Genomic DNA, 288358 nt, shown 5'->3' on the forward strand with positions numbered 1-288358 from the left:
TGCGTTTAACTTTCCAGCCAGGGCTCTGATGGTAGGTTGGGGACTGGTTTCTTTGCTACTGAGATGATTTGCACTTTGGGACGCAGGTTTGGTTCTGGCACAGGTTACTGTCGGTCCCTTAACAGCAACCTTCTCCCGTTTAACTGATTTTGTTTGGCTGCTCTGCATTGTCTCGCCCTATGTCCAGCTCGACCACAGTTAAAGCAATGGTCACATGCAGTTCTCTGATCAGTCTTTTCACAAGATTGACAAGTCCCTGTCCTTCGTCCAACAGTTGTTCTAGGTCCTCCAAAGCCATGCTCTTGTCGAGTTCTCGAATCTTGGAGAAGTGTTTTCATATCGAATATTTCTTGTTGCAACTGTATTACTATCTTTTCAAGGTCAGAGTTACTCTTTGAAGGCTGTTGGATTGCCAGACTACTTGTTTGTGATGGAAGCAAAGGGAGGGCGCCTGGTACCTGAGAACAATGGAGGATGTTGGCCTGGCACTCTCTTCCCTTCGTCAGGTTACTGTGCTCAGATTTCTTTTGTTTCTGCTCCCTTTCCATCTCCATGTTTGTAGCCTCATTCATCTTCTCTATGAGCAACTCATCTGAGACTGTAGGATCGTCCAAGTGTTGTTTTAGTTGAAACTTGATATGGTCACTTCTCAGTCCAGTGCCCACTAACCTTAAGAATTTCTTTTGTATAAATTCAGTGCCAAAGTGTTCATCTGAACCTTCCCCTTGTGAAACGAACAGCAAACGGTCCTTCAATGCAATGGCCCTAAATAGGAAGTTCTGGGGAGTCTCTTTACTATTCTGTGATATATTGATCAATTGTTGGTATAGTTCGGAAGCATTTTCCTCTTTATAATGGCTTTTTAGGATTCTCTTGAGTGGCACTAGGGTCAGTCCATTCTTCAGCTCTAGCATGCCTCTGAGACTTGACCCAGGACTAATGGCTTTCACTACAGCTTCCACAAGCTCCGACTCGGGATATCCCTTTTGCAGTCCCATGTCAATCTGGTGCATGAGGTTAGTATAGGACAGCTTATCTTTCTGTTCCTTTTCACCTATCTGACCAGCAATTTTAAAGTCCTTTTTGATTGTAACTTCTGGCAAGTTAGTATGGGAAAGTCTCTGAGCAACTAGATTTGGGTCTTGATTTGCAAGACTTCCTTTTGAGTCTTTGTCTTTAGTGCTAAGTTCTTTCATCTGTCCCTCTATCATCTTGACCGTTTCTTGCAGTTTTTCCTGCATACTGTAGTATTGCTGTTTTAAATCCTTTAACTGTTGTTCTGCTTGAGGGTCTTTGCCACTATCGCTTGGTGCTTCCATGTTATCTCTCTTCTCTAACTCACCAATGAATTTCTTAGTTGCCTGCAGAAATTGTGTCACCACTTCTTCACTTTCAGTCTCTACCAGTTCATCTAACACCTCATTCACTATCCGCATGTAATGGCGCCGGGTTTTTCCATTTGCCATACTTGCTTCGGAGGCCTTTATAAACTGGCAAGTCTCCATGAGATCATCGACTGTCATGTGAATCAGATGTTCACTGATTTCGTCTTGCAACTTTTCGATATCCATACGCCTAATGTTTTTCTTTAACTTCACCACGGACAGTGTAGTCACTACTTTTCACTTCCGGACCTTTTGGCGTTTCTTTCACCCGGCCCCACGTTGGGCGCCAATTTTGTTGCACATACGGTAAATAATTCAACTGTGCGAAGGATGGGTCGGGTGAAACCAGAAGTGTTTTATTAGGAATGGCTGTAATAAACACAGAAAACCCTTAATTACATGTGACTGGATATGTTCACTGTAATCACTGTCCTCTATACATTACTAAATATTTCCATATACATTAATAAGTATTTTCCTATAGATTAATAAACATCTTTAATCACAATACTGAATATCTAGACCTCTGCAGATATACTAGTGACCTATTCTGCATAACAATAGCGTATTACAATAGAGAAATCACATTCCCTGTATCTTAGCGCCAAATCACATAGCTGCAATATATATTCACATTTATGCTACAAGTAATCTGATTGCATAATAGTAACAGCGGCATTTACTGATCACCTGGGCATGTTAAGTCATTTTGTCCTATTTATCATGTTAAACATCCTCCTGCTTACCTGTAACAAACACAGAAAACCCTTAATTACATGTGACTGGATATGTTCACTGTAATCACAGTCCTGTAGGAAACAAAGTGTTAGACTTTTTGTTCCTACTTCTGTGTCTTCCTATTATCACAGGAAGTAGTTCTGCCCTCTTGTGATGGTACAATAAAAATGCAATCACTAGTATCTTCTATTGACAAAGATAGATTATTGTTATATTAGGTATTAGGCTTTAGATTTAAATTCTATGGGGTTGCCAATTTTCTACACCTCTTACATGAGCACACATGTGTATGACTGTAGCATACACTGTCCATACTTATCTGTATAAACCAAAGCTACACTATATTGCCAAAAGTATTGGGCCAGCCCTCCAAATCATTGAATTCAGATGTTCAAATCACTTCCATGGCCACAGGTGTATAAAATCATCACCTAGGCATGCAGACTGCTTCTACAAACATTTGTGAAATGGGTCACTCTCAGGAGCTCAGTGAATTCAAGTGTGGTATCGTGATAGGTTGCCTCCTGTGTAATAAGTCCATCCGTGACATTTCCTGGCTACTAAATATTCCACACTCAACTGTTAATGGGATTATAACAAAGTAGAATCAACTGGGAACAACAGCAGCTCGACCACAAAGTAGTTGGTCACATTACATGATAGAGCAGGTTAAGCACATATTGAAGTGCACAGTGTACAAAAGTTACCAACTGTCTGCAATAGCTAAAGACCTCCAAACTTCATGTGGCCTTCAGATTAGCACAACTACAGTGCTTGGAGAGCTTCATAGAATGAGTTTCCATGGCCAAGCAGCTGCATCCAAGCCTTACATCACTAAGTGCAATGCAAAGCGTCGGATGCAGTGGTGTTAAGCACGCCACCACTGCACTCTAGAGCTGTGGAGATGTGTTCTCCGAAGTGATGAATCACGCTCTGTCTGGCAATCTGATGGACGTGTCTGGGTTTGGCAGTTGCCAGGAGAACAGTCCTTGCCTGATTTCATTGTGCCAAGTGTAAAGGTTGGTGGAGGGGGGATTATAGTTCGGGGTTGCTTTTCAGGGGTGGGCTTGGCAGTGAAGAAGACTCTTAAGGCGTCAGCATACCAAGACATTTTGGACAATGTTATGCTCCCAAGTTTGTGGGAACAGTTTGGGGATGGTCCCTTCCTGTTCCAACATGACTGCGCACCAGTGCACAAAGCAAGGTCCATAAAGACATGGATGAAACATTAAGAGACCCAACCTCAACCAGATAGCACACCATTGGGATGAATTAGAGCGGAGACTACAAGCCAGGCCTTCTCATCCGACATCAGTGCCTGACTTCACAAATGAGCTTCTGGAAGAATGGTCAAATGGTCCCATAGACACTCCTAAACCTTGTGGACAGCCTTCCATAAGAGTTGAAGCTGTTATAGCTGCAAAGGGTGGGCCAACTCAATATTGAACCCTACGGGCTAAGACTGGGATGCCATTAAAGTTCATGTGTGTGTAAAGGCAGGCGTCCCAATACTTTTAGCAAAAGAATGTATATAACCAGCGCTGTCATGTTTTCCCTTGAATTTATTTACTGCAGGTACTTCTATAGCGTCATCAATTTCTGCATCGCTTTACATATATATTGTACATTCACATCGGTCCCTAACCTTCAAGAGGCATACAATCTAAGGTCCCTAATTTACATTCATACACATACTAGGGCCAATTTTATACAGGATCCAGTTAACCTACCAGCATGTCTTTGGAGTGTAGGAGGAAACTGGAGTACCCAGAGGAAACCCGCACAGGGAGAACATTCAAACTCAAGGCAGGTGGTGCTGTGGTTGGGATTCAAACCAACAACCCTAGTACTGCCAGGCAGAAATACTAACCATTTAGCCACTGTGCTGCTCTTGAATATATCCTTTTATTTCATATGATCACATGCTTTGAGAAAGGTTTACATTCCTACTGTTCCTTTATTTGTATGCATTGCAGATGTTATTTTTACAGACTCTTTGGGCTTTGTACAGTACGATGGAAGATTTTTGTACCGTATAAATAAATAATAGCAATACTAATACTGACAACAAAAAAATAAATAAAATAGATGATAAAAACACAACCCGTGCTTTTCTTTTTTTTCCAGGCTCCGTAGATCTGTCTTCTATGTAAACTGTGTGCTCTTAAGCCAGGCTGCAGCCCCGACGGATTAGCAGGCAAAGCCATGTAAGGGCCACGTTCGTGAATATCTTTGCTAAGTGCATATCCTCATGTATTATTTACCATCACATGACAACTCGGTCTCATTCTTCATACTCCCAGCCTGTGAAAAGGACCAGTAATCCCATCATCATGTTATCACAACACACTGCTTTGCAGGCAGCACATTTAAAGGCAGTGTGCGCAAGAAGCCTAAAAAATGTTTTTCTGAAGGGTTTATATAGTGACCCTAGGTTTGTGACTCTTTCCATGTGTTTCCATAGCTGTTCACACCTTTCAAACCCTATATGTAAACCCTAACAAAGAACTTCTCTTAATTGTTCCATTTTCTCTGTTAAATATCAAATTTAAAGATTTTTTTTTAATATATCTGCTCAGTAAGTAAAAAAAAACCAAACAAACCTGTTGATCCAGCTAGAAACCCAGAAAGCTCATGACTTCCTCCACTCCACCTCTGCTGCACTGAAATCCCAAGTGCTGCACTATCTATGTCCCTCACAATTGCAGGCCAGTACAGGTTTGAATTCATTTTCAGCACACAAGCCCTGATAAAGGGGGCGATGTGAGCCCTGAAACATGTTGGCTTTCTGTTTTTACATCATGCTTAAAGTGGATCTAAAGTAAAAAATGTTTTTTTTCACCTTAATGCATTTTCTGCATTAGGGTTGAAAATTTCCCACTACCTATCCTACCCACCCCCATCCCTAAACACTTGTCTGAATCATCTCACTGCTTCAGTGCTGTCCTGGCTGCAACAGCACTTCTTTTACCTCCTGGTCTCACAGGACACACCTAAGGCCATGGGAGTCATTGGCTACTGCTGCTATCAGTCAAACTCCTGTGTGGAGGGAGATGGGGCTGTGGCTTACAGAAACTGTGTGGCTATGGATGCACACAGCCCGGCTCAGGAGCACGCTCGCAAGGATGCCACCTTAGCATCTGGTTTGCTGAGGAGGCACCCGGAGGGGGGAGGAGTAGACAATGCCAACGAGGGTCTCCAGAAAAGGAGGTAAGAGACTGCTCTGTGTAATATCATTGCAGCATGAGGAGTCGGTACGGGGGCCCATGGCAGATTACGGGCCTGGCAGCAGCAATGGGAGGCCCGTAATCTGCCAGCACCCTATGACAAAATGGAACCCACCAGCAGTGTGAGGAGACCTGAAAGTGGCACATGGCAGAGTGTGGCGATGGAGACAGCAGCAATGGGAGGCCGTACAGGGACCCATGACACACTCTGGACCTGGCAGCAGCATGAGGAGGCGGTACAGGGGCCCATGACAGATTACGGGCCTGGCAGCAGCATGAGGAGTCGGTACGGGGGCCCATGGCAGATTACGGGCCTGGCAGCAGCAATGGGAGGCCATACAGCACCCTATGACAAAATGGAACCCACCAGCAGTGTGAGGAGACCTGAAAGTTGCACATGGCAGAGTGTGGCGATGGAGACAGCAGCAATGGGAGGCCGTACAGGGACCCATGACACACTCTGGACCTGGCAGCAGCAAGAGGAGGCGGTACAGGGGCCCATGGCAGAGTGGCGAAGCGTAAGCAGCTTAAATTGAAGGCCATACAGAGGCCTATGTTAAAAATAATAACATGTTTGGGGCATGATTCATGGCGGATTTAGTCAGTTGTGTCAGGAACTGGTGGTTTGAAATCCAGACTAATCCACGCCTGATTCATTTTCACAAACGTGAGTCTCTCCACACTTTGGGTGGACAGTCGTGTCCTCCGCGGAGTTACAATACCTCCTGCCGCACTAAACACGCGCTCCGATGCCACGCTACTGGCCGGGCATGACAGCCTTTCAAGGGCAAATTCAGCTAGTTGGGGCCAAAGGTCAAGTTTCGTTGCCCAGTAGTCAAGGGGATTGTCTACCTCGGTTGGCAGGGTGCTGTCCAAGTAGGCCCAAGCCTGTTGTTTGAGCTCCTGCTCCAGGTCCACCTGATGCTGCTGCTGCTGCGGCTGGTTAGTAGTTTCCTCACTGCGCTGGTGAAGAAAGCTACTCATCATCGACTGCAGACTGAGGCAGCTGCTGCTGGTGGAGCTGCCACTGCTCCTACCACCCCACCCCTCCCCTGCTGCCATGGCAGCGGAACGCGAGCGCACAGGGCCCACAGTGTCTGAGGATGGACGTTGGCGCAGAAAGGCAGAGACCAACTGACTACATAGGTGGTTTTTATAGTACGTTATTTTGGCCTCCCTCTCAGCAGGTGTGAAAAAGGCCACCATTTTTGAACGGTAGCGAGGGTCCAACAAGGTGGACAGCCAAACGTCATCCCTCTGTCTGATGGTTATTATTCGGCTGTCGCTACGCAAGCAACCGAGCATGCTATGGGCCATTTGTGCCAAGGAATGCGAGGGACTCCCTGCCTCCATCTCCACAGCATACTGCCACGGTGCGTCTGGGTCCTCTGTCTCCTCCTCCTCCTCTACCAGATGCTCCTGCTCCTCCACTCCTGTCCGCTGAGTGGAAAAACCACCCATTTCACTCAATAATTCCTGAGCACCAATGTCCTCCTCTACCTCCTCCTCTTCTTCCTGTCCTGCCCCCACAGGGGTCATGTGGCGTTGAGATCTGTGCGCCACGTCTACCGCACCCTGACCAGCCATTGTTAACAGCATTTGTTCCAGGACGTGCAACAGAGGAATGACGTCGTTCATCCCATAGTCCTGCCGACTCACGAATAGCGTGGCCTCCTCAAAGGGCCTGAGCAAGCGGCAGGTGTCACGCATGAGCTGCCAATGGCTGACATCTAAGTTACACAGGGGAGTACCTTTATCCGCTTGTAACATCAGGAAATCGGTGATGGCCTTTCGCTGTTCGTAAAGGCGGTCTAACATATGTAGGGTTGAATTCCACCTTGTTGCAACGTCACAGCATGAGGAGTCGGTACGGGGGCCCATGGCAGATTACGGGCCTGGCAGCAGCAATGGGAGGCCCGTAATCTGCCAGCACCCTATGACAAAATGGAACCCACCAGCAGTGTGAGGAGACCTGAAAGTGGCACATGGCAGAGTGTGGCGATGGAGACAGCAGCAATGGGAGGCCGTACAGGGACCCATGACACACTCTGGACCTGGCAGCAGCATGAGGAGGCGGTACAGGGGCCCATGACAGATTACGGGCCTGGCAGCAGCATGAGGAGTTGGTACGGGGGCCCATGGCAGATTACGGGCCTGGCAGCAGCAATGGGAGGCCATACAGCAACCTATGACAAAATGGAACCCACCAGCAGTGTGAGGAGACCTGAAAGTGGCACATGGCAGAGTGTGGCGATGGAGACAGCAGCAATGGGAGGCCGCACAGGGACCCATGACACACTCTGGACCTGGCAGCAGCATGAGGAGGCGGTACAGGGGCCCATGACAGATTACGGGCCTGGCAGCAGCATGAGGAGTCGGTACGGGGGCCCATGGCAGATTACGGGCCTGGCAGCAGCAATGGGAGGCCATACAGGGACCCATGAGAGACTCTGGACCTGGCAGCAGCATGAGGAGGCGGTACAGCGGCCCATGACAGATTACGGGCCTGGCAGCAGCATGAGGAGTCGGTACGGGGGCCCATGGCAGATTACGGGCCTGGCAGCAGCAATGAGAGGCCGTACAGGGACCCATGACACACTCTGGACCTGGCAGCAGCATGAGGAGGCGGTACAGGGGCCCATGACAGATTACGGGCCTGGCAGCAGCATGAGGAGTCGGTACGGGGGCCCATGGCAGATTACGGGCCTGGCAGCAGCAATGGGAGGCCCGTAATCTGCCAGCACCCTATGACAAAATGGAACCCACCAGCAGTGTGAGGAGACCTGAAAGTGGCACATGGCAGAGTGTGGCGATGGAGACAGCAGCAATGGGAGGCCGTACAGGGACCCATGACACACTCTGGACCTGGCAGCAGCATGAGGAGGCGGTACAGGGGCCCATGACAGATTACGGGCCTGGCAGCAGCATGAGGAGTCGGTACGGGGGCCCATGGCAGATTACGGGCCTGGCAGATGACGACGAGGCTGCCAAGTGCGATCAGCCTCATCATCATCAATTAGGGTCTCCGCCTCACTACTAGCCCCCTCGGCTGCGTGTGGGTCAGGAGACAGACCTGTCTCTAGACCGGCTACCGAGCCACTCTCCTCGCCAGTACTTCTTCGCCTGGCTGCTGAAGAGGCGGATGTCTCCCCCCGTTCCTGACCGCCCTCTGTTAGCTCTTCCTCACTGTACAGTGGGGCTGAGCCCACAGCATGCGATACTTCGCTTGGTGAGGGAACACCAAAGGACAGGGGCAGGTAGAGGACACGTGATTTCAGTGGGCTTGCTCCCGGGCCATGCCAACTAACGGTTGTGTCTGACGTACCCACCGACCGTTGGCTGTAGGTGTCAGAGGTGACCTGGGAAGAGGAAGACGACCGAGCCAACCAATCGATGACGGCAGGGTTGTCGGTGGAGACACGACCGCTGGATGACACCGGGAGCACTGGCCTCTGGCTGCGACTAGTGCTGCCTCGACCCCTTCCTCTGCTGCCACGTCTGCTCGCTCCTGAAACATTGCCTCCTCTGCCACTCCTCTGCGTGTTGTCTGACATACTCTTTAATTCAATGATTCTGTGTCCCTGAGTAACGATTCTGTGTCCCTGAGTAACAATTCTGTGTCCCTGAGTAATAATTCTGTGTCCCTGAGTAACGATTCTGTGTCCCTGAGTAACGATTCTGTGTTCCTGAGTACCGATTCTGTGTCCCTCAGTAACGATTCTGTGTCCCTCAGTAACGATTCTGTGTCCCTGAGTAACGATTCTGTGTCCCTCAGTAACAATTCTGTGTCCCTCAGTAACAATTCTGTGTCCCTGAGTAACAATTCTGTGTCCCTGAGTAACGATTCTGTGTCCCTGAGTAACAATTCTGTGTCCCTGAGTAACAATTCTGTGTCTGTCCCTGAGTAACAATTCTGTGTCCCTGAGTAACAATTCTGTGTCCCTGAGTAACGATTCTGTGTCCCTCAGTAACGATTCTGTGTCCCTGAGTAACGATTCTGTGTCCCTGAGTAACAATTCTGTGTCCCTCAGTAACGATTCTGTGTCCCTGAGTAACGATTCTGTGTCCCTGAGTAACGATTCTGTGTCCCTGAGTAACGATTCTGCGTCCCTGAGTAACGATTCTGTGTCCCTCAGTAACGATTCTGTGTCCCTGAGTAACAATTCTGTTTCCCTGAGTAACAATTCTGTGTCCCTGAGTAACGATTCTGTGTCCCTGAGTAACAATTCTGTGTCCCTGAGTAACAATTCTGTGTCTGTCCCTGAGTAACAATTCTGTGTCCCTGAGTAACAATTCTGTGTCCCTCATTAACAATTCTGTGTCCCTCAGTAACGATTCTGTGTCCCTTAGTAACAATTCTGTGTCCCTGAGTAACAATTCTGTGTCCCTGAGTAACAATTCTGTGTCCCTCAGTAACGATTCTGTGTCCCTCAGTAACGTTTCTGTGTCCCTGAGTAACAATTCTGTGTCCCTGAGTAACAATTCTGTGTCCCTGAGTAACGATTCTGTGTCCCTGAGTAACGATTCTGTGTCCCTCAGTAACGATTCTGTGTCCCTGAGTAACAATTCTGTGTCCCTGAGTAACAATTCTGTGTCCCTGAGTAACGATTCTGTGTCCCTCCGTAACAATTCTGTGTCCCCGAGTAACAATTCTGTGTCCCTGAGTAAAAATTCTGAGTCCCTGAGTAACAATTATGTGTCCCTGAGTAACAATTCTGTGTCCCTCAGTAACGATTCTGTGTCCCTCAGTAACAATTCTGTGTCCATGAGTAACAATTCTGTGTCTGTCCCTGAGTAACAATTCTGTGTCTGTCCCTGAGTAACAATTCTGTGTCCCTGAGTAACAATTCTGTGTCCCTGAGTAACAATTCTGTGTCCCTCAGTAACGATTCTGTGTCCCTCAGTAACGATTCTGTGTCCCTGAGTAACAATTCTGTGTCCCTGAGTAACGATTCTGTGTCCCTGAGTAACGATTCTGTGTCCCTCAGTAACGATTCTGTGTCCCTGAGTAACAATTCTGTGTCCCTGAGTAACGATTCTGTGTCCCTGAGTAACGATTCTGTGTCCCTCAGTAACAATTCTGTGTCCCTGAGTAACAATTCTGTGTCCCTGAGTAACGATTCTGTGTCCCTGAGTAACGATTCTGTGTCCCTCAGTAACGATTCTGTGTCCCTGAGTAACAATTCTGTGTCCCTGAGTAACAATTCTGTGTCCCTGAGTAACGATTATGTGTCCCTCAGTAACAATTCTGTGTCCCTGAGTAACAATTCTGTGTCCCTGAGTAACAATTCTGTGTCTGTCCCTGAGTAACAATTCTGTGTCCCTGAGTAACAATTCTGTGTCCCTGAGTAACGATTCTGTGTCCCTGAGTAACAATTCTGTGTCCCTGAGTAACGATTCTGTGTCCCTCAGTAACAATTCTGTGTCTATGAGTAACAATTCTGTGTCTGTCCCTGAGTAACGAATCTGTGTCCCTGAGTAACAATTCTGTGTCCCTGAGTAACAATTCTGTGTCCCTGAGTAACGATTCTGTGTCCCTAAGTAACGATTCTGTGTCCCTAAGTAACTATTCTGTGGCCCTAAAGTCTCTCTGGCCCTAACTCTGTCCCTAATACAGACAGGTCTGTCTCTCTTGAATGACCGGAGGCTAATGAAGAATTGTAAGATGGCTGCAATTTATAGCTCCACCATTACACAGTGCTGGCTGGCTGGCTGCTGATTGGCTAATGCGATCACATGTCATGAATGAATGCATTATGGGTCAGCGCGCCTTGTCTGCGCGCCTTCCCAGAGATCCCCGCTCCGTCGCCACACATGTCGCCGCCATTTTTGGGAAAATTCGATTCGTGCATCCGAAGTTTGCTAATTTTCGGATTCTGCGCGAATCAAATTTTTCCTGATCTTCGAAACGAATTCCACTTCGCCATGTTCATGTCCATGCTCATCTCTACTTATGATCATCATCAATCATATGTAAGCAATCATTTTACATACTATCACTAGAGCAAGTGCAATGTCATTATGTACAATGGCTGCTCTGATATGACTGTATGTCAGTGCCACCGGTCTTTGTCTCTGATCACCGCCACAGCAGTACAATGTCAGTAGACCAGTGCAGACTAGTTCCTAATCACCACCGCACCAGTCAGAGAGTCCTTGATTACAGCCACACCCGTTACAGTGTCCCTGATCGCCACCACCCCAGTCCCAGTGTCACTTTTCACTGCCACTCCAGTCCTAGTGTACCTGATCATCACCACAGCAGTCATAATGTCACCATGAAGACTTGTTCACATGTGTGATGCTTTCTGAAGAGCATTTTGAGCAATCACTCTTCAGAAAGCATTTGACAGGCAGTGAGGAGGCATTGTATCGCCTCACCATCGCCTGCTTTAACCACTTGGACCCCACACAGGCACCTCCATTCACTTGATAGGATCATGATCAGAAGGCGAACAGGGGGTATACTTCCTGCCACAGCTGCAAAGTAAAGCATTGCACCTGTAGCATGTGTACAGCTCAGGCTTTTGCAGCTAACAGGGGTAGAGGTTGAAGGGTGGTAAAACAATGTCTCAACCACAACATTTAACTGCCCCCGCACATCTGTTTGAATGAGCCCTAATATTGCAGCCAGTCACAGTTCTTTGATCGCCATCACAGCGGCCACAGTGGCGCCAGACAGATGTAGCTGATTGTCAAAAAACGAGACCATTGCAGCAATCAACAGTTTTCTTTACCACCGCCACACCCGTCCCAGTGTCACCAGACCAGTGTATTCCAGAAACAGTGTTCCTTATCACTGCTACACCAGTCTCAGTGTCACCGCACCAGTGTAAACCAGCAAAGGTTTGCCTGATTGTAATCACACTGGTCCCAGTGTCACCAGACCAGTGTAAGTCAGCAAAAGTGTTCTTGATTGCTGCTACACTGTCACCAGTGTTGTCCCACTGTCACCAGACCAGTGCAGCCAGAAACACCATTCCTGATTAATGCCACACCAGTGTAGTGTTTCTTTTGCTTTAACTAACCAATATTGGCCAAATTTCTGTCTGCTGACTGGACCGATCCTTTGCCTGTTGGTGACCATATGTCTGACTGCCACCTGAACTGACCCATCAGCACGTCCAAATATGTTCCTGCGAGACACCAGTTCCAGCCATTCAATGCAGACAACTGCACTCCTGAAACCACAGGAGAACACAAGGTGCACAGAGGACTTGACTGTAGTAAGGTGGGGGTAAGGGAAGGTGACACATTTTGCCTTTAGAGAAGGTCAAAAAGTATAATTCTAGGACTGAGTGGTTGACACTGTTCTGAACCTTCAGTCCAGGTAGGTTTCAAATGCACATTAAAGAAAAATGAAAATAAGTATACAACTGTATAGTGTTGTATAATAATGAATCCATTTATTATGTGTAGAAAATAATAAATCACAATCTGACAAATGAGTGCCCAGACAAGTCCTACACACATGAAGTAAACAGCTTTCTCATTAAGAAGTCCGCTCCATGAATCACATGTCCGCCGAGAATGGTGTTTGATATAGGGGTTTTCTTGACCCGAAATGGACTTTTGCATCCCACAAATAATTGATTCCTTGAAGTATAAGGGCTGACATAAGACTTAAATGTAATGGTTGGCTACTAATCCAGATATATGTGGATTGAGTTGAAAGTGGTAGCAGACTCTTCCTGAATAATTTTATAATAAAGCTTACCTGTAGGTAAAATCAATATCTCCTAAATGTGAACCATTTAGGAGATATTAGCCTTTTCTGATAGCCGGTGCATGAGCCCTGCGCCATTCCTTCAGAGCACTGCGCGGGAGTGACGTCATTGCAGCTCGGCCAGTCAATCAGCCAGAGCTCACGAACCCGGAAGGAAGACCGGGGGAAGATGGAAGCCTCGGGGAGCTGTGACAGTGCTCAGCTGGAGGGCTTTGTTTCAAGGTAAGTACTTCATAATGTGCTAGTATGCTTTTACCTTGCATTGGGTGGTTTTTTCTTTTCTTTTTCTTTTTTTTTTTTATGTGTTTTACGACTGCTTTAAAGCAGCCTCAATGGACGTTAACTTCTGTATGAGATTCGAGAACTAGATGTATTTATGATGTTAGATACACATCTGTGTGTTTGCACTAGAATCTGTACTAATTTGGTGGATAGAAAGTAGTGCCTAGCTGGTCACCTAGCTGGCATTATGTAGAGATGGACCCTTGCTCCCTGTGTGGAAGCAGTGGTCTTTCTGCAGAGACCCAACATGCCTCCTGCTAAGGCAAAGAGAATCAGACTAGAGCTCTCAAATCATCAGGGAGCGTGAGCATTGCTGACTAAAATGCTCTAGGTCTAGGGGGTGATTTTGACCTCTGCAAAGATACCAGTGCTGCCACATAGAGAGTAAGGGTCCTTCTCTACAGCATATTGGCTGGTGGCAGGCGTTTATACTCACGCTGTGGGTGGTGTTGTAAAGAAACTAACTTTAAGACTTTGCCCACTTTTTTTGATTGACCAGGGATGTAGTTATTTGATTTACACCGATAGTTAGACTTTTAGTATGTAGCACTACCCCCATAGGGATTGCAGTCGAATTTGGGTCCCCCTATAGTCCTGCACAGCCATTCAGTTAACATTTTCCACACAGCTTTCATCGACAGACAGAAATCAGGCCCTGAGGGTTAGTTTTGTTATTTTATTGAGGGGATTAAACTTGGATAGGTTATAGGAATGTATAGGATGCCCAAGGGAACTGAATTCTGAGGACAACTTCCTGAACTATTCATAGCTTCTCTGACACAGTCTCGGTTGGAGTGCTAGCCAGCAGCTCCAGTTGTACCACCCCAAACTCTAGATGAACTCCTCTTCACCCAGTAATCTGGAGACTTTCTTCCTGGGCAGGGGATCTGGCTCCTGTTCCCTTAAATAAGGTGTACAGTCACTAGCAAAGGGCTAATCTGGTTTCCCACCAGAGTGCTCCTTCCCCTATCTGCCCAAGGGATGCAGGCTAGAGTAAGTGTGTTTGGGAAAATCCTTCCTGCATTGCTAAGTCAGCCATAAGGGTTCCCATATCTCCAACTTAGCAAAAAAAAGAGAATTTGGGGAACTACAGCTATGCCTGGATGAAAAATGCAATTTTGAGCAGATAGGAAGTGTTTTGATTATATATATATATATATATTTATTAAGGTTTTCATTACCATTTTGAATTATTATTATTATTAATATTATATTGAATGGAGGAAAGCATAATTTATTCAAGTGTGTCAACAGAATAATACACAGAGGACATGTAGCAAGTCTCAGTAGAATGTTTTGCCAGGATGACTATGATGATGTTGTATGTTGGTGCCAGTTTATATGGCCCGTGGTATGGAACATATTATCTCAATCTCCAAAACATCCAGTACATGCCAACATGCTGATACCATCGATCTATAAAAAGCTGGATTGCATCACAGATAGGCTGGCCTCAGTTCTGCATAATTTGCAGGTTTTTAAGCTTTCATATATATCATTTGGTATAGTCATTGGACATCATGTCATGCTTGTTGCATTGTGTCACATGATAAATGAGCTTGAGATAGATGGCATGTCATGAAAAATACCATTTTATACTTGGAATGCTGCAAAGATACGGTGCAATAACAAATGCCAACCAGATTTCTGTTTAATGAAAATATATGTTAACCCAAAAATTAAATCTCATATAAGCTTTAAAGCAGTATTAGACCCAAAAGCAAACATTATATTGCAGCTTACCAATTCTTAGATATGATAAGTGTAAATCTGGCGATTTTTCCAAAGAGCAAGCTCTCCTGCAGGTGTGTCACTTACAGGGATGAGATAAACCATTCAGCACTGACAGGGGTGCTTATAATGAAGAGTCTTATTCATGGTATTGCATAGAGGGGGCCTGAACCTCCTCTTCTGGGCACCACCGGCGCTCTTGACTCCTCTTCCCTATACACTACCAGGGGCGGACTGACCATTCGAGCACTCGTGCACTGCCCGAGGGCCCGGGTCAGTAGGGGGCCCCATGAAATGCTCCTGGTACCTTTTTTATAGGCTTTTTTGAGTGTGGGCAAGGACACAGGGGCCCCATGATCCCCTATTGCCCGGGGGCCTCATGAGTTGTCAGTCCGCCCCTGTACACTACCATAGGAAGAAGTGTAGTCTCACGTCTTCAAAGGCACACACAGCCCCACTCTGTGCTCACTGGATTTGATTGAAAGCAGCAGCAGCCAATGGCTCCCACTGCTGCCTCTCTGTCTGAATGCAGGGAGATAGGAGAGAGCCGTAACAGACAGGCACAATGCTGGATCGAGCGAGGACTCAGGTAAGTATTTTAGAGGGGGGACTAAAAAAACTTCAAAATTGTTTACCTTATGCAGGGAATGCATTAAGGTAAGAATGTCATGCCTTTACAATTAATCTAATACTTATCTTCTCTATCGAAAGCAAAAAAACCCAAAAAAATTTACTTTGAGGAAGAGTTCAGGCACATCAAAGGGTATGGAGAAATAAATTCAGTCTTAGAAAATCGAGTCTCACTCTTCTCAAAAAAACATTTGTCAGCATAAAAACTATTGTAGAGGTAGGCAGTACATCAATGTAAAAAAAAAAAAATATATATATCAAAGAGTGAAATGACACTAAGCCATTGGGTACAATACATCATTTTCTTTTATTAAGAACAAATTTATCGTACATACTAGGTCTATAGAAATGAAACTCAGGACGTACAATATGTGTTTCTCAGACTGACGCTTTATATAAAATTTAGGAAAATCTGTAACGGTACATTATATCTTCTTTCATATGTCGTATGAGGATGAAACATGCATCACTTACAACACAGTAGAATCTGGACAAGCTTTCCATATTGTGTGAGATTACTGACAGTGTTCTTTCTTGGGTGTTATTTACCAACCTAGGGGCAAGCTTGCACAATGCAGAAACCAGAGCAACCAATTAGATACTTACTTAAAATGTATTTTCCTGGATTAAAATATCAATTCTAAGCGGTTATTTGCAGTTTTGATAAAAAAATATCTATTTGCCAATAGAATCATTGTAGAATTAAAAAGAATATTGTAAGAATCCTAGATCAATTAATGCATTTTTTCACAAAAGATTTACACAACTTTCACCCAGAATTCACACATTTTTTCCTATTGAATACAATAAGAAAAATGTGTGAATCTTAGGAGAAAGTTATGTGAAAACATATATACAGAGAATCCAAAATGATGATGCTGAGTGATAGTTGGCTCATTTACAAGATGAAAATAAGTTAAACAAATTCCTTAAAGCTGAAATTTAGTTAAAATACAAAAAAAGAGCAAAAAAAAAAGTTTTTTTGTTAAAAAAGGTGATCTATGATCGGAGGACTGGCAGATGAATTAAAGGCCTGCCTCCTCTATTCATAGAACACTTTTCATTGGGTAAAGTTGGTACTTGATGAGTGCCTGTCACATCCGCAGCTGATGATATTAACCCCCACAGCACCAGAAGATCACCACTGTGGGGTTAACAGGGGGAAAAGGACTTCAAATTGTGAGCAAATGAACACAACAACCACCAGCATACACCTTCATTCATTCATGATAAATTAAAAAAAAATCACTAAAGTCTAGCTTTAAAGCCTAAGCATAACCAAAGCCTTTGTTTTTTAGTCTTTTCTTCCTATTCTGTCTGCCATCATCTATAGAACAGGAAGTCAAGGGAAATCCCCCACGTGGGGACACAACCAGTAAAATAATATAGGGAGATGTTCTAAACCTTTCTCACCTTATCGCTAAGTTTTCATTAGAGAAATTTTCCTATATTTCCTATTTGTCTGTCAGCTATAAAATTGGCAGAAATGGGGGAAGAAATTTTCACACTTCCTGTTCCGATCATATAGACAGGAATTGTGCAGAAATCATATCATATAAGAACATAGATAGGACAAGTAGCTAAATAAACAGATGGACACTGTTTTGTAAAGGACTTGTGTTTCTGTTCATCCAGTTTTGAGATTTCCACAGCTCCTCACACAGCAGAACAAAGTGGATGACAGCACTTACAGTTAGGCCCCATTCAGACCTCAATTTTTAAAGCATGATTTACACGCGGAAATGCTTGTTGAGCATAGGGCAGCCCATTCATTTCAAAGGGCTGCCCTAGAAGCATTTGTTGCACTAAAGAAGCTATTACTCTTTCTTGGGTGACAAGCTTAGTGTGATTTTTAAGCATATGTTTTGCCGCAACTGCTGCGTGATTCTGTTGCATGACAATCATGGCAGAATCGCAGTGTGCTCTGCTGTGATTTTGAATTTCAAATTGGTCTTCTCTAAGCAAAGAGGGATGTCAGTCACTGCTCTCTGGTCTACCCTTTACCACTCAGTGGAGCGATAGGCACCAGAGGGGGTGGAAACACCTGGCTACAGCTCTCACCCATGCACTAAGAGGATGAGCCAGCAGCGGGTCAAGCATCTGGCTGGATCCCCACATTATTGTGGGGATCCTTTCAGAATCTTGTCTGGCTCTGTGCTGTGCACAAAAAGTGCACTCCTGTGACCCAAAAGAGAAGTATGACAAAAAAGCTTTGGCCATACTTCACTTTTAAAGGTGATTGATGACCTTGTGCAATAGTATTGTTCACTTCCTTTACCCGCTTCTTTTCCTTGCTGCGTCACAAACAATAAGCCAACTCCAGAAAGACTACACGATCTATGGAACCATAAACTGTCAATGCGTATGAAAAACAATACAAGAATAGTACAAAGGCTTACTGTAGTTATTGTGCCTTGCAGCACTGGGGTCTCTGGATTGAATATTGGCCAGGACACTGTCTGCGTGGAGTTTCCATGTTCTTCCTTTGTTTGCTGGGTTTCCAAAGATGTGTTGGAAGGTTCATAGGCTCTAATATGCATGTAAAAACTGGCTTTGCACATGTGTTATCACATTATGCATGCCGAAACTATTGGGGAAGGTTGAGGAAAGTTCTTTTGACACACCTCATAAAAAACTGCCAAGAAATTCCTGTGGAAAAGGCAGATATGGTGCCCAGAGAACTTGTCCATAGGATCGCAGAAAGTCCAATACAGCAATATGCATACATACAAACCCTAGCCACAAACTTTTTTTTGCTTCTTTCAGCCTATTAAATATACCATTCTATTATATCTGTTTGAATGGTGTAAACAATTTTTAAATATGTCTCTTGTACTCTTCCTGTGTTATGTTAAAGAGTTTATTTAGCCCTTCTAGCTTTTGGACTACAGAATAACTAGCCATTATATTGTGGAGATTAGAGACTGGTAGTGGTTGAGCAGTTTCACAAAAGACAATGGGGAGGGCTGACTCCTCTCATTCTACAAAAATGCTGTGTATTGTCAAACCACAACAGGGTTTAAGATCTGAATGCACTTTTGGGAGATCAACAGGTATTATTCTTTGAAAGGAAAAAACAGGTAGAAATATGCATGTAATCTGTAAGTGTTTCTTTTAATTTGCTTTGTCTCTACTTTACTTGGTTTTAGATAGGATAGATTGACCTAAATGCTTTGAGATTCGTCATTATAACTAAAATGTTTACGTACTTGCCCACAGCTGGTAATAAAACTCGTACATTTACTATTCTCTAGACCAGCGGGAGGCAAACTTTGGGCCTCCAGCTGTTTTGGCACCTACAACTCTCATGAGGCATTGTAGGGCGCTGACAGCCATAAGCGTTACTCCCAAAGGCAGAGGTGTAGCGAACTTGTGATTCCACAACAGGTGGAGGGCCCACATTTGCCTGCCCCTGCGGTCTAGACCATTGAACCAGCCCTGGCTGACCAACCACAGCTCAATGATGATGCTGACAGGCTATCTGCACTGTGCAAGTTCACCTCTACTGGCATTGCAAGCAGTCAAGGGGATGTAGAACCATAAATGACATCAGGAGGACTTAATATCAAACAGAACAGAACATATGGAAAGAAGAAAGTGAAGAAGGCAAGGTAATCATTAATGGAGCATGAACCAATATTAGACCAAACCAACACAGCCCATACAGAATGATGTGATCAGGGAATATATGTAGATCTAAGCGGCATGCCATTAAAAAACATTCCAAAACTAGTGATGTCATCATGAGCCAAAAAAGGAAAAACTGTGAATTGAAACAAAGTAACAAATAACATGTCTTGGGATGTTAACGGGACAGTCCACCAAAAATAATAAGGACATTATGGGTGGATAGTGGTGGGCTGAATATCCCACTTGCTTTTTGTATCTCATGGAGACTCCAGCTTCAAGATCTTCTTCCAGCTTCACCCTCAATGTATTCTCTCTGTTGTGAAAAATTCTACAGACATGATGAGACACCTCATACTGGCCAAAGCCAGTGGACGGAGTCAAGACCCAGGTTTGTACATTTTGTTGCCAGAGTTTCAGAGAGATATTAAAAGTTGGAAGGTCGAGCAACCTGCCAGTATTTATCCACAATTGAATTTTCAGTTTGGAATGGACAGACCTCATAATGAAAACCAGTGCACAGGCAGGAAATCTGTAAGATTCAATAACCCTTTTGGAATGTATTTTTTAACACAGCTAGAAAAATTACATGTGATTGACTGTTATGGGTTACACCCTTGATTTCCTGTGCAATGACTTTCATGAACAATCCCAAGTTATATCTTGTAGCATCCGGGCGACTCTTCCTCTCTGGAGTGACAAAAACGCAAACAGCTTGAAAAGCCAGCGCTCACGCATTGCTCCATCTGGAAGCTTCTATCTCAAACTGTGCCTTCTGATGGCATCTTTCATGGAGATGGTGGACCCTTCAGTGAATTGCAAGACCCATTGCCGGTTGCTGCATTTTGAGCAGACCACTGAGGAAAGAATAAGAAAGAACAGGGAGGGAAGCAGAGACAGAGGGGAAAAAAGCATAGCGGGAAAGGAAGAAGGGAATGAGGCATAAAAAAACAGAAGGGAGAGAATGAGGAAAAGCAGGAAGGAAGAAAAAAAGAAGGGAGGGTAAGTTAGAAAGGAAGGTAGGAAGGTGGAAATAAAAAAGTGATGGTAGGTTGGAAAAAAAAAGAAAACAGGAAAGGAAGTTAGGAAGGAAGACAAAAAGAAGGAAGGGAAAGTTGGAAAGGCAGGTAGAAAGCAGTAAAAAAAGAACAGAGGAAAGGAAGTTAGGAAGGAAGACAAAATAAGGAAGGGAAAGTTAGAAGGGAAGATAGGAAGGAAGAAAAAAGAAGGGAGGGTAAGTTGGAAAGGAAGGTAGAAAGGAGTAAAAAAAAGAATGGAGAAAAGGAAGGTAGGAAGGAAGTAAAAAAGAACAGAGGGTACATTGGAAAGGAAGGTAGGAAAAAAGAAAAAAAGAAGGGAGGGTAAGTATGTAAGGAAGGTAGGCAGGAAGGAAGAAAGAAAAAAAGAAGGGAGCATGAGTTGGAAAGGAGGGTAGCAAGGAAGAAAAAAAGAATGGAGGGTAGGTTGGAAAGGAAGGTAAGAAGGAGGAAAAAAAGGGAGGGTAACATGGGAAGGAGAAAGAAAGGGAGGAAAGAAGAATGGAGGGAAAGGAGAGCATAAGAAAAGAAGGAAACAGAGAGAAAAAATATAATGAGAGAGAAGGTCAAATGGGTGGCAGGAAGGAAGGAACCATGAAAGGAGAGGTGGGATGGAGGAAGGAAAGAAACATGGAGGGAAATAAAAGGAAGGGAAGGGAAGGAAAAGTAAGGAAGTATGGGGGGGCGGGGTGGGGAGCAGTAGGAGAAGGAATAAAGGAGGGAGGAACGAGAGAATAAAAAGGAATGGAGGCATGGAGGGAAATAAAGGAAGAAGAAAAAAAGGAAAGGAAGGATGGAAAAATAGAGGGAAAGGAATTGGAGAAGAAATTAAGAAGGGAAGAAGGCATGGAAGGAAAGAAGAGAAAGGGAAATGAGAGGGTAATAGTGAGGAAGGTAAGAGGCAAGAAAGTATGGACAAAAAGAGAGGAAAAAATTGGTGGAAGGGAGGGGAAGAAGGAAGGTAAGATCAGGCCAGAGGACAAGGAAAAGGGAAAAAAATTAAAAGACATATTAGTAAATTTGCAAGAAGTACCAATTTCCTAAAGAAAATACATCTGCGTGCCTGCAAATTTTGAACTATTCCAAGTAAAAGTACAATTCTAAGCAACAAAGAAACTGAATCAGTGAACTGCTGATGTCATCCAGGAAACACTACATCTATGCTAAAGTATGAACATGCAGCCAGTTCACTAAATCTAAAGTGTATTCAGTTTGTACATTGCCAGATAGAAACAACCTTTGAGAAAATCTGTGCGCAAACCATTTGCCATTTTTTGGTGATATGCTACCTCCGTCACATCTACATTTCCTACAGGCAATGCTTCTGCATGGGGATAGAGGAATAATTTCCCTTTTACCTGATCATGAAGCAATGCTTTAAAAAGGTGTCTGCTGTCTGCCAGTCCATTCAGTAAAGGCCACCTCTACAACTGTGACATTAAATATCTGTCAATAAGATTAATCATCTGCCAATTCATCTTCCATAATCGCTCCAATGGTAATACGCAGTGCTTGCTATTTACTTTGGTATGCTTACACCTCCTGAGGACATCTGCTTTATTTATTGTTCCAACGTTCTATCTATAATCTGAAGAAGTGAGGAATAGATAGCTAAGACAGCAGACATGTCCTTCATAAAGAGAATGTATAGTCATCTAATGTTTTTTTTTAGATAAATCTGCAAAAAGATTCATATGATGTAAATATTCTTATTAATATGTTGTAATAATTGTGTGTTTTTTATGTAGATTTTGATTCAATATACTATATATATATATAGTACTTATCAGAAGCCATATTTTCTTGATACATGGGCATGGTTGTGCTTTATTACTCTTTCTTACAATGCACATCTATGAGTCGACTGACTTGTAAAAACAATGTGTGTTCACTTGTTGTTAAAGCATATTTAATCACAAACAAACAAAATTGTAATATATTACAGATTACCAGTCCCTAGATGTGATAAAATAACACACTTCCTGGTCTAGGATGACAACACTCACTCCTCAACTGTATTAATGGAGACAGCCATGGTTGTCGCCTTGGCTGGACTTTAAACATTTGAAGGAAAAAAATAACAGTTAATCAATGAACCTCAAAACAATGTGGAAATATGCAGAGTAAGCCATAAAACAACCACATTGCTCTTGCAATATGACCTTATTAAAATCTTGAGGTTCATTAGTTTAGTGTTGGTCTTTTTCTTGAAATGGTGATTGATGGTGTCACTGTTAGCTGTGCACTCCCATCTAAGAAAACAAAAAGAGTCTGGTGCTGAATTGGATGGAAGGAATTGGGTGGATGAATTTGTGATCTGAACTTTAAACATGCCTGTCTTTGTCCATCTCCATTACATCAAGATTATTTTGTTTTCTGTTTAGTCTGGTTTACATCTGTGCAGTACATTGCGCTTTAAGCATGTTTTACATGCGGTTTAGGAGTGTTATCATTAAACTCTAAAGAATGTAGCATGGTGGACTCTTTTCATACGTTCACCTAAAACACACATACACTGCACAGGTGTGAACAGTGCCTTAAGTTCATCGGAAGTGATAAGGGCACTGCATTTCTGGCAAGATCTGTACTTGCTGAAAATGTGCTCCCTTTACCTGTTGGCAGCTGCTTCTGCAAAAAATCTTTCCTGCTGTGCCTTCTTCATAGCTGCTATATACTGCCCTGAAGGGCTGTTTTTTGGCACTGTGAAGGTTAACAACAACCACTGTAACTGAGAAAAGTTGTGATACCACCTGTCCCCTTATGTCTTCTCTACCATACACAAAACACATTATGTCATTGCATTGCATTCTGTGAATGAAGGAGGCGTCATTGAATGACAGAAGCTCTCCTGCCCATTCACAGATTGCAATGAATTGTTGGTCAATAATTCTGGGAATTCTGTGAGGGAAGAATGAGTCCGGTTGAGCGGTGCAACTTTTTTCAGTTGTTCATCCTTGGGGAAAAAATAATAAATGGCATTTTTTTTTCAGAAAATATAAGTGCAGTTATTTTTTCCCCTGCTTGCAAAGCATTACACCCATGATCAGTGGATAGTGAGTGCAATGTTAGGCTCCTGCAGACCTGTAGAGTCCTACAGCTTTAGGCTGGTACCTCCATATGGGCTGTCAGTGTTAAAGCTGCAGGGCTTGTGAATGAACTAAGAATGTGCTCATCAGCTCCCTCACAGTTCATTGAGAACTACAAGCAGTTTGCGGCAGTGGTAGAGGAGACTTGTAGTTTTCTAATTCACAGATTGCTATGAATAATTACGTGGCTGTGTGGGCGAAGCTGCCCAGTGTCACAGGAAAGGGGGCGCTCAGGGGTGAGGGGGGCTTGGAGCATGTTATATTTTACACCTTAAATATAGGTATAACATGCTCCAAAGGTGAAAATATAAGCGGGTTAGAATTAACTAGATAGGTACTGCTCTGGCCAGGAGGGAAGGGGTTAACTTCTTTCCTGCTTTTTCTTTGAGCTCTGCCTCTCTCTCCCTATGCTAGTATAAAAGAGGGAGGGCTTTGCTCAGACTGGTTCAGTCTGCATGGGAGAGAGCACACACAGACATCCAACAAGATGTATCCTCTATCCAGCTGCTAAAGCATGGGCGGCTGGTGGCCTGTCTCCTTGGCCGTGGCCAAGAGTCTGTAGGACCCACTGTAAAAGAAAGCCAGTTTACTTTCCTGGCCTTAGCCATCTCCCCAGAACCCAAAGACATTGACACCTAGGAAAGGTGTAGGGATGGCAAAACTATCTTCAACACCTTAACAAGACTTGGGGTTTGCCCTGCAGAGACCAACTTCTGGAACTTGCCTCTGCTGGATGTTGCAACTACATGGACTCACCTCTGCAGGTATGCTGGGACAGCACATAGTCTGGTTAGGATTAGGGACTAAGGACTTAGGAAAAATGGACTGTCCTCTTGAAGTTCTTTTGGATTTTGTACTGTTCCAGTTTAACCAGTAAAGTGTTTACACTTTGCCTTTTCCCTGCTCTGAAGTTAATCAAAGGGGTTCACACTTGTCTACAGCTTGGGTCATTAACACATGGGGTATGAAGAGTTAACATAGTAAATAGTCACATTAATGCAAGTTAGACATATGGATGCCACGAACCTTGAAAGTACAGTCAGCAAACAGCCTGTCTGTAGATTGTACCTGTTATAGGCGAACTAGAATTTAGTCGTCAGGGAGGTGTTGTTGGCACTCCCTACTCTGAATTCTGTCTCCCTAAGCAACCAGAATGAAACTGCACAGCAGAATTCAACATTCCCATATAGAGGTACGGAAACTCAGGAGTTGAAGTCAGGTGCACGTTTGCAGCCCACACTATGTGCACGGCAGGGTTTCATGCTTCTATCGGGACTGAAAGTGGGAATGCTCGACAGATGGCTGTGGTCAGTGTTTTGCATGGCCCACCTAATTGCAAGCTACAGTGAGAAGATGTCCCAGGGACCCGAGAGTTACCATACATACCATTAGATATAACTAATGTATTTGATTTTGTACCCCAAAATCTATAAAATACTAAATTTCTAGTAGTTAGGCAAAGTCATTTTTGCAACCAGTCTAACTCTAAAGGCTAATCGATGCAGCTCTACATTTGAAACCCAACTCCAGTTTGGACTGGAAATACAGTAATGTATTCTCCAGCCTAAAAAGCAACTCCAACTGCAATACTCACATTGTTTCCAATGATGTTTTTATTACAAGAAAAGTATTTGCTAAAAGATAGATGCCCCCCAGCCCTCCAACAGTGAGAGAATGTATAAATGACATCAAATTAACTTTGTCATATATAAAGATCACAAAAAAATAATAATAATGTACAAAAAATATGTCTATTCCAAATTCATTAGCCTTTGGCCATGTAGGGCTGAAGTGCCTATACATTTATATATTTGAATATAAATTGAACTTATCAAATGGACATGAGCCAAGTCCATTAAGCATGGGATAAGTCTTAATCAGGTTGAGTTTTTAGCTATTGTGAGAGGGATGTGCTATGCCTTGGTGAAATAGGATTTGATGGCACCCAGGGTTTCCACCTATGCAGGTTGAGGAGCTCTGGAGTATATGCCTCATTAGATGAAAACGGGCCTTCCACTGTTCTCCATAATTAGTAAATCCTGGCATGGGTCCTGGAGTCTGGAGGCTTTGTAGAGTATTTGGTGGGATGAAGCCTTCAAACCTGGCTCCACACTGATTGTGCAGGTAGGCACACATGTGGTATTGGAACTGAGCAAAGTTCAGGGCTCCATCTTCCTGGCAGACCATTGTAGTGCCAGGAAGTAGCAGGTGCATGGACAGACTAGGGGTGTGTGTCCATCTATGCTAGTCAGGATGACACTGGAGATTCAATTGCTACAAGAACAGCAAGTGAACTGCATGGTGTACTGGACTGAGCGACTGTGTTCTATTAAGCTGAAAGCTGGTGTAGCATGAGTTAAGCTGCTTTTATAGCTAAGAGGCTGTATTTTGTGTTAAACACCCTGTGATGCAGAAACCCCTGATCGGGAAATCCGAGTGTAAAGAACTTTACTTTTAAATAAAGGTGGACAAAGAAAGTTGTTAAATGACTATTGGTGAGTGGACTGCATCCCTAAAACCTGTACCCTTGATGCTAATCTTCACACTATGCTTAACTAAATGCCCACATTTAGGGATGGCCAGTTTCTGGGCTTGTTCTTGTCTATCTGCTCTGTTTTTCAGCACATTTAAAAAAAATCTAATTTACAGAAACACAACAATTAGAATTTACGATGCATGATGCTCTCATGGTCTGGGGTCAGGCTCGGAGACCAGTAGCTATAGGCTCCCAATAACCAGCTGGATAAGTGCCTGGTGAATGACACAGGTTAATATCGAGGTGCAGAGTCTAAGCACTAACCCGTGGGCATCAGAGCTCCTGAGGTTTTTCTGTTAGTACCAGGTCAAGGTCCTCAGGATCGCCCCACCAGAGGTGAGCAATCTGGTGTCTAGTAGCAGATAAAGCAGGTAGGGATCAAGTAGATGCGTTGTCAGTAAGCAAGCCAAAGGTAGGTAACAATTAGTCACAGGTTGGGATCAAGTAGAAGTGTAGTCGAGGAATAAGCCAAAGGTCAGTAAAACGTGGTAGCAGAGATACAGGTGGCAGTAGGAGTGAAAAGACTGAGATATTGGCTGGAGACAGCACAAAAATCTGGTAAACAGGAAGTGCAAAGGCATGTCTAAAAAGGAAGGAAGTTCATGGGAGGAACAAGGGTTCAAGGTTCAATAGAAACAAAGTTCAAGGCAAGATAGTTCAAGGAATTGTCTAGAGCAGGGGTGTCAAACTGGCAGCCCTCCAGCTGTTGTAAAACTACAAGACCCATCATGCCTCTGCCTTTGGAAGTCATGCTTGTAACTGTCAATCTTGCAATGCCTCATTAGAATTGTAGTTTGGCAACAGCTGGAGGGCCGCCAGTTTGACATCCGTGGTCTAGGGCACTGTGGTCTAGGGCACCCAGGTGGCTAAGCAAGAAGAGACATTGCCAGATACAGCAGAGGTTGCAGGTTCACACCGGGTCCTGACAGATGCATTTCTTGGGCTAATGGTACTTCATTTTACACCATTTTATTGAATATGTTCACATTCTTTATAAACATGTTATGAAGAGTTTGACATGATTAGATTGCATGCAACTGACACATTTTGACATCCTCTCCCATTTAGGGCATTTCAGCATACGCAGTAAACATTGTTTATAATAGGTGGTTAAAAATAATTTTCAGTTAATACCTGCCATTTTTCTGATATTGACTTTCACAGAAAATACAGGAAAATGGTGAGTTCTCTCACAATCTTCAGAAATTGAAAGAAATGAAAATATGTGGTATGAAATATTGACCTGATCGTCAACACTGGCTCTAACAGGCACCTGCAGCTGAATGATAAATACATGTATATTTGTATGAGTTACAAGTTAAATCTTTAGAGGAATAGTGAAGTCGGTGTGACTGGCAAGCTGTGAGTTTAGATATTTAACATACAGTGACAGTTGGCAGTCATCCTCTACTTGTTCTCAATGCTAGAATACCTCTAAGATCCCTCGAGACCTGGGACAGGCTTTTATTTATATCTCCACTTCAAGACCTTTTCATTCAATAGCTCCAGCAAGTGCCGGAATCCGGGATGCGAGGAGCTACGTTATTGTACTTTTCTTTATAAGACTGTAGTCTTGGGGTTAACACACTGTATAGTTTAAAAAAACATGTTCAATCATAGGGGCTGTCCATGTGGAAGTAAAGGAAATATATAGACACCAGTGGCAAACAGAAAAAACAGCTGTCTAGCTAAAAATAACTGTAAAAAGGGCTTTACCAAAATTTAAGCAAAAGTGGGTATAACTTTTTTACTACTTACATAGACCATTAATATTTCACATGTTGGCAGAGTAAACCTTCCTCTATAGTATCTCCTCTTCTTCTTTTTTAGTGCAGGTAAATAATGGATTCCAAGCAGAAACAATACCCATCATCAAGTTCCTGAGGAAGCAGCAGTGCAGGGTCCAACAGCCACAAAAAGGCTACAAAATGTGTAAGGAGATTACACAATTGACATTGTCAATGGTGTCATCTCTGTGAACATTATGTAGCCTTCTGTGGATGTCAAACAACCTGCACCCCTCCTTTGATAAGAATTCAATGACGACATTTTGCTTCTGTTTGGAATCCATTATTTATCTGCAATGGAAAAAGAAAAAGACTGTAGAGTAAGTGTTACTCTACCAACATGTGATATTTGAACAACGTATGTAAGTTAATAAAAAAGTTGTGCCCACTTTTGTAGTTTTTTCGGTACAGCTCTCATAGACTGTTTTCGATGTTACATTTGTAGACTGTGCATTATGAATACAGTAGAAAAAAATACCATCTGTAAATAATATCCCATTTTCAAATTAGTATACTTGTACTTGCATACTATTATTGATGTTGCTACTGTCTGGTCCACATGTTCCTTAAATTTTCTGTGTAGGAGCCAGGGGCGGACTGATCATTTGGAAACTCGGAACTGCCCGAAACTCGAAACTGCCCGAGGGACCGGGGTCAGTAGGGGGCCCCATGAGATGCCCCTGGTACATTTTTTATAGGCTTTTTTGAGTTTGAGCAAGGGCACAGGGGCCCCATGATCCCCTATTGCCCGGGGGCCCCATGAGTTGTCAGTCCGCCCCTGGTAGGAGCATATACTGGACAGTGGCAGACATACTGTAGTCAGCAAAGGGCCACAGTGTGAAAACTGTTTTTGGGCCCATCATTCTAAGAATGCCCAAGTATAAACACCTAGTAGCTTTTTGTGAGGTCTGGAACTCTCTCATAGTCCGTAATATGAAACTGGGGTTAGGCAGTAAATATTCCCTTCATTTTCTGTCCACAATAGCAAGATGAAGAATGGAAGAAATATATTGCTTGTCTTAGTACTGATCAAGCAGAAAGTGAAGAAGGTGCTTGAAGCATGACACCAGTTGAATAATACTATTCAGGACATACGATATGAGCCCCATGAAGAACGGCTCTTGCTATTTCCCTGCCCTAGAGGTGAGTAGGGCTAAGGTCTTTGTAATAGTAGGAGGGTGTCTTAAGTTGACATTAACCTCTGGTTCAAAAAAAATCTATTCAAGTAAGTATTAACTTCAAAAGCATCATTCTCAGTCTCCTTCAGATGTCTTTGTTTTTGCTGCTCTTATCCAGCTTTCTGTTAGAGAATGGCTACATTCGTTCTCCATGGTCTCACTGTACGAAGGAACATAGCCACCCTCTCTTGCCTGTTTCTGAGATGGACTATTGACTATGGGATTTGTAGTGCGCATAGAGCAGTGCACATGACCACAACTAACGTGCACCACTCATCCCAAACAACTGGAAGTGAGAGGGGAAGAGCAGAGGTTCAGGAACTCACTGAGGATATTTCAAGGAGGCAAAAACACAGTAAGAAATTATTTCATTAAAAATAGATTACAGGGATATAACGTAGTAGATGTGTAAGGATTCTTTTTGGAAAATATATGTATCACTTTTATTGTCACTTTAAGCGCTTTCCCTACCCACACCCCATCTCAAAAGACCCTTAAATTCCATAGGTCACTTGTGATGTTACTCAGTCTGTAATATGTGTCCACCCTTGATTCCGAAGTTGACGTATTTAAAGACCTCCCTTTACAAATGGGAGACAGATTCTTGGTAAAGATAAACAAATAAGTACAATTTTTCAGTTTCTAATTTACTAAATTAATCTATTTGAATTAGCTGACTGCACAGGATATAGTTTGCAGTAGCCTCTGTAGTGTACAGTTAGTTATCAAGTTGCTAACCATTGCCACAGTATGATACATTCATTCTTTACATTTCCTGTGTGGTAGTGCATTCTGAAGCTACCATATTTCGACAAATGCCCACTGGATAATTCCTGATATAATTTTGCAACTGGATTAGTTCAAAATGCAGGAAAATATTTGCAGTGACCTCTTTACCATGCACATCACCAGAAAGTTACTAACTGCTGTAGCAATTGTGCATACAGAGATGGACGTGATCATCCATCTTGTTAAAAATCTTCCATTTTGTATCATTTCTACTCCCAAATCAGCTTTCCTCATCCCCTCTCCCTCTCTGTTGAGTGACATGTGGTGTATTTGATGCAGATCACAGGCAGCAAACTCATTGGGAGAGCATCATGGTTATAAATCCCACAACTAGCTGGTGCACCTCTGTCTGCGAGACTCTTGCTGGAGAAGGGATCGTAAAGCAATAAACCGAGCCCTCACTGAGCTTCAAAAGACATTCCAGGGAGTCATAAAACAGACTTACATTTTAAAAGCCAATTTTCCATATAATTTTATATCTCCAAATAGGAAATAATTACACAAACATGGAGCACATATTTGGATGGCTCACTCTAATACAAATCGCCTGATACATTACACCTCCTATCTGACATATACAGGAAAGCAGAAAATTATATCTCCTTAACCATTCAAGCAGGCATGTTATATTTCATATCTAACCGTTCAGCAGATGTTTCTGGGTATTAATCTACTCGTTGGATAGAATTTTATAAATACCTAGGAAAATTTATTGGCCATAGTAGAATTTGTGAAGGCTTTGGTCCTCCCTCCCCAAATGAGGCGATTGGTTCTCTGCTTCAGGGAGACACCCTGTGAAGTTCCTAGAAAAAGCTAAGTTAAGCTGAGTTGAAGTTGAAGAATCTCCCTTTGAACTAACTTTGGGAGATAAGACCCTTTTGGCTCTTAAAACCTGATCTGCTTAACCCATGGCTCCCTACCCTGTGCCCTAAAACTTTTGACTTTTTTTTACAGGTTTCCACTCCCACTTCCGTGCATGGCAACAGTGATATGCACTTAGGCAGGCCTCCTACCCACGCAACCTCCCCATCCCTTCCCCGATTTTCAGCCTCCTGGGACATGTCAGACATCCCAGGAGATTGCAGGAGCAGTCCCACAGCGCCAAATGATCTCTCACTTCTGAAGTACGGAGTCGGCTGTGATTCCTCAAGAAGACACAGTTAGCTTGTCTCCCATATCTAAAATAGCAGAGCCATGGACCTGAAATGGTTTGAACCTGCTGAAGGAAATCAGCACAGGACTCTCAGGCACTGGTAAGTACCTTTTTTTTTAAAGTCAGAAGCTACAATATTTGTAGCTGCTGACTTTTAATTTAAACAAAAAAGACTGAAGTTCCTCCATAAGGTTGTGTTGGACTTGCAAGTCTCACTCAAGATGGTAATGTACGGGCTTATTGGGTTTATGGACAAGGGACTGGCTGGCTGGCAGCTCAATCAATGAGAAGTCAGAATTTCCTTCAATAAAGACCATAGAGAAAAAATGCAAAGACCACAGGTGTATGGGATGCAGTTGTTTAGGTGCAAGTTTAAGTCCACTCCAATGCTGAAATTAAATGGAGCATGAATGAAGCCAATGTATTTCTGGGTTAAATAACTCCTTTCTTCAGGATTGGTGAAACAAATCAAAGAGGCTGGATCAACATATAATTTAGGTAAATAGACCAGGAACTGTCTGATGTCACTGGTCAGCTTGTTGCTATGCCAAACAGAGGACTACCTTACAAAGGCATTCAGTTCCACTGGAACTGTAGCATCAATGCTGACAGGTGCTATAGCCTATTTATAAGTCAATGGCATGCACAGAGTAGTGAAGAAAACTCCTCACTCAATTCTTGTGTGTACTGACCAAAGTGGCTTAAAGTAAAACTCTTCCCCCCCATGTAAAAATATGTGCTGTAACATTTGATCAATTAACGTGCATCTGCACTTACAGCTTCCTCTCAGCCCCCTGCAAAGTCCCACAAATACCTGTTGATCCTCCAGTTAACTCCAACTAATTACATTTCCTGAGATGGTGTGGCAACAATGCTGCACTGCTTCTGACTTCAGAGCAGAGTTGACACTCTTGTGTAGGCTGTGCCTGCTTGCAATACAATGGGATAAGATATTACCGGGTGGCTATTAGTCTTGTCATGGCTGACCCACAAGTCTGTAGTTTGTCAATTAGCTCCTGCCCACTGCTTTCTGTATTGATGGAACTGCCTCTATTGATGAAATTATCACTTTGAGCTGCAGTGCCTGCATGCCTGCATGTGAGACACACATGAAGAAGAATTTGGCTCAGTTAGGGATGGTAAAGGGACTTTTTCTTTGATTTATGGGGTTTGTACATCACAACTGGATTTGGGACTTCTTTAGACTGTCATACAAGAACCTTCAGTTGTATTAGTGCACATTTTCTATCTAAAACTGTTAGGAACCAGAGCCAAGAGCATCCTGATAGTACCCACATGTATGGAGCTTTAATTGACTCAGATCTTCTTAGCTTCAGTACTTGGTGAATAAATACTGAGAAAGAAAATATGGCCATAGTAATTACTTTAAAATGTGTACCTGTATCCCTTTTGTTTCTTACAAAGAATGATAAATCTTTAAAAACCCACTAATATTTTAAGTGACAACTAGAATGGATTTATTAAAAACACATGAAATCTTTCTTTTTTACAGATAAATAATTTAGGCTGCAGATGAGTCATATCTGGACTTTGCTAAAACGTTTGACACAGTTCCTCACAAAATCTGCAAATTAGATGAATTAATTCTTACCTGTCACCCCTGTTTGTTCTTAAGCTTTGAGCTGAGTTCAAGAGTTATGGTTTCCAGAAAAATCCTCACATTTGACAATTCCAGGTGTGGGGGATGCCAGTTTCCTCTACTGTGCACTGTGGTTTCATCTGCCAGCCCTTTCACGGGGGTGGGAGATGGAACCACAGAATGCAGCAAGGGACCAAGCATCTGACACAACTGGGATAATGTTTTTGTGAAAATTCTAATGGGGCCATAGTTTTGTAATTGAGTGATGGCCTGAGGGACAGGTAGCAGGTCAGATGAGTATTAATGTTATTCTTTTGCAGATTTTAATATTTAAAACAGTAACATGGTCTCTTTTTGAAAGACACAGAAGAATAGGAGCTGTGCACCAAAGATCTCTTCCTTCTAAGAGTTCTTTATCGAACCATCCATAATACTGTATAGATGCTTCCATGATGTTCCTGTCCAAGGCTTACAATAACATGTCTTACTGATATAGCTTGATCACAAGGAAACATGTTAAGGCAAGGTGATCCTTGGGCAGGGACATTACAGTAGCAGCTATATTATGGATGGCTCAATATAAAAACACTTAGAAGGAAGAGATCTTTGGAATCTGGCTTCCAGGCTTTTTGAGCCAGCACCCAAGGCGCCCATGGAGATTGCATGAGGCGCAGGTCTAGAATGGTGCTATATGTGTGGAGGTCTGAACAGGGTCACTTTAACATGTTCATAGAGCTGCAATTAACAATTTGTACCCTGAATAGTCAAAGGCCTACCGGCTCTGTGTGAGCAGCCCTCTGTTTCCTGGACTGGGTCCACCGCCTGTTTAGCTCTTGTGGATACTTTGCAGAGCAGTAGTGGGGCACATGTGCTGGAACACTGTCAGCACTAAAAGAAAGCCTATACTGTCCGGCGGATTGATCTTCACCAAGTACTACAAGTATAGTTCCAACAGAACGGGGAGAGAAAGAAAGAGCCGAATGGGAGCATGTGATCAGGAAAGTACCAACTGACCACCAGTGTAGGGGGTTACATTTTACAGCCACTGACCACCAATGAGGGGGGAGGGTTACACAGAACTGAAATTAACCACCAATGGGGGAACTGGCAGCACAGTGGCTAAATGGTTAGCACTTTTGCCTGGTAGTCATTGGTTCAAATCCCACCCACTGCACCACCTGCCTGGAGTTTGCATGTTCTCCCTGTGCCTACGCAGGTTTCCTCTGGGTACTACAGTTTCCTCCCACACTCCAAAGACATGCTGGTAGGTTAATTGGATCCTGTCTAAATTGGCCCTAGTGTGTGTATGCATGAATGTGAGTTAGGGACTGATGACGCTTAGGGACTGATGTGAATGTACAATATATATATCTAAAGCGCTGTGTAAAATTGATGGCACTATATAAGTACCTGTAATAAATAAATCAAATTAAATAATACTGCCACTGACCACCATTGTAAGGGGTTTAAATAGCACTGTCACTGACCACTAGTGCAGATGGAGGGTTAGGAGCACTGCCACTGATCACCTATGTTGGGGAACTAGTAGTACTGCCACTAACACTGATGCTGGGGGTTATGATTATAGTCACTGACATCCATGCTGGGGGTTATTAGTGCCACCACTGACACCAATTCTGGTTGTTATTATTGTAGCCACTGGCACCAATGCTGGGGGTTATTATTGTGGCCACTGACAACAATGATAGTATTTATTACCACCACTGACACCAGTACTTGACCTCACACTTGAGGCCAGGAGCGGACTGACCATTTGGAAACTCGGGCACTGCCCGAGAGCCCGGGGTCAGTAGGGGGCCCCATGAGATGCCCCTGGTACCTTTTTCATAGGCTTTTTTGAGTTTGGGCAAGGACACAGGGGACCCATGATCCTCTATTGCCTGGGTCTAATCCGTTTACAAAGCAACATGTCAATGTTTGGGATGACACAAAACCACGTAATACAATTCCTAGAAGATGTCTCCAGTTTACATGCACACCTAGACACTTAAGGATTGGTCAACTACACTGTTAAATAGGTTTAATGCAGCTAAATGTAGTTATGCTTTGGAGTTAATAATACCCAAGCCACATGCAGTCAAGGGAGGATATGATGTACATCATAGACCTAACACCAGTATACAATGCCAAACTTCTAAGAAGAAACCCACTTGTATTAAAAGACACATAGACATAATTGAGAGTGAGCATTTTCTCCTTGTAAAAAGTATTAGCATGACATGTTGAATAAGGTGTTCTATTTCAGAGAAGGGAAGCTAAATTAATTAGATATAAGGAAGGGCCAACTGAACTTAATGTGTTGAACATTGAGATGAAGTAGCCAAAAGAGGTTATGATATATTTTATACAAATATACTGTATATATATATATCAATGAAACATATAATATATTTAGCTGTAAATTATTAAATGTAAAGTCTCCATTAAAAACATGAGGTCACCCCTTAAGACTGAAAGAAGAAAAGGTTTCATCACCATTGAACAAAATATAAAGGGTTACTTACATTTCTAAAAATACATAGCAGAATGTTGATCCATGAATTAATCCGATTGCCATTAGCGATCAGGAAGGAATTTTTTCCCTGTTGAAGCAAATTGGACCATACTTTATAAATTTTTTTTGCCTTTTCCTGGACAAATTAGGGCTTCTGATATTTTTAGATTTTATTTTTATTTGGGGGTTGAACATAATAGACACATGTCTTTCTGTAAATCCTAATTATGTAGCAAAATTCATTTGAAACAAAAAAAAAATTCTGCTGCTCATAAATACAAAATCCAATCTTGTTTTTGAAGTGCCTAAGAGCTGAAAATAGACATTTGATTGGTTGCTATGAACAGCATCACTATTTTATCCTAGCAATTGAAAATAAGCAAATTAAGAACAAAAAAATGTTGCTAATAAAATTGTACTTTTTTTGTGTACATATATATACATAAGACCTAAAAGATGGACAACTATGGATTAAATAAAGAAGGATCTGGGTAAAAAAAGAACTCTCTCTAAAAGGGGAGCTGGGAGATATGCATATGCCATAGGTGTCAAAGTGGGAAACTTTTGGGTTCTCTGGGGTGACCCACCTATGACACCAAAGACAATGTACTGTTTCATGAAATCTTGTGAGATCTTGCAGATCTCTGACTACTTCAAGGCACTGATGACTTGGGAAAGGTGGAAGTAAAAAATTAAAAAGTCTGAAGAAAATGATGGCATTTTTCAATATGTAATCTGTTTCCTGCTGAGCATGTAGAGCTGCATGCAAATGTGTTTAAAATCTTTGGAAGAGAAAGGTAGGTCTACTGTAAGGAGTTTGGAAAAAGACAACTGGGAGGGCTGACACCACCAGTCAACAGAACTTGGGAATTGAATACATTTCTGGCAGGTCGACAGGTACCTTCTGTACTTGCGGGATTTTTAAAAGGATGAAACAGAGGCAAATGTGCATGCTTTGTGGACATTTACTGCATTTTTAAAAAATATTTTCCCCCTGCATGCTTTAAAGTCCCCTACCTCAGCATATACTTACTTTTCTTTGCCACTCTGTTTAGCGATGGGAGTCCAGGGAAAAATGTGGCACTTATGGGTATGGAGGAGCATGTGACTCGCTCCATGTAAAAAAATCACTGGGCCAATCAATTAGTAATTCATAGTCCCACAAAAGCTACAACGCCAGCAAATTGTAGCCTACTCAGAAAATGTTCTTCATTCACAAAAGCTGAATGAAGAGGTATGGAAGAGCTAAACCAAAATGAACCTGTTGCAATGTCCTGTGTTGGCAAAGCACACAGTTACTTTGAATCCACCGTATTAGATTGTAAGTTCTTATCAGCTAGTACCTCTTATCCCTCCTGCATTGTATTGTTACTGTACTTTCTCCCTTTATATTGCAAAATGCTGTGCAAACTGTTAGCTCTATATAAATCCTATATAATAATAATGAATTGATGGGGAAATTGCATATTATATATTTCCTTATTAATGTTGGCCTCACATACAGTGGTGCAAAAAAGTAATTAGTCAGCCACCAATTGTGCAAGTTCTCCCACTTAAAAAGATGAGAGAGGCCTGTAATTGGCATCATAGGTAGACCTCAACTATGAGAGACAAAATGAGAAAAAAAATCCAAACAATCACATTAAGCCACTAAGGAGTGGCTTCATAAGAAGCATTTCAAGGTCCTGGAGTGGCCTAGCCAGTCTCCAGATCTCAACTCCATAGAAAACCTTTGGAGGGAGTTGAAAGTCCGTGTTGTCCAGCGACAGCCCCAAAACATCACTGCTCTAGAGGAGATCTGCATGGAGGAATGGGCCAACATACCAGCAACAGTGTGTGCCAACCTTGTGAAGACTTACAGGAAATGTTTGACCTCTGTCATTGCCAACAAAGGATATATAACAAAGTATTGAGATGAACTTTTGATATTGACCAAATACTTATTTTCCACCATAATTTGCAAATAAATGCTTTCCAAATCAGCCAATGTGATTGTCTGGATTTTTTTTCTCATTTTGTCTCTCATAGTTGAGGTCTACCTATGATGCCAATTACAGGCCTCTCTCATCTTTTTAATTGGGAGAACTTGCACAATTGGTGGCTGACTAAATACTTTTTTGCCCCACTGTATATCTAATAAAGCCTCTAATATTCTGATTAGTCTGGTTACCTTAGCTGACACATACCAAAGGAAGGCTATTGTAAACTGACTATATGGACAAGGCAGCCCACTGATCTGTTTTCAGGAATGTGCCATTTTCCTTAGAAGGTAAGGTCATACTGCTCCAAGGAGAATGAATTGGCGATTTCCTTACATTCAAGTCCTCTATATAACACACACAGCTTATAATGACTGTCTCTACCAGAGCTTGATATCATGCATGCATCTGTGATTACCTGCGCCGCGCTGTGCAAGCAGGTGGGACCCGGGGCGGAAACAGCATCTTTATTTAAGTATTCTTGTTATATTTTCTAATATTTGTTATCTGTATATGTCATTACTTCAATAAATGTTATACTTATAAGTATTTGTGTGCTCTTTGCCGATATTGAATACAATCCTAAAAACGTAAACTACTGTGACAAAACATAAAGTAACACGGCATAAATGACGCTGTAGAACAAAACTTTCTTTTCTAACTTTTCAAAAAATGTAATTTGATAGAATATCAACTAATTTTCTAAAAACACATGTCCAAAAATAACTAGGAAATGAATGTAATATTGCTTGGAGACAAGGATTGTCTTCACTTCTCCAAACTAAAACTAACTTCTAATTAGGAGACTGCGAAAATGATTCACGATTAAACACCTTGGGTTTTGCTTTCAGCAATACAAACCTAAAATGTGTGGGGCATAGTGTAACTAGCGCCAACATATAATTACATTTCAGTGCATTTACACTTTCTTTTGTAGCTTTTTCTCCTACTTAAATCTGCTCTGTGTAGAATGCATGACAGATAAACTCCATCTCCACCCTAATTCATTTGCACATTTTAGGTGAAGTGAGATTGGGTTCCATTGCATGCCAGTTCTACATTCCTAAGAAGGAATGTGTGCTCAACTTTTTAAAGGGACAAAGCCCAAAGCCTAGAGGAATTAATAGATTGGAAGAAGAATCAATCTCTTTAGATGTATAGGTTATTGAAGATCTAGTTAAACACCAAACATTTTGTGGATCTGAGTCACCTTCTTCAGGGCTGAGGTGGGTGTAAACCAACCTTTCCTGACCTTTTTTTCTTGGAGGAACCCTTAAATTAACTTTCAGATCTTCATGAACCAACTCACTGGGGAGAATACCCCTTACTTTGGTGGCTAGATGGAAGAATGCCCCCTTATGATTGTGGTCAGGCTGCCAATCTTAAGGAAAGCTAAAAAGATGATTGGTGTAATATCACTGGTTATGCCAAGTGGTGTTAGCCCTGGAACCATACAAGAACCATCTGGTGAGAGGTCAATCAACCACAGCTGAAGGAGCCCCTAACAACTTCTGGAGGATCCCTAGGGTTTCACAGAATCCTGGTCAAGAATGGCTGGTGTAAACAGAGAACAAGAGAAGATGACACTTGCAACACAATTTGGCAGAGGTCCAACAGTGACCAATGACCAATTAGTTTTTGTGAAGTGGCCACTCTTCTCAGGAACATATTAATTGTGAGTGCTTGGTAAAAGGTCTGTGAGTTCTCTGTGATCACCTCGGATGGACTTTCCACAGCAATGTTTTGAAAACAGGCTGTATTTAGAATAAACCTGTGGCTCCCCTGAAAGAAAAACAAGCTCGACTGTTTACATCTATGCCAAGGAGGGCTCAAAGTGAGGACCATGGTGGTTGTAAGGAAAGAGACCATGATGGTGGTAAAGAAAGGGAGTGTCCCTGCAGCAGTCAGGGGCGTATTTACCGCGAGGCAAACAAGGCGTTTGCCTAGGGCGGCACTTTTCAGGGGGGCGGCGCGGCCCCCCTTCTCTCGGCAGAAGTGACACAGGACACAGAGTGATCTGAGTGCTGGGACTGGGAGCAGCCGGGGCTCAGCTGTGCTCATTTTGTGTGCAATGGGGAGGCGGATCGACGCAGGGTCCATCGGCAGGGGCACCGGAGCTGACACAGCACCAGTTACACTGATCCACAGCTCTGTCCTCGGCTGGCTCCCAGCAGAGCACACCGAAGCCACCTCCCTCTCCTCCACTGTCTATATGTACATGGGAGGAGGAGGGGGGAGGAGGAGAGACACCGCTGTGCATGTCTGCTGAGCTGAGGTCTGTACCGATTTTCTTTTATTGTTCCTGGGCAGAGGAGGGGGACAGAGTGACCGGGAAGGGGGGCAAGTTAAAAAAAAATTAGAGATGGGGGGTTATGTGCTGGGGGGGCGGGCACTTTGGGATGGGAGAGGATCTATACTAGAAGTTGGTTTTGGAATTGAAATCTGACCCCACATGAGAACATGCCTTCTCCCCTTCCAAAGCGCCCCCCCAGCACATATCCGACCCCCCCCCGCACCTCCCTACTAGCACAAGTGGAGGGGGGTCTGTACTGAGAGAGGGGGGTCTACAATGATGGAGAAGGGCCTGTTCTTAGTGGAAGGGGGGTCTATACTGAGGGGGGGGGATCTATACTTAGAGGGGAATGAGGTCTGTACTCAGAGAGGGGGGTCTGTACTGAGTGGGGACTATACCTGGTGGGGAGGGGGGTCTATACTTGGTGGAGAGGGGTCTGTACTGAGGCGAGGGGGGATCTATACTTGGTGGAGAGGGGGTCTGTACTGAGGTGAGGGGGGGGATCTATACTTGGTGGAGAGGGGGCCTGTACTGAGGTGAGGGGGGGGATCTATACTTGGTGGAGAGGGGGTCTGTACTGAGGTGAGGGGGGGGATCTATACTTGGTGGAGAGGGGGTCTGTACTGAGGTGAGGGGGGATCTATACTTGGTGGAGAGGGGGTCTGTACTGAGGCGAGGGGGGATCTATACTTGGTGGAGAGCAGGAGCGTATTTACCGCAAGGCAGCATTTTTGAGGGGGGGGGGGCGGTAGTACTGCGGCAGGGAAGTGGGGGGGTGGGGTGACGGCAGCAGCCAATTTTTGTGTTGCCTAGGGCAGCACAAAACGTAAATACACCACTGGCCGCAGTCCCAAAGCACGAAAAAAAAAAATGGTATGTGACACCTTTCAACAAACTCTCTGGTGCAAAAGCAGTTCCATGTTTTGTACAAAAACGTTTAGCTGTCTCACTTAGCCCATGCACTGATAACATTTTATAGATAATTTCCAATTATAAGGATATATTTTTTTCTTCTTTCACTTCCGTAAACCTAATAGACCTACTAGTGGCTTACACACAGCAATGGAAAGAATAACAGAAAAATATGTAAAAGGGAGAAGAAAGCTGCTTTACTCTATTCAGAATATACTGTATTTAATAACACACAGCGGATAATGTATAGTAATAGTGTATAGAGTTGCCATCACATTTGGGCTCTATGATGTCCTCACATCCCCACTGACACATGTATCCTCTGCAGTAATGTTCTAGTGCACATACCAAGCAAATGCTTATATTTTTCAGTTACCTGTTATACACGCTCCTAGATTGTAAGCTCGAAAGAGCAGGGCCCTCGAACCCCTCGTGTATTGTATTGTTTCTGTCTTGTCTCATGTTCTGTCCCCCACTATATTGTACAGCGCTGAGCAAACCCTTTGGCGCTATATAAATACTGTATAATAATACACTTCAGAGACAGATGTCATCTCCTGATAATTACCCAAGACATTGTCACAAGGTTAAACTAATTTTTTTGAAAAAAGTGCAGTCAGATGTCCAAAATCCCAAAGCCCCATACTGACAAATGGTGCCAATCTTACCTCTACAAGTGGGTGCCAGTGGGCGATGGGTTTCCTGGGATACGACAGCATTTCGCTCCAGTGTTCCCGGCCTAGGCTCTCTGCATCGTTGCCAACTTGACATACCCCGATGACCTCATTGTGACCTACACTGTGAAAATGTTACATAATGTTTTTTCTGTATGCAGTACATTGAAACAATGAAAACAAGTTATGGCATTGGCCAGTGCCACAATATATTAAAATAAGGATTCTCATTTAAAAATTTCATTGCTAGTCATGCGTGTGCAAATACTGGCTCATTTATAGCTTATTTAAAGTTGAACTCCAGGCAGGTACAAAAAAAAACACAAAGTAATTCATCTCTGTATTTATTAATACATGAGCAGAGAAACTGAGAGAAGGAAGGCAGCAGAAGGAGCTATTCAGTTATAATGCTGTATTAATGTGCTAACAAGTGAAGTGCTGATTGGAGGAAAGAGCAGAGTGACAGAGAAATTAGCTGATTAGTTTGTAGTTTCACCCTTCATTCTCCAGTCATAGGCTGGTGTAGGAACAAGACCTATAAATATTACTTTAAGTGGAACTTCACTCTAAAGGTGAGATCTGCTTTATGTCTTCCTCCCCCACTCCTCCAACACTTTTGGGCATTTTGGGGGGGGGGGGGGGTGGGTATCTAGTTTTTGTAGGAACCAGCTCCCATTTCCAGTTGGATAGCTTAGGTGATTCCCCTGGACGTTTGCCCCCTCCACACACAAACTCTTGGAACACATCACAAATCCGGCTCACGCATACACAGTTGGAAGCTGGCTGTGAAGCCACAAGGAGTCACTTCCCACATTAAACAAGCCAGTGCTGTGGACCCAAAGACCAACCAAGAATCGGTGAGGACAATGCTGAATCCTTGGACAGGAAGGTGTCCTTTTATTAACAGTCAGCAGCTACAGTATTTGCAAACAGGCAGAAACTCCTGTTTAATTGCAGCAGATACAAATCAGGTGCCCTGCCTTGGGATGCAGGACTGTGCTGCATGTGTAAGTCTCAGAGCTGGATAGACAGAAATATAAACTCTTTAACAGATAAAACTGCCCCCATACCAGGGGCGGACTGACCATTCAGTCATGCGGGCACTGCCCGAGGGCCCCGGGTCAGTAGGGGGCCCCATAAAATGCCCCTGGTACCTTTTTCTATAGGCTTTTTTGAGTGTGGGCAAGGACACAGGGGCCCCATGATCCCCTATTGCCCGGGGGCCCCATGAGTTGTCAGTCCGCCCCTGCCCCATACACATATTTATGCTGAATTTAGCTATTTTCCTACAGTTCGGCTTTAAAGAATGACCATAAACAGGAACGTCTCAATATAATTGGAAGACCTATTTGTCCTTTGCTTGAATAACAGGACCATGGGAAGCTTTGTGGTCTTCAGCCTAACATGTTTTACATGGGGCTATGGCATAGCGAAAGAATCCTTCCACTTTATTACTATATAAAAGAACGACTACAGCCCAGTAATAAATAACTATTTCCAGCTTGTTGGAAAATTGGAAACTCTAAATTGTATATGCATTGCAAACACTGCTTGTGTATTGGATATGCCACTTGCATTATTAGGTTTTTTGCTGCTACCCTAACATTATCCTTGGTCCCGCGTAATAAATAATAAGAAGCAAACAATTAACATGAAGACTATACATAAAACACAGCTTTCAAACCCTTGACTCCCATTGAATACAATCAGGTAATTGCACTGAATTCATTGTAATATCTCACCGGTCATAATCCATCACTGCTATTAATAAACTGATCTGATCAATATTCTCTGGCGGCACGTCAAACACGATGGCTTCATTATACACTGGGTTTAATGTGTTCCTCTTTGTTGATGTTTTCCTTTTCTTCAGTCTCCTCCCTTCACACATTATTGACACCTTCACATAAGGATCTATAAGGGAAAGGCATACAAATTGTAAATTGTAAAATACTATAATCTGCTATGAAAGGCTACAAAGGGGTTGTAAAGGTTGTTTGGAGACACCCAAGATGAAGGCCATTGCATATTTCAAGATTGCATAACTTGCATCTGTCCCTTAAAATGGTAAACTGAAGGATCTCATCATATAAAGCAATTAATATCATGTACATTTAGGGTTTAGTTGTTGGCAAGTGGAGACTTATGAACACGTACAGTCATTAATTAATATCATGTACATTTAGGGTTTGGGTTTAGTTGTTGGCAAGTGGAGACTTATGAACACGTACAGTCATTAATTAATATCATGTACATTTAGGGTTTGGGTTTAGTTGTTAGCAAGTGGAGACTTATGAACACGTACAGTCATTCATGTGTACATAGGGAACTATGACTGCTAAAAAGGGAACCATGATTGCAAGAGTAAGTTTATCACAAATGTCAAAAAGTGGGTAACCACTATAGTGGAACAACCAAGGATACAACCCTTCCCAGACCTGTCAGCAGAGCAATAGTAATTATGCTGCTATAATCTCAAATGACTAATGTCCTGTTCCACAGACTCCACTTTTTTGTATTGCCAACAATGTGATATTATTCGCAAAAATTGAAAACAGAATGAGCCATTGGTTGGAGGGTGACATTTATTTTATACACAGAAGCTGTTATTAGACTGCAAACTTAAATTGCAAAGGTTCTTTTTTTTGTCCCCTCATACCATAAGCAAAGACTGACAAGTAATTTAGGATAAATACAGTGCTGCCAATGTAGTAGGATGTAGACCAGGCTAATGGACCATTGCTATACCAGCGGTCACAGAACAGGAGCTACCACACCCTTTATTCTGTACTTGGGAAGACCACCTATGACTGTCCATCACAGCACGCCATATCGAAAATGTGTAGAGGCTATTAGTATCACAGGCCCAATGTGGTGTAATTACTTTGCCACTTATTAGATTATGTTGTCATTGTTCCTTGGCCTAGAAATAACTTTACACCCATGTGTAAATATTTATGGAATCTAGCTAGAAAGATAGCCACATACAGATGCCTTTGAGATACCCTGAACTATCAGGGCCCATATTGTGCAAAAAGTGATCAGACAGTGAACACTCCCTTCACTGATAGACCAAATGGTGAAAAGAAGAAACGGAAGACGCATTCTGCATGTCTCTTTGCCATCAGAAAGCAAAATAGCCTATTACTGCCCAATACCTCTTGGATGATATAAACCAGTTACGGCATCATGATGAATGCCACCTGCTTCTCACCTGCCCTGCATAAACCATAAATAACTACACAAGTACTGCAGAAGTAACAACTGCCAATAAAAGCAGTGATGACCAAGTACTCTCAGGCAGGAAGGGCAGGGAACACGTCTGATGGCCGCAATCTTTCCAAGGTCAGTGCATGTAGTCCTGTGTGTACACTAAATAGACTCACAGGCCTACCCCCTCATGCCACAGCCCCAAACAGGCCATAATTCATTTTAAAAGTCCTTAATACACATAATCATGCATCCCTTTAAAATACTTCCAGCATTCAAAGCATCCTTTCAGTGGGGCTCCAGGGGCTGTCATATCTAATTTTTTTTTGTAATATACATACTGAAGACTTACTGTGGCAGGTGTGACAGATAAATAAAAATAATTTGTTGCTGGTACAGCAGGATTTAACCCAAGCTGCTTCACTACCTGCCACCGTGGAACTAAATCTTAGAGAGGCCTCCAAATCAGCGAAAGCTTTTCTATGTTCTGAATCAAATGAGTGTAGTTTTCTAATAATTGTATGAGGTGCTCAGATATGGCTACAATTTGTGAAGTGGGGCTTCCATGCTCCAGATATATTGTACATATCTCCAAACTTTCTCAACTCCCAACACCTTTTAGCACCAATTGTGTAGACAAAAGGCACACCCCCGAGGGATTACTATAATAGGAGGGACAACTGAGGAGGAATGGGGACAGAAGGATTTGGTTTTGAAAGAGGGACAGTCCTTCCAAATGAGGGACACTTGCTAACTATGCAGATATGCAATAATCCATTATTATTGTTTTTTTCCACTGGTTTTATAGACCTCAACTGACTCAATGTCATTGAATGATATTATGTGCAATAAAAGTAAGTGTTCCTCTAAGCTTCCTTTGGTTATTTTAAAGCCAAACCAATGTTCTTGCTCAAATGGCAGTAAAAACCCTTTTAGTATTTTGAAAAAAATCCTGTTTTACCTTTAGAAGTTGAACTCAGGCAGCCAAAAACGTAAATGGCAGTTCTTGTTCATAAATTACTGGTTGTTTCTATTTTGGGTAAGAAAAGATCAAATACTGGCATTTCACCAAATTTAATGAAAGTGCAAGCTCACCCTTACAGTATTTTCTGTGTGTAACACATTTCCTGCCTGGTCTTCATTTACTTGGCAATACTAAATAACTATTTTCCATTCCTTGATCATGATTCTTGACTTCAGATTTTTGTTGACTTGGAGCTCCGTAGCCACAGGACACAATGGGCACAGAAATTAAGATGCATGTAATCCTTAAAGAGGTACTAAAGGAAGACAGCTGCACTCCAAGATTCATAGACACTGCGGGGACTGAGAACGTTGATGTGTTTTATGCTAAAGCAACGCTTAACTGGCATGATTAAATGCTGCTATAGCATGAAACGCGTCAACGTTCTCAGTCCCCATAGTGTCTGTGTTGCTGTAAGAAGTTGCTTTTATATTTCACAAAAGATGGAGAATCTTGGAGTGGAGCTGTCTGGATTGTCTAGTACTCAGTGGTACGAGCTGAGCTTGCACCTAAGTGAGAGGGGTGTGGAGGAGTGAAATGGCAGGGAGACCTGGAGTGGTTTTACTTTGTTGGATGTTACCAATAAAAGCAGTTTTACCTAACTTACCCCTTGCTCCCCCTGGCGAATGGCACTCTCTTCTTCCCTACAACGCTCCAGTTTGTGGATGGGACCAAGCAACCGCACTTACAATGCAGGACTACTAGTTCTGTATTGTACATAATGCTGCCAGAATGCAATCAATGTATGGAGCACCAGAGAGAAGAGGCTTTGGGGGACCAGTTGCATGGACAGGAGGAAGCTTGCAAAAGCAAGGTAAGAAAAATTCAAAGGTTCCCTAGCAAAAATGAGCATTTAGCCACCATTGCAATGAAGGAATAGCCCCATTGCAAGGGTAGTTTTTAAATTTTTGCAAAGTTTAGATTTACTGTATGTGTAGTGTCTCCGATAACTCACGGGTGTTATGACCCTTATGAACAGGCCACTGTGATTACTCACCAGATGCCCCTGTGATATCCATGGCCTTGAGGTTTCTTGCCTTTATGATGGTGATGGTAAGTCTTCCCGCAGTAGGGAGGTAGCACAGCGAGAACATTAAATCGCCAAGGTCAACATTGTCCTACCAAACAAAAAATATTTGACAATATTATACAACAAAAAGCACTAAAGGAGTGAAATGAATTATTTTATTATGTACACACAGAAATTACTGCCTTAGAATTGAGACACAATGAAAAACAATAACACATTCCTATCAAAAGAGGTACCAAAACAAAGAACTCCACCACTCATTTCTGAAGATCATCCTTCATTCCTGTGCTGAGAGGTTTAATCATCTGTCGCCTGTGAGTCAGACTTTACATTAAAAGTGACTGCTCAGAATCACAAATGACAATTCACTGTATTATTTTATATCATTTATATTACTTTTATATCATATAAACAGACAGGTGGATAGATCATTTGAATGTATTCATTTGAATTATTTGTGATATTTATTTAGTAGTGGAACACGTCTACTATGATCAAAAATAGTGTCATTCTTTTCCCTAAATCGCTTAAAGTGATTGTAAACCAATTTTTTTTTTTATATAAAAAAACATGTCATGCTTACATGCTCTGTGCAATAGTTTTGCACAAAGCAGCCCTGATCCTCCTTTTCTTGGGTTCCCTGCTGGCGCTCCTGGTCCCTTCCCCCCGCTGAGTGCCCTGATAGCAAGCGGCTTGCTATGGGGGCACATGTGCAAGCTCGCTCCTGAGCTGCGCTCTGTGTGTCCATTGACACACAGAGTGTGGCCTGGCCCCGCCCCCTCCACTGCTTCCTCTCTCTCTCCAATGGCTCTCACTGCCATCTCTAAGCCTATGAGGAGGAAGAGAGACGCTGTGTTCGTGCACAGTGCTGTACCAAGATCACACTCAGGCAATTACAGGGGGGATGAGGGGAACTGCACTCAGAAGGTGTTTTACCTTAATGCAGAGAACACATTAATTTAAAAAAAATTCAGCCTCTAGAACCACTTTAAAGCGGTAGTAAAAAAAATGGGGCACTGCAGGTACCGTATATGCCATAATGTATCACCCACCTACTGAACGACATATCAGAGTGGATGTCGCTTCATTTCCTCAAATTGAACCTTTCCAAAACCGAGCTCCTGATTTTCCCCCCAGCCCGTGCCCCCCCCACCCTCTCCATCACGTCCAACAACGCCACCATCAGTCCCACCCCACAAGCCAAAGTCCTAGGTGTCACTCTAGACTCTAACCTGTCCTTCCAACCCCATGTCCAATCGTTGGCAAACTCATGCAGACTCCACCTCCGCAACGCAAAATACGTTCGTTCCTAACCCCAGACACTACTAAACTACTCGTTCACTCCCTTATTATCTCACGTCTGGACTACTGCAACTCCTTTCTCACCGGCCTACCTCATCGCAGACTATCCCCTCTTCAGTCTATCCTAAAGTCAGCAGCCAGACTCATCCACGTCACCAACCGCTCCACCTCTGCCACCCCCCTCTGTCATTCCCTCCACTGGCTCCCGATTGCCGAACGCATTAAATTCAAACTACTAACACAGACATACAAAGCCATTCATAACGCTGCCCCAAACTACCTCACCGACCTGATACCCAAATACCACCCTACCCGTAATCTTCACTCCTCACAAGACTTCCTACTTTCTAGCTCCCTGGTCTCCACCTCCCACGCCCGACTGCAGGACTTCTCCAGGATTTCCCCCATCCTCTGGAACTCACTACCCCAGTCCATCAGACTGTCACCTCCCCTCCTCACCTTTAGGCGCACCCTGAAAACCCATCTCTTCAGGGAAGCCTACCCCGCCCTCACCTAACAGCCGATCTCCTCCACTCCTCTTACTACTCCATCCCCCACAGCCACTTCCTCCTGTACCACTATCCCCTCCCTCCTAGATTGTAAGCTCGAAAGAGCAGGGCCCTTGAACCCCTCGTGTTTTGTCACTGTATTGTCTCATGTACTGTCCCCCAGTATAATGTACAGCGCTGAGCAAACCTTTTAGCACTATATAAATACTGCATAATAATAATAATAATAATAATGTGCTAGTATGCACTGCATATTATTGCAGATTTACCTGTCAGTCCTCAGCACTGCACTGTCACAGCTCCAGCAGGCCCTGGCGGCCTCCATATTCCCCGGTCTTTCTTCTGGGTTCGCACTGTACGGCCGCTTGAATGGCCAAGCTGTGATGGCATCCCATACGCACAGGAGACACATCATCATAGCTTGGTCATTCAAGAAGCACACTGCGGCACACAGAGCCATAAATGTGGTCAGACTACATTACCTTTGACAGGCTGGAAGAGGCATTCATAGCAGAAGTGACAGCAATACCTACCTGTCAGCAGGTTTTTTCAAATGGGAAGGTACTACCACTTTAAAGTTGAATTCCAGGCCAATGTCAAATGACTACTGATGAAATAAATAGAAGGGGACTCTTTTACCTTCCAAAGGATTTGTGTTTTGTCATCCAGTTCTGAGATTCACACAGCTATGCTGCACAGCACAGCCTTAACTGGGAAGGCAGGAGACCTGATTTTACTCCATTACTGTTAAAGAGGAATTTCACGCTGGCCCCCAGAAGTCCAGCTGTGTATTCCCCGCAGCTGATTCTTCTTAGGGATGCAGGTCCCCGGAGTTGTCATCTTGGATTTGGGAGCTGGCTGAGACCTTTTTATGATTCACAGTCGGCTCCTCACTGCACATATGCAAAATTGCGTGGTGCAGAAAGACTAGTCCTGCAGCCTCATGGGATATGCCAAGTTATCCCTGGAGGCTGCTGGTGGGGGGAGGGATTAAATCCAAGTTGAGGTCATCCCCACGCATCTCAACCACAAATGGGCTTTTTAAAGGAATTGAGTAGTCCAGCGGTGTATTCCCAGCAGCTGATTATTCTTAGGGATGCAGGTCCCCAGTGTTGCCATCTTGGATTTTGGAGCTGGCTGAGACCTTATGCTTCACAGTCGGCTCCCCACTGCACATATGCAAAATTGCATGGTGCAGAAAGACTAGTCCTGCAGCCTCCTGAGATATCCCACATTATCACTGAAGGCTGCGGGTGGGAGAGGGATGCGCTCCAAGGTGATGTTATCCCCACGCATCCCAACCACAAGTGGACTCTCTAAAGGAAATGATAAGCTTTTTTGCACAGAAACTCTTCTCCAACAGAGTATGCAGCAATTGTTTTGAAGCTCCCCATGGGCCATAGAGTGTCATCTTCCCCTGTTCCCCACTCCAGAGTGCCTGCTCTGTATTTTCATTACAGATTAGAAGTCTGGAAGGCTGCTATGTCACTGCTGGGAGGGGAAGCGGGGAGAGCTGAGCTGCAAAGAAAACACTAACAACTTCAGCGCTTCTGCTGTCAACATTGAGGATGAATTGCTCCACAGTGCCTACAGATACAAAGACTAGTGAGGACAGCTATATCTTTAACACAATTGGCCCTCAAATAATTCCCCCAGCTTGGAGTTCAGCCCACTTGTTTAAAGACCTTCAGCTTCACCTGTGCTGCTCTGATGCATGCTGCACAGCCTTTCCAGTGAAAAAGTTCCCACCAAGTCTTCCTCTAAGTGCACATGCATGTCATGACCCCAATAATTCCTATGAGTAAGTCGTACTCATGGTGGTCTCCAGGGGTCTAGTAGAGTACAGCTTACCCATAGAACACATGAGGTGTGATGTGCATATACACTAAGAATAGGACATTTGCAGTGGAAAGGCCTTATGGCACTGGGCAGGGCTGCACAGGGAAGAACTCTGGATTGAGAGGGAAGGTAAATATTTGAGCTGGTGAGCCGCACTTTGGGGATTGATTAAACTATTAAAATGTCCATAGCCATGCCACAAGTTCACTTTAAAAAGTGGAGTATGGCTTACCCATAGAATAAGTGGATGTGCGGTACACATGAACATGTAGCAGGTGCCTTGCTGGCTGTGTATCCCCCACTCTTTCACCCTCCCCTCTCCTGCTGCTGGTATCTGTGTAAACAGTAGACTGTATGTACAGCAGCCGCCTCAAACTCTGAGCTTCCTTGCAGTTCTGTGTGTGACCCCCACTCACTCCCCTTCCTTCCAGCAAGCAGCAGAGGGACCAATCAGGAAAGACTGGAGGAGAATCATGGGACATGTAGTCCCCCTGGGAGCACTGCCCAGTGAAAATAATGGGACCTGAACTACAGCCCTCACCAGACCCTGCAGAAGATGCTGTATTTTCCAGGCTGTAGAGGACACAACTTCCTCTTGCCATGAGGGAGCCTGGAGAGTGTACATTACTGTCCATTGTGCACCACCATGGCTGCACAACAGCGGCTTAACCAGGATCCAGAGTGCTGACTCCACGTGTGCTGACAGCCAGACTCACCTTTGTGCAAAGCAGGGACAGAGAACTAATCGCTGTGTGTGACTGGATGGTGTGACAGCAGGTGTGACCGGGGCTGTACTCATGTGCACCAGCGGTACAACTGGGCCCCAAAGCTAGCCAGCTCCTTTACAGCTGCTACATAGTGACCTTTACCTATTGGTTATGCTAAGAGGTACTTCTCATGGAACATTGCACTATATCCTAGCCATTCTCCTAGTGTGCACTCTAATAACTCTATTAGTTATAGTACTAATATTTACATTGCAGTTTACATTTATATGAACTGTTTATTGCTGACATTTCTGATTCCTGAGTGAAAGTATAACTAAAGGCAAAACTTTTTTTTTTAGGTTTGGATACAGTTTTATTATTAGAACCCCTCTCAATTGATGTCTGTGTCCCTGTTAGGAAGATTCCCCCTCTCCATTTGTCCTGTTTACTGTTATCATTGAAAGTGAAAGTAAAAGAAAATCTCAAATTTTGGGTTGTCCCCAGAAAAGTAATAGAGGGAAAATCTTCCTATGGGGACTCTAGTTCTGGTGACCTGGGGTTCCCCAAGAAATTACCTTAATTTGCAGGAGTTATAACCCTCCAAAATGAAAAAAAAAAAAGTCTTGCCTATAGTTCTAGTCTATTCTAGTGGCAGAGATGCTAAGTTATCTTGGCATAGTGATTATATTGTCCAGTGGACTGTGTCTGAACCTATTTTCTGTGTGCTCATGTATGCTCAAACCTCCAATTATTCTAACCCGTACCATTTTTCTGAGTTAATTTACCACTAAATGGTCTTGTGTCTATTTCCTGGAACTAATTCATAACCAAGTTAAAGGTATCTATTTAGCATTTTACCAGGTGTGTCAGAGTGGCTGAGGTTGTTCGAGGCGCAAAAAAGAGAGCCCAAATTACCAAGTGGCTACTTTGGGGGTAGCACTACAAACACTAAGGAGTTGATTTACTAAAGGCAAATAGACTGTGCACTTTGCAAAGTGCAGTTGAACTCTGGAAGTGCAGTTACTCTAGCAAATGAGGTAAAGCTTCCCTTTGCGAAGAATACCCAGTCGCATGCAAGGAAAAAAAAAACGCATTTTTGTTTGCACATGATTGGATGATGGAAGTCAGCAGAGTTTCTGCTCATTTACTAAGCTCTGAAGCAACTGCACTTGCAAAGTGCACAGTCTAATTGCCTTTAGTAAATCAACCCCTAAGAAGAGGGTGTTTTCACTGGAAAGACCATGCAGTATTGGGTGGGACCACACAGCAAAGATCACTAAAATTCAAGAAGGTGAGTATTTGAGCTGGTGGGTTGCTGTTTTTTGGGTAGAGAAATTAGTTAAGCTCTTCACGCAAATGTGCGGCCTCTCTGTGCCTAGACGCTGAGTGGCTGCACATTTGCGTTCTATTAAAAAAGGACATATGTGCCGAGAGGGCATGCCCTGCGCGCTCCCAGCACACATGTCCGGTACTCACGGAAAGGTCCCGATCTCCTCTTTTCCCGATCATGTGACTGCCGTGACAGTGCATCACGGCAGTCACATGACCCTAAACCCCGCCCTGCCTCCCGTCTTCTGGAACAAAGGGGTTAAAGAACAAACTGTTTACAGCCTGGCTGCAAGCTCATTTAAAAAAGTAGAGGATGGCTTACCCATAGACTGAATGGGGCTGTGGCATGCATGTACACTTGCAGAAACTGCTTTTCCTAGAAAGGCCATGCATTGTTGTGCAGGGCCGAATAGCATAGATCACTGGAGCAAGAAAGAAGACAAGTGTTTGAGCTGGTGGGTTGGTGGTTGGTAATGGGTAAAGGAAAAAACGTCTACAGCCAGATGACAAGTCCACTTTAAAAAATAGATCTGCTTCAAAATGCACTCACGTGCACTAATATGAACTGATGTGAAGGAAATTTAAGAGGAGCTATTACAGAGTGTGATTACCCTAAATCCTTTACCTATGGCACAGCTGTTCATATGGCTGTTATGCCACTGTCAAACATACTCTATTTTCATCCATCATGTAGCTCTTAAATAATTTCTCCCCATAAACTGATATTGTTAATAATGCCTGTGTTTCCACATCTCATAAGTCTTTTATAGAGATGCATGAGGTTCCATAGACAGAGCGCACGCTGTCTGTTAACAGGATATTTCTAGAAAGCCCCGCACATACTGCGCTTTGAAGTTAATGCCTGTGTGATTTTGTGTAAATATTAAAATATGACCTAACAGAGCAGAATGCATTATTTCTGTTTATGCAATGTGGAAATTACATGAACGATGCCAATCCTGCAGGCTTGTCTTGGAGCCTCTGGGAGGTCCAGCCTAATATGCAGAGCACTGCTGTGACAAGCCACACAGAATTCATGAAGGATTCAAAATTTCCTTTCAGTTGTAAATCAGGTACCTTCACAACCATCTGCCCTGTATTCATCCATTTACAGGTACATGTAAATCCCACCATCTTCGAGAGTTGGTCCACCCAAAAATGATCAGGGCTGGTTAAAGACATAAGTGGGCCCAAGTCAAAGATAATTCTAGCAGGTCTTTACATCAGCATCCCCTAAACTATGGCCTGTGGGCCAAATTGTCCCTCTACAAAATTGTTTCTGGCCCATAGCTGTGTTTAGATTCTATCTGTGGGCTTTCTCCAAGACAACTGGTTACTAAGGCCACTGGAGTCTTAGCAACTGATGATATGCCTGCCCAAGCAGGACCTTGGAACTTCCTCCATCCATACTCGTTCTGCCTCTGCCTCCCACCTCTTGTAGTAGAATACGGTGAAATACTTACCTTATTCTTTGCTCCTGCAGGCTTCCTCCTCTTCAAGCGACCATTTCCCCAAATCCTCTTTCCTTCACTACTTGACCGGTTGCAGTTCTCTGACATCATCCTGTACAATGCAAAACCAGCAGTTCTGCATTGTATGGGAGAATGCAATGGGCCTGCCCACAAGCCAGAAGTGCCAGACAGCAGAGCTCCAGCTGCTGGAGGTGTGGGGGAAAATGTATTTATATCACCTGATTTATTATCCCCCAGGAAAATGAGCAGGTACCCCTGCAGTAGTGAGGGGCAACCATTGCAAGGGTAAATGTTTTTTCCCCTAATATTTTATATTGAAGGACTACCTAAATACTTGCTTTCATTCCTACTTCTGAGTCCATTGGAATATTTAAAAGTACCGCACAGCCTTTGCAAAAAAAAAGCCCCAGCTGTGTGCAGCTCCTTCTGCACATGTGCACCACTTGGCCCATTCATTCCTATGGCTGTTCACTCACTGCTGACCTGCTGCAAAGGGACATATGGACTCTTCAGTCGCCTGTCTGGTGTGCTGATGATTTTAATACATTTCTTTGAGAGAAGGGACAGATGAAATGACGCACAACATTATTGACTCACATAATCATCGTCTAAATGCACCACTTCTAACCCTCCTTGTGTCATACGGAATTCATTTCATGTTAAATAGTCTAAATAGGAAGCTGGCGGTGAGCCAGTGTAATAAACTAAAATGTTTATCTGGTGGAATAGCCTGCAAGTTCCACTTTAGTGCAATGGGCTTCACTTTGCTGCATCCTGTGTGCCGCCACAGCGCTCTTAGTCTGTATGGTATCAAACCTTTTTTTAGTTAGAAAGGGTGACAGTTAGTTAAATGAGACACTTTAGCAACTTGACTATGAACTAATTCCGGACCTGTCACAAAATACAGGAACAATATGTGTCTTTAAATAAGGTTCTACCTTTTATTATTAAAAGCAGTCCTTGAGCACAGATCGATGGAATTTGCCTAGTCAGTGAACAGTCTGCTGCAGGCAGTAGAAAGCATTTCTTTAGTCACTTCTCAAGTGATCTCCCAGAATTTGCGGGAGATTTACTAAAACTGGTGCACACAATAACTGATGGAGCTGTGCATGATAGTCAATCAGCTTCTAACTTCAGCTTGCTCAATTAAGCTTTGACAATGAAACTTAGAAGCTGATTGGTTACTATTCACAGCTGTACCCAGGGGTGGACTGACCATTTGGGCACTTGGGCAGTGCCTGAGGGCCCAGGATCAGTAGGGGGCCCTATGAGATGCCCCTGGTATCTTTCATAGGCTTTTTTGTGATTTGAGTGTGGGCAAGGACACAGGGGCCCCATGATCCCCTATTACCCGGGGGCCCAATGAGTTGTCAGTCTGCCCTTGGCTGCAGCAGATTTTGTGTGTGCACTAGTTTTAGTAAATCTCCCCTTTTATGTTTGTAGCACTACCCCCGTAGGAGTTGCTGAAGTTTTGAGTCCCCCTATAGTACTGTACAGCCAGGCAACATGCATTTTCTACAGACTTGCATTCCGAGTCAGTAAGCAGTTCTTGAGCATGGTTTTATGTTTTATTAGGGGTGTTGAACTTGAATTGGGTAAGGGGTATATGGGATGTCCTTTGGAACTGCAAACCGAGGACTAACTCCTTAGCAACTATGTACAAGTCTTTATACAACACAAACTCTTCTTGGAGAGCTCTCCAGCCTCTCTTGGTGTAGCACCCCAGATAATCCTTTTTTATCTAGCTGAAGGAATCCCTGGGTAAAGAAATCCAGTGCCTGCCACTTTAAATGAAACAGTTCTGGGTAAGGAGCTAATCAGGTTTCCCACCAGAGTGCTCAGTCTCAGTACTGTGAGCAGATTTAGGTAGGTGGCTACCTTCAGGCCTTCCGCTAAGCTGGCTCCTTTCCTAGGTCTACAGGTGGTCCTCCCTCTGGGGGCCAGTGAGGCTGAGTGATCCTCCTTTCCAGCTTCCTTCCTGTAGTTACGCCCATTCCCTACTAGAGCCCCCCCCCCCCAGGCTCCTGCATCTCAGCTTCATCACATCTTCCACCCCAACTCTGCTGGGCAGGGTCAGCCATACTTAAGGGCTGTTCTAGTCCCATGCAAAGCCTACTGCTCAGAGTCCCCTCAGTATGTAGACCAGCTTCTCCTCACCCCTGCCCACTGAGTTCTTGAGACTTCTCCAAGTCTCCAGATCTGGAGGTGGTTTAACGAGCTGATCTGCAGAGCCTCTCAGTCCTGACCCAAATTTGACCCTCTAACTATTGCACAGGCTGCTATTTAACCTCTAAGTAAAAAAAATAATTATCTAGCTCCCCCTAGCTAACTAGGAGAGTGACACATGTTGTAACATTGTAGCAAGTTACAAGTTTAGAGACAGCAGTAGGGGCTAATCTGTGTCAATGAAACTACACAGCCAGGTTTTACATGACTGTGTCATCTCTGAGTCAACATCTCAGTCTCGGAAGTAAATTCAGAACCTAGATGATGCCTGTGCAAGTATGACTGTCTTTCTGATTAAAAAAGCAGATAAAGGTACTGTCAGAGAGAATACTATGAGCTACGAGAAAAGTAATATACCTGCAGATATCTGCCTGAGTATGAAAAAATATTTGTGATGATAGATCCACTTTAAACAGTTTGCAACAGGCTTCTCTGTGTTTATGTTGACAAAGAACAGGCCCTGAATAAAACTGCATACATAAACTCTAAATTGGCCTGGTAAGTGAATTATTGGTACCTTTGTCATGAACCCTTTGTGTCATGAAGACCACTTGACGTTGTTACAGAAGAATGTGTGAATGCTTGATGAACATGACCATCTGGTAGCGAATGTCAAAGGTACCAGGCTTGTTGTTTAAGTATGATGTGACATTCCATCTTTGGCAATCTGTTTAGCTTTCCAATGCCTGTAAATAAAGTTGGCCAACAATGTCTTTTCTACACTATATAAATACCCGTATTACAAAACAAGTAGTCAACACTCTCCTATTAGAAGACAGTGTCCAACGCATATGTCAATAAACATCCTTGATATTCCACCATAAGAAAAGTGGTCTTGACTGATTTCAACACCAGTGTTGTAATCCATCTTGAAACACAAATGTAAACTGAAGGTCCAGATGTGACTTTCAAAAGAGTGTCCATCGCATTTCGGGCTCCAAAAAAAAACTCTTTCATTTATCCCCCTGACTTTTATTGGTATAATGTCATATCTGGACCTTTTAGCAGGGGCGTGGCATTTTAATTTACTATAATACACCATAAAAAAAGGAGACCATGGAGGTCTTAAGGGTGTAGAAGCTCCCTGCCTACACCTACATTAACATCAATACCTTAAGATAAGATAACAATACCAATATGTAGGCAGGTGCAATCTAAATTCTCCACTACAAGTGATGCTGGAGCAGAATGACAATGTATTTGTGGGAGGAAGCCAAGAAAATTGGATTTCTATATGATATCCTTGGTCCCCTGGAGCAGCGATCTGATTGGCTACACTAGATCCAGGTGACCCTGGCAGCCACCTTGGGTCATGCAGAGTCTTTTTAAGTCCCTGCCCCTGACATTTTGATGTGCATTTTGAGAGTGGATAGTGCAGGGAAAGGATACCCATCTGTCAAGGACAGCACTATCCTTAGGGAGAGGTTCTGGAGGAGTAGAGAAAGTGTAGGTCATATGTCTGTAACTTCAAAAGGCTCCTCTTTGGGTTGAACTGGCCATTCCATTCTCCTTGACAGGGATGTGGGTGGATGCAGCATAGTGCGGCGGCAGTAAGGACACCAAATTTGGTTGCAGTTAACAAAACTTGTATTGAAGAATTAACTCAAAGACACAAACAGCCCAGTTTGAAGGCACTCATCTGGGAACACTCAAAGTCTTTTCTATGCAAAGATGTAGAGTGAAGCAGCTTCTGATAAACAGACAGCATCTGTCTCTGAGGACAGAATGCAGCCTGGCCAGTCTGAGCCTAATAGGGATGATTCCTAGGAGGGATACCATGCTCCTGTCCCTACCCTTTTGGAATCTTTCACTACCGCTATACACTTTCCCTGACAGATGGGTGACCTGTCCTTAGGCTATCCACTCGCAAAATGCACAGGAAGCCCGGGAGCCAAGGTCTTAAATAAACTCTGCCTGATCCAAGATGGCCACCAGAATCACATTGGGCAATGACATCCAACTGGATTGCTTCCCATTGACCCGGGAAACCATATAGGAACAAATTCCTTCTGATTTCCTCTCCCTCTGCAATGCTGTTGTGGTTTGAGCACCACCTGCAGTGGAGAAAAAAGAGGCTGCACCTACATACATGCGCTGTCTTCTGCTTGGGCCTTCACACTGCTGACTCTCCTCTCCAACTGTTGTAAGTGCCCTGTTCAGGTGAGCTTCCCCACTAGGTCTGTTGTACTGTTTACAAGTTCTGCAATGCATTGATTAACGCAATTCAGGACTGTTTTCTGTAACCGCACCATACTGTACCTACCCAACAAATACGATAACCTTAGATGTCTGGGGCTAACTCCTCCTCTTACGCCTGACACCTGGATAAGAAGTGAGAAAAATTCCCCTGAAAATCCCTTAAAATGTCATGCAGACCTGCTACTTGAATAGAATCCCAGACATACAGGTTTCATTACAGTATGTTCGATATGCCAGTACAGAAACCACATTCACAGTTAGAATTTCATTTGCTCAAGAAAAAATGTTCTCCTTAGAATTTTCTCATTACTACAGTAGAAAACGAATGTTGATTTGATACAAATAATATCTGAACATTCCAAAAATTAAACTTTTCTAACAAAATTCTACTAGTGTAGAGCAAGCTTTAGATCTAGAATCCAGGCTTAGTCATAGAGTCCATGAAGCCTACAGTAGGCATGTCTGGAGTCTTTCAAATATCTCCTACATTATAAAAAGATTATAATAAAGGATTCTCAAATCACAGACAAAAGGGGACTGTTCCACGGTAGCTATGAAGGAACTGGGGCTACCAGTATGATTTCAAACATTTTAGTTTTCATTTTTAACCAATGTATATCTTTATGAATCAGGTGCCTGTGAATCTTTTTTTAGAAATTCTGAGTTAAACTACTAATTGTTGCATTAATTTAATTATTGATTTGCTTGGGGTTTAATATATGGTAGAGTGTTACAAGTGTAACCAGAGATCTGTATCTTTGTTTCCACACCATAGGCAGCCATCAAGTAGATCTGTCAGTCAAATACTGAGAGGAGCAGAGAAGCACGTTCTCATCGTTAGGAACATAGGCTGCAAAGGTTATATATAATGATGCAGAGTGCTTGATAGAGGGATGGAACTGGTTATTTTAAATTACAGTTAGAGACTTTTCCCCACTCCAGCTAGTGTATGTGCACTTTCTCTTTGATATCTACTTCATAAGGGCTGGTGTAGTTGAGACTTTTATGAGCTTCTCAGCTAGCTATGTTTTAATCAAACAATAAACTTCAGTCAAAGTTCCTAAGCCACAACTTTATTTTTCATTTTGGATAGATTATGGAATGGTTAAAATACCTGCCATTCTTTTCATCTGTGTCCCACTGGGGAGGTTACCCTTCCCTTTTCCTGTAGGCAAGGAAGGGAAAAGAAATCTCTTCAAAGTTATATTTGCTCTCTAGGTCAGTTGTCACTGGAAGAAGGGTCCCCTTTATTCCATAAGGGGAAGATGTCCCCTCTATTTCAGTTCAACTCAAATTTTAGGACAGTGGCTATCAAGCAAAATACAGAGAATAAATCTCCATAACGAGGGCACAGACAGTAATAGAAACATTACAGTGGTTCTAAGACTTTGCAATTGTCCACACTAGTCTAGGGGAAGGTAAAATCAGGAGGATAATTCGCAGGTTTACTGCCCTGGACTACCTATCTATAGAACGGCGTGCAACCTTTCAGGGCTGTACACATGCCGTGGCAAAATGAAACACCACGTGGAATTCATCAGGTTGCACCAGCTGCCAAATGTGGCTCATTTAAGTATAAGGTTCCATGCACACTGGGTGTTTTAATAACGCTGGTAGCATTAGCTGTGTAAAGTCACGTTAAAAATATTGAGTTTTTCAGCATTTTTTTTAGAGTTTTTGCATTAGTATTTAGCTGCATTTTTCCAAGTTTGCGTTTTTTGCATTTTTTATAAAAAAAAAACATACCTTTTTTTGCTAAAAAAAAGTCCAAAAATGCTGGTTTGCCGTGTTTTGCCACATTTTTCTGCATTTACAGCTAAAAAACTCCTCTAGAAAACAACTATTTCTGGGTTTTTTTCCAGCCAAAAAACACCCCTGCCAAAAAACGCTGATTACAGCCCATGGACACATAGGATAACATGCTGGGGAGTTTACTGTCTCAGATACAAATATCCCCTGGATCTACACAAAGCCTCACCTTGTATCTCCAATCTTATTCTACAGAAGTGGGCAAATTATCAAATGCAGTTGTGATCGCTGTAAAAAAAGTTAAAGCCAGTAAATTTGGCTTTCTACTGGTGGTCATTGTCTAAAATCAATGATAAACTGATAAATTGGTGATTAGTAAACACTGCGCTGTTATGAAAATCTGCCATTCTGTCTCATTCCTGCAAAAAATCAAGGACAGATATGTCATTGCACTCAACATTAGAGTCATAATTTCCCATATTCCATGGTATACAGATACTATAAAATGAACCTGTAACTCATCTACCTTTGTCACTGTATTTTTTTTCTTTTCTCCAAAAGTAATCAGATTATCCCTTCATATCAACTACCCTCTTAAACACATGGAAAGCTTAAATCTAATACCCTAACATAAGCAGATCAATAGGCCCCTATAAGGTGCCTGGACAAACAGGAACTTGAACTGTAGTCCTTAGGCACACAACCTTCAACTCCCAAAGCAGCACCCCTCTGCTAGGATCACGTCTTTTACAGAGAGTAAAAAGAGGTTTAAAATAAAATCTATTCACGTATGTATCCTTAACTCTACAGCTTCTATTGCTCTCAGCCACCTCCAATTCTCCAAATTCCTTTTTTTGCTGTTATAATCTGACTTCTGGTTAGAGGGGGCTACTTACGTTCCCCTTATCCTACTGCATATAGGAACATAGCCACCCTGTGGTGCTCACTCCCAAGATGGACTACGGACTGAGATTTTTAGCCTGCACATGACCACTATTAACGTTCCAAATAAATGGAAGAGATTGGGAAAAGGAAAGGTTCAGCAGATCACGGAGGACATTACAAGAAAGTAGAAAAACACAGTAAGAAACAGTATATGGAGGTATAAAGTAAGTATAGTGTATGGAAGATTTCTTGAGAAAAGGGATATTGTTTAGTGTCACTTTAAGTTGGCCAATAAAGGATATCACCTGAACTCCACATTTTCTGGAATTTTCTGCAATGTAATAAATCAAGAAAACAGTTTTCCAGAGTTTGGTTGTATGTCAAATCTTTCATATTCTTCTTACCTACATGCTGGCAGGACAAACCAGACCAACTCCCTTGCCAGAGTGGGTCCAATAGTAGACAGGTCTATACAAACCTTTTCACATGTTTTGTCTTTTTGTTATCTTTAAACTAAACTTGTAATGACTTCTGAGAAAGTAAAATGTATGTAGAAGCTGTACAGAAGACACCCTAAGGTGCCAAGTTCTACCCTCAAAGCACTGTTAACCTCCTTGGTGCACCACTGGGGGAACCTAAAGATCCTCCACTAAGCATGCCTCCCCCATATAACAGAGACGTGGTGATAGACCATTCAAACGCTGACCACTGCATTGAAGAAACCAAGTGGTGAGAAGGACGTGTGTTGCCCCATACACAGTCTGGGTCTTTCAGAGGATTCCAGCAGTGCACCGAAGAGGTGGATGGTGCTGTGATGGTAAGATGCCACACCACATGCTGTTTAGATTCATTGTTTAGCAGAAGTCAGTACATATTTAATTTCATCACAAGATAAAGACCACTGATTGAAAACAATTTTGGTCTTTGCTCAGCTTTCAGCATGCTCAATCCTCCCCCCGTATGCGGCACGCAGAGAGTATAATTATGATGAAAACGTCTCTTGATTTCCAAGCAAACCAAAACATGCAAATGTTTTCCATAAACATGAAAACAATTGATGAAGGTGATGCCACTCAAGGTTGTTTTTTTTTTCTTTTTAAAATCTGAAATTAAACCTTTAATCTTCAAACATACCACTGAGATATCACCTGGCAAGTTAGTATGCATAAAAGAGTGTATTTTGGTGGTCAGGGGCTTGGTTACTTGTGTCAGTAGTAGGAAAATATTACCTGGCAAGGTATGGTGGCCAAGTATACAGCTAGGCAAAAAATTTCTAATGGTGAAGTATTGGTGTCAAGGAAGATCAAGGACTGAGCCAAGCACACCTGGTTGTGGTATGTGCTGGGAGACTACCACACATTGCAATAGATGGGAATGACATCTAGTATCACTCAGGATTCTGTAAATGGACAGGGAGGTTGATTTACTAAAGGCAAATGTACTGTCCACTTTAACAGGAAAGCTTCACTTTGCATGCAAATGAGGTGAAGCTTCTTTGTATGGTTGCATCCTCCATCATCCAATCATATTTAAGCAAAAATATTTTTTTTATTTTTCCTGCATGGTTGGGTATTCTGAAATGCCTATTTGCCTTTAGTACATCAGCCCCAATGTGTTTTGCTAACATGCCTAACCACATATACTCGATAGTTTTGACATAGTCTAATTAGCCTTCCTTTTCCTGTGTCTTTATAGCTAATGTACAATCCTGCCTTCTCCTACAAACGTCTACCGCCAATTGTACACCAGGAAAGATTTGCCTGCCATGAAGAGGTCCGCCTACAAAGGACCCTCAGCACACATGAAAAAATGCTATTGGGCCCATGGAAGGAGTTGATAGGTAATCACATTGAAAGTTGGCATAACCTCTGAGGATTTTTCTCAAAATGTTCTGAGCACAATGTTTCAGAGTTAACAAATTGAGCATGAGATTTGCTTCATTGATATATTTGGCATTGATATCTACAGTGCATATATTTGGCACAACTAAAAGTAATTTTTCATATATCTTAACTTTATACCTCAGCTTGGCTTCTAACCCCCATTAAACCCTTTGTTTTAAAACCAAAACTTAAGCCCAATGAGTTGAACCACAAAACAATACCCAAGACTGAAACTTAAAGCTGAAGTCCGGAAATTATCTGTATTGCATAGTTACATTGGTCCAGCATGGCACAGTGTAAGTATCTGATAAACTGCTGGGGAAGTTGGTAAACACTGTAATAGTCATCTACTACTACAGGAGAGGTGGTGACTTCCTGATCTCAACCTCATTCAAAGAACTCATTATATTCATTGAAAAAAATACAAGGCGTACTATCAGTGACGGAGTGGCCAAATGAGTGACCTCTGTGGTTAGTGTGCAGTGGGGGACCTGCTTGCCTAGAACCCAAGCAGGAATCTGAAAATTACAGCTATAAGTGTAGCTGCACCAGCTACTATACTGATTTTCAACTTCCCCAATGGCCAACAAGCATGAGATATGCATACTTACATTGTTCAAAACTGGAAAAAAGTAAGTATGCAATACAAATAATTCCTGGACTTCAGCATTAACCTACAGGTACACTATATTGCCAAAAGTATTGGAATGCCTGCCTTTACACGCACATGAACTATAATTGCATCCCAGCTTTAGTCCGTAGGGTTCAATACTGAGTTGGCCCACCCTTTGCAGCTGTAACAGCTTCAACTCTTCTTGGAAGGCTGTCCACAAGGTTTAGGAGTGTGTCTATGGGGATATTTGACCATACTTCCAGAAGTGCATTTGTGAGGTCAGGAACTGATGTCGGACGAGAAGGCCCGGCTGCAGTCTCCACTCTAATTCATCCCATCGGTGTTCTATCAGGTTGAGGTCAGGACTCTATGCAGGCCAGTCAAGTTTCTCCACCTCAAACTCACTCATCCACATCTTTGTGGACCTTGCTTTGTGCACTGGTGCGCAGTCCTGTTGGAACAGGAAGGGGCCATCCCCAAACTGTTCCCACAAAGTTGGGAGTATGAAATTGTCCAAAATGTCTTGATATGCTCACATCTTAAGAGTTCTCTTCACTGGAACTAAGGGGCCAAGCCCAACCCCTGAAAAACAACCCCACACCATAATCCCTCCTCCACCAAACTTTACACTTGGCACAATGAAGTCAGGCAAATACTGTTCTCCTGGCAACCACCAAACAAACACATGTCCATCGGATTGTCAGACAAGGAAGCATGATTCATCACTCTAGAGAACACGTCTCCACTGCTCTAGAGTCCAGTGGAGTTGTGCTTTACATCACTACATCTGATGTTTTGTATTGCACTTGGTGATGTAAGGCTTGGATGCAGCTGCTCGGTAATGGAAACCCATTCCATGAAGCTCTCTACGCACTGTTGTTGTGCTAATCTGAAGGCCACACAAAGTTTGGAGGTCTTTAGCTATTGACTCTGTAGACGCTTAGCAACGTCTGTGCACTGTGTGCTTCAGCATGCACTGACCCCACTCTGTCATTTTATGTGGCCTACCAAATAAATATCCATAACTCAATGGTTGACCCTCCCACTCCTTTCTAGAAGCTTCTTCCAAGAGCAGTCAGGAGTAATCATCCACCAAACTGGATCAGACCAACAGAACAAATTGCTACTCCACTTAGTACAGCAGAGGCAAAAAAGAAATGTAGCCTAACTGCGGGTGGGCGCGACACTAGATTTTCCAGTCACTTGAACTGTATCTATCTATCTATCTATCTATCTATCTATCTATCTATCTAGTATGTAGACTAATATGCCCCACAGTGTCTCAGATTATCTGCTATGTTTCCAGAGTCTGCCTGCTATCCAGCTGCTCTGATATGGGGGGTGGGGGGGGGGGGGTGTTGCTGGCTCCAGGGACCTGATATTGTTCATAATTAATTTTCAGCTGCCAGGAAACTGTAAGGATTTTCTCTTTCGCACATGCATTAACAAGTTATTGGGAGATATGTGTCAGCTTCAATGTTTGAGGACTAAAACAAATATGAAGAAAAAAGTCAATATCTTGTAATAAACGAAAAATTGGACACAATATTTTCACTTCTAGGTTACAAATTCTTGTTTTATCTCCCAGTCTTGCTTTCCCAGTCCTTTTCTCAGTAAGGACACTGTCACATAGAATGCCATCTTTCATGCTGGATACAGGGCTTGTGTACACAAGGATGGGTGGATGGGGGAGTTGCTTTTTTTGCCTCCTACCTTAATTTTTGAAGATCTTTGGAATGCATTTAAAAAGTAGAATCTGTATTTTGAATAAGCTCTTATTGAGCATGATTCTCTCATTTGCCTTGTTGGGCTTCCTGTTTTGGTAAAAGCAATATGTCCTATCCTGTTCAGCAGATTTAGACTCTATAGAAATAGCCTTCTTCTTCTTCTGAGCCTTCCTATTAGTCAGTAAAGCACTCTATCAAAAGACCAATAGGAATATAAGGCAAGTAAGAGGGGTGGATCCAAACTTAACTTTTATAACTTCAGCTACCTACACTCATCGACTACTTAGCAAGGTACACCTTGCTACCCGGAGTGGTCTTCTGTTGCTGTAGCCCATCTGCTTCAAGGTTCTACGTGTTGTGCAGTCAGAGATGGTATTCTGCATACCTTGGTTGTAACGAGTGGTTATTTGAGTTACTGTTGCTTTTCTATCATCTCAAACCAGTCTGCCCATTTTCGTCCACACAACTGCTGCACACTGGATATTTTCTCTTTTATCGACCATTCTCTGTAAACCCTAGAGATGGTTGTGCATGAAAATCCCCAGTAAATCAGCAGTTTTGAAATACTCAGACCTGGTCTACTGTTCAACAGTTGTCAATCATGGTGACCTGTGCTCAAAGCAAACCTTCCAGATTTCTGAGATAAGAAAAAGGGGCAAACCTTACAGTTAAAAATATGTAGGTAACATGGTACATCCCCAGTTAGCTGGGGGAAGCTAGTTTTTTGTTGTTGTTAGAAAGGCTGAGTAGCAACCTGGGTTTAAGTTAGAGAGGTCAATTTTAGGTCAGGGTGGAGAGGCTCTGCAGATCAGTTCCTTGATACCTCTCCCTGCCCTAGAAACTTGGAGAAGATTCTAGAAGCAGTGGGCAGGGGTGAGGAGGGGCTGATCTGCATAATTAAGGGATCCTGGGATCCTTGGGATAGCCTTTAAATATGACTGCTCAGCAGGAGGAGAGTTCGGGGTGGAAGATGTGAAGAAGGCTGAGATGCAGGAGCCTGGGAGAGGGCCCAGTGGAAAGAGGCCTACCTACAAGCCAGGACATTGAAAGGAGGATCACTCAGCCTCATTGGTCCCTGGAGGCAGGACCACCAGTGGAACAAGGGAAGGAGCCAGCCTAGCAGAAGGCCTGAAGGCAGCCACCAACCCAACCAGTCCCCCTCAAGGACTGAGTAATCCTGCACCCCCTGAGCCAGACCTGGGACTGTTACATTTAAAGTTGCAGCTTTGGATCACCTTGCCCAGGGATTTCCTCCAGATAGCTGGATGAGAAGAGGATTAATCTGGGGTCTGGGGTGGTGCACCATGAGAGGCTGGAGAGCTCTCCAAGAAAAGATTTGGGCATCCCATACACCCCTTGACCCCATCCAAGTTCAATACCCCTTAATAAAATTTAAAAACCAAGCTCAAGGACTGTTTACTTTCTCCATAATGCAAGTCTGTACAAAATGCGTGTTGCCTGGCTATGCAGGACTATAGGGGGACTCAAATCGTCAGCAACTTCTAAGGGGGTACTGCTACATATCTTATTTACCTGCAAGTGCCTCCCTTGTGTAGAAGTCCAAAAGCCCTGAGAATGCCGCTTGGTGCCACCATCTTGGATGGGATGTTAGCAGCCTCAGCAGACTCAGAGTTGTCACTTAAGTGACATTCTATGGTATTCACCTTTACTCTACCCCCAGGTTGCTACATTAAGGTTTATGTAGGGCGGTGAGGGGATGGGTGGGGGAGCTAGGCCAACACAGCAAGTAATTAGGCACTCCCAGAAGAGGAGAAGACTATGACATGCAAGATCGGATTTGCCAATAACTTCAGAGGCATAAGTCAATAGAATATAGTCCATGAGAAGTGAAAATTCAGCAATTAAACAATTCAAATATTTGATGTTTCTAGGCATTTATCTTTGTGCTGGTGACAGGGTCTCTTTAAACCTTTTTTTTTCATCATATGCTCAGTTTGAGTTGTTGGAATTTATGTTAAATCAACATTTAACTTTGCTGTGAACTATTTATTGCTGAAGGAATATACTAAACCATGTATGGAGAATATATCTGTGGAAAATATTACACTGATCACGTTTCGGAGGCCTCATGCTGGATACAGACTGGGTGTGTAATTAACATGTACAGTTATTATGCAGACCTGTCATCAGGTAAATTATAGGTGTGGAAATAGAACATTAGATGCAATGAGAATGGAAAACTGAAAAGAAGATCTGGAACTATTATAAATTCTTGACAGGAATTGAGAAAAAAAAAACTGTTTACAGCTTTACATCAGACCCCCACCCCTCCTGAGATGTGAACCGCTGGATTATGTAGAGATGGTCTTCAGCAGGAGATAACTCTACCTTTAATTCTCCGGTGCTGGTTGTGAGTGATTTCAAATATTGTATGACTACCCATATGGAAGAAAAATATATTTGAAATATATTTGAAAAATATTCTTCCCAAATATATTGACATATATTTGAAATGCTACGATTTTGGCAATATTCAATACATGTCAAAATATATTTCAATAAATATATAAATATATATATATATATACACACACACTGCGTTATATATACATGCATTTTTATTACAAAATATATAAAAAATATTTTTAAAAATACATTTCAAATATACTGTATGTCTTTAAAAATAAAAATCTACATTTTTGGAATGCATTTACAAATATATGTAAACATATATGTTAAAATGACTTTTTTATATGTTAAAAAAAAAATATGAAGAATGTATTTAAAAAATATATACTTTTTAAATATATTCTTCAGATTTTTCTTCAGATGTCAATATATTTAGGAAGAATATTTTTAAAATATATTTCAAAAATATTTTTCTTCCATGTGGGTAAAATATAAAGCCAAAGGCCTCATGCACACTGGGCATCAGAAATTACACTTTTAAAGTGGAGCTCCACCCAAAAGGGGAAGTTCCACTCTAAGCCTTTGCCCCCCGCTTCTCATTAAGGATTGGCACCTTTGGGGACCGGGTACCCGAATTTGACAGGTACCCACTCCCACTTCCAGTGATCGGAAATGGCAGTTGTCTTCCCCCCCTCCCTCCCTGTAGTCCTCTGGGACACAGGACAGGTCCCAGAAGACTACGGGGCCATTCACAAAGTGTAGCGCTTCTCACGCATGCGCAGTGGGCACCCAGCTGTGAATCTACAAGCTGTCACTGATGGGTGCCCACACTGAAGATGCCGGCGCCAGGGAGAGAAGACGGCCGGTGAAACCAGCCGTGGTGAGGACACCACTGGACCGAGGGACAGGTAAGTGTCTGTATTTTAAAAGTCAACAGCTACAGTTTTTGTAGCTGCTGACTTTTTTTTTTTTTTTATTTCAGTTGAAACTCTGTTTTAAGGACGTTCAATATTTTTTTTTCTGCCTCTTATAATTATTCTTTATTTTTTTAACCAAACATAGGCTTTAATGCGGTATTAAACCCAAAACCGAAAAGGTAATATATTGCAGCTTACCAGTCATTAGCTGCATTTGTTTTCTTTTTAAGGCTTTTTTCCAGCAGTTTTCACCTGGTGATCCAGCCAGTAACATACCTTCTGTATTGCCTACACTCAGACACCTTTGGACAGCAGTATTGTTAATCTAGGGGAAGGGGAGTTAGGCTTACTAGCAGATTTAGATATATCAACAAATTGAAGCCAAACTCCAGCCAACACCTTATAGTTCCATGCACACTAGCTTTATTGGGGTGCAGGAACTTGACTGGCCTGCACAGAGTCCTGACCTCAACACGATAGAACACCTTTGGGATGAATTAGAGCATTGAATGTGAGCCAGGCCTTCTCGTCCGACATCAGTGCCTGACCTCACAAATGTGCTTCTGGAAGAATGGTCAAACCTTCCCATAGACACTCCTAAACCTTGTGGACAGCCTTCCCAGAAGAGTTGAAGCTGTTATAGCTGCAAATGGTGAGCCAACTCAATACTGAACCCTACGGACTAAGACTGGGATGCCATTAAAGTTCATGTGTGTGTAAAGGCAGGCGTCCCAATACTTTTGTCAATATATGTATGTAATCTCGATATTAACACACTTCTTCCTAGGGTGACCACACTCATTCACATTACTGTGTCTATGGGGGAGCAACATTGTCATCCTAGGCTGCTTTTTTTTGTAAATTCTTTATTTTGTTTTTATGAAGAAATATGTCAGTACAGAAGCAGGAGACTTGCTTTCCTAATTTTAAATACAATCACATCCTCCTCTCTTCATCTCCATTACACAAGGGGATGGGGGATTTGTACAAAGTAGTTTACAAAAGATTTTTTGGAATGAAGATTACATTTAGTGCACAGGAAGTGACAAAGACACTATGGTTCCTGAAGGATTGAGAGATATTCCCTGAACTTGCAAATAATATCCTTTACCTGAAAGACAAAAATGAATTCAGCCACCACATACAAGGACTGCCAGCCTGCAATGTAATACATTTTTGTTGTTAGGTTTAGATATACTATAATTTCACCCTGCAAAGACTTTAAAGGGTCAGATCACTCTAAACTGATGTTATAGATCTTAGTTAACCCCTTCACGCCGGCGTCTCCCAGCTCTTTAAGTGTTTCAGAAGTGGGGCGGGGTTTAGGGACGGGTGGGGCAGGGTTTAGGGATTATGTGAAAGAGGAGACCGGGACCTTTCCGTGAGTACCAGACAAGTGTGCTGGGAGCACGCAGGGCGTGCGCTCTCAGCACATATGTATTTTGTATATTGAAATGTGCGGCCACTCGGTGTCTAGGCCCAGACGCTGGGAGGCCGCACATTTGTGTGCAGCCGGCGTAAAGGGGTTAAAGTGAAAATGTACCCATACCAACTTAATAAAAACAATGTTCTTTAGCAAAGATAATATATTCCACATTAATAACTATGCTGCCAAAATTAGTGTGTGCTGTAAATTCCCTCCAGCATTGCTCCTGTCTCTTCTTGCCAGAGGCTGCCATTTTGCTTGAGCCCAGAACTGCTGAGAAGCAGTAAATCTGTGGGCTGTCAGCTGTTCGGCCTCTAGTGACTGATTTTAGGCACAATGCTGAAAAATAGAGAGCAATTGTGCATTTGCAGAGCAGGGTGAAACAGTGCATTACTGGATTTTAAACAGTATAGGCACTTATTTTTAATCGGATAGGATAAGCACTGTATTTTTCGCTCCATAAGACGCACTTTTTTCCCCCCAAAAAAGGGGGGAAAATGTCAGTGCGTCTTATGGAGCGAATATGGAGCAGCCGGTCCGGTATTTCCACTGCCGCCGTGTCAGAATACCGGGCCGGCCACTCAGTTCTGCAGCGGGACCTTACCTGTTCCTCTATCTAGCCGCGCGCTGTCTTCCCGGCTTCTGTAGTGTGGGCGGGTCGGTTTGACAGCCGGGTGCCCAGTGCGTATGCGCGAGAAGCGGTGCGCTTTGTGAATGGTAAGGCGGCACCTGGGACACATGACAGGTCCCAGAAGCCGCCGGACCAATCACAAAACGCAGCGCTTCTCGCTCATGCGCACTGGGCACCCGGCTGTCAAGCCGAGCCGCCCACACTACAGAAGCCGGGAAGACAGCGCGCGGCTAGATAGAGGAACAGGTAAGGTCAAACAACTCCGCGGAAGTAAGAGCGGGTACCCGCTCCCCCCCCTCCCCAAAGGTCAGCAGTCATCTCCTGTACTGTCCACAGTCTCTGGTCATCTCCTGTACTGTCTGCAGTCTCTGGTCATCTCCTGTACTATGTCCACAGTCTCTGGTCATCCCTGTGCTGTCCGCAGTCTCTGGTCATCCCTGTGCTGTCCGCAGTCTCTGGTCATCTCCTGTACTGTGTCCGCAGTCTCTGGTCATCTCCTGTACTGTGTCCGCAGTCTCTGGTCATCTCCTGTACTGTGTCCGCAGTCTCTGGTCATCCCTCTGCTGTCCGCAGTCTCTGGTCATCTCCTGACCTGTGTCCGCAGTCTCTGATCATCTCCTGTACTGTCCACAGTCTCTGGTCATCTCCTGTACTATGTCTGCAGTCCATTAGTTCAGAATATTTTTTTTTTCTGTTTTCAGCCTCTAAAACCTAGGTGCGTCTTATGGTCAGGTCCGTCTTATGGAGCGAAAAATACGGTACTACATACAACCTTACATTAAATGCAAAGTGGGAGGCACTGCAAAGGTCGATTTTGTCTAATTCTGGGAATCCATCTTTTTTTTACATCTTTTTATTGAACTGTTTAACATATTAAAGACATACACACAACAAACAAAACCCCCCCCAGAAACAAGGTTCACATATGTCTTACCCTCGCAGGGGTGGAGAAGGTCAATCATACATCCAGAGAAAATAAAAACAAAAGGCTGCATCCAAAGATTCTCCGAAGCATTCACATGTTTATCACCACTTACCAAGAAATAAAAGTGTGGATAGAAAGTTTCCCATCCTAGTGTACATTATGGCATGTACTATGCCCCCAAGACCAGGAGGAATACATAAAACATCATAAAATACAATATTACAATATCACTCAAGGCATTGTCATGTCAGAGGCAGTGGAGGGTTCAGCCAGCCATTTGGACCATACTCTATCATAATTCTTAGGGCATCCCTTGTGCATGTAAGTATTCTTATAAAGTGGTAAGTTAACATTAATTATCCGCTTCATAACATAATAGATGTAGGAGCAGGTTTTTTCCAATTCAGAGCTATGGCCTTTCTAGCATAGAACAACAGTAGGTTATACTGGGCAGGAGATCACTAATCAGACCTAACAAACACACCGACATGGTAGGTTGTAGGGGGGCCGAGATCAACTTATTGCACAATGATATTACCTCCTTCCAAAAATTGGACAACGCAGAGCAATGCCAAAACACATGGGCGAAATCTCCCGGTGAGTCCCCACAATGCCACTGGAATCCATCTTTAATGATGATGGTTTGGGTCATTAGTCAGTTCCATATACCCCTTGGATTTTTTCATAATTTGCATTAAAATTGAAATAGGAAATCTCAATACATTGGAGGATCTTGTACAACTGGACATACTACTTTATCTGTAAGCCAATAAACCTACCATAATGGTTTTGGGTTGTGGACAAAAACCAGATCACCTGGAAGAAACCCAAAAAATGCAAGGAAAACATATCAACTTGGGGTTAATAGAGTCTTTAGTGGAAATCTAATCGATTAGCTGAGAGCTAGTATATACCAACCACATGGCCATTGGGTCACAGTAAATAAGGGGATTCTCTATGTAAACCATACATTTTAACACAGGAATATGAATTCATATGTCCAATTACTATATGTCCTATAAAATAGCAAAAATAATAATCTTAATTTTATCAATAGTAGTAATGTATATACACTGATTCTTCATGTCCCGTGATTCTATACATTTTAAAATCAAGGAATAGCTTACACAATACTATGCACAGGGTTACTGCAAATTACACATGCTTTATTTTTTTTTCAGAAGATTCCTTGGAAACCTGTATGTCACATTTGTAAAGCATTGTTAAAACAAAAATTTCCATTTGTGTTTCTTTTGGTGCATGGCAACACAGCCATTCTAAACTTCAGCTGTCATTAGTCCTCTGGATCAATATCATTATCCCTCATCTTACTGTATAGGACCTGTCAGCAATTACCTGTCTTCCAGACTCCCTCCCTACCCCTGAGGGGCACTCTATAGCTAAACAATGTGCTGTATGTCATTACTACAAGATCATTAGGCACCCCGCACTGGGTAGCTCACGTTGCGAAATCACACTGTTGTAGATAAACAATCATAGAGAAAACTAGGTCTCTATGTCCTTTGACACTTCTTACACTTTAATTCTACACATTTTGGATAAATTGGTTAAGAATGTGTAGAAAACAATTTAAAATAGCATTTTACATACACATTTGATTCTGTTTCAAAAGTACACTCCAGTCCGGCATTTCTCAACCTTTTTTCACCCTTTAAAAATATTCAAAATCCCAAGGCACATCAGTAGCCCTCCATCCCATAAGAGTCCTCTCTTCACATCAAGGTCCCACCTTCACATCAGCATCTCTCCTTCATATCAGGGACCAGGGGCAGACTGACCATTTGGAAACTCGGGCACTGCCCGTGGGTCCGGGGTCAGTAGGGGGCCCCATGAGATGCCCCTGGTACCTTTTTCATAGGCTTTTTTGAGTTTGGGCAAGGACACATGGGCCCCATGATCCCCTATTGCCTGGGGGCCCCATGAGTTGTCAGTCCGCCCCTGTCAGGGACCCCTAATCACACTGTCCACCCCCAATCACAGAGCCCTCCCCCCAGTCACACAGTCCACTCTTGAATTGTCTAAATTGACCCTTGTATATGAATGTGAGTTAGGGACCTTAGATTGTACACCCCTTGAGGGTTAGGGACTAATGTGAATGTAACACACTCGGACGTCCGGCGAGACGGACGTGTCTCGGCGAGCTCCTGCTCCCCCGGCCCCAATCCGCTGCCATCTGGGCGGCAGCGGACCCTGACGGGGGCCCCACGACCCTCCGGTCCCTGTTCGCCAGCCAGGGAAGGCCACTGGACCTTTCTCCCGGAGCTCCGGGACTTGCGGCCTACCCGGCACCCGAAGCCGCGGCCTCGATTTTTGGCGCGGCCGACCAGGATCGCCGGACATCAGCCCGGACTACTGCCACTCCGCTCCTCGGTCCCCGTCGATCAGGGGATCACCCCTGCGCCCCTACCGCTGCCATCAGGGCCCATCCGGGCCCCTGTGTCTGCTGCCGAGGTCCCCACCAACACCCACAGTCACTCCGTCCCTCCAGCGGAGCTCCGGCGGTTCGCAGCAGCCTGAGGCCTACCACGACACCCGAAGCCGCGGTGTTTCCTGCCAGCCGTGGCTGGAATCGCGGCGGGAATTGCGGCCGCGGCGGGACGCCTCCGCTCCTCCGGGAAGCTACCACCACCACCAACGGTCCTGCTAACCCAGGAGGGATCCACCTCCACCCCGACGCTCCAGGACACCAGGTACTTCACCAGGGGCGCCCACTACCCACCAGGGAGCCCAACCACCATCACACCGCCAGCCTCCGGGGACTCACTCACTCAGGGATCCCACCATCCACCTGAAACCCCAAACCACCAGGGACCCTAAGCCACTATCCCTCCAGGGATCGCTACTACCCCACCAGGGATAGCACGGCCACCATCCCACCGGGGATCCTCTGCCCACCACCCCACCTGGGATTACCAGCCAGCCACCACACCAGGGACCGCTCGCCCAGCACCCTGATTTCCGGCACGCTATTCCCTCTGGCGATGCCCCGGCGACTAATGGCCCACCACGACCCTTGAAGCCGCGGTCTCTCCTACCGGCCGCAACAGATCACGGTTGAGCACAAACCACGCAGGGCCGACGATCGCTACCGCAACGCCCCGCTCGACTCTGATGACCATCCTTCAACACCTTCAGCGCCTCACGACGCCGAGCCCTCAGCACCCGACGCCTGGCCTCAACAACCCCAGTCACCGAGCCGCCAGCATCTCCAGTCGCCGTGCCTACCATCACCCCCAGCCATCGCACCCTACGACCCCTCCACTAGCCGAACCACCGTACCCACTGAAGACATGCCACAGCACCCATGGTCGCCAGCTTACTGCACCCACAGACTGCTGCCAACCAGCTGCCGCCCTCCACCCTCACTCTACCCCTACAGAAAGACTCAAATGACTCTCCCACGGTAATACAGATTCCCCACACCACCTTGCCCTGACCTGTATCCCTTCACCTCCCCTGACCCAACTGTCACCCCACCCACCCCAACATGCCTCCTGCACTCCTCCTCCTCATTTTCCTCTCCACCATCCCAAAAATCGCCTCCCTCTACCCGCCTACCCCCCCAAAACAGCTCTACATTGCCCCTTCACTACTCCCCTCTCCCCACTACGGCACTCACCACCTCCTCCTGCTACTCCACTCCCCCGTCGACCCACGTGCCACCACTATCAGACCCACACGCTCCTACACTTCCCATCCCCATGCCACCTTCCTCACCCTTCTCCTTCTCCTATCTGCTGGGGACATCTCCCCGAACCCTGGCCCCTCGCCACCTCACCCCTCCTCTAGGGACCCCCCCGCTCCCGTCAGCTGCCGTAACCCCCTCAACCTCATATCTGTGCCCCTTCTCCCCGCATCCATCCCCCCTCTCTCGGTTGCACTCCTGAACGCCCGCTCGGTCTGCAACAAACTTACTGCCATCCATGACCTCTTTATCTTCAGCTCCCTTAACCTCCTAGCCATCACCGAAACCTGGGTACAGGCCACTGACTCCACCTCCCCTGCGGCACTCTCCTATGGAGGTCTCGTCTGGTCCCATTCTCCAAGACTGAGCGGTCACAAAGGTGGTGGGGTCGGCCTGCTCCTATCACCGCTGAGCACCTTCCAGGTCCTCCCTAATCCTCCCTCCCTAACTTTCTCCTCCTTCGAGGCTCACTGCATCCGGCTCTTCTCACCCACCCCCCTAAGGATCGCAGTGATCTACAGGCCTCCTGGATCCATACCCCGCTTCCTGGATGACTTCGCTGCCTGGCTTCCCTTCTTCCTCTCCTCTGAGCTACCAACCATCATCCTCGGGGACTTCAATATCCCCATCAATGACAACAGCCCGGCTACTTCCCAATTCCTCCACCTAACCTCCTCCTTCGCGCTCACACAGCACACTCAATCCTCCACCCACATCATTGGGAACACCCTGGACCTCGTCTTCTCCCACCTCTGTACCCTCAACCAGTTCTCTAACACCCCCTTCCCTCTCTCCGACCACCACCTCCTCACGTTCTCCATCTCCCCTTCCCCTAACTCCCCCCCCCCAGAGCGCCAAACCATCACCAGCCGCAACCTCCGCAACCTGAACCCGGCCCCCCTCCACTCAGCTGCCGACCGCCTACACGACAGCATCCTTCCACTGTCTTGTCCTGACCTAGCCACCACCGCGTACAACGACTCACTATCAGCCACCCTAGACTCTCTGGCACCCCTAACCAAACGCTACATCAAACCCAGACCGCTCCAACCATGGCAGAATGACCACACTAAATGCCTCAAACGTCGCAGTCGTGCGCTGGAGAGACTATGGCGCAAAACCAGGTCCCCCCGTTCATTCTCCCTCTACAAATCTGCCTTCCTCTCTTACACCTCCTCCCTCCACGCCGCCAAGCAGGCTTACTTCGTAAACCTGATTAACACCCTCTCCTCCTGCCCTCGCCGACTCTTCTCCACCTTCAACTCCCTGCTCTCTCCCCCCCCTCCTCCACTCAGTACCTCACTCACCGCCCACGAGATTGCCACTCATTTCCACAACAAAATTGATGCAATCCGTCAGGACATAGTCAACTCGCAATCTACCTCCCCACCTAGCCCCCCCCCCCCTATCTCCCCCTCATCTCTTCCCTCCTCTGACCTCGCAACCGCACTGCCCCCCTCCACACCCAAGACCCCGCTTACCGTAACCCCACCAGCTCTGCACTCCTTCTGCCCCGCTACCACTGAGGAAGTCACCAGGGTCTTCTCTGAAGCCCGCCTCACTCCCTGCCCCCTAGACCCTATCCCCTCTCGACTCCTCCAGTCACCCCCCTCTTCCCTCATCTGCTCCCTCACCCACATCTTCAATCTCTCCCTCTCTACCGGCGTATTCCCCTCCCCCCTAAAGCATGCGCACATCACCCCCATACTCAAAAAGCCCTCCCTGGACCCCTCTGACCCAAACAACCTCAGACCCATCTCCCTGCTGCCACTCACTTCCAAACTCCTGGAGCGCTTAGTCTACAACCGCCTAAGCGCCCACCTAACTGACAACAACCTCCTTGATCCACTACAGTCCGGCTTCCGTCCCCTACACTCCACCGAAACCGCCCTCCTCAAAATCACCAACGACCTACTAACCGCCAAAGCCAAAGGCGACTACTCTGTCCTCCTCCTCCTGGACCTCTCCGCGGCCTTCGACACGGTTGACCACCCCCTCCTCCTTAATAAACTATTCTCCCTTGGCATCAGAGACACCGCTCTCTCCTGGTTCTCCTCTTACCTATCCCGACGCTCCTTCAGCGTTTCCTACAATGGTGCCACCTCCCCTTCCCTCCCCCTCTCTGTTGGGGTCCCCCAGGGCTCTGTCCTTGGACCCCTTCTCTTCTCCATCTACACCTCCTCCCTTGGCAAACTCATACACTCCCACGGCTTCAACTACCATCTCTATGCTGATGACACTCAAATTTACCTCTCCACCCCTCACCTCACCCCCACATTCTCCGCCCGCATCACTCACCTCCTAAACGACATCTCTGACTGGATGTCGCTCCATTTCCTCAAACTCAACCTCTCCAAAACCGAGCTTCTCGTCTTCCCTCCTGCCCGCGCCCCCCCCCCATCCTATCCATCACTACTAACATCACCACCATCAATCCCGCCCCGCAAGCCAAAGTCCTTGGAGTCATTCTGGACTCTAACCTCTCCTTCCAACCTCATGTCAAATCACTGACAAACACATGCAGGCTCCACCTCCGCAATATCGCCAAAATACGCTCCTTCCTTACCCCAGACACCGCTAAACTACTTGTGCACTCCCTGATTATCTCACGCCTTGACTACTGCAACTCCCTCCTCACCGGCCTACCCCAGTGCAGGCTCTCCCCGCTTCAGACCATCCTCAACTCAGCGGCTAGACTCATCCACCTCACCACCCGCTCCACCTCTGCCACCCCCCTCTGCCTCTCCCTCCACTGGCTCCCTATCGCCCAACGCATCAAATTCAAACTACTCACTCTGACCTACAAAGCCATTCACAACACTGCCCCTAACTACCTCACCGACCTGATTCCCAAGTACAACCCTACCCGTACCCTTCGCTCTTCACAGGACCTCCTTCTATCTTGCTCCCTGGTCTCCTCCTCCCACGCACGACTGCAAGACTTCTCCAGGTCCTCCCCCATCCTCTGGAACTCACTACCCCAATCCATCAGACTGTCACCTTCCCTCCTCACCTTCAGGCGCTCCCTGAAAACCCATCTCTTCAGGGAAGCCTACCCCACCCTCACCTAACTGCTGCTCTCCTTCATTCCTCCTACCACTCCATCCCCCACAGCCACTTCCTCCTGTACCACTACCCCCTCCCTCCTAGATTGTAAGCTCGAAAGAGTAGGGCCCTCTTACCCCTCGTGTGCTGTTCGTAGTTGCTGTAATGTTTCATGTATTGTCCCCCCCTCTATTGTACAGCGATGAGCAAACCCTTTGGCGCTATATAAACTCAATGTAATGTAATGTAATAATGTAATAATGTACAATATATATGAAAAAGCGCTGCGTAAATTGACGGCGCTATATAAGTACCTGAAATAAATACATAAATGTCGACTTCTGTCCTCTCTTGAATAATGGAAGATGCCCTGCATGCCACCTGCCCTGAATCAGCATCATGTGTTGCCATGGTGCAAGCTCCATAGCAGTGAATGAGGTTGTGTCCTGGCCCTGGAGCATCATTGGCTGTGTTGGGGCTAATGCCTGGCCCCTACAAAATGGCTACCTGTGATGCTTATCCAGGGCAAACTGGGTTCTGTGTTCATGACAGACCGGGGGAACCCAAACGGCACCCTGGTTGAGAAACACTGTCCCAGTCTGTACTGAAAACTGAATATATAAAAAGAGCAGCGCATGAAAACATGTCAAGTGAATAATAAAACAATTCATTGACAAAAAAATATATAAATTAATATAAATTAATCTCATTGTAACCAACAAAATAGTTAACAAAAAATCCCTTTCAATATAAATCTGTATGTCGGTGGTGTGATGATAACAATCACGGCAAATAGTATTCAGTCCCATACAGTGCTCTGAAATCCAATGTGCGATCCACCACCACTATGCACTCACCAGAGAGCTACTTGTTAGGTAGCATGTATGTCATGGGGTCTATAACATCCACTCTACTAGTCCGGTTCAATCCTAAAGAAAGATGCTCACCAAATGGAGCCCAGAGATTGATATATAGTGTAGTATCTATTTAAAAGTAATCTATAAAAGCATTCCACGTGGAGAAGTAAAAATGTTACATATGCCACATACCAAAATGGCTGCCACTCCAGAACGATGATGCGGCGGCGTGACATCAGCACATAGGCTCCACCCAAAACTGTGTACTGAAAACTAAGCCTACTTTGTTTTTTTCTTTATCAAGATATACGCTTACCAACCACTTTATTAGCTGCATCTTGCTAGTGTCAAGAAATGATCCCCTACACCATTACACCACCACCAGCCTGAACCATTGATATAAGGCAGGATGGATTCATGCTTTCATCTTGTTTATGCCAAATTCTGACCCAACCATCTGAATGTCACAGCTGAAATCGAGGCTTATCAGACCAGGCAAGGTTTTTCCAATCTTCTATTGTCCAATTTTGGTGAGCCTGTATGATATGTTGCCTTTGTTTCCTGTTCTTACTGACAGGAGTGGCACATGGAGTGGTCTTCTGCTGTTGTAGCCCATCTGCTTCATGGTTCAATGTGTTGTACAGTCAGAGGTGGTATTCTGCATACCTTGGTTGTAACAGGTGGTTATTTGAGTTACTGTTGCCTTTCTATCACCTCACACTAGTTTGCCCATTCTCCATTGACCTCTGACATCAACAAGGCATTTTCATCCACACAACTGCTGCTCACTGGATATTTTCTCTTTTTAGGACCATTTTCTGTAAACCCTAGAGATGGTTGTGCATGTAAATCCCAGTAGATTAACAGTTTTTGAAATACTCAGACCAGCCTGTATGGCACCAACAACCATGCTACATTCAAAGTCACTTAAATCTTCATTCTTCCCCATTCTGATGCTTGGTTTGAACTTCAGCAAGCTGCATTCACCACATCTAGATGCCTAAATGCATTGATTTGCTGCCATGGGATTGGCTGACTAGCAATTTGTGTTACCAAGCAATTGAACAGCTGTACCTAATAAGGTGACCAGTGAGTGTAGATGTAATGCCAAGAATACCAAGGAAATTATTTCTAACTAAACTAACTAAATCAAAATAGGAAGAACACCTTCACAATATACTCCTTAAATTGTGCATCCCCTAACTGCCAAAATAGCTAGGCAACTAGAGGGTTGGCAGGCAAATGTAATTATAAAGGTCAAAAACTCGAATGCATATCAGCTGCTTCCTCAGTAAAGTGGAATTGCACTACATCTGAGCATCACAAAAAAAATTTCTATTTTATTAATGTGTAATATTCAAAGCACCCCCCCCCCCCCCCCCCCATTCATCCATGTCTCAGTGCTCTATTTTGCTGAGAAACCACTTTGAAAAAAACCCTAGCATTTTTGTTTGTGGCCATCTTGAGTAAGAGCAGATGATTCAAGTAGCATTTATTTCCTGGAATCCATCTGACCTTAGATTAGGTATGCAGGCAGGAGGGTGTGCTTAGCAGAGAAAGCCCCTCCAGAAGATTCCTGAGGTGTATGATATCATATACCTAGGCCAGAAACCAGACAAGAACTGAAGAAATGCAAAAAAATTGTTTGGAAAAAATAAATAGGATATAATTTCCTATTTATTTACTAATGCTAACGACTAAGGATTAAAAATAGTCAAAGTTGATTAGGAGAGTGAAGTTTCTTTCCATTGGGTGGCTAGTCCAGTGATCAAGGCCAGTCACATGATCAATGCAGTGGCACTGGTTGTGTGGCCTCTGTTAATTCAAAGTGAACTAGCATTCAGAAAGAGATGGCCAATCAGCCAGCTGACCTCCTTTTGTGATCGATGCCTTTAGGGTAATCATGTTGAAACAGATATTTTAGAAAGAAAATAAAAAACTATAAATTCCCTACAAAGAGTTCTCGAAGCTTGTGCCATTTCTATTTTCCTTCTTCTATTACTGTGATTCCTACTGAAAGGCTTGTAAAACATAATCTGCTAATGAAGTGCTTGAGATATTTTGTGTGGAAAGACTGAGACACCTCTTGACAGGAGTGACGGGTAAATGACAGACATTTTTAAAGGCGGCATGTGCTTGGGGGCCTGAGTGTGAGTGGATGGAAGCTTTCCTGTCACTTACAGAGACTCATGGGCTTGCAGTATGTCACTTCTCTACAGCTGCATGCTTTATTTATTAGATGCACATCCATGACTGCATATAAAGACTTTAGTCAGTCAGACTGCATTTATCCATTAACAGAAAATGAGTGATACTTTCCTACAACCTTGAGGATGGGCCCTTCCGTCACCTGAAACAACAGATTAAACCAGTGTTTTCCCAAACCTAAAGCTAAACTCCCGGGAGAGACACTATATTGCCAAAAGTATTGGGATGCCTGTCTTTACACGCACATGACCTTTAATGGCATCCCAGTCTTAGTCCGTAGGGTTCAATATTGAGTTGGCCCACCCACTACAGCTATAACAGCTTCAACTCTTCTGGGAAGGCTGTCCACAAGGTTTAGGAGGGTGTCTATGGGAGTGTTTGACCACTCTTCCAGAAGCACATTTGTGAGGTCAGGCACTGATGTCGGATGAGAAGGCCTGGCTCGCATTCTCCACTCTAATTCATCCCAAAGGTGTTCTATCAGGTTGAGGTCAGGACTCTGTGCAGGCCAGTCAAGTTCCTCCACCCCAAACTCGCTCATCCATGTCTTTATGGACCTTGCTTTGTGCACTGGTGAGCAGTCATGTTGGAACAGGAAGGGGCCATCCCCAAACTGTTCCCACAAAGTTGTGAGCATGAAACTGTCCAACATATCTTGGTATGCTGACACCTTAAGAGTTCCCTTCACTGAAACTAAGGGGCCAAGCCCAAGCCCTGAAAAGCAACCCCACACAATAATCCCCCCCCACAAAACTTTACACTTGGCACAATGCAGTTAGGCAAGTACTGTTCTCCTGGCAACTATCAAACCCAGACATGGCCAGCAGATTGCCAGACAGAGAAGTGTGATTTGTCACTCCAGAGAACAGGTCCCAACTGCTAAAGGGTCCAGTGTTGGCATTCTTTACACCACTGCATCCAATGGTTTACATTGCATTTGGTGATGTAAGGCTTGGATGCAGCTGCTCGGCCATGGAAACCCATTCCATGAAGCTCTCTACGCACTGCTGTTGTGCTAATCTGAAGGCCACACAAAGTTTGGAGGTCTTTAGCTATTGACTCTGCAGACAGTTGGTGACTTCTGCACACTGTGCGCTTCAGCATGTGCTGACTCAGCTCTGTCATTTTAGGTGGCCTACCACTTGGTGGCTGAGTTGCTGTTGATCCCAGTTGCTTCCACTTTGTTATTATACCACTAACAGTTGACCGTGGAATATTTAGTAGCCAGGAAATGTAACGGATGGACTTATTGCACAGGTGGCAACCTATCATGGTACCATGCTTGAATTCACTGAGCTCCGGAGAGTGACCCATTCGTTCACAAATGTTTGTAGAAGCAGTCTGCATGCCTAGGGGCTTGATTTTATACCCCTGTGGCCATGGGGGTGATTGGAACACCTGAATCCAATGATTTGGAGGGCTGGCCCAATACTTTTGGCACTTATAGTGCATCTGTTAATTAGAAACATATTAGATATACTTTTAAACTCAACTGTTAAAAAGAATTGAATCTAACTTGTAAGGCCAGCATTACTGTGCTAAAAATAGTATTTCCAAATAGGGAAATGTGGAACTGGAGAAAGTACAGAGAAGGGCAACCAAACTGATAAGAGGCATGGAGGAGCTCAGCTATGAGGAAAGATTAGAGGAACTGAATTTATTCTCTCTTGAGAAGAGGAGATTAAGAGGGGATATGATCTCCATGTATAATACATAAGGGGGATATGATCTCCATGTATAATACATAAGGGGGGGATATGATCTCTATGTATAATACATGAGGGGGATATGATCAACATGTATAAATACATCAGTGGTTCATATAGTGAACTCGGTATAGAGCTATTCACCCTGAGGTCATCACAGAGGACAAGGGGGCACTCCTTACATCTGGTGTAAAAGAAATGTAATCTCCAAACACGGAAAGGTTTCTTCACAGTAAGAGTGAAAATGTGGAATAGATTCCCTCAAGAGTTAGTTGTGGCTAGCTCAGTGGATTGCTTTAAAAAAGTCCTGGATTCTTTCTTAGATACACAGAATATAACTGGATACTAACATTTATAGGTAAAGTTGATCCAGGGAATATCCTATTGCCTGTCGGGGGATCAGGAAGGAATTGTTTCGCTGCAGGAGCAAATTGGATCATGTTTTGCTGGGTTTTTTTGCCTTTCTCTAGATCAACTTTGGGTATAGGGTTATAACTATTTTTTTTTAATGGTTGAACTGGATAGACTTTTGTCTTTTTTCAGCCAGACTATGTAACTAATAGTGGAGATTTACTAAAACTGGTGTACAGCAAAACTGGTGCAGCTGTGCATAGTAACCAATCAGCTTCTAGCTGTTATGGTCAAAGCTTAAAATGTTATTAAACTTACAACAGTAAAATCAGTCTGTACATTCAGTAAAGCATGCTCGTTAGACTCACTATGGAAATTAAGGGGTTAATCCTCTGAATTGTGCAAAAACGCTGTTTGATCCTGTCTTCTCTGATCCTTGCCTTCTTCCAGTGTCCCCATCTTATCTCCTGATAAGACATATTGGGATCAATTCACTATAGGTTACCACATGCGATAACACTGTCACGTGACTCATTTGGATAAATTATCGTATTCGGTAACAAAATATCCAATTCACAAAAAAAACAAAAAAACAAAAACTATTCTGCGGTATTTAACTCAAAATTAAAAATGCATCGTTAAATACCGCAAAAAAAACATGTGGTAAGCTGTTAAGTCTAATTTACAAACAGAACAGAAAGTAACAAAAGATGCAATATTTATCACCTGGGTTTTGCTGGTGGTATCACATGTGGTAATTGTTCAGATGCAACGGGAGGGGAGGGTCCCTCTAACCCCTAGGGGTCTGGTAAGGGTATTAAGGGGAACCCCATGCCAAAATTAAAAAAAAAAAACAGTGTGAGGTCCCCCCCAGCTCCATTCAAGACCCAAAATCACTTAGGTTTGTGACCTAAAGGCAGTTTTGTTTTGTATTTTGGTGTGGGGTTTTTCCTTAAAATCAATACCAGACTCAAAGGGCCTGGTATTGATGGGGGGAATCCCCACACTGTTTTATTCATCATTTGTAATTGCTGGCTTATTTTTCCTTACATTCACCTGTCAGTGGGACGCCCACTAACAGCTGATAAGTCATCCGTTGTTAAGGATGCCGCGGCTGGCTTCCTTAAAAACCAGCTACCGTGCGATAAATTACCGCATGAAAATATGCGGTAATTACTGCAATAATGATGTTTTACCACAAGTTATGTACCGCAAAATTCTTAGTGAATTGCACATTTGCAAAAAATTTACCACATGCATTCTTTTACCGCATTTTTCAGCCGTTATTAAACTCTTAGTGAATTTACCCCATTGTGTGGAGTCACTCTGCACATGCTCCGTTTGGTGTGTTTTGCTGGTTTTCTTTTCCTTTGAAGAGTGCAAGTGATCAGCACAGGGCCAACCAGCACTGTGCAAACAGGGTCCTGCATCCTCCTAAAGCAGAATGAAAACTCCTCCTACAAGCTTTAACCAGTGTTCTGCTGGACACTGATAGAAGTCACAAGATTGCTCTAACGGCTGATGAGAAAAGGTATTTAGCAGTTTATATTTACTAAAATAATTGCACTTCCATGTCGTGTGTACTGTGGGAGAACAGATATAGTGAATGCAGGGTCCGGGGAGACCGGATATAGTGAATGCAGGGTTCGGGGATACCGGATATAGTGAATGCAGGGTCCTGGGAGACCGGATATAGTGAATGCAGGGTCCTGGGAGACCAGATATAGTGAATGCAGGGTCCGGGGAGACCAGATATAGTGAATGCAGAGTCCGGGAGACCAGATATAGTGAATGCAGGGTCCGGGGAGACCAGATATAGTGAATGCAGGGTCCGGGGAGACCAGATATAGTGAATGCAGGGTCCGGGGAACCAGATATAGTGAATGCAGGGTCCGGGGAACCAGATATAGTGAATGCAGGGTCCGGGGTTTAGTAACACTTTAACTGAACAAGCTGAAGTTAGAAGCTGATGGGTTTCTATGCACAGCTGCACCATATTCTACATGCACCTGTTTTAGTAAATCTCCCCCACTGCCTACCTAACTACCAGTACAAACCAGTACCTTTTGTTGTGTTCTTCAACACCATAAAGCAGTATTAAAACCCAAAGAAAACATTTATTGTATTGTAGCTTACCAATTCTTAGATGTGACGGCTGCATTTGTTTTCTTTTTTTACGCCTTCTTTCCTTCATTTGTACCTGGAGATCTGGCCAGTAAGTATGCTGTTTTTCAACAGAATAGGCTGCCCTTAAGATGTAGCAGTTACAGGGTTGAGACAAACCATTTACCACTGACAGGGGAGCTTGCGATGATCAGCTGTTGGATCAGTCATGTGATCAGCTGTGTCCAATCACAGCTGATCACATGTAAACAGGGAAATGCCGGTTATCGGGATTTCTCTCCTCTCGAGCTGTCACGCTGACAGCTCGAGAGGAGAGGAGAGTCGGTAATCGGCTTTCCGTGGAGGGAACATTTACACTGAAGACGGAAAGATGGAACAAGGAAATGCTGGTTATTGGCAGACCTCTCCTCAAGCTGATGCGTGAGTAGAGGAGACCAGGTAATTGGCATTCCTCAGAGGGGACATCTACACTGATCATCAGTGCCCTGATGATCAGTATAGCCCCATCAATACCACTTGTAAGTGCCCATCAATGCCACATACCAGTGCCCATCAGTGCACATCAATGCCACATATCAGTGCCTACCAGTGCACATCAATGCCACATATCAGTGCCCATCAGAGCTGCCTTTCAGTGCCAACTGTCAGTGCCACCTATCAGTGCCGGTCAGTGCCGCCTATCAGTGCCACCTAACAGTTCCAATCAGTGTTGCCTATCAGTGCCAGTTAGTGCAGCCTAGCAGTGCCTATCAGTACCACCTATCAGTGCCATATATGAGTGCTTCCTTCCAGTGCCCAGCAGTGATTCCTGTCAATGCACACAAGTAATGCCTCTCAATGCCCATCAGTGCCATCTATCAGTGCCTCCTCATCAGTGCCGCCTATCAGTGCCCATCAATGCAGCCTATCAGTGCCCATCACTGCAGCCTCATTAGTGCACATCAGTGAAGGAGAAAAATTACTTATTTACAAAATTTTATAACAGAAACTAAGAAAAAACTTTTTCAAAATGTGCAGTCTTTTTTAATTTGTTTAGCAAAAAATAAAAACCCAGTGGTGATTAAATACCATCAAAAAAAAGCTCTGTCTCAAAAAAAAAGAAAATAAATTTTGTTTGAGTACAATGTCGCATGACCACGCAATTGTCATTCAAAGTGCGACAGCGCTGAAAGCTGAAAATTGGCCTGGGCAGGAAGGGGGTAAAAGCGCCCGGCAGGCAAGTGGTTAAATCCTATGGATCTCTTCACATCAGTGTGCAGTGCGTTTTGAAATGTCCTGCATGCTGCATCTTTGGTACCCTGTTTAAAAAGCACACAAAAAAAAACCTCACATTGAAATCCATGGAAAATGTATCAAAAACACACTGCAGTTGTGTTTTTAGTGTGCTTTTTGAGCCATATGTCCATGTTTTCACAGGTGCATTTCAACCAGAAAATGCATATGTCTTTTTACCGCATTTTTTGTTTTAAACGGAGATTTGGCCATAAATGTTATACAATCATTGCATAATCACACTTAGCAGTAAATATGGTGAAATGTAAGTCTGGTTTTTGTCTTTGGGTACTCTGTTGGAGGAAAAATATGCCTTGGAACAATTTCATCCTTGAGCACAGAATGAAGCCTAACACAGACAACATCCTACTTCTGTGAGATCTGAACAATGGAGTAACCATTACTCAAGCATATCTTTTCTCAGTACTCCATCCTTGAAAACTGCCTTGGCGGAGGTTGCTTTCATCTCTTATGACCTTTCATAGGAATATGCATCTTCTGGTGTAAAGGCAGAGAAAAAAGTGCAGTAAACATGCTCTATATGGAGTTCCTGCGGACAGCTCTCTTATAATCTTGACAAACATCCAGAAAGGTGTCCAGATGGGAAAATTTATAGGAAAAGTATATTTTGGTAACAGCATTGCTAAATTACTATTATTTGTGCCCCACAAATACTGAGCAAGAATGTAATAACTGTAAGTAATGTTTTTATTAACCACTTGCCATCCTGAGGATTTACCCCCCCTTAATGACCGGGCCTTTGTTTGCTATTCGACGCTGCACTAATTCAACTGATAATTGCGCAGTCATGCAATCCTGCACCCAAACGAAATTTACGACTTTTTTCACACAAATAGAGCTTTATTTCGGTGGTATTTGATCACCTGTGCGCTTTTTATTTTTCAGGCTATAAACAAGACCGAAGATTTTGAAGAAAAACAATATTTTTTTCTGTCAGCTATAAACAATATATAGTAAACTCAAAGTTAGTTATAAATTTAGGCCAAAATGTATTCTGCTACATGTTTTTGGTAAAAAAAATCCCAATAAGTGTATATTGATTGCTTTGTGTGAAAGTTATAGTGTCTACAAACTATGGTATAGATACAGCAATTTACGCCATTTTTTTGCTATACAGCACTAGTTTAACGGACAATTGCGCAGTCATGCAATACGGTACATAAATGAAATTTATGTCCATTTTTTCACACAAATAGAGCTTTCTTTTGGTGGTATTTGATCACCTGTGCACTTTTTATTTTTGACGCTATAAACAAAAAAAATTTGAAGAAATTTTTTTTTTCATAAATAACAATATTTTCTCATTTCGGTCATAAAAAATATCCAAAAAAAATAAAATTTCATCATAAATTTAGGCTAAAATGTATTCTGTTACATGTTTTTGGTTAAAAAAATCCCAGTAAGTGTATATTTATTGCTTTGTGTGAAAGTTATAGCGTCTACAAAATATGGTATAGATAATGGAATTTACACAGCTTTTACTTTCTGACTGCTCATCACATTTCTTGAGGTGCTGAAATACCAGGATAGTACAAACACCCTCAAATGACCCCTTTTTGTGAAGTAGACACCCTAAGCAATCTTCTGAGAGGCATATTGAGTCCATGTAAGATTTATTTGTTTTCCACAAGTTTCTGGAAAATGTCAAAAACATTTTTTTTTATTTACACAAAGTTGTCATTTAAATGATTTATTTCTCGCACAAGCCATGGATATATGTGAAATTACACCCCAAAATTCATTCTGCTACTTCTACCGAGTATGGGGATTCCACATGTGTGAGACTTTTTGGGAGCCTAGCCACATACAGGAGCCTGAAATCCACTGACCACTTTGAGAGCCTGAAGGTACGTAACTTCCTCATTTCACTTCCTCACTACCTATCACAGTTTCGATGGCCCTGACATGCCAGGATAGCACCAACCCCCCCCCCCAAATGACCCCTTTCTGGAAAGTAGACACCCCAAGGAATTTAAAAAGAGGCATGGTTAGTATTTTGCAGATCTCATTTTTTCTTGCAAGGTTTTGAAATATAAAAAAAAATAGAAAAAATATGTTTTTGTTTTTTTTTCTTAATTTTCCAAAAGCTTGTGGCAACAAATGAGATCTTCAAAATACTTACCATGCTCCTTATCAAATTCCTTGGGGTGTCTACTTTCCAAAAAGGGGTCATTTGGGGGGGGGGTTAGGTGCTATCCTGGCATTTCAGGGCCTCCGAAACTGTGATAAGTAGTCTGGAAATGTAATGAGGAAATAAAGTCTGAAGGTGCTTATTGGATTTTGGGGTTCTGTGCTTGGGTAGACTGCCAAAATGTCTCTCACGTGTGGTACCCCCATACTCTCACACGTGGTACCCCATAAGTAGCAGAATGTATTTTGGGGAGTAATTCCACATATACCCATGGCATGTGTGAGCAATAAATCATTTAAGTGACAATTTTGTGTAATAAAAAAAACTTTTTGTCATTTTCCAAAAACTTGTGGTAAAAAAATAAATTCTTCTATTGATTCAACATGCCTCTCAGCAAATAGTTTGGGGTGTCTAACTTCCAAAAAGGGGTCATTTTGGGGGGTGGGGGCATTTTATGCCCAGCATTAGAAGCTTATGCCACACATCACTCACTTTTCTAACCAACTGAAGACCAAGCCTTTTCTGACACTTTTTGTTCACATGAAAAAATCAGTATTTTTTGCTAGGAAATTAATTTAAACCCCCAAACATTATATATTTTTTTTAAAGCAGACACCCTAGTGAATAAAATGGTGGGTACTACATTTTTTATGGCACATAGTACTCGCGCAGAGATTTTTCAAACAATTTACAAAAAAAAAAAAAAATTTTTTTTAGTTTTAATGCAATTGGCCAATTATTTTGTGAGGTAGAAAAGATGATGGTATGCCGAGTAAATAGATACCAAACATGACATGCTTTAAAACTGCGCATGCCCCGTGCAATGGTGACAAACTGCATACATTTTTAATATCCATAGGCAACGCTTTAAAAGCCTTTAAAAGCTACCATTTTAGATTTACAGAGCAGGTCTAGTGTTAGAATTACTGCCCTTGATCTGACATTCACGGCGATACCTCACATGTATGGTGCAACCGCTGTTTACATACCGACACAGGGTCAACGCTTGTGCACACAGGTGTGCGTGCATGGGAGGGGCGAGTCTTTTTTTTTTAAGTTATTTTGATTTTTTAAATTGTTTTTACACTGTACCTTTCATTTTTTTTTTAATCACTTTTAATTCTATCACAGGGAATGCAAATATCCCCTATAACTTCAATGGGCATTGTCATATATTCTTTTTTGAGAAATCTGGGGTCTATCAGGCTCTAGATATCTCCTCTGCCCTTACATTATCTAATCAAACCAAAATCAGTGTGATCAGATGCTTTCTCAATTTACAAATGGCTCTGTTTATAGCCTGAGAAACTGAAGTGATGAAATGCTTGTAGCTTCCGAATTCTTAGACTATAGAGATGATTGGCACCACTCTGGTCTCCAATTAGCTCTATGGTCAGCTGGCAGAAACACAGGCTGCATTCTCGAGAAGGCCGTGGAAGGCAGCGGGGGCATCATATCCCGCTACTTGTAAAAGCAATCCTGCAGCTAATTAGCCACTAGGATTGCTTTTACATGAAAGCTGATCGCTGGCAGAAAAAAACTATACCAGGATGATGCCTGCAGCTGTAGGCATCATCCTGGTATAGCCATTCAAAGTCCAGTGATGTACCAGTACGTCGCTGATCCTTGTTGGGTATATATACAATGTTCTTTATTTTTTTTTGTATGCAGCCTGTGAGCAATGAAAAAAGGAGAAGAGATCTCAGAAAAAGTGTGTGGTATGCCCACCATTAGAATATTCCTCCCTGCATCCACCCACTTCTAATGGTGGGCACACATTAGGTAACACTTTGCCACAAGCGCCAGTTCCAAGATTGTACAAATGTCTAAATAGTGGCACGCTTGAATAAAAATTGTCCACGTATAAGTGGTACCCCATATGGAAAAAGGATGACACCAAGTCCCAAACTATCTTGCCACTGCTCCCATGTAGTCTGGGCATCCAGGGGGCTCCACGTGACTATCTTTTCCCTCGTAAATCCGAAACTTATAAGTATAGCCTGTTGTCCTCTCACAGGTCTTCTACATCCTGACCCCATATCTGGCATGCTTGCTGGGGAGAAATTGTTTGAATGCAAGGCGGCCAGAAAAATTAATGAAGGACTCATCAACGCAGATGTTTTGCTGGGGAGTATAGCCATTTGCAAATTTTTGGTTAAGCTGATTTGCGAGGTGCTGAATTTTGTGGAGTCGGTCAAATTCAGGGTTACCCCGAGGATGACAGAGTGTATTGTTGTTGAAATGCATAAAACACATTATACTCTCATATCTATGCCTGGCCATGGCAGCAGAGAACACGGCATATGATGAATCGGGTCTGCGGACCAACCCAACCGCAATTCATTTTTTTTAGTAATACCCATATTGAGGGTTAGGCCTAAAAAAAATGTAAATTCGGAAACTGTAATGAGTTTCAATGCGACTGGTCTGGCAAAGTTTGAATTTGGGTTGGCGGCGATAAATTGTTGTGCATAAAAATTGCTGAGATCCACAATCAATGCATACAGATATTACGTGAAAAACAGCTCCAAAAATCAAGGGGGGTAGTTAAATTTGGTGGTTGCGGGACAATACTTGTGCTCGCCACCGCACTGGCTTGTACTGCACTTATGGGACTCACCACGTCACCAAGTCATACTGCAGTGCTGGTATTATTATTATTATACAGGATTTATATAGCGCCAACAGTTTGCTCAGCGCTTTATAGTATAACGGGAGACAATACAACAACAATACAGTTCAATACAAGAGGGTTAGGAGGGCCCTGCTCCTTGGAGCTTACAATTTAATCACTGGGACCCGGTGGGTAATGACCGGCAGGGACCCGGTGATTGACACCCGCGGCCACGATCTGCGGGACGGGTAGGGCGGTTGCGTGCCTAGCGCGCGCCCCCTACCTGTTTTGCAAAACGACACTTTAAAATGCAATTTTGCCCAGCAGTGCCACCTTGTGGCCGTTTTTCCACAGTGGCTGGATGGCAAGCAGTTAAAATTGTTCCATCATATATAGAGATTCTGCAGTAGATACAGTAGATATAGCAGCAATAGTCAATGGAGAATGATCCTTCTTTGCATTAAAGTGTTACTAAACCCAAAACAGTAAAATCAGTCTGTATTTGCATTAAAGCATGCTTGTTACACTCACTGTGGAACCTAAGGGGTTAATCCTCCGCCTTATGTAAAAAGGCTGTTTGATCCTGTCTTCTCTGATCCTCTTTTAATGTCCTCATTCCATCTGCTGATAGAACAGAGCTCTAGGAGTCACTCTGCACATGCTCAGTTTAGTGTGTATTGTATCCTCTTTGGGAGGGTGCATGTGATCAGCACAGGACCAATCACCGCTGTCCAGACAGAGGGTCAGGGGTTATGCAGCCTCATAGGACAGGCAGAGGAGAATGAAAACTCCTCCTACAATCTTTAACCAGTGCCCAGCTGGACACTGATAGAAGTCACAAGGCTACTTTATACTTTATATTTACTAAAATAATTGCATTCCCATGTTCTGCGTACTGTGGGAGACCATATATAGTGAATGCGGGGTCCTGGGTTTATTAACACTTTAATGTTGGGAAGAAGTAGCTGAGAATTGTTAGTTATCCAGGACAGATTCATTATACAATTTGATCCGTTCACCACCTCTCACACTAAATCTTTCAGATGGACACTTGGATAGTGTATTGATCCAGTCCCCACATCCAGCAATACGGTATATTTTGTCCTGGCTTTGGAAGTCCAGGGCTGCTCGGTGCTAGTATATTGGTGCCAAGACGTGGAAGTGCCAACACTATGCCAAAATTCTCTAAGGAGAAGAAAAGACACTGCTCTCACCTCCCGTGAAGTCCCATGTGTAGAATATGGCCTCAGCTGTCATGCCGGCTACACCAGGGCGTGGTCGGCATGATGGTTGAAGCCATCCTCTACACAGGGGACTGCACCGGAGGTGAGAGCAGTGTTTTTTCTTCTCCTTCCATGTACGTGACTGGACTGGCACTGGGGCAACCTTTCTGTTTTACATTAATAAGAGCCATGGAGGAGCTCAGCTATGAGGAAAGATTAGAAGTAAATTCACTTAATATATTACATAAATGGTCCATACAGTGAACTTGGTGTAGAGTTATTCACTTCAAGGTCATCACAGAGGACAAGGGGGCACTCTTTACATCTGGAAGAAAAAAGATTTAATCCCCTAATATGGAAAGGCTCAGTAGATACTGTGAGTATAGGATTGTGTATATTGAAGATTTCTGTTTGTGCTTGTGCTTTTATTTTTTCTGTGGGCTGAGCTAGATGGACTGAGCTAGGAATATCTGATTGCCTCTTGAAGAATCAGGAAGGAATTTTCTTCCCTAGCTGGAACAAATTGGATCATGCTTTATTGGGTTTTTGTGCCTTCCTCTGGATCAACTGTGGCTATAAGATTGCGTGTATGGAAGATTTCTGTTGTGCGTGTGTTTTTTTTCTGTGTGGGTTGAGATAGATGGACTTGTGCCTTTTTTCAACCAGACTAACTATATAAGTATACCATTTAAAACTAACTTTGTCATGTGGACGTCCCTTGTGTTCCTTTCTATGCTATGATGCTACCTGACACCATGGTCTTCTTTTATTGCCTATTCTCACACCTGGAACCAATATGCAGGTCTAGAAAGTCAGAGTAAAGTAAGGAATCTTTATCTGCAAGCTTGTTCTGTGTAGGTGGCTCAACATATTGAAGCAGGGCGGGTCATCATGACCCACAGATCACTAGCAATTTCTGAATCAGAAGTCAGCAAGAAGATGATATGGAAGGACATGGTACAAAGATTCACAGACGCCTGTAAAAAGTTATCTAAACTACTGAATAAATGGAAATAGAAAACAAAACAATACATGAGAGAAAAAAAAACAGTCAACAGAGAATGGAAAGTAGTCTAAGCCTTAGAAGGACTGTGAAGCTGTCACAAGTTAGCCTGCAGTTTCTTGTTTGTGTATTCTTGCCTCCTTGCTGCAGTGCTGTTCCTGATCCCTTTCACATGTGTGTTTGTCTGTGCTCACCTATGGGCATCGTCTGCTGTTCTCTGGATTTTATTTCCTTCCCTTCCATCACTTCCTGGCCCGCCTCCGTGTTTGCCTGCCTATATAAGACATGCTCAGTCTAGGCCACTTTCCCTGAGCGCCTGTGTGTTGCTATCTCCTGTATTGACTACTTGTGTACTGACCCTAGCTTCGTTCTCTGACTGTGCTTGTTCTCCGCCTGTCCTGACCTCGGCTAGTCTTTCGGATTTCCATTTGTCTCCTCCCACTGTACTCTGCTCCTGCGAGCAGTCTCCTCATCCTCAGCTGGGCGTACCCAGGGGCCGTGACCTGGTCCCAGCTTGCTGCAAGTCCATCCCCACCATCAGGGGCTTTGGTGAAGAAGCAGGCTGGGGCTTAGACTCTGCACCCTGGGGAACTCCAAGTTGAATATCTACAAGGGCTCACTACCACAGGTGCTGACAGAAGCCTTTCTGGAGATCAGGATACATCATATTCCAGCCTAGACGCCTTTCCATAAAGTAAAGGGGGGATTATTATACTTTCAGTTTAACACAAAGAGATTCCACACTGAGACCCTGGGCTGTACAATTAGACATGTGCCCAGTGGACTCTCTGGCTTAAGGCATCTGAGACTCAGCCCCATCTTCTGCAGATATAGACTGGCTTTTACTAACTGGTCATACTGCTAATCACCAAAGGACTTGCATCTCCTTCACCAGGATTTCATTTTATTATAACTTCTCACACCAGACATCAGACCTGAGAGGGGTAAAGTTCTTCCTCCACGTCCATCTTCTATACATTGTACAACTTGGTAACTCCATTGGATACAAGAGACTACCCACCTGTAAAATTTACTAAAATATTCTCAGTGTAGAAAATCACCATGAACTATAATACCACTAATTGTCTTTGGCTGAGGTATCTGTTGCTATGTATCAGTCTTTCTCCCCAGAAAAGGGAATTCTTGGGGGAACACATCCCTTGCCCTCCTTTTCCTGTTAAATGGAAACTCCATAACTCCATCAACTGATCACTTGATGGGTCTAGGTGTCTCCAGCATACAGAAAAATTACTTACTACATTAACTTCCTCTGAAAGACTTTCACAACTGATTATTCCTATGTAGCCATTAACAGTGCTTTGTTCCAAGCCAGAAATCTCAATTACAACACTGGAAGGCTCAGCAGCAGTGGACATATAGAGAATGGCTTGAACGAATGGGCCATACATTGTACCTAAAGAAATTATTTTTCAATACTGGGGATGCCCTGGAAAATTTACCAAGCTGTGGCATAACTGGTTAGCCACACTATGCCTATCCTCCATTGATCTGGTATTGGAGAGTCTCCTATAGTTACTCTCCTATTGGGACAAGACTCATTACCTCTTTATTTGGGTTGCTGTACCCCATGGTAATGTCACAATGCCAATATGCTATATTCAGCCAGTACTTCTATTACTGTGATACTTCCATGTACATGTGCCTGTACTGATTGTATCTCTTCAAACGTGTGAGCTCTGGATGACCCCTTGTTTCACTTAATAAAATCGCTTCTTGATTTAAAAAAAAAAGACTTTCATGACCCAGCAACCAGTGCCCCTTCTCTTAATAGGAAGATACATTTCTTCCAATCATACAAAACCTCAGTTGTTTCTCCAAGGTGGGAAAAATGGGGTCAAATGTCATAGTGACAAGGCATAGTAGTAAGGGTGATGGTTCACAAAAATTGGGAGGCAGCAAAAATATTCTTTTAATTCTAGTAGTAGACAGCACGATTATAACAGTGAATGACAGGTGAATACATAGTGAATGATTTTGGTTGCTTGTTTTAGTGAAATGTAACAGTAGACAATATTTAAAGGACTTACTAAAAGAAAATGGTGTTAAAAAAGGGGTGTGAAAATTACGATACATTCATTAGCAGGAAAGCAATAAGCTTCACATTGTATGTGTGAATGACGATGTATAGGATAATTTTAGATGTCAGGTGCGAACAACCTTCCCAAGTCGTGACAAAAGAGGGGAGAATTTTCCTCTATGCAGCAGATTCTAAGTTATTACTTTCCCTTTGTGTATCTATCTTGGGGACATTCTCCTGCTACTTCTATCACTCCTCACATATTGAGTCTATTCAATGATGTAGTACAGAGAGCAATCACAATGAGATCAGTGAACAATGATCACATTTTATTCTACATCAGTAATATTGATGAGAAATTCTGACTGGTTAGATGTTGGTAGTTTGCATACTGCTTTTTGCCTTACATACACAAACGATGACAACTAGTTTTAAAAGTGATGTCGGGCAAGTGAGCGCTAACAGACCCCTTACCTTTCCATAAGGAGTTGCTTCTTCAATGGCTGAATCAGCAAAATATTGGTCCCTCAGTGCTCTTCCTCTCTAATGAATGACATTCTGTAGCACTCTAGACCAGCGAGGGAGGGACCCCATTAGTGTAAGTGGTTTCCTCAATTGTCTGGTTCAACTGCTGCTGATTGTATTCAATGGTCAATTATCAAATTTCAGTCTACTTCAGTAAAGGCACTGGGAAGGGCTGGGAAACCACTCAATGTCAACTATTACAGCTTGACAGCTGTACAAATGCTATGGCATATTTAACTTGGGGTGCAGAGTTTAACAGGCATGACTTCCTGTCAAACTTGCCCATTGAGATCAATGGGGCCACACCACAGCCCCATCACACCACAGGGCTGGGGGGGTTGGAAAACCACTCAATGTCAACTATTAAAGTCTGACAGCTGTACAAATGCTATAGCATATTTATCTTTGGGGGGAGAGTTTAACAAGCATGACTGCCTGTCAAAACTTGCCCATTGAGATCAATGGGGCCACACCACAGCCCCACCACACCACAGGGCTGGGAAGGAGGGGCTGGAAAACCACTCAATGTCAACTATTAAAGCCTGACAGCTGTACAAATGCTATAGCATATTTAACTTTGGGGGGAGAGTCTAACAAGCATGACTGCCTGTTAAACTTGCCCATTGAGATCAATGGGGCCACACCACAGCCCGGAGCAGAACGACTGGCTTGGGGTCCCAAAATGTAAAATTGCCATTTGACAATTAAACACCTTTTAAAAAACGGAAAAAAAAACAGGTATCAGAAGGCGTAAGTAGCGTCTGAAGAGTTATGCACTGCAGAGCTTACTACCTGTCTGAAAGAAGCTTAAAGTGTCATTAAAGCCTAAAATAATTTTTCAAATAAAGTAACAAACATGTTATACTCACCTGCTCTGTGCAGTGGTATTGCACAGAGCGGTCCAAGTCCTCCTCTTCTTGGGTCCCCTGCAGGTGATCTCGGCTCCTCCTCTTCTTTGTGTGTCCCCCATAGCAAGCTGTTTGGTATGGGGATACAAGCTCCTGACCTGTGTGTCTATGGAGCTGTGCTCCATAGACAAACACAGTGAGACTTAGCCCCACCCACTCACTTCCTCTTCACTACATTTGATTGACAGCAGCAAGAGCCAATGGCTCCTGCTGCTGTTTGTGTCCCTGTGTGAAGAGTAAGCAAGGGAGAAGAGATGCAGCCGTGTACAGTGCTGATCTCTTCTCCCCTCTCTTCTCCCTTCACACAGGGACGGGGATGCACAGAGAGACAAAAAAAGTTTTTTTTTACTTAATGCAAGCAATGCATTAAGGTAAAAAATGAGTTTTGGTTTAGCATTACCTTAAGACTAGTAAAAAAATATAATTCTCACTGGTTTTTTCAACCCCAACTCCACGTTCTAAAAAAAATATAAAAATTCACCAAAAATGGTAATACTCAATTGTGTACAAAAAAATGAATTTTTTTTTTAAAAATTAAAAAAAGTTATGAAAAATAAAACATGATTATATATTATTTCACTGCTGCCACTATATACCTCCTACTCATATTAATAAGTGCAACAAATAATAGTCACTAGTAGTTAGTACTTAAATCCAAGAAATTTTTGGTGAGATATTTTCTATTGGAATAAAGGTTTTATTGGGATTTCATTACACTATGTGGAGCGTTTCTCTTTTTATATGATCCCTGGTCATTTACCCCTGTTTTGGAGTTGAGTTGAGTGGAGGTGGAGTAGCATATGTTGAGAAGAGGTGAGAGCTTATGGATCTCTGCTTTGAGCCTTTATTGCCTATCTGAAAAATGACAGGCAATAAAATTTTACTGATATTGGGAGAATGAATCTGCACGTGTTATCACAACTGGTGTGGTGGAAGAAGTGCATTTGTGCTGGACTTTTTACTAATGGACTTCCTGAATTCACAATGCTATTTTACGTGAATTTATGATTGATTAATATTATATATAGTATTTTATTTCATGAATTTGGATACACATCACAGCACTTAGAGTGACTATTATTTGTTGCACGTTTTAATCCTTTTCAGTAGCTACAGGATACTATAGATGGCACACTGGTTTTTGGGAAGGGCCAGATAGGGAAAAAAGCCCTTGGCATTCAAAACGGAAGATATAAAAAAAATCACAAAATAATGCCAGCTCTGTATTCATTAAAGTGTATGGGAAGAAAGAAAGAAAGAAAGAAAGAGAGGGAGAAAGAAAGAAAGAAAGAAAGAAAGAGAAAGAAAGAAAGAAAGAAAGAAAGAAAGAAAGAAAGAAAGAAAGAAAGAAAGAAAGAAAGAAAGAAAGAAGAAGGAAGGAAGAAAGAAGTGAACCAAAAAACAAATGCAGGCATCAATATCCGGTAAGCTGCAATACAATCAATTTTTGTTCTTGGGCTTGGAAAAACTTGGATACCTCATTAAAAGTATGTTTTATGAATGCAAGCATGATTCTTTTGCAATTATTTATACAGCAGTGCTTGGACTGATGGAGGGAGGGGTAGCACAAGAAGCTAACCAGTTCTGTTGTAGTACTAGGAGCATGCTGATAGGAGGAGCGATCAGAGTGACAAGAGGGATGAGCTCATAAGTGTGCTGCTTCTCCTTTCACTGCCCAGTCACTGTATGGTGGTGGAGAAGAAACTAAAAAATGATACTTAACTGCAGCAAAGAAACATCAAGTCTCCTGCCCTGCAAGGCAGGGCTGTGTGGTGTAGCAGAGTTGTGCAAATCCCAGGACAGGTTGGGAAGAAATACAAAGCCTTAGGGAGAGTCAAAACAACTCTCATATGTGTATTTCAGCTATAAAACACATCAGCCATAGTATTTATGTGTGCCAAAAATGTTCTGGGCCTGCTTAAACCCTACTGTCTATGTACTGTCATCTTGGCCAACATGCTAGTCCCCCGTGATTCCAAAGTGTTTTTTTTATATATAAACTGGGATAGAAAAAACTCAAGTTCTGCTTTAAACGTTGAATATTCAGATCCATAGAATAAAACACACACAGACTAAAAATAGGAATCCTTAGCGGACATCTGCAGTGAAGTGTCTGTAGGTATTATGGTGATATATTTGCTAAATAATTCCGGCCAGCTTATAGTGCTGGGGTGATGATAACTTTTTCTTAGTTACTGTCAAGTGCTCATCCCGTATAAGCGGGTTAATTTTTCACATGCCTGAGAGGATGCAGGCCTGCAATCGATTACACGATAGAGAGAATTCAGCTTCGTATTTGCCATCGGGCCTTGTAAAGCTTCGGAGGCTCCTCTAGCAGTGAAAACAGCAGGGAACTTATCATTCTTATTCAGAATTCATATTTGAAAACCCTGAAAGTCAGTTGCCATGGTAACCATGTAAATAAGTCACATTATCGGTCACCGTGCGCTCCCCGGGAGGCAGAATGACACTGACTATATAGAGCGATACACTTCGAGGGCCAAGGTTTCTGAGTCAACAACAGGTGCAGCGTGAAGTTTGCAGTCCAAGGTTTTATACGAGAGTTAGATCAGGCAATAGCCTGCTAATGGTCTCTGAAACTGAACTACAGGGAAAAGGCTAAATTTAGTAAATATTCATGTAAACAGCTAATTACCAACAATTGCTTTTGAGTTTCTCTATAAAATGTTAAAAAAAAACCGAGGTGGAGGGAATTTAAAGTGACACTAAATATTTTTCTTATTCTCCCCAAAAAAAACCCCATACACATCCACTACTTAAAGCGGAGCTCCACCCAAAAGGGGAAATTCCGCTTTAAGGACTGCACCCCATTAAGGATTGGCACCTTTGGGGGGCGGGGGGGGACCAGGTATGCGAATTTGACAGGTACCCACTCCCACTTCCGATCTGATTGCCTAGGTGATCGGAAATGGAAGGTGTCCTCCCTCCCTGTAGTCTTTTTATGACACGTGACAGGTCCCAGAAGACTACAGGACCATTCATGAAGCGCAGTGCTACTCGCGCATGCACAGTGGGTACCCGGCTGTGAGGCCGCAAGCTATCACATCCGGTTGCCCACACTGAAGATGCCGGCCTCCTGGAATACAGGATGGCCGGTGAAACAGACACACCGCGAGACCGAGGGACAGGTAAGTGGCTGTTTTTTAAAAGTCAGCAGCTACAGTTTTTGTAGCTGCTGACCTTTATTTTTTGACAGGATGAGTGGAACTCCAGTTTAAAGCAGAACTATACCCTTTTTGATAACAATTGTGACATGGGGTAGGTAGCTCTTGTGGTAGATGCATTATTTTAGTGAGTCCATGGCAGACAGGAACTATTTTTAAGGGCTTGGTAGTCCATTTTTATTTAAAAGAAAGCAAAATTTCACGACAAACAACTTCCCTCGCAGGAGATCTTCTCCAACGTCAGCAAAAATACACACATTGGAAAATCCGCCTGGCTCATAAGGTCACTCAGCTTCCATGGCCCCTCTTACCAGACTCTCAGACTGTTGTCCAACTCTCTTGGATACTTGGCTCTCTAGCCTTTAGACACACCACCCTGCTGCAAGGACCATCTCTGACCTAAGGATTGGGGTTCTCCTGACACCCGGTAGGAGCTGACCTGATTCCTGGAACTGAGAACTCTATCTCTTGGCTTCTGGCTGGGCTCTCTGAAACCTCAATGAGACCTTCCATCTCCCCCACTGGGAGCGGTCTCCAAACTGGGAGCTCTGAGCTATTCTCAGACCTGAGTATATAACAACACCACATACCTGTGTACGTAGTCAGATTGCAGGTGTCTAGCAAAATCTTGACATAGGATACAATGTTTGGATCCAGAGCTGCAGAATCCAGAGAAAGCCAAAACCACAGCTTTCTATGCCCAGAAACACTAGTCTGGAACATCGCATTCACCCTAAATACAAATTTCCTATCTTTTCATAGTGACAGAGTCTCATCCTGTCACACAGTGAATGTTCTTTAACCACTTGCCTCCCCCCCAGTACATTTACTGTGAACGGGTGGCAGCTATAGGCTCCGTGATGCACTAATACGTTGTTTGCACACTGGCATGCCTCATTGGGCATGCGGCAGCTCGATCTTTTGACCAGTGGACACAGTGGATCATAGTGCTCGGTAACCAGCCGCTGTGATTGGCTGGGGTATCTTGTCATCTCTTTGACCAATCATTTAAAAATTGTGATAAAATTTTCAACTTCAAAAAACTCATCATACCTCTCACTAAGTACCTTGGATTGTATACTTTTCAAAAAGGGGTCATTTGGGGGGTATTTGTACTGTTCTGGCATTTTCAGGCCTCAAGAAATGAGATTAGCCGTCATTACATCAGGATTGATCAATTTTCAGATATATTTACCATAGTTTGTGGACTCTATAACTTTCACACAGACTAAATATACACTGATTTGGGAAATTTTTACCAAAGAAATGTAGCAGTATACATTTTGGCCTAAATTTATGAAGGAAGATTATGTGTTTGCAAAATTTTATAACAGAAACTAAGAATGTGTTTTTGTTCAAGATGTGTGTGTTTTTTTTTGTCATTTATATAGTAAGAAATAAATAAAACTGTGGTGATTAAATACCACCAAAAGAAAGCTCTATTTGTGTGAAAAAAGATATACATTTCATTTGGATACAGTGTTGCATGTCCATGCAATTGCCAGTTAAAGTATGGCTGTGCTGAATAGCAAAAAATGTCCTGGTCATGATGAAAGGAATAAAACCTCCCGGAGGTAAACTTGTTAACAAAAGAACATACATTTCACATGAATAATTATGCTACCAAAATTAGTGTGTGCTGTAAATTGCCTCCAGCGTTGCTCCTGTTTCTTCGTTATTGGAAACTCCTCCACATCTTTGTCTCAAAAACTATATGTCACTTTCTTAAAATATGTACCTTTCCAGCCTTGACTGTGTGCCTTGGCTCAGTTAGATAGGAAGGCTGACAGAAGCTTTACAGAGCTGAAGTTCACAGGCTGTCAGTGAATGAGAAATTAGAGAATATCAGGGAGATAAGACACTATCTTTGTAACTTTAACTCTTTTCTGTCTCCGTGGCAGCAGAGTTTGTCCTGTTACCTCTCTTGCTTGTCTTTTCTCTCTCCCTAATCTGTGTTCCCTCCGCACAGTCTGTGTCATTCCTATGGCTTTCTTCCTCCTTCAGCAATAGTAAAGCTGTCAGCTGATTGGTCTCTAGTGACTCTGATTTTAGGCAGATTGCTAAGAATAGACAGCAACTGAGCATGTGCAGAACAGGGTGAGACAGGGCCTTACTGGATTTTAAACAGTATAGGCACTTATTTGTAATGGTTTAACTATGCCTGCAAAAGGTGCCAGCCTGAAGCGATCTGTCATGACCTAATTTTCAGGTTAAAGTTCCACTTTATTGAAATTGATTCTCCTTTTGTTTTTCTGCCTTCTTGTAATGTCCTCCAGGGGTTCCCAAACTCCTCCTTTTCCCCCTAGGTGCATTTATTTAGAAGGAACCGTCAGTGCATTCTAGTTGTGGTCACTATACATTCCATATTCCATAGTCCTTCTTGGGAGTGAGCAAGAGACTATCCCTAGCACCTGCTTAGGAGGGTGCTACATATACAGTGGGAATTGAAAGTTTGGGCACCCCAGCTAAAAATTTGTATTAATGCGCATAAAGAAGCCAAGGAAAGATGGAAAAATCTCCAAAAGGCATCAAATCCAGATTAGACATTCTTATAATATGTCAACAAAAGTTAGATTTTATTTCCATCATTTACACTTTCAAAATAACAGAAAACAAAAAAATGGCGTCTGCAAAAGTTTGGGCACCCTGCAGAATTTATAGCATGCACTGCCCCCTTTGCCAAGCTGAGACCTGCCAGTGTCATGGATTGTTCTCAATCAATGTCTGGGAAGACCAGGTGATGTCAATCTCAAAGGTTTTAAATGCCCAGACTCATCTGATCTTGCCCCAACAATCAGCACCATGGGTTCTTCTAAGCAGTTGTCTAGAAAACTGAAACTGAAAATAGTTGACGCTCACAAAGCTGGAGAAGGCTATAAGAAGATAGCAAAGCATTTTCAGATGTCAATATCCTCTGTTCGGAATGTAATTAAGAAATGGCAGTCATCAGGAACAGTGGAAGTTAAAGCAACATCTGGAAGACCAAGAAAAATATCAGACAGAACAGCTCACAGGATTGTGAGCAAAACAATTCAAAACCCACGTTTGACTGCACGATCCCTCCAGAAAGATCTGGCAGACACTGGAGTTGTGGTACACTATTCCACTATAAAAAGATACTTGTACAAATATGGTCTTCATGGAAGAGTCATCAGAAGAAAACCTCTTCTATGTCCTCACCACAAAAATCATCGTTTGAACTTTGCAAATGAACATATAGACAAGCCTGATGCAAGTTCTGTGGACTGATGAGGTTAAAATTGAACTTTTTGGCCGGAATGAGCAAAGGTAAGTTTGGAGAAGAAGGGGCACAGAATTTAATGAAAAGAACCTCTGTCCAACTGTTAAGCATGGGGTTGGATCAATCATGCTTTGGGGTTGTGTTGCAGCCACGAGTAGAAGGAAAAATGGATTCAATAAAATTTCAGCAAATTGTGGATGGTAACTTGATGCCATCTGTGAAAAAGCTGAAGTTAAAGAGAGGATGGCTTCTACAAATGGATAATGATCCTAAACACACCTCGAAATCCACGGGGGATTACATCAAGAGGCGTAAACTGAAGGTTTTGCCATGGCCTTCACAATCTCCTGACCTAAACATAATTGAAAATCTATGGATAGACCTTAAAAGAGCAGTGCACTAGGGCCAATTTACACAGGAACAAAGAAATCTACTAGCATGTCTTAGGAGTGTGAGAAGAACCCAATGCAAGCACAGAGAAAATATAAAAACTCCATGCAGATAATGTTGTAGTTTGAATTCAAACTGATGACCCTAGTGCTGCAAAGTAATATTGCTAGCTACTAAGCAGCTGTGCTGTCCCTGTTGGGAGGTATGACAGATGAGCTGTTTGCTAATACTAAGAACTGTGTCATACCATATACCTCTGTGTCTTACTAATCACGTGTGTATTGTCTCATCAAGTGACTAATGTTCACCCTGTACAGCTCACACTTCTACCAGTAATGCTATAACTTGTGCATAGTCTCTGTTGATTTAAATTAACAAACTTTTGAATTTTATACACTAAAACAAATTCCTTACATACATTTTTTGGCATGTCCCAGACATAAACACACTCCTAATGGGTACAGATAGGCTTTCGGAGCGTGACATGAGGTTCATAGTGTCCTGGCACTACGCATTTGTCTTTGAGTTATTGCATGGATCAGGAAGGCGACAGGACTTATACCTTCTCCAGTGCCTTGTATGCTTCCTAACTCTCAGGAAATGGTTCTGACAATCTGCCCAGCCGGCCAGCCACACCATAAGCTGTGCAGTCACCCACAGGTATCCCTGCCAGATTTTGATCCCCTCTGTTGACCCCATGGGGCCCAACTCCAGTTAGGAAAGACTGCCTGTACTCTGCTATCCACAGTTCTGCCCGCCCGACAGCAAGACACAACTGGATCAGCAGGACGCCAGGATTTTGTTAAAATCTCAGGACAGTCCCGTGGAATCCTGGACTGTCGGGAGGCATGCAGACATCAAATTGTATTCAAATCAATCAACTCCACTCCTATCTCAGCCCCAAAACCTGTTACAGAAAATACATTTTTTGAATTTTTGAATTTTTTGAATTTTATTGTGAAGAAATAAACCATCAGATATTTTCATCAGGGACATCTGAACCTACACTCATGCTGTAGACTTTACGATAGATTTCCTCTACCCTTGTTGTATATTTCTGTATTATGGTGAATGCAGCAGAAGGATTGTGAACATATAAAGGTGAGCAGGAACACACAAAGCTCCCATTTGGACAAGAAAAAAAGCCAATGTAGTAGGAACGTTTAACTTTTGGTGTATCCAAGACATGTAAAAATCCTGGGGCTGACTAAGTCTGTAGGCAGATGCACTTTGGCCTCCCTGCATAGGTGGTCTGGCAACCACCATGCAGAGAGAGTGGAGGGCAAGGGGAACCCATGTTCCTCTGAAGCCTCCGTAGGTGTCACCAGGAGAGCAGCTGTCCAATTGGATGTTGCTACCTTGGTTGACCATAGCCATCTTTGGTGGGGGCAGTGCTAATCAATAGCACTGTCCCCCTTTGGTTGGCACGCATGTATGCAGTGGCTTGGTTAATAAAAGAGACCCCACTGGGTAAGGACAGAGTGCCCAGCGTAGGGAGAGGTTCCAGTGGAAGAGGGGCAGAGTAGGGACTGTTGCTTGTGTCTTGGACAGGAGCCCTTCCTCATCCATATGCCTCATTGCTGGTCTGCCTTCCAGCCACCTCCTCTCTGTAAAAGCTGCAGGGCCAGTAGGGCCGTGCATACAAACTTTGTACTACCCTCTCAGAATCCTCACGTTAATATACTTTTCTGCCCTATTTGGCCCCCTTGTGTGTTCTCTCCTCTCTGGGAACCAAGTGCTGCACCCTTCCTACATGTCCACTGTGCTCTACCTAAGACTAAAATATTTGGGTTCACCAACCCTTTAAGTTTAATGTAAACTTATGTAATTTTTAATGCTGCATACCATATGCAAGGCAGATGTTTTTGTTCTTTTCTTCTAGAAGGAACATAAAATGCATGGATACCACATATCGGCACATATTAAAATACATGTTAATGGTAAAAAATATATGTCCTAATACTCATTAAAAACACACACAAAACCACAGGCATTTTTACAGTGCTGAGTCTAAAGAGAGGTTTAATCCATGTGGAGCAGTCACTTTGATCTACAAAATTCAGATTTCCACGCTCTGTCTAGTAACAAATCCTCAGTATTTGCCTCCATGTAAGTTTTTTGGGTGCTGTCCTTTACACATGAAAACAATCCATGTACGTGCAAAAAAAATAAAAAAAAAATAAACAAGAAAAAAATTAATACAGGTTCCTTATGCTATCCAATATCTCATCTTACAAATCAGTTTCTGAATCTGAAATTACTGCATGCCTCTTTGTAGGGTAACATGATTGATGTATTAAATATAGCATACCAATCACAGGGAACTATTTATAAGTTATATCAGTGCATCTTTTATTTTTCTGTGACACAGAGACGATCTTAACCTTTGGTCGTCATAGAAACACCCACTGGTGATGCTCAGATGTGACATTCCTGCAGGGATCCCTATGGTGGATTTGTCAATATCAAATATTGTAGCTATAAATTCTACTCCACTAGCTGTCACCTTGTTCCCTAATCACTTTCAGGTTTTTTTCTCTTTAAGGAGTGTTCAACCAACTGGAGAGAAAGTCTTAAAAGGAACAGATACCCCTGTACTATCATGAATGGTTTATCTACTGTGCAAGGTAGAGACAACAGGCCTTTATCATATACCTGCACCCTACTGCAAACCTGTTGCTATTAAACCATTGAATCCATTAGGACACTAACGCCCCGTATACACGTTGCGAATATCGGATGAGTGGTGGTCCATTTGTTTGTCATATTGAAAGTGAAGAGGTTATTAAAGTTACGAAAATTCTTATTGTAATGTATTTGTATTGTATTTTCAGACAAAAACTGTACCGGTTAAACGGAAATTGTCTGGTATTGGTTTAAGAAGGGGATTTACTAAAACTGGAGCACTCAGAATCTGGTGCAGCTGTGCATTGTAGCCAATGAGCTTCTAACTTCAGCTTGTTCAATTAAACTTTGGCAATAAAATCTGGAATTGGTTTATATAAAGAGTTGTACCAGATTTTGCAGTCTTCCATTTTAATAAATATCCCACACTGACACCATCAATTGGCTTTGCAATGCAAAAACAGCAGAAACATCTTTGAGAAAAACACTCAATGGCAAAAAGTTTCTGAACACTTGACCTTAACACCTATTTCAGCTTCTTGGATATCCCAGTCCAAAACCATGGGCATTGATATAAAAATGGCCTTCTCCTTTATAGCTACAACAGGCTCCATTCTTCAGGGAAGGATTTCCAAAAGTTTTTGGAGTGTGTCTTTGGGAATTTGTGTCCATTTAGCAATCAGAGGCCAGGACCGATGTTAGATAAGAAGTGCTAGCCAGCAACAGCAATCCAATTGAAGTCAGGACTCTATTCAGACCACTTGAGTTATTCCACAGCAAAATTGTCAGATCATGTACACTGCTCAAAAAAATCAGAGGAACACTTTGAAATCACATAAAATCTTAATGGGAAAAAATATGCTGGAGATCTATACTAATATGGACTGGTTAACGTGTTAGGAACGTAAGGATGCCCCATCATTTGATGGAAATGAAAATTATCAACCTACAGAGGGCTGAATTCAAAGACACCCATGAAAATCAAAGTGAAAAAATTATGCAGCAGACTAGTGCATTTTGCTGAAATTTCATTGCAGCAACTCAAAATGGTACTCAGTAGTTTGCATGGCCTCCATGTGCTTGTATGCATGCCTGACAACATCGGGGCATGCTCCTAATGACAACAGATGGTGTCCTGGGGTATTTTCTCTCAGTTCTGGACCAGGGCATCACTGAGCTCCTGGGCAGTCTGTGGTGCAACCTGGCGTCATCGGATGGACCGAAACATGATATCCCAGAGGTGTTCTAAAGATGACCACCGGACCAACACGTGGCTCCGGCAGCTTGACGTCACAGCGTGTGAGGTTCAACACGCTGTGACGTCACGCCGCCAGAGCCACGTGTTGGTCCGGCGGCCATCTTTGAGAAGGGTCAATGCATTTTACATTCACTACCTGTACTACCTATTTGAGTCTGAATAAAAGTTACAAAGGAAAATACTACACTATGGGCACCTTTTTTATGGCTTCTCTATGGAGCCATTAAGTTTCAGAGACAGTGGATATTTCCTGATTGACACAGTATCCAGAAGAAGGGAATCCCTGTAAGCAGGTTGCTGACCCGATCCATCCTAAAGCGGACCTCTCGATTAGCAATCTTCACCCATACACCACTGTGCTGCCCATTTCTTGAAGGAGGATCTTCACACACCTACCATACCTCATACACTAAGTGTCCTGAGGTGGATATATTAATGCGTATAACCTATGCGCATCTGGTAAGTGCGCAATTTTATCGTTTCTCCAGAGCATCACCATTTGACTTCTGCTCATTTTGGATCTTACCACACCATACTTCTACAGACTTATTTATATTGGGATTTTATCGTGATCTTAATATTATTGACTGTTTATTTAGTGCTGCACTTTATGATATATGATTTATGATATATGATTTATGATATATATAGCTTTGGAAGCTGCCTGCATGGGAAAACCCATAACTTTTTTTGATGCTTGATGATGACTTGCTCTCTATTCTTATTCTGTTGACCACTAACAATTTTGGATTTTCCCCCACTTTCAGTCCTGGGAACAATGGTCACCAGGACAAACAGAGAATAAATTTTACCAACGGGCTTTAGATATATTTTAAAGCTATTCCAATGTACCTTAATGCGGAAATAAACCCATCAATTTAATTATTTTCCAAAACAGTCCCATTCAAGGCATGCCATGAATGATAATTCCCACGGTTGTTTCTGCTCTCAGCAGAACTGTCAAGTCATCAAGAGGCTGGTGTTATAGCTGATTACATGGACAGCACCAGAGTAACTGCAAATCACATAGAGGTGAAAATGGCAACTTCCTCATCCGTAAAACATAGGAGGGTTTAGTTCCATTTTAAGTGCTTTAGCAGCTTGCATCTTGGTTCCATATCCTAGTCTTCCATCAGACTGGAATCCCTCTTTGGCTGAATGAAATGGTAACTTGCAGCTGAATAGTAGGCACCCAACAGTGTCATATCTTAAAATCACAGTGCCTGCCCACCTACCCAGTGCTCCCCTGGAGCCCACTTAAAAAAAAAATTATTGCGTTAAGGGGATACAAAGACTTTTTCCTTCTCCATTCTACAGTGCAATGTTGAATGCCTAAATGACCTACTGTAGGGCCCGAGTACTGCCACCTAGGAGTGGTATTTATTAGGTTCCTCTCATGGGGTCTTGGGGTCCATCAGCAGCAACCAAGGGAGGCAGAATGGCGCTGTGAAGTTAGAATGTGGGGGGTCCTGTAATACAGTTGCAACGTTACAGTTTATTCCAACACCATACATATTAATGTTAAATGTGATTGATTTTAGGACTTTCTGCAGCAAGATGAGCAAAGTTCTTTCACTAAATAATTGTACTGAATGAGTGGACAAGGATAAGCTTTCTGTTTTTAAATTTCAGTAATGCAAACAGAATGAAAAACATCACCTGTAAACAAGATCAAGGACCCACAGGGCTCAAATTTTAAATCCTTTATATGAAAGACAAATTGCCTGAAGGTCGCTTCCTTCTGAAAGATTTCAAAAGCCTCAGCAAATTCCCTGGCTACACAGTCTAGTAAACAGAACAACATTAGAAAACCACAGGGATCAAGAGAAGGTGGTAAAGTGAGAGTGGAAAAAAGAAAAAAAGAGAGAGGTAGAGTGGAAGAGAGAGAGAACAGGTGGTAGAGCATGAAAGAGGGTAGAAGAATGAAAAGGAGAGAGGGTTGTAGATTGAAAGAGAAATTTAGAGTGGAAGCGAGAGATGGTGGTAGAGTGTGAGACAAAGAAAGAGAGCCTGGTGGAGCAAGAGAGAATGGTAGAATGAAAAAGAGGCAAAGAGGGTGGCAAAGTGAAGAAGAAAGAGAAGAAGAAAGAGAAAGATCAAGGGGAAAAAGAGAGAGAGAGAGAAAGAGAAAGAGAAAGAGAAAGAGAAAGAAAGAGACCATTTATATGTGTGTTTTGGAGGGTTGCAAGATAGAGATGTGTAGGCAGGGCTTAAGATAGGTACCCTATTTAGGGGGAACCACACACAGCATATGGAGCATTATATATCCTGTACAGGGGTGGACTGACCATTTGAATACTCGGGCACTGCCTGAGAGCCTGGGGTCAGTAGGGGCCCCATGAGATGCACCTAGTACCTTTTTCATAGGCTTTTTTGAGTTTGGGCAAGGACACAGGGGCCCCATGATCCCCTATTGCCCGGGGGCCCCATGAGTTGTCAATCCGCCCCTGATCCTGTATTGACTTTGTGTTGCTTTATAATAACAATGAATTTTCAGGTCTTTGACACTGTTACATAGCCATCCAGTAATAAAGCAATCACAATGTTTAAAAAGATGTGTTACCAGAGGACAGCTTTCACTACTGGGGGTGGTGTCCTTTTGTAATGCTAATTGTGTTTCTGTAGTCAGCACTAGCTCCACTCTTGTGTTGAACACCGGAGTGTGTGAAGTACTGGGGGAGCCTTCTCTGAGCTATCCATGCTCGACTGGAACCTTTCCCTGTACTAATGATGTCCCTCACAAGTGGCATCCTGTCCCTAGACTGCCACTCACTCAATGCATGCCAAAATTTTGTTATTGGCACACCAAATGCAGCTACAAGATGCATGTTTTGTCACGTGAGATAATGTATGGTAGAAAAACACGTGAGGCTAACCTCCCCAAAAAAGGCAGAGGAACTGTGGAGTTTTTGTCCCGCATTCAAGTGAATGAAACAGCAGAGGGTGCCAACTAAGTGCAGTATATAGGAAATGATTTTATGAAAAATCACAGGTGGCAACTCACAAGATGCATAGGGATAAGAGCAAGTAATCCACCCAGAGCGGGTTACTGTTAAGCCTCAGTGGGGGTTATTTACTAAAACTGCAGAGTGCAGTTTCCAGGTTTTATAGCCACAGCCTAATTAAACAAGCTGAGGTTAGAAGCTGATTGGCTACCATGCACAGCTGCACCAGATTTTGAGTCCTCCAGTTTTAGTAAATCTCCTCCAATGTGTTTTCAGGAGTCTGATGCTGCTGTCAGGAGCTGTGCAGTACACCTTGAAATGAAACTGGAAATCCTGGAACCACCCTGGTGTGCATGGACTGTTCAAGACCGGAAGTGCATCACACCTGGGAGGTGGGGAGCATGGCTATATGTTTTGGAGTTCACTGCTCCATTTTCAAGTCTTTTTAAGTGAGCGGGCTGCCCTATGCTGTCGTGTGACAAGCAAGCAAAAGAAACAAAAAAAAGCACATAAGTGTACCACACAGGTTTGAATGGGGCCAAAAACCCAATTCTACCAACAGGTTCACTTTAATGCAGACCTGCCCAGACACATATACTTACAGGGGGTTGGACAAAAATATGGAAACACTACATGATTTGCTGGTGTGAAAGTGACAACATGTTTTGTGTTGAAAGTGGAATTGAAGAAACATTTTTTTGCTTCCACTGTGTGATGAGACACCTAGCTAACAGGTGGGAAGCCTCACTTTCATCATTCACTGCGTGTGCTGCTAGTAATATGGAGTCATGTCAGAACTTACTGAGCTTCAAAGAGGGCAAAATGTTGGTGCCCGCTTAGCTGGTACCTCTGTGACTGAAGTTTCCAATTTATTTGCCGTGTTGCGAGGTATAGTATCAAAGGTTATGAGGGCATATACAGTTTCCGAGAAAACGTTGCCTGATAAGCATAAGCACAACTGACATAGTCAACTGACCGAAAGAGACAAAAGGACACTGTGCAGGATTGTGACCCGGAATAGGAATACAACTGCTGCAAAAGTGACTACAGAGCTCCATCTCAGTCTTCCAAAGCCCTTATCCACAAAAACTGTGCAGAGGGAACTCCAAAAGCAAAACATTCACGGGAGAGCTGCAATTGCCAAACCCCTAGTGACCGATATTAACCTCCCTGGCGGTCTGATTATTTCAGATTTTTGGTGCTGAAAGCGGTACCATTATTTTGCATGGAAATATGTAGTTTTTTTATTGTAGGCTGTAATTTTTAGGAATAACTCACTGAAATCTGTCCGAACAAGAGTCTATTAAACATACCGGGTATGATAAAATTTGAAACACAAAATCATAAATTATAATTTAATAAATAATCATAAAAAATAATAATATAATAATAATACATTTAATTCAATAATATAATCAAACCGAAAACACTAAAATTTGAAATAGAGCGCCAAGTTCGTACATTGCTGAGCAAAGTCGCAAAATCGTTTTCAGTGTCTGATGATGAATTTCCCCACGAATCATTATCACTCAATTCTGCAAGTGGTTCTGATTTACTATCGCTGTTCTCTAGCCGGTCTAAAACCGCTTTTGACCTAAAGGGACACTTTTTGGACGCCATGGACTTTTCTCAGTTTCCAGACAGAAAGAACAGACAAAATGCAGGAAGGGCACAGGACAAAGCACTCGGGACAAAATGTATGTGAAATGGGTTGAAACAGCAATGTTTTACTGTGAAAAATTTGTTTTGAAAAAAATGACATTTTTTCAAATTTTCAAATTTCCCGCCGCCGGCGGCGCCCGTACGTCCCGACATCCCAGGGACCGGAACACAGAAGCCGGATGCCGGCATCGGCCGGAGGAGATGACCGGGGATGCTGCAGGGGACACATCGTGGGAGCGAAGGACAAGGTAAGTGCTGCAGGGACTCCCTATGCAGCGCCGCATGGTAAGCCCGAGTGTAGCTAGGGGTTACCGCTTTTGGTACTAAAACTCTACCCCGAGCTACACTCGGGAATACCGCCAGGGAGGTTAATGCTCAGAAGAGGAAAGAGTGGTGCAACACCATAAATTATGGACTATCAATCAATAAAAGACAATATTATGGTCCAATGAATCAAGCTTCACACTGTTCCCAACCACAAGACATGTTTACGCATGGCGAACACCATCGCAGGTCTGTCCTGTGCCAACAGTAAAGCATGGTGGCGGCGCTATCATGGTTTGGGCAGACATATCTTGGTATTCTGCTGGCCCCATCATAACCTTGAATCTTGAATGGTAAAGTCACTGCCAGCGGCTATGTATACATTTTTCCCAATCATGTGCACCCCATGGTGCAGACATTGTTTCTTGAAGACAGCACCATTTACCAAGATGATATTGCTCTGATTCACTAAACTAGTGTTGTAAAATCCTGGTTTGACAAGCATGCAGAAGTCCCACACCTTTCCTGGGTGCTGCAGTCACCAGACCTTAATATCATAGAGCCACTATGGTCAATTTTGGAGAACAAGGTTTAGGCTTGATTTCTACTTCTGGTATCTCTGTGAGAACTGAAACAATTTTTGCACGGAGAGTGGTATCAGATTCCATTATCCACCTTTCGGAATTTATCTTTGTCAATTCCCAGGAGAATTCAGGCTGTTTAGGATGCCAAAGGCAATCCAACGCCATACTAGGTAACATTTTTGTTCTTTTAAATGGTGTTTCCTTAATTTTGTCCAGCCCCTGTACCTTCCTTCCTTTTACCTTCATTTTGTTCTCCTGACACTCTGTTCAGCTGCTAGGAGCAAACGAAAAGCCCTGTGTAAGTTATGAGTCACTGGAGTCTTACCCATGGCTGTGGACTCCCTGTGTGATAAGGCTAATTGGCCCAGCTCGGTAACACACAGTGAGCCACATGCTCCTCCATATCTAGAAGTATCCGTTATTTCATTTGGCTTCTGACACTGAACAGGGAGACAGGAGAACAAGGAAAGGTACGTATATGCTGCTGGGAATGGGGGAGGATAAAAGCATACCTGCTGCTTTTTTCATGCCTGGGCAAAGTTCAAAGTTTTCTTGAAAAGATTGTGAAGCTTCCCGGCAGTATTGCTAAAACAAAAAAGCTTGCTAATGTTTTAAAAAAAAATCTACCCAAAGACACAAGAGGCCAGAGAACCCAAACATTGAAGTGACCGTATAAACTTCAAACCTTCACTTAAATCAATGTGAATCATGAATATTTTCAATCATTTTCTTTGAATGCATTATATGAAAATATAAATGACTGAATATTGCCTGTGTTTTAGTTTGAAAGCCCATGTCACTGCATTACCTTGGTGCCCAGTGCTTTTTACATTTATCACCCTGTGGTGAACCAAGCGGTTGAAAAAATATCCAACAGTTAGAAAAATGAATGCAATAAGGAACCATAGGAAGCCTGGCTCGTCTTCAGTTACCAAGCATTTCCATCTCAGAGATGTACATCATTTGTTCAGCAGTGCAGATGACAGTGGGAGCCCAGACCCGTATTAGTTCCTTGTCCAAGCAAGCTTCATCAGTATGGAAGACACACCTATAGTTCTTGCTGCCTACCCCCACTATAAATAAATAAAGCTGTTAGCCTCAAATCTCTGGTTCAAAAGGATTTGTCCGATTGTTTACACTCCTAAAAGCCGGATTGAGCGATCAGGAAATGGAGTTCGAGGAAGCTACAGGAAATGAATTTCAATCTGTGAAGATCCCTTGGTGATATTTGGAACAGCTTGAGCATCAGCTGACAAAACATTTAAGCAAAACATTAATTCTGCTTCCCAATAGCAGTGTACCTTGTGTCAGTACTATGAAATGGTCTTTATTTAGTAAAAAAGCCACCAAAATGTAAAAGCAGCCCCTACATACAAGTAATGTTGCACCACATTTCTGTCCAAATCTGCTAATGTTGGCCTATGGGCACCAAAATCAAGTTACGATGTTTAATGGTGTTATATGAATTGCCTTTATATGCCAATAGTTTTCTTCTTTTGCAGTTTCCCTTACTGACAGCGCACACCACGATTTCTCATCCACAGAAGCATTAATTATACTTTTGTATAGTAGATGGGGCATGTTTTTCCGTATCCCTCCCAAAGACTGCTGCCTGTAGTACCCATAGCTCAGAACTCTCCTCGTTTGGAGACACTGTCTATCTTTTGAGATCAAATCCCACTTTCCCTCTTGCAGCCTTAGTTACCCTTTTTTTGATCTGAAGTGTGCATCTCTATACAAAATCTACTATTTTATTACAAAAAGTGTTATGTTGCACAAACGTTTTATCCAATCTCTATATTACTACATCTATTAAAGTGATTGCAAAGGCTTTTCGTTAAAATAACAAACATGTTATACTTACAGTACCTGCTCTATGCAATGGTTTTGCACAGAGCAGCCCTGATTCTCCTCCGCTCGGGTCTTCCGCCAATGCTCCTGGCTCCTCCTCCTTGCAATGGTGGCACCCGTGCCTGCTCCCTCTCGAGCCCAGCTCTGTATGTCGATTAGGACACACAAAGCATGTCTCAGCCTCTCCCCCATTCCCTCCTCACTGACTGTGATTGACAGCAACGCGAGAGGCTCCCGCTGCTGTGCCTGAGCCAGTGGGGCGGGAGAGAGGTGGGAGAGCCACTGTTCTCATGCACATCGCTGGATAAGGCTCAGGTAAATATTAGGGGAAACTGCACACTGGAGGTTTTTTTTTACTTTCATGAATTCTAGGCTTTAGAACCATGTTAATTTAAAAAGACAACAAAAAGGGAAAAATACAGCTAAAAAAAGTACTTGTGGGGTTTAACCATTCATTTTCTTCATATTAGATCTTTGTGCTCCATGTAAACAGGACTGTGGCAGGGACGTATCCTTGACTACTGCACCATAGATAGGCTTGTCCACTCCTACTTCCACCATTGCCTATCCATACCACTCCAAACCCCCCCTTTAACCAAATAAACTTTACAAAAACATGACACCATTTTGGAGTAAATGGCCAACATGGCCTTTTATTAACAACTTCACATTTTACATACATCAACCGTTCCTTAACGGAAACCAAAGAATTGTTGTTGGTCTTCAAAGGCACCCACAAACGATCCAAAATGCACCTGCGGACAACCCTATACACTAGGCCTCCAGCCGCAACCAACCAGCTCGGAGACAACCATACCGTCCGCAGTGCAGCACCACCACCTTCCAGTTAAACCTTGGTTAACTGGGAATATCCACCCTGCCCCCCATACCACGGATGGGGTCCCACACCATTGTTTTCCTTCCAAGATGAGAACCGCCTCCAAAGACCAACAACCGCCCACGAACCAACATAAAACCCACCTCTCCAACCAGTGTCACCGTTTTTTTTTTTTTTTCGAGTTTCCTGAGCACCTGCCCCCGGACAAGACCCTATACCCAACCTAACAGGGAGGGCGGGAGGGAAGCTCTGGTCCTTGCACCCATCCAGCTGCACTGACGCCCCTTCCGCAGCAACCCCCACCCTACGGTGCCACAGACACCTCCTACACTCCACATCTGCCAATCCCGTAATTCCCAATCCATTCCCCACCCCTTGGAGCTAAATTTTTAACCCTTTCCGTTCCCTACCACTCTGGGCCTAGTCATGTATGCCCTGCGCTATTTCCATTCTTCCCTATTCGCTACGGGCATTTCTTTGCTTACAAAATTTGTGCTAAAATGTGTCAATTTTTATAATTTCAGAAAGTTGGCAGATATGGTATTACCACTTTGCAGCCAGACAACATGGCAGTAACCAGATCTTGATCGGAAATTGAACCCAGTAATAGCTAAGGGACAAATCCAGGAAGGCCATTTTTGGAAAATAAATCTCTAGACCAGCTGCATGTCATGGCTTTTTCTAGATGGCTAGAGTTCAGCTTTAAGGCAATGGGGTAATATTATTTGTGCTTTAGCTGATTACGCTTAATACCGGTACTTAGCACACTTGTATCCCTGGGTTCTAATCCCACATGCTACATTGGCTGCATGAAGATAGAATGAGATTTCTACCAAAAGCATATTGATGGTTTACTGGCTTCCTCCAGAACAGTAGGGCTTAGACTGTCAATTCAATGTACGGTATGGTAATAGATTTATCGTAAGTTGATGAAAAAAAAAATCACTGATGTCATTTTCCAATTAATTTAGTACAATTATGGTATTGCGATTATAAAGCTGTACTGATTCATTCTCATAATACAGTTAAGCACTTTTGGATCTTCTGATCCACCATCTATGGGGTGCTGATAGAACACCTCAGTCATGCAGCTCTTCCTCCATGCTAATAAAAACCTGTATGCTACAGTGCTAAGGTAATAGTTTAAATGAAGGACAGGGCCTCTCAAAACATGAGCCACAAACATGGATTTCCTATGTGTCACACCAAAGGTAATCTATCAGCCCCATATCTCCCAACTGTCTCTCATGAGGGATTGTTCCTCATTTGCAACTAAATCCATCTTATCACTCTTCCCTTCTCAACTGTTCCTTCTTTTAGTCAGATGTATCAATATATATTATTCATTTACTAAAAGTGTCATTCTGCACTAAACCTTCATCCTATCTTTTATTTTGCTTGTTATTTTGGAAAAATGCAGTATATATAGCGGTCCAAATCACCCCATTGCTTCAACTGTTTTAAAAAAAAAGACCTACTTCTGTGGGCTATGATCGTTACACCAGGTGTCACCCGTCACCCAATCCCATCGATTTCTATTGCATGGCTCCCTTCACCCTCTCGGCCTAAACCTCTCAGCTCAATAGTAACACATACACTACATGTTTGGGACTCAGTGATACAGTATAGTCAGTGGATTTGGTATCTCCCCACTTGCCCCTATTTCAGCTGTTTGATTGCCCACTGTTTTTTTGGATCTTTATGCATTTTTGGTACAGTATAAATAACTGGTATCCGACATACTTCAGGAATTAAATATTGAGCTTCTTTTTTGTTCAACAATTTTGTTATCTACTCCTTTATTGATCAGTTTAGAAAGTTCTTTTTTATATGAACCTGTAGGATCCTTAGGCAAAATAAAGTAGGTCGCAATATCTCCTAATTGTGACTTTAATTCTTTTTCATAATAGTCCTTAGCCAGTATTACTATTCCCCCCCCCCCTTTATCAGCTGTTAATTGTTATTTTGGTCATTTTTTCACGTATTATTAATAATATTTGTTATTAGAGTGTTGTTTAATAATTTGAGCACAGAGTGTTTTTATCCCTGAACAGGGATTCACATTACTTTATTTATATAGGTTGTGTCCCAGTTTATTGGGTACCAGGGGTCACGTCAGTTGTATCCCTATAGGGATTAGGTTCACATTTATAATATCACCTGTTTAGGTCACTTTATTTGGTCCCAATATAGGACATCGTGTGGCTTTTAGCACATTTAGTCACGGTTTATGGCATTTTAGGTAGCGCTAAACCATTTTGTATTGTTTATTTATGTTTCACCTACAGGTATAGGACTAGGTGTTAGCTGCTTCTACTGTTAGTTTATAGGTATTTATAGGTATATAGAGCGCAGGAGGATTTTTTATAAATTTTTTTTTTTTTATAAATTTTGCATACTATTGAATGTGTTGCAGTGCACATTAAGGCATTTATAAGGTCCCTACGCCAAGGAAAGGAGGGGGATTCACAGCTTTTTTGATTTAAGGGAGGAAAGTAAGGGTCTGGTCTGCAAAGCTGTCTAGTGACCCGGATCCTGCGGGGTCTGTCCAGGGATTTTAATATTGCAGTGTCTACATCCTGCTGGCTGTTTCATAGCACTCTGGACATTGTGCCAAGTGACAGCAAAGTGCCAAGTGCTGGATTGATCTGCATTTCAGCACACTGAAACGCAGGGTGGTGTCCTGCCAACTGTCACAGTAAAGCTCCAGCTTCAGCAGAGCAAGTGACAGAGCAGCAGTTCGGAAGCATGTTATTAAAGCGGATCTAAACTCTCAAGTTTAAGTTGCCTCCTATCCACCCCTACTTTTCACACAGCGTGCAATTTTTTTCATCTTGTTTACAGTTTTGCATAAAAACTTCAGGCCTACCCCCAATGCGCGTCATTCACCTAGGTCCTAGGTGAATGACGTGCATTATGCCACTCTTCATCCTGAATATGCACATCATATGTCCCAGAAGACATAGTCCTTCATAGAGAAAGAAGGAGAAAGTCGGGTCATTATGAGGCCAGCTTCTAAACCTGGAAGAGCTGGCGGGCCTTGTGATGATATATATGAAAATGGTGGTGTGGGACTCAATGGGGCAGAATTCTGAGAGGATTTTGCAGGACACAACTGGATCCCCTGGGCGAGTGAATATCTGAGATGGTTACAACCTACAATAAAATTTGCATTTACCTGGAAAAGAAAAAAAAGGTGACCATTGGGTGGAGATCCATTTTAAATAACTGCTGAACACCAGTTCTTTCTCAATGAAACATGGTAAACTAGAGGGAAAGGTTCTATACTACAAGCCATATGCTGTAATATCACACCCACATTATTGACTACATACACTTTATTGGCCATGCCCTCATGCACTTGGACAGTGGTGAGCGTCATGCCTTATTGTTCCTTTCAGGTTTTACAGGGTGTCCCAGCCACTTATTTTCAAATTTTGGCAACTATACCATTAAAGATAACCTTTGGACCACCAAACATCAGGCACTGCTAGGCACCTGTACAGTAGATTGACTTGGATTTCTTGTAGAGCACCTAGGACTTCCAGAAACCAAATTCACTTTGTCATGGAAACAATGATGAGCTGCCACAGTTGTTGGCTTTTCCACTGCTTCTCAGCCTTGCCACTTTACTACTGGCTCATTAATTTGAAGGTCAGTCTTATAAGTCAATAGTAAAAAACAAGAGACAAAAAGGGGGCGTGTCCAAGATGGCGACCGGAGCGGCCGCATAATCCGGAGCTCCGGTGCCGAGCTTTTAAATCTGCTGCCATCCGTGCGGCAGCGGATCACGGAGTGACGGCGGAGGACCCGGGTAGTATCCCCGATCCCGGGGAGTCGGAACCCGGGTGATATTTCCGCCCCTCGTGGCGGCTGACGTCCGCGGCCTGGTGCGGCCGCGTGGGCCGGGGCTCCGGCGCCACCCATCAGCTCTCCCATCCGCACCTGCTGCCATCCGGGCTGTGGGAGATCGCCTGGGGACATCCGCGGCGCCCTCTGCATTGCTGGGACTGGGGGAGAGACGCCGCTGAGCCTTGCTGCTTCCCGCGGTGGCGGCGGCCTCTGCGGCCTACATCACCGGTCTGGAGCCTCCATCTGGTCACAGTGAGTGGGGGATGCGGGTGCCCTCTTATTATTAGCTCCCCCCACAGTGACCTGGGAGTGGGCCTCACGTTGCTGACCCACAGAGCCTGCCATCTCCTGTAACCACAGCCCCTGTTGGGCTCAGAGGCCTACTGGGGCCTTAATATTGCCCCGTGGAGTGTCTCCCTGGAGGGCCCTGTGCTTGGTGTTGGAGGTCCTCTGCTTCCCACTTGTCCCTCTTGTGTCCTAGGTTGGGATCTGGTGCCATCATCCTGCTCCGGTGTGCTATATCTGCGTGTTACTGTGATCTATGTCCTCTCTACCCTTCCATGACTTGCTAATTATCTTTACAATATAATGTTCTCGCAGATGAATCTAACCGCATTCATGTAACTACAACCCTAAACCTATTTTGGGCGTTATAGGTCCCCTGGGGTTATAATCTCCATTCATTATCCTATTTTCAGTTGATCACCCCCAGGAGACTCCCTGTATGCCGTCCACAAAGAAAAAAAAGGGACAAGCTCAGAAGTCCCTCACGACATACCTACTTAAGGCACACGAGCTTTGTAACATGTCTCCAGTCAATACAGAGCGAGCATCCCTGTCCGATCCCACACAGGATACCACCGCTCCCTTATCGGCCTTGGTCAGTGAAAATACACAGCAACTTACAAAAGGAGACTTGGAGTCCTGCTTGGAATCTATGTACGCCAAACTAGCCGCCAAATTTCAATCAGAATTGCATAAAAGCACTAATGTTCTCTCTCAGGAAATAGCCACGCTGGGCTCCAGGACAGACCGCTTAGAAACCAAACACGATGAACTTAGCCTGGCCTATGGTGAACTTTCCAGACAGCATGATCGTTTACAAACGGCCTTTTTTCAACTACAGGCGCAGGTGGAGGACCTTGATAATCGCAATCGCAGGAATAATCTGCGAATCAGGGGAATCCCGGAGTCTATGTCTGACCTCTCCTTAATCGTGACCAAATTATTTCAATCACTCCTCCCGGATCGTGACCCTGGGTCTTTTGCCTGTGACCGCATCCATAGAGCCCTGCGCCCTAAACCTCCTACTGACAAGCCACCTAGGGATATTGTCCTGTGCATGAGGGACTTTTTGACCAAAGAGGAAATACTCAGAGCTGCTCGCAATACCCCTACGATCTCCTTTGAAGGCTCGGTCTTACAAATCTTTCCGGATGTTTCCCCGGCCACGTTGGAGAAGCGTAGAAAAATGAAAGAAGTCACAACGGTCCTGTTCTCAGCTCGTATTCGCTACAAATGGGGCTTTCCCTTTAAGTTGATTGTTCCACATAATGGGAGCACATATATAGCTACATCTCCTTCTGAAGGTAGAGCAATCTTGGCCAAACTGGGCCTAGCGGATGCCCCATCACCTCAACGTCCACCCTCCACCCCTCGTGTCTCTCCCATTTGGCATACCCCATCTCCACGGAGAGATAGAAGGAGAGTCAGACAGGATCCGGGTTGATAGGTCCATTCTCACTTGCCTATTACCTATTGTTTGACAGTCCTTGGTCTTGCCTATTGTCTTTTATGACTTTACCGAGAATTGAGACACAGGGATTTTGTTTCTTACATCTTACGCTATCAGGATGTGTATTTCTATGGTTACTGCTATGTTAATTTTATAATCCTGAGTAATGTGTGTGTCTTGCATTGATAGCTGGACGAGTTAAGGTATAACAAGGGTCTTTGGTCCCTCTTAATTGCGCCCATTGGTTTATGGTTCCACAACTCTTTGACACGTTACCCCACCCTGCCTCCTGACATGGCCGGAAGTGTCGCCGCCCGATTGAGGGGTGGCAGTTCCGTTTTCCATGTTTTAGGGAGACAGGGTTTGGGCCCATTTGGCCCCTTAATATTTGAACTTTTTGTTTTATCAGGTATGACAAATTTTCAGCCTGATCCATGTTCTTTAGTTACCTTATTTGTAGGAGCTCTTCAAATCTCCTCTCTATTGTTTTTTGTCTTCTTTTTTTTCAACACTTTAGTGCATGAGGATGGTGTTGTGTCGGTCTGTGGACATCATGGCCCCCATCTTGGGGTCGGGAGGTCCCCTGGGCTGGTTCTGCCACCTGTACGTCTGTCTGCTATAGACCTGCGGATTTCTATGTCTAGCCAATTAATTTTAGGGGATATCCTTGTAATGTGTACTTTTATGATGATAGTAATAAGCTCTGTTTACTATGGTAATTCAATGTATTTCGCATAATGTCCAGGGTTTCAATTCGCCAAACAAGCGCAAAACGGCCTTTCTTCAATATAAACGACTGGGAGCCAAGATTATCTTATTACAGGAAACACATTTTGCAGCTGCAAAACACCCGACATATTTTCATAGATCTTATAGGCAGGGGTATTATACCCTGCATTCCTCCAAGAGTAGGGGCGTAGCCATCTTTCTACATAACTCATTCCCCTTTGAGGTTCAACATGTGTATCGTGATCCGGACAGTAGGTTTATCATTCTTAAAGGCACCCTTTCAGGTCGAGAACTTACTATTGCTAATGTATATGCACCGAATTCAGCACAAGCTACCTTTTTTTCAAAATTTTTTGGTACTCTGGATAGGTTTTTGTCTCCTCATCTCTTGGTGGGTGGGGATTTTAATCTGGTGGCAAATCCTCTTTTGGACCGTAGTTCCCCCTCGCATTCTTCCCAGGCTTTCCCAAAATCCCTTACTAAGAAATTAGATACCCTCCAGTTGGTGGATGCCTGGAGAGCGCACAACACCGGAGCCAGGGATTACACATTTTATTCCCACCCACATGACTCTTATGCTAGATTAGACTATATATATTGTACCCCAATTTTACTAGCTAATTCTAAGGTAGCTTGCATTCATTTGAGCCCCTGGTCGGATCACAGTATTGTGGCCTTATCTATCACATTTGTGGGATTGGCACCTACTCCCTTCTCTTGGAGACTTAATGACTCTATGCTAACCGATATTGACTCTCGCCAGGAAGTGGTTACATCTATTCAGGAATATTTTCAATCTAATTTAACCCCTGATATTTCCCCAGCCACACTCTGGGTAGCCCACAAGGCGGTCCTACGAGGCCGACTTATCTCCATGGCCTCATCCAGAAATAGAAAACGTTGGCAGCAAATACTACTTCTAACCCGAGAATTAGAAGCACACTATAGAAGCCATGTCGCTAATCCATCTCTACTTAATAAACAGCTACTGTCCCAAAAGCGCTTGGAACTGAATGCCCTGCTTTCCCAAAAAACTGAAAAGGCCCTTCGCTGGTCGAAGGCCTCATTCCTATTACATAGTAACTCGGCATCTACCATGTTCGCAAGGAAGTTGAACTACTCTCTGCGCCCCCCACACGTGTATAAATTACGCACAAATTCGGGTGCTATCTCATCTCTACCTCAGGAAGTCTTGGGTATTTTCGAACATTTTTATTCTAAACTACTAGCTCCTCCGCAGTCGGATTCTGTCCCTCTGTCGGACTCTTGGCTGGACTCTATACCCCTCCCTGCCCTTACACCCTCTCAGATTGTCACTCTTAATGCCCCCTGTACTTTAGAGGAAATAACATGTGCGATAGGCGCGCTCAAGCGCTCTACTGCACCGGGTCCTGACGGATTTACCGCTAGCTATTATAAACATTTTGCCTCTACATTGGCTCCATACTTGATAACTTTATTTAATGATGTTTTGCAGGGGGGTAAGTTCCCTGAGGAGATGTTATTGGCTAACATGTCTCTAATACCCAAGCCACAGAAGGACCACTGTTTGCCACAAAACTATAGACCAATCTCAGTCATGAATAATGATCTAAAGATATTTAGCCGTATTTTGGCGGACCGGTTGGCCCCTATCATCTCCTCTTTGGTCTCTCCAGACCAGTCGGGTTTTATTCCCGACAGATTTATTACTGATAACATTCGTCTCACTCTAAATGTTATTCAAGACGCCAATTTACATTCCAAAGAGGTTCTGTTGATGAGTTTGGATATAAACAAGGCCTTTGATAGTGTTCTTTGGCCCTACTTGTTCTCCTTGCTACAGAAAATGGGCTTTAATGAGGGTTTTTTGGCAGGCATACATGCCCTGTATGACTCTCCTAAAACGAGAATTAGGCTTCCTGGCTGTAACTCTGACTTCTTTACATTGGGTAGAGGTACCCGCCAGGGCTGTCCTCTTTCACCCCTTTTATTTGCGCTGGTGTTGGAACCTTTGGCATTGGCGATTAAATCACATTCGGATATTTCTGGCTATTCATTATTAGTTTCACATTTTAAATTGAGCATGTATGCTGATGATGTTATGCTTTTTATTACTAACCCGTTGACTTCTTTACCTAACTTGTGTGCTGTATTGAACGATTTTGCCAAAGTGTCAGGTCTCACCGTTAATTTTACCAAATCTGTGGTCATGCCTGTTAATGTTCCTGACTCCCTAAGTGCATCTCTCCGTAGTTCTTTCCCATTTCGCTGGGTCAAGGACAGGATATCCTATCTGGGGATTAACCTCACTCCCAGATACTCGGATATATTTGCGGCTAATTATCCACCATGTGTATCGCGTCTCTCTACTCTACTGAAGATCTGGCACGGTTATCATATCTCCTTTCTGGGTAGAGTCACGGCGGTTAAAATGAATATTTTGCCCAAATTGCTTTATCTTTTTAGAGCACTTCCAGTTCCGGTCTCAAAAACCTTTTTGGATCATTTTCAGCGGACTATTAATAATTTTATTTGGGGAAATAAGCATCCACGTTTTGCCTCATCCATTTTGTATCGCTCACAACGGTCGGGAGGTCTCGGTCTTCCTAACTTTTGGCTATATTATCTCTCGGCTCGTTTTGCGCAATTGTCACAATGGGCTACTATTAACTCTCAAATCCCGTGGATCAAGTTTGAGTCTCAGTCGATACGTCCTTTTTATTTACCGGGAATTTTATGGTCTAACATCTCCCCCCGATCGACTGTTTTTCATAACTCCATAGTGACTCACTCACTGACGCTTTGGTCCAAACACAAATCTAAATTGGGTTTAGTCTCTTCTATTCCCCCAGGTGTGTCATTTTTTGGGGATCCTACTTTTGTTGTAGCCTTTTCTTCCCCTCATATGTTTCATTGGTGGTATGATCGATCTTTTATCAGATTATCTGATTTCCAAAGAGGAGGATCTTATATTACCTTTGATATGCTGCGCGTGTTGTTTGATGTTCCTCTTCGTGAGTACCTTCGTTATAGACAGATTAGGCACTTTTTTAAGGCGCACTTTGGCCTTACCCCATCCTCTCCGATTTCCTTTTTTGAACGTATCAGCCGTGACTCTCCCAGGGGTAGGGGTCTTATCTCAAATCTTTATCACCAATTTTTGATCTGTCTTTTTCATGCTCCCCCTTTGTACAGACGAAAATGGGAGGAGGATTGTGGCGTCACTTTTTCGGATGAGGATTGGGATTCCATGGTGGATAATATATGCAAGAGCTCTAGATCTCTTTCGGTTCGTGAGACGGCCCTTAAAGTTCTAACCAGATGGTATTATACCCCGTCAAGACTACATGTACTGTTTCCACAAACGTCCCCTCTATGTTTTCGGGGCTGTGACTGCACGGGTACTTTGGTTCATATATTTTGGGATTGCCCGACCATATCTTTGATCTGGCGTAGGATTTCTGAGGTCGCTGCCTTATTGTCGGGTGCCCCGATACGATTGTCCATGCAGACCTGTTTATTGGGGGCCCATATCCCAGGGGTCTCTGATGCCAATCTGAGATTGATACACACATTATGTATTGCCACTTTATGGTCTATTGCCCTACATTGGAGGTCCAATGTTGTACCCTTGGACTCCGTTTTACACAGAATTGACACTGTAATGCTTATGGAACGCATTCATTATACCCTACTGAATAAGATGCACTTATACGATAAAAAATGGGAGTCATGGAGAGATTGCAGACACTTATTACATGCTTAATAACATCCCCAGTAAAAGTTGGCTGGCATGTACTATTGACAGGTGTATCACCTAACCTATTTTGTCGTTTACGTACTTCATGCACTTGTAACTTCCTCTTTTTTTTCTTATCTTCTTTGTTATGTTAATATACCTTTATGTATTGTACTTTTCAAAAGTGCCTTGTTTTTGCTGACAATATCACTTTTAAAGTGTGCTGTTGTTCTACTGTCTACTCATGTACAATAAAATCGTTTGTAAACAAAAAAAAAAACAAGAGACAAGAGGGAAGAGCAAGTGCCAGCAAGGATTAACAACTTGGCAGCCTTACCATAATGGAACTACAGTACATGGGCTTACAAGGTCCTCTGGATTCTTTGCAAGAGATGCAAATAAACCAGCTACCTAGAAGTGCCTTCTTTTGGGGCCCATAAGTACCCTTTGAATTAAAACTGCACACTTTACTATACATTGAGAAGAGATAAGGCATTTACAATGTCACAGCTAGAAGTTCAGAAAATGAGACCATATGTAATTCAGGGTAGATGTAATATAAGACAAATCCTCTAGAGAGGACGAAACATCTTGTTATACATTATACCGATGAGCTGAAACAACATAAAGCAATTAAATCAGTCAATGTCTTCTTTTGCCTATGCGCGTTATTTTCACATCATCTGATACTGCTATTCTTTGACACCATGTGACATACATACATATCTACCCATATAAAAATAAATTACAGAAGGATGTAGAGAAAAAAGATCTCTTGTTGACCTTGGAGGCAATAAAGGAAACTTGCCAAGAATAATCGTTAAAGCTGAACTCCAGAAAAACACTGAAAAACATGTTTATTCCGCAAATGTATTTCTTTATTACAGGTAATTTTATAGCACTGTCAATTTACACAGTGTGTTACTTTTCAGCACCAAATTAAATAATTTTTGCTTACAACCAGCATAACCCCAATAATCTGTCTTTATATTAACACCTGTCACCTTCTGCAGATCTGGTAGAGGTAGGGGCTATTACATCAGCCAATCAGGTCTATACTGCTTTGTATAGCTCTTCTCAGCCTGACACACACTTACAATAGAAGACATCATAGAGATAACCTTGCCAATCCGTTGCTGTTTCTCCACTGTGCAAAGATATGATGGGAGTTGAGCAGTGACTGTAAAAAAACACTTCTCCAGCCATTTTCTTCTATAGTCACTCTTTAGATGGTTGAGCATGATTATCATGATTTCAGCATTGTGGAAGTGTGCTCATGGAGGAGCATATAAATGAGATTTTGATTTTGCCTAGAATTATGCATTAAATAAAAATGTTATACTACATGAGAATCACTTGATTAGATGGTCAGTATACGCTACACCAATCTTTAAGAACTAGGGTTCAGTGGAATCTTAAGATTCGATTAGAGGCCGCAAGCTTTTTTTGAGCTGTGAGCAATAGTGGATGACCTTCTGTCAACATTGACCACCAGCGTAAGGAAACACCTCTCTATATTCTTTCACTTACTGCATTTCTATTTTTTGCCATTACTTTTATTCCTTTAATTTTATATTTAATAGCAAACAACACTTTGGCATGTAGAGCAGGTGGGTATTGAAAAATTATCTGTTCTGTGTCAAATACTCTAGGTGTTCCACGATGTTTATTCTTTTATATACAACTGTCTACATCCTACTCTTCATAGTAATGTACCATGAATTGTATATATTAATAATATAATATAATAATTATATAACATAATAATCTAATATTAGTTTAAAATAATGTATCATAATTTAATTTAATATAGTATTAATTTGAGTAAGATCAAAAAGGTAGAGAAAGGTAGAGAAAGGCTTCTCTACATATATACAGTATCTACATATATTTTTTTTTATAGCAAGACATTGATGGGCTGGATCGGCACTCACATACATGAATCTATCCCATATACGAATTCTAGTGCTGGATACCAGATATAAATCTCCATATGTCATATTCAAGATATACACATATAGGAGTAAACAAATTATATATTTAAGCCTATATGAACCACATCTACATCTTTAATGGTGCAATAACACCAAATCATAAACTTTATTAATCAAAACTTTGTAATTTTTAACTTTGCCTATTAAATTTACTACACTATGGAAGGCTTTCTTGTCTTTTTATGAGTTGCATAAGAGAGGAGGAGGAATAAGGAGTCTGCCAGAGGAATACACCACTGAGGTGGTAACTGCTTTGAGGCCCTGTGTGGGTCGAGGAAGGGAGGTGAGCAGGCATTGCTGCCATTTGAAGGAGAGTACTTGCACTTAGAAGTGGAGATCACGTGTGTGTTCCAGCTTAAAGCACAGTCACATGCATGGAATATTTTTTTCACCTTTGATATTGTCTTGTTCACCTATGGCATATATCATTTATGTATAATTTAGACACCATTGTATGTGGCCAATATTCTGTTTTCACGTATATATATATTCTGTTCATTATATTTGATTTATGCACTATATATTTAGTTTCCTAATGTGTGTTATTTAGCTATTTTGGTTGACACTATTTTTTCTTTTCACTAGATGGAGTCAACACACATTTATTATATATAGTGGTCACTTTGATTTATAATTACACTATATGGAGATACATGATTGTATTCATGTGATACAAGCGCTTCACTAATTTTTAATTTTATTTTGCACTTATTGGTATCAGCTAAGTGACAGCAGCTGTATTTTGTCAATTATTCCCATGAGCGCAGGAGGATCCCTTATTATTTAGCTTCCTGCATTAATACCTACAGTTGATAGTGGCAGACAAAAACTGACTGTAGAATGCAAATAAGCTCATGATTACTGAACTATGTATAGAGACTTTTTCCAGACATGTTCCAGGTCCCTTCTCCTGGCCTGACATCAATCCAGGTCCTGGCAGAGTTTGGCAAGTCTCATATGATCTGCATTGAGGTCACTTCTTATTTGATCTGATCTGATCTTACCACTTTTGTGTTAATTTATTAACGGCCAACTACAGCCAAATTATTTTGTTTTTTAAAGAACAGGAAAGGGTTAGAGCCTCTGTAGGGATTTTCTTTTTTTTTTGCTATGTCCCTACTGGGGATATTTCTACTTATTTGAAGGGAAATCTTTTCAATAGATGTGCTGACAAATGCAAATATGCATTTATAATAGAGTAAGTAAGTTAGACAACCTCATCCTCCATTTCTGACATGGGATAGGAAGTAAGGAAAAATCTCCCCCAAAAGGATCAGAAATAAAAACCTGACAAAAAAAAGAAAAAATAATAATAATTTTGTCTGGAATGCATATTTTTTTTCCTTCAGAATTATACTCTACTGAGGTTTTCTAGCAACTTGTAGAAGTAAATTAATTTAGGATGTTAACAGGTTGCCTAATGGCAGTTAGTAAGTTGGTGCTCTGATCAGGATGGAGAGGGCTAAATCCTTCTACACTGCTACCAGAGTTGTCTTTGTGGGCTTTTCTTGGCCTGACCCACTGGTCCTGTGTTATCATAAAAAGGGACAGGGGTCTGGATCAGTGGCCTGCTGTATAGAATTGGAGTTCCTGCTGCTGTTACCTGTGCTAGTCCATGCTGTTTTTACCAGAGACTTACATCCTGAAGCCTTCCATATGTAGGGGGATTGCTGGGACCTGAAGTCCACCCTGAAGACACCAGTTCTAGAGATTTACCACTATGGACTTTTCCTTGTCATGAACTTCAACTGTGCATTTATGCTGGGGTATCCAAAAATTTGAGTTAGGGATTAGTTAAGGAAAGACTGTGGTCTTTGTTTGACTATCAGGCCTAAGGTATTTGAGTAAAGCTTTTTGACACTTTATCTATGCCTGGTCTGAAGTTTTTTTAAAGGGGTGTATGCAAGGAACTGGCACACACGTGGCTTCCATTCTGGGCCAGTAGGCACATTGGGGTATGAAGACAACAAGTGGTTACCAAGTGTAACGTAGGTCTAACAAGCAGCCTGTTGTGAAGCATATACCTGTGAAAGGTGGGACATCCTCTTGCAGCAAAGAAGATGGAAGGATTATCTTCCCTGGCAGTCCATCTGCCATAGATATAGGAGCAGATCAGCGCTCAGGTGTCCCCAGTCTGTGCACAGGTACGGAAGAGAAAGAGTTAAGTGAGTGCATGCATGGAGTTTGCGCTAGGGGCATGGCAGGATTTCATTCTGTTACTGGGAGTGAGGTAGTGGAAATACACTGGACAGGTGGAACGGGCATTGGCCCAGCATGTCCCTCCTGAATGCAACAAGTGACAGTAGTTTTTGTACATTGACACAGGGACTGAAAGAGTTAACCAAAGGTCAGTTTATTGCTCAAGTGTTCACGGTGCACGGTCATCTATGGGTTGGAGGTATCCCTGGAAGCGGCCTCCGCCCTGGCATCAACATGAATCTTTTTTTTCTTACCATGGTAGACCACAACCCTGAAGCTGTTGCCTCACCAACCTTCCTCCCTTTATGCTCCATACATCACTGCCCTATCAACTTTCATGTACAGAACTGTCATGGTGCATCACTCATACAGACCTTGTCTTCCATACTACCTGGCATTGCCAACTTCTCCCTCTTCTACCCCCACTACTGGCCTGTTAGCTCATCTGTGGTGGATACAACTCTCCCTCTCACATGTACTCTCCTGAACCTTTCCCTCCTGCCATGGCTGTAGAGGATTTTTGTGATTCAGTTACCTCTTCCACCCCATATAAAGACACATATGACACTCCTATTTCTTAATTCAGTTTTAAGCCTAGTACACATGATCAAAAAATCGTACAAAAAAATACTGCTTTTGAAGCAATCATATGATAATCTGAGCATTAGTACACAGCTTTCCTTAAAAATAGTTTGAAGGGACAAGCACAAAAATGTTTTTTGTATGATAGCAGATTGTACGATTATCGTTTAATCAGAACAGTTTCCGTCCAAATATACAAGTAAAACTCAAAAAATTTGAATATCGTACAAAAGTTCATTTATTTCAGTAATGCAACTTAAAAGGTGAAACTAATATATGAGATAGACTCATTACATGCAAAGCAAGATAGTTCAAGCCATGATTTGTCATAATTGTGATGATTATGGCTTACAGCTCATGAAAACTCCAAATCCACAATCTCAGAAAATGAGAATATTGTGAAAAGGTGCAATATTCTCGGCTCAAAGTGTCCCACTCTAATCAGCTAATTAAGTCATAACACCTGCAAAGGGTTCCTGAGCCTTTAAATGGTCTCTCAGTCTGGTTCAGTAGGAATCACAATCAAGGGAAAGACTGCTGACCTGACAGTTGTGCAGAAAACCATCATTGACACCCTCCATAAGGAGGGAAAGCCTCAAAAGGTAATTGCAAAAGAAGTTGGATGTTCCCAAAGTGCTGTATCAAAGCACATTAATAGAAAGTTATGTGGAAGGGAAAAGTGTGGAAGAAAAAGGTGCACAAGCAGAAGGGATGACCGCAGCCTGGAGAGGATTGTCAGGAAAAGGCCATTCAAAAGTGTTGGGAACTTTCACAAGGAGTGGACTGAGGCTGGAGTCAGTGCACCAAGAGCCACCACACACAGACGGATATTGGACATGGGCTTCAAATGTCATATTCCTCTTGTCAAGCCGCTCCTGAACAACAAACAACGTCAGAAGCATCTTACCTGGACTAAAGAAAAACAGACCTGGTCTGTTGCTCAGTGGTCCAAAGTCCTCTTTTCTGATGACAGCAACTTTTGCATGTCATTTGGAAACCAAGGACCCAGAGTATGGAGGAAGAATGGAAAGGCACACACTGCAAGATGCTTGAAGTCCAGTGTGAAGTTTCCACAGTCTGTGTTGATTTGGGGAGCCATGTCATCTACTGGTGTTGGTCCACTGTGCTTCATTAAGGCCAGGGTCAGCGCAGCCATCTACCAGGAGATTTGGAGAACTTCATGCTTCCTTCCACAGACGAGCTTTATGGGGATGCTGACTTCATTTTCCAGCAGGACTTGGCACCTGCCCACACTGCCAAAAGCACCAAAGCCTGGTTCAATGACTGTGGGATTACTGTGCTTGATTGGCCAGCAAACTCACCTGACCAGAACCTCATAGAAAATCTATGGGGCATTGCCAAGAGAAAGATGAGAGACATGAGACCGAACAATGAAGAAGAGCTGAAGACCGCTATTGAAGCATCCTGGTCTTCCATAACACCTCAGCAGTGCCACAGGCTGATAGCTTCCATGCCACACCGCATTGATGCAGTAATTGGCGCAAAAGGAACCCAAATCAAGTACTGAGTACAAATGCATGCTTATACTTTTCAGAGGTCCAATATTGTTCTATGTACAATCCTTGTTTTATTGATTGCAGGTAATATTCTAATTTTCTGAGATTGTTGATTTGGGGTTTATATGAGCTGTAAGTCATAATCATCACAATTATGACAAATCACGGCTTGAACTATCCTGCTTTGCATGTCATAAGTCTATCTCATATATTAGTTTCACCTTTTAAGTTGCATTACGGAAATAAATGAACTTTTGCACGATATTCTAATTTTTCGAGTTTCACCTGTACAATACAAGTGCATTACATCACTTCCATTTTTCTTTCTGTTGTGCAACAATTTTCATAATTTTAGTAACCTCTTCACTTTTGATATGAGACTAGCATGCAAAAAAAAGGATGATCATTCATGTACAGGGCTTTACAGCTTCCTATACCTCCAACCAAAAAAGCAAAGGAGAAAGTTGTAAAGCTGATCCAGGATATAAGTGACCTGCCTGGATGCACAATGTGGACAGAGGTGTGTAAATCACAAGACTGGCTAAACACTTACAAATCCTTTGGCAGGTAAACCAGGTCATACATTTATATTTCAGCTATGTGTTTAGCCGTTTGCCTGGAGCTTAGCTTTACACCAGCAAAATGTTATTTTTAGGTTTAGATAAGAGTCATGAAGGATTAGTAACCCTTTTAGGTTTTTTAATGCCCTCTATGTCCCCACTAAATAAATTCACCTCTCTTTTTGAAGTGGTGATTATTGACACAAAGTAATGGGAAATCCAAAATTTTATAGGGGTCACCAGAACAAGAGGTGAGGGTAAGTTGGGACAATTGTTCAAATGGCAACTTTCTGATATGGCAATTTCTCTCAATTGGTATAGAATTCTTCTTCTCCAGGGCAGAAATTTAAGGGAACTCTCACCAATGGGACACAGACAATTGCCCTTTCTCTGGTGTTTGCTCTTCTGATTCAGGTGTAAACATTTCCAGTAACTAAAGTGATATTAAACACGTACTGTTTAATTTACATTGTGCCTTTTCTTTCTGTATATGGGTGATGGCACTGTAATTATTTTAATTACAAAACCCATCTAAGTACCTTTTTCCTGATCAATATACAGTTGTCACATGACCCAGCTCTTTCCCAGCCTGTCTGCAAGGAAACAAACACAGGAGGAGCTTGTACTGCTCTGCTGCTGATCCAGTGTTCAAAATAAAAAAAAGCCTTTGGAATACAGAGCAAAAATAAATAATCAATATAAATAAATTGTTTTAAATTGTCACACAAATATATATTTTAAATCAAATCTTTATTATTTTTTGGCAATAACATGGTGTGGGCAGATTTCTGACAGTCACAGGCTGTGCCATGTCCCTCCAGCCTGTGTCTTAGAATGAGAGAGAGGTGAAGTCTCTATCAATCAAGATGTAATAACCCATCCCCTTATTGTGTTTAGCTGGTTAGAGGACATGGAAGAGGAGGGAGGGAGTGGGCTGTCATTTATCATTGTGTATATGCCCAAATGTGTGACTCAACAGTCATATGGGCTGCTCAGATGCGATAGGGACAGGGGCAGACTGACAACTCATGGGGCCCCCGGGCAATAGGGCATCATTTGGCCCCTGTGTCCTTGCCCAAACTCAAAAAAGTCTATGAAAAAGGTACCAGGGGCATCTCATGGGGCCCCCTACTGACCCTGGGCCCTCGGGCAGTGCCCAAGTTTCCAAATGGTCAGTCTGCCCCTGGATAGGGAGGAAATACTTAGCATAGAAACTCACTGAAAACTGAGCATGTGCAGAGCTGCCAACACTGCTCTGCAAAATCCCCAACTGTATTGGGGACTTGGACAGAATGGCGAGAAAGAGAACAGCAGGATCAACCAGGGTTTTTGCAGATAGGTCGAGAATAGGACAGGTCCAAGAGTACATCGGATAGGGGAGGAGCCCGAACATGGCGGCCGAGGAGAGCGTGAGGCACTAACATTCTGCTAGGCTATGCTTTCCATCCTTCCCAGGGACCCTCCGTAACAAAAAATGAAGGGGCAGACTCACCGCAGTTAGGTGGGCCGAGGAGGAGAGGTCGGAGAGCAGGGGAGGTAAGTGGCCCGTGAAGAGAGGCAGGAGCCGGGTCAGCCGGAAGACGAGGAGACGCGGTGGGACCATGTGACTAGCCGCGGAGGATCTCTGGGAGGAGGTGAGACCGGCCGGCATCCCGAGCAGAGAGGGAAGTGCCGGTTCACTCCTAGCGTGCAGACTAGCCCTGGACCCTGGAAAATCAGGAGAAGCAGCCTGTTGCCTTGTGATGACCCCTAAGTGACCGAAAAGCCAAAGGAGACCCGGAGGAATCCCCCTAGGACTGAGAAAAGCCCTCTACCCGACGACCAGAGCCTCTTACAAGCAAAAAGACGGGTGAGTGAGAGCGGCTGGGGCTTTTTTTTACATACTGGAATATTGTGTGTGTACTACAATCTCCTGTGGCAGAGGGGAGGAAAAAGGTGAAAGAGAGGAGGGGGGATTCCCAAGGGTCAAGAAGAGGTGGAGAAGAGAAGAGGAATAAGGAGACACAGAAAAGTAAAGTAAAAGGAAAAATAGCAAGGCAAGGCTGGGTTAGCAAGCCATAGAAAATATGACATACATCGGTATAAGGGGTCATAGAAGAAAACAAGACCCATAGAGGACATGAAGAATAAAGGAATTAAAGGAGCAGGGCTCAAAGGGTCCCAAACGGGTATGATCAAGGAATATACTACTCAAGGAAATAGTACTCCAGAAAGGCCCCAAGATGCTAGTGAAAAAGGTGAAATGGAAGTCAGTTTGGGAAGTAAGTAACCCTAGATTATCACTGGACATGAATAGCAGCTGTAGTCAACAAACGGTGGAAAGGCTGGAGAAAAACGAACCTGAGGGTGAACTACATGTACCAAATAAAAAAGAGATGATAGAAATGTTCCAAAGTCTGGAGAAAATGATAAAGCAAGAAATGACATCTATTCGGAATGATTTGGGGCACCTGTTGCTGAGAGTGGAGGAAACAGAGGAGAAAGTTAAAAATCAGGCCCAAACCATTGTTAAACTAGAAAGGAAGTTAATAAATATGGACTTTATTCAGAAAAAACTTCTTTATAGAATGGAGGTTCAATAGAATAAAGAAAGAAGGAGTAACCTTAGGGTACGAGGAATCCCAGAGTTTGTAAAAGGGGAATCACTGTATGAACTAGTTAGTAAAATTCTAAACTCCATAATGGATAGAGCGGAATCAGAAGTGATTAATCTGGATGGAGTGTTCAGAACAGGAAAGCTCAAACAGATCATGGGGAAGGAGAGACCGAGGGATACAGTTGTTCAATTTCAAAAATCTGGGGACAAAGATAAGATTTGGAGGAAGATTAAAGGAAGATCAATAATTAAATATAGAGATTTAGATATCCAAATCTATGCGGACTTAACATCAGAGACCCTATGGAGAAGAAGATCCTTGAGACCTTTATTGGAACAAATGAGAAAGCAGAAGGTGCAGTATAGATGGGGAACCCCAGAATGCCTAATTGGATGGAGAAACAGAGTTACAGCCTACCTGAGATTTCCAGAGGAACTGAGAGTCTTTTGTGAGAGATTGGACTTCCAAAGAATGGAAATAGAAGGATGGGAAGAAGAAAAAGGAGAATTAGAAGACATAAGAAAAGAGGACTGGCTGCGGGTTAGGGGAGGAAGAGGGGGCGGTTTGGGGCGGGGGAGAGAGGGAGGGGAGAAATAGAGACTCAATTTTTTTTTTTTTTTTTTGTCTCTCCCTTCCATTCTCCTCATTTCCCACCCACCCCCTTCTGAAAATAGGGTATTTCTTCCGGACTGATTTCTTCTTTTTTTTCTTTTCTTTCTGAGTCAAATTTTTAGAGAGAGGTAAACTGGGGAGGATGGAGGAGAGGTGAGCCGCCCATGGGCGGAGGTCAACCCCAAAGTCTTAAATCAAGGGTGGGAATGATCCCAAAAATGATTAGTAGGCACTTTACAAGCCTAAAAAGGGGTAGGGGGAAAGGGGGGAGGGAGGGGATGAGAGTTGGGTGGGAGGGAGGGAGGGGAGGAGGTATTGGGTCAATACTCTGCATGACAGAAGGGATAAAGAGGAAGATGCAATCTGGAAGAGAGATGGAGTTAAATTGGGAATGATGGAAGAAATACAGTTTATAACCTATAATGTGAACGGGTTGAGTTGTCCAGGGAAGAGATTTAGGTTGTTTAATGAGTTACATCATAGGGCTACGTCAGTGGTATTTCTATAGGAGACGCATTTTGAGATAGAGGCAAACGTGAAATTGAAATCCAAACACTACCCAACATGGTACTATGCAGATTCTCCAATTAAAAGAGCAAAAGGGGTTGCAATAGGTTTGGCAAAGAATATGAGATTTGAGCTGGAGGATAGAAGAACCGATCCGGGGGGGAGGTTTTTATTCTTAAAAGGTAGACTCCAGGGGATTGAGTGTACTTTAGCCAATATATACTGCCCTAATAAAAACCCGGAGATGTATATGAAGGGTCTGCTGAAAAAATTAATGGAATTTAAAAAAGGGTGTCTGATAGTAGCTGGAGACCTAAATTTCTGTATGGACCCACAAAAGGATAATACCTCTTCTGTGCAAAGAGAGGGGAGTAGGTCTCTGAGAGCTCTGAAAAAAGTGATGCATGAATATCAACTAGTGGACACGTGGAGAATAAAGCATATGAAAGACAGAGACTATACCTTCTTCTCTAATGCACATGAGATATACTCGAGATTAGATTACATCTTAATAGACCATCAACTTATAGATCATCTGGTTAAAATTGACATAGAGACAAGGACGTTCTCGGATCATGGAGGTAGACTGGATTAATAGAGTAAACCAGATAGGTAGAATGGAAAGATCATACCATATGCAAGAAGATAGGATGAGAGTTTATTCCAGGAGATGGGAAAAGTGGGAAAGAGCAGGATTGAAAGAGAAATATAGGAAAATATGAACTAAGATGTTAGCAAAAAATTAATAAGCCTCAAGAGATTAGAAAGGCCTAGAGTCTGCAGATGGGGAGGAGGGGCGGGAAGGGGGGGTAGTGGGACGGGAAGGAAACGAGTTTTTAGTAAGGGAAAGGTAGAAATGTTATAATTGTCTACTTGTATGAGAATTATTTCCCTTTATGGGTTTTTGTATTAATATGAAAAATTTAATAAATATTTAAATTAAAAAAAAAACAAAAAAACAGGGTTTTTGCAGAATACAGAAAACAAATCTCATAGTGACTGAATGAGTATGAACAGCATGTAATACAGCATTGATTGATTGATTTTTATGATGTAAGTTTAGTGACACTTCAATTCCATGGAAAGTTCATCAACCTTCCTTATTGAAGGAAATCCAGTTGTTGTTTTCATACATACAGTATATTCTCCTTACATAAAATGATATACGTCAGCATCAGATTTTACAGCAGCATTGTGAATATAAAGCTTTCTAAATGAAAGCACAGACGCATCATTGGCTGAGTGCGTGGAGACAGACTAAGCAGCACAGGAAAATCCATCAATGCTTTTCATTTGTATACTCCTCTGTGATAGCACAAACACTATTAAGAGCTTACTGGGTTTTTAGACAAGAGGTGGAGTGACCCAGATTTATCTCAGAAGCTTGTACAATTCCAGAGATGTCTATCACTGTCCATATATCCAGCACAGAATACTGGTAATAAATACTGCATGCTCAATAATGTATAGCTACGTCAATCTAGAAAAGGAATCTATTTAATCAATCAAACGCAGCTGCCTTTCACGTCCTCAATGCCAGTGTGCGTACAGAGGATTTCACTCCTTTTAACACAGCAAGGCTTCCATATTCATTTATTTCCCCCAGCAGAGAAGAATCCAATAAATAACTGAGAAACGGAATGATATCCATAACTAAATTGAGGTTTAGTATTGCTATGTGGCTTAATACGTAGCTCTGCTGAGACATCACCCCTGAATGTTTAGGAAAGTAGCTTAAGGCAAGGATCTTCTCTGTTCCGAGGTCCTGGCACAATTATAACCTTCACAAAAGGTAATGAGATGTGAGCATGAAGGTTTTTTGAATATTCTAAATAGCATCATTTTCATTTTTTTATACACTCATCGGAGCTATGTGATACTTTAATTGGTACACCAATCCTGGACTTTATGAAAGGTGGAGGTGAGTTGACTCGAATATTTGTGTGGTTCAAGAGAGAGTTGGAGGAGTTCAGGAGGAAGGTAGGGTTAGCAGTGACCTAATTTATCATTAACAATTCTTGGAGGATTTCAGATTTTGGTTACCACCCAACACCATTTTTACAAAGCTTTTCTGATGATTCCAAAGCTCTGTTGCTGCACAGTTTTGAAAACCTATTGCAGTAAAGGTAACTCCGTACAGCATTTATTTAGGTTTTATACTTACAGAGAGCCTGTTGCATTAATCCTCCAATTATACAGTATGTGCATTTAATTTATTGAGGTATGTTATTATTTTTAAAACTTAGTATAGAGGCATGTTATTTATCTGTAAAGTCTTCCTTTGTGTACAGATCCAAAAGTCTTGAGACAACTTCTGGGTGCCACCATCTTGAATGTGATATCAACAGTCCCGCCAGACTCAGAGCTGTCACTCAAACGGCACTCTATAGTGTTGGTGATTATATTGTCACCGAGACACAAAGTGATGTCAAATCCAAAGAATTATAGCGGTCACCAGAACAGGAGGTGGGGGTAAATTCTCCGTTGGGACAACTGTTTCAATGGGGACTGCTAAGAAGGCACTTTCCCTCAGTTTATAGAGATTTCATCTTCCTGTTGTAGATTGCTCCAGCAGACTCAGGGCTGTCACTCAAGTGGCACTCTATAATATTCTCCTAGATTCCTCCCTGGCAATGTTATGAAGGGTAGGTAGCAGAAAGGAAGAATGAAGATGCTGGGTCAGCACAGTCAGTAATTAGACAGTGTCAGAAGAAGAGAAGGCTATGACATGCAAGAAGATGACATACGAGCTGTACTAAAGAATTGACACTTGTCAATTCTGTCAAATATTCTGGCAAGTTCAAAGGCACATAGCAAATTAACTAAAAGACATTTATGAAAAGAAAAAATACTGCAAGTAAGCATTTAAAATGCTTTATTTTTCTGTGCTCTCCATTTTTTAAGTTGGTAACAAGGTGTCTTTAAAGAGGATCTATAGTTTGAAAAGTAAAGATTTGCTATCTTATAGAACCTATATAGTAGGATTAATTATTCTTGAGCAGTACCCTAAAAAAAGCTACCTTTTGCCTTAAATTTCCCCTGAAAATTATCAGTGCACTTCCTAATATATGGCTGTGCTTAGGCACCCCTTTTCTATAGCCTCATGGCTGTATACAGTATATCTGCAGTGTGAAACTATTTAAGGCACTGATGCCTGTTCTTGCTGGTCTCAGAGCACTTGGAGTGAGATTTGGTGATGTCCCTACTGTACTGCTCACTGTTCTCCTTGCTGGAGAGGAAACTGTACATAAGGACCTGCAGTGCAAATATCTCTCTGCTTCTGCTTAATTCTTTCGGTGGATCTATGTTTCCCACGTCTTGCTCATTACTCCACCAATCATCAAAGACACAAGGAAGCCAAGTCCTGCAACTCTACCAAGATGGACACTTCTATACAGAGACACAGTATGAAACAAAGCATGTCACCAAAAGATCAACTGCAGGGAACCTACACACAATACTAGGACTAGTCATTTGCCCTCTACTCCTCTTTTCTGGACACAGCTACAGCAGTACCAGCAATCAGCATTGCAATACAGGATATCATCCAGTTCTCCATGCCATGCCTGAATCAGTAATATCCCAAGCCTCTTGGATCAAAATATGAACTCCAAAACGATGACAAATAGTATCATAGAAAAAACATGCAGCACTCTACAGCTTGTAAGTATGATTTTTATTTGTTTGTTTTTTGCTGATTTGATCACTTTTCATGGGTATATGTGATTTCACAGTGAATATGTTTAAGTGAATTTTTATATTAAATGTCACTATTTATTTTATTTATTTATTTTTCACTGATTTCATAGCTTTTCATAGGTATGAGTGACTTTATAGTGAATATGTTCGACAAGTGAAGTTTATATTATTATACAAAGCACAATATTTAATTTAACAATATTCTCAGCAGTCCCTTTGTAGGTAAGCTCTATATGGAAAATTGTTATTAGACTTTTTTCATAACTTTCATCAGACTCAGGGATTTAAAAAGTATTTAAAAGTGACAAACTCTGAAAAGTCATGCATACTTTGCTGTATATGTATAATAAAGAATAAAAGGCTGAGTTGAAAATAATATCTTTTCAGAACCATCCCTCCCTCAGTATGGAAGGTCAGGTACACGGAACAAAAAAGCATTTACTTTTAGAGGTGGTCCTTCTGCACATACACGCACTTCTAGCTAAATAATTGCCTAATTACAGTTTAGATAAGGGCAAAACAATTTGTCAGTAACTTTCAATATTCAGACATGAATCATCCCATTACATTCTGGTCAGAAGAAAGATGATCCGTGACACTAGTGAAGATGGAAAGTTCCCGTCTGTAAGAAACAGACTCAAGAAAGTAACACTTATGAAGAAAAAAAAAAACCTTTCCACAGCAATGCTCAAACACGGGGTGGCTACTGTGAGTGCATGAGACTAGAAAGCAAGTGCTACGTCCCAAGCAATATCAATGCTATAAATTTAGAGCACATGGACTTTTTAGGCACCAAACCATTCATTAAAAATACCTTTTTAATGAATGTTTTGGTGCCTACAAAGTCCATGTGTTCTAAATTTATAGCATTGATATATAAAACATTTATCTCAAAAGGCAAAAACATTGCTGTAACTGCCTAAAAGTGTTAGCTGGAGCTTGGCTTTAATTCGATTGTTAAGACCGTTTAAATCCGCGAGTGCATCCAACACTACCCTCTATCCAGGTTAATGCTGGTGTCTAAAGGTGTCTCTGTTGCTCTCCAATCCAGAGTGGGGACACCCTAAGACAGGAAGTGTGTTACTAGCTTGACACCAGCTGAAAGTAAAGGAAAAAAGCCTAAAAAGGAAAACAAGTTCAGCCTCCACATTTAGGAATTGATAGGGTACAATGCAATAAATTTTTGCTTTTGGGTTTAATACCACTTTAAGACTGATCTGTGTTAAAAGATTAGTAACTCAATAACATTTTTAAGCTGAAAACAGTAAACTGAATTCTGAGTGGTTGCAACAAATTACTGTCCTTTACACTATCTTAATCACTAAATCCAATAAATTGCTAAATTGAACAAAAAAGACATTATAAAAAACATTCGTAAAAACTGATTTTCATTCTAAGACCATCATTAATAATATTTAGACATTTAGGGACCACAGTACTTACATTAGTGACGTGTTCAATGTCCCTCCAGATGTTACTTTCCCTAGGAAAATCCGCCAAGTCTAAAAAATTATCCACTATGACCTGGCCAATGACATCATGTCTTGAAAAGCGGTCAAAATCATAGACAGAGAAGTGGAGTTTCCTACTGGGCAACTCATTATAGGGAACAGGAAATAAAAAAACTTCATCAAACACGGGATTCAGAGTCTTCCGGTGGACCTTAGTCTGGTGTTTAGTCTTCCGATCCGGAAGTAAATAAATCTTGACATAAGGGTCTGATGTCCCAGAGAAGTCTTTGGCTGGTAGGCCAACTGCCTTGTGAATCTTTACTATAAGTTTTTCCAAGTCACAATCATATTTTATGATGAAGTTAAGCTTCCCACAAGATTTGGTATTGTTCCTTCGACCATCGTCTGTCTCTACAGACCGTTGTTTATACAGTTCAGGCTTGATTCGTCCTATTCCAGTCAACTGCTCCTGCTTTTGAAACTGCTGGATGTTGAAGTCGGGGTTTGAAAGGTTCAATTGTCTTCTGATCGAATTATGTCTTAAAAAGCATAAAAACTGAATTAGTCTCATGCATAAGAAACAAAAGGAATCTTACAAAATAATGACCACGCAAAGCTACCCACAAACATAGCCCTTGTTAATGAATAATGGTCCACATTTGCCAAAGTAATATGTAGTGTTGTATATATATGTATTTATAATAAGTTCCTAAATAATTAGTTTAGAAAATAATATTATTCCAATGTTTTGTTGATTTTTAGCCCCATGATTATGGCACCATAGCAGTAAAGTCTTCAGTGGCTTTACGTATTAGACTTCACCAGAACTTCTCCCCCGTAAGGTTTTTAAGCACATGAGAGCTGCCTAGGGACTACAAATTACACCTTGCTTTGTATGATGTACTTGGTCCCCACATTAAGAACCTTCCACCTACGTCTAAAATTTTTTTTGGAACATTTCATTTAGTCCTTTGCTAGGGGAAGCTGTCAGGAAGAGAATGCCAGTAGACAAGATGGCTCCCCTGGGTGGACTTCTGTAAATCATTACAGGTTAATCCACATCCCTTCTCATGCACGTAGGAGGTGTGCACATGCTCATGCATGTGCGCATGCACACAGAGTACGCATACCTGTGCACATTGGTGAGCTCATGCGCACTAGTGACAGGCGATGGTGCCAAATGGGCTATTTAAACCGAGCCAGTGCTCTTTTGTCTACAGCATGAGACCTTGTGATTCTTTATCCTGATTCCAGTTGCTGACCCAGCTTGTCCTCACTACCCATTGAACTCTGCCTGTACTGACCTCAGCTTGTCTTCTGACCACCATTTCTGCCTGCTCCTTTTGCTACTGTTCCACAAATTGGCTCCTGACCTGGCTTGCACTTGACCACACTCTTGCCTACCTGTACCTGAACTGTCTGCCAGTGTATGACCTGGCTTGTCTGTCTCCGCTACTTCTCCTGCTGTTTCCAGTACCTACATACCATCCAGCTGTGCCTGTTTATCTACTGTCTGCTACCACCATATGCCTCGCTTGCCTGCTGTTGCCAGTATCAGTCTGCTTCAGTCAGCTGCAAACCAGCCTGCCTGCTTTACTGAAGACTACTGACGACTACTCCTGCCTGGAGTTCACACCGACTCTGCTGCTAGCAAGGCCTACAGGCCTACAGGCCTTGCTAGCAGCAGAGTCGGTGTGAACTCCAGGCAGAGCATTGGAGTTGATATTGTGAACAGAAGGCAGAGCAGTACAGAGTATGAGTGCCAACTCTGTACTGCTCTGCTTTCTGTTCACACTATCAGGGGCCCCGAGGTGTAAGAGAGGCCTTCCTCAGCATATCAGGCTCTTCTACTAGGTATGTGATAGCAGCACACCTAATACTCACTGATTGTTCTGAGTGACTCACAAAGGACTATAGGTCTCTCTGCAGAGGTCCTACACACACCCTTGCTGTGTCAGAGTTAGATAGAGCTCACCAGTCAGCAGGAAGCACAAGCTTTACCTCTAGTCCTGACTTAACAAGGGTGTGTAGGACCTCCGCAGAGAGACCACTGCTTCCACACAAAGAGCAAGGATCCTTCTCTGCAGCATGCAGGAAGGGGACAGGCTTTCCTACTCAGGCCATGGATGCTTTCTAAACAAATTAACCACCTCCCGTCTGGCCATTGTATATAAACGGCTGGACGGTGGCAGTGCAGGGTCGGGTGCCCGTTTATAAACGGCCTCCCCGCACCCTGCTTGTGTGCGCTCCCTGGAAGCGCGCAGCACCTCGATCCGGTTCCCGCTGTGTCCTCCGGACACAGTGGAACACTGATCGTTGGACGGGACCTCCATGCGAGGTCCCGATCATGTGATCACTGATTGGCCAATCAGTGATCACATGCAGAGTAGTAAGCAAGATGTCACTTGTGACATCATTGCTTACTACGTGTGAAATCTGTGAATGATCACCGAGGTCACATGGTACAAGGTTATTCACAACAGCCTTGTACCATGTGAAAAGCTGTGACCAATCACAGCTCAGTCAGTTGTTCTCAATGGCTGCAGGAATGCAGCTAGAGAGAAGGAGAAATGGTTGCCTTTACAGCCTTTATGGGTGTAAAAGCAATCAGTGTAAAAAAAAAAAAATCTTCATCACCCCCCACCATGGTGACTCTGTACTGCTAGGGTGACAAGAATGTAAAAAAAAAAAAAACATAAATAATAATATAAAAAAAAAGTAAATAAAATGTTAAAAAATTATAATTTTTGGTTATAAACTAATTTGGGTTATTTTTTTTTTACTAAAAAGATAACGGAATAAATTTTGGCACAGATTTATGATGAAATACTATTTATTTGCTAAATTTTATAAGAAAAACACTTTTTTTCAAACTTTTTGGACATTTTCATTTACATAGCAAAAAAAATAAAAATCCCAGTGATGAATAAATACCACCAAAATAAAGCGTTATTTGTCTAAAAAAAAATGCAAAAAAATTCATATGGGTACAGTGTTGCATGACCACGCAATTGTCATTCAAATTGTGAAAGCACTGAAAGATGAAAATTGGCCTGGACAGGAAGGGGGTAGAAGTGTCCAGACTGGAAGTGGTTAACTATAGTCCTTTGTATACCTTTTGCTTTTATGTACCTGGAATGTACTTGGCCTATTTAAAATGAAAATTGAATTGGGCTTTAATCATATCATATGTTGTGATACTTTCAGGGCAATTCTGTTAACCCAAAAAAGGGTCAGGATGACATTCCCATAGAATTTAAATTCACGCAAGTTTCCAGTGCATTTACCGTATTCTATTTTGAGGGGTTCCTTTTAATCCCAACCCAAGTTATCAGGGATGTGCATTCACATACATTATGATGTGCAACAATCTCTTATATATTTGTCTCTTATATAATTTTATATTGTAAATATTTAATATTCCATACTGTTTAATAGCATTGAAAATGAGAATTCCTGCTTAGCATTCATTATAGTCCTACACTTCAAATACATTGCTAAAGAATGATATCTAATCAATAAACCCCCTACTGTTTTCTATAAAATTAATGCATTTATTACTGTCTGATGTAAAGACAATGACCCAGTTTTACTGCATGAACAGTTCCAAAAATAGATTGTGCATTGTTTAATGTGGCAAAGAAGAAGCTCTGCTGAGATTACAGGTTGTTCATCTACATAAGGCAGCCAAGAAGCTTGTTCTGAACTTGCATGCCCTTCTTCAGCATTACACCAATGCAGCCTTAGAAAGCCATCATGGAAAATACACTGCTCAAAAAAATTAAAGGAACACTTTTTAATCAGAGTATAGCATCAAGTCAATTAAACTCCTGGGATATTGATCTGGTCAGTTAAGTAGCAGAGGGGGTTGTTAATCAGTTTCAGCTGATTTGGTGTTATTGAAATTAACAACAGGTGCACTAGATGGTCAACAAGGAGACAACCCCTAAAACAGGAATGGTTTTACAGGTGGTGGCCACTGACATTGTTTCCCTACTCTTCTTTTCTGACTGTTTTTTACTAGTTTTGCATTTGGCTAAGGTCAGTGTTATTATTGATAGCATGAGGCGATACCTGGACCCTACAGAGGTTGCACAGGCAGTCCAACTCCTCCAGGATGGCACATCAATACGTGCTATTACCAATGTCTCAAGAGCATGGAGGAGATTCCAGGATACAAGTAATTACTCTAGGAGGGATAGACAGAGCCGTATAAGGTCTTTAACCCATCAGCAGGACCAGTATCTGCTCCTTTGTGCAAGGAGGAACAGGATGAGCACTGCCAGAGCCCTACAAAATGACCTCAGGCAGGCCACTGGTGTGAATGTCTCTGACCAAACAATCAGAAACAGACTTCATGAGGGTGGCCTGAGGACCCGACGTCCTCTAGTGGGCCCTGTGCTCACTGCCCAGCACCATAGAGCTCGATTGGCATTTGCCATTGAACATCTGAACTGGCAGGTCCACCACTGGTGCTCTGTGCTTTTCATAGATGAGAGTAGGTTCACCCCGAGCACATGAGATAGACGTGAAAGGGTCTGGAGAAGCCGTGGAGAATGTTATGCTGCCTGCAACATCACTCAGCATGACCGTTTTGGTGGTGGGTGAGTGATGGTCTGGGCAGGCATATCCATGGAGGGACGCACAGACCTCTACAGGCTACACAATGGCACCCTGACTGCCATTAGGTATCAGGATGAAATCCTTGGACCCATTGTCAGACCCTACACTGGTGCAGTGGGTCCTGGGTTCCTCCTGGTGCATGACAATGCCTGGCCTCATGTGGTGAGAGTATGCAGGCAGTTCCTGGAGGATGAAGGAATTGATACCATTGAATGGCCCCCATGCTGGCCTGACCTAAATCTAATAAAACACCTCTGGCATATCATGTTTCGGTCCATCCGACGCCGCCAGGTTGCACCTCAGACTGTCCCGGAGCTCAGTGATGCCCTGGTCCAGATCTGGGAGGAAATCCCCCAGGACACCATGCGTCATCTCATTAGGAGCATGCAACGATGTTGTCAGGCATGCATACAAGCACGTGGGGGCCATACAAACTACTGAGTACCATTTTGAGTTGCTGCAATGAAATTTCAGCAAAATGGACTAGCCTGCCGCATCATTTTTTCTATTTGATTTTCAAGTTGTCTTTAAATTCCTTTAAATTGTAGGTTGATAATTTTAATTTCTATCAAACAATTGGGCATCCTTACGTTTCTAACACATTACCCAGTCCATATCAGTATAGATATCCAACATGATATTTTCCCCATTAAGATCTGATGTGTTTTCAAAATGTTCCTTTAATGTATTTGAGCAGTGTACATTTAAAGACCCAAAGTCAAAGAATGTATATGGGACTGCTAGTCAATGGGCCTGCTACAGTTTTAATACCCCACCCCCTTGTACGACTGAATTACTAAGCAGTCAGCTATCTGCGTCCAACCAACCACTGTCTTCCCTTCTGCTTTTGTCTCTTCAATATGGATCTGGTTTAGACAGAGGTGAGGCACTGACTGGTTGTCTGTAGTTGAGCAGCCAACCAATGTCTCTGCTTCACTCTAAATTAGAAGGAAATGCATCAGGCATGGACAGCATATTATATTCAAATCATTTTTATTAGGTTTTAACAGGTACAGTTACAAATGAAGTAACAAGAAGGGTTAATCAAGTTCTCATTTGTACAAGTAATGATACATTGCTTGGCAATTTCAACATAATATTAGGTAGAGTGTACTAAATTCTAGCTATTTTACATAGCAATAAATGCTTTCAAGTTCCAATGCAACAAAGAACCTAGGAAGAAAGGGAAAGAAGAGAAAAAAAAAGAAGAGGGGGTAGGAGGAGGAAAAGAATAAGGAGGGCATGAAAAACTAGGGAATAACTAACTTAAACATTATACCAGTCGAAATAAGATTGTTAACTCCTATATTGAGTAGGCTATGATAATTTAACTGTACAATTTGGATTTCGTGACCATAGAGACCGAGAACGGATACATTTGGTGTAGGAAAGGTTGTTTAGGGCAAATCTCCTTTCCATTTCACATTGGAAATTTAGGTCAGTAATCATCACAGTTATAGATGGTGATGTAGTTGATTTCCATAGCCTAGTGATGTTATTTTTGGCTGCATATAAAATGTGGATTATTGTGCTACGTGTGTTAGGTGAAAATTTTTCAAAGCCAATATAGAATAGTGTTTGGATGGGGACAAGGCTTACTACATTACCATTTACTTTGGAAATTATATTAAAAACACCATTCCAGAAGGATCTTAATGATTACAAGACCACAACAGGTGTAGTAGAGAGCCTATTTCTCCACATTGTCACCAGCAAAGTGGAGAGCAGGTAGAAACATTTTTTGATAGTCTGACAGTTGTTAAGTACCATTGATGGAGTTTTAGATAGGATTGCCAATGTGTAGTACAGTGCGAGGATTTATACTTATGAGTGAAGGCTTTCTGCCAGGTTTGGTCTGAGATAGTTTGGGAAAGTAGCAATTCCCAGTTTCTTAAAGATGTTGTTCGAAGGCTAAATTTGAAATTAATGATATGGGAATAGAACATGGAAATCCCCCTGCCCGGATATTAAGGGTTGTTGAGATTTTGAAATATAGGGGCCGGGAGTGTTAGACGGAACTTTATTAGATTGGATGCAATGGAAAATCCTCATATATGTAAAACGTTCTGAGAAGGGTAGAGAAAATTTGCTTTGGAGATATTTGAAGGGGGCTAATTTGTTAGTTATATATAGGTCCATTAACGAGTGGACACCACATTTTCTTCAGAGAGTCAGATTAAGATAGGGTGTCCAAGAGTGTAGAGCATTTATGGGGATCAGAATTGATCTGGATTCTGGAAAAGTGTAGGACAATATAATAGACCAGACCTCTAAGGAAGCTTTGATGCAAGGGTGGGTGCATGAAGGGTGCGTATGATCTATGAACCAAAGGATGAGGAGATTCTGTGGTGAAAGTAGGTGGAATAATAGTGGTTCCATGGTAGACCATATTTTTTCCTTAGTTGGGTGCCACCAGAAGTAAGTTTGGCCTATAAATGTGGCTAAATAGTATGAGTGTAGGTGTGGGAGGCCCGCACCACCTCTGTTGAGTGAGAGAATTGTCTCTGAACACAGTGCAAGAAGTTGGCAGGTACTGGTATAGGAAGGGTCCAAGATATATAGAGTAGTTTGGGTAGAATAAACATTTTCAAAGCTGCAATCCAGCCTAATTTGGATAGGACAAAGGTTTAGAGAGAATGAAGTTCATTTGGAAGGGATTGGAGGAATGCGTTATGATTTAACTAAAAAAATCAGGTTGTGGATCAAGGAATTATTTTCATTTAGTTTATAATAGGAAACGTAGGAATTAAGGATGTTACGTATTATGGGAATGGGATTGGGAAGGATTGGTAACCATTAAGATGATATCATCTGCAAATAGACTAATTTTGTGCTCGGTACCATGATATTTAATGATCGTGAATAAAGATTCTTCTTTAAGTCTGGAAGCAAGGGGCTCAATGAGTAATGCGATAGGAGATAGAGTGCAGCCTTGTCTAGTTCCGTTTGTGATGTCAAATTATTTAGACAGTACACCATCTGTAAGAACTTTGGTGGAAGGGGAGGAGTATAAGAACATAATGGCTCTTTGAAACCAGCCTGTGAATCCAGATTTTTGAAGTACCCCAGTGTATGCGGTCAAACGCCTTCTCTGCATCCAGAGTAAAGAGCAGAGAAGGCGTTTTTTGCGATTCTAGGCTGTAGATTAGTGAGAGTAATCTTCCAGTGGCATCTGGGGCTTGGTGGCTTGGTATAAGTCCTACTTGATCCGGATGGATCAAATCAGGAAGAAATGGAAGCAGTCTGCTATTTATAAGGGATATAGGCCTGTAGTTTTGTACAAATTGGGGGTCTTTACCTGGTTTGGGAATCGTTGTTATAATACATTGCAACATCTCTTTAGGTAAGAAGCCAGAGGATGTGGCATGATTGAAGAGGTTTGTTAAGTATGGGGACAAAATAGGAGAAAAATATTTATAACATTCATTGGTGTAGCCGTCTCCCCCAGGGCATTTGTTTAGTGGACGAGTTTTGATAATTGATTCGATTTCCGTAGAAGAGAATGATTCTGATATGGTTTGGATTTGGGAAGGAGGAAGAGCAGGGAGATTCACTGATCTTAAAAAATGTTGTATGAGGGCAGGAGGCGGTTGAAGGGTCTCCATATTATTTTTAAGATTATAAAGTGAGTGATAGAACTCAGCAAAGGCATTTGCTATGTCTTGAGGGTTTGTTACAGGAGAGTTTGATGGGGGGTGATGGACTAAATTTTATTTTGGTTTTAAGGCATTGTTATTTTACCAATTTGGCTAGAAGGGATACAGCTTTATTCCCTAAGGAGTAATATTTTGCCTTCATTTTCCTGAGGTTGAGGTCATATTTATATATGAGTAGAGAGCAAAGTTTGTTTCTATCTGCGAGCAAAGAGGCAGAATAGATAGAATTGGGGTTATGTTTGTTTTGTTCTTCCTTCAATTTAATATTAGCTAAGACCTCTTCAACTTGGTGACTCCTTTGGCTAGATCTAAGAGCTCAGTTTTATAAGAATCCCTCTCATGTATGCTTTGTATGTAGCCCATAATACATATATTGAGATACCTGGCAGGTAATTTGTTCAAAGAAGAGGGAGTGGGCTTCCGTAATGGTTTTACGATCATTATGGTCCTTTAGTAAGTTGGAGTTTAGTCTCCAGATGTGGGGAATGGAGGGCTTATTCGAATTCCCTATCGTGATCGTGCGTGGTCGGACCACGTTACTGTGCCTATCTGTGAGGTTGTGATATGCTGTAGCGTCCATTCATCCACAAGGAAAAAGTCTATCCTGAAGTATGAAAGTTGGGAAGGGGAGTAATATGAGTAGTCTCGTTCTGCTCGATGTTGACATCTCCATATAGGTCGTTGACGTGTAGAAATTAGTTTAAAGACTTATTGGAGAGTTGTTTGCTGCAAGAAGAATCTAGATGCATGTTGCCAACTGTATTGAAGTCCCCTCCCATAATCATACGGACTTTCTTGTGAGCAGAAATAAGGGCAAATAGTTTTTGGTAAAATTGGAGTTGGTTTGCGTTCGGTCTGTATACATTGATTAGGGTGTATTGAGTATTATTGATATTGCATATTAATATGTGGAAGCGGCCTTGCGGGTCTGCAACTTCAGATATTAATTGGAAGTTCACAATATCTTTTATAGCCCTCATAACTCCATGTTTCTTTTTGGGGTTCGATGCTAGGAATAGAGTAGGAAAATGTTTCATATTGAAGTGAGGTGCCTTGGATATAGCGAAGTGCGTTTCCTGGATAAAAATGATATCTGCTTGAAGTGAGTGAGCTTCTTTGACGAGAGACAATCTTTATATGGGGAGTTATGGCCCCGGACATTGAGTGACGCAATTTTAAACGCCATGTTTGTATATGTTGAAGGTTAAGTACTGATTTGGAGGATCTATTTCAAGTGCTGTTATAGGCACCGCTTTGGTCATGAAAGGCACTGCAATAGTGGCGATGGTATTCATCCGTGGTGGAGATAGAAAGTTAAAGATTTTAGAGAGGTGGATAAGGTCCCGTAGAGATGAGTTTTGTAGTAAAAACCGCCAAAAATATCATAGAGGATATAGAAGTATCTGAGACTGGTAGTACCAACAGAGAACACAAAAACATAAAGAGTGTAAAAAATTCTTGTTAACAATACAAGAGAAATGGGTAGCATAAACAGCTATTGGCATATGGTTGTAGATGAGCAACCATGGCAATAGTAGTTTGCCATGGTGGTACGTAATTGGTAGACTTGGAATTTCTTAGATTAGGCTGAAGCAGTCCAGCTACAGGTAGTGAAAAATTATTGAGCAAGCTTGCTTGTAGAGTGTTGAGACCATGATCAGGTTCAGTCCCCTTCCATGTTGTGAGGATGGTTGAGGGAGCGAGGGTGATCATCTACAGGCAAGATATTCCATTCTTTGAGTAAGTTGAGACCTGCTTCCAGACTTCTAATTGTGAAAAGCGTTCCCTGTCATTTGATTAACCTTAGTGGGGAAACCCGACTAGTATCCGATGTTATTATTACGCAGGGCCTTAGTGATGGAAATCAGTTTCTTTCTATTGAGTAATGTCGCTTTAGGCAGGTCAGCATATAATTTGATACCCTTGTGTGATGTAGGGAGTGCTGTTGGATTCCTCGCCGTATTTATAAGCTTCTCTTTAATATGGTAAAAGTGTATTCGCGCCAGTACATCTCTAGGGACTGACGTGGGTAAGAATGATGGTTTTGGGATTCTGTGAGCTCTATCTATGGCTGCCTCTAGGTCACTGAGCGAAGGGATGAGATGTTTTATCAGTTGTTGTAGGTAGGAGACTAAGGCGTCAGGAGAGACTGATTCTGAAATTTAATGTTATTTCTTCGAGAGCGGTCCGCTATTTTGAGGTTAAGCTGTTATATCTCAGCATCATGATCCGTATGTGTGTCTAACATGACAGTATGTGCTGAAAATATTTAGCTCATCTTGGTTTCAATATGATGCAAGCGTTGGCCCTATTTGCGGACAGTGTTGGAAATCAGTGCTAGCACAGCTGATAAATCGTTATGTAAAGTCTACCTTAATGAGAAGAGCATGTTCTTCATAGTTAATTCTGAGACTGGCTGGTCAGAGACAGAGAAAGCTTCTATGGCTGATTGTAATTGTGAAGCAGGCATATGGGAAAGAGAAGGCAGCTGCATAGCTATGTGAGTGGGATCCTCTATCCTGGGTCTCGATTTAGCAGTTCTGCAAGTGGTAGGGGACAGAGGGGGTGAGGACACACAAGGGTCACTGTCGTAGAGAGGAGCTGAGAGCCTGGGATCTGGGGTGTATTGAGAGTGTTCCCCAGGGAGAGCGGAGGGATCACTCCGCAGGCCGCTGGTTCCATCTTTTATCCTGGAGTCCTGGGCCGCATAGAAATCAGTCAGCGTTTGCGGCTGACCAGGTGATTTCCGGCGACGGGGCATAACACTTGATTGTGGAGGGGAATGTACCCACTCGTCTGGGATGTGTGTCCCGCTAGTCACAGTGTTGCCGCTGGTAGAGCTGGAGTGCTGAGTTCTGTTAAGGAGCTTCCATCCAAAGAGCTGGCTGGACACGTATAAGTATTGGGATGCCTGCCTTTATACGCACATGAACTTTAATGGTATCCCAGTCTTTCTCCGTAGGGATCAATATTGACTTGGCCCACCCTTAGCACCTATAACAGCTTCAGCTCTTCTGCGAAGGTTGTTCACAAGGTTTAGGAGTGTGTCCATGGGAATGTTTGACCATTCTTCCAGGAGCTCATTTGTGAGGTAAGGCACTGATGTCGGACGAGAAGGCCTAGCTCTCAGTCTCTAGTCTAATTCATCCCAAAGGTGTTCTATCGGGATGAGGTCAGGACAGTCAAGTTCCTCCACCCAAACTCCCTCATCAATGTCTTTATGGACCTTGCTTGCCAGAAGGGGCCATCCTCAAACTGTTTCCACAAAGTTGGAAGCATAAAATTTTCCAAAATGTCTTGGTATGCTGATGCCTTAAGAGTTCCCTTCACTGGAACTAAGGGGCCAAGCCCAACCCTTGAAAAAAAAAAACCCCACACCATAACTCCCCCTCCACCAAACTTTACACTTGGCACAATGCAGTCAGGCAAGTACCATTCTCCTGGCAACCGCCAAACCCAGACACATTCATCGGATTGCCAGACAGAGAAGCATGATTTGTCACCCTAGAGAACACTTCTCCACTGCTCTAGATTCCAGTGGAGTTGTGCTTTACACCACTGCATCCGACGTTTTGCATTGCACTTGGTGATGTAAGGCTTGGATACAGCTGCTTGGCCATGGAAACCCATTCCATGAAGCTCTCTATGCACTGTTGTTGTGCTAATCTGAAGCCTACATGACGTTTGGGGATCTTTAGCTATTGACTCTGCAGACAGTTGGCGACTTCTGCGCACTGTGCGCTTTAGCATGCGCTGACCCCGCTCTGTCATTATACGTGGCCTACCACTTCGCAGTGAGTTGCTGTTGTTCCCAGTTGCTTCCACTTTGTTATAATACCACTAACAGTTTGGAGTATTTAGTAGCAAGGAAATTTCACAGATGGACTTGCACAGGTGGCAATCTATCAGGTTACCACGCTTCAAATTACTGAGCTCCTGAGAGCAACCCATTCTTTCACAAATGTTTGTAGAAGACGTCTGCATGCCTAGCTGCTTGATTTTATACACCTGTGGCCATGGAGGTGATTGGAATACCTGAATCCAATGATTTGGAGGGGTATACCAATACTTTTGGCAATAAAGTGTATTTAGGAAAGGGGTAGGTGCATGGATTAGCAAACCTAAATTCATTACTTATATTAGGTCCACTTTAAATGGAGACAATAATATCTGGATGCATATTTTGCCATAAACTAATTTGTTATGTGAATTTCAGTTTTTACTTCTGTAGTTGTACTATATTTTCTATTGTAGTTCTCATTCAGTTTTGTAGAGTTTCCACCCTGCTTGATATCTGTGCATCGCACAAGTCTGAAAATCATCCTTGGTAATCAGTTGCTGAGATAAAGTCATTTACAGGACAAGTCACACTGAGAAGCTTTTGTATAAATCAGCCTTCAAGTTGATAGTCTTGCACCGAAAGACAGGAACAATAACGTACAATCTCCATGCAGGGGACTAGGAAGCACACCTGGTTCATGTAACAAACAACAGATCATAAGCGAAATCTCCTGCGCTCAAGGACTCAGGCGGGTGGCGAATAGATGGAACCAGACCTGGAAGATCGACCACCAATGCATGTAGAGTTGTGCAGCTCCAAATAAGGCTGGGGAAGCCCGACCAATACTGCAAATCGAAACAAAAATGAGAAGCGCACCAACCTTGCGCATTACCTCAGTAACCAAAGTTTATTGATTGTATAATAATACTCACAAACAGCGAATAAAATCAGGCATATAGGTCCTCAAAGGGACCTGAAAAGTAGAAAGCTAGCGCGGATCCCATCATGGGGGTAGATACTCAGTACAGCTGACGCGTTTCGAAGGGCATCCCTTCTTCATCAGAGCTCTGATGAAGAAGGGATGCCCTTCAAAACGCATCAGCTGTACTGAGTTTCTACCCCATGATTGGATCCGCGCTAGCTTTCTACTTTTCAGGTCCCTTTGAGGACCTATATGCCTGATTTTATTCGCTGTTTGTGAGTATTATTTTACAATTAATAAACTTTGGTTACTGAGGTAATGCGCAAGGTTGGTGCGCTTCATGTAACAAACAAACATAGCCACCCCATTGTATCTTGTGAAAGAAGCATTGAAAAGCCCAATTTGGCTAGTGTGCAGTAGATACCTGAGAAACTAGAGTAGTCAAGCACAAGATGAGGCAGCTGTCTTTACTGGTCTCTTTCATTGAGAGTCCTTGCAAACTTAGAAGTCAGAGAATGTGGCTCTGCAGAGAGACACAGTGTGGTGGCAGCTATGACATGTAAGAACTACGATATTCTGGGGACAATGACAAAAAAAGGATTTTGTCTCTCATTTGGGGATCCTGGTATACAAATAAAATGTTACAAATTGAAAAAAAAAATACTTTGATCACATTCACATGCACAGTATATCTTTAAAATGAAAACAGATTGTGTTTAAAGCTGAGATTTTAGGATTAGTACTATCATGTTACACATGCATTGTTGTTTGTTTGTTTTTAAATAATTTTGTCCTTTCCTCACTCTGTAGCCAGGGGATGTTCTATGTAGTTAGTCCCACCCTTCTTCTTCAGTCTCCATTCATCACATGTGCTGTATTCTACAGGAACTAGACACACTATGATTTTTTGACCTATCTGATGTTCATCTGTTATGATCTGCACAAGTTTTTTGAATTAAAGCTTTCTATGATCCGTAGGATGTCCATTTGGATTGAGTCATTGGAGTTGATTTTCTAAAGGCAAAGTCTGTGCACTTTGAAAGTGCAGTTGCTTCAGAGCTTAGTAAAGGAGGGGAAGCTTTGCTGACTTCCATCATCCAATCATGTGCAAGCAAAAATGACGTTTTTTTTTAAATTTTGCTTGCATGAGATTGTGTATTCTTTGCAAAGCGAAGCGTTGCCTCATTTACTAAGCTGGAGCAAATGTCCTTGTAGAGTGCAATTGCATTTGCAAAGTGCACAGTCTATTTCCTTTTAATAAGTCAAGTCAATTGTCTGTCAAACGGCTAGACTGTAGGTTAAGCTATCTCACTACAACTGGATCGGTTATCGAGATCAAACTTTCAGTGCATAGACTCCTGAAGCAGAACAGGCATCCTTCTGAAAAAATGCCTGAGCAGACTAGCATCAGCAGACAGGAACAGTAATGCACAAGTACTGAAGAAGTCTACTGAACAAGAACACATCTGGTGTATGTAACAAACATTCAATGTGCATACATGGCCAAAGCTATATTTAAAAAAACAACTAAAAAAACACAAAATGAAAAAAAAAAAAAGATTTATATTAATCTAAATAATATAGATTTATGTTAAAGCAAATGTCCATAGTGAATTTGTTATTATCCTTTTCCATTCTAGCAATTTGCGTATGTGTTGTACTCCCCATCTCACCTGCAAAACACTTCTCTATGTTTGGCTGTCAGGCCTGGTACATCAAATGATAAAGTTTTGCATGCAGAAGAAGCTGTTTGACTGGTAGGCTTCCATCAGCCATGTCTGTATCCCTCTACTGATTGTAAGCTCTTTTAGGCAGAGCCCTCTGTATTTTTTTCAAGTTAGATTTTCTGTGTTGCACCTAAATTATTATTATGTAAACTTGCATGTTCATTGTGTAGTACTGTCTAACATGTTGGGCTTTATAGTTAAAGGTTATGATGCATGCAGTAATAACAGACAACTCAGAATTTCCAACGGTAGCACCTACAGTATTAGACAACCCTGGGCAGCCATATCTTGAGGAATGGCAGAGCTTAGGAAAGCTTTATTGTGGATCTGCTGAAAGTCTCACTAAGGTTGATAAGGTCCTCACTGTCTGTCCAAACAAATGCACCTGACATATTACGTTTATTGTTTCTTTTCCTCACCCATGTGGTTTTCCCCATCCCTCTCTTTTATGTTTTTTTTCTTTTCCATTGCCTTTCAGAAAATGTTTTTTCCTTTTCATGGTATATTTTTGTTCCATTGCCTTTCACAAATGCTTTGTTCAAAATGTAATGTGTAGGCTTTTTTTTCTCTTCATTTATAAGAGTCATGATTTAAAATTTTTTTTTTTTTACATTTAATTAGTATATATAATATTGAAAAACAAATATATAGTATTTTCATATTCATTCTGCTGGTAGCACACTACACTCATGTATTTACCTGTGTATCCATATCTGCCTTGCATAAAGAAACATGTTGTTTACAGAGCTCCATAGCTTAAGCAGACATTTACCCACAAGCAAATGAGTCAGGTAGAGTTGGCACAACCCAATGTCCCAATTAGGGAGACAGAGGCAGTGCTCCTCCTGCATTATTATGTATAGACAGCCCAAACTTTTTTCTTTTAGTTTTGGATAGAGCTATAATGGTCAGGTTTTGTGCCATCTTTATCCTGTTAAGAAAATTTTCATTTATTTTATGCCTTGAAGTTACAACCAGAAGTGAGAAACATACTCCCCAAAATGAAAAATATTCACTAAAAAATGTTTTGGCTATAGCAATGCATTATAGAAAACACTATGTGTGCTTGACCACCAGCAGAAGCTTGTACTCATGTAGGTGTATGGGCATATTTTTCAAAACGTAAAATGTTATGTTTTGAAAAATACACCCATACACGTGTACAAGTACACATCTGTGTCAGGGTTATATGTGCACAAGGAGCCTTAAAAGGTGGCAGGTTTCAATTTAGTTCTAATTTTCAATAAACACAGAAATAAATATTATAGACACTGACCGAGCAGAGGAAGTTGGCTCAGTGGTTTGCCGATGCATCCGGACATTGTGAACACAGTTTTCCTTGTTGCCACTCTTGGCTTCCAGTGGGATGTCGGGGGAGGTATGGCTGATCTTCATTGATGATTCCGGAAAAAGAGGGGGCTGCCCCAAGTAGTTATCGCTGTAGTCATGCTCATTTGTATCACTGTCTGTATAATTCAGGTGCTCGTGTTCTTTGCTCCCTTTCAGGCCACGTTCTCGCCAGGGGATCCAGCAAAGCTTCCATGAGACAAATAAGGAAACTCCAAAGAGGGCAAGTCCACAGGCTGTGACCAAAAGGGACAACAAACTCACCGAAACATCTGGAAAAAAAGAAGACAAAATACAAATAAAAGTTAAAACACATTTCCATTTGAATTAAGCCAAATTCAAAAGTCTAGGTCCAGATATATTAGAAACACCATAGAAATCTGCCAGACTTTCCAATTTATTATGTCAGCTAGTACTGTACTGTAGAGTGATATAATACGTGACAATTATTATTAGAAGCCTATGCTGTTGCAGAATACATGTGTACTATATATTCTTTGCCGCCAGGACTACATGTGGATATCAGCAAAAGACCTTCTTCCCTGCTAATGTGGTTCCACAAACCTACAAAAGGCTCATGTCAATGGGTGATTTTGTCCATGGCTGCGTTTTTCCATTCAAACACAATGCAGTCACTGAACTTCAATTTGTATCTCTCCTTCAAAGTCAATAGGATTTTGCTGACCTGTATTTGAAGTACGTTCCAAAAACAATGCCCAAAGAGTATAACTGTACTCATGTAGAAAAACATCCTGAGACCTGGGATAGTTGGTATGTTAGCAGTGAATCTGAGACTGTGCCAAATTTACTAAAAGCTTAGAGAGAGCAGTGTATAGTTATTATTGTGGCCACTGACAACAATGATAGTATTTATTACCACCACTGACACCAGTACTTGACCTCACACTTGAGGCCAGGAGCGGACTGACCATTTGGAAACTCGGGCACTGCCCGAGGGCCTGGGGTCAGTAGGGGGCCCCATGAGATGCCCCTGGTACCTTTTTCATAGGTTTTTTTGAGTTTGGGCAAGGACACAGGGGCCCCATGATCCCCTATTGCCCGGGGGCCCCATGAGTTGTCAGTCCGCCCCTGGTTGTCCCTGCCCACCGTTGTTCTTTAGTGAGACCAACAATAGAGTTTATATGTGGGGATATACTGTATATTCAACACCAGCAACAAAGTCAACTATCCTTGTATAGTTGTCCCTGTCCACTGGCTTTCTTTGGTGACACCAACAGTATAGTTTACATGTGGGAATTTATATTCAACACCAGCAGCACAGTCAATGGATCCATCCATGTACAGTTGTGTCTGGCCACCAGCTTACTTTAGTGACACCAACAGTACAGTTTATATGTGGGGCTTTGTGGGGCAACAAATCAATGGATCCATCCATGTATAGTTGTCCCTAGTCACTGGCTTTCTTTAGTGAGACTAAAAATACTATTTATATGTGGGGATTTATATTCAGCACCAGCAACAAAATTAATGGATCAATTGACTTTGTTGCTGATGCTGAATATAAATTCCCATCTATAAAATGCATTGTCGGTCTGTATCATAGGAAAGTCAGCACTACGACCACAACTCTCTTGTTGTCTCCGCCCTTTTTTTAAAAATGTATTTACAGTTTCTTTGACGAGGCCAGGTGACTTATGGATGATTGCTGATTGGTTATTGAAGGTTACCTCACATTTGTTCAATGCCATCATCTCAATCTGTAGTTATTCTAGGTATTTAATTTGATGTTTATGTAGAAGATATCAGTTTGATGTAATCTTCTCTCATCATAATACAAATCTATTGGTCAGCCGAATCAATGAAAATGCCTTGTGCGGCTGATATTTATTTCTAAGTTAGGCAGAGTCATTGTAAAAGTTCATCTATCTTGCCTCCAGACACTTATCTTCACATCTCTAAATTGAATACAAAACTTCAGGAAAGCAGGCATGTAAAAATCAGAGGGTTGCATTTTAAAACAAAAACTGCAATAAAGACTCAAAATATGCCTCAACTGAAAGCACATTATACGATGTTCAGGCATTACCAAAATTTACCCTCAAACCTCCATTTCCACATCTAGAGCATATCCCAGTCTTCTTCTCCCCCTCTATAGCATATCCCAGCCTTCCTTCCCCTCCCTCTAGAGCAGTGGTTCTCAACCTTCCTAATGCCGTGACCCTTTAATACAGTTTCTCATGTTGTGGTGACCCCCAACCATAAAATTATTTACCCAGTAATTATAATTCATGAGTGTCATTTTACCTCCAATACTGCTGCTTTCAACACAGTAGCTGCTTTTAACAGAGTAGCTGCTTTCAACACAGCAGCTGTTTTCTACACAGTAGCTGATCTTTACACATCGGAAATATGTGTTTTCTGATGGTCTTAGGGGACCCCTGTGAAAGGGTCGCTCGACCCCCAAAGGGGTCGCGACCCACAGGTTGAGAACCACTGCTCTAGAGCATATCACAGCCTTCTTCTCCTCCTCTAGAGCATTTCCCAGCCTTCCTCTCACCCTCTAGAGCAGGGGAGGGCAACTGTGGCCCTCCAGCTGTTGTAGTACTACAAGTCCCACGAGGCATTGCAAAACTGACAGTTACAAGCATGACTCCCAAAGGCAGAGGCATGATGGGACTTGTAGTTCACCAACAGCTGGAGGGCCACAGTTGAAAGCATATCCCAGCCTTTCTCTCCTCCTCTACGGCATATCCCAGCCTTTCTTTCCCCTGCTAGAGCATGTCCCAGCCTTCCTCTCCCCCTCTGAAGCATATCCCAGCCTTTCTCTCCTCCTCTAGAGCATATGCCAGCATTTTTCCCCCTCTAAAGCATGTCCCAGCTTTCCTCTCCCCTTCTAGAGCATGTCAAACTGGCGGCCCTCCAGCTGTTGCCAAACTACAAGTCCCATGAGGCATTTCAAGATTGACAGTTACAAGCATGACTCCCAAAGGCAGAGGCATGATGGGACTTGTAGTTTCGCAGCAGCTGGAGGGCTGCCAATTTGACACCCCTGCTCTATAGCATATCTCAGCCTTCCTCTCCTCTAGAGCATGTGCCAGCCCTCCTCTCCTCCTCTAGAGCATATCTCAACCTTTCTCTCCTACTCTAGAGCATGTCCTAGCCTTTCTTTCCTCCTTTGGAGCATGCATCAGCCTTCTTCTCCTCTAGAGAATGTCTCAGCCTTCCTTTCCTCCTCTAGAGCATGCCCTAGTCTTCCTTTCCTCCTCTAGAGCATATCCCAGCCTTCTTCTCCTCCTTAGATAATGTCCCAGCCTTCCTCTCCTCCTCTGGAGCATGTCTTAGCCTTCCTCTTCTGCTCTAGAGCATGTCCTAGACTTCCTTTCCTCATCTAGAGCATGTCCTAGCCTTCCTCTGCTCCTCTAGACCATTTCCTAGCCGTCCTCTGTTGCTCAGGAGCATGTCCTAGCCTTCCTTTCCTCCTTCAGAGCATGTCCTAGCCTTCCTCTCCTCCTGTAATGCATATTCAACCCTTCTTCTCCTTCTCAAGAGCAAGTCTCAGCCTTTTTCTCCTCCTCTAGAGCATGTATGTGTTAGCTTTCCTCTCCTCCTCTACAGCAGATCTCAGCCTTCCTCTCTTCCTCTACAGCATACCCCAGCCTTCCTTTCCTCCTCTAGAGCATGTCCTAGCTTTCCTTTCCTCCTCTAGAGCATGTCCTAGCCTTCCTTTCCTCCTCTAGAGCATGTCCTAGCCTTCCTTTTCTCCTCTAGAGCATGTCCTAGCCATCCTCGCACCCTCTAGATCAGGGGTAGGCAACCTTAAAGAAGGGAGGTCTACCTGAACAATATGGTATAAGTCAAAGATCACCGGACACAGTGTCGCCTCCTCACGCCTGATTTAAACCTCTAATTGCCGAAATACCATGTCGCTAACACATGCATTGCACAACAATCATAGGTTTAAATCAGGTGGTGAGGAGGCAAAATATTGCTTCCTCACCACCTGTCACACACACTCAGATCACTTTTCAGAGGAGCAGCAGCCAAAGGTGTACACATGCCACAGCAGAAATTAAAAATCCCGTTGCTTTTGGTGGGTGCAAGTTGTGACCCATTCAAGTAAATGGGGCTATTCTGAAAACACCCCGCAACTGCATGCTTCTGCAGGGTCCAAGGGGTTAAAGCAGGTAGTGAGAAAGCAACACAATGCAGCCTGCTTTAACCCCTTGTTTGCTGTACTGCACAAGGTTGCAGGGTACTTGCAGAGTGGCCTCATTCACTTGAATGGATCATGCTTGGTAGGTGCTACACCCACCAACCATGAGAGGATGTATAACTCCTGCTGCGGCTGTGCCATGTGTGCACTCCTGGTCACTGCAGCTAAAGCCTGTGCAGTTTGGGTGGGGGTGGTAAAAAAAATGTTTAACTATGAGGTATGACCTCCCCCCAAACTGCAAATGTAAATGAACCCTTACTGTTCTGAGCCCCCTACAATACAGCTTTTGCACTGATGTTCTTCGGTTACCTGCACTGCGGGTGCAGTGCAGTACGTCAGCAACTTTTCTGGGTTTAGAATTTTGGTGCACTTTCAGAAAGTGCACCAAACCTGCAGGGTATATTAGATGTCTATGGCTAAGCACAGCAATCACGTAATCCTTTTTCTCCTCCTCTAGAGTATGTCTCAGCCATCCTCTCCTCCTCTAGAGCATGTCTCAGCCATCCTCTCCTCCTCTAGAGCATGTCCAGCCTTCCTCTCCTTCTGTAGAGCATGTCCCAGCCTTCCTCTCCTCCTCTGGAGCATGTCCCAGCCTTCTTCTCCTCCTCTAGAACATGTCCCAGCCTTTCTCTCCTCCTCTAGAGGATGTCCCAGCCTTCCTGCCCTCCTCTAGAGCATGTCCCAGCCTTCTTCTCCTCTTCTAGAGCATGTCCCAGCCTTCCTGTCCTCCTCTAGAGCATGTCCCAGCCTTCCTTTCCTCCTCTAGAGCATGTCCCAGTCTTCCTCTCCTTCTCTAGAGCATGTCCTGGCCTTTTTCTTCTGCTCTAGCATATCTGAGCCTCATTCTCCCCCTCTAGAGCATGTCCCAGCATTGTTTAATTTATTTCAGCACTCGTTTGCACTAGCACTGCTCTCTTAGGAGTGGTCTGAGTGGTATAGTCTCCTCACCACCTGCTTTAATTATTTGAACCCAACCTCAGAGTTTATGCCCCCCCCCCCACAACTGCTAGTGTGAACAAGCCCTTATAAATTTCCTGTAGTGAGAAACATCACCAAGCTTGTAAATGTCTTGCATGGGCAGTTGCTGGGAGCTCAGTTGCTCAGTTTCTTTTGAAATAGGCCAGAACTACATTTGCAAGAGCCATTTTCCTACACACAGTATGTGGACAGGCTCTTGGAAAAACCAGAGTTGCTGAATTATTTTGTTGGGAAATAAACTTATATATGCACTAAGAAAACAACAGAGATGGGTGGGCAATATGGATGGAGTTCTGTAGACCAGCAGACAGGGTAGACAATGCTGGTTGGGATCTCAGTGCAGAAAAGGCCCTGTGTTGAAGTCTGGGGAACACAGGTGTTTCCATCTCCCATAACAACTGTAACGGAACTGCATTGCAGAGGTCCCCATCCTATACAGAGGTACAGAAGTTCAAGAGGGAAAGTAAAGTGCATGTTGGAGCACACACTATGTGCACAGCAAGGTTTTATGCTGCTACCAGGACAGCTAGTGGGAAATGTACAAGGTAGGCCTCTCATGTGAACCTTGCTTGGTGCCCAACGAGGAGAGAAACATAGAGGACGTGACTATCAGCAGCCTCACAAAATAACTGCATATTTTTTTAATTTTCATTTTGCCGTGAGATTAAGCTTATTACATTAACTAACCTTACATTGTCATAGTGGTAGAAAACTAAAAAAAAAAACATAGGGGGATGAATATCCCGAGTGTTATAAAATATCTGTGAAGGAACCTTAGCTGGAACAAATCTTACATGTAACTGAGTTTCGATGGAGTGGAAAAAAGAGCAAGGCTCGGAAGTCTCTGAAGTGGGACTCAAACTCCACGAAATCTAATTAATAATGTATCCTGCATTATTCCACACACATCATTGCTCTTTTGAATCAGCGAAACATGTTTCAGTTACAGTTAATTCACTGCACTTTCAAGCAGCCATTATTTCCGACTATGTACTTAACCGACACCGTTTAAATGAATCTTGCATATTGGTATTTTGTCATTATCAGTCTTCTACTCACCCACTCTGATAAAAAGGATGATAGAAAATTACATTTAATTGGATTTCCTCTCACCATCATTTATTTTATTAATGTGACATTTTTAACCATTTTTCCCACCTATGGCATACAGCTGGAAAGATGGCTTCACTGGTAGTCTCAAAAACATCATGTCTGCTTTGAATTAATAAATACAACAACCTGGTGACCTGAAAGTGGTTTGAAGTTTCTTTGTCACTTTGTGCCCTCTGCAGAACAAGAAGACGATGATGGAGGACAGTCGGCTTTATAGTGTATTTAATGATAACAGTCTGCATGGTTAAAAGTCTGTTTCTACAATAGAAGTTGCTTAAAAATGAACTTTTGGTGACTTTATAAGCCTACATAAACTGTAGCATCATGCTTTGCATTGGCAGGAGACTATAATGGCTTAGGCCTGGTTGGAGATGGGTTTTGCAGTGTGCTAATACCAATATGTAGGCCTTACTACCTCACCAAAGGGGTGAGTGAGGACACAGAGGCTACAATGTGAAGATGGTACACAAGGGAGTGACTATAGAATGTTCGGGTCCCAGTAGAAATTGGCAACAAGCAAGGCAGCACAAGAGAGGTCAGGACAATCAAAGTCGGCAAGGTGCAAGACAGCAAACAAGAGGTCAAGTTTAAGGAGGTAGTGGGGCAGGCAGCAGGCAAGAGAGTAGTCAGGCCATTTTAGATCAACAACAAAACAGATTAGCAGTAGTATTTATTGTCCTTTTGCAAAGGGAGCAGTGGAATTCATGGCAGGGATTCACAAAACATTATGAGTTTTTCCATAGAGCATGCACAGAAAAAGCAATTTGCTATCAGACTGTCTCTCTTTAATTGAACATCTATACAGTGCCTAGTACACTGCTAGAACACTATTTATTAAATACCCTCAATAAGTGCACATTAGTGATAAAAATGCTGCTTTGACTACACAGCCAGCAGCCCTAATGTATTAAGACCTCTAGAGCAGTGGTCTTCAAACTGTGGCCCGAGAGCCTGATGCTGTCCTTTGCTTGTCTTTATCCAGCCCTTAAGGCACTATTCCTCACACTGACACCAATGATTACTATTAAACAGGGTTTACATAGTGCCAACAGTTTGCACAGTGCTTTACAATATACAGACAGTATAGTTACATTGCAATAAAATACTAAATGGTTAAGAAGGCCCTGCTCATAAGAGCTTACAATCTCATAGGGTGGGGCAAGCGGTACAAAATGTTATAACTGTGGGGGATGAGTTGATGGAAGTGATAAAAATTTAGTTGGTGGCATGATAGGCTTCCCTGAAGAGATGAGTTTTCAGGGATCGCCTAAAAGCAGCAAGAGTAAGGGATAGCCGGACAGACTGAGGTAGAGAGTTCCAGAAGATGGAAGAGGCTCTGGTGAAGTCCTGGAGACGAGCATGGGAGAAGGAGACAAGGGGGCTTGAGAGCAATGATGGGGCACTCTTCCTCCCAGTGACATCAAAGATGGGGTACAATTCGTTCAACCAATACCAATGGGGCATTGGTGACTCCCACTGACACTGGGGCATTTTCTACTCCCACTGGCCACAGTTTGGCCCGCCTAAAGTCTAAGGGATAGTAAATTGGCCCTTTAATTAGAAAGAGTGGAATACCCTGCTCTAGAGCACATGCCTTCTGTAAAGTGTTTGGAGGCATATACAAAAGGCTGTGTACTAAGAGGAAGAGAAGAGAGGAGCTGCAATGTTTGTCAGTGTTATACAAAAGAAGACATACCCCGAGTCCCTTTAGATGTGTATGAATGATGTTGAAACCTTAATCGAATTCATCTTAAAAGAAAAATCTTTTCATGTTTTCTTCTGATCCTACATCTTACTCCTGGAATGTTTAACATTACACAATGCTATATACACTTCCAGAGAAATCATTTGTAAAGAGACTCTGCAAGCATTCGATTGCTAAGAACATCATCCATTATTGAATCTTTATTTTTCATTGGTCCTATAGGGTTTCCATAGCTGCATTTTGAGCCTTTGTTGCATGGAAACCATGATATCAGTTTCATAAATGTTTCTGTATGGTTAAGACCAGGAAGTTCTGCATTGATTAAGCAATCTTTAAAGAATATTCATATCACTGCCGACATCTCATCAGTGTTTCTACTTGGTTTGAGACATTTGTAGCTTACTGAAATGTATATTTGGCAGTGGTATTTCCTTACTGGGGCCATTTATAAAGCACACAGATACTTGGGGACTTTTTAGGACCTTTCAATGAATGGGGTAAAAAAGTGGCGGGAGGAGGAAGCATGGTCACATGACCCATCGTATAATGAACATCTTTTCCTATCAGAATGTTTTCTGCTTTATGTGGAGAACACCTCAGGCTCCACATCTCAGATTGGTACTTTATGAATGGCCCACTCAATGCAGGTACGGTGTGGAGCCAACACTGTGGTGCCTAGGGACTCTTCAAGACATTTCAATTAATGGGAAAAAAGTGGTGGGAGAAGGAAGCATGATCATGTGACCTGTCATGTGAAAAACATCTTTTCCTAACAGAGTGTTTTCTACTTTATGCAGGTGTAATGCTCTCCAGGTTAGTTTGGTAGTTTTTTTGTTATATAGAGGCTAAGTAGTAGCCTGGGGATGAGTTAGCCTGTTAGTGGGGATTGGAGGGAAGGGACACACCCCCTCTACACAGCACACAGGAACAGAGCTGAGGCTGTCAATCAGCTGGAGGTTCCTTCCCTGACACCGTTTTTCTTTTTGGTGTCAGGAAAACTTGTCAGAAGTGACTCATGCTAATAGAAGAGGAATGAGGCAACAGACAGAAATGATGCTTACTGCTCTGGATTGAGATAAATACACACATATTTTATGTCTGAGGTTTACAACCACTTTAATTTTTAAATTATTTATTTATTTAGTTTTACAGTGAGCTAACTGTCAGACTCTGCACCCTGAGTTAAAAATCCTAAGGCCTCAAAGCATCAGGGTCGCAGCATGTGCACAGCCCTATTTGGCTGTGTTGTTACAATTTGGGTGGGTGGGCAGAGGGCGGTAAAACTGCAGCTCAATCATCTGTTTTAATTGCCTTCCCCCTTCCCCAGTTGCCCATATGAACAATCCCAAGAACAGGCCATAGGCCATTCAAAAAAACCAAACAAAAATTTGTGGTTGTTTGTTTTTCACGTGTGTCAGCTGCGACATGCAATATTTATGCCACAATCGAAAGTGCCTGATCCAACATGCTGGATTTTTTTTTTTTTTCTTAGAAGAGTAAAACAAATGATGGCACAATGCACCATTTTCATTTTTCAATTTGATAGAACATTCAGTTTTTGATTTGTCTGTGGCAGGCCTTAGGCAAGGCATCTATAGTTCAGCAAGGTGCAACCAGGGGCGGACTGACCATTTGGAAACTCGGGCACTGCCAGAGGGCCCGGGGTCAGTAGGGGGCCCCATGAGATGCCCCTGGTACCTTTTTCATAGGCTTTTTTGAGTTTGGGCAAGGACACAGGGGCCCCATGATCCCCTATTGCCCGGGGGCCCCATGAGTTGTCAGTCCGCCTCTGGGTGCAACACAAGGTAGTGCATTAGAAACAAAATGGGTCATGTCTGATGTTTTGACAGTCAATTCTTTTCAATGTTTGCCTTAACACACCACACACTAACAATGGGCATTTATGTACCGCTACAAGGTCAATGGGCCCTAAATATCACAATGTTTACCTTCTCTCTCTTCTCCTTTCCATTATGTGTAATACTGTAATGGTTAACAGAACAGGAAATCTGAAGCAAGAGCCTTACAAATTTCATTTTGTTTCCTTTTAATGAGGATTAGAATGTCTTTAATGGGAACAAACAAGATGGCAGGTCAGCATCAAGACACTGTCAACTGATGATAGATTCATGGATCTGTTTCCACGGCAACGGGAGATGTGTAAATCAAGCCTGTCACCAATTACCTGGACTGTCTATGTCTGAGCTGAAATATTTGTGGTGGGATGACTCCCTTGTAGAATCATATTGAAGGAGACTGATATACAAATACATCAAAATGAAAATGGACGTTTGTCTCGATGTTCCATTAAATTGTTTGAAATAAAGAGATGTCAGGCAAAATGACCTCCAGGTGCTGTAGTCTGATGTTGTAGATTGATTTGTCCTACATTACATTGATTAATACAGGGCAGTGAAGATGATCGGGATTCAGTCCAAATCACAACAATTCAATTGATGGGTTTTGAAGTTTTGAAGTTCAGGACTACTTTAAAGCTGAACGGACAGCTAAATACACCATTGAAAAAAAAAAAAAAATATATATATATATATGTTTGGCCACTGCTTTACCTGCCAAAGTATTTGTAGCACTGTCCACCTAATCCTGAATCGGGATGAGCTTTGGATCAATCTGAACTCAGAAGAAAGTTGTCAGTGTCGGGCCAATCAACTACAGGAGGGGGATTCCCCATCTGTAGCTGCATGCAGGGGTGTATTTACCACAAGGCAAACAAGGCATTTGCCTAGGGCAGCATTTTTCAGGGGGGCAGCACCTCCCCCCCGGAAGAAGGGATGGAAGAAGGGACACATGCGCCATGGGAACCAGATGGGATTCAAGAGAGGATGCGGGCTGCTTGATGGTGTATGCAGAGCCTGACACTCATTCCTGGGGATGTCTGGAGCTGTGAAGATGAGTGTCTGTCTTTCTCTCTATCCCCAGGGGGGAGGGGGGGTATTAGAAGGCTCTCCTGGGTGGGGGGCAGGGGTGTTGTTGGTCAATGTCAGGCTCTCTCCATGGGAGGGGGAAGGGGGGGATGGTGGTAGTCGGTGTCTGTGGGGGCAGACGATTTTTGTGTTGCCTAGGGCAGCACAAAACCTAAATACACCACTGGCTGCAATGTACTCAAAATGGCAGGGATGCTCATGACATCATGGACCTAGCATGGCCATATGGCCATCGTGGGTCAATGACATTGACCTAAGAAGTCCATGTGGGCATCTTAGGTCAACAATGCCACAAGCATCCCAGCCACTTTGGGTATGTAATAAACCAAACTAAAAATGACTAGCAGAGGACTCAACCAGGATTAGTGGGTTTTTGTGTTATAAGTGCATATATTAAATCATGAGGCTGGTGGTAAAAAGCACATGAACGGCTCCTATATTCAAACAAAAACATGTTTAAAAACAACAATACACCACACTCTACAGGTCTCATATTGTGCTTCCTCCAAGGGTTACCAAAAATTGCCAGCTGTATAAACATATATAGAGGCATCACATTTTTCCCATAAGGACCATAAATGCTTAGCATATAAAATTCCAGTATTGAAGCGAGTCCTCCTCAAAAGGATATTCCTTATGTTATAAATGTAATGAGTTGAACGATGGTTTAGATATAGAGATAATGACGTGTAGTCCAGAGGAGGATATCCTATGAACGCTGTAGTTTGCACTGACCTCCCTCTTACACTGAATTATTAGCTAAGTAAATCTTGTTGGGGGCAACCATTGAAAATTCCCAAACAGAGCACCAGACTGGAAGTAGTACAGAGGAGGAAACAGATTGTATAGAACAATATGTGTATAAATAGTATCTTCACCTCCCTCTTGCGCCCAACAGATCTAAGGCACTATCCAGAGGAGGATTTACATGAAGAGTAGTGACTTCCCTCATACATTTGTGTGCATAAAGTCTGGCCCAAGTATCAACTGAGTGGCATATCCATATAGAGTAAAAGGAGCAGTCCCTTATTGCATGATGGTGAAGAGGTTCTTCATGGGTAGAAAAGTTCAAAGCATCAGAACAAGGTCAAAATAAGATTGATGGTACTTATCATGCTGGAGGCATCAAGGTAAATGTCCCTGAGAGACTGAGGAATGTGGAGAAGGCCCTTCCTGACCAGTTTTGCCAGTACAGCTGGCTTCTCCAGAGGTAGGCTTGGATTTGTTCCACTTTGGGTATGTGCAGCTGATTGGCCCCAGCACTGACAACTTTCTTACAGGTTTGGCTGAAAATGGGCTCACTCAAAACACAAGCTGAGCCTTAGCTCATCCTTAGTCCTGAAATTTACAAAGCCCGGCCAGACAGTGCAGTCAGCCTGGTGACCAGAATTTCCTCTACTGAAGTTAAAGTGATTCTAAAACTTTTTTTTTTAAAATAATAAACATATCATACTTACCTGCTCTGTGCAATGGTTTTGCACAGAGCAGCCCAATCCTCTTCTTCTGGGGTCCTCTCGACGGCATTCCTGGCTCCTCCTCTTTGGAGCGTGCCCCCAAATGAAGCAGCTACCCATGGGGGCACTCATGCGGACTCAATCATGAACCGCCCTGCCTGTGTCCACAGACAGCACACCGTGGCCCCATGCTCTGCTCCCTCTTTACAGGATTTGTTTGACAGCAGCATGAGCCAATGACTCCCATTGCTGCCTGTTTGTCCTGTGAATAGAGAGAGCCACTGCTCTTGGGCACAGCACTGGATAGAGATTAGGCTCAGGTAAGCATAAGGGGGGACTGGGGGGTTCCTAATCAGAGAAGGTTTTTACTTTAATGCAGAGAATAAGTTAAGGTAAAAAACCTTAAGCTTTTAGAACCACCTCCCGCACCCCATATAAGATAATGACGGGTGGGCGGCGGTTCTTTCGGTCCGGGAGGACGTCATATGACATCCTCCCACTCTAACTGCGCATGCACGCCCTCGGTGGTGCTTGGCGTGGCGATTGGTGGTGCGCTGTGTCCCTGGGACACAGTGGATCACTGATCACTGTAAAGAGCAACTGATGTCAGCTCTGTCATGTGATCAGCTGCATCTATGATCAGCTGTGTCGTGAGGAGAGGAGAGCTGGTAATTGGCATTCCTCAGAGGGGACATATAAAGTGATCATCAGGGCACTGATGATCAATGCCCTGATGATCAGTTTAGCCCCATCAGTGCCACCTGTCAGTGCCCATGAATGCCATCTGTAAGTGTCCATCAATGCCACCTACCAGTGCCCATCAGTGCACATCAATGCCACATATCAATCATTTCACCCATCAGAGCTGCTTTTCAGTGCCAGTCAGTGTTGCCTATCAGTGCCGCCAATCAGTGCCTCTATCAGTGGCAGTCAGTGCCGCCTATCAGTGCCAGTCAGTGCCGCCTAACAGTTCCAATCAGTGCCACCTATCAGTGCCACCTCCCAGTGCCCATCAGTGCCATATATGAGTGCTGCCTTTCAGTGCCCATCAGTGCTCGGTAGGCAAGTGGTTAAAGAGGAACTTTAGCCCTCTCTAGGGACAGGGCCTCACTTTCCATCCTCTGGTGCTATTTTTTTTTATTCTGGCACGTGCAGATGTGCCGAAGAGCTCTGTTCAGCCTCTGAGTCCTGGCACATCTGCACATGCATCGGGGTATATTTAGTGTTGGAATTTTTTTTAACTGGTGTGTAAATGTCATTCTTATCTAGGTGAGAAGGACATAAGTACTGCATTGCAGCACAAAAACACAATGATAGGAAAAAGAATAATTACAAATGTGAGAGAGGGAGGTGGGAGAAGGCAAGGGAAAACAAGTTTTCATTTAGGGTAAAGGTTTGCTTTAAGCAACATAGTCTGGTCACCTCCCTGCCCCAAGCTTGTGATTGGACATTGAAGAATCAGCAACAGATAGATGAGGTGATTTCTCTGCTCTCTCCTCATATCAGTGTGTTCCATGCAGGGCCAGATCTAGGGGGCGCTGGGGTGAGCTGTGCCCTCCCCCCTCCAGATTTTAGTTGTGCCCTCCTAGGTCTCTGAAAGTGATTCACTGATCCATGAGCCAGTCTGATGGGGGAAAACTGATGTAAGGAAGCACTCTGATGCAGATGATTAATGCAAGGGCCACTCTGGGACAATCCCTGTAAGGGGGCACTGTGATGGGGACACCTGATGTAAGGAAGCATGGTGATGGGGACCATGATGTAAGGAAGCACTGTGATGGGGACACCTGATGTAAGGAAGTACTGTGATGGGGACCCTGATGTGAGGAAGCACTCTGATAGGGACACCTGGTGTAAGGAAGCACTGTGATGGGGACACCTGATGTAAGGAAGCACTGTGATAGGGACACCTCATGTAAGGAAGCACTGTGATGGGGACATCTGATGTAAGAAGCAATCTGATAGGGACACCTGCTGTAAGGAAGCACTGTGATGGGCACCCTGATGTAAAGAAGCACTGTGATGGGGACACCTGATGTAAGAAAGCACTCTGATAGGGACACCTGATGTAAGGAAGCACTGTGATAGGGATACCTGATGTAAGGAAGCACTGTGACAGGACCCTGATGTAAGGGAGCACTATGATGGGGACACCTGATGTAAGGAAGCACTGTGATGGGGACACCTGATGTAAGGCAGCACTCTGATAGGGACACCTTATGTAAGGGAGCACTGTGATGGGGACACCTGATGTAAGGAAGCACTGTGATGGGGACACTTGATCTAAGGAAGCACTCTGATAGGGACACCTGATGTAAGGGAGCACTGTGACAGGACCCTGATGTATGGGAGCACTGTGATGGGGACACCTGATGTAAGGAAGCACTCTGATAGGGACACCTGATGTAAGGGAGCACTCTGATAGGGGCACCTGATGTAAGGAAGCACTGTGACAGGACCCTGATGTAAGGGAGCACTGTGATGGGGACCCTGATGTAAGGGAGCACTGTGATGGGGACACCTGATGTAAGGAAGCACTCTGATAGGGACACCTGATGTAAGGAAGCACTGTGACAGGACCCTGATGTAAGGGAGCAATGTGATGGGGGCACCTGATGTAAGGAAGCACTGTGATGGGGACACCTGATGTAAGGAAGCACTGTGATGGGGACACCTGATGTAAGGAAGTACTCTGATAGGGACACCTGATGTGAGGGAGCACTCTGATAGGGACACCTGATGTGAGGGAGCACTCTGATAGGGACACCTGATGTAAGGGAGCACTGTGATGGGGACCATGATGTAAGGAAGCACTGTGATGGGGACCATGATGTAAGGAAGCCCTGTGATTGGGGACACCTGATGTAAGGGAGCACTGTGATGGGAACAGTTGATGTAAGGGAGCACTCTGATGGGAACACCTGATGTAATGGGGAACTCTCATGGGAACATTTGATGTAAGGCAGAATTCTGATTAGGACACCTGATGTAAAGGAGTACTCTGATGGGCACCCTAATATAAGGGGGCACTCTGATAGGGACCCTGATGTACAGGGGGACTCTTATAAGTACTTACAGTATGATGTAAGGGGACTCTAATGAAGTAATGAAGACTCCTGATGTAAAGGTGGACTCTGATAGGGATAACTGATATAAGGGTGCACAGGCTCTGTTTAATCACCTTAATCTAATGACAGATTAATATGTGCTAGTGTTTTCCAGGTTGTGACACTGTGTGACAGACTGTCAGTGACTCACACACAGTGTTGACATTATGCCCTTTGACGTTTTTTACTTCCCCCCAGATCAGATTAGGCCTTGGTACACATCTGCAGAGGGTGAGAAGTGGAGAAGGTCTAGAGGAGATGAACTTCTGTCTTTTCCTAAATTCTGAGCAGGCCCTACATGCCACCTGCCCTGATGCAAAGCCATGTTTTGTTGCCATGGTGCTTGGCAAGCTGGCTGCATAGCAAAGAATGACGCCATACATCCTGGCCCTGGAGCATCATTGGTTGTTTTGGTGCTGACAACCGACCCATCTGCACCATGGAAACTCATGATACCAATCTAGGGCAAACTGGGTCTGGTTCTTGCGACACCCTGGAGGAACCAAGACAGCAAGCCAGGGTGCCATAGTACCCTGGCTGAAAAAAGCTGGTTTGAACTAATCTTCATGCCTAAAATGTGCAAGTTAAAGCAGTTTTAAACCCTTACATATATCAGTGAAGTGACTGATACCCAGAGATGAAACAAATCCACCTACATAAGTTGGACCCATTTATCTACAGCATTCTCTTCTATATAGCCTTCTAAAACAGACAGACTAAAAGCTATTTCTCAGCTCCAGAAGGCAGGGGGCGGGGATCTGATGTCACATACTGCAAAGGATAGAGAGGAGAGCTTATTGTAACCTGAGACCTGAGTGGAGGGACTGGATACTACACCCCCTCCTACACAGTCTAATAAGAAAATATGCACAAAGGAGGCTGTCAATCACCTGCTGTTTACTAGGTGGTGGAGAGTGGTGGTGGTGGTGGAGGGGTAGGCATCTTCTGGGATTGCTTGGTGTTGAGTTCGACTGTCAGAAGTGACTCATGCAGATAGAAAAAGAGAATCACACCGGGCGCTTTGGATTAAGACAAGTACATACAGTAGAAATGCTTTTTTTCATTTTTAATTTCAGAGTTTTTCAACAACTTTATTGTACATGAAAAAAAAAATGCAGCTCTGGCAGCAAAGGGGTTAATCACAGCACAGTCTGTGAACTCATGCTGAAGACAAGGCCCTGCGCAGTGCAGACCTCATTGTCTTCCCTACTTATTTAAGCACCTACACAGGGGCGGACTGACGACTCATGGGGCCCTCAGGCAATAGGGGATCATGAGGCCCTTGTGTCCTTGCCCACACTCAAACCACACCCAAAAAAGCCTATAAAAAGGTAACAGGGGCATTTCATGGGGCCCCCTACTGCTCGAATGCTCGAATGGTCAGTCCGCCCCTGCACCTACATGATCACCAGTGCAAAGAGGTGCCCAGCACTTATGCCAACTTCTAAAACAAAACAGACCTTCTCAGAAAGCCATCAACCCATACCATGATTGTCATGCAGTAAGCAAGACCTTGAAATCTGTTTCAGCGTAAACAAATTTGACAGCCATGAAAAGGTGAGATTGGCCCATTTCATTTTAACACCTGAAATACTTCTTTTGTGCTGCAATAACTCTATTTTTTCATGTACCACAACATATGAATAGTTTCAAAGTAAACATAATCTGATGATAGATCAGTGTCTAGACTTTCTTTTATTAAAAAGTACAGGAAAAAAAAAAAGCTTTCAAAGGGTTTATTGTATACAGTAATACAGAAAGAGGGAAAAAAGTAATTCAAGATGATAAAAGCTTGTGCCCAAACACTGACAAAGGAGAGCTCACTTTTTATGTCCACACAGATACAATTTAAGAAAGGAAAGGTTACTGAGGTTCGAACAACTTCTGAAGAGTAGGATTTTTTTCCTTCGATAAGATTCTATCCAATATGTTAAAAAAGAATAAGGCAATTAAGTAACTTAAGCAGATTAAAGACTAGAGCATTGCGGTGTTGGATGTCCTAATTCTATTCAAGGTGTGAAAGATGACTAAAATTATTTAAAATTCACTCACTAGAACTAGATCTTGCCTTTTGCTGATAAGAAAGAAGATTACTTTATGGTCCACAGTTCTTTAAGGCTGATTTGATCAACGCAAGTGATTTTCACTGGGCATTTTAGCTATGGGGCCTGGGTTAAAGTTTCACATAAACACCAACTCCATGGAGTTTGTTTTTTTCCCCTGTGCTTTTGTGGGTATTCTCCTTTTCTAGTAGATTCATACATTTGAAATACTTAAAGGTGAACTGATTTCTGTTCATTTTTTTATGCTTAAATGGTTTTATTACAAATAGTACAATATTTAAGAACACAATACAATAGGGGACTTGGTATTTCGTTTGCACATAGGAGTCTAGCCAAATTTTAGGTAGCTGGCTAATTTTCTAATCTCAGCATTAAAAGTGCTTACTCCTCTCTTATGTAAAAACATAACACTTAGCTATCTCTTAAAATGAGTTTATATACTTTAACCTCCCCCCCAACATTTTATGAGGATAGTTGACCTTAACACCTAGGACAGCTTAGCATTTAACAATTCCCTAAGCGAACCCTTAATATTTCACCTCCTTAAAGTTTGATGCTTAAAAGCAAGCCTTTGACGCTTAACCTCCCCCAACCCTAACACCTAACTTAACCTGTAACATAGCCTTTCTCAACCTTTTTATCCCAGAGGAACCCTAGAAATCATTTTCAGGTCTCACAGAACTCCTACTAAAAATGAATATATCTACAATTCACAGTACATTAGCAGGAGCTGTTATTTGTAGAAAGATTTAAATAACAGAATAAGGAATGGGGTATACTTAAAGTATTTGACACCCAGGACAGATCATTTTTAACACATGCTTGCTCTATACTGCAAAACTATTTTCAGTAATATTCATGCAATGAATAGTAATGTCTAGAAAGGAAACATATACAGTTAAAATAATGCGTAGGGTAAAACAATATATTATTTATTAATAAAAACTCACATTGCCATGTATCATGCTTGACGCTAAGGAGGTAGTCACATAGACAAGTAAGGCCACGGGTCAAATCGGACTCAGTACGGAGAACTTCACTCAGAGTGTGGCTCTGCTTAACATGTTTTGACAGGTGTCATCATCAGAGGCAAAAAAATGCCCCCTTACACTTGATGGTCAATAAAGTGTCACCTTACATTGGTGTTCAATATAAGCAGGAGATAAATCCACCACTGCTTAGTGCTCAAGAAACCCCTAGCAACTTCTGGAGAAACTTTTGGGCTCCACAGAACGCCATAAGAAACCACATCCAAGAATGTCAATTGTTACACCTTCTTTTTCTGTCACTGAGGCTATAAACTTAAAACTCTTTTGCAACAGGGACTAATGTGTATGGTTTTCATACCCAACCTAAAATGGGATGAAGGGGTCATGGTGGACAAACTGCTGCCTTTAGTGTCTCTGCCACATGTTTCAATAAAGCTGTGTGTGTGAAGAAGATTTGAGGTATATGGCCTAACATCATTATATTAACTGTCATTAGAAGGTGACACAGTCTGGAGCAGGATGAAAAGTATAAGTTATAGCACCACTCCAAGCTGTGGGTGGAAGGAAAAAGATCACCCCACCAGCAAGTGAGAAGAAAGGAGCAGGAGTCAGAGCGATTTCAGTGCCAGCCAATACAAGTGAAGGAATGGATGTTGCTCAACTGACCTCAGGAGTCCAATGTTAAGGAATGTTAATAAATGGCCTCACCAATCGTTCAGGCCACGTGCTATGATGAGTTTTGCCCCACCCACCGGGGCTTGGTCACAGAGGTCTGGAGCAGGATCAGCATGACTGGGACCTATGGTTGTAGTTTTGGGCTGTGATGAAATGGACAAGTGGAAGAACAGCTTCCAAAATGTTCCATTCATGACTGAATCATGGGCTTTGGGCCCTTACTGATGCTTGCCCACCTCTGCACATTTCTATTGGTAAATGAGGCTACCCATGATAATAGCAATGTCCTATGGTGTACCATATAGTTACATAATCTGGCTGAAAAAAGACAAACGTTCATCCAGTTCAACCATTAAAAAAAAAAATAAAAGTTATAATCCTATACCCACAGTTGATCTAGAGGAAGGCAAAAAACCCCAGCAAAGCATGAACCAATTTGCTCCTGCAGGGAAATAAATTCCTTCCTGATCCCCAGAGAGGCAATCGGATATCCCCTGGATCAACTTTACCTATAAATGTTAGTATCCAGTTATATTCTGTGTATCCAAGAAAGAATCCAAGCCTTTTTTAAAGCAATCCACTGAGCTGACCAGAACCAACTCCTGAGGGAGTCTATTCCACATTTTCACAGCTCTTACTGTGAAGAAACCTTTCCGTGTTTGGAGATTACAATTCTTTTCCTCCAGATGTAAAGAGTGCCCCCTTATCCTCTGTGATGACCTCAGGGTGAATAGCTCTACACCGAGTTCACTATATGAACCACTGATGTATTTATACATGGTGATCATATCTCCAATCTCCACTTCTCAAGACAGAATAAATTCAGTTCCTTTAATCTTTCCTCATATCTGAGCTCCTCCATGCCTCTTATCAGTTTGGTTGCCCTTTTCTGTACTTTCTCCAGTTCCCCAATGTTCTTTTTGTGAATTGGTGCCCAAAATTGAACTGCATATTCCAGATGAGGTATTACTAATGATTTGTACAGGGGTAAAATGATATCTCTCTCTGGAGTCTATACCATAGTTGCCATTATTTAACGAGAGAGGACAGAGGCCATTTGTTTCTTTCCCCTTACAGCTTCCCAAACCTTCTTGTCATGGCTGAATGTCAGGCCTTTTCAGTACTTACGGAAGCGAACCCATCTTTTCTTGCATATTTCTATTTGCCATTGAGGCTGTCCCTCATAATAGTAGTGCTCTACAAGCATATTCCATGGTTGCCATTATTTAATGAGGGAGGTCTAGGGCCATTTATCTCCTTCCCCCTGTGCAGCCTTACTTTGGCAACACTAATATTTTTTTCCACACAGGTTTTACATAGGTAAATTACTTTATGAATTTATAAAATACATCTCAATACATTCTGATCAAAATTTGATACAGCACATTGTAACCAATTCCCTTACCACAGTTGTACTCTATGAAATTTCTCCTATTGGCCAGTGCATATTGCTCACTTCTCTATGACACTGTGGCTTAGCTTGCTTTCCATCCAGCAGGTGGTCCGGCTTCAGCTGTGCAAAGTCAGGCACATTCACTTCTATCAATTGATCCTCTATGAATTATCATAGGACAGACATACCTATCTATGTAAGATGCTAGGTCCTGGCTTATTGCCCAGAATTATGCCTCAACAATAGTGCGCAAAATGCATCATTCCATGAACAGAGGTTTCAGGATGTTACCATAACAACTACAGCCAGGATGAGCCCTATCCAAGGTAATCGAAAATAAAATTAAATAAAACATAGATAAAATAAACATCCAGTGGGGGTGAACAAGCTCTGACTGTACAAAATATTAAGCTTTCCATTTGCTTGCATCTTTTACATTTATTGAACTGCAGTCATTAAAAGAGAACTATTGTTTCACTTTATTATTCAATTGCCAATTAACGCCTTCCGTATTTGTATACAAAAATGTTTGCTAAAATATCATCAGAAGAATTTAAAGTGTCTGCTGCTTAACCACTTGAGCTCCAGAGGATTTACCCCCCTTAATGACCAGGCCTCTTTTTGCTACTCAGTGCTGCACTAATTCAACTGATAATTGCGCGGTCATGCAATGCTGCACCCAAACGAAATTTACGTCCTTTTTTTCACACAAATAGAGCTTTCTTTCGGTGTAATTTGATCACCTGTGTGCTTTTTATTTTTCACGCTATAAACAAAAAAAGGCCAAAAATTTTGAAGAAAAACAATATTTTTTATTTTCAGCTATAAAAAATATATAGTAAACTCAAAGTTGGTTATAAATTTAGGCCAAAATGTATTCTGCTGCATGTTTTTGGTAAAAAAAATCCCAATAAGTGTATATTGATTGCTTTGTGTGGAAGTTATAGCGTCTACAAACTATGGTATAAATACTGCAATTTACGCCATTTTTCTGCTATACAGCGCTGCGCTAGTTTAACGGACAATTGCGCGGTCATGCAATATGGTACATAAATGAAATTTACATCCTTTTTTTCCACACAAATTGAGCTTTCTTTCGGTGGTATTTGATCGCCTGTGCGGTTTTTATTTTTTCCGCTATAAAAAAAAAAGTCTGACAATTTTGAGGAAAAAAAAACAATATTTTGGACTTTTTGCTATAAAACATGTCCAGTAAAAAAAAAATGCAAAAATCAAATTTAGTCATAAATTTCTGCCAAAATGCATTCTGCGACATGTCTTTGCTAAAAAAAACCCAATACGTGTAAATTAATTGGTTTACGTGAAAGTTATAGCGTTTACAAATGGCGGGAAAGATACTGGGATTTTTAGGTTTTTTTTTATACTAATAATGGCGGCGATCAGCGAATTATGGCGGCGATCAGTGACTTATGGTGGCGATCAGCGACTTATGGCGGGACTGCGGGACTGCGGCGGACATTCTGACATTGGGTGGTACTGACTTGGGGTCACTGACATCCCCAAAAACACTATTACAGTGATCAGTGCAAAAAAAAAACTGACACTGTACTAATGGCAATGGGGAGGAAGGGGTTAACTTTATTTAGCAGGGCAGGGTTATAGGAGTGAGGGGAGTGTTTTACTAGGGGGAGGGGGTGTGTACTGGGCGGGACAAGCCTGATCGAGAAAGAGAAACTGTTCTTTCTCGATCAGCTCATCCTCGAGCTGACAGGGAAGTGACAGACAGCACAGCTACTTCAGCTGTGCTCTCTGTCACTGTTTGCCGCCGATTGCCGGGAAATAGCCGCTAAGGAGCGGCTGTGACCCGGCGACTGACATCTGCGGCAGTGATCCGCGGGACAAATAGGGCGGCGGCGCACCTCGCACGCGCCCCCTATTTGTTTACAAAACACACGTTTTAAAACGTGGTTTTGCCTGCGAGTGCCGCCCTGCCGCCGTATATGTACAGTGGCTGGGCGGCATGCGGTTAAGGCAACCAGTGAGATCAAAAACAGAACACATTAGAGAGGTATGGCAATGTGTCACCCTCATTCGTAGGTGTACACACTTAGCCAGCAACTTGTTGTGTGGGTGGCTACGTGCCACCACTGGAAGTCTTGTTACCTCAGCTCATGGCCTACATTGACTATGCCGTAATCAAAACACCAGTTGTTGACAGTTTGTGAGGTCACTAAGAACCTTTGCAGTAGCAGAGAAAGCCTACAGAAAATTCATACAACGTGCTGAAATGGTTTGTATAAAATTAAAAACCAAATTTGACCCTCCCAACATGCATCCTTTAAGCATAAACTCCAAATTCACAAAAGAAAATCTGATCTAAACAGACTCATGGGATACAAACTACCTGCTGAATGGTTTCACTGTTTTATTATGTGCAACTACTACCCACTACCTAAACCTAAAATTACCAGCATCATCTCAAGATTCTAAGACTGTAAAAATAAGGGCCAATATATTTGATGATTCTGATGTTGTCTTCTATTCAGGGTCACAGCATCCTCACCCAACTCCACTGGAACATGGTATAGAGGACACACAGCACAGATTTGTTTGTCAACAGGCTCCATTTCTATCCGAAAGGTTCCTGAGTCTAGCTGTAAATGATTACATAAACCTCGAAGGTACGTTGAGCTGACCTTTCACACAGTCGAGCTCCAGCTTTCAGACAATAATAATGTTTGCTGCTAAAGTAGCATTATTAGTTCTTTGTTTTGTTTGTGACCTACGGTTGCTTTTAATATTAAAGTAGAAATGTGGCCAGGCTAAGGAAATTCAATTATTCACATGATTTTCAATCAGCAAACAAGGTTTAAGACAACCTTCACTGACCTCTGTAGCTGCAGGCACTGTGGAATAATCCAATAAAAGAACTCTAAGGTCACGGCATACACTTTCATTTTATAACATCAGCACTGTAATAGCAATACAAACAATAGTTATTTTTGACAATCCAACAGTAACTTACCTCAGAAATCTCCTTTCATGTTTTGAGTACTAGCCATCTCTTTCCAATACTTCCTGGATTCCCTGCAGCTTTGCCGTTTACTTTCAATTTCTAAGGACTACATATCCCATGGTACCTTGCTGACTTGAAGCAGTGATTTCTGTACTGAATATGAGACACCTGAAACTCCTTCTCTTGGCACCTCTGTAGTTCAGAAGGCAGGCTCTGAGAATTCTGTGGCACAACAGTACCTACTCATGGGGCATAGTGAATATGCGTCACAGAATTCAGGAAAATAAATGCATGTAGAATTTCAAAAAGTAAGTTTACAAACTTTAAAACTGTTCAGAAAAAAGAATTAGTCTAGATACACGTTATCATAAAAAGTACATATAGTTTAATTTTCATGTCAGCATTTTGGTTTCCCCTGCTTCCCCCTTCCAGCAGTGATTGAGCAGCTTGTGAGTCTTCTGATCACTAATGCAAACACAGAGCATGTTCACAGTAAAAGGCTGAGAGCAAAGTGATGAGAACTGACATGAGCGTGTTCATTGCATCTCTTGGGACTTTTGAGAAGGAATTGTAAAGTACATGCAGCTACAAAGGTCAGTGAGGGCCTGCTTAAAGCTCATTACGGTTTGTTAAGAATATGTAAATATTTGAATGTTCATATCCTAAAAACAATTGTACAACCACTTTGTATCCAGACCAATGCATTGTTTGCAAAAAAATGTATTTAACCACTTGCCAACCGTGCTATAGCTGAATGACGGCTACAGCGTGGTTGTCCAGTTCTGGGAGGGTGTCATATGACATCATCCAAAACACGCCCTCCCATGTGCCCCCAGTGATGTGCACCTGGCACTCTCTGTGATCGCTGACACAACAGACACAGCTGTTCACATGATGAGGTAAAAACCAATCACAGCGACCTTTTACCACATGATCAGCTGTGTCCAATGGCACAGCAGATCACAATGGAAATACAGTTGCCGGTTATCAGCTGCACTTCCCTCACGCTGTGACAGTGTGAGGAAAGTACTGCCGATAACTGGCAAATGACACAGTGGACATCTGCACTGATCATCAGGGCACTGTTAATCAGGACACTGATCAACAGTGCCCTGATAATCAGTGACCAGGAGTTCCCCCAGCAATGCCACTAGTGCCCAGCAGTGCCCCCAGCAGTGCCACTTACAAGTGCCCAGCAGTGCCTCCCACCAATGCCCAAAAGTGCCCAGCAGTGCAACCCATCATTGCTGCCCAGCAGTGCCGCCCATCAGTTGTGCCCATCATTGCCACCGATCAGTGTCCAGCAGTGCCGTCAGTCAATGCCACCAGTAAGTGCTGTCAGTCAGTGCCGCCAGTCAGAGACACTCATCAGTGCCGTCCATCAGTGCCGCCTATCAGTGCCCATCATTGCTGCATATCAGTGCAGCATCATCAGTGCCTCCTCATAAATGCCCACCAGTGCCACCTCATCAGTGCTGCAAATGTTTTGCTCTTTTTTTGTCTATAGTGCAAACAATAAAACACCCAGTGGCAGTTAAATACCACCAAAATAAATCTCTATTTGTGTGAAAAAAATTATAAAAATTTCATATGGGTACAGTGTTGGATGACTGCGCAATTGTCATTCAAAGAGGTCTGGACTTTGCCTGGGCCATTCTAACACATGAATATGCTTTGACCTAAACCATTCCATTTTAGCTCTGGCTGTATGTTTTGGGTCGTTGTCCTGCTGGAAGGTGAACCTCAGCCCCAGTTTCAAGTCTTTTTGCAGACTCTAACCAATTCTTACTTGCTTTCCTGTCCCTGCTGAAGAAAAGCATCCCCACAACATGATGCTGCAACCACCATGTTTCATGGTGGGGATGGTGTGTTCAGGGTGAGATGCAGTGTTAGTTTTCCACCGCACATAGTGTTTTGCTTTTAGGCCAAAAAGTTAAATTTTGGTCTCATCTGACCAGAGCACCTGTTTGCTGTGTCCCCCACGTGGCTTCTCGCAGACTGCAAACAGGACTTCTTATGGCTTTTTTTCCACAATGGATTTCTTCTTGCCACTCTTCCATAAAAGTCAGATTAGTGGAGTGCATGACTAATAGTTGTCCTGTGGACAGATTCTCTCACCTGAGCTGTGGATCTCTGCAGCTCCTCCAGAGTTACCATGGGGCTCTTGGCTGCTTCTCTGATTAATGCTCTCCTTGCCCGGCCTGTCAGTTTAGGTGGACGGCCATGTCTTGGTAGGTTTGCAGTTGTGACATACTCTTTCCATTTTTGGATGATGGATTGAACAGTACTCTGTGAGATGTTCAAAGCTTGGGATATTTTTTTATAACCTAACCCTGTGTTAAACTTCTCCACAAGTTTATCCCTGACCTGTCTGATTTGTTCCTCGGCCTTCATGATGCTGTTTGTTCACCAATGTTCTCTAACAAATCTCTGAGGGCTTCACAGAACAGCTATATTTATACTGAGATTAAATTACACACAGGGTGCGGGGGCTGTGGTCTGCATCCGGGTGACACCTGCCAGAGGGATGACACCATCCTGAAGCCCACCCACAGGTTTTGCTACCTCTGGCACTAGCCTTGTGTTTTCCTCTCACTGCTGTCACTTCTAAATACAGAAGCCTGGCTTCTGCATTTAGAAGTGACAGCGCAACTCTCCGGGCAGTGTGGCTGAGCCTGTACTGAATCCTCTCCGTCTAGGTGCAGCTGAGACTGACTTAGCTTGTGTGATGTGGAGGGGACGTGGGGGCAATGACATAGCTGATTCTGGGCGGCCATCCATCCAGGCTTGTTGCTGGGTTGTCCGCTGTGATTGCTGGCACCCACAGCATCTTCTCTGTGTCCATTTGTATGCAGGCAGGTCCAGTGACATCACTGGTGCCTGGCATGCATCCAGGCATTGCCCATTGCAGTTTGCTGGCACCTACAGCATCTTCCCCATGGCCATCCTGATCCTATCAAGATTCAGATTCTCACAGACAAACTATTGTCAGGTCAGTTATGATCCCATCCAGATCTCCCATACATTGCATTATCTGCTCTGAGATCACTATCGTTTGTATTGTCAGCTGACAGTCTCCCCATCTCCAATGTCTCCCTGACTCCCTCATAGAAGCTCCAGCTCTCCTTATCACCACCATATGCCATACCAGCGCCTTGATCACTGCCATACCCCATACCAGCACTCTGATCACCACCATGCACCATACCAGCGTCCTGATCACCACCATGCTCCATACCAATGTCCTGATCACCGACATGTGCCATACCAGTGCCCTGATCACTGTCATACCCCATACCAGCATCCTGATCACCACCATATAATATACCAGTGTCCTGATCACCACCATACACCATACTAGCGCCCTGATTACCACCATACACAATACCAGCACCCTGATCATCACTATATCAGCATCCTGATCATCAGCATGCACCATACCAGAGCTCTGAATACTGCCATATGCCTTACCTTATCAGTGCCCTAATCACCACCATGCACCATACCAGCATCCTGATCACCGTCATATGTCATACTAGTGCCCTGATCACCGCCATACCCCATACCAGCATCCCGATCGCCCCATATGCTATACCAGCATCCTGACCACCACCATACTCTTTGGGAGTTGTTAACTGCACTACTATTGACATTATATGCAGTGTTATATGAGAAAAAAAGTATTGGGGGTGGTGATACCATGTTTTACCACACCAGGTGACACCAACCCTATTGAAGCCACTGTCTTGTGCACATAGCTAGTGTCATAAACATATGGTTTATTAAATTTGGTGTGTAAAAATTGGCCTATGGCCTACATAGAGCCCTGATCTCAATCTTACTGGGCAGCTTTGAGATAACCTGGGATGCAAATTGTCAATCCAATATCAGAACCTGACCTCATAAATGTTCAGTTGATTAAATTGTCAAAAATTCCCCCAGACACACTCCAAATTTTTGTGGAGTGCTATCTTAGAAGAGTGGAGGCTGTTATAGCTGGAAATGGGAGGGCTGCATCTTAATGTCATGGTTTTGGAATTGAATGTTCAACAAGCAACAAGCTGTAGTTCTGATGGTCAGGTGTCCCCAGCGTGTTGCCTTTTTCGGATCTCCCATAGTTAAAAGGTGAAAAATGAGTATATTGTATGCCAACCACCTCTGGCCACCAATGCAAAGGGGGTTTAAATAGGGTTGCATTACAGAATTACAGACAACCTGCGAGCAGTAGAGGCCCCCATAAATCTTCTGCTCTTCCCCCAATCAAGCTAAAAGGCACTGTTATATCTAGTTACTCCAAAGCATGGAATGGTTCTTTTTTAAAAATGCACCTTCAAAACAACAAGCTCCACTTGGCTATATGTTTCTGCTTTTCTTAATAACTGTGTGTGGCCCCCTACTGAATGTATTGCCAAATTGGATTTTTATATCTGACTTGGTAACAAAAGGTTGGCAATAATGGTAGAGGAACACCCAGAACGAGGTCACTGAGATGCTAACTAAACCACAGGACCATGGCTTATCCTTTATTCTGGCAACAGACGAAGCTGAATCCAACTCTGAAAGATGTGTAATGGATAAGTGTCACCTTGGCAGTTGGCCAAAGTATCCATTTCTCCACATGAACGCAAATGGATGGCAAGTGTTTCCCTCATTCATGCACAATAATTATCCTTCAATTGACAGTGCGGGGTTCTTTTGATTAAACAGAACAAAGCACAACTTCTAACAGCAAAATTTAAAGGGTTATGACCCGTTGTGGATGAGTGGTGGGAAAAATAGTCATGGTTTTTACCATGCTATGGGATATATATTGCTGCACCTGGTTCTATATTTCCATCCAAGTTTACATCATCTACAGCCTTGAGGACGTTTCAGAGGACTTATTATTTTTTTGTTTCAATACTACCTTTGGTCATATGCCTTGTTATCATTATCATGCGTATTATTTGTCATTTTTGCATATGAAATCCAGATAATTATTTAGAAAACAAGCGGACTATGTCCTAAATTCACTTCATGACCTTGATTTATATTCTATAGTTCTCTCTGACACCATTCTTCCTATTCCCTCATCCTGCACCCATTCCATCTGGGTTTTCAATAACCCTTCCTTGGTGCTGGGACTATAGCATGTGTGGCATCATCTCGGACAACCATCACATTCTCTTTTATCTTTCTCTTTGGTTGTGGTGAGGTTCTCTCCATTTAAATGCTTCTGTTTTATCATGTGTTTTGATTCGTGTGTTTTTTTACTGCAATTAAAGATATATACAATTTTCTTATTACAAGCCGCAGTTTGACCTCTTTTGGACCTGCTTGACTTAGGCATCTTGCGCCTCTGTCAGTGTTTCCTTTTTTTTCTCTCAGCTATGTTTGGGTCCTGAGGACACCACATGGCCAATTCCATGTGAGTTGGCATATCCTTTATGTATATGGGGGTGTCAGGGCAGGAGCTGAGGAACGGACAGGCAGGCCTAACAATGTAACGCACTGGCTGACGACAACCGCCACCCACAGACCGAAGTCCCTCAGGGCGCGGAGTCTAAGTCCCAGGCTGCCCTTCACCAGGGCCCCTGATGGTGGGGATGGACTTGACGCAGCCAGGAACCAGGTCGCGGCCCCCGAGACACCTCAGCTGCGGTAATGGCCGCCGCCAATGGCGTGTAGCTGGTGGAAGAGACAAAAGAGTAGTCAGACAAGCCGGGTCAACAACAACAGGACAAAACAGTACAGGACAGCAGACGAGAATCACAGGTCACGAGCCGGGTTCAGCAACAGAGGGTCAGATCAAAGGAGAATACAAAGAATAGTCGAGTCACAAGCCGAATCAGATACCAGGAGAGTCACGAGAGTCAGAACAGAGTAATAGCAACACAAAGACACAAGACACAAGTGCAAAGAGCATGTGCGGGCCACAGGCTTATATGTCATCAGCCACACCCCTCTGGGGGATGGACCACAGAGACCTGAAGGCATAAAAGGATTCCCACCATGCACAGCAGAATCCAAGATGGACGCCAGCATATGGAGTAACATAACCTCAGGGAAAAGGTAGAACCTTGACAGGGGGCCACTATTTAGTTTATTAACTTTTGACCCCCCTCTTTCTTAGGTATTCTCACTACAGTCTTTAGTTGGCAGTGTCCCGGTTACCCCCCTTTTCCACATGTGGTTTTACCATTCCCCGACTGCCCCCCTTTTGCTTCAAAGACAGCCAGACAGTGGTTGCATGCATGCCACAGCTGTGCTGCTTTGCTTAAAAAATTAGTCCCCTGTCGCATTTGACAGGCAGTACAATTGTGGTGAAGTGAGCTTCACTAGGTTAAAACAGCCAGTGCAGAGGCAACATATCCACTCCTCACTCCCAGGCAAGCTCTGCCGCAAATGTAAGCTTAGTCTAAGTGAAACAAACATATTTCTTTTTTTGAAATGCACAGTTGCTGGTTGAATAACCCAAATGCTTCTTAAATCTCTTTCTAGACTCCCCAGCAAGATAATTCCCTAAGGCTTAAAGCTCTGCTCAAGTTAAAGTTTTTTTTTTTTTATATGGACTGAAATAGGAAGGATAAGAGTTTTCTCCTTAATTCGTATCTATTTGACAGGTGTCAGAACAGGAAATAACGGGAAATCTCGGGGCACAGAGAGCAACAAAATCAATTTTCCAGGAGAGTAATGAAGGTTAGAACCTCTATCAGATTTGTATTGCTTTCTGTGACCCCATTGGGGAGATTTCCTCTCAATTCCTGTGCATATGATAGGTGTGAGAGAGAACTGGAAGTAAAGTAAATCTTCTCAATGAACACAGAGGCAACATTTAAAATATGCTTCCAACCAAAACTAAAAATGTGGTCTTTCCTTTTACGATATCTCACTATTGAAATCCAAAAGAGAGATGAGAAAGCAATGTGATTCTGAACACATCCATAACCAAAATTTTGGTAAGATGTGAACTATGTCACATGAATGTGGTTTATTCTTTATCTTGGCAGAGGCCCAGTTGGATCCTGTTTTCATAATTGTGTTTTGGATATCTGTCACCTTGGCAGTTGGCCAAAGTATTTCTCTACATGTGCACAAATTAATGATGAGGCTTGATGGGTAAACTGGCAACCACACTACACTCACCGGCCACTTTATTAGGTACACCTGTTCAATTGCTTGGGAACACAAATTGCTAATTAGCCAATCACATGGCAGCAACTCAATGCATTTAGGCATGTAAACGCAGTGAAGGCAACTTGCTCAAGTTCAAACCGAGCATCAGAATGGGGAAGAAATGGGATTTAAGTAACTTAAGTGACGTGGTATGGTTGTTGGTGCCAGACGGACTGAACTGAGTATTTAAAAAACTGCTGATCTACTGAGATTTTCACACACCACCATTTTTAGGGTTTACAGAGAATGTTCAGAAAAAGAGAAAATATCCAGTGAGCGGCAGTTGTGTGGACGAAAATGCCTTGTTGATGTCAGAGGTCAGAGGAGAATGGGCAGACTGATTGCTGCGACATTCAGAATTTGGCGTAAATAACATGAAAGCATGGATCCATCCTGCCTTGTACCAATGGTTCAGGTTGGTGGTGGTGGTGTAATGGTGTGGGGGATATTTTCTCAGCACTAGTAAGGTGTACCTAATAAAGTGGCTGGTGAGTATATACGGCCTACGGTATTTGAACACCATTCTACATTTCTGGGTTCAAGTGTTTCAGGGACGCTTAGTGCTGATGCTACAGCATGCAAAGACATTTTAGATCACCACTCATTTTCAGCTATGTGGCAACAGTTTGGGTAGGATGTTTTTCTGTTCCAGCACTAGCCAGGTTAATAAAGGTTTGATGCATTTGATGTGGAGGAACTCAAGTGTCCCGGATAGAACCCTATCTGTTCTCAACAACCAGGAGGTGAATTGGAACACAGATTGCAGGCCAGATCTTCCATTGTAAGACAGATCTTGTCCAACATACTGTAAGTACCTAACCTCACAAATCTGAAGTTGAATATAATCTCTATCAGGATTTTATTTTTGTGTTGTTAAAATTACAAGTAGCTAAAATATGCCCCCTGCAAAGAAAATATGGAATCTTCATCCCTACTGCTACCTGTACTGCTGGTGTCTGCCATAGTGAAGAGAAAATGGCAGTGGAAATACAATGACAATTTTAGGGTCCATTACTGCGTACTATGGTTCCTTCTTGCTACCCCCAAGAGTACATAGGGATTAAGAGGGGGGAGGAGTGCTTTGAGGAACCATAGTGCACAGGAGAGAGCAAGATTCGGACTCTCCTGGAAGTGTCAGATTCTGCAGGACCATCAGCTGGATCCTCAGTGCCCCTTCACTACTATGGGGATCAGCGATAAGGGAAGTAGTATAGGTGAATATTTACTATCTTCCTGGCAGGTGGATATCATTGTAAAGTTTTGCATTATTCCTTGGAGTTCATCCTTTAAAGTTTCAAGTGTTGCTGTCACCATACTGATCGTCGCTCCCAGAGCAACAAGCGCTATATGCTGGTTTATTAAATATCAGCATATTGCTCTGGTGAGTTTTATTTAGCCAATTTTGGTGGTAGATTCACTTGGTGATACATGTTTTTGGACACTATTGATTATTTGAACATTATTAATATTTTGGACTTTTTTTTTTTTCTTTTTCTTTGTGCTGGACTTTATTTATCACTCATTATTAGTTTGTTTGATACACATTTGTACATACTCAAGCGCAACCTGTTTTTGAAGTTAAGTAAAGAGTTGCTTTATTAAATAAGTGTAACAAGTGAGGCATTACTATTGGGCAGTGAGTCGTCCAGGAATAGTTGGGCAGCACAATGGCTAAGTGGTTAACACTCCCACCTGGCAGAACTAAGGTCCTTGGTTTGAATACCAACCATGGCACCATCTGCATAGAGTTTGCATGTTCTCCCTGTCCTTGTGTGTGTTTTCTCTGGGTACTCCGATTTCCTCCCACACTCCAAAGAAATGCTGGTAAGTTAATTGGCCCCAGTATATGTATGTATGAACATGGTTAGGGACTTTCGTTTGTAAGCTCCTTGAGGGCAGGGACTGATGTGAATGTACACTGCTCAAAAAAATTAAAGGAACACTTTTTAATTAGAATATAGAATCAAGTCAGTTAAACTCCTGGCATATCAATCTGGTCAGTTAAGTAGCAGAGGGGTTTGTTAATAAGTTTCAGCTGCTTTGGTGTTAATGAAATTTGCACAGGTGCACTAGATGGGTAACAATGAGACAACCCCAAAACAGGAAAGGATTTACAAGCGGAGGCCACTGACATTTTTTTCCCTACTCATCTTTTCTGACTGTTCTGAGGAGGCATATCCATGGAAGGACGCACAGACCTCTACAGGCTACACAATGTCACCCTGACTGCTATTAGGTATCTAGATGAAATACTTGGACCCATTGTCAGACCTTACGCTGGTGCAGTAGGTTCTGGGTTCCTTCTTGACAATGTCCAGCCTCATGTGGCGAAAGTATGCAGGCAGTTCCTGGAGAATGAAGGAATTGATACCATTGAATAGCCCCCATGCTCGTTTGACCTAAATCCAATAGAAAACCTCTGGAATCTCATGTTTCAGTCCATCTGAAACCACCTGGTTGCACGCCAGACTGTCCAGGAGCTCAGTGATGCCCTGGTTCAGATCTGGGAGGAAATCCCCTAGGACACCATTCGTCGTCTCATTAGGAGCATACCCCGACGTTGTCAGGCATGCATACAAACACGTAGAGGCCATACAAACTACTGAGTACCATTTTGAGTTACTACAATGAAATTTCAGCAAAATGGACTAGCCTGCTACATAATTTTTTCACTTTGATTTTCAGGGTGTCTTTGAATTCAGTCCTCTGTAGGTGGATAATTTTCATTTCCATCAAGTGATGAGGCATCCTTACATTGCTAACACATTACCCAGTCCATATCAGTATAAATGTCCAGCGTAATATTTTTCCCCATTGAGATCTGATGTGTTTTCAAAGTGTCCCTTTAATTTTTTTGAGCAGTGTATACTACATTTATAAAGCGCTGTGTAAATTGAGACAGATATATCAAACCAAGGATTATTACCACACGTTAGAGACAAAAGCTACTACAGTAAAGGATCACACCAGGAGAGAGAAGTGATATGAAGTTTGTTAGGAAGCAGCTTGCAAATTAAGGGAAGGAGAAGTCACAATTGGCCCTACAGACCAAAAGGATTCAGAAGTAGTAGTATTCCCATAGTCATAGCTCATTGTAGAGTAATTGCGGCAAGACATGTACGACCAAACACTTCAGTCTTACTTGTTTAGCTATAGAACTCAGCGTCATATTTTATTACATCTTTGAAAAGCCGTGGCTTCATTCACTTGCTATACTCTGATTCCTAACAGTAAGCAGGGCATAAAAACTTTGCCACAGTGTCAGTTTGTGTAAGCGTTTGAAATGGTGTGTCACACTGGATCAAAGGGACACCCTGCTAATATGCCGGCATGTACGTGTGTGACGTGACTGACGAGGCTGAAATAAATGAGTAAATTAAGCTCAACTTTAGCAGGTCCTACACTTGGCCACATTTATTTTTATCTGCAGTCTTTTGATATTTATCAGCCAAACCATTATGAAGGAATGGGTTATGGCTGTGAAAAAATGTAGGTTTCGGTAAACCGCAAAGAGTTATCTGTTCTGTTTCAAATGCTACTTTATGCATTGCCATCTTGAAATCTTTAGTCCTCATCAGGGGTGGACTGACAACTCATGGGGCCCCCTGGGCAATAGGGGATAATGGGGCCCCTGTGTCCTTGCCCACACTCAAACCACACCCAAAAAAGCCTATGAAAGCTACCAGGGGCATCTCATGGGGCCCCTTACTGACCCTGGGTCCTCGGGCAGTGCCCGAGTTTTCGAATGGTCAGTCCGCCTCTGGTCCTCATGCACACTTGACGTTTTTACAGAGGCTGTTTTAGGCTTTTGACGTTTTGTTCTACAGCCAGTAAACTCCCCAGCATGTTATCCTATGTGTCTATGCATACATAGACTGTAATCAATGTTTTTTGGTTGAGACAGGTTTTTTGCCACATTTTTCAGAGTTAGAGCTTTTTACAGCTTAAAGACTCCTCTAGAAAAATGTGGCAAAACGAGGTAAAACATGGTAAAACATCGCAAACTGGTGTTTTTGGAATTTTTTTTTTAACATAAAAAACTTTTATTTGTAAAAAAAAAAACACTAAAAATGCTAAAAAATGCAAACTTGGAAAAATGCCACTAATCGCAGCAAAATGCTGCTAAATGCTAATGCACAAACGCTAAAAAAAGCTGAAAACTCAAATTTTTAAAGTGACTTTACACAGCTAACGTTACTAGCATTATCAAAACCCGTGTGCATGGAACCTAAGACCCAGTCTGTCCAGTCAGTATGGTCACCTGCTGACTTGGCACCATCTACATGCAGCTTAAAGCGGTTGTAAGTCCTCATGCACACTTGACGTTTTTACAGTGGCTGTTTTTGGCTTTTGACATTTTTTGACATTTGACAACTCAAATTTTCAGCTCCCTACACAGATTTTTAATCGGATTAAGGTCTGGAGACTGGCTAGGCCACTCAAGAACCTTAAGGAGCTTTTTCTTAAGCCACTCCTTTGTTGCCTTGGCTGTGTGTTTTGTCATGCTGGGACACCCATCCACGACCCATTTTCAATGCCCCGGCTGAGTGAAGAAGTTTCTCACCCAAGATTTGATGGTACATTGCCCCGTCCATCGTCCCTTTGATGCGGTGCAGTTGTCCTGTCCTCTTAGCAGAGAAACACCCTTAAAGCAGAAAGTTTCTATCACCATGTTTGACAGTTGGGATGGTGTTCTTGGGGTCATAGGCAGCATTCCTCCTCCTACAAACACGGCGAGTTGAGTTGATGCCAAAGAGCTCAATTTTGGTCTCATCTGACCACAACACTTTCAACCAGTCCTCCTCTGCATCATTCCGATGTTCAGTAGAAAACTTCAGACGGGTCTGGACATGTGCTTTCTTGAGCAGAGGGACCTTGCAGGCACTGCAGGATTTCAATCCTTGTTGGAGTAGTGTGTTACCAATTGTTTTGTTGGTGACTGTGGTCCCAGCTGCCTGGAGATCATTGACAAGATCCTCATGTGTAGTTCTGGGATGATTCCTCACTGTTCTCATGATCATTGACACTCCACGAGGTGAGATCTTGCATGGTGCACCAGACCTAGGGAGACTGACAGTTGTTTTGTGTTTCTTCCATTTGCAAATGATTGCACCAACTGTTGTCACCTTCTCACCAAGCTGCTTGGCGATAGTTTGGTAGCCCAGTCTAGCCTTGTGCAGGTCTACAATCTTGTCTCTGACATCCTTGGACAACTCTTTGGTCTTTGCCATGGTGGAGAGTTTGGAATCTGATTGTTTGATTGCTCCTGTGGACAGATGTCTTTTATACAGGTAACAAAATAAGATTAGCAGCACTCCCTTTAACCGTTTCAATACCGTGCAATTTTACACCTTCCTGCCCAGGCCAGTTTTCAGGTTTCAGCGCTCTCACACTTTGAATGACAATTGAGCGGTTATACAACACTGTACCCAAACTAAAATTTTATCATTTTCTTCACACAACTAGAGCTTTCTTTTGGTGGTATTTAATCACCGCCGGGGTTTTTATTTTTTGCTAAATTAACAAAAAAAGACCAAAAATTTTGAAAAAAAACACATTTTTCTTTGTTTCTGTTATAAAAGTTTACAAATAAATAATTGTTCTTCATAAATTTAGGCCGAGATGTATTCTGCTACATGTCTTTGGTGAAAATAACCCAAATTAGGATGTATTTTTTAGTTTGTAGGAAAGTTATAGAGTTCACAAACTATGGTATAGATCTGAATATTGATCAATCCTGAAGTACTGACGGCCAATCTAATTTCTTGAGGTCCAAGAATGTCAGAACAGTACAGATATCCCCCAAATGACCCCTTTTTGCAGAGTAGACAGTCCGACGTACTTCATAAGAGGCATGGCGAGTTTTTTGAAGTTGTATTTTTTTGTCATCATTTTTCGGAAAATGAAAAAATTAAAAAAATTATTTTCACTATTTTTTTTTTTACATACTGTCACCAGTGCAGTACAGCATCATCATATAACTGGCATGGCGGTGAACAGAGACACTGACTGGTGACAGTATGAAAAAAAAAAAATATATATATTTTTTAAAATTTTTTTATTTTTTCTATTATATTTAATTTTTTATTACATTTTTTTTAAGATTTTTTTTCATATTTTACTTTAACCAAAGTAGTGCAATGTTACCATAGTAACATTGTACTCCTTTGGGGAAGTGATCAGTATTTTTTTTTTTTTTTTTACACAATTTGCTTATAGCAAAGAATTACTTTGCTATAAGCAAGCATTTACCTGAATGAAATCGATTCATTCAGCTTTTTTTTTTTTTTTTTTTTTTTTTGTGCTTAGCTGTGATTTGGTCACAGCTAATCACATGACATGTGCATGTGATTAGCTGTGACCATTCACAGCTAGGCACTAGTATACAATGGATGGCATCATGAATGAAGCCATCCATGTATACAACTGTCATGTGACCTGCTGTGATTGGTCAAAGCAGGTCACATGGTACCAGCAACGGGAGCCGGTACTCTGATCTGTCATCGGCCGTGTCTGAGGTGCACGGCCGCTGACAGATCGCACTGCTGCGCCGCTCTGCATTAGCACAAACGGCGCATGTGCGGGAGCACGCCAAATGGTGTGCACCCGGAATGCAGGGACACAATTGAAGCCGCCAAACGGCCATTGGCCGGGCGGCTAATGGTTAAGAGACTGCTTCTAATCTCAGCTTGTTACCTGTATGAAAGACATCTGGTAGCCAAAAACCCTCCTGAATGATAGGGAATCAAATACTTATTTCCCTCATGAACATGCAAATTAGTGCATAATTTGTTAGACATGCATTTAATTTCTTTGTGAGTGGGCAAAACATTCAAAATCAGCAGGGATCAAATACTTATTTTCTTCACTGTGTGTATATATATATATATATATATTGGGGAAAATAATTATTTGATCTTGGTTAGTACTTGGTGGAGAAACCCTTGTTGGCAAGCACAGAGGTAAGACATTTCTTGTAGCCGGTTACCAGGTTTGCACACATCTCAAGAGGGATTTTGGTCCACTCTTCTTTACAGATCTTCTCTGAATCCTTAAGGTTTCTTGGCTGTCTGTGAACCTGAGACAGATGTATACTGGAAACATAAGCTGCTAGAAATCATTACTATAAAAGGTCAATAGTGAACAGATTCATTTCTGCAGGGGTCTCGAGGGCCAAAACGGCCACATGTGGCCCCCATTCACAGGTTGGGCACCAGGGTGCTATAGTATGCCCCTTTATTCCATCCCCAGCTGCTACATAAAAGGTTATGTAGGGAGGTGAAGAGAGTGGCAAAGGAGCTGGGTCAGCACAGAGATTAAATGGAGAGGTTTATGGTGTGCAAGAAGGGAGGGTCAGTGCTAGGGAAATGGTTCTTCTTATTTATTCACATTTCAATTTAAATTTCAAGCTGCAAGTAAGTGTATAAAATGCTTGATCATTCTTTGCAATTTTTTTGACAGGGTATCTCTTTAAATATTACCCATTAATACCATTGCAATATATTCGTTTTGTAATTCAATCCGTCTTCCTTTTAAGGCTCCAATTTCTAAATTTGTAAATTTAAGCTAAGGAAAAGAAGTAATGAATGTGTGGTTCTCTGATGATGGTAACTGAATGCTACGGTAATACTAATCCTGGATAGCCAGGTCTGCACGTTACTTGTATCTGTACTGATGACTCTGCCCTCTTGTTGAGCCCTCCATCACTCATCAGGACAGGAGAAATAATTGGTCATTTTGATTTGCCCTGGACTCTAATGTCTCATCTCTGAAGGTGACTCCAGGCCTCTTAAAATTGTTACACTGTTTTTAATTAAGCCGTCCCACATAGGAAAAAAAAAAACCTGTCTGCGTATTGATTTGTGTCAGCCGGCACATTGTACAGCAGATTGTGAATCTTCAATAACAGTATTTAGTTCATCTGTTTTCACAGGCCGTTGATCATTCTTATTGTCTACTGTACTTTTCTAGACGTATAACTTACAAAAATTAGTTTAGATTTATTTATTTTGTTATGTCTTCTTTTTTTCAATGCTTTTTATACTTTCATCTTAAAATTGTATTTTTTACTGTATTAACATAGTCCAGCTTTTCTCAGTGTTTTTACCCTAGAGGAACCTTTGAAATAATGTTCAGGTCTGTGGGATTCCCTGCTAAAACCAGTGGGAAGTCAGTCAGTGGGAAGAATGCACCTACATTGTAGTAAAATATTTTAATATTTTAGCCTTACTTAACGTATTTACCCTAGAGCAGTGGTCTCTGAATTGTGGCCCATGGGCCGTGTTCGGCCCTTTGATTGCCTTTCTCTGGCCCTTGGGCACTTTTCCTCCCACTGTCATTAATGATGGGGACTATTTCTCCCACTGATACCAACAGTGGGGCACTATTCCTCCCACTGACACCAAGAACTGTGAACTATTCCTCCCCCCTAAACAGTACATCTTTGACATTAAAGATGCACTGTTTACTTCCACTGACGCCAGGACAATTTCTTTTTCCAGTAGTCTGGCCCCCATAAATTCTAAAGGACAATAAACTAGGCCTTTGTTTATAAAGTTTGGAGACCCCTGTCCTAGAAGAATACTAGAAATATTTTTCAGATCTCAGGGAACCCCTGCTAAAATCAATTCCTTAGGAGTCAGTGGGCAGAATGCCTCCCTTACAGATAGCTAAAAAGATAACTGGTGTCATGCTGCTGAAGTTACCAAGTGGTGTTGGGCTTAGAACCATGCAGGCACCATCAAATGGAAAGTCAATTGGGCACAGCTCAAGAAATTCCTAACATCCTCTGGAGGAATCCTAGGATTCCACGGGACCCTGGTTGAGAAAGGCTGGTATAGTCACAAATTCCATATTTGTACCCCAGTGTGAGCAGATGTCTTTCAAAGGGCATTCTAAATCCATAATTTATGCCTCTGTCAATGATGAAAATAAAAGAAAAAAAGGTAGGTGGAGCTAGATCCCTAATGGTTAGACAGGAGCTGAATAGCAGCTCAGGTGCAATAGGAAGAGGGATCAAATTTGGGTCAGGACTGAGAGACTCTGCAGGACAGCCCCTCTGGAATTTCCCCTAGTTCTGAGGCTTTCAGAGGAGGGTCTTGGAGGCAGTGGATGAATCTGAGAAGTGGTTGGCTGCACCTTTGAGGGACCTCAGCCAATCCCAAACAGGAGGCTTAGCAAGGGTCTGGACTCCCTTAAGAGGTGTTAAATCAGCCGCAGGAGAGGAGTGGGGAGTGTGGATGAAGAGTGAGAGTCAGGAAGATGTGAGGCTGAAGGCAGGAGACTGCAAAGAGGCCCAGTGGGATGAGGCCTACCTGCAGGCCTGGAGCTGGAAAGGAAGAAAGCTTGAAGCTTCATTGGCCCCCAGAGCAAGGACCACCTGTACAGCAGGGAAGGAGCGGCCCAGCTGATAGGCCTGGTAGCAGCCACCAACCCACCAGTGGTACAGGAGAGGATCTGAGTGAGTACACCTGAACCCCCTGGGCGGATAGGGGAAGAAGTAAGGAGAGAAGAAGAAGCGCCTCTAAGTGCAGCAGACCACTTTAATATATAATAAAAAGTAGGAACACTCACATGGTAGTAGAGTAATAAAAGCATGCAGGGTATTGTGGTGTAGAAACACCCTGTGAAACGGCTGTCACTGGTGCCTGTATTTTTTTATTCTTTTATTATTTAGTATTCGCAACATATTCTATTTTATTTATTCATTCATTTATTCCATTATTTTTTAATTTTCAATTTAAATTTTTTTTCCCATCCTTTTTTTTTTTTTCCATATTCATACGTTTATTTCCATACATCATGTGTTTATTTACTAAATTTAATTTTAAAAATGTTTTCCATTTTCTATTATTATACTCATTTAGATACTCATTCATATCCATTATGGCACCCCAGGGAGGATTGTGCATAAATTTATAACTATGTTTTTTTTTAATTGCTTTTTATCTAATTTTTTCATTATATTCTTATTCTTACCCCCCCCCCCCTTTTTTTATATCATTTTAATTCTTCCCCCATTCCCTGTATCATGGTAATGTTTGGCGTTTGTTTCCCCTAATATTTCCCCCTATTATCGTAATTTTCCCCTGCTGCTGTGTTTTCTTCCCCCACTTATGCTTTTATTTGTTAGACCCACATGTTCCTCATTACTAACGAACGTTTCCAATTATGCTAATTGTTATTCCGAATTGTTGATTGCCAATTAAGGCACATTAGCCATTATAAAAGGAACGGTCCTTCTGCCATGTCATTCCTCTGCTTGAAAAAGGAGAGCTCTTCCACGATTAGTAGCCAGCGCATGCTCCAAAACGCATCGCATTGCATCTTGGTCACTGACGACATCACGCCTACGCCGACGTTGCGGTTCAGCGTGCGTTCCAGCCGCCATCTTTTGGTGAGTACGTGCATGCTGGCCGGCTCCACATCTGTCTCCCTCCTGAACCACGCTCCCTACCAATGAGACGCGGACGATACAGGCACCAGTGACAGCCGTTCCACATGGTGTTTCTATACCACAATACCCTACATGCTTTTATTCCTCTACTACCATGTGAGTGTTCCTACTTATTATTATATATTAAAGTGATCTGCTGCACTTAGAGGCGCTTCTTCTTCTCTCCTTACTACACAGAGTCTGCTACAGTACTGCATGGAGCTTGCCTTAAGTACCACACGGACCCCCCCTTATCCAAGTCACCCGGACTATTTCTAAATACTACTAGACTTTTCGGACTTTGGTCCAGTATTTGCACTGATTATCATTACTTCTATTGGATAGGGGAAGAAGCACTCTGGTGGGAAACCATCTGCCAGTGACTGTTCATCTCTTTAAGTGACAGGAACCGAATCCCCTGTTCAGGGATACATCCAGATTGCTGGGTGAAGAAGAGGAGTTCATCTAGGGTCTGGGGTGGTACACTGGGACATGCTGGCTAGCTTTTCAACAGAGACTGTGTTGCAGTGAAGGCTTGTAAATAGTTCTAAGAAGTTGTCCTCAGTTCACCAGTTCACTTGGGCATCCTGTACACCCCTAACCCTATCCCAGTTCAAACCCCCAATTTAAAATAACAAAACCAAAGCTCAAGAACTGATTTGTAAATAGTTCCAAGAAGTTGTCCTCAGTTCACCAGTTCGCTTGGGCATCCTGTACACCCCTAACCCTATCCAAGTTCAAATCGCCTAATAAAAATAACAAAACCAAAGCTCAAGAACTGATTTGTAAATAGTTACAAGAAGTTGTCCTCAGTTCATCAATTCTCTTGGGCATCCTGTACACCCCTAACCCTATCCCAGTTCAAATCCACTAAATAAAAATTACAAAACCAAAGCTCAAGGACTGATTTATGACTTTGGATGCAAGTCTGTGTGAAGATGCGTGTTGCCTGGCTGTGCAGGACTATAGGGGAACCCAAATCTTTAGCGACTCCTAAGGGGGTAGTGCTACACATGTTACACCCATATTGAAGGTGTAACATGTTATGATAAGACCGGTCCCCGCTCCCCACTTTGACAGCTAGTGGGGGATCTTCTCCCCCCTTGCTATCAACTTTGAAAAAATGTGGTTGTGCAGGGCTCCGCCCACACGTCCACGTCACTCATTCACAATCATCTGTGAATTAGAGACTACAAGTCCCGACAACCTGCGGCTGTCAACTTGCAGTCCAGAAGGAACTACCATGGCACTGTGAAGCACTGTGGTAGTTCACTGATTCTTTCTGTCAGTATATCTGCTTCTAAACATACACTTGGTGCACATTTCTACATTTTTAGCAATACAATATACACTTGTGAACCCTCTCAATACAAAAAGGCTAACAAACCACAACTTTATAATAAATACATGCAATCCGCCATATGCAAAGTGAAATCAGACATATGAAAAGTGAAAAAATGCTCAGTCTAAAAAATATTTTCCGAGATTCAATCAAATCTTGAAAGGTGGTGAGCAAATGTGATTCTTCCACCAAATAAATGATCAGCCTCTTACCAAAAATATTGATCTCACTTTTCAGAGATCAGTATACACTTGTGTGCTCATACTCAGCACTCATCGCACTGATAGGATACTTTCACCGCCTCCTCAGCATAATGTGACAGACACCAGAAGGAATCTTCTTGTGCAATAAATGGATATTTCCTCTGGAAGAGATAACCAAAGGACCGTAATGGTGTTATATCGTAAAAATGTTTTTATTTAACCGCTTCCTGACCACCCTATAGCAGAATTACTGCTACAGGGTGGCAGGGCTGCGCAAAATCTCGCACACACACACATATATATATATATATATATGTGATTTTGTATTTCTGTGTAGGGGCGTGCACATGCGCTACCCTACTCATGCCGCCATTGGCGGCTACAGCTGTAGTTCACTGGTTCCCGACAGGAGATTCCCCACCAGCACCCGGCGATCGCCGAGGAACAGCGACAGAGGAAGGAGAGGTCTTTATGTAAACAGATCTCTCCCTTGTCAGCACACAGTAAAGCACACACATAGAACACTATAAGTCACTGATCGCCGCCACTACTAGTATAAATATATATTAAAAATAAAATCCAGTATATATACCGTCATTTGTAGACGGTATAATTTTCATGTAAACCAATAAATTTACACGTTTTGGAATTTTTTCCTGCAAATACATGTAGCAGAATACATTTTTGCCTAAATTTATGATGAAATTGGATTTTTAAAATTTTTTTACTGGATGTTTTATAGCAAAAAGTCAAAAATATTGCTTTTTTTTTCAAATTTGTCAGTCTTTTTTTGTTTATAGCGCAAGAAAAAAAACAAAAAACACACAGGCAATTAAATACCACCGAAAGAAAGTTCTATTTCTGGGGAAAAAAAGGATATAAATTTCATCCAGGTGCAGCATTACATGACCATACAATTGTCAGCTAAAGTAACACAGCAACATTGTCAGGAAGGGGGGGGGGTACATCCTTTGGAGGGCAAGTGGTTAAAATGAGCAGACATATACTCACAAATATAAGAAGTATAGGAGCACATACGAAACAGACACCAAAGCCTTGAGTGTCATCACCGGCCCCACCCAACATGTTTTGCCGCCAATGAGGATCGTCAGGGGAATGGCGTGGAATGTGTCAGATTTGGCTTTTTGCTTCTTTACTTTTGTGGGTCATACCAATACAAACAAAAGAAATACACAGACTGTAGAAGAAATTGCAACTATAAATACGGCGGCAGGGCGGCACGGCTGATCAAAAGCACGTTTTAAAACGTGTGTTTTGTAAACAGGTAGGGGGCGCGCGCGAGGCGCGCCGCCGCCCTACCTGTCCCGCCGATCACAGCCGCGGATGTCAATTGCCGGGTCACAGCCGGTCGTTACTGGCTGTGTCCCAGCGATCGTCGGCAATCGCTGACAGAGAGCACAGCTGCAGTAGCTGTGCTTTCTGTCAGTTCCCTCACAGCTCGAGGACAAGCTGATCGGGACAGAAGAGTTTCTCTCTCTCCTAGAGTTTCACTCTACTCACACAGTTAACCCTTTCCCTGAAAAATAAACTTAACCCCTTCCTCCCCAGTGCCATTAGTACAGTGTCAGTGTTTTTTTTTTTGCACTGATCACTGTATTGGTGTCACTGGGGATGTCAGTGACCCCAAGTCAGTACCCCCCAATGTCAGAATGTCCGCCGCAGTCCCGCAGTCCCGCAGTCCCGCAGTCCCGCCATAAGTCGCTGATCACCGCCATAAGTCACTGATTGCCGCCATAAGTCGCTGATCGCCACCATTATTAGTATTAAAAAAAAAACTAAAAATCCCAGTATCTTTCCCGCCATTTGTAAACGCTATAACTTTCACGTAAACCAATTAATTTACACGTATTGGGTTTTTTTTTTAGCAAAGACATGTCGCAGAATGCATTTTGGCAGAAATTTATGACTAAATTTGATTTTTAAATTTTTTTTTACTGGACATGTTTTAAAGCAAAAAGTCCAAAATATTGTTCTTTTTCCTCAAAATTGTCAGCCTTTTTTTTTATAGCGCAAAAAATAAAAACCGCACAGGCGATCAAATACCACCTAAAGAAAGCTCAATTTGTGGGAAAAAAAGGATGTAAATTTAATTTATGTACAGTATTGCATGACCGCGCAATTGTCCGTTAAACTAGCACAGCGCTGTATAGCAAAAAATGGCGTAAATTGCAGTATCTATACCATAGTTTGTAGACGCTATAACTTCCACACAAAGCAATCAATATACACTTATTGGAATTTTTTTTACCAAAAACATGGAGCAGAATACATTTTGGCCTAAATTTATAACCAACTTTGAGTTTACTATATAGTTTTTATAGCTGAAAGTATAAAATATTTATTTTCTTCAAAACTTTTGGCCTTTTTTTGTTTATAGCGTGAAAAATAAAAAGCGCACAGGTGATCAAATTACACCGAAAGAAAGCTCTATTTGTGTGAAAAAAGTACGTAAATTTCGTTTGGGTGCAGCATTGCATGACCGCGCAATTATCAGTTGAATTAGTGCAGCACTGAGTAGCAAAAAGAGGCCTGGTCAGGAAAGGGGGTAAATCCTCTGGAGGTCAAGTGGTTAAAGATCCTGCAGCAAAAAATTAATCTTCTAATATGGAAATAATGGACTCCAGCCTGGCTACCCTTGCTACAACGCCACGTCCACCTTCTACAATGCTTCTTAGTTTATGAACTCTCCGTAATCCAGTTTGTGTTAACCATCCAAGAAATGACACCCAAGTGTCTTCAGAGTGTGAAAATATTTGTTATTCTTCTTTTAAGTGGCCTCTTAGATAAAAGGAAGAACAAATGCAATCCATTTCTCTTGTATGTGGGCGTGTGGGTTGTTGTACCATTGTCTGCTCTCATTGTGGTGTGAATTAAATTCAGCTTTTCACAGATGAGCTCTATTTTAAGCTTGGGTAGAAGGTGTTAAAACAATTGCCAATGTTGTTCCCCATCTGTCCACATTTATCATCCTTCTGATTTTTCCTGCAAACACTTCACTACCTTATCAAACACATGTCAGGAAAGCATCAATGAGGCTGCTCGGTGACATTAGAACCCAGGCAGACTTGTCTGCTACATACAGTTTGTCTGAGCTATACTAGCTATAGGTCATTGGTGTAATGACAATGTAGGGTGCTATCCATTACATTTTCCAAACTCGGTGATTGATTTCTAGTATATACAACACAGCAATTGGCATTTCTAAAATATGATACTGGGCAACTAAGTGGGGTCAGTACTGTTTACCGGTTGCACGGCAACAGTCCATGATGACAATAGCTGAACTGAAGGGGTTGGTATTATAGGCTTAGTTACATTTTAGAAAAGTAGAATCCTGCAGTTTATTTTACATCTACAAAAAAATCTGAAATACAGGCAGGTTAAAAAAAAAAAATCACATGTAGATATGTATTAATTTTAAATACAAACTGTAAAAATACCGGAAATGGTCTTTATATCAGCTTCCTGTCATCACCTGTTCAGCAACACTCAGGCCAGGAGAGGGAAGACCAGAAGTTTCAGCCAATCATTGCAATGGACTGCCTAATGCACTACAAGGGACCAAAAATCGGACCTGCCGATAATGTAGTACATCACAGCTTACAGTAGGGCATTACTGTGTAATGTGATGTGCTGCAACGTCTGTGCAATGTGAAAGTACGTTGGAGCGCCATTCACAATGAATGTCACTGTAATACATTACTTCATGTATTACAGGGGGGAGTACAACTGGGGGAATCAATGGTGGAGAAGGATCTGGGGGTTCTCGTAGATCACAAGCTTAATAATGGCATGCAATGCCAAGCTGCGATTTCTAAAGCGAGCAAAATCCTCTTGTATTAAAAGAGGTATAGACTCCAGAGAGAGAGAGATATCATATTACCCCGGTACAAATCATGAGTAAGACTTCATCTGGAATATGCAGTTCAGTTTTGGGCACCAATTCACAAAAAGAACATTGGGGAACTGGAGAAAGTACAGAGAAGAGAAGGGCAACCAAACTGATAAGAGGCATGGAGGAGCTCAGGAAAGATTAGAGGGACTGAATTTATTCTCTCCTGAGAAGAGGAGATTAAGGGGGGATATAATCAACATGTATAAATACATCAGTGGTCCATATAGTGAACTCGGTGTAGAGTTATTCACCCTGAGGTCATCACAGAGGACAAGGGGGCACTCTTTATGTCTGGAGGAAAAGAAATGTAATCTCCAAACACGGAAAAGTTTCTTCACAGTGGGAGCTGTGAAAATGTGGAATAGACTCCCTCAAGAGTTGGTTCTGGCCAGCTCAGTGGATTGCTTTAAAAAAGTCCTGGATTCTTTCTTAGATACACAGAATATAACTGGATACTAACATTTATAGGTAAAGTTGATCCAGGGAATATCTGATTGCCTCTCTGGGGATCAGGAAGGAATTTTTTTCCCTGCAGGAGTAAATTGGATCATGCTTTGCTGGGTTTTTTTTTTTGCCTTCCTCTGGATCAACTGTGGGTATAGGATTATAACTTTTTTTTTTTTAATGGTTGAACTGGATGGACTTTGTCTTTTTTCAGCCAGACTAACTATGTAACTATGTTACCGCAGTGCGATGGTGAGAAGGGGCCTTGACTTACGGTCCCTCTCTAATTGAGATCCAAATGGAAGAGTATCTACAATTATTTCCAACAGCTCAACATATATTATTCACACTGGCCCAAGAGGAAAATGTCCTGCTGCCCCCTAATCCTCCCATGTATGCATTGACCTATAGTTGCTCTCAGTTTTAACATGTAGGCAGGTACAGCAAGTCTTTCCTCCTGGTGGGCTAGTTCCATTGTTGCTTAAGAAGGGGAGTCTTGTAGAGGATGGATCCCCTAGTGATTCCATTCAGTGCCTCGAGAGGGGAAGTGATCTGATTGAACACGGAAGTGAGAGAGATTTGGTGGCCATCTTGGGTGAGGAAACCTTTTACATAAGGGGACCCACATCATTTTGGTGCGCTTTTGGCGGATGAATGGTCAGAGACAGGAACCCACTTGTTCAGGACAGTATCTAGCATAGTGAGAGTTTCCAGAGGAGAAGGGATAGTTTAGGGGAGGCTCCTTCTTCATTTCATACACTACGGTAATTGGTGAGGAAGAGTAGAGCTGGTGCAATCTGCAGAATCTTCCTTGTAACTTCTACTCTACTCTCTGTAACTGAAGCTGTCCTCCGGTAATATGCAAGGTGTATTTTCTGGATCACTACATATCAGTTCTCAAATTTGGTCGTTCTATTGCTACAAACAAGCGTGCTCAAGATTTACATAAAGACAACTATGCGCTATACAGTAACTGTGTGTGAGTGATTCCTTCCAAACAAGATACCTAAACCATCCAATAAACATCCTAAACATCCAATAAAAACAACCTTTAAAACAAATCCATGGCAATTTGTAAATCTCTAACCTTGTTTATTCTGGAATGGGTGCGTTTTTGCTGTTTTATTGTAAACATTTTCTCATCTCTTTAAGCTCTTTGTAAGTATCACTATGAGGGACGTAAGAGATTGGATTGTGCATTTCGCCATAAGTGAAAAGCAGGGGAGATGTTTCCAGTGACAAAGCTTCCAGGCATAGTACTGTCCCTACCAGAACCCCCTGGGTGGTGGTGACTATGAATATACAGTGGATTGAAAAGCTCCATATGCATTGCTTGAGTTAAGTTCACTAATTGACTCATATTTATAAATATCTATCGATCTGGAAGAGGTAAATAGAAAAACCTCAATGAAACAATGGACAATTATATCACAGAAGGAGAAAAACTCTTCCTGTAAGTAGTTTCATTCCAAGTCTCCAGAGGTTTTATGATCAATAAACGATAGACTATGATGTAGCTTCTTAAGAGCTGGAGTCAAGAGTAGAAGACCTTTATGCACAGCACATGAACTGACACAGTGCTAAAAGATTTAATTTAAAGTTTTTTATTTGTTGTGAGAACAATGACATCATAACATGGCAGTAGCGATAAAACAGCTGTTACAAAAATCTCTCAGGGTATCAGCAACAGGAAAAGTCTGAAGGATACAAATGATCTTATAATGCAAACAAGACTAGAGCCAAACGGCAGTATCGGGACAATGTGGAGTCTGCCTGAACCCAACCTTGGGACTAAGACACAGAGAAAATTTCATTCAACTAAGGGCTGATGTAGGGGAAGAGGGAGGAGACTAAGGGACAAACATTGCAGGTGGGAGACCAAGGCAACCTGCCCATTTTACAATAAGTTATAGAATGAGGAGAAGAAGGTGAGAAATAGCAAGTAAGAGAAAAAAGGAAGGGGAGAAGGGAGGGTGGAAAAGAGGGTATGAATCCTTGACCCATTTTCTACCAGCCTACATTTGATCAGATTCCAGAAATTCTTTGTACCACTCTGAAAAATCAAAATTGAGTGTAATAGAACCCTGTTTTGCAGAAACATGTTTCCTGTTTCTTAAGCGTAAGGGTCATGATGTCATTCACAGACTTAAACAATGACTCACTGTAAGGGGTGAAGTGGACTTCCAGTGAGTTGGGATACAGGCCTGAGCTGCACTGAGGAGATGGAGGAGCAGGGACCAGCTGTATTTTCGCATATAGAGAGGACTGAGATGCAAAAAAACAGACCACAGGGCCCTGTTCAAGGGATAGTCCTGTTATGTCATGGATTCACCACACACGTTCTGCCAGAAGGGCCTAATTTGTGGACATAATGAGAAGATGTAAAATAACATTATCTCTGACTTCTTTGCATCTCCAGCAGCTAGGGTCTGTAAACTGGAATATACAGTGCAGTCTGGTAGCAACTTTGCACCACCTAGTTAACAGTTTATATCCAGAATCCTGCAGTTTTGAAGAAAAGCCTTGTGTGCACAGAAGAGGAAATATTCACTGCTAAAAGTCTTTTAAAGGAATCATTCTTGAACAGAATGTCCATATGAAAAACCATGACTTGAGGTGCTGACTCAAGGCCACACACACATTTGGAGGCAGAGACAGTCAGTTTAGAGCACATTTTCTCAACTTTCATTTAGCTCTGGGGAACCCTTGAAATACTTTTTAGGTCCAGGGAATCCCTGCTAAAAACTATACCTACAGATCACAATACAATAGTGAAATCAAGAAGTTCTAGATGTAATAATTTAAACCCGGGGCGGTGCCAGGTGGGTGCTTGGGTGTGCTAAAGCACCCCCAAAAATATTTCTAGCACCTCCATAGCACCCCTATCTTTGTGGACATGGGACTTGTGCGCTTGTGCCCTGGACTGAAATCCCCTCTATCGGTCCCAGACTGTCTCCTCTTATAACGATCCAACTGCTAGGCTGTATGTTTTTCCCCAATCACCGAACGCCCCACCCTCCGACTGTCCAGCACTGAGAGAATTACACTACAAAGGACAATTATATGTGTGCAGTGTATAAAGTGTCTAGGCAGAGATTTGGTTTAATGATCGCATGTATACTGATCACTGCGGTGTGCTACACACACCGCAGAACATGTTTTTCTATTTTATCCTAGGGTGCCCCAGATGTTTTATCATCCTATTCATGCTCACATTTTGTCACTCTGTTTGGAATTTTTCATTGTAAAGCCAGCTGGGTGTTTATTTTTGTTCCATACCAGGGTTAATTATTATGCCTTTCTAGCCTTTACACTTGGTGGGGTTATTGCTGACCCTGACATTTGCTGGGGTGTATCATTGTTGGTCCAATTTAGGCTTATTTTACTCCAGAAATCTCTTAACTGTGGCTCAAGTCCCTATTTTGTCTACAATGGAATAGACCATGAAAAAACACCCAATGTTTGGTCACGCCCACTTTTGGCCACACTCATTTTTTTACCACGCCCACAATAGCCTGGCAATAACATAGCACCCTATAAAAACAAAAAAATCTGGAGCCACCCCTGTGTAAACCATAAAAAAATGTGGAATGGCAAGAGAATTTAGCATCAAAATAATAATAATGTCTTTAAAAGAAACATAGATGGAAACCTGTACATTGGTGGTCATTGGAGAAATACCTTCATACTTTGGTGGGGCACCCTTACATTATAGTCAGTGGAAGAAGAACCCTCTTAGATCTGTGCTCAGTGAGAGGAAGAATGCCCTTTTGTTGGACAGTGAAAAGAATGTGTCATTTCATTAGGTTGGAGTGGGAGAAGACCATGTCTACTTTGTGGTTAGTGAGACAAAGAATGCCCCTTACACTTGTGGTCAGTGCAAAAAATAAAAAAAAAAATCAATAGTGTCATGCTATTTATTTGCATTACCAAGTACAATTGGCCCCAGACCTATGCAGGCACCATCAAATGGAAGCTTAATTTTCCACTGTTCAGGAATGGCCAGTTTAGAGTCTCATAGTCAAGGACAGATTTTTGTCACTGGAGTCAGAAGTCACACAACCTACAGTGTCCAAAACAGTCTTCAGCTAGAAAGCTCTTTAGTGCATGGTCTATGGTGCCCCAAGCAATAGTCTTCTGCTAGGACAGTCTTTACATAACATATTTGCTCATGCTACTTCTCCTGACATTGCTTAGAATATTAGAATATTCTAACAAGGTATAAGTAATATTATAAAATTACCATATTTCTAGTGATGGCAAAAATGTGTGGCCAGTAACTATACACCTTTTTGTTTCTCCCAACTATAGCTAAAGGCATACTGTCTCTACAATAACGGTTAATCCATCACTCATGTTAAAGTAAAAAGAGTTTAGCTTTGCTACCACAAAACAAATATGGCCTGAAAGTCAGAGAGCACCAGCTTACTTAGGAGCCTTCTATGGGAATACCCACTGCTCCAATCAAGGTATATATAGTAGTTCTATATATATATGTCAAGGAAATGAACAATTAATGTATTAGTAGTGACATGGAGGTCAGAGGGAATAACCAATGAACACTTTGGGGAACCCAGGAGATCAGCTGTCCCAGAAGTGTCAGTAATTTTTCTGACCTGAGTCAGGGATTTCTTGGGAACAGAGCAGTGTTCTGATGGGTCAGGTAGCAGGAAAGGCAGGTCTCTCTTCCGATTATGGATATTTTACATAATAGATAATGACGGGGTTGCTTCAATGGACATTCAAGAGAAAACAGGATGGGGTAGTGTGGTTGGTCTACAAGTTAATAACATATTTTTTTTGTACAAACTGTAGTGTCACCCCCACAGGGTCCACTATAATTTTTGTCCAGGTTCTTTCCTATTCAGTGTAGAGGCAGCCAGGCACATGGCAGCAGACACCAATTCAGCTCAGTAAACAGTCTAGGGGTATACTGTTTGATGCTTTATTAAAAACTTGTACTTGGATAGGAGTTGGGTAACTGTGGGGTACTCCAGTAATGTTAAGTAGTATCTTGAGGACACCTATCTTCCTCCTAAAGATTCTGAGCACAGTCCTTGCAGCAGCAAATCATGGCTGAACTTCACAGGGACACCATGAATAATGTTCACTTTTAAGTACAAGGTGATTCTGACACAGAAGAGACAGCAGCAGCACACAGTCAGTGGGATCTCATGTACCAGTCTGTACTCACTAATGTCCTTGGATAGTTGGAAGCCTCGTTCCAATATTTTCCAGACACATCTTTTGTGAATTTTCCAGACCAGATCCCAAAAAGAAGTCCTTTAGTCAACTCTCAGTGGCAAAGGCCCCCGTTAGCATAGCTAAGAACTTGATGAGCTGTAGAAAAGCACAGTTGGACTGCCTAGAGAGGCAGCAGCTCTTCAGGATGGGATCTCCTCCTCCTAGAGGAGAAGACCCTTCTGTTTCAAGATATTTATTCACCCTCCCAGCCTCCTCTCCCAGGGATTGGCTGGGACCGCATAAATATTCATACTGTAAATTTGACTCTCCCAGCCCACTATCTTCCAGAACCATCAAGAAGGCAGGGGGAAGCAGTGAAACTCACAGCCTGTGAAACAGAAAGAAGACCAAAGCAATCACAGGCAGCTCCACTGATTACAGGAGAGCCAGAACTAATTTTACGTAGCCTAGCACCTATCTAGGAGCGTGCCACAAAACAATCTGTGTTATATTAAAAAGCAAAAAAATGAACATCCAAATTAAAATTATTTTTTTTTTCACAGGTAAACAGATCTAACATAAACTTCATAAAAATTAACAGAAATAAAGAATTTAGATACAGTATAGTGAGGTTTTTATACTACATTCATCAATGCAGTGTAACTCAAAGTTGAAGTTTCACATTAATTCAGTGTTTAAAAAGTTATTATTCTGCTTGCACAAGTCAGTATCTGAGCTCCCCAAAAGAAAAAAAAAAGATTTGCGCTTTGCTCAGTAAAAAGAACCATGACTCGCTACTAAAAATAACCTGATGTACCTGCCTCTGCCATCTCTCAGTCTTTTCATATTTCCCATTGGCCTTGTAGCCTGTTACAGCGAACTGGATTTTTAAAAAATAAACTTAAGGTACTTTAGGGGTAAAAGTAATTTGATGAAAGTTTTTCTTCCATCTGTAAGTACTTTGTCTCACCACAAGCTTCAAGAGAAAGAAAAAAGAGAAAATGTTCAATCTTTTACCATGCTCTAGCTGTATGTTATTCTCTTCTGTTCAGCCAATCCTTGGTTGGGTACATGATCCCAAGCTATATACGGTAAGTGTTTTAACTTGAAGAAAAAGATTACGTTTCCTCAGTTTACAATTGTTTCTAATAGCCTTTAGCCTCCCTGGTGAAACCTTTCAACTTTACGTGTTGCCTAAACACTTTGGCCAAGAACTTCTTTTTAGCTCATTTATTTTGTAGCTCTCCCTCCCGTAGAAGCCCACTGGTTTAGGTCCCGTAGCTACAGCCAGGCACACAGTCACTCCTTTGGCTCATCAACCAGTCTAGGGGTATGCTTTTCTGATGCTTTATTGTAGAACTTGACCTTGGATAGGTTTAGGGTAACTGAGGGATACTCTTGTAACCTTAAGCAGTAACTTGAAGACTCTGAATTTCCTCCTGAGAATCTGAGCACAGTTCTTTTCAGCAACAAGTATTGAGCTGAGCTATACCAGGACATCACAATGTCCAATTTGAACCACACTGACTCTAGCACAAGAGGGATGGCAGAAGCACACAGTCTCAGGGAAATCACACACCGGTCTGTACTCACTAATGTCTTTGGATAATTGGATGCTTCCTTACAATATCTTCCAGATGCCTCTCATATGATACCAGACCAGATCCCCAGATGCCAGTCCCTCAGTCAGCTCCAGAAAGTTTTCAGCAGAATAGGCCCCCTAGCTAGCCCAGCTGGGACCTCAATAAACAGCAGGCATGTCCTGAATCGCAGCAGCGATTGTGATCTTCTCCTCCTAGCACAAGACAACTCTGTTCCAAGCTTCAAGCTATTAATGCTCACTCCCAGCCACCATCTGGACACCTCTCAACAGGGATTGGCCAGGATTCCATAAATATTCAGCTGCTGTTTTGACTTTCTTAGCCCACCATCTTCAAGAACTATTTCAGATGGGGGGGGGGGGGGGCGGTCAACCCTGCAGCCAGTGAAACACAGAACAGACCAAAATAATCACATTCAGCCCAACTAATTGCAGTGGGCAAAGAACTAAATTTACCTGCCTTACACCTATCTAGGAGGATGCTACAATTGCATCTCCTCTGCCACTTAGTATGATGTTGGCATTTCCACTCTCAGGTTAATATGAAACATAAAGTGTATGGTCAGCCAAAATGTTCTTTTTAGTTTTGGATATAGTAGCAGAGGTTTAAAATTCCTGTCAGTTTATTTTTTATGTTTGTGTCCCATAAGGGAAATATCCTATTACTTTCTGTTTTGTGGATGAAATAGGAAGGAAGAGGTCATTGATATGAAGTGAGGGAAAATGTTCTTCTTAGGCCTTGTTCACACAGGCATACTTAAGCGTACGCCCATTTCAGGGCCATATTTGTCCACACAGGGATACACATCCCGATACTAGCAGTCCGATTCATGTCAATTTGGATGCAAGGACTGCATGGAGACAACCACTGCTTCAAATTTTACAGCAGTGTGGGTGTGGGTCACAGAATGCATCCAATGTGCATACGATGACAAACACCAGCACCCACACCGCTGTCAAATGTGATGAAACCTCAAGTTAAAGAGGAATTCCAGGTATGGCTATTTTATACATAGTTACACTGGTCCATCGTGGAAGCTGGAAATCACTGAAATAGATATTGCTACTCCAGTAATCTCCACTTGCTTCCAGGTCCTCTGCTGAGAAGATGGTTTGATGCATTCTGAACCTAGGAGGCCGGATGCTCAGCAGGGGTACCATTCAGAGAATGTTATGCATTTTCTGGATGAATGAAAAGCATTCTCTGAGGTGGAGAGGCAGGGCATTGATGTCACATTCTTCACTTCTTCCAATCAGAGAATGGTTTGCATTCATTTAGAAAATGCAAGGCGTTTTCTGAATGGCACCTGTGCCCAATGGCCAGCCTCCTGTGTTCAGAATGCATCAGTAGAGCACTGGAGTAGCGATGTCTACTTCACTGATTCTCAGCTTAAGGGGTATCGACCAGGTATGGTATTTTCATAGTTACATGGGTTCAAGCTGACAAATTATGAATAAAATACCCATACCTGGAATTCCTTAAAAATTAGGTTCTTTGCTTATCACCCCTTTACAGTATCCAGTCATTATAATTTTATGATCAGAATGTCATTATTACACAGGTATACACTTCAAGTCAAGTCATTTTCCTCCAATCATTTCTTCAAGATTTTTTTTTTGCTAGAACAGAACCCATCAGGAGAACTCAGCTCACTTTCCACCATCTGGAGACCAATCATTTTGCTAATCTTTACTGACAGTGCTTGTCTTTAAGACTCAATAAATATAACTCTGACCTGAATTGCTACAGCAGCTGTAATACTCTCCAATATGTGATTAAAAACCTTAAAGACATAAATCCTTCCTGTGTTTTATAGTGAAGTATAGTGTAAAGAGAGAAAGTGCGTGTGTCCTTGTAGAGGTTTTAGGCACATACAAAAATTATACCTTTTTTTTATCAGGGATGCACCGATACCGTTTTGCTATCGGCGAGTATGAGTACCGATACTTTCGATCAAGTACTCGCCGATACCAAGTACTTGCCATAGTCCGAGTTCACACAAGAGCAGTTCGGGAAACCTTCCTGTAGGCATCCCATGCTAAATGTCAGTGGTAGGGGAGGAGAGAAAGTGACGGGGATTTTAAATCACACCCTCCTGACTGCATGCTTGAGCTAAGGGCAGATGAATTCCAGGAGGTAAATGCTACATGAATCATCTGTCCTTGCTTTAGATGGCCATGACCATACATGCTAGGGGAGCCATGCATGGAGACATGGATGGATGGGCGAGTTTGCTTTGAATATTATAAATGAATCAAATAGTGCTTTTGGTTAGTGGTGCTCAGATGCAGTGTAGTTCCACTGCAAATAAACCATATCTTGAAAGTGGTTAAAGGGAAAATATCATATTTTTTGGCAATTTTGTGCATCTTTAAATTATCTGTAAGCAATTAAAGTTTCATGGGTAAGTACACGTTCAAATGAAGTTTACTTACCCTATGGGTTTATAACCTCATTCAAATATTACTTTATATTTATCTCTAAACTCTAAGAAACTCATTTCTTACTAGACCTGTCCCTAACTTTTCTTGTACAGAATGGGCATTGGCTCTCCACACAGTACAGATTCACAATTGCTAGGGTCTGGAGAAAATCCACCCTAAATATTGAAGCTCTCACAGGTTGACTGGTATTATGATAAATGAAAAATTGATCGCAATCCTGGCTTACACTCACGCCAATTTGCTCCTCACTAGGTAGTCCTGCATATCTTAATCACAACCTCCAAGGTTTGATGATTCTATGTTGATAATTTTGATTCCATAGTGAAATGACCCCTTGGGGCCCTTCCAAGCCTCCTCATCTCCCCCATCTTCTTTCCCTATGACCTTTCCACTGAACTGATGTAGCACCCTCCTAGTTAGATTTCTAAATTTATTTTTTTTTGGCTTCTCTGTAATCATTGGAGCAGTTTGTGATTATTTTCGGCTGTTCTAAGTTTCACTGGCTGCAGGTTTAACTGCTTCCTGCTCAGTTCTGTTGGATTCTAGAATGTGTTGGGTTGGAAGAGGCAGATCATCAGCCTGAATATTTATGAAGTCTCAGCCAATCTCTGGGGGGTGCCCAGTAGGTGGCTGGGGAATGCATAAATAATCTGAGACCTGATACAACAGAGTTCTTGTCCAGGAGGAGTAGTTCCCAGACTGAAGGGATACTGCTCTTCTGGGAAGTACAGCTGAGGTTTTAGAGGAACTCATCAAAGTCCCAGCTTGGCTTGAGCTGGGTGGCCTAATTTCTGAGAATAGCTGAAGCTTATCAAGGGATTCCACTGTGTATCTGGTCTGAGAGTTCAAAGGACAAATGTCTGTCTAATATTTGAAGGAGACATCCAAGAATCCAGGGACATTGTGAGTACAAACCAGGGTCCAAGTGATTATTTGCAGCTACTATCTCTTTGTGCATCAGTGCCAGTGCTGGTTTGGATTGGGACATTCCCTTTTGGGCTTTCAGTGCTACTCAGTCCCTTAGTGGCTTCAACAGAAGAGGGACTGTACTAAGAAGTTTAGACAAAGCGAAGAGTATCTTCTTTTTATTGCAGTGTGCTACAGGAATATCCTATAGCTCCCTGAACCCTATCCAACTTCAACATACAGTATAATAAATCATGAAAATATACCCCTAGACTGATCATTGAGCCAGAAGAGAAACTGTCAAGGTTTGCCTGTCTTTGCGCTAACTAGGGAAGAGAACCTATATAGCGGGCCCTTCGAGGGTGAACACTACACTATTCTCAATGACTCCTATATCTATGCCCTTACCTATAAATGGAAGACTACCATGACCTTGGTTTCCAGATCCCTATGTATACTGTATTTTCATTTCAGTACTGTTACTGTTGAATTTAAAAAAGGGGCTCTTACTTTGCATATCCAAGATTGTGCTACCTACTGTTGCTACCTTATTATACCCCATTTCTGTACGCTGTTGACCACTTGTATATGTCCACGTTAATTTAATCTATTTCATTGTCAACAATGTTAACTTTTATTTTTCAATAAACACCCGTCAAAGAAAGTTTACTTACCTTACCCCATTCGCATCAAGTTTATCTAACTCACCTTTCTTCAGCTGCATATTTATGGGGTTTTTGCAACCAAACTTTACCTCCTGCCTGTCTGGATTTTCTTCCTACTGTCTGTACATGCATGGTAGAACCCCAAAGACTTCAATAGGTTTCTCCCTCAAGGCAGGCAAAGCTCATACACTCTGGAGAATGTGAAGCCCCTACTTCTTTTTAATTCATGGAGAAAAACAAAGCTAGAAGGAGGAAAGCTCAATCAGATGACCTGTCAAAGTCATGTGACTGGCCTCTCCACCAATCATGAAGTGGTGTCTGTAGCATTATATACCATGGGACACAGCAGACTCCACACAAGTTCAAAGGAAAGTGGAGTGGACCCAATATCTGCTATAAACTGGCTCCTTAGAATCACTGATCCAGTACATGCATACAGCAGTTGTTTCATTTGATGACCTGCATGCATCCCACCTTTCTGTGATGGTAAGGGAGAATCAGTATAGTACGAAGTATTGTGTAAAGGACACACATAACACATACCAGCCAATAAATGATTGGTTAATTAAATCAACGACTGCTTCTTTAACCAATATTTTTGCATAACACTGACTTACTGACAATGCAGAAATGTAAAAGTTGGGTAAAAGAACTGGTGTGCTTAAACATTGTTGATAGTTATATAGTACATATGAATAGAGATATAAAAATTAAACCAAAAGGTGAATGACAGTGGAGAAAAGAAAGTTAGAGTGATTGGTTTCCAAAAGAGGGACAGTCCCTTCAGAGAGGGAACAGTTGGAAGCTATGAATCTGCATAATTCTTCCAGGTCAGTGACACATAAGGGTTGATTCACTAAAAGCAAATAGACTGTGCACTGTGCAAGTGCAGTTCCATTCATTTTCCCCAGAGCTTAGTGAATATGGTGAATATGGTGAAGCTTCAGGCGGTTCTAAAGGCTGAAGGGTTTTTAACTGCATATATTCTATGCATAAAGGTGAAAAACCTGTGTGCAACAGCCCCCCAATCCTTACCTGAGCCCCCTCTGATCCAGTGACATTCTTGACAGCCTCTGCTGTCTGGGGACTCTTCCACTTCATCGGCTGAGGCAGCAGCAGAAGCCCATTGGCTCCCGCTGATGTCAATCACAGCCAGTGAGCCAATGAGGAGAGAGCACTGGGGGTGGGGCTGAGCTGCAGTTTTCTGTGTCTTATGGACGCATAGAGCAGGCACTCGCGGACGAGCACACAGGAGTGCCCCCAGGGTGAATGGCTTTCCCTGGGGGCACTGCTCGAGGGGGAGGAGCCAGGAGCACCAGCAGGGACCTGAAAAGAAGAGGATCTGGGCTGCTCTGTGAAAAACCACTATACAGAGCAGGTAAGTATATACATGTTTGTTATTTAAAAAAAAAAAAATGAAGATTTACTGTCACTTTCAATCTGTAAAAAATACCCAATCAGGAGCATGAAAATAATAATTAAAAAAAAATCTGGATTTTTGCTTGTACATGATTGGATGATGAAAATCATCAGAGCTTCACCACATTCACTAAACTCTGGCAAAAACAAGTGCAAGTATACTTACAAAGTGCACAGTCAATTTGTTTTTAGTAAAACAACTCCAAGCATTCAATCCAGATAATCAGCATAACAACCAGGCAACTAGCATTTCCAAATGAAGGGCAGGAAATGGCTGCTTCCATATTCCTCTCAGTTAAGGTGTTCTTTAAAGTCCTTGTTCAGCTACTTCCTGATGGGGAGACAACCTTTCCCAAATTGTGCTCCTGCGTTATCACCCTGTCACATATCCCCATGGTAAAGAATAGGAAAAAAACAATAGAAAACAGGAAAATGGACCAGCAGGCATCACCCACTACAGGTTGCCTGTAGAAAACTACAGGAGGGGACGGAGACAAGACCAGTCACCCTACACTAGGAGAGAACAGCAGAGACTGGTCTTTATTACAGGAGGCTCCTGCACAGAGGAAAAGTTTCATACTGGTTTACTACACAGATCTAAAAAAAATGCACAAATCACACCAAAAGTCAAGAAAGAATACATATGCCTCTTGTCTTTATATTTCAATATTTTTATTGAAAATCTGTAAAAGGTAGCATACAGATAAATAGAAAACATAGCCCACCTACATGGTGAGTTGTGGCAAACAATCAGATTCATGGAATATATAGGCACATAAGAATACATCAACCAATGATGTTATAAACAATAAAACAGAACCACAATAGGGTAGCAAATATTCCATCAGTCAGTAGGCATGATCAGTATCATATAACCAACTAACAAAAATAAGGAGACCGAAAAAAATAAACAAAACGAGTCGAAGAAGAGAATAAAGAATAGATCGGAAAAAAAAGAAAAAAAAGGAGAGAAGAAAGAAGGAAAGAGGAAAGATAGAAAAGAGGGCCAGCCATAGGTCCATTAAATAATAGAGATATACCTAATCCATGGTTCCCATGTATACTCAAATTTAGAAGTATCATTGTTAACGATACTAGTAAGTTTATCATTAATCATAATCCAATTAAGTTTCTGTTTGACCAAGTCCAGCGGAATTGTTGACTGTCTCCAACATCTCAACATCTAGCTATAGTAATTTGTGCCGCCAACAAAAGATAAAGAATTAATTTAACTGATTTCTTGGGAATATCAGTGGGCAACAGATGAAATAAGGCTACTTCCGGTGATCTATGAATATTAATTCCCGTTACCGAATAAATAAAGTTAAATATTCGGATCCAAAATCTATTATCCACAGGACATTTCCCCCATATGTGGAGCATAGTACCCTCTTGTCTGCAGTGTCGAAAAGAACTGGGTGACACAGATGGGTACATTTTAGCAAGACGTGTTGCCTCGTGTTAATGTAATCCCAGCCAGAGGTCCATGTGAATACAGTCTTACTACCAAGCTTTTGTACTCACTTTCTCCTGGACTACAAGCCAAGGTCATCCAATGGAGTGTGAGCTATTGTGCCTGTGCTATGTTACAATAACAGTACGCACACAGTGTCATTTTTCTCCCAGCACCAGTTCAAAGAATTACAGGGAAACATGTCCCAGATTAAAAGTGAAAGGAGAAAAGGATGTTTGACTTGACAGTTTTTTAATAATGAGCAGCAGAATGTACACTGTGCATATTCCTTGTGCCAATTTTAGCTCCACATCTCAAATGATTAAATATTGTCTGCTGATAGCACATGGTGAGACAGTGGTGAGGAGACCGACTTCTGTAGGGAACTGCCAAAGAATCGCTTTATCTTCCTTCTCGTGTCGTGTTAGCATCTAGCTTTGTATTTTACCTCTAAAGGTACAGCAAGTGTGCTGATGTCACTAAACGTGAATGGAGCTCTCACATAATCTTGTTAAATGTTTCTGTATCTCAAACTGATTTAGGTGCCGTTTACACCAGCGGGAGTGTGCTATGGTGCACATGACGCATATGCTGTACACGTGTGCTGTAATGCACTGTTACAAAGCATCACAGTGCTTCTTTTTTTTTTTACTTTTTTAACTGGCACTTCACTAACTCTATGCAGAGCAACATGTTGTGATGCATTGACGCAGGTCGTAATGGATTTTTTGGCATTGTGCCAACCTTTTTTTCTCAGCGCACCAGGTTGGTGTCAAGGAGGCACATAGACAGTGATAGTTTTTGCTGTATCCTTGTTTTGGGTCCACAGTGATGAACCCAGACTCAACACACCTAGTGTGAACAAGCCCTTAGTTTGATAAAGCTGACCATGCACAGCAGCATGTTGTGATGCTTTGGCGCAGGTCATAATACATTTTTTTGCATTGTGCCAATCTTTTTTTCTCAGTGCACCAGGTTGGTGTCAAGCCCTTAGTTTGCTAAAGCTGACCATAGATGAGCCCATTTTTTCAATCAACCAGGGGGCTGAACGAAAAAAAACTGACCTGATTCCCCCATCCACTCATTCGAGACTTCCCTGCTGCCTTGTTAAGACTTTAACAGGAATGGGGTGAGGGCATGTGATACTCCAAAAGGATTAGCACATAGCAATTAGAGGGAAAGTGAATGTGAATGTTGGACAGTCTAAACCCACCACAGCTGAGGACCATGAAGCAGCTTTGTGAACAGGCTGAGACCTCACAGCTGAAGACCATGAGGCAAGTTTCTTTGGCATCTGGTTACCTTGCACCTATGCAAAACTACTGGTAGCCAATGCGATTTCCAGAACACTGCATAGCCAAAGGGATCAATTTAGGATCTTTACCCACAAGTCCCCATGACAACAGGCACCTTCCAGCTTCCTCTCGACATTGCCCAATGAGTGAGTCATTATCTGGACCACATCCCTTGCGGTGAGGTACTGCCAGCTGCCTCTATGAAAAGCCAGGCCCTCAGCCCTGACACCGCTGAGGCCTCATGAACAGCTACCCAGTACATGGGCTGCCTGAGGGCAGCAGGCTCTCAGCCTCTGGAACACTCCTGGGGAGAGAGAACTCAACTCTCCAGTGCCTCAGACTATTTATCACCCTTCCAGCTCCCTTCTGGGCACTCCTCTCCAGGGATTGGCTGGAGCATGATAAATATTCAGGCTGGTTATTGAATCTCTCATCCTAAGTTCTGGAAGCTTCTTCCAGAGGCAGGGTGAAGCAATCAAACTTCCAGCCTGTAAAACCATGAAAAGGCCTGAACGAAACAATTACTGCTCCCCTGATTACAGAAAGATCCAAAAAGTAAATTTTCCTAGCATCTCATGCTAGGAGGGTGCTACATCATTTTAATACATCTCATCAAATTACAATGTGTTTCGTACTGTTGTACAATGGAGAGAACACATGTCAATGGTTTCTGGAGATAGTCCCCAATTTTGGGAGGCAGTCCCTAGTAAAAACAAGATGTCCCCAGTTAGTCCCCTTTTCTCAAATTGTGACCATGGCCAATGGACTGCGGGGTAATCTATCTGGAAACATTTATTCCTCTTGGTCAATTTTTCCTATTGGCGGTCTGTATCTGGAGTAGGAGGGGGAAGAGGAGGGGTGAGTCTGCTTGCTCATTTTCTCTATTGACTCCCTGTGCCTGAAGGAGTGGGGAGGAGGGAGGGACAATTCAATCCATAGTTTATCATATCAGATACGTGGATTATCCAAAAATCAGTACAAATATCTTCCAATCAAAACATAGGAAAACTGGATAAAACATATTTGAAAAAAAGTGATTGGAACAAGCCATCAGCTTTTCTGCTAATTTTTTTATTAGTGACAATACAGTTGCTTATTATTGTACACAATAGAAAGGCAAACCCTGCCTAGTGACTGGAGTTCCCCAAAGATAGTAGTTACAAAAATATACTGAAAATCCAGTTTAAATCTTCAGTAATATCAGTTTTAATGACAGTTCTCCTTTAAATTTTAACTGTGTTTCCATGATAAATTTAGTTACAAATAATGCTATCCTACAGTCTCTGGGGATGGTATAATGCAGCGTAAGAGTGCTCAGCAACCGGAGAACTGTCAAATGCTGTAACACATGCTACTGATTTAAAGTACTGTACCTGCTTATTGTCAACAACAGCAAGTACTCTGGAAATAAATAACAGGAGAAATTAAGTGTAAAACAGACTTGGCCAACTTCCATAACTTCAGCTAGGTGAAATACTCAAAGAGAATACACTAAATGGGTAATTTTTGCTTTTGCCTGCATTATTTTTGGGACCCTTACTTTTTAATATATTTATAAACGATATAGGGTCTGGGATTAAAAATCCAATTTCAGTCTTTGCAGATGACACCAAGCTGTGCCATGGAATAACGTCCTTACAGGATGTCTCCAACTTACAAGCCGATCTCAATGCACTGTTTAATTGGGTAACTATGTGACAAATGAGGTTTAATGTTGATAAATGTAAGGTTCTGCACTTGGGGGCTAAGAATATGCATGCATCATACATACTAGGGGGGGTACAACTGGGGGAATCAATGGTGGAGAAGGATCTGGGGGTTCTGGTAGATCACAAGCTTAATAATGGCATGCAATGCCAAGCTGTGGTTTCTAAAGCGAGCAAAATCCTCTCTTGTATGAAAAGAGGTATAGACTCCAGAGAGAGAAAGATATCATATTACCCCGGTACAAATCATTAGTAAGACATCATCTGGAATATGCAGTTCAGTTTTGGGCACCAATTCACAAAAAGAACATTGGGGAACTGGAGAAAGTACAGAGAAGGGAAACCAAACTGATAAGAGGCATGAAGGAGCTCAGCTGAGGAAAGATTAGAGGAACTGAATTTATTCTCTCTTGAGAAGAGGAGATTAAGGGGGGATATGATCTCCATGTATAATACATAAGGGGGGATATGATCTCCATGTATAATACATAAGGGGGGATATGATCACCATGTATAATACATAAGGGGGGATATGATCTCCATGTATAATACATAAGGGGGATATGATCACCATGTATAATACATAAGGGGGGATATGATCTCCATGTATAATACATAAGGGGGGATATGATCTCCATGTATAATACATAAGGGGGGATATGATCACCATGTATAATACATAAGGGGGGATATGATCTCCATGTATAATACATAAGGGGGATATGATCACCATGTATAATACATAAGGGGGGATATGATCTCCATGTATAATACATAAGGGGGATATGATCACCATGTATAATACATAAGGGGGAATATGATCTCCATGTATAATACATAAGGGGGATATGATCACCATGTATAATACATAAGGGGGGATATGATCACCATGTATAATACATAAGGGGGGGATATGATCTCCATGTATAATACATAAGGGGGGATATGATCTCCATGTATAATACATAAAGGGGATATGATCTCCATGTATAATACATCAGGGGGGATATGATCAACATGTATAAATACATCAGTGGTTCATATAGTGAACTCGGTGTAGAGCTATTCATCCTGAGGTCATCACAGAGGACAAGGGGGCACTCCTTACGTCTGGAGGAAAATAAATGTAATCTCCAAACACGGAAAGGTTTCTTCACAGTGAGAGTGCTTTAAAAAAGGCCTGGATTCTTGCTTAGATACACAGTATATAACTGGATACTAACATTTATAGGTAAAGCTTATCCAGGGAATATCTGATTGCCTCTTAGGGGATCAGGAAGAATTTTTTTCCCTGCAGCAGCAAATTGTACCATGCTTTGCTGGGTTTTTTTTGCCTTCCTCTGAATCAACTGTGGGTATAGGATTATAATTTTTTTTTTTTTTTAATGGTTGAACTGGATGGACTTTTGTCTATTTTCAGCCAGACTAACTATGTAACTATGTAATTTGAAATTAGTGCTCGGGTTCAGGTTCATCAGGACCCCACGTAGAAACATAGAAAAATTACAGCAGAAAGAGACCAAGTGTTCCCTTAAGTCTGCCCCCTTTTTTAAACATTTTTTCTTTTCTTAGCCTTTTGTCTGAGTAGAGATTGATATTTGCCCTAAGTAGGATTACAGCTGAAGTTTAGGTATAGGAATTTTTACATAGTTACATTGGTCCAAAAGTACCCGGCGCCTTTTTGAGCAGGGCTGGGAGAAGGGGTGGGCAGGATGGTCAGCAGCCCTGGGCACAGCAGAGCAAGGAGGCAGAGAATGGACACAGGACAGTAAACCCATTCTACGGCATGTATTAACAGTGGGGGAGGGGGTGCACAACCACATCTTTGCTCTGGGAACTAGATAAACTTGTGGTACTGTCTTTGAGTATGCTGTTCTTGAGAACAGACATAGAGAGTCATTCAACAGAAAGTGAATTTAAAGGTGTATGTCTATTTTTATATAGTTACATTGGTCCAGTGCCATACCTGTGGAATCCCCGTGGAAGCTGGAAATCACTGTAGTAGGCACTGCTACAACAGTAATCTCCGCTAGCTTCCTGGTCATGTGCCAAGAGGCTGACCTGTTCAGCAAGACCCTCTTTCAGCGAACACTTTTCTGAGGTTATTGCTCTGCCTCTTCTCCTCATCCAATCAGAAAATGTTTTGCATTCACTGAGAAAATGGCACCCATTCCAAATGAGTGGCCTTGTGTGTTCACAATGCAACAGGGCAGATTCTCAACATGAGCAACAGAAGCTAATGGAGATCACTGGAGAAGTGTTGCCTACTACATTGATTTCCGGCTTCTACGGTGATCTCACAGATATAGACCTGGACCAATGTAATAATTTTAAAAGTGCAATACCTAAAATTCAGCTTTAAATTCACTTACTGCTGACTGATTCACTACTTCTGTTCTCCAGAACAGCACATTCAAAGAGGCACTGCGAACTTTTAGACTTGCAAGTGTAGTCAGATGAAGGAAAACTTCAAACAAGCTCAATAGCTCTGGTGAGGTGGCTCCCACACAGCAAGGCTTCCCTCGAAGGACACCCAGCAGTAACTCAAACCATAGAAATACAGAAAGGAGCACCAGACAAAAAATAGGTCAATGATCCAAGATCATTAGAATTGTTGAATGGGGATCCCACAGGTATGGCACAGGACCAATGTAACTTATTAATATAGCCATATATAAATATGGCCATACCTAAAATTCAGTAGTAAAGCTCAAAAAGAAAAGAAAAAAAACTGGGACCCCCAGGCAGTCTTCTAACGGCCGTGGCACAGAGTACTGAATAGATGACACAGTCCATTCAGAGCCCAGTGCACATGTGCTGGTGTAGTCACTAGCTACTGCAAAAGTAAATATCTCCTAAACGGTGCACATTTAGGAGTTATCTACTGTACCTATAGGGAAGTCTTATTATAAGCTTACCTATAGGTAAAAATAAACTGCGTGCATTTACTACCACTTTAAATTCACTTACTGCTGACTGACTCACTACCTCTATTGATAGTCTGTCCCAAGCATCAAGTACTCATTTGGAAAAATAATACTTTCTAAAAATTATTTTGGACTTTCTTGCTACCAGTTTGAGGTCATGTTCCCATATTCTTGATCTTAGCTTCATACTGAAACTTTTTCTCTAGGCTCCTGCTGCTATTAGTTGTGCCTCAGCATTTAGCCTGAAGATATCGCTATAGGGAGTTGAGAGGCTGGATCTGCACCTGAGCCTATGAGGTTAGGCTGTTCAACCTTGACTGTGCTTGCTGTATATTTACTGTTTGTGTATATTATGTTATGTACAGGGTCCCTCAACAGTTCTATTTCTATCAAGGGAGAGCCCAAAAAAATCTCTTTTAGTTACAGTTGGAGCCTGGTGGCCTAAATATCTCCCCGGCTCATTATATGCTTTCGAGTGGCAAGTGCTGTCTGTTCTAATTTTTGGATCTCTCCCAGCCCGCTTTACACTATTATGTGTTCCTCCAATGCGTTCCCAAACTTCTACCTCTATTCTCCATAACATGAAGTTCATTCATATTTACACAGGGATAATGATACCCCCTCATAATAGCTGCAAGAATACAATTGGTCAGTCTCCAGGACCTACCAAATCCTAGGATAGTTTTGGGTAGACCAACTCTTTCATTTCATTTTCCCTTTTCAATTATCTATTTTTTCAGATGGATCCAGACAGAACCATAATGTATGTCTATGATCGTAAGCAGGGGCGGACTGACAACTCATGGGGCCCATGGGCAATAGGGGATCATGGGGCCCCTGTGTCCTTGCCCAGACTCAAAAAAGCCTATGAAAAAGGTACCAGGGGCATCTCATGGGGCCCCCTACTAACCCCGGGCCCTCGGACAGTGCCCGAGTTTCCAAATGGTCAGTCCACCTCTGATCGTAAGATGTAAATGGATGACAATTTACATCCGCCTGCACTCATGTCCGTTCAGGTCAGTTTTCCATTTTGATGGATCTGAAAGGATGTAAACAGATGCTCTCTGTTTACGTCTGTTCCGTTTATGTCCGTTTTAGGCAATACATTTTTTTTATACTTTTGTAACTTTTAATTGGTTTCTGCAAGAAAGGATGCAAAAATGGATGTAGACTGATTTAAACTAAAGACAGATGTACATACTAATGTATGGCCTTGTCGACATGGGGCGATGACATGCATACCCCATGTAGGGCTGTATTTTGCCAATATAGGGATGCACAGGTGTTGCTTGCATTCCCATGCTGGTGTCTCATTGTTATCTACTGGAATATGTGACTGCACAGACAGAGCCGCTGTGTCCCAATATGAGATCAGTGTGGGTGCTGGTGTATGTGAGTGCGGGTCCCTGAACTCCCCTTGTGTGTGGTCGGGGACCCATACCTGGTTTGATTTCCCAGCACTCTGGTTCTCAGTAGCTGTTTCTGGTCTCTGCACCCCCAGCAAAAGGGCTGTACCGCTCTGATCCCCCCACGGCAATAATCTCTCTATGTCTCAAAGCCTGGGAAAAAATCTCTGCACTCCCTTCCTCTAAAACAGGTTCTTGTGGTTCTTGTAGATCGCAGCTGCATTCAGCTCCACAGTACGGCTCTCCTTGCATACTACATTTCCCATGATCCCTTGCGGTGGCATCATAGTCCTTTCAGTTTCTCAAGTCCCACCATCCCCCATAGTAAGTGGAGGATGAATGGCACTGAAACCTGTATAAGAATCCTGTTTGGGCTCATAAGACAGCTGCAGCACAGTGCCTGTAGCTGTTCTCTCTGCCGACTAAGCACCTGATTACATATGCAATAAAGACTGTCATCTGGGTTCAAATTTAACAAAAGCTGTAGATTTGTAAAGACTGAAAACAAATTTTGATACTGCATTAACATGTTAAGGCTTGTAGACTTGTATAAGATTTTAGTGATTGGGTTTAGATCTACTTTAAAGAATTTTATGAAAAATATGTGGTGGTACCACCATTTTTTATCAGGGTCATGCAACTTTTATTTATACTACTGAATAAACCCTATAAATAGCAGAGATTTTGGAACATTGTCACCCCTGCAGGTCAAAGCAGAATGCAAAAGATATAAAAAATACTTTGTGCTTTCCAGTAAGGCACATTCCCAAATTTCAATGGGCTTCAAAGGCTTGGTTTTGCATTGAACCAAAAACGACTAAACAGCACTAATTTCTCCAGTTAGAAAGGGAATACTCTTACACAGCCATCAGACATCTCTGCAACTTGTGGAACTCCCTTGTAAACATATCTGGAGCCCATGGCCATGTGCAGAATAGTTGTATGGTAAATACACTTTGATTACCTGTTGACATAGGGAACATCGATCCTATGGTAAATGAATCCTGAATCAACACTAACCATTTTTGAAGTGGGTGATGAGTATTGAATGATGCCTGTTCTATTTTTGACCTAAAATCCATATGAAAAGCTGCCAATAGGAATTAGTGAGCATAGTAAACATAGGGACAAGTGATCCAGTTGATCAATGTGCTGAATGCCTGCACTTTAAAGAAAAAAAATAATAAAAAACACTTATAAATAAATCTTCACTTTTACTGCATTATGAGCGGTACTGCCCATCACCAGCATAGCCACTTATTTTACGACACTGTCAGTACCCTCCACTGTCATTCTACCAAATGTCTTTTGGAAACTTCCAAGGGTGTCCCGAGTGCAGCTAAAGCTGGCCATAGATGGATAGAATTTTGAAAGTTCTTAGGAGAGTCTTAGAAAAATTGGTACAACAATTTACAGAACATTCAGATATCGTTTGAAAGATTTAGTGCTGCACTTTGGCCACAGGACATAATAGAATTCTATGGGAAAGCATAGCTAACCCACACAAAAACTGCATGTACAATGTTGAGCAGCCAAAGTGCAGTGTGAAGCTGCCCTTTAACATTTGATTTTGGAATGAATGGACTTTACCAAATGTAAACCACTAGAAATTCGTTCATTTGAGAAAAAATTTCCATTTTGCTCCTTCCAACTTTCTTGTTACCGTGGTCAAAAATGAACATCGATTTGACCCACTAATGGTTAAAAAATGAATTAACTTTCTTAGAACATTCTTTTCCTAAGAATTTTAATTCACAATTCTACCCACCTATGGTCAGCCTAGCTTAAGCACTCCACTGATAGGGCTCATAGCCTTGTAGACCAGATCTGCTCCCAGCACTTTTTCTTCTCCTATCTGCAGTTGGGAAGTAGTCTTGTGATTGAAGTTAAAGTATATGTAGAGTCAAAACTTTTTAAAATTTGCAGAGTGGGGAAAAGTTAAACTCCCAACTGTTTTTCTTTCTGTCTTTGTACTATTGTCTTCCATCTTTGTACCTTCGCAGAGGCACAACAGGAAGTTAGAAGAAATCTCACAAAGTGAAACAGACAAGTTGTCCCTTGAACAGGTGAATCTAATGGAAGATTTTCCTTTACCCCTTGCTCTGGGGAAATTTTGAATTATCCCTCACTTTCTTTCTAAATGACAATGGTCATCAGGACAAAAAGAGGGGCGAATCTCCCCGATAAGGACACAGCCAGGTCCAACTCTACCAAAAAAAAGAAAAACCTAGAGATACTCATTTCATTTTAAATGGTACTTAAATCCAAACACTGAAAATATACAGTATCTAAAACCATTTTTTAGTTTTGGATAGAGTAGGAAAAAGGTTCCCCCCCCTTTTTCTTTTTTTTTTTTATTCTTTTTTGTAGGCTTTCATAACTTTAGTCACCTGGTCTGAAAGCTATCCTGGTGGTGGAGGAGGAGAATTACAGGATACTTCTAGCATTGCCAATGGCTTACGTTTTGCTCACACATTCCATATTTGGCCATGTACACTGCGTCTTATCTCATGAGTACATTTACATTTACTTTTACATTGAAGATTGTTTTTAATGCACCAGATCAAGCACTGTTTTCTTTCTTTTTTGTTCCCCATTGGGGGGCTTTTCCTTTGCCATCTGCCCTAAAGATACAACATGAATTTCTTTCCAAAGTAAGGTTAAAGTTGTTGTAAAGTAAAAACATGTTTAACCACTTGCCCTCCAGAGGATTTACCCCCCTTCCTGACCAGGCCATGTTTTGCGTTATGGCACTGCGTTACTTTAACTGACAATCATGCAAAACTGCACCCAAATGAAATTTACGTCCTTTTTTTTTACCACGAATAGAGCTTTCTTTTGGTGATATTTTGATCGCCAAAGCATTTTTAATTTTTTTATAAAAAAAAAGACTGACAATTTTGAGGAAAAAAACAATATTTTGGACTTTTTGCAATTAAACATGTCCAGTAAAAAATTTTTAAAAATCAAATTTCTTCAAAATTTAGGCCAACATGTCTTTGGTACAAAAAAATCCCAATATGTGTAGATTAATTGGTTTACATGAAAGCTATAGTGTTTACAAATGGCAGTATATATACTGGGATTTGTTTAGTTTTTACTAGTAATGGCAGCGATCGGTGACTTATAACGGGACTGCTAGACTGCGGCAGGCATTCTGACATTGGGGGGAACTGACTTGGTGTCACTGACATTCCCAGTGACACCAATACAATGATCAGTGCTAATAAAAAGCACTGACACTGTGCTAATGGCACTGGGCAAGAAGGGGTTAATATCTTGGGCGATCAAAGGGTTAATTGTGTGCTGTGTGTGTTTTACTATGGGGCTGTGTGTGTGTGCTTCACTGTGAGCACACTGCTTTGCATGGCTGTGCTATGCAAAGCCATGCAACACAGTGTGCAGGAGCTGACAGGGGAGAGAACTGTTTTGTTTACAAACAGTTCTCCCCCCACGTCGAAGATGCTCAACAATCACCAGGCGCCGGCAAGTAATTACCATCCGGGACCCGGTGATTGAGAGCCGCGACCGATAGACAAGGCATTAAAATGGAAAGGGTGAGGTATGTGCTAGACTCCCAAGCTTAAATAGCACAAACGCATCTTCATCAAGGTCCCCCTCCCTCGCTGTGAAGTACCAATGAGAGTTCCACTCAAGGAAACCTCTCCAGAGGCCAGCCTTTAAGATTCATAGATCCTGCTATTACAGAGGAGTGGAATGTTTTATTATTATTCATAAAAGATTAAGAATACACAAAGGCACGCTTATATATTAACATTTCTTAGAATGTTCCAGGGATACCAGGAATGTATTTGAAAGAATTAATTTAATATAAGGAATGACTACAGATAAACCAATTAAACGTAGCTTAGTTTAAATAATATTTAGCTGTTTTCAGTGAATGTTCTGTTTATGGACTAAACAAAGATTTTACTTTTGCGCAAAGTTCTTTAATAAGCAATGGTGGTTATTGAATGAGCTGTAAAATGCTACAATCTACAAGCTTGGAAATGATTATGTTTATAATGTCTTCTTTTCATTACTAATATGGGACTGCGGCGATGAATAATTGTCCCTCTGTGGAGCTCCTTGAAGCAATATTTAGTTATGTGCATCTGCTCCAAACTTTCACTAACTTTTATTAAACAACAGTAAAGGACTTAGCCTCAAAAATGATTACTCCCAGACGATTCCTAATACGTACCTTTAGGAAATGGAAAAATAATTAGCGTATTCACTGAGAGGCTTATTTATAAAGGGTGAAAGTAATTAGTGAGGAACAAATCCCTCAGCATTCAGTCTGTTGGCAGACAATCCAGCATTGTGACCTGTTTAGCAGGGAAGACAATTAGCTGTGGATAACTTACTGAAAGTGAACTGTTAAAGGGATACTTTGTACCCCCTACCAGTACTAGGACAGGATTGCCCATCGCCCAAGGACAGAGATGCACAACTGTGCCCCCCCACGGCTGCTAAAATGGGCATACTGACCTGCATTCTGCACCCCATTCCCAGTTGAGGGTGCAGTGCCAGGGACGGCAGCCCCCCGCGCCCCCCTTATCCAGGCTCTGCCCCCTACCCTTGCACCTTCATAGTTCACACATTCATTCCCATCCTCACTGAAAAAGACTAATGGCACACATTTATACATCTAACACTCACCACATAAGTTCCAATCTGACTATACTATCTCTGTACAATTTTCTTTACTTTTACTCAAACTAGATAATAGAGGAGGTGGCATACCTAGCATATCTAGCACCCAGGGTGTACCTATTTTTAACATCCTCCACCTATACATCAAAATTATTTGCAGTAATAACCATGAAATTATCCATCATGCACACTTGGGTTGGGATTGAAATTGGCTGGTGGAGGTGTTCTATAAATATAGCTGTAACTTTATGCAGATATATTGAATGTAGCAGATCAATCCAACCAATGTGCAGGAGATCAGACATGCTGTCCTCTAAACCAGTGTTTCTCAACCTTTTTTCATTCAAGGCACCCTTTAAAATTATGGACAGGCTTGAGGCACCCCATTCTAAACTGTGAAAAACTATTCTAATAGTTTTATAAGACACAGCAACATCCACACATGTAAGACACCCAACATTAGAAGTGATTTATTCTTCCAAAGCAAATACACTTTTGCACACTGGTACTGACTAGTATTCCAATGTTTCTCTTCTCCCTCAGTTTTTCTCCATCACTGAGCTAATGTGACCCCAGCACTAATGAAGAGGGGCAGGGGAGGGTCAAACCAGGATGCTGTGCAGGCAACTGATATCCTCCTTATCAACTGATGATGTCATTGGTTGTCAGGATGCTGGCATGTAGAAGGTTGTAATGGTGAACAAAGACAACCTGTGGCTTTGTGTAACTAAAAGGCGGGCTTGTTCCACCTGCTAGACATTTTGCCAAGGCACCCCTGAAGAAACCTCATCACCCTGGTTGAGAAAAGCTGCTCTACACAGTTGGCGACATTTGAAAATAGTTAGGAGGTATGCCTTGAAGGCATAAAAACATGCTGGACACCAGGCTGCATGGTCAATAAAGTCTGTGTCACTTTATGGTATATGGCTTGTAGTGCGCAAATTAAAGTAGAACTACAGTATAGGCAAAAAGGGAGGGTTATAACCCCTGTCAGACTTTTTTCACCATCTGTGTCCTGTTGCAGAGATTTCCCTTCATTTCCTGTCACATAGCCAAGCAGGAAGTGAGAGGAAATCCCTGCAAATTAAGGCAATTCCTTGGGGACACTCAGATCACCAGAACTAATGTCCCCATTAGAAGAATTCCCCTCTATTACTTTTCTGGGGACAACCCAAAATGTGGGATTTTTTTTTACTTTTCACTTCACACTGTACTTCTACCATTGGGTGGAGATCACTCTGTCTGACAGTTCAGTGCCAGATGTCGAAACGTAGCACCCTGCACATCTCTGCCAATCTGCATGTCACTAGTCACTGCATCAGGGCACATTCAAGAGGCTGTACCGTGTGTGGTCTCCTCATCCCCTCTATGAACACCACTGAGTAGGAGGACTTAGAGGAAGTCAAGGGAAACGGGGTTTCTTTATGATTCCCCTGGTCCCCTGGAGTAGCCTTCCAGTTGACTACACCGGATCCAGGTGACGCTGATGGCCATCTTGAGTCACGCAAAGTTTTTTTAAGTCCCTGCCCCTGGGTTTTGTCAGTGACTAGTGTAAGTACAGAGCACCTGTCTGTTAGGGACAGCACTAACTATAGGTAGAGATTCCGAAGGAGTAGGGAAAGCAAGTATTGCGCATAGTCTGGTGAATCCACATGCTGGTGCCAGCATGCCCATGTAGAAGTATAATGTGCGGGTGTCTCCCTGGCTTGATGGACAAGTTCTTCCATTTGTCAATACGGTGAAGCCAATCTGTTATTGTTGAGGGATTCGTCTTGCACCAGTGTATCAGAACACACAGCTTTTCTGTATTGACTAGATGCATAGCTAATGACCGGTGATATGTTTTCCTACAGAGGGTAGTGTGGTGAAGGACAAATTGTGTCGGGGTGTAATTGAGTGTATATGTTGTGATTAGATTAATGAGGCGATGAACTTCCTTCCAATAAGGTTGAATGGGTGCATATATTATATTTAGATTGTTTCCGGGAATTATGTTCAAAGTACTGCTGACAAGGGTTGTGACATACCCCTAATATCCCTAATATATCTAATAAAGTTCTAGAGTGTGAGAAAGAATTCTTTGAATAGCCTTGCTAAGTTTTTATGTTTGCTTAACTTTCTGAGTATTCATTAAAAAAAATAAACAAAATCAGGAGAACCCCATGATTCCAGCCATGTGTAAAGTATACTGGTAGATTTTCAAATGAAAATTGGTAGAAAAATTTGTGCAGAAATTCCCAGTACATTCGATGACTTGACAGATGTCATTGGAAAGTAGTTCAGAATTTGGTTTGCTTTTACCCCAATTTATATCTGTGGAGGTGGTGCTGCTGCGGGACCTGCACAAATGCCTGCAACTGCACCACCTACACAGAGGAATGCGGGAACCGCCAGCGGGTGCCATTAATTCTAATGGCACACCACCTGCACTGGAAATCACAACCGTACTGGGAACCTTGGTTCCCGTGGGGGCTGCGATTTCCCAAGTAGTGCAGGGACTTCTTCCTTGTGTGTCCCAGGACACGGGAGACCATACAAATGAATGGGCTCTTGTGCTCGTGCAAATTGCGTCCCGCACAACCACACAGATGTAAACCAGGAGTTACATTTGATTTTGGAATGAATGGACTTTACTAAATGAAAACAACTTTCATTGCTAGAAACTAATTTGTTCAATAAACTTTTTCCATCCTCCTCCTTTGCATTTTCTTGTTGCTATGGTCAAAAACAAACACAGGTTTGACCCATTAACCATTAGAAAATCAAACAAACATTATTAAAATGAAAATGTTAGAGTACATTTTTACTTGTGCATGGCCAGCTTAAGTCTTCTGCTCCTCTGTGTTACATTTCTAAACAGGCCCCTTAATATGAATTAATTTGGATTCATACATTTTGTAGCTCAGACCTGCAGATTTGCGAAAGGATTTTATTTCTCATTTCAAATATGCACGGATTATCCAGCAACACAAACAAACAATTAGTTAATGTGCAAAACATGAGGCCTGAGATGGAAGAGCTCTGTGCAAACTAACTTTCTGCCAAGCTTAGAGGACCAAGAAAACTAAAACACACCATACTAAACATAAAAAAAGGCATGTACTGGCTCATGAAGTGCCCTATAATTACTACTGGACCTCTCAGAAGAGGTGTATTTAGGTTTTGTGCTGCCCTAGGCAACACAAAAATTAAATGTCCCCCCTCCCCGGCGGAGAGAGCCTGACACTGACCAACACCAGGATTTTTGTTTCTGTTCATCCAGTCCTGAGATTTACACAGTTCTGTCACACAAAACAGTCCTGTCTGGCAGAGCAGGAGACCTGATTTTTTTTACTGCTGCAGTTCGGAAACACTTACAAATCCTGTGACTGGTCAATGAAAGGAGAAGCAGCTAAATAATAAGCTTGTCTCTCTGTCACTCGGCTGTCTCCTCCTATCAGCATGTTCCTTGTTAGCACTGCAGGACCACTAACTGACTTCTCCCTCTTCTTGTTGGAGCTCCGCTGTACAGGGAGTGCAAAAGGGTGACCAAGAGAAAGTCAGGTACTTACACTGCTTGCATTACAAAAATACATTTCATGATTTGTTAATGAATAAAGAGCTGCATTCATTTGTGTCTTTTACCATCATTAACATTAAAAATGCATTCTGGTCTAATCTAAGCCTGCTATAGTGCTCAGTGTTTGCACAGCTATGCAGGGTCCAAGGGATTTTATAATAAAAAAAAAAATTAGGATGAAATTGGAGTCATTTATTTCTTTTCATTTGTAGCAATCATTACCTCTAATAATTGTACCCCCTGCTTTGCATTATTGCTGTGTTATGAACAAAGCAAATCTTATCCATTTTTGGGCAACGGCTCCTATGGGCACCACAAATGCAGGGGTGGACTGACCATTTGGGAACTCGGGCACTGCCCGAGGGCCTGGGGTCAGTAGGGGGCCCCATGAGATGGCCCTGGTACCTTTTCATAGGCTTTTTTGAGTGTGGTTTGAGTGTGGGCGAATACACAGGGGCCCCATTATCCCCTATTGCCCGGGGGCCCCATGAGTTGTCAGTCCGCCCCTGCACAAATGTCTACGATTCTGCCACTTCTGGTGCCACCACCAACAGCATTCTCCGCATCCTCATACACTGAGTGCAGAGGTTGCATCCCCCCTGAGGAGCGGGCAGGAGTGTAATTACCACAAGGCAAATAAGGCATTTGCCTAGGGTGGCATTTTTCAGGGGGGGGCAGCATTGCCCCTTGGAAGAAGGGACGGAAGATGGGACACACGCGGCATGGGGACCTAGTAGGTTCCGAGAGATGCTGTGGGTTTTATGATGGTGTATGCACAGCCTGACTCTCGTTCCTGGGGATGTCCGGAGTTGTGACGGTGAGTGTCATTCTCTCTCTTGCCATGGGGAATGGTGGCTGGAGTATGGGGGCAGTGGTAGTGGAAGGCTTGGTGGTGGGCAGGGGTGCTCTTGGTCAATGTCAAGCTCTTTCTGGGGGGGCACAAATTTTTGTGTTACATAAGGGGGGATATGGTCTTCATGTATAATACATAAGGGGGGATATAATCTCCATGTATAATACATAAGGGGGGATATGATCTCCATGTATAATACATAAGGGGGGATATGATCTCCATGTATAATACATAAGGGGGGGATATGATCTCCATGTATAATACATAAGGGGGGATATGATCTTCATGTATAATACATAAGGGGGGATATAATCTCCATGTATAATACATAAGGGGGGATATGATCTCCATGTATAATACATAAGGGGGGATATGATCACCATGTATAATACATAAGGGGGGATATGATCTCCATGTATAATACATAAGGGGGGATATGATCTCCATGTATAATACATAAGGGGGGATATGATCTCCATGTATAATACATAAGGGGGGATATGATCTCCATTTATAATACATAAGGGGGATATGATCTCCATGTATAATACATAAGGGGGATATGACCTCCATGTATAATACATAAGGGGGGATATGATCACCATGAATAATACATAAGGGGGGATATGATCAACATGTATAATACATAAGGGGGATATGATCTCCATGTATAATACATAAGGGGGGATATGATCTCCATGTATAATACATAAGGGGGGGTATAATCACCATGTATAATACATAAGGGGGATATGATCTCCATGTATAATACATAAGGGGGGGATATGATCTCCATGTATAATACATAAGGGGGGATATGATCTCCATGTATAATACATAAGGGGGGATATGATCACCATGTATAATACATAAGGGGGATATGATCACCATGTATAATACATAAGGGGGGATATGATCAACATGTATAATACATAAGGGGGGATATGATCTCCATGTATAATACATAAGGGGGATATGATCTCCATGTATAATACATAAGGGGGGATATGATCTCCATGTATAATACATAAGGGGGGGATATGATCTCCATGTATAATACATAAGGGGGGATATGATCTCCATGTATAATACATAAGGGGGGATATGATCACCATGTATAATACATAAGGGGGGATATGATCTCCATGTATAATACATAAGGGGGATATGATCTCCATGTATAATACATAAGGGGGATATGATCACCATGTATAATACATGAGGGGGATATGATCTCCATGTATAATACATAAGGGGGGATATGATCACCATGTATAATACATAAGGGGGGATATGATCTCCATGTATAATACATAAGGGGGGATATGCTCAACATGTATAATTACGTCAGTGGTTCATATAGTGAACTCGGTGTAGAGTTATTCACCCTGAGGTCATCACAGAGGACAAGGGGGCACTCTTTACATCTGGAGGAAAAGTGATGTAATCTCCAAACACGGAAAGGTTTCTTCACAGTGCGAGCTGTGAAAATGTGGAATAGACTCCCTCAAGAGTTGGTTTTGGACAGCTCAGTATATTGCTTTAAAAAAGTCCTGGATTCTTTCTTAGATACACAGAATATAACTGGATAGTAACATTTATAGCTAAAGTTGATCCAGGGAATATCCAATTGCCTCTCGGGGGATCAGGAAGGAATTTTTTTTCCCAGCAGGAGCAAATTGGATCATACTTTGCTGTTTTCTTTTGCCTTCCTCTGGATCAACTATGCGTATAGGATTATAACTTTTTTTTTTTTAATGGTTGAACTGGATGGACTTTTGTCTTTTTTCAGCCAGACTAACTATGTAACTATGTAATCACTGTTGTGTATACACTGATCAGCCATAACATTATGGCAGGTAAAGTGAATAGCATATCTTTTCTTGTTAAAATGGCATCTTAAATTCAGTGGGATACATTAGATAGCAAGTGAATATGTTGTCCATGAAGTTGATATGTTGAAAGAAGAAAAAATGGGCATTGCAGTGTGTTGTGTATGGGGCTGTGTGCTGGGTGCACATACTGACCATGTCCACAGCCAGAAATGCCTACATGGGCACATGAGCATCAGAACTGGACCACGGAGTAATGGAAGAAGGTGACCTGGTGTGATGAATCATGTTTTCTTTTGCATCATGTGGATGGCTGGGTGTGTGTGTATTGCTTACCTGGGGAGGAGATGGCACCAGGATGCAGTATGGGAAGAATACAGAGGTAGTGTGATACTTTGGGCAATGTTCTGATGGGAAACTTTGGGCCCTGCCATTCATGTGGATGTTACTTTGACACCAACCACCTACCTAAACATTATTGCTGACCAAGTACACCCCTTCATGGAAATGGTATTCCCTGATGGCAGTGGCTTCATTCAGCAGGATAATACATCCTACTACACTGCAAAAATGGTTTAAGGAACACAACAAATTTAAGATGTTGACTTGGCCTCCAAATTCTCCAGATCTCAATCCCTCAAGCATCTGTGAGAGGTGCTGGAAAAACAAATCTGATCCATGGAGGCCTCACCTTGCAACCTACAGGACCAGGGGTGGACTGATAACTCATGGGGCCCGCGGGCAATAGGAAATCATGGGGCCCTTGTGTCCTCACCCACACTCAAACCACACCCAAAAAAGCCTATGAAAGGTACCAGGGGCATCTCATGGGGCCCCCTACTGACCCCGGGCCCTCAGACAGTGCCCAAGTGCCTAAATGGTCAGTCCACCCCTGTACAGGACTTAAAGGATCTGCTACTGACGACTTAGTGCCAGATACCATAGCATACCTTCAGAGGTCTAGTGGTGTCCATGTTGCAGTGGGACAGGGCTGTTTTGAAGGCAAAAGGGGGACCTACTCAATATTAGGTGGGTGGTCATAAAGTTATCATTGATTGTGCAGACAGCAGAGCTATGGGAGGGCCTCATCAGGCTCCACCCACTACAGGCTGCCTGCAGAAACTACATGAGGGGGTGGAGACAAGACCAGTCACCCTGCATAAGCAGAGAGAGCAGCAGTGAGCGGTCTTTATTACAAGAGGCTCCTGTACAGAGGCAAACTTTCATGCTGGATTATGGGTATGGAAGAACAAAGTACACCAAGATTCAAGTAAGAACACACACGTCTCTTTTATTGAAATACTATTGGCTTGTCCTGGTGTTCAGTTTTAAATCAAATTTCTGATCAATTGGAAGTCCAATTGCCATAAAAAGATATCAGATTTACATTCTAGGTTAAACCTCTGTAAATATCATACAAATAATTGCAACAGCATGGATATACTTAGATAATGCATCAATATCACGATAAAAACGTTATAAATACAGACTATGTCCATGATTTTAGACACACCAGAGTCTTTGTATTTGTTTTACTACAGCTGCAGCTATTCAGACGCTGTGGAACTGCAAGGAGCAGCAAGACCGAACTAGAAACTATTACTGCATGTTGGATCTTGTCAATGCATGTTGCGGCACCACAGCGACTTCATTTACAGGTTTTCCACTCAATAAAGCTGTGCAAAGAGGTTGAAGTGCAACACGCAGAGACCCACAACATTCAATAAGCTGTAGAGAAGTCAGATCAGTGAAAATGCATTCTGATTGGCTGATGTCAGGCACCACGCTTTAATTCTAGTTGTTTCTGTCCAATCTATACAATAGGTCCTGGCTAATCACATTCACCTGCTGTCCTCCAACTGTTGTGGATCTACAAGTACTAGCAAGCCCAGTTCGATGCTGGAAGTGCATGCTGGAACTTGTAGTTGTAGAAAAAAAGCAAAAAGGCATCAGCAGAATCTTGTTTCCATAATGCATTAGTTCTACCATGTCATTTGTAGCTCTAATGTGTCTTTAATAGCCACACGGCTACAAGTGGCCCAAGTAGGTAGGCTACCTACAAAACTCCTCAAAGGGTAAACCTTTAGTTGTAGCAGTAGAAACACTGTAATTAATACCATTTTTTGAAATCTTATATTAAGATGTATAATATAAAATATAATATAATAGCCAATTCTATAAAGGCAAATAATTGGGTGTTATGAATTACTATTCCTTTAACCTAATCACAGTGTTTTTCACTGCCTTTGCAATCTGACCACAGATGTTATAATCTGATTGTACAATCTCCTTAAGGCCTGGTTCACGTTATTGTATTGCTGTAATGCACATGTTTACAACACATTTACTATCATTGGTGCAACGTGGCGTCATTCATTCTGAATGGCACGGCAGAGTACCTTGCCGATAGATGTGCACCTCAATGCAGCGAGCGTCAACGCATATATGTGCATTGGAGTGCGTTGGTCTGGTTTCTGAAACATTGAGATGCATTGCTAGCTCATTCATTTTAAATGGACTTCCTAATGGAATGTACATTAACGCATGTAAAAAAAAAAATGCACATGCATTAATGCAATGTATAGGTGAACCTAACCTTAGAATGTAGTGCAAGGGCCGAAGTGATACATTGAATAGATTATCTTGGCAAATCTTTGTACTACATACTTTTTGCTATACGTTAAGGACACTGTACAGAGCTTGACTGTCTAGATGTGGTGGAACTACAAGTCCCATCAATTCAGAGCAAGCACATCAAGAAGGATATCCTCGGACTAAGTCTATAGCAGCAACAGGCTGCCTAATCTTGGTTTCTAATCTACAGACTGTATCATCAGCTAAAAAGAAAAAAAAGGCAGACGGTTCATTTCAAGGCACCAACGTGAATGCATGCTAGAAGGTGAAGAGAGATACTTTTCTGACTCTACCTGTTTCAGTGTAGCGAGGCCGGCTCCGTTCTCTCTGGTAGTAGATGAAATCCAGGCAGTTCTCGTTCTCCACAATGCCACTATAGCACAGGTCGGCCACCAGTGTGAGTGCTTTCATACAGATCTCCTGCTCCCTGTCTCCAGGCATTTCCTACCACCATCCTTATGAAGCCGGGAGCTTGGGTTGCTCTGCTGGACCTCTCTCCACCCCTCCCCACCCAGGACGGCAGAGAGGGCAAGTTGCAGCTTTTGATGTGGCTGCGTAGCGAGGGGCTGAGGCACAGTTCACTGTCACGGAACACAGGGCACACCCACTGTATTCCCAAGAGCTCACACCTAGTCGAACTCCAAGCAGTTTGCCCCTTGACGATGGCAGCTGACTAAACTCTTTTTACCGATAGCACCTCCAAGAACTACCCCCAACTGAACTAAAGCGTTGACTAAAGAAGACTCTACAGCAAACTCTTCAACTGGTCCTTTAAACTCAAGGTGTTCTTCTCCAAAATACCTTGACTGTTGACATCCTTATCTCTAAATCCCTTATAACATGGTCAAATGAGCTCCTCACACTTGAAAATCCCCAAATTACTCTTGAAAATCCAAAAATCACACTTGAAAACCCAAAAGTCACGCCTGCCTAAAAAAATCACACCCAACTCTCCAAAGCTAATTGATTGAACCATTTGACTGTAGCACTCAACTGACCACCAGCCACCTGAACTCTTTAGAGGTCATGTCCAACTTGTGCCCTTAGGCCTACCTAAAGCTACCCACCCAGCTGGACCAAGCTTAGTTCACACCCAGAGGAATCTGCCTGCCTTTCTATGAATATGAATTGCTATCTCAGAGCTCACCTTCCTTACTTTGCAGAAGGACCAGCTCCACCTCTCAGGCTGCCAAGACGAAGACTAAGAAAGTCCTGCTTTCTCTGCTCATCCCCTCCCTCCCTCTCTCTCTTCCTCGCTCTCTCTCTGTAGCAGATTTACCGAAAATCCTTTAATGTGAGTTCATAAGCTACATACAACAAACAAGGGAGAGGAGTCAAGAACCTGATACTCTCTTACATGCAAACTGGAATAAAGGCAAGTCTCTCTAGACTTCTGAGCTGCTCCTTATGGTCTCCTCTCCAAGTTTTGTATTGCCTGTAGCTGGAGGTTTGGTGTGGATGGAATTAACAGCCTTCAGCACTGCCATTCTCCGACTCCCTGCGCTCTCTGTGTGATAGAAGCTAGTTTTCAGGATGTGTTTCTGATGCTGAGCTCTTACAAAGACTGATGTGGATGGGAGGAGGGGTGTGGAGCCAGCTATATAGCTCTACGAGCTGCCTCCCTCTACAACGTTCTCGCTATTCAGTACCAGTTTGCATTTGCTCTTAGGGAAGAACTCTGCTAACCTGGAAATCTAGTATAAATGAGCCCAACTCACGGAGCTTTCACACAAGTATAAGGATCTTTATTTTCAACAATGTGGCTGTAATGTTACCTCCCATTGAAAATAACTCTGAAATAGGGATCCTTATCCTGATGTGTTAGTTTTGTGAATTTCAGCTAACATCAGATCAGAAAAAGAATCCTTCATGAAAAAAAAAATGTTTACTTTTTTTCCAAGACTAAAAAAAAACACATGGAAAAAGCAGAAAAAAATAAAAGTAGGTGGACATTTTTTTTTATCTTAGCATGCCATAGCTGGGGGAGGGGAGGTGGCACAGATACGGCACGGCTAAGTCTCAATATGGTATTAAAGGTACAGATACAACATCATTTTATTTCTTTTATTTTGATTTACAGGACATTCAACAAAAATAATGTAAATATAAACTATATCTGCAGATAAATTAATTGTTACCTCTTTTTTTTTTGACTGTACATTTTATCCTACTGTATTTTATCATTGTATACTGTATGTAATTCCTTGTTTTTTCTTAAAAAAAAAAGAAAAGATTAATACAATTAAAGTAGCATATGTGCCACATTAATTATACAAAGGACATGGCTGTGGTCCAATAAACAGCCATCAAAAGGACCATCAACGTTCCAATAAGAAAGCTGAGCTTAGTATAGATATCAACCCTATATTCTTAGAGCTGCGAATTCTAGGACCAGTGAGGGTAAATGGAAAAAAACGATGTCCTGACATAGTCATCATCACATAAATATCCAACACATTATGAAGAAAAAAAAAATCTGTTGTATCATCATGGCTTTTTTTTTTCAGAAAATAGGTGCAGGAACTCTGGTGTGTTGCTATACCTACAAGGAGGATGGGGATACTGCCAAGGTAAATCTGCTCTCATTTTATTCAGGTAGTTTAGAGTTAGACCATACTCATTAGAGGTGCCTTGACACTGTAGTGTGGTTTTTCTTCTGTTTGCCTCTGTCTCTGGTTTCTAAAGATTAACTTTGGTCGGCAGGTAATATTGAAATTTTCTAGGTTCCCCCTTGGTTGTAAGGGTTGAACACTTGTTTTATTAATGGGAAAAGGAATAGGCAGAAACAGGTACTTTAGTCCTTGCTCCTACAAGCTTCTGTCCCACTGGAAGACCAGTTCCACTAGTTGTTTATCTTTGATGGTCATGTGGTCAAACTCTTGCTAATATCAGCTTATAAAATGCTGGAGGTCCAACAGTCCTACATTTTACAAGAGGAAGTCAAGGGTCTGGCCACATTCTTGGAGCAAAGGAGAGTGCTGCATGTGGGGGAATGAGGAATAAGATATTTCTACCCTCTAGATCAGCCATTCTTAACCAGGGTTCCTCCAGTGGTTGAGGGTTCCTTGAGCTGTGGCTGACTGACCTCCAATCTGATGGTGCTTATATAGCTCTGGGGCCAATGCCAATTGGCAGAGCCAGCGACTTGACACCAGTGATGTTTTTAGCTGTCGGTAGGGATAGCTTTCTAATCACAATGGTAGTGGCATTTTTCCAATGACCCCTGATGATTTTATTTTTTGTAGTGGTTCCCTGAGACCTAAAATTATTGAAGGGTTCCATTGGATCAAAAAGGTTGAAATAGGCTGCTTTAGACGAAGCGAGCATTGAACCCTTACAACCCAGATGGAGAGCAACAAATGCCTTATATTACTTGCTTACTTGCTGATGGCAGTTTAGCTTTAAATGTTACCATGAAGTTACTAGCTATCGAATGGGCTATCCAGGCTTCCCAAGTGTTGCCAAATGAAAAATAAAGGTAGGAATGACCCATCATTAAATTACAACAGTCAGCTTTTGTGTTTTAAACCTGCTTTAAAAAACTGCCTAAAATGTGTCACCTGATGGTGGGCTTAAATTTGTCTAAATTTAACTCTTACTTAAAGTCTATTTGAAACTACATGAATATATCTAAGCCTACCCTGTCCCACTGTGTGACAACACTACTGTGTGATTTTATTGCCAAATGAAAAGTGTCACCAGGACTGCTGTTAGAAAACGTGGGGCCCCATACAGCCAACCTGACAGGACCCCCTCAAAAATAAAATAAAAAACACAGTTTACTATGCTTTAGTTATGAATGAACACAGTGAGTGATTGGTACTAATAACTCGTGTTCATTCAAAAAAGGAAAAGGCTGGTAAATGTGACATATTTACCGGACCTTTCTCCCAGTCTCCATCCTGAAGGATCTTTTAGTGTGACTGCAGCTGCCGGTGGGATGAAGAGGAGAGAAGCCAGCAGCACTGCAGGTGTGGGGGCATACAGGGGGGCCTGGGCGGCAGAGGGAAATGTATAGTGCACAGGGAGGGTGATGGGTGTGGCGGTGGGGCAATTACAGGAACCAGTCCCCTGTATGGCTCCCTCTGCAGTAGCTGAAAGCCAGTGGGAGGGAGAGAAGAAGAAGCCAGTGTTCAGCTGCTCCAGAGAGAGCCATATGGGGGATTGGTTCCAGTAATAGTTCCCCTGCTATACCAATAACACTTCGTTTCACCCAGCTGCCTGGGCCCCGCTGCTAGCCTGGGCCCCATACAGGAGAAATGGTGGTACCCCTTATCTGCGGCCCTGGTTGTCACCCAGCTTCAAGTAGTTGAAAAAATAAGGCCTCATGCACACAGATGTACTTAGGCATAAAATATATCCAGAGTAAAAACACAGCAGGGTTGATTTACTAAAGGCAAAAAGACTGTGCACTTTGCAAGTGAATTTGCACTCTGCAAGTGCAGTAGCTTATTAAATGAGCTAAAGCTTCAAATAAAAAAATAATTAAATGTTTGCTTGCACATGATTGGATGGTGGAAATCAGCAGAGCCTCCCCTCTTTTACTAAACGTTGGAGCAACTTCACTTGCAAGGTACACAGTCTACTTGCCTTTAATAAATTAACCCCATTCAAATTTACAAAAAACGTGAGCAATAAAAACAAAAAACATTTAGGACTTCTGCTACTTATAAAAAGTGTGCCCCTTAAAGACTAAATTATTAAAAATACAACACTTCTTTGTTTGGTAACAGTTGTAGCATGCACATATTGCGAGTAAACAAGGATGCAGAGAAACATTCAAGAATGCAGGAGGGTCCAGTCATTAACTACTAAGGGCAGCTGTAAGCCCCACCTGTGGCTCCCCATCCGTGGGAAAGCGTGGACATATTTTATACCAAAGTACATCCGCATGCAAGTCGTCTAGAAGGATCAACAAGCAATTGATGTTGCAGGAGGGGCTGCTGAGTTAAAGCTAGTGAGTGGAGAAAAGCAAAAAGAGGGCGCACGGGCCAAGTGCATTACCTTAAAAATGTATTTATTAATAATAAAAGTAGGTATTGTACTCACAAAATGACAATACAGTCAAAGGTACATCATATAGGAAAAGCTTGGTCCAATCCGCACTATGTGTGCATCTGTAATGGGAACTCTGGGCCTCCAACAGGCTGACGCGTTTCGAAGACTTGCCTCTTACTCAGAGCCAACTGACCAAAAGTCTGTACCCTGCCTTATATACGCTCACTAATGAGTCATCAATGATTACATGTGGGCCATCCTGGACACCCCAAGGGGAGGAGAGAGGTGTCACAAGAAGTGCTGACATAAATGAAAATACACACAATAGTAAAATCCCATCTGGCCACATCTAGACAATTTAAAAAAAGACATACATGTGTGATCATACATGTACACGTATTGTTCATCCCATGCGGCACCGCATTGTATATATGAAGTAAAAATATATTACAGTAACATGATAATGGTGATAATAATATTAGGGGTAATAGTAGTAGTAATAATAGTAATAATGGGACCTTGGTAGCAAAGTGCTTGTGTGAATAGAGAACATGATACACATACCAAATCATAGAGCAGGATCATCTCCAGGTACATGCAATAGATGGTATATATAAAAAGAAGGGAATCAGCCTTGGAAGTGATAGTGCAGTATTTTTTTTTGCTTTTCTCCACTCAGTATACTTGAACTTCCTCTGTCTTTTGAGGACAGCAAGGCATGCATATTCCAAGAAATTCTTGATGTGGTCCTATCCTTTTGGAGACCATCCCTAAGTGCAGGAGTATTTGGGTTTGCCATTTCTGTACTAGTGTTAAAGCTAATGGCAGACTACATTATAAATGTCACCCTTTATACATTATAGGGAATATAGGAGAACTTTTCAGGGAGGGTTGTTATGACAAGAAGGTACTTAGAGGAAGCTAAATTTGTTTTCCATATTTTGAAGAGCACGCTGAGAACTCCTAGCCCCTAACACTCTTATTTTACTAATAATGACTTCAGTTTCTGAATTAAAATTCAGCTCTACCACTTTTAAAATTTCCCTATGGAGACTACTGTCCATCATATTGAGGGACCAATAGACAAGTGCGTTGGGAGAGAGCACACGCTTCACTTCATGAAGTCAGTATTTGCATTATAAAGTGAATTTGCTTTCAGGGCTCCTAGGGTTCTGTTCAAAGTATGTAAAAGTATGAGCAGACAACACTTGGTGCCTGTTTGTCATACCTGCTGGCAGCTCGGTAATGGTAAAGGCCTATTTTATTTTGGCTAATGCATAAACATGTACATTCCTATTGCCCCCTGCACTAGGCTTATCTAATTGTAAGAAAAAAATCCAACTCGGAATATCCACTTTTCCCATTGTTTCCCCCATGAGGATATTGCAAACTACGCTGTGCTGCAATATATACAATTACCAGCTGCAATCTGTGTACATTGATCCCAACATCCATATCTATATATTATATGGAGTCAATTTACTATAGCATTACTAATGCTATCATTTCAGTGCTGTCAATTTATTGTTAATTTTTAAAATCCCCAACTTTTTTTACAATTTTAAATCGAGCAAAATAAAGGTTAAAACCCATCTCTGTTTTCTTTTTTTTACATCTGTGTGCCATTGAGGAGATCCTGTGGCACATAAGGAAGTAAAAGCTAATTTCTCCAATGTGAGCGAAACCTACACTCACCGGCCACTTTATTAGGTACACCTGTTCAATTTTTTAACACAAATTGCTAATCAGTCAATCACATGGCAGCAACTCACTGCATTTAGGCATGTAGATGTGGTGAAGATGACTTTCTGAAGTTAAAAATGAGCATAAGAATGGGTAAGAAAGGTGATTTAAGTGACTTTGACAGTGACATGGTTTTTGCTACCAGATAGGCTGGTCTGAGTATTTAAAAAACTGCTGATCTGCTGGGATTTTCACACACAACCATCTCTAGGGTTTACAGAGAATGGTCCAAAAAAGAGAAAATCTCCAATGAGCGGCAGTTGTGTGGACAAAAATGCATTGTTGATGTCAAAAGTCAGAGTAGAATGGGCAGACTGGTTGCTGTGACATTCAGATGGTAGGGTCACAATTTGGCGTAAACAACATGAAAGCATGGATCCATCCTGCCTTGCATCAATGGTTCAGGCTGGTGGTGGTGTAATGGTGTGGGGGATATTTTCTTGGCACTATCAAGGTGTACCTAATAAAGTGGCTGGTGAATGTATTCTTCAACAGTTGTCCCTATTTAAGATGGTCTCTTACCACCTCAACAACTCATTGTTTTTTAATTCTTCTACTTCTCTATTTTAGTCAAATAGAGAGCGTGAATCTCCCTAGTCAGGACACAGCCAGTAACAAAAATGCAACAGAGGTTCAAACATCTAAATACTCTATCCATACTTTGAGGAAAGCAGCAAATGATGTTATCTGGGGTGGAGTGGAAATTATTCCTTAGAAAAATCCAGAAATAAAATCTTTTGAAGTGAGCTTTTTGAAAATGGATAAAATAAACAATTTAAAGTGACTCCTCTAGGTTATTGAGTTAAAATCTCTAGGTGTATATATAACTCTCATATTAATCAACAAAATCTAAAAAAGGAAATAAGATAAAGAAGATGGAATTGCAGAATAAACATTGTTTATTCTGCAATTTGCACATGGTTTTAAGAAAGGTTCCCTTTAAAGTATATGAAGACCCTAGCAATGAACTTCTCATATTTCCTCCCTTTCTTATTTTATGCTGGGTCAATAGGTAGACAGGTCAATCGTATCAATATGTCTGTATTCATGAGTTACTGTTTGGTAATTATGGTGTTAGTATGCTGTGGTGTGACTGCCAGTTTGGCCTGTGGAGCATCCCATGGTTAGGATATTTAAGCGGGAGGGGATAGGTTCCCCAGGGATCTTCTTCCTGAGATTGGCCATGCAACAGAGAGGGCTCATACATGAAGTACTGATACACTACAGTTAGTCACCCCTTGATGGAACCCTGAAGAGGGATTGCTAGTGAACCACTAGTTGATGGGAACTGTTACAAGTCAAAGGTATGAAACATCATAGCATAGCCCAAAAGACTGCCACCTGGTACGGTGCACTGTCATGGGATTGCTGGATTGAACTGTATGTAAAGAAGTATCACCACATCTTTTATTCAATAAATGGAATTGCTGGGTAAGTGAATTTTCTGGTCTGGTGCTTGGGAGTGTACAATCCTACAGCCTTTGGGAACAGGGAAAGAAGTATAAACCCTCATGTTAACCTTCAGGGTAATGGAGAGTGCCAAGTACAAAAGAGAAGGAGCCAGTTTGGGAGAAAAGACAGTGGGGGCCAGTGATGGAGGGGTGTATTGGGGCCTGCTACATAGCAGAACTCTCCTATAGACTGGGCCTGGACCATGAGAGGCCACAAAGTATACAAGCAGTTTCCCTCCATGCTCTCGGGCTGAAGAGTAAAGTGTCAAGTGCAATGTGTGTTATTATAGAAATGGTGGAGAAAGTGCTCCATGCTATCTCCATCAAAATAGGTAGACCTTCAACAGAAGGCAAAATGACACAGGAGAAGTAAAATCTAAAATCTAAAAAGAATATTTAACAAAAACCTTTATCACAAATTGATGATGAAGATGTTTGTTAAATATTTTTCTTCAAATTTTTTTCTCCAGAGTCATTGTGCCTCCTCTGTGGTCTACCTTGCAGTATCTGGGACTTACCCTTGGCTGCTTGTGACATTTTCTTCCTCCTACCATCATCCACACTGGGTTTTCCAGAGTTGTATTGGTGCTGGTGATTGGGAGGCCATTGTCTGGTTGTGGTGAGGGTGAGTCTTCAGCCCAACATTTGAACTCATGATGGTATCTACTAATTGTCTTCTCCTTGTCTATATATGTATGATTCATTTGTATCTTTTCTTAATACAGTTGTGCCCCTGGTACTTAGAACTTCCTGACAAAGCCAATCCAGGAAAAACATTTAGAAAGCAAATACCAAAGGCAACTCAGCTCAGGAACATTGAATCCAAACTATATTGTCTGTAATGTACTGCACTGACCAAAATCTCAAATTGTTATAATGTATTTTTTCATAAATTATAATAAAAATACTGTAATTTTAGCTGCTATTGTTTTGGTTTATCTATGGTACCTCAAAAATCCTGCTTCTGTTGTAAATAAATGTCCTATATACATATTGGATGTGGTGCCTCATGACCTCCTTCCTACCTGACTATATTCATGGTTTATCCAACTAGTTACCTCCATCCACCGCCAACCACCTCAACCCACTAAAAGGATCACCGCCAGCTATGACAAGGAAATAACATGCCGTAACAAGCACATTCAAAGTTCACTAAGGATGTGTCCCATAGTCAGAAAAAGAAATACATTAGCACCTGTAGACAGCGATACAAATAAAGCGACCATTGATAATCCCCTCTACAAATTTCCACAAAAGAAAATAGAATACAAAAACATTTTTTTTGCTATATTTATTTATTTAGGTATTTTTAAAATAAATTTGAGTAGGAACACCATAGACTGGTAACTTGGGTGAAAGAGCATGGACTTGTTCTCATGCAAAATGTGCAGAATGAGAAGGACACAAGATCACCAGAACAATGCAACCCAACATCCCTCTTTTTTCTTCTCCCAACCAATAACCTAATACCCTGCTTGTGCCACGCACACCAGTCTCCCAGACTTTTAACCCTTTCCCCTCCCTAGCAGCGTCCACGTCCAGATGGAATTATCTATAGTCATGCTGCCTCCTGTAATGAATACACAGGGCATTGCTGGCTAGGTGGTTTATCATCCAGACCTGTTGATTTGCCATTGATGGGTAAAATACAGATTCTCTTTAAACCTTCTTGTGCATTTTGTCTAGTAGGTAAAGAAAACAAGAATAAACAGACAGTGGAAGGACCCTTCCTACATAAAGGAGATGGATATTTTCCAGTAGACATTAAATTCCACTCAGATGAAATAGGTAACATTACTTCTCCATACTCTCAATGGATTTGGCCCTCTTGCTCATCACAACACGCACAATTTAGAAACCTTTAGAGATTAGTTTATATGAGATGCCAAGATCTGGTGACAATAAAGCTTAGGTTTCTACAAATCTTCTGCATAAGCAACATTGACAATCACATTCTTCCATTTATGAAGGTAAATGAAAACATGGGATTTTAGCAGTCTTGTCACACACAATGATATCCTCCGGGCAAAAGCTAATAGAGCGCATTAGGAGCTGTCCACAAGATGTGGTGCTGAAGTCTATTCTAGACAAAGTCGTTAGTTAACTGTATCTATGGGTTGTACAAAGCTTTGCAAAATGTTGTCATATTATAACATGCTATCATTTGCTTTTATTGTTGTCTTCCATATACAGTATTTTATAAAACAGGGAAAGCTGAAGCATTTGCCAAAAAAAATCAATCTGCTTGTCTTACTTAGATGTTACGACTGGGGTAAGAGGCTTCTGTTCCATAGCTTATATAGGTGGAAAGTGTTGAAGCTTTTGTTCTTTCCCCCTCGGACCCTGGACAGGGCCTCATTTTAGGCTGTAGAGGCCAGGGATTTAGCATGAACCTTTAAGCCAGCTCTGCCTAGTTGCTGAGATGCAACTGTGCCAATGTGTTACTGTCTGTTCCAACAGGTTGTCAAGCCAGTTCCTGCTGGAGGGCTACCTTCTTTAGTAGGCAGAAAAGGAAGGTCAGAAAACAGGGCTCACTTCTATATAGCTGGGTACTGTTATGAAAACATTTACTTTGAGATGATCCTCTTCACACTGGTAGCTACAGGCATCTGTATCTAGGGTCCCACTGTATCATCAAGGCCTCAAATAAAGTAGGGCTTATGTTTTATAATACATCTCAGGAGAAGAAGAAGCCATTCACCCCACAGTGGTGGCCACCCATTGGCCAGTCATCTACCCCATTCCAAACCAAAGCCCACCTATTCTATTCTCCATTCGCTCTCACTCTTCATCCCAGCCCTTGACAGACATGAAATGTCCAATTGGGTTCAGCATGCATTTTAACAGCTTTACTTTAAGATAATGTGTTAGCAAACAATCTTTTGTTCTCATTGAAGCATTTCCATATTGGTGTCCTTTTATCATGACCACTGCTCAGTTCTCTGGCATTCTCAGAGGAGACTGTTCTCTGAATGCCTTTTTATGAAGCGGTGTAGATTGCTTCTCCTAATGAGGAGAGAAGCGATCTACAAAAGCTTTGAATGCTAGAAAATGGCTGATGTTACTGTAATCTCGCAAGATTACAGTAAGAGATCAGTCAAACACAGTTTACTAAGCAGTGTTAAATTATCTCTGCTTCATTTGTGGTTCCCCAGATTCTCAACCTCTGGGCTGGAGAATCTGGAGGGAGAACACAGATCGCCAGTGAAGGGCTGACATCACTCCTTCACACTGGCCTTCTGTGTGCTGAGATGATCAGTGGAGAACATGTTCTCCACTGATCATCTCTGTTTCCTGAACCACTAAGGATCTGAGATCAGCAACGATCCCCAGGATCGCTGTTGATCTCAGTTTCATAAAACAACACCATAGTGGCTTAAGGCAAGTTTCAAAAGAACAACTTTTAGAATTGTCAAACAACAACAAAGAAACGTTCCCAGCTCAACTTACCAGCCAGTCTGTGACAAACCAAAATGTCCTGTATAACAGTTCACATTAAAAACAGGAGTTTAGTTTGCACTCATTTGCAAATACATGTGCAAGCTGCAGAGCCACTTAGCAGCACCCCAGTATTATTTGCAGTCCTAATTCTATAAATTTTGAGAGCCTCCATAGTAGAAGCACATATATTCACTGGCCATTTTATTAGGTAACCTGTTCAATTGGTAACACAAACTGCTAATCAGCCAATCACGTGCAACAACTCAGTGCCTTTAGGCACCTAGACATGGTGAAGATGACTAAAGTTCAAACCAAGCATCAGAATGGGGAAGAAAGGGATATAAGTGACTTTGAACGTGGCATGGTTGTTGGTGCCAGATGGGCTGGTCTGAGTTTTTAAAAAACTGCTGATCTATCGGGATTTCCACACACACCCATCTCTAGGGTTTGCAGAGAATAGTCCAAAAAACAGAAAATATCCAGTGAGCAGCAGTTGTGTGGACAAAATGGCCTTGTTGATGTGAGAGGTTAGAGAAGATTGGGTAGACTGGTTCGAGATGATAGAAAGACAAACAGCAACTCATGTCAATATGGACCAAAATCTCTGAGGAATGTTTCCAACACCTTGTTGAATCTATGTGACAAAGAGTTAAGGTGGTTCTGAAGGCAAAAGGGGGTCCAACTCGGTACTAGCAAGGTGTGCCTAATAAAGTGGCCGCTGAGTGAATATCATAATGAATAGACTGAGAGCAGGTATCTTTCAGAATTGCATGTACTTAGGTGCTTACAGTATCACGGGTGTTCAGTTAGTCTCTTTAAAAGTTGAAAAGTCTGTCTTGTCCATCCATAGAAGGCTCTCTCAAACAAAGGCCAAGATCCTTAACGGCATATGTACTCACATCGCTGTTAAGACTTTCTGCTGCTGTTCTTTGGAGTTCTCTCACTTTTCCCTAAGGGTAAAGCCCTCTTGTAATATATGCCTGCACCTGAGTCATGAAAGACACTCCCATTGATGTGGAGCAGCCTGGCTCCCTAGAAGGCCATCTGGGCTTATGACTGCTCATATGATGGTGGCTGACCTTTCCATTTCCTTATCTATACTTCTCTTGTGACATCATACATGGCATTTTTATGCCATGTCCATGACAGAATGGGTTGCTGAAATCTCATGACAGCTTACATTGCAACACAGACCTCTTGAAGATCAAGATGACAAGATGGTACCTGGAGCTCACAGCAGAGGACACACTAGTTGAGCTCTCCTTGGAAAAGTTGCTACAAAGAGAATATGTAGACATATGGGGACCTAGTGGCACCTGGGAGGAATGCAGCAGAATACTCCCTAATAAATACAATGTGAGTCCTAACACCTTGTCACATGGTCATATTTAATGCAGCCTGCACTGAAAAAATCTGTACCCTGCTGACCTCTCTTGAAAATTCTTTTCACCTGTCTGTCATGATGATCCAATGGTTTTAATGCTTACCTGAATGTAAAATAGGATTTCTAACATCACTCTGGCATGATTTAACACCAGAAAATTAAACCAAAACACCAAAATCTTCTAAAGCAGAAACCATATAACATATATAGCGCACAGTCCATATAATGTGCCAAGTGAATGTCTTCCTTGAACAATTGTGCCACTTAATTATCTTCCATGATGAATGTGCCTCACTACTGAGGAAGTCACATGACCATGACAATACGTGTGTAAGCGGAGGCAGGGCACTGGGGGAGCCGGGAACGGCAGTGACACGGGAGCCACGGCCCCACTGTTTATACTTATGCTTGTATTACACCTTTTATGTGAGTGTATTTTTATCAAATAAATTGTTCTGATTTTACATACTATACTACGGGGACATTTTTTCTATGTATGTGAGCGTGCCGCAGGGCAGTGAGCGCGGTTTTAAAGGGCCAATCACAGGAAATATCCTATCAGAGAGCGACTTCTGAAAGGGAGATTATAATGGAGCGGTATCTGGAAGGAGGAAATGAGAGAACCCTTATTAAAGGGAAACAAGCGGTTCTTACCTGTAAGAGGACAGGCCGGATACTGGAGGTGAGCGCAATATTTGAACGGTGGTGGTTACACAGTGTGACTGTTATTATCTAGAAAGTGGGGCACATTCATCATGGAAGATAATTAAGTGGCACAATTGTTCAAGGAGGACATTCACTTGGCACATTATAAGGACTGTGGACTATATATGTTATGTGGTTTCTGCTTTAGAAGATTTTGGGGTTTTGGTTTAATATGAGGGATTGTTCATTTATAGATGATTCTTGATGCACAGATTATGTGATTATAGGTAGGAGCAGCATACTTATATATATATTTTGTTGTTATATTATTAGTGTGAGAACACTTTTATGCTTGCAGCCACTCTCAGGTTTTTATTTTACATCCTATATATTATTGAGTAGTGATTTCTACAATTTTTTGCACAGCAATATATTGAATTACACACTTTCCCTATAGGTGGCGCGGGATGCACACATCTGGCATGATTGCTTAGGACCTGTGTCTCAGAAAATAATGAAGTCATAGACAGCAAGGAAGATGAGAAAGGCCAGTCCTTCTATTTCCAAAGTACAAATTACATTATATTAATTAAAATTATATTACTTACTGTACAGAATATAACCTGATTATTCATCTCTTTATTCCCACTGCTTGGTGAATCCGGGCACCTTTATTTATATGTTTTGGGCTTGCCCTAAGGTACCTTCCTTCTGGATAGAAGTCTTTGATATCCTTAACACCCATATGCAATCAAGCCTTCCAGCATCCCCAAGTTGATGTTGTTAGATATACATGAAGATGCTCAGAGAGAGTCAATACAAAAGGGATAACAGGCGCATGGTGTGGCAGTCCATGTATGTTTGATGAGTTCCAAATGGGCAGGGGTAAAGCTAGTCCAGTAGGCACTAAGGGCAAGCTGCGTAGGAGCGAAGCATGACTCTGCAGAAGGGAAAACAAAGAAACACAGCGCCTCTAAGTGTGTACTGTGAAGGTATTTAATAAAAAGATAAGTAGTAACTCACATCTTAGAATTTAAAAACAGGCTCATGGATGAGACGGTGAGATGTCTGTAGGCAGAAGTTGTTGTGTGTCTGATCCAGAGAGGAGATCAATCGAGTCCGTCAGCAGGTGGAGCTTGGCAGAGTCTCCAGGATGTCCGGGATCAGCACATGTGACGTTTGACGTCATCAAAATGCGACGCGTTTCTGACTGATGAAAGAGCGCGCCTGGACTCATCTCGTCCTGCACATGCTCAGAATTGTGTTGCATTTTGATGATGTCAGACGCCACATGTGCTGATCCCAGGCATCCTGGAGATTCTGCCAAGCTCCACCATCCATGCTGCATATGCATGGCACCATCTGCTGGCAGATACCTTGGAGATTCCACCAGGCTTACCATCCATGTGGCACATGTACAGCACCAACTGCTGACGGACTCGATTGATCTCCTCTCTGGATCAGACACACAACAACTTCTGGCTACAGACGTCTCACCCTCTCATCCATGAGCCTGTTTTTAAATTCTATGATGTGAGTTACTACTTATCTTTTTATTAAATACCTTCACAGTGCACACTTAGAGGTGCTGTGTTTCTTTGTTTTCCCTTATGAAGATGCTCAGAGACTTCACCATAGTAAATTACTGGTCTTTAATTTGTTATACTATGCCAGCAAAGAGATTCTAGATAAATGGAATTCTTCTACTCCTCCCGCTGTTCCATCCTGGGAGTCCATGGTTAATGCCGTCTTACCTCTATGTAGGTTGACATATCAATTGGAATTGTCCCTGGAAGTAGGTTATTCTGAATGGGCCAGTAGGGTTATCTGGTGACTGTATTTTCAATTTGTCTCTATTCCCTCTTCCTGCTCCCCGTCCCCCACCCTAACTCTTGCAAATTGCTATACCTGGAATCACCGTAGGAGAAATATGTTTATCTACCCATATGGAAGAATAATATATTTGAAATATATTTTAAAAATATTCTTTTAAAATATAATGCCATATATTTAAAATGCTACAATTTTGGCCATATTCAATATATTTCACAATATATTTCAATAATAAAGTATATATATACTGCATGTTGAAGTGCATTTTTGTTACAAAATATATGAAAAATATTTTTAAAAATACATTTCAAATATAATGTATGTCTTTAAAAATTCAATTCTACATTATTGGAATGCATTTACAAATATATGTAAAAATATATGTTAAAATGACTTTTTTACATGTTAAAAAAATCTGAAGAATATATTTAAAAAAATATATTTTTAAAAATATATATATTTTTAAAGATATTCTTCAGATTTTTTTTTTACATATATTTGTAAATGCATTCCAGAAATGTAGATTTGTACTTTTAAAGACATACAGTATATTTGAAATGTATTTTTAAAAATATTTTTTATATATTTTGTAATAAAAACACATTTCAACATGCAGTATATATATATATATATAGAGAGAGAGAGAGAATATGGCCAAAATCATAGCATTTCAAATACATGGCAATATATTTGGGAAGAATATTTTAAAAATATATTTCAAATATATTTTTCTTCCATGTGGGTAGTATCTGCAAATTTTCCTTCCTGGAATATGTATTGCAGTATAATCCCTTTATCCATGTAATGACCAACCCAGTCTGTACTCTGTTGGACCTTTTTTCCTTTATTCCAATAAAGACATCCTGACTGGTAAAAAATATGTATGCAGTATATTACTAACTGGTTTGGCAAATTATAAACTGACATAAAGATTTATTTACCTAAATATTTGTAATACAAATTATACAGGGCAGCACTGTTAAAAAAAAAAAAAAATGAAACAGCAATAAACACCATAGTTTGTTGCAGATCAATGGAGCATGCACAGTACAGCGAAAGAAGTGGTTAAACCTTCAAGAAGGAAATGTCTTGCTGGTGTACAGTACTGATTTTGTATGTTCGGTTACGATAATATCTGCAAGTTACCAGCAGAGGGAGTCAGTTGGGTAAACAGTAACATAAACACTATCATTTAATTTGAGATGTCTTAGGTTAAATGCATAGCGGTGTGTTTACATACATTGTGCAATGTAGCATGTCCTGGGCACATAGGTAGGGTACAGGATGACATATAACAGAACTGACAAGATGAAGATTGCAGTTTTTGTATAAATGATGTAGCTTCAGAGCACACTGAAAAAAGTAAAGACTGCAAACGGCATTTAGTTCCCAAAAAATGAGCTGCTGCGTCCATAGTGCGTATGGTTACTAGTAACCCCGATGGCACACACGCATTTTCACTGCTGATTTTATTTTCACTGCTGATTTTATTTTCACTGCTGATTTTATTTATTTATTTTTTATGCAATGTGCCCCATGTTAAGTTTTATCAGCACTGTATAGACTTGAACAGGAATAAATATATATATATATTATATTTACATTTGAATATATTATATTTATATATATATATCATATTTATTATTTGAATATTATATTTCACCCAATCTTATATATTATAAATTAAAAAAAATATTTATATATATGTATATATTATATTTACATTTGAATATATTATATTTATATATATATATATATTATATTTAATATTTGAATATTATATTTCACCCAATCTTATATATTATAAATTAAAAATTATATTTATATATATGTATATATTATATTTACGTTTGAATATATTATATTTATATATATTATATTTAATATTTGAATCTTATATTTCACCCAATCGTGTACTTAACGCATTTTTTTAGTTTGATTATTCCTTTGCTTGTGTAGCGCTACCCTCGAGAGGGCCGCTGTGTTTTCAGATCCACTTTAGTTCTGCACAGCCAGGCAACACGCATTTTCCACACTTGCATCCACAGTCAGTGAACAGTTTTGGTTTTTGTTATTTTATTAGGGGAAATAACTTGGATAGGGTAAAAGGGATTATGGGATGCCCAATTTTGGTAAAACAATGCACAAGGACAACTTCCTTTCTATTTACAGAAACAGATCCTGGACAGTTCTTTTTCCTGGAAAGTCGTCAGTCTGTACAGATCAGTAGCAATTGCCCCTTATGGGCGAGGGACTCGCAGCCCCCCTTGAAAATGAGCTTAGCTTGCTGCAAACTACATGCAGAGGTTTCTCCGCTCCCCTGTAGAACTGCTCCCAGATCCACAGTTTGCAGACACTACCAGCACTCCTGGCTGCTCTGAAGATCTCCCGGAACAAGGATAAAGGATTAAGCACAATGCTGCTCTTTGAAAGCTGGCTACATGTGGCAGACTGTCCCCTTGTAAATCTCTGGGTGTGCTGATGTACTCGCTCTGTCCTTGCTCCCACTGCTCACAGGCCTTGATCCTGTTCAAGCCGTACTGCTTAATGGAGCCAGCCAGAGCCCAGCTTGGGGACCAGCCCCCTTAGGCCTAGGGGACCCCTCCAGGCCACCAACAATCTCCTCAGCACTCCATCTTCCACATGACTCCACTGCCAACCGAACTCTCTCATATATTTATAGGCTGGTCCACCACTCTACCGTGGCCTTCGATCTGGGGATTGGTTAGACTCCCATAAACATGCAGATTAGGTCTCCACCTTTTCTGCCTACTGGCTTCTGAAAGGTTCCATTGGTCCTCCAGAACCAGGTGGAGGCAATAGAGTCCCAACTTGTTAAGCCATCCAGTTTGACCTGCAGTAACCCGACCTTAATCACAGACTCACACAGTTACTATGAGTCGTATAAAATAGATTTGCCTACACTATTATAGTAGCAGACTGGAGGGTGCTACATTTGTATGGCTGAGGAGTAGACACCACCTTTAAGGCTATGCCCAAATTATTTTACTATAAAAATGGCAATAAAATTAGACATTTGCTATAAAGAAATGTGAATGTGCCAAGTGCCCAAAAGTGTCATGTGCTTAAAGCCTAAGTTTAGTAAACAATTTTAAAAAATCAGCTCAAGAGACTTTACTTACTATCAATAAGATGTGTCCCTTGTGCGGGTGGCTCCTGCTTTAGTCGAAATCTTTCTCCGCTGATCATTCTCCATCATAGTCTTACAGCGGAGCCGGGGTTAACAGCCAAAGGATCTGTCATGTGCACTCATCAGGAACGATGACCATGCCCATTGATCTGGTAAAATCGTCCAATATGTCCCTTTGACAGAATTCAATCAAATGATTGATCAAAATTTGGCTGCGGGAGTGTGTGTGTGAGTGGAGGGTGCAATCAGAGGAGGAAGGTTGCAACTAAAACAGAAGCTCTATGCCCACTCCTTCTTCCCCCTCCTCCATTTGTAGAAGCTGTACTATATCTTCTATCAATGAAAAGCGATCTATGAATGGAGGATGAGCAATGCATGAATGCTGGTTTTAGTGTATTCTGACAGCAGCAGGTGCCACTGTCAGAATACAAAGTACCTGCGGGGGAAGGGGGAGGGGATCACTCCACCAACATTATTTGCGGCTGAGCTGGCTTTATCATTAAGGCACAAAATATTTGTTGATTTTGCCAAAAAACTCTTGAGCTGATAAATTCTGGTGCTCTCTGCCTGGACACATTGAGGGATTATGGAGATAAGGAGGAGGGGTTAGGAGAATGAGGAGGTGGGGTTATTGAGATGGAGGGGAGGGGTTATGGAGATGGAGAGGTGGGGTTACGCAGATGGGGAGGAGGTGTTATGAAGATGAGGAGGTGGGGTTATGGAGATGAGGAGGCGGGTTATGGAGATGAGGAGGTGAGGTTATGGAGATGGGGAGGAGGGGTTATGGTGATGAGTAGGTGGAGTTATGCAGATGGAGAGGAGGTGTTATGAAGATGAGGAGGTGGAATTATGGAGATGGAGAGGAGGTGTTATGGAGATGAGGAGGTGGGGTTATGGAGATTAGGTGGGGTTATGCAGATGGGGAGGAGGTGTTATGAAGATTAGGAGGCGGGGTTATGGAGATGAGGAGGTGGGGTTATGCAGATGAGGAGGATGCATTATACGGATGAGGAGGAGGGGATATGGAGATGAGGAGGAGGGGATATGAAGATGAGGAGGTGGGGTTATGGAGATGAGGTGAGGTTATTGAGATGAGGAGGTGGGGTTATGCAGATGGGGAGGAGGCGTTATGAAGATGAGCTGGAGCGGTAATGGATGGAAATGAGGAGGTGGGGTTATGGAGATGAGGTAGGGTTATGCAGATGGAAAGGAGGTGTTATGAAGATGAGGAGGAGGGGCTATGGAGATGAGGAGGTGAGGTTATGGAGATTAGGAGGTCGGGTTATGCAGATGAGGAGGCATTAAAAAAATGAGCTGGAGGTGTTATGGAGATGAGGAGGTGGGGTTATGGAGATGAGGTGGGGTTATGCAGATGGGGAGGAGGCATTATGATGATGGGGAGGAGGTGTTATGGAGATGAGGAGGAGGGGTTATGAAGATGAGGAGGTGGGGTTATGGAGATGAGGAGAGGTTAGAGATTATGCAAGGTCTTTGTTCTTTCTAAGATATCAAAAATAAAGTCAACAAGTCTGACACCACATGCTTAGAAATTCAGAGCCAAAAATGCTGCTATGTCAAAGAAAAAGGAAGTAGCACACTATTTTTCTGGTATTTTCCTGTATGTGCACCATGAGTAAAAGGGTCAACGTGGGGAAATGTACATGTTTGCAGAAATGTACAAAATGTATTTTTTTTTTTAAACTTTGCTTTTAAAGTGTTACTAAACCCAGGACCCTGTATTCACGATATCTGGTCTCCCCGGACCCTGTATTCACTATATCTGGTCTCCCCGGACCCTGTATTCACTATATCTGGTCTCCCCGGACCCTGTATTCACTATATCTGGTCTCCCCGGACCCTGCATTCACTATATCTGGTCTCCCCGGACCCTGCATTCACTATATCTGGTCTCCCCGGACCCTGTATTCACTATATCTGGTCTCCCAGGACTCTGCATTCACTATATCTAATCTCCCCGGTCCCTACATTCACTATATCTGGTCTCCCCGGACCCTGTATTCACTATATCTGGTCTCCCCGGACCCTGTATTCACTATATCTGGTCTCCCCGGACCCTGTATTCACTATATCTGGTCTCCCCGGACCCTGCATTCACTATATCTGGTCTCCCCGGACCCTGTATTCACTATATCTGGTCTCCCAGGACTCTGCATTCACTATATCTAATCTCCCCGGTCCCTACATTCACTATATCTGGTCTCCCACAGTACACACAACATGGGAATGCAAATATTTTAGTATATTTACTGCTAATTACCTTTTCTCATCAGCAGTTAGAGCAGTCTTGTGAGGTCTATCAGTGTCCAGCGCAGAGCAGTTTTCATTTTGATCTAGGAGATTGAAGAATCCCTTACCTCTGTCAGGACAGTGCTGATTGGCTCTGTGCTGATCACATGCACCCTCCCAAAGAAAAAACAAAACAAAAAACCTCTCTAGCAATACACACCAAACTGAGCATGTGCAGAGTGACTCCACACAACATGTCTTATCAGGAGATAAGAGGGGGACACTGGAAGAAGGGGAGGATCAGAGCAGTCAGGATCAAACAGCATTTTTACACAATGTAGAGGATTATTCCTCAAGGTTGCAGAGTGAGTATAACAAGCATGCTTTACTGCATATACAGACTGATTTTACTGTTGTGGGTTTAGTAGCACTTTAACTAAGCTTTTAGCCATTCTATTATCATTTTACCCTTGATGTGTACATCCAGGGATTTTTTTCAATAGGAATGCAGGGGGAACGCAGTTCTGGTACTTCCAGTACTGGATGTACGTAATGGCAAGGGGTGCTGGAAGTCCTATTGATACTGGATGTATGATACTGGCTGCAACTAACGATTATTTTAATAATTGATTAGTTGGCCAATTATTGTTTCAATTAATCTATTAATCAGATAAAAACCTCAAAAGAGTGTGGTGTGTAATCTAGTTAATATGTAGAGTTTTAAAAATGACAATTTATCCTTGAATATCTATAGGCAGTGGTAAATACAAATAACCAGCTGTATGGTTGGGAAAAAAAATATCTAATCCCCTCTGAGAATAACAGACAGAAGAGATGTACTGTATATACAATTTGAGATTGAATCTGGTACATGTCATCAGAATCAAATTTTTTTCAAAGAAAAAAAAATGTTTTAAACACCTAAAACACTGTTTTGCAGATTTTCAGACAAGATTTGAATATAACATTATGCAGTGTTCTTTGTCATAGGCAGGTAGCTTGATACAAGCTACCTGCGCCTGCTGTCACTTATGAAGGCCATACATGAATTCATTTTCTGTTTAAAATTTGTGTTTTGGATGCTGGGGGTCAGTTGTTGCTGGGAGGAAGCTATTGTTAAGAGAGGGGGACTATTGATGCTGGCTGCTGGGGGATCTATTGTTGCTGCTGTGTGTATTTATGCTGGAGTGTCTATTATTGCTAGGAGAAAATGTATTGTTGCTGCGGGGGTCTATTGTTGCTGGGAGGACTTTTGTTGCTGCCTGAAGGGGATCTATCTTACTGCTTTTCTTGTTATTATTAACACATTCCATACAAATTACTTAGCAGCACAAAATGATATTTGGCTTTGTATTCTCTAAAAGGGGCAGTACAGGGAGATGGGTAAGGGGTGGATCCAAGGGATGGTGCTGAGGTGGGAAAGGGGAGGTGACTAGGGATGACTCAGAAGGGTTGAATACTTGCACCTATTCCCTGAGAAAAAAAAGCCCTATGTATATCCAATAAATGAATATGAAAGAAAAAAAAATTTGAATTTTAGAATCAGATCTTAAACCAGTTTGTGAAACAAAATGCAATTCAAGTAAGTAGGGCTAGGTTCACATCTATGCAGGTTGTAGTTGATGTGTTTTTCCGGCATGTGTTGCGGTGCATTTTGTGTTTCTGAACACATGTTTTTACCGTGTTTTGTGTGTTTTTTTTTTTGCTAATAGAAAAGATACATAGTTACATAGTTAGTCTGGCTGAAAAAAGACAAAAGTCCATTCAGTTCAACCATTAAAAACAAAAAAACAAAGTTATAATCCTATACCCACAGTTGATCCAGAGGAAGGCAAAAAACCCAGCAAAGCATGATCCAATCTGCTCCTGCAGGGGAAAAAATTCCTTCCTGCAAAGTATAACAGTTCTGTTCATGAATTATGACTTTGATGTGACTTTGATGTGACTTTACACTCTCTGGCACTCAAGTAGCATCAAAGTCATATCAAAGTAGTGCAGGAACCTTTATGTGACCACAGTCGTCACGTACCTGATTGGAGACTGAAATGACGAGGTCGGCCTCACTTGTGTCACTAGCCCTGACCCCACTGTAAGTGGAACAGAGGGTGTCTAGGGACCAGGGGGACAAGAGCGCTAGCAGCTCTTGCAGCTGGAGACTTTGGAAGACTGATGAACCTCCAATTCAGGATCAGTAGTGATATGCAGAGCTGTTATGGTAGGTCACCAGGTGTGTACCAGAGTAAGACATGAAGCTGGGACGGGAGACAGGAGCAATGTCATAGGAATAGCAAAGTCATCAACGGGAGGACAGCGAGGTACCAAATCATAAGCAAGCCAAAGTCAGGAGCAGAGCCGAAGCCAGGAAAAAGTATCAAGCAGGGGAGTAATAAGAGTCAGGTCAGGAACAAGCTGGGTCAGCAACAAGGAAATCACACAGGAAACGGGGAACAGCTGAAGACCAGTCAGCACTCAGCACAGGCAGAGGCACCTTTTAAATGGTCTGTCTGGTGCCGATCTTACAGTCGTGTGTGAGGGCTAGGGTTAAGAGCTAGAGTTGGGGTTAAATGTTAGGGCTAGGGTTAAGAGCTAGGTTTAGGGTTAGGTTTAGGGTTAGAGTTAGGGTTAGCAGTACTCATTAGGATTAAGAGGAATTTTTAGGGTTAGTGTTTCAACACTAACAATTACCACTAACCGTAACAATTACCGCTAACCCTAACTGTAACTCAATCTCTAACTCTAACATTTAACCCTAACCCTAGCTCTTAACCCTAACCCTAGTCCTTAACCAAACCCTTAACTCAAACCCTAGCCCTTAACAAAACCCTTAACTCAAACCCTAACCCTTAACCAAACCCTTAACCCTAACCTTAGCCCTTAACAAAACCCTTAACTCAAACCCTAGCCCTTAACCAAACCCTTAACTCTAACCCTAGCCCCTAACCAAACCCTTAACTCAAACCCTAGCCCTTAACCAAACCCTTAACTCTAACCCTAGCCCTTAACCAAACCCTTAACTCTAACCCTAGCCCCTAACCAAACCCTTAACTCTAACCCTAGCCCTTAACCAAACCCTTAACTCTAACCCTAACCCTTAACCAAAACCTTACCCTAACCTTAGCCCTTAACCAAACCCTTAACTCTAACCCTAGCCCCTAACCAAACCCTTAACTCTAACCCTAGCCCCTAACCAAACCCTTAACTCTAACCCTAGCCCTTAACCAAACCCTTAACTCTAACCCTAACCCTTAACCAAAACCTTACCCTAACCTTAGCCCTTAACCAAACCCTTAACTCTAACCCTAGCCTTTAACCAAACCCTTAACTCTAACCCTAGCCTTTAACCAAACCCTTAACTCTAACCCTAGCCCTTAACCAAACTCTTAACTCAAACCCCAGCCCTTAACCAAACCTTTAACTCTAACCCTAGCCCTTAACCAAACCCTTAACTCAAACCCTAGCCCTTAACCAAACCTTTAACTCTAACCATAGCCCTTAACCAAATCCTTAATCCTAACCCTAGCCATTAACCCTAAACCTAACAGGCGATTTTGGTCACACAAAGGTTCCGGCAGTACTTTGTTACGACTTTCATTCTCATTTGATGCCACTTGAGTGCCAGAGAGTTTAAGTCACATCAAAGTTGCATTACATGATCCAAACTATCATACTTTTCTATTAGCAAAAAAAAAAAAAAACTCTACAAAATGCAATACGCATCAAAAACTCAACACTTGCATTTTTGGCTCCGTTGAAGTCTAATACACACAAAACACAATTTGCTGCAGAAAAACATCGCTACCTGACCCTTTCCAAAAAACACATTGGCTCAAAGTGCACAGCTACAATTCCAGTAACTATACCGACATTTGTAGATGCTATAACTTTCACGTAAAGCAATTAATCTACATGTATTGGGATTTTTTTCTTAGCAAAGACATGGAGTAGAATAACCTTTTGCCTAAATTTATGACAAAATTGGATTTTTTTATTGAACATGTTTAATAGCAAAAAGTAAAAAATATTGTTATTTTTTTATCAAAATTGTCGGTCTTTATTTGTTTATAGCGCAAAAAATAAAAAACACAGAGGTGATCAAATACCACCGAAAGAAAGCTCTATTTGTGGGGAAAAAAAGACACAAATTTAATTTATGCCCAGTGTTACGACCACGCAAATGTCAGTTAAAATAACACAGCGCCGTATTATAAAAAATGGCCTGGTTTAGGAAGGGGGGTAAATCCTCTGGAGGACAAGTGGTTAATATGAGTAAATAAGCTTAGCCCAATACATACAACACGTACTTCAATAAAAACAAAAACTTTAAGTCATAAATGATTAATTGAAACATAAAGGTTCAGTCTTCGCAGAGGCTTACAGTCATACAAAGACATAATGAGTTCTTAAACAGACGTGATCTCTAATCAATAACTTGTCAAATGGTGACAAACCTGACATTTTAATTTGACAGACGGTGAAATGGTGATGTATTAAAAAGTACATAACACAAATAAACTCTTGTAAATTCCTTGTATGGTTAGTTCTTTGTCCTAGCCAGTCAAACTGTCACTGTCAAGTATCAGAGATAAAGATAATTAATTGTATCTGTGTGTATTCTAATATTAGAAAGTGTGTAGATTAGGGTTGCCAGGCCAACTGTGCAAAACCAAGTTACAGAAATTAAATTGGCTCTGTGTCTGTCTGGAGGTATGCTGTGCACCTGCACTTGTTATCAGCTGGCCATAAATAAAAATTAAATTCCACAGCAATATAAAAAAACAGTGGCTCATCAATGTAGGGAAAGCAAAAATGTGTGTGGGAGGGGCTTATGTAAGAAAAGTTTGTTAACAAGAAAACTTTATGTTGCCCATAGTAACCCATGAGAACATTTGTTTCATTTTAAACCATGCATTGCATAAATGCCAGTTGATATACAAGAGGAAGTTATAAGAACTGTTCATTTATTTTGTTTAAGTTTTCTTTATTATTTCATTATTAGCTTCATTATTAAGTTAAGGATTAAAAAATACAGTTACTAAAAAACAGCATAAATGGCAGTTGCATTTGTAACTGTATTTTTGAATCCTTAACTTAATACGGAAGCTAATAATAAAATAATAAAGAAAACCTAAACAAAATAAATGAACGTTTCTTTTAACTTCCTTTTGTTGGCTATCAACTGTCATTTATGCAACATTTTTTTTGTATTTTTAGCTTCATTATTAAGTTAAGGATTGAAAAATACAGTTGCAAAAAACTTTTATATTTATAGTTAGGGAAATATTATATATGTATATTTCGTAATTACAAGTTCCAGCCAACACAGTAGCTGACGTTGTGCCACACCTTCCACCCCCATTCCCTGCCAATACCCCCCCACAAAAAAAAGCAATTATTAGGATATAGACTGGCCTTTCTCAATCTTTTCAACACAGAGGAACCCTTGAAATAACTTTGCTGTCTCAGGGAACCCCTTCTAAAAATTACTATATTTACAACTCATGATACATTACTGTGATGATTGGTGGGAAGAATGCTCCTTACATTTGTGGCTATTGGAAAGAATGACCCCCTTACAGATAGCTAAAAAGATCAATGGTGTCAATGTGAACATATCTGATAGGTAGAAATTCCTTGTTTCTCAAGGAACCCCTGACAACCTCTAGAGGACCCCTAGGGTTCCATGGAACCCTATTTGACACAACTTGATATAGAGTTTTGTGACAGATGAGCATTGGTATGCCTCTTCTGCCAAAAAAATGTTCCCCTTTCATCTGCAGTTTTTTTCTTTTGCATAGCTTGTCTGTGGTGCATGAGCAGTGTGCACTCTCATCAGATTTCATGCCAACAACAGAGACAAGTGCAATGAAACTCCAGGACAATGAGACTACAAAGTGCATATGCAGCAGCCACATCATATGTGGTTGCCCAATGGGCGAAAAAGGGAAGATGCTGAGTAAATGAATGGAATGGCAATGGTGAGCACAAACCTACAAAGAAGTTAAGAACCAACTGCCCATGGGACTTTTTTTGAGGACATGAAACACAAAAATATAAAATATATAAAAGTTATCAACTTTATTAGAACATATAAAAGTAAAATTAACTAAAAACAGTGAAATGCACCAGGAACAGTTTTTTAATACACTTTTCTATACTTCAATACCTAGTTGAAAAAATGATTTACAAAGAGATTCAATAATTGTGCCAATCAGGGAGGAAAGTTAAAATACATCATGAATCTCAACTCGCTTAATGAAACACGGTTCACTTCATTAGGAGTTTGTTGTTGCTGACAAGGTGTAGCTCAATGTGGTAGCCAAGATTCATTAAAGACAATATTCTCAACACCCGACAATAACCATAGTTGGGAATTCTATCCTGGGGGTTGTGAAGACAGGGGTGAGAAGGCCCAACTGCACTCCAGGAGACAAAGGCAGATGGAAAAGTATGGCTTGGCACACAGAAATTGTACTTACCGTATTTTTCGCCGTATAAGACGCACCTGACCATAAGACGCACCTAGGTTTTAGAGGCAGAAAACAGGAAAAAAAAAATTCTGAACTAATGGACTGCAGACACAGTACAGGAGATGACCAGAGACTGCGGACAGCACAGGGATGACCAGAGACTGCGGACAGCACAGGGATGACCAGAGACTGCGAACAGCACAGGGATGACCAGAGACTGCGGACAGTACAGGAGATGACCAGAGACTGCGAACAGCACAGGGATGACCAGAGACTGCGGACAGCACAGGGATGACCAGAGACTGCGGACAGCACAGGGATGACCAGAGACTGCGGACAGCACAGGGATAACCAGAGACTGCGGACAGCACAGGGATGACCAGAGACTGCGGACAGCACAGGGATGACCAGAGACTGCGGACAGTACAGATGACTGCTGACCTTTGGGGAGGTGGGGAGCGGGTACCTGAATTTGACAGGTACCCGCTCTTACTTCCGCAGAGTTTTTGTTTGATCTTACCTGTTCCTCGATCCAGCCGCGCGCTGTCTTCCCGGCTTCTGTAATGGTGCTCGGCATGACAGCCGGGTGCCCAGTGCACATGAGCGAGAAGCACTTGCGCTTTGTGATTGGTCCGGCGGCTTCTGGGATCTGTCATGTGTCCCAGGTACCGCCTTACCATTCACAAAAAGCACCGCTTCTTGCGCATGCGCACTTGGCACCCGGCTGTCATGCCCAGTGCCCAGTGCCCACACTACAGAAGCCGGGAAGACAGCACTCCGCTGGATAGAGGAACAGGTAAGGTCCCGCTGCAGAGCTGAGCGGCCGGCCCGGTATTCTGACACGGCCGCGGTGGAAATACCGGACCGGCCGCTCCATATTTGCCTTATAAGACGCACTGACATTTCCCCCCCAGTTTTGGGGAAGAAAAAGTGCGTCTTATATGGCGAAAAATACGGTATTCATTCGTAGGTGGCAATAAAGTCCACTAGCAAAGCAGTACAAACAGGAGGAAGACCTAATAAGAAATGAGCTTGTTTGAATATACACACAGCTAAGACTTCCGGTTCCGGCACCACATGTGAGGGACGCAGGATTTGCGGCTCCGGTCCCACCGGTATATAACACCGGCTCCCTGCACCTGGGGCAACCGCCCAGAGCGCCGAGATTGCCCCCCTTCACCCCGGCGGCACACTGCATGGAGCGGTATCTTCTGTCGGCTCCTCCCGGCTCTGTCCCGGTTCCACGGCCCAACATGTGCAGCTCTCCCTCCTCTGCAGTCAAGATGGCGGACGAAATGGAGACAGGTATGCTAGAGGCACAACCACAAGCAGTCTCTGCACCTCAAGAATCAAAAATTCCAGCAGATCAATATGAAAGAATTGCTCAGGCTGTGGCAACCTTACTCTCACCTACTATTACTCTAGTTGTGGATCGAGCAGTATCTACAGGTATAGAACCTGTACTGAGAGAATTAAGGGAATTTCAATTGTTGGCCTCCTTCTAGCTGCCTGGCACAACCACAAGCAGTCTCTGCACCTCAAGAATCACAAATTCCAGCAGATCAATATGAAAGAATTGCTCAGGCTGTGGCAACCCTACTCTCACCTACTATTACTCAAGCTGTGGACTGAGCAGCATCTACGGGTATAAAACAACTCAGAAAAGAATTAGGTGAACAGGCAAAACATTTATCAGAAACTGAATAGTGGTTCTCCGATCTGGAGGATGAAGTTCATTCTGTACAAGTGGATGCACACCACAACCTAGGCTCACCTTTAAATGACAGACGCACGCCAAATACCTCAATTACACAGACAGAGTGGCTATCCTCAACTCATTCCGAAACTCCTGCTCATTACAAATTGAAGGCCATAAATTGTTACTCCCAAGAGGTATCATGCAAGTGAAAAGCCTTTCAGCCTATCTGCTCCTCCCTGCATCAAAAAGGCATCATATTCACTCCTGCTTCTCCCGCCAGGCTACGGCTCACCACACAAACAGGAGAACCTAAAGCCTTCACACACCCAGAGGAAGCTTCACACTTCTTGCAGACCTACCTGAGTACCATTATCGACTCATCAAATCCCCTATACTCCATCCATGATCCAGGCCCCGGAGACCAACGCAGTCCACGCGAAGATCCACCAAAAAGGCAATGAGTGAACCAACCCTCAGGGAAGCTCCGGCCTCCATAACCTCGCTTCTCCTCAGCTACTTAGTATACAGTACAGTGACTCCTAGGTCACCAAGCTTTGACCTCCATACCGTCTCTATATGAGGCGACAATACCTCTCAAGTTTTGATAAAGTATCCTTACCTCAAGTTGTTTGTACCCACAGTATATTTTGTTTATGATGTTAATATGAGTTGATCCCACTTCTATACTCCTAGCATATGAAAATCTGCACCAAACGAAAGGGAATATCTACAACACAGAAATAACCACATTCCCAGTGCGGGTTATATATTTAGAATTTCCAGTTACACTGATCGTAGCAAGGAGAACTATATGGAAAACTGTGAAGTCCACAGTTGGGCTCTAAATGTGCCTTTCCGACTCTTTCTCTTCTTTTCTATCCTATTCTATCTCTCTGAAGAACCTAAGCCACCACATGAGCACCAGCAACCCCAGGCAGAGCTAATAGCGTGGAAATGGGCAGGAATGGAATCAGTACATGTATATGCAAGTTATGCTCATAAGAATACCTTAGATATATTGTTAAGATGGTATGTATAATATCCTGGAATGTCAAAGGCCTAAGATCCCCCCACAAACCTATGGCTATACTACGCCACTTGAGGCAAATAAATGCAAACATAGCACTACTTCAGGAAACCCACCTGACCCAATCAGGTTTCTCCAGACCATCTCTCTCTTGCTCCGACATGGAGATATAACAAAATTAAACAAAGCTATATCTAAATTTCTCTGGAAGGGGCGCTGTCCTCGCATAGCATTACATAAACTCTTTCTCCCAAGGAGCAAGGGAGGATCTGGTTTGCCTAATGTCAGAGTGTAAAACCTCTCCTGTTTATTAAGAGTGTGCTTAGACTGGCTGTCCCGGTAGTCCAAATATTCCAATTACCAGATCGAAACAGATATGATATACCCATATAGTAATGTCAACTCTCTTCCATCTCACTTAAAACACAGTTTGCTTTTGTGAGACACCCTCATTGCATGGAGAGAGGTCAGACGCAAGTTAGGGGTATCCCCCCGGGTATCCCGGTACCTCCCAATTCAAATCCTTAATTTCCTCTTTCGCAACAGTATGCAGCATATGCAGTCTGGAATACCCATGAACTCGTAGATGTAATGCAACTGTATGATGCTTCTTCTGGATCACCTAAACCACTCCATCATATTTTGACGAGACTAAACCTGCCTTCCCACCATTTTATATATGTTCTACAAGTCCTGAACTATGTGAAAAATCTAGTTCCTGATAAATCTGTCAGATTTAGCAACTCATTGATTGATACCCTCATGCAACGACGAAAGTTCAAGATATCAGACATTTACACCCCACTAAATCTACACTTTTCTAAACCATTAGAACTCTCATCAACAGCGTCTTGGGTCAAAGACTTCCAAAACTCAGTCACAGTAGACCAAAAACTGACAGGATTCAACTCTACTTGCGCCTTCATAACAAACGAATTCTGGCGAGAACAACAACTTAAGATTATGTACTGTGCCTTTATGCCATGTGCCTTTTCAAAATCTACTCTGACCACATCACACTGTCCACTTTGCAACTGTCATATGCCTTCTCTTAAACATAGGCTATGGCTATGTCCTCCCATATCCAGTTTCTGGGACCAAGTAAATCGTTTTGCAGAATTTGTGACTGGAGTACAACTATTGAAAGACTCGTTACATCTTCTCTTCGGCAATCTGGAGCATACATACTCTGACCCCCTCAACTCGCAACACTCATCAGAAAAAATAAACCATGGCTAACAATCTGCTTTTTAGTGGCAAGAAGAGCTATCTTAAAAAAATGGGTCACTAACACACCTGCAACTGTATCGGATATTAAACAAGATCTTAAATATCTCCTCCACAAGGACAAACTAGATCTACTTTCATCATGCCCTCGCAAAGCGGACTCCTTTACCCGAAAATGGCACCTATACATTGCCAGAATTTTTCCTACATCAGAACAATGAGAAGTTCTAACAGGTTCCTAAGTACTGAAAAAACATTACAAGTCCTACAAATATCCACATAGCCTACTGTTTCCAATTGTACGGCATGACTACTATACTATTGTAATTGTAACTTATTCCTTCCTGGTTCCCCCTGCTCAGATGTATGTAATATTTTATAATCGGTTTTTCTTCTGCCATAACATGCCCAGGTAACCAAGTTATGTTCACACAATACGAGACACTCACCTCCTAGGCTGCTCGCCACCATGTCTTAAAGTTATCAAAAGAAAACACATCGGTTCTCTCAGATACCGTTAGCTCCCTTACCTCCCACGTTCTTCTCCAATTCTACCCCCCCCCATTTCCTTTCTCTCCCCCCCTTCGGCTTTCTTCCACCATTTTCTTTTTCCTTTTATTTTCTCAGTTCCTACACACCGCTATACCTCTAAAGAGCGGACATAGTACATACACCTCTTCAGTAACAAGCAACCACTACCCGGGCTTAAAAACGTTCCTTTCAAGCCAGGTATAGCCTGTATTATGCTCATGGTCATCAAAGCAAACATACCATTTGTTCCCCTACAGCGAGCTAAGCTCTCAGTGATGCCACTCATTTTATACTGTGTACTATTATTCTATGCACAAATAACCTGTATTGCATTTTCTTGCTCTCGATTTTTGTTAATGTATTGACAAAACCCACTAAATATTTATTTAAACAAAAAAAGAATATTCACACAGCTAAATGAGATAGAGGAGTAGGTTATCCTACCTGGGAGCCATACCGGTATTAAAGAATCAGACTTCTAGTGGACGCAAAGTGTGTTGTTAGTGTGCAGACCTTTGGTGTCTTAGAGCTCAGGAAGAGGTAGAAATGTGATGGGCAGTTTCAAAGCTCTCTCTGGGCTACAAAGGACCAATTAGTCTCTCAGCTTGGACAGAGGGAGGCAACTGAGGAGGTAATGGGTTGAAATAGCTTAGATGCTACAGTGGCAAACAAGGTAGATCTGTGCCTGTTTCTCTCTTGCTCTTGGTCTGTTAATCACACTTTAAACTCAAAGTATTTTAGCTCAATAATTAGGAAATGTTATGCCAGTTTTACCTGGTGCTGACTTTATCATTCTGAGACTCAACTAGTTCAAAGAAACCTGTACTGAGAGAATTATGGGGATTGCCATTGTTGACCTCCTTCTAGCTGCCTGGCCATCTCTGATCTCGTCATTACTTTTTGTTTCACTGACAGTGGTCACCAGGACCAATAGAGATGTTAAGTCTACTCAGTGAGAACAAAAAACAAGATTAAAAACCTGAAAGGAGTCTAAACTTTCTATATTCTAAAAAAGTGCTCTCCAAACTTGTTTGTCCTTATCTGGCCCTTGGGGCATTATTCTTCCCACTGACACCAATACTGAGGCACCTTTTCTTGCATTGGCACCAAAGATGGGACACTATTCCTTCTACTGACATCAAGAATGGGGAACTATTCCTCCCACTGATACCAAAGATGGGGCACTATGCCTCTGACTGACACCAACAATGGGGCAATATTCCTTCCACTGACACCAACAATAGGGCAATATCCTTCAATTGACATGAACAATGAGGCACTATTCCTTTCATTGATACCAACAATGGGGCACTATTCCTCCCACTGACACCAACAATGGAACACTAATTCTTCCACTGACACCGACAATGGTGAACTATTCCTTCCACTGACACAAACGATGGATCACTATTCCTTCCACTGACACCAACAATGGGGCACTATTCCTCCCACTTACACCAAAAATGGGGCACTATTCCTCCCATTGATACCAAATATGGGGCACTATGCCTCCGACTTACCCCAACAATGGGGCATTATTCCTTCCACTGACACCAACAATAAGACAATATCCTTCAATTGACATGAACAATGAGGAACTATTCCTCTCATTGATACCAACAATGGGGCACTATTCCCCCCACTGACACCAACAATGGAACACTAATTCTTCCACTGACACCAACAATGGGAAACTATTCCTTACACTAATACAAAAGATGGAGCACTACTCCTTCCACTGACACCAACAATGTGGCACTATTCCTCCCACTGACACCAATATTGGAGCACTATTCCTACAACTGACAACAACAATGGGGCACTATTCCTTACACTGACACCAAAGATGGGGCACTATTCCTCCCACTGACACCAACAATGGGGCACTGTTCTTCCCACTGACACCTACAATGGGGCACTATTCTTCCCACTGACACACATGATAGGGCACTATTCCTCCCACTGACACAAATGATTGGACACTATTAGTTCCATGACTCCAATGTTTTGGCACTATTCCTCTCAATCATACCAACAATGGGGTGCTATTTCTTGCACCAATACCAGTGTAGGGGCACTGTTCCTTTTCCTATTGACCACTGGCGCTATATAATTTTCTTACTCTCTCTGACAACCCAACCTAGGCTATTGTTTAATCCCACTGATGCTGGGGCATTTTCAAGGCCTACTGGCCACAGACCAGCCCTCCTAATGTGTGAAGGACAGTAATCTGACTTTTTTGTTTAGAAAAATCTAAAAAAAAACTTGGTTATAAATACACTTTAAATATACCATATCTTTTACCATTTGTACAGTATGTATATGTATGTAACACCCTGCATTAATACTGGTTGTAGGATGATCAAACACAAGATGGCAGTGTTCTGTGGTTCAGTTATGCAGACTCTATTGAAGAAAAGACTTGTTAAACTTGTATGCTGGTAGCAGGATTTCTGCTCTCAGACAAGGAGTAAACAGACATTTCCCAGAAGAGATGGTGAGAGGTAGAGGATGGGTGCGTGTGTGTGGAGAAGGCCACGCAAGATTCCAGAGATCCATGCTTGATCAGGCTGTTGACTGGAGGAGGAAAGAAGGACTGCAGACCGTTGGTATCGCTGATGACCCGAACAGTCAATCCTGCAGGCAGGTGGATCGTAGTGCTGTCATCGAAATCACTACTTAACAGAGGGACCAAAATGACATGGTCCCCCCAACTGAGAGACTACATCCTATGCTGCAAAGGCTACAGACCAGGTGAGAGGGTTCCATGCCCAGATCATCACAAGTTGCAAGTGACTGTGTTAAATTTCACTTATTCAATTCAGTACACCTTACACCACAGCTTATCACACTAACGCCCAGACTGACTAGCCCACTCTGTATTATGGCCTACTACTTAGTGTCTCACTAACATCTTGAAGCCACAGGCCTCTAGCTACAGCACATGTCCCTGCAGTCAGGATTACATTAGTATCTTATTTCAAGGCTCTTCCAAATCCAAAGAAACTTGCTTCACCAAATTAGTTCAGAACCTTTTAGGGCTTCAACCTGAAGTTAGATTCCGCCCCTTTCTAAAATTTTAGCTACTTCTTGCTTTCATCCTCTGTGTTAAAGAGACCTTACCCAGTTTCAACATCACTCCAAGAGAGAATCTTTCTGTGACTATACCATCTTAAGGAAATCTAGCTCTTACATAAGAAAGGATTTGAATCCTAAAGTGAAACTTCACTCTCTCAATCCACATGAATTATGTGTAATCCTTATGCTGCTAGCATTAGTAAATAGATAGGAATGTAAATAATATTTACTTATTTAAAACTTTTTTTTTACATTTCTTCATTTACTTCCTGGTTTCCATGCCTAGGAAAATGATGTCATACACCCCAGCAATCTTCAGGAAGGGAGGGTTCTCAGCTCAGCCAACGCCTGAGCTAAGGGCAGATGGATTCCAGGATGTAAATGCTATATGAATCATCTGCCCTTACTCAAGATGGCCACAGCCAGAAATGCCATGGGGTGTTTTTTCAAAATGATTTCTGAGCAAAATTATGCATGGAGACATGGATGGATGGGTGAGTTTGCTCTGAATATTAACAATGAATTATACAGCATTTTTGGTTTGTGGTGTTCAGATGCATGACTAGAGCACCAGAGATAGGTCATCCAAATCCCCCCCCCCCCCCTTTGGCTATACTTAAAGGAAAACATGACACCACTTTTGGAGTAAATGGCCAACATGACCTTTTATTAACAAACATTTTAACACACCAACCATTCCTTATAACAGAAACATACAGAGTTGTTGTTGTTGGTCTTCGAAGGCACCCCCCAAAAATGATCTAAAATGCACCTGCGGACAACCATATTACACAAGGCCTCCAGCCGCAACCAACCAGCTCGGAGACAACCATACCATCCGCAGTGCAGCACCACCACCTTCCAGTTAAACCTTGGTTAACTGGAATGTCCCCGGGCACACCATACCACCGATGGTTCCCACACCATATCTCCAAGATAAGAACCGCCTCCAAAGACCAACAACTGCCCAAGACCGAAATAACCCCCCTTTCCCCCCGAGAGGAACACAATACTCCCTAAAATAGGGAGGGCGGGAGGGAAGCTCACTCACCAACGTCCAGCTCTGACTGACGCCCCCCCCCCTACCGGGACACCCCACCCTAAGGTGCGGCAGAGCCCACCCACTCTCTCCCTCTACAAACCAGCACCCCCAGCTATACTTTTCCACACCCCTTGGCACATAATTAACCCTTTCTATTCTCCTTCCCACTCTAGGCCTAGTCATGCCTGCCCTGTGCTAATTTTCTTTTTTCCTTTCCGCTACGGGCATTTCTGTGCAGTTCCACTTTGATGTGCACCAACTAGGGCCCCGTCAAGCGCGCAGAAGGTAGGACATGTATACTTATAGAGATACAAAGAGGAGACACTATTGCTCATAACAAAAATATTTATAGCCAGAGTTAAACCCAGTTACCAGTAAATGAGAACCCAAAAGTGAGTTAGCTTGACATCTTGATAGTTCACTCCAGCTCACTTGAGAAGAGATATCTCAGAAGCTGGAATTGTTGTTTAAATTCTGATCCTGCAGGACATTTTCGGTTGCTTAAAGTGATACTGTGTTGTATTTTGTTTTGGACCTTTAAATTTTCTTTTAGCCACATCTACTGTCATTCCTGTTGTGCTTGCATTTTTTATATTCTGCCCTCAATATAACAAGAATATTTGATTACTCTAAACTGTGTGTGTTTACATTATGGTTAAAAGCCAGGGAGTCCTCATGGTCAAAGATTATTGGTGGTGTCAGCAGGGGGCTGTACTTCCAAAGCATGCTCAGGACAGACAGGGAACCCAAAAATATTTTGCAGCCTTCAAGAGGGTAGCACTACATGTATAAGTCATTTTTCTAGTATAATTCCATAAACACAGAATAAATCTACTTTTTAGTCCATGCCAGTTTCCCAGTTTGCTTGTGTTACTGTTTTTTGAAGAACAATACATGGATTCATTTACTGTTAATCCTGATGATAATGGCAAGCCTCTTGTTTCCTGTTTCTATAACAGATGTTACAGGCTTTGGAGCTGGGATAATGACTGGACCATACTGTAATATTCCCAGAAAATAAACAGTCACAAAGGATTAGTAATGAATCTCTTTGTGGATCTGTACTCCAACCTAATATATCTTCTAGCAGAGGATAAACTGACATTTTCCAGTAACAGTTAACCTAAGATAAAATTACCACCGACATTAAGGGCATCCATTTTGTGAACCAAATAAATTCAGAACAAGTGGCTTTTCCAATCTATTATTCATGTTTCCTGTACAGAAAGGGTCATTTTAAAATGAACTTGGTATGTCCTAAAACTTGGATAAGCTTACATTATTGGTGAAATGCAAATTGCAAGTATCTGGGATAAACCTTAAAGATATTGCTGTGTCTATGTGGAATACGTTAAATTTTATTTCTGTATACTGGCCATAGACTTCTGTCCAAGTCTGTATTACTAAAATCTACCCCCACTATTAAACTGAATGACATGGGCTTAGCAGTGGAAGGGCACACTAACCTGGACAGAAGTCAAGGCTCAGTATACAAACTGAACTTGAAATCCAAGGGGTTTCACAAGAACATGGATATTGTTTTGAAGATAATAACTTGCAGGCAACACAAGGTTTACTATAAGGTTCCGGTTGGACCAAAGCACGTTTAAAGCAGATCTTCACCTTCTAAACAAACTTTCTTCCCTTCCTTGGGGTTCCTTGTTTCTGCTACACAAGAAGCACTTTTATTTAAAATTGACCTTTTTTTTTAAATGTTTGGTCCCGACCCCCCATGCATGTCACTCAACTAGGCAAATGATATGCAGTGTGCTTGCTCTGCCTCCTGGGATATGCATGTCACATATTCGGTGAGGCATAGTCTTTCATTCATAAAGGAGGAGAGGGTTGGGATGCGTCATTCGGAGGCCAGTCAACTAAACCACGAAGAGCCAGCAGCCTCCCAATGACATCAGAAAGAACATGGCGGCGCAGGACACAACTAGTGGCAGAAGACAAGAGGATCTTAGTATGGCAACACTGGATCAACTGGGTGGGTGAGTATCTATTCTGAACCATGCAGAACACACCACCTGGTAACCAGGGGTTTAAAAAGTTTTTTTTGTTACAAAATCGGAGGAGGTGAAGAATCGCTTTAAAATGTATTTCCATTTTTGCAGTCAAAGTTAAAAAAACCCTGCTATATGTTTGTTATGTGTTCCCATTCATGCAGCACACCTAAAAATAATTCAAAGAAAATATTTCTTACCTTTCTAGGTGCTTGTTTGGTACAGGCATTGGGCAGATTGCAGGCTACTCTGAAAAATTTAAAATTTATCAAATTTTCTGTCTCCTGCTGACAAAGAAGGACATGCTGAGTTTACCCCCATTAACAAGGAAAAAGCCAGCTTCTAGATCTGTAACACTTTGAGAGGCTACACAAAAAATCTTTTTCAAAATGACAATTAAATACGTTTCTGCATCAAAATGGAAAAAAGTCACAAGCACACGAGTGTATATGCTGCAAACAAAATAAATATGTATAGTTCTGTAAACAGGCATAGCAGGCATGTAAAAATACCTAACCGCCACTGCACCTTACATCCCGATCAAGCGTGCAGACAAGATGCATTGTTTAGAGATCAGGAGGAGCTGGGAGCCCGCTGTGCACCTCATTCTTACACTTGATTAAGCTCCACCCTACGTGTTTCGTCACCAGGACATCATACGGTGCCCATGATGATGTCATGGTGATGAAACATGTAGGCAGCTGAAGGCCTCATCTTTTGTATCTTTTCCAAAGGCTGAGGTTTGCCTAGTCATTCAGAAAGGTTCCATCTGGCTTCCAGGCTACCACCAGCAACACTAAAGTATAAGATCACCGTTAGGAAGATTTTCCAAGAATCCTCCTAAGCAATTTATTAAATGAATAATACATAGTACAACAGCTCCTCCTGTTGTAAATAGTAAAGGTTCTCCCATTACAGATGCAGGTGTTGGGGGGGGGGGGGGCTCTCCATCTAGTTGTTTGCGGGACGGATTGATTATCAAAAAAATGTGCCCCTCTGCTCTGGGCTGTTCAAACTGCGCATGTGCCTTTCTCATCTCCTGGCCTACCTCATTTCCTAAGAAACATTACATTTAGCTGTTCATAAGCAGCACAAAATGACTTCTCATCAGCTTTGTTGATTTAATTGACAGGGTGCCATTTCTTGAGGACCACATCATCCTCATCTTCAAAACACTGGTGGCAGGTGTTCTGTAGTTTATTAGAGAAGAGGGCTAATAACACTGCTTGGGAGCTCAGGAAGCACATATAGGGGATGATTTACTAAAACTAGAGAGTGCAAAACCTGGTGCAGCTGGGCATGGTAGCCAATCAGCTTCCATTTTTTTTGTTCAAAGTTTAATGGAACAAGCTGAAGTTAGAAGCTGTTTGGCAACCATGCATAGCTGCACCAGATTTTGCACTCTCCTGTTTTAGTAAATCAACCCCATAGTGCTGACAGTAAGCTAGGAGCTCAGGCAGCATCAACAAGTATTTTTATATTTTTTGTACTTATCAAACAGAAATAATAAAACATATTCAATGATATCAGCAGATCAAAATGTGTTAAGGTTTACATATATTTTAACAATAAATCCTTTTTTTTATTTATTAGACATAAATTGTATCACTTTTTTCATCTGAGGCTTCTTTAGGTAACTACTGAAAAACAAATTTACTAACTTGACAGCAAAATGTGCCTTGGAATTCTTATTTCAAAATGCTGGGAGCAACATGACAGGTCCACTTTCATAAGTCTTATGTATTTATCTGGAAACATAAGTTCTGAAAACAAAAAGCTGTCCATCAGTACTCAAAGGAAATAGCCTATGGTGACTGCAGCAATAGGCTTCACCTTCATAGCACTTTCACGGGTCAGGGGTCTGGTTGGGAGGGCAATGTGGACGTTCAGCAAGGCTTCATCCAGCTACCAGTCCCTCATCTACAACATTAAAGTCTCCTTTACTTTCTTCTCCAGATGATGCTTTTATGCTCTGATATTATCCCGTGTGCGCTTGTGTCACTAATGTAAGCGGATTGAAGAGGAGCTGGCGAGTTTGGTTGCTAAGACAATCTTCCAATTTCTTTCATGTTATGAAGAGCTGGTAATGATTTTGCCATTGCTTGAAACTGCACTCAGACCTTTCTCATCGCCTAAGAAACCTTATATTTAGCTTTGTTGATTAGTTTTTATTCATTTTCTGTCTTTTACAGTAAAGCACGCTTGTAACGCTGGGTAGAATGCTATTGCAAAGAAAAACTATAATTACTACTTCATTTTATACACTTTGCACTATAAGTAAATTATAGGGTCATATTTATAAAGCATTTACAGCACGTCCTTTAAACATTCACTTCTTTATAAACATTTTTCCATTTTTATAATGCATTGGTTTTATTTATTGATGAACTATTTCATTAAATTTTATGTATTTTTATTTAAATTATTATGGATTATTTATTTAATTTTTAATTATTTGGTAACTATCATTTATTTATAAAGTATGACTGTAGACACCTTCACTGCTCAAATATGCTCTTTCCAATGTTTATCAGATATATGTGGAAAATGGAACACTCAAACTAAAAGTGCAGCTAAATACAAAAACGAAAATATGATATGTTCCAACCTGTTAGACATGTGTGTTTTTCCATTCATTCTGATTTGTTTTTCAGACAAAAATTTGGTTTTTGAAGATTCAGATGTATCCAAATTTTCAAATGGCCATAGTAACGAATGTCCACTAATCTGAAAAATAGTTATAACGAAATTAATGAATGCATTCACTTAATTTGTTTAATTTGGATTCTTTGTGAATAGTTGGTTGTTAAGGAGCAAGCATCCAAACAAAACAAATGCTGGTTAAAAAAACCCCCAGTATAACCTGTACCTTTCTTTACATTTATCACTGGGGATCGTAGCTATCTTTGGAGCTGAACATTCATCAGCAGGGACTTGCAGAATTGGTTGTTAGTAGAGATGAGCTCAGACGATTTTGGATGTTCTCCCAAACCCACATGACCAAGTCTGCCAGGAAGCTGTCACCTGTAATGGACCAGTCATCTCAGGTGTGAGTATTCCCTGCAACGCATGTATATGTGTGGCTGTGTGGCATGAATTGCCATTGCTGCAGATGATTGGTCCATTACAGGTGACAGCTTCCTGGTGGAGTCTGCCACATGAACAGAGAATCTGAACACACCTTAGCTCATCTCTATTGGTTAACAGCTAAGAGCTGCCAATCCAGAGTATGACCTGGAAGAGCATTAATTCAATACATACAGTATGTTGGAAGGTTGTCCTTTAGGGGCCACTGGTCTCTCCAAAATCCTTTAAAGTAGCACTCTACTCGCTATGCTGAATGGGCATTAACGCTTTCATGTACAAAGGACCGTCTCTCTCCACTTCAGCCGGTGGCTAGGTCTGTTCCTATCTGCCACAACATAGACTTTGTTACATTTTGAGCACGTAATGCTCAGCATGTCCTAAACTCCACCAACCCTCTATGTCTTCACTTGACTCATTTAGTTGACACTATAATCTGTAATGCACACTCTCAGCTCTTTAACTTTAGCCAGGGGTGGACTGACAACTCATGGGGCCCCCGGTAAATAGGGGATCATGGGGCCCCTGTGTCCTTGCCCACACTCAAACCACACCCAAAAAAGCCTATGAAAAAAGTACCAGGGGCATCTCATGGGGCCCCCTACTGACCCAGGGCCCTCGGGCAGTGTCTGAGTTTACAAATGGTCAGTCCGCCCCTGACTTTAGCTGATTCTGCACTTGGGGCATACAGAGGGAAGTCAACATTCTGCTGCGCAAGGCCTTGCATAACGTTACCCCAGGCTAGGTTCCTAGGTGGACCCTGTACTGTAACAGACTCCAAAATGGAGACCTTGCTAGTAAGTGGAGAACATGAAATACACCAGTTCCTGCACTACCAGGGTTGCATTCACCTGCTTCCACTGCTGCATGGCCACTACTTCTTACTCTCATTTGTATTTCCCACCCATAAAAGTTGACTGTACTGTACACCAACACATTCTTAACCTCAAGGGTTAACTTGGTTACACAAGCAGTTGTCTCTTCTAATCCGAAGGTTTAGCAACTTCATTGATTAACTTTAAGACTTGTAAAGTTAACATACTGTATATATACATCCCATCATTATTCGGAACTTTTTCTCCATACACATACAATCCATAGACATTCAATTGGATGTGCAATATTGGTTGTGCTAGTTTGACTGTGCTACATTAAGCTATACTGTCTCTACTCATGCTAGAGAAATGGTGTATTAAGTGAATGGTGCCACCCATACCTAAAGATGCAGGAGTCCATAGCAACGAGTCCACTATATGTGGTTGCCCCAAAGCATGGGTCCCATTGAAGGGTGTTGCTGCCTGAAGAAAAACTTACATGGTAACAGAGGTCCTCACTGTCTGCTGCCCGTAGCAGACTCTCTCTTAGGTTGGCTCCCATCCATTTATGCCCTAAACAAGGGGAAGTGACATACTTGAAGGAGAAACAGTGTCACTACTGACCCGACCTCCAACAACATCAAGCAAAACTTTAAAGTAACAGTACCACATGGCATAATAAATATACTATTCCAGAACTTAAAGTAGGCATCTGCCTACACATATCCTTAGTGACCTGTGCAGTACCATGGGGTGCCATGTCCAGGCAATGCCTGGCAAGGGGTTGCTTGGTTGTGGGATCTTCATACATAAAATGGCACGTCTCCACACTCCTTCTCTCTTGGGAAAATTACTGACATGCTCAGTTACGCTTTTCCTCCTCTTCTGTTGACTGATTAGAAGTTCACAGTGGATTTTTCTCAATGGAGTAAAGTAGCAGACTGAGTTAGACCACCATTGGAGGATCAACTGTGCTTCTATGATTTTACAGCATCACAATTGTGCGCCTGAGGTTTCTGAACTCTGTCCATGTTATTTTATGAATCAGCATATATTTACATATGCAACTTTACGCTCCTCTGTGCTTGTCTTCACGCATCCTAGTACTCCCACTAAGTGCACAAACAGAAGCACTAATGTTCCATGATGGCTTTGTGCATAATTATAAATAAATGAATATAAATAAGTGTTTTGAATGAAAACATACAAATAAAATCAAATACATGCAGCAGACGTGAATGTCATTGGTGTTACATCCTTTGGCTAGCAAGCAGAGGTTTTGGGTAATCATCAAGGCAAATCCACGAGATAAGTTTTTAACCAAGTCCCTATATTCTTCCTTCTACCATGGTATTTGATCACCAAAGAATTTTTTTTTTTTGCTATATAAATGAAAAAAGACCAAAAGTATTGAAAAAAAAAAAGATATTTTCTACTTTCTGTCAGAAAACAGCCAATAAAATAAGATTTTATCATAAATCTAGGCCAAACTGTATTTTGCTACATGTTTTTGGTAAAAAATTCCAATAAGGAGATATTAATTGTGGAAGTTGTGGCATCTATAAACTATGGGATATATATTTGATCCTAATGTACTGACGGATTATCTCATTTCTTGAGGCCCTAAAATGCCAGGAAAGTACAAAGACCCAACAAATGACTATTTTTTGGAACATAGACAGTCGGGGGAATTTAGTAAGAGGCATGACAAGTATTTTGAAATATTTTGTCACAATTTTTTTGAAAATTAAGAATTGATTAAATTTTTTTCACAATTGTTTTACATACTGTCACTAGTGCAGTACAGTGCCATCATATGACTGATGTGGTAGTGATCAGGGACACTGATTGGTAACAGTACAAAAAAAATATTCAATTTTTAAAAACTTTTTTTCATGTTTTAAAAATGTTTTATTATTTTTTTAAAAAATACTTTCATCAGATTAGTTCAGTGTCACCATAGAAAAACTGTACTACTCTGAAGTGGTGATCAAGAATTTTTTTTCACACTTTGTTTGCTGTTACAATGAAGATCATTGTAACAGCAAAGTTTCAAAATTAGTGAATGGGTTAACCATTCATGACAGCTGTGATTACTAGTGATTTGTGATTGGCTACAGCTAATCACATGGTACAGGGTGCTGTGATTGGCCTAGATACCGTGTGACAGCTGTGAGTCAATCATAGCATAGTCAACACAGCTGTTATGAATTGATTAGTTCATAGCAGTTGTGTTGATATTGTGATCAAGTGATCGCATAGCGATTACATGATCAATGGAACCTGAGTACTGGGATCTGCATTCACAGGGAAAGGGGGGACCCCTTAGCCCAAGCAGGCAAAATGGCGTACATGTACATAATTTTGCCTGCAAGTGCAAACCTACCGCAGTATATATACTGTGGCTGGACAGCAAGTGTATAAAATACTGACCAACAACCTCATATTTATGTATTTTTTTTTAACTCATCAATGCGCAGCGCATTTTTATGCACCTGTGTGTACAGGCACATTGAAAACAATGGCCTGAATTTAGTTCAGTAAAAAAACACTTGTATGCCTACAAACACAGTTTTTAGGCAGCACTGTCCTTAAAATGGAAGTAAACCCACTTTTGTACCTTTTACATACAGGGAAGCATATAATCAAGCTTGCTTGTAGGTAAGATGAATATCTCTTAAACACGCACCGTTTAGGAGATATTCGCTCTTTTTGACAGCCCATGCATGCGCTTTGAAGGAATGGCTTACCCGTGCTCTTTGTACTACAGTTGTACTGTATTACAAAGAGCATACTCATTGAAGGAGAAAGCAGAGTGACAGAGAGATAATCTCATCAGTCTTTCTGCTTTCACTGTCCAGTTACAATCAAGGGGTGGGGAAGAGGCCTTCAGATGTTAATGAACTGCAGCAGAGAAAAACAAGGTCTCCTTCTCTGGCAGATGGGGCTGTGTGGCAGAGCCTTGTAAATCACAGAACTGGATGGACAGAAATACAAACCCTTTGGCAGGTAAAAAAAACTAATTTTTCTGTATTTCTTCCATGTATTTAGTTATTTCCTGAAATTTAGTTTTAAATACCAATATCCAGGGGCGGACTGACCATTTGGAAACTTGGGCACTGCCCGGGGGCCCCATGAGTTGTCAGTCCGCCCCTGCCGATATCAGAAGGACTGAAACTTTAAATGATGCTTTTTTTTTTTACAAATTACTGGCTCAATTGCCTTTAGAAGTGGCTACAAATACCCAAGTGACCTGTAGCTCTAGCAATAATAAATTTGTCAAGCCTGGTGATTTGTGATATTCTCCCAAGCAGTTGCTGAATGTTTTATTTTAATAGGACAGCACAGGCCATTTAAAGAACCCTATCTCATCATCATGCTAGCCGTGCCCATGACATTTACTCCAATCTGTTAATGACTATCTGTTAACTGGTGCCCAGTGTATACATTTATATGGTACAAAATGTGAACACGGAGGACAAATGCTGCAAAAAATAAAATGTCACAAATTGTTCTTCTTGGTTCGTACTTTTATCGGTCAGAAGTTTCGATGTATTTTTTATAAAGAACGATGATTTTGATAGATAGACAGATGGACAGATAGAGTAGACAGACAGACAGATAGGTAGATAGGTAGATAGATTTGATAGATAGACAGATGGACAGATAGAGTAGACAGACAGACAGATGGGTAGATAGATTAAAGTGGAATTAAACTGGTGAATGAATTGGCTCCCCCATTCCTCTTCTGTGCTGCCATCTTTAAAACTATGGCATGTGTGCATATGTACCGCTGGTGTCTTCCAGGTAGCTAGGATCTGCCAGCGGAAGACAGCGCATATGCACGCACAGCTATCCCAGGAGGCAATGGGGCGCAGCCTAGGCTAGAAACCCAGTAGAGATCCTATGCACAGCAATATATAAAACAGTAAAACAAATAGAATAAAAATGATTAGCTTTTCTGTGGGAGGGGGGAGGGATACAATTTAAAAAAAAAGCTGTGAGTTTAGTTCTGCTTTAACAGATCAATTGGATAGACAGACGAACAGAGAGAGAGACAGAACAGACAGACAGATAGATAGATAGATAGATAGATAGATAGATAGATAGATAGATAGATAGATAGATAGATAGATAGATAGATAGATAGAACAGACAGACAGACAGACAGACAGACAGACAGACAGACAGATAGATAGATAGACTAGAGATAGATAGATAGATAGATAGATAGATAGATAGATAGATAGATAGACTAGAGATAGATAGATAGATAGATAGATAGATAGATAGATAGATAGATAGACTGGAGATAGATAGATAGACTAGAGATAGATAGATAGATAGATAGATAGATAGATAGACTAGAGATAGATAGATAGATAGATAGATAGATAGATAGACTGGAGATAGATAGATAGATAGATAGATAGATAGATAGATACAGTTGTGTCCAAAATTATTCAACCCCCAATGCTGTAAAGGGGTTTAGGGACTATAGTGTACATTTGGAATTGTATTCAGAATCAAATCCTACAAGGACGTTGTAACTACCCAAATGCAACTAAAATGACATCAATTGTTTATGTAATACAGTAGTAAATGGTTCTTATGTGGTTTCTTCATTGCCACAATTATTCAACCCCTTAAAGACTACCACTCTGAAGAACAGAGGTTCATACAGGTGCTTTCCATCAGGTATTGAAAACACCTGTGGATGTCACCGAGCAGCAATCAAGCATAATAAGCACCAATTAGGCAGCTTTAAAATGACTGTGATACTCAGCTCCTTCTAGACATTTACTGGTGTGGTTACAAACATGGTGAAGGCAAGAGAATGGTCCAGGAAGACAAGAGAAGAGGTGATTTCTCTTCACAGGAAGGGCAATGGCTATAAGAAGATTGCAAAGATGTTAAACATACCAAGAGACACCTTAGGAAGCATCATTCGCAAATTCAAGGCAAAGGGCACTGTTGAAACGCTACCTGGTCGTGGCAGAAAGAAGATGCTGACTTCGACTGCTGTGCGCTACCTGAAGCGTAGAGTGGAGAGAAGTCCCCGTGTGACTGCTGAGGAACTGAGAAAAGATTTGTCAGATGTGGGTACAGAAGTTTCAGCCCAGACAATAAGACGCACACTGCGTAATGAAGGCCTCCGTGCCAGAACTCCCAGGCGTACCCCCTTGCTGTCTCCAAAGAATAAGAAGAGTCGACTGCAGTATGCCAAAAGCCATGTGGACAAACCACAAAAGTTGTGGGATAGTGTTCTGTGGACTGATGAAACAAAATTAGAACTGTTTGGGCCCATGGATCAACGCTATGTTTGGAGGAGGAAGAACAAGGCCTATGATGAAAAGAACACCTTGCCTACTGTGAAGCATGGTGGAGGGTCAATCATGCTTTGGGGCTGTTTTGCTTCTGCAGGTACAGGGAAGCTTCAGCGTGTGCAAGGTACCATGAATTCTCTTCAGTACCAGGAGATATTGGATGGAAACGTGATGCAGTCCGTCACACACCTGAGGCTTGGGAGACGTTGGACCTTTCAACAGGACAATGATCCCAAGCATACCTCCAAGTCCACTAGAGCATGGTTGCAGAGGAAAGGCTGGAACATTTTGGAGTGGCCATCGCAGTCACCAGACTTAAATCCGATTGAGAACCTCTGGTGGGACTTAAAGAAAGCAGTTGCAGTGCGCAAGCCTAAGAATGTGACTGAACTGGAGGCCTTTGCCCATGAAGAATGGGCGAAGATACCCGTAGATCGCTGCAAGACACTTGTGTCAAGCTATGCTTCACGTTTAAAAGCTGTTATAACTGTAAAAGGATGCTGTACTAAGTACTAAGATTGAATGTCACTTGGGGGTTGAATAAAACTGATAATGCTGTGAGCACAGAAAAGACATTTGTGGTTATTTCATTATAACTGTTATGTTATATTTGTCTGACCTACAAGTGCCTCTTTAATGTAAATGTAAGCAAGATGACTGAATGATCAAAAGCAATGTCAAACTGGCCAAAACACTCAATTTCAGTGGGGGTTGAATAATTTTGGACACAACTGTAGATAGATAGATAGACCGATGGGAGAAAAGAGGGGAGTTGGATTTTATTTTTGCCCAAAGTGATAACAAAGGCTCTTTTTCCCCATAAAATTAAAAAGAGGTTTGATTTTACCTGCTCTGTTCAAGGATATTGCTATTTACCTCCTTTTCTGAGGTTCTCTGCTGGCGCTGTCCATTCCTCTTCTTCTCCAAGTGCCCCCCATGCTCTGGAGTCAGACTGTGTGCATCCATAGACTCACACAGAGCGGCTATGTCACCCATTTCCTCCTCATAGGATTTGACTAACAGCAGCAGGAGCCAATCACTATTGCTGTTCTCAGTTAAGCCTGCAAGAGCAGGAGAGGGGAGAGTAGATGTGCAGCCAGGCATAGTGCTAAGGTAAAAAAAAAAAAAAACACCAAGATTTTAGAACCACTTCAAGATTATTTTCACAATAGAATGGACCTGAACTCAAAAAGTGAACATTTGCTGTGTTGTGTGAAACACCTAGAGGATGCCTAGGCACTCCTGTAGCTATGGCCCAATAACTGTACATCTGCAGTGTGACTCTAAAGCACTAACGCCTTTCACTGTGTAGCAATACCTCCCTAGGGAGCTGCTGATTTATTGTGTTCTTCTGCCCTTACTAGTGGTGACCCATTCTTAAAGTGACACTAATCTTGTTTAAAAAAATCCATGCAAGGTGTGTATTCTTAACTCAAAAAAGTCTATTCTATTGCTATCCGCCTCCTCCAAATCTCTAAATTGCTTTTTTTGCTGCTATGTTCTGACTTCCTATTAGAGGGCGGCTACACTCGTTCTCCATAGTCCCAAGATGGAAAGGGTACAATGGACTATGGGATTTGTAGTGTGTAAAGAGAAGTTCTCATTATTGCAACTAACATAAATGTTAATTCCAAAGGCTAATTCCAAATGTTAATTCTAAAGCACTGTCAATGCTATATAAGAACCTGTAATAAATAAATAAAGAGATGGAATAGATCGAAGTAGGCTGCAATGCATATGGCTAAATGTGGGTGAAAGAATGATTTAGGCCGCCCCTGGGTGGCCTCTGTGTTGCTGGCATGTCTCTAGTGGGTCAAAAGAGAGGCAGACAGCAACACTACAGGCCTTCCTTCTAGAGCCTCACCTTCTTCCCTGGATATTCAGTGCCTTTTCTGGTGGCCTTGTGGGTTCTCCCCCAGATGACAGTCTACACACACTGTGCCTTGAGTTTCCTGGTGGCTTTCCTAGGTTTCAGGTCCTCTCAGTCCCTCATGTCACAACCTATCCCTCACAGAACACACTGTCCTCTGACTCTCTACCTGTGGGCAGCTTCTTTCCTTGCCTCCACTCCCCCCCATTTCTGGGGCCCTCATGCAGCCAGTCACTAGGCTTTCTCTGCTCTCTTCCGTGTCCAAGTACAAGGCTGCAGATCCAGCAATCAGAATACTCCTCTGTTCTTGATCCCTCCCCTGTCCTGGCAGTCCATTAAAGGCCGAGAGAAAAAAGGAGCCTGGTGGCTCCTGCATCTTAAAGGGGGCCACCAGCCAAGGCCACAGTTGCTAGTCTCAGAAGATTTGGAGTGAGATTTGG

General features: G+C 42.3%; 1 protein-coding gene across 3 annotated transcripts; it reads right to left on the bottom strand.

Moving 5' to 3' along the window:
- Positions 1-16007: 16007 nt before the first annotated feature.
- Positions 16008-240399, bottom strand: SYT9 (synaptotagmin 9). Of its 3 annotated transcripts, XM_089675870.1 has the most exons (8): positions 239146-240399; positions 157174-157516; positions 141181-141727; positions 46117-46237; positions 42628-42799; positions 40880-41009; positions 35038-35115; positions 16008-20203 (listed from the first exon to the last, which is right to left on the bottom strand). In XM_089675870.1, the coding sequence occupies exons 1-8, from the start codon at positions 239291-239293 to the stop codon at positions 20135-20137; spliced, it is 1608 nt and encodes a 535-aa protein (XP_089531996.1). In that variant the 5' UTR covers positions 239294-240399; the 3' UTR covers positions 16008-20134. The 3 variants fall into 3 exon arrangements, 2 of the variants coding, with proteins under 2 accessions (XP_089531996.1, XP_089531997.1); XM_089675871.1 differs by lacking the exon at positions 35038-35115; XR_016312515.1 differs by lacking the exon at positions 35038-35115 and having other exon boundaries at positions 20181-20203; positions 40880-41004.
- Positions 240400-288358: the final 47959 nt, after the last annotated feature.

The sequence above is a fragment of the Staurois parvus genome, unplaced genomic scaffold (genome assembly GCF_062004578.1).
Source record: "Staurois parvus isolate SC_StPar_1 unplaced genomic scaffold, SC_StPar_1.0 ptg000159l, whole genome shotgun sequence".
NCBI classification, from domain to species: domain Eukaryota; kingdom Metazoa; phylum Chordata; class Amphibia; order Anura; family Ranidae; genus Staurois; species Staurois parvus.

Coding starts and splice junctions, on each gene's coding strand:
- SYT9 (XM_089675870.1), bottom strand. CDS start 239,293: ATGCCTGGAGACAGGGAGCAGGAGATCTGTATGAAAGCACTCACACTG. Junction 42,800..46,116: donor GGATATCACAGGGGCATCTG/GTGAGTAATCAC, acceptor TTTCCCTTATAG/ATCCTTATGTGAAGGTGTCA. Junction 35,116..40,879: donor ACTGGCACCCACTTGTAGAG/GTAAGATTGGCA, acceptor TTGCTTCAACAG/GGAAAAAATTCCTTCCTGAT.